This window comes from Pteronotus mesoamericanus, unplaced genomic scaffold (genome assembly GCF_021234165.1).
Source record: "Pteronotus mesoamericanus isolate MK-2021 breed Mesoamerican mustached bat unplaced genomic scaffold, CSHL_Meso_final contig_90, whole genome shotgun sequence".
In the NCBI taxonomy this organism is placed as follows: Eukaryota; Metazoa; Chordata; class Mammalia; order Chiroptera; family Mormoopidae; genus Pteronotus; species Pteronotus mesoamericanus.
The window spans coordinates 20,405,348-20,672,749 of NW_026555277.1; the positions used below are offsets into that span (position 1 = coordinate 20,405,348).

General features: G+C 34.8%; 2 protein-coding genes across 2 annotated transcripts; both read right to left on the reverse strand.

Annotated features, from left to right (window-relative positions):
• Window positions 1-7,345: 7,345 nt before the first annotated feature.
• On the reverse strand, window positions 7,346-71,867 carry LOC129080411 (cytochrome P450 20A1). Its single transcript, XM_054585817.1, has 13 exons — window positions 71,689-71,867; window positions 63,905-63,954; window positions 63,203-63,369; window positions 60,168-60,310; window positions 41,983-42,150; window positions 35,450-35,528; window positions 32,219-32,334; window positions 31,346-31,400; window positions 27,448-27,568; window positions 21,818-21,929; window positions 18,731-18,795; window positions 9,487-9,576; window positions 7,346-9,359 (listed from the first exon to the last, which is right to left on the reverse strand). Exons 1-13 carry the CDS (start codon window positions 71,758-71,760, stop codon window positions 9,209-9,211), a joined length of 1,389 nt encoding a protein of 462 aa, XP_054441792.1. The 5' UTR covers window positions 71,761-71,867; the 3' UTR covers window positions 7,346-9,208.
• Window positions 71,868-83,678: 11,811 nt separating this feature from the next.
• NBEAL1 (neurobeachin like 1) lies at window positions 83,679-234,607 on the reverse strand. Its single transcript, XM_054585818.1, has 56 exons — window positions 234,461-234,607; window positions 233,334-233,610; window positions 210,587-210,678; window positions 206,044-206,205; window positions 196,461-196,542; window positions 195,798-195,925; window positions 190,381-190,463; window positions 189,955-190,040; window positions 185,044-185,350; window positions 183,257-183,363; window positions 173,621-173,707; window positions 171,493-171,576; window positions 168,623-168,721; window positions 167,943-168,523; window positions 167,006-167,138; window positions 166,050-166,169; window positions 164,772-165,075; window positions 162,143-162,228; window positions 158,136-158,225; window positions 156,033-156,201; window positions 155,462-155,595; window positions 154,881-155,040; window positions 154,672-154,774; window positions 153,928-154,084; window positions 152,295-152,453; window positions 150,222-150,381; window positions 147,642-147,730; window positions 145,799-146,374; window positions 145,275-145,450; window positions 144,317-144,470; window positions 143,901-144,029; window positions 139,267-139,572; window positions 139,030-139,179; window positions 136,657-136,814; window positions 130,794-130,918; window positions 129,759-129,885; window positions 126,932-127,080; window positions 126,198-126,331; window positions 124,408-124,509; window positions 122,096-122,191; window positions 121,576-121,700; window positions 119,183-119,323; window positions 115,552-115,682; window positions 112,027-112,136; window positions 110,828-110,945; window positions 109,762-109,859; window positions 107,182-107,298; window positions 103,688-103,777; window positions 102,151-102,260; window positions 100,591-100,763; window positions 99,525-99,619; window positions 96,666-96,782; window positions 95,882-96,043; window positions 95,048-95,196; window positions 91,043-91,178; window positions 83,679-88,097 (listed from the first exon to the last, which is right to left on the reverse strand). Exons 2-56 carry the CDS (start codon window positions 233,382-233,384, stop codon window positions 87,996-87,998), a joined length of 8,169 nt encoding a protein of 2,722 aa, XP_054441793.1. The 5' UTR covers window positions 233,385-233,610; window positions 234,461-234,607; the 3' UTR covers window positions 83,679-87,995.
• Window positions 234,608-267,402: the final 32,795 nt, after the last annotated feature.

Consider the following 267,402-nt stretch of genomic DNA (forward strand, 5'->3'; position numbering starts at 1 on the left):
ACCAATCAGCTCACAAAAATTGGATTTCTAAAGTCAGCTACTTTTGTTTTAAATTATATTAAAGGTTTTATAAAACTTCAAGCCTCAAAACTTATTAACTGGGTTTTTATTACTGAAAGCTATACTTACCTTTATTTAATAACATGAATTGCTCAGAGTTTGAAATGGACCAGTTTTTCTGAGTGTGCATTAATATCATTAGAACATATATGCTAAATAGTAACTTACCTACAACACACATGATTTCCAAAGCTGCCAATTTTTTTAAAAAATTAATCCTCACCGAAGAATATGTTTATTGAATTTTAGAGAGAGGGAAAGGGGAGTGGGGAGAGAGAAAAACATCAAATGGTACCTCCTGGACGTGCCCTGAGTGGGGGGAATCAAACCACAACCTACACTCATGCCCTGACCAGGGATCAAACTTGCAACCTTTTGGTATACAGGAGGATGCTCCAAGCAACTGAACCACCCTTCCAAGGCCTGCCAACTTTATATATATATATACACACACACACATATATATAAAAAACAATCTGTTTCTTGTCAGTTTCAGTAATATTGCAAAAAGGTTATACTTGGGCAAGATTGCTAACTAAACACCATAGTGCATGGTAACAAGTTTCACTTGTGTGGCAAGTACAAGGTTGATAAGAATAAGTGTATCTTTGCTATGTTCATGAAATGGAATGTAGAAGTTAATATAAAGAAGATTCATGATTTTCTTTATCAAAGTAATTTTATGTAGTGTCTAGGAAAGAAAGGAGCAGAACAGAATAATTTTGATTACTTTTAAATGACAGGAACACTGAATTTAACTACACTTAAAAATACATCGAGGATTTCTTCCTTCCTCCTCCACAGGAATTAACAATATATTTCTCACAGATTTCTGTTAGCTACTGCTATTATCTAAATGTCTACCCAGATGAGTAAGTTAGTGACTCATATCACTAAAATATTTCATAAGATTTTATGATGATATTTCAGGGAAAAATACCATTTTACCTTCCAGCAGAAAAATATTTGGCAATTAGGATTAAAATACAGGAAAGTCAGCGTCCCATCAGTGAAAAAGGGTCTAAGATGAGATTTTTATTTTACTAGAGCACTTTTGCAACTTTAATAAATCTGTGTACTGTGAAATAGATTTTCTTTTTTTCTTAGAAAAAGCTTGGCATCTATTTACTATTTTGTAAATCATTTTAAGATATCCTAGAGAGGTTTAAACAACTAAATGATAGATCATAAATAAAACATTTTGGGAGTTGCAATGACAGCTAGCATACAACCAGAAGTATAGCCCTCAAAAGCCACTGAGTCATTGCACCATACCAAGTAAGGGACGATGTAGCCAAAAGCCAGCTTCATGGGTTGCAACCAGTGCAGTCCCACAGAACCCCATTGCCCAGAAGGGCTCTATGCTGGGGGATTAACTCCTTGGCGACAACATAGTAAATTCTTTAAAATTTTACTTTCGAGTATGTTTTGTAGTGAAGTCCAACACGACCATGGAGCATACACTAGGAGCTTGGAGCCTAATTCCTTGCCTTGCACAGTTTCTCAGTGACCAGCTAAGCTCCTTGCTCCCTATGCCCCACCTGGCCTTCCTCCCCACCCCTGCAGGTGACCAAATTGCTACGTTCTTCCCAGGGCAGCAACAGGACTGAGTTAGCAGGGAGTTGGTGATTGTGGCCAACGACCCACATTTTTATTTTGCACTGGGCTCCACAAATTCTGTAGTCAGCTTTGATAGGGCCTCTTCCAAAAAACTCAAAAACCTTTATAAACATCATAGTATGGACTACGGGACATCTTTTTTCAAGTGTTTGTTTTTAGGAGACTACTACCTATTTCTCTCAGTTACCAATAACACAATATACTAATTTAGCCAGTTGTTTAGGTTTGTTTTTTGTTTGTTTGTTTGTTATTTGTTTGTTTTTTAGTTCAGGGGACTTTTGTTTCTTCATTTAGAGAATAAGATGAAACCAAAAGGAAATCACATTCGGAAACAATTAAAAAAAGAAAAGAACTGTATGAACCTGAGCAAATTCCTATATGAAATAAAGTCTTCCAGCATAAATATCATTTACATAAGGGAACTGGAGTATAAAGTATCCATGGGTTCTCTTAAATGTAATATAGTATTCTAAAAGCTATTAAAACTAAAGTCAGTCAAAGCTGGCAAATTAATAGATCATACTTCTGACTTCAACTTAGTTAATTGCCTTCAGGGGTTCTTAAATTATTATAAAACATTAATTTTTAAAAACTGCACCACAGAGGAACTGCAATGTAAAACAAAAAACACAGCTTTTTAACAAGCATCTCAAATTTTAGGCCCCCATGGTCTTCAGTAAAAGTCATAGGTACTGTTACTAAAAGGTACAATAAAGGTACCCCTTATTCCATTGCTAAATTAATTCCTATTTCCAGAATTGAGGACAAGAGTTCCTCCCTTGTACTCTTTGGGTCTCCAAAATCTTGGGCCCTGATATGCAAAACAGAGTTTGGTAGACAAGGGTATCTGAAGTGGGATGAAATTAGAGGTCTGGTAATGGTCTCTCTCTAGTATTGCTGGATTGGAGCTCAGGTCTCTGCACATGCCTGGCCATTGTAGAGAACATTACATTAGTTTTTAAATTAGATTAGAGGGTCTATAGATTAGATTTAGATCATCTGTAGATTAGGTTTAGATGATTCTAGGGAGGCTGGATCGATTTTGGGGCTGATCCAGAGCTGATCCAGAATTTCCCAAATTTCCTATGGCCCTCCTTAGTCCTCTGAGTAAGAAAAAAACAGAAACTCAGAACAAACTCATAGTTCTACTTCCATCTAAAATTTCATCTTAGGTTTGCAATCAGATCAGTCTCTGATCATGGGAAAAACAAAGTGACATTTATCTTGGTGGAATCACTATGCCCTACTGCTTGATTTGCATTCTCCAAAATTAATATAATTCCAACAGGGCAACAGATAGAAATATGAGTATACCACAGTGCCCAGTTCTTGTGATTAAACCCTGTATTGAGAAAGATGAAAACCTCAAAGTGACAGACATAAAATTTATACACACATTAAAAAAGGTTGTCATGGCAACTTTACTTGAAGATATGTATTTTTAAATCTAAGTAAATTTAACATTCATAACACATTTGCATCTCCCTCAAAGGTTCTGTATCAAGAATACATATATTTTTAAATTTCCTGATTCCTTCTGAATCTACATCTTCTTGAAAGCTTAACAAAATTCCATGAATATAATAGCAACATAGACTTAAGCACATTATTTTCAGAAGGCTATGAAAAAAAATCTAAAGCGAAAGCCTAATAACATTACTGCTCCCAGAAGTCCTAGGCTTCTTCCTCTAAATTTTTAGATTGCAAGCAGGCTATACTATATAATCTTTACATGGTCCTTTTTAAGCTTTAAAAATCAGTTATCTGTTAGCTGATGACCTTGCCAACCCAAGCAACAAAACATGAGAGTTGAACCCACCTAGTGCTGCCGTATAATTAAGCAATAATTCATACAAATGACTGTAATAAATATTGCTCTTTAACATAATAAACCAATTCTTAGCTTTATTTCATCTCCGAAAGTTCTCCAATATTCCTATTTGGCATCAATGTTGACAGTTATCATCAATAAGATACCTATTTTAATTCCCTTGCTTATACACTAAAAATAACAAAAATGATGGTTCTTCTGATTTTCCCCCCACTACAGCCTATCACAGAAGCCTTTGGGTACTTTATCATGAACTTAACTACACAACGTGTAGTTCCTTTTTAGCCACTAACCTAAAGGGTCCTTGAGCTGCTTCTAAAACCCAGACTCAGAGCTATTAAGCTTTGGGACATGAGAATTTTCGGTTCTCCCTTCTGGTGAAGCACCAAAGATGTGGATGGTACTTCTTGAGTTTTAGTCCAGCGATTTTTAATCTTATTATATCACGGCACATATAAACTAATTACTAAAATTCTAAGGCACAATAAAACATTTTTTTGCCAATCTGACAAAAAAAAATTGGTATAATTTTGATTCACTCACACTGGACTACTGTTGTTGTGTTGGATGTTGTCATTTTTTTATTTGACAATCTAAGGGAAATCAGGTCAGTGCCCCTAAATGAACTGTTAGTTGTTGCATGGTTTAAAAATTCTTGCAGTACACTGGTTGAAAATCATGGCTCTATAAGCACTACTTCTACGAGACACTGGTTTTATAGGGTAATTGGTATGCCCAGGAAAGGGAATACTGTCATTAACTACACTTAGAATATTGTGTTAAACCAAATTAAAATAGGTTCTTTAGATTAGAACTTCTCAGTACTTCCACTGTATTAATACGTATTACACAGATATGAGAAAGAACTTAGTGTGGAGAATCTAAGTATGAATGAATATGATCCAGGAATCTTTTTCTCAGAGTACCCCACAGGGTAGTGTTCTATGAGATACAGTTTAGGAAATAATGCTCCCGCTAACCTAATAAAAAACTTAGATCCTTAAATTTTTCCTGGTTTAATAATGATCTGAGGGTATAGAAGGAACAAAGGAGTACTAATTACCAACTAATTTGGTTGAAATTTTATGTAAGTACTGGCTATTACAAATCTATGTTCACATGTAATACAGGCATCACTGAAAGGTGTCCACACATCTTAAATACTTCCAGTAATGAGGTACTTAGCACATCACAAAATACTATTAGCATTAGAGGTAGTTTGGCTACCTAGAAATCTTTCAGCTATTTAGTAACTTTAATAATTTCCTTTACATGCACAGAAAACCTCAATGAAAATCTCATTCATTTACATTATTTATTAAAAAATATTGTCTTTTTGGAGACAGGCACTTTACAATTTTATCTATGATATAGTTAAAATGGTGAGGTAGAACAGTTTCATTCAGTTATGTGCTAAAAATTAAAACAAGAATTTGCAAGTATTTTAAATGTAAATAAATGTGTGTCTTCTAAATTACTCAACAGGATATATTTTTGCCTTATTTGCTCATGGCATTTTATTATGTGCTCTAACAAAATGCATTCCCAATCTCTAGAAAGACCGCCACCAAACAGTAAACCTATTAATTGGAGAGTGCAGCTACAAGGAATATCATTGCCTGCCTTTTGTTTATTGCCTGGATGTTTTACAAAATGGTCCCAACTCAAATTTTACAATTACCCGTTCATTCAGTGTCATAAAATTCTAGAAGTCAAACATTAAATTGATTTCTATTTTAAAAGTCTATTCACCCCCCCAAAAAAAATATGTTCCCTGAAGCCTTCACAAAAAAATAACAAAAGAAAATGTTTAAAATTCATTAAGTAAAAAGTAAACCATACTGTTGTAATTGCAATAGGTAAAAATATGTATGTGTAAACAGGAAAAAATATAAACAGTTGTATAGTTGGTTGAGTTGGCAGCATTAGTTTACTTTTTAATGATTTCTTTTAACACTGCTATTACAATGCTATTAATCATTTTCTTTAGCTATTATGAACAGTATATCACTTGAAACTACTGTTCTCTTTTAAATAAGAACAAACATATCAATAAACCCCACTGAAGATATTAAGATAACTTGAAGTTTAGATCTTTTACTTACTGTTTCTTAGTATTTAGCTATCTTCAATTATTGTATTTGTTCAAGCAGGAATGAAAAACTGTTTTAGTTTATCATTGAACCTACTGTTATGCTCTAAGGACTAAATGAGATAGGTATAAAAAGTACATATTCGGTTTGTAACACATGCCCGTTCCAGTCCCTTGTTCTACTTTCAGCTTAACTATTTCTGCAAGTTTCAGTCTCACTCCTTTTTATCACTGCAGGTCACTCACAACAGTTCAAAACATCATTGTATTATTAAGCCGTTTTGGCTGTGCTGATTTCCTCTGACTTTTGTAGTAACAGTAACTGCTTTGTTGTCATATCCTCCCCCCTAACTCCTCCCCTTCTACCTTAATCATTGGTTTTAGTAACTTAGGAAACAAGGCAGAAGACTGGCTAAGAAGAAAAATAAGGTCACTGGTATCAATTTGTTGACATTATATAAAACCTGTCCTTGAAAACAGTATCCATTTCTCACAGCTATCTTCTCACAGCTGCTAACCTGCTCTTTGATGCTACTGGTCATGTCCTCAGTACAGATTTAGTGGTTTTCAATCTGTCAACATAATCACATGGGGAAAAATTTTATAGGTTAACAGTGCTTTTAATAGATGTGGAGAAAAAAATAAAGATGTCTTCAGTGAAGAATCTTAATCTGTTTGCCCCAGAGTCCAGAAACGATAACAAAGATTTTTAAGATTTCCTCTTAAAAACTGAAATGCCATCTCAATTTGAACTTAATTATGCTGAAGATTTTCCTAAGGATAGTAATTTCTCTTTTTTAACTGTTCATTTTCCATTGTTCTATGATTTTAGCAACTTAGATGTACAAATATACGACTGTTTTGTTGGAACGGATGGAGAAGGAAGGATATTTTTAAAGTTGAAAAGAATAAAAAGAATAGCTGTGAAGGGAAAAAGAGAAAAGAATGCCAAAAATCTGTGCTTACTTCTGCATGAGAAGAATACTAATGTTCCAGTTGTAGAAAATGCTATTGTTCATAATATACTAAATGAAGAGAACAGTATATATAGTATGTCTATAGAAATATGTGGATACAAAAGAGAGTAGAAGGATCTGTCTCACAAGCTTAACACTCACTAACTTCAAGTAGTGGGACTATCATTGACTATATTTGCTATTTTTATATTTTTATATGTCCTAGGTTTTTCTACAATGAACCTATATAATTTTCATAATAAAAAACAAAACATTTTATTTTTAAAATATAAACTATTTTAAGATAAAGAAAACAAATTTTGACAGAAGGCCTATGAATAAAATATAATCTATTTATATAAAAAAATGAAATTGTACATTTGTGGGCCAAATAAACACCATATGAGGTTTTCATTTTTCCCAAACACATGTATAGGATTAATTCTGCCTTGCATTTTATGAGCACGTTTGGAAAAGCCCTATCATTCCATAAAAATGTGTTGTACTGATGTTTTTAACAATAAACTGCTGAACTATCAAAAAGAATGCACATCACAATCAGTGAACAAATAGTTTTAAAAAACCCAAAAAGCTACAAAACTCAAGTGAGAGTTCTGGTAGAGTTATGCTATGAACCATCAGTGACATTGAGGCTACTAAAATTTCAGTCATTTGATAAATGCAAAGGGCCAAGTAAGAACAACAGTGAATGAACAACTTATTTTATACATGATTAACAGTATTTTATTTTTTAAATCCTTTTGAAGATGATCTTTTAATGTTTTGAGTTAGTCATGTAACTATGAATAAAATGTACTTATTTAGATGATTCTTCTAGCCTCTATTTTCCTTGATTCCAATTATTATTAGTAATTATACATGGGCACATTTGCTGGCAATATGTCAACTCTGGCTCTGCTGCCCTGTTGTATTTCTTTTGCCTTTATCACTGCTGATAAGGTCTCACCTACTTTGAAATCCCATCTATCTCATCTGATTTTTCTAACACTTGGTTTACCAAACTAATGAAGGTACCTGGACAACAAAGAAAGATGCGTGCACAAAACCATAGAAAATGGTCTATGGCCATACCACCCTGAATGCTCCCAATCTTGTCTGATCTCAGAAGCTAGGCAGGGTTGGGCCTGCTTAGTACTTGAACGGGAGAAAATGATACCTGGGTGGGAGTAAATTTAACAATTTATTTAGAAACATATGTTTTAGAAACGACGACATTAGGAACTTTTGAATACATTTAACAGTTTTAGAATGTAAATTCTTCCATAAATTAAATATTTTTGTGAGAAATAAAGCCTGCATCTAATTAAATTCTAACCACTCATAACTATTTCTAAAATGTTAGCTCTTTAACCACAAACACAGCATAAAATAATAATTAAGAACCAGGGTACATTCTTTAAACTAAATTTACAAATTAAATTTAGCAGTTTTAAAAATAAGCTCACTTGCAACATTTTTCATTTTTCTCCCTTTCCTCTCTATCTGCACTTGGCATATTTCCTTCAATTGTAGTCTTTAAAAAATGTATTTTAGAAAAGAGGTCTTGAAGAAGAGCATAACCAAAAAAAGTGGACTAAAATATAGTGCTACGAATAAAAAACTATTAAATATAAAACTTATCAGTACTAAAGTATGAATGTTAAAAGATATTTAAAATACTTTGAAATAGCTCCAATATTTTGCTTACTAGTGAGACTGATCATTTTTCTAAAAGTTTACTAGTTTCTCCTGTAAAAGCTACTATTCATGTCTTTGATTCATTTATCAATTGTATGTTTTCTTACCAATTTGTATGAGCTCTTTATATATAATATGGTTATTAAACATTTCTGTCAAATATTTTGCAATTATTTTCACCCATCTTTGGGGGTTTGTTTTTGGTTAATGCTCTCTCTTTTCTTAGTCATAAATTCATTATGTTGACTATATGACATAATAAATAAATTTAGGAATTGTTTTTTCCACAATGAGAATTAGTGGAATAATTTAGTGCTAATAAGATTTACAGCAAAACAGAAGGACCAACAAGCCTCAATTTTATTTTGTCACTTTGGCATTAAAAAACAACTATATTATTTTCTAAATGATCGGAACATTTCAAAATGATGAGACTTGTGTAAATCATGAAATGAACACCATTGTCTGGGGAGGCATAAAAATAGCGAATACAAGATAGGCTACCCAATGAATTATGAAACCTAATAACAATGATTAAACATAAATTAATTTATACTCAGACAATAAAAATATTAATCCAAGAAATAAAATTATGAAATGTCCTTTTTACTCCCTTTAAGGTGATTTATTGGAAGTATGAAAGTGAATAGGCTTTTGTCTCTTTTATGAATATTCAGAAAAACATATTCTCCAAATTCTGCAAAATAATTTCTCTTTTCCAGAATATTAATTTTAGAGATAAGCTAAGAAAAGTATATACAAAGAATGGCATAGAAAGAGATAAGGCAAATGTGTATTATGCATTACGAAAATCTAATATAAAAAAGTCGAAATTTACTTAATAAAGTACTATATGTGTTTACATTACACAGTGTTACTTGGTTTGTAAAAGGATTCAATAAAGATTTTCTAAATGGCCATTTTCCTCAACAAAGTTAAACAGGTAACATTTTAATATCTTTTTGAGACAGTGATCCAAGCTTCTTCCTTGGAGGATGTTACCAGTTCATACTTAGTTTCAATAACTTGTCCCTCCACAGAAAGTAGGTGCAGTCTCCTCACCAATACACTCAGCAGTACTGTGGTCACCATATATGCAAACCTAGTCAAGAAGAAAGTTGACTAGTTATTCAAGATTAACAATTACACCTTAATTACATAAATTCCTAATTCTCATCAATTGTATTAGTATGAAGTCTGACATCTTTCCTTTCACTTTATTATCTCACCTCAACTCTGGGCATTCCTGTGTGCCTGAGAATCCAAGCAATGAGAAAGTTTTCATTATTGATTCATCATCAAATCGGTCTGGATCAAACCTAAAAAGAAGACTGATACTTAATTTTTTAAAAATGTTACCTCAGTGTATTTAATTAAAAATAAACAAAACAAGTTTGGGGCTAATCACAAAAGCGCTCCATTGGCAATTTACATATTTATATTGTTAGAACACAGGTATGTAATAAAGTTTAAAACCTACTGCAAATAGAAACTGCTGTGACATTACATTTAAATTTCAACTATTATTATGATTCCAAATTATTTAACATATATAGTCTCTTTCTGCTTATTTTATTATTCTAAACAATAGATGTAAAATACATTGGTCTGGCTTTAGCAATGAATAAAATTTTAACACAGTTTTTACATCATCATATCAGATATAAGGATAAATCATACAAAATCACAAAATAAATATTTAAGAGTGTTCAAAATATCTGTCAAATGAGCTCATCCAATCTATATGCAAGGTATTCTACACTGCCTTGTCAATTAAATTGATTTCTTAAAATTGTAGACACCAGATTTAAAGTTATATTACTCAATTACATTTCATCCAGATGTGCTAATAAGTGACAGAAATGAAGAAAGGCTTTTTATTGTACGGAATTTCACTCTGTAAAAAATTGCAGGAAAAATGGATATATTAAAACAAATAAACCACCCACTATGGAGCATAAAATTTCATCTCCAAAACAAATGTTTTTTTTAAAGGGTGAACATTTAACCAGACTCATCAAGAAAAGGAGAAAGAGAACCCTAATAAATGAAACCAGAAATAAAAGACAAGGGGATCTAAGATGGCTGCAGAGTAGCTGGAAGTACCATCCACTTGCTAGCTAAATCACATAGCAATCAACTTGAAAAGCCAGTAGAGTGCGAGTGAGAGCGTGTGTGAGTGCATACATGGACGAGAGTCTGGGAAGTGTGCATGTGTGGGCAAGAGCCTGCCCACCTGCAGGGTACTTGTGTGCAGGAGGCCCTGCATCTTCTAGTGGAGCAACTGCCACCACCACTGCGCACCCCGGCACTTCTAGCTGTGCAGATTCAGGGCAACTGCGGATCAGTTCAGCAGTTGTGAGCTCGGGGGCACAGAGAGACAGCCGGGGAAGTGGTGGCTGCAAAAATAGCATAGTGGGAGCTGGCCTGCCTGAGACTGAGCATTACTGAAGGGAGCGAGCAGAGCACCCTGCCACTGTCCTGTGTTACAGTATTGCTGCAGGACTCTTCCCAGCGCCATCCAGGAGAGATCTAGAGAGAAACTTTATCTAAAACTGTTGAAGGCTATGGCAAGCTGTGACCAGCCCTGACTGAGAGCAACTTTGTGATTTGGGGGGAGGGGGAGCACAGGTTCTCCAGGGCTCTGTGATTTTGGGGGAGGCTGGAGAACAGGTTCCACAGGGCTCAGAGCTGCAGCAAGGGAGGCCACACAGAAACTCTTTTCAAAGAAAAGCTGAGACAAGACTTGAAACTGGGCAGGGACCCGGTGATCAAGTGCATGTGCATGCGTGTGCAGCAGCTCTGACAACAAAGAACTCAGAGGGACAGAATCACCCTGAAGGGACTATGGAATCCAACCCAGCACAACAGGTGTGCAAGGGACTGTAGAGAAGGGAAAGTCTGGGCCCGAGTCTTCTGGGAGAGAGTGACAGGCTGGGGACTGGACACCTGAGATACCCTGCAGCCAGGCAGATCCCCTCACACACAGGCAAACCCAACAGCCTCTTGTGGGATTACAGGCTCTACAGATCAGAGAGATCAAGCTCAGGAGCCCCATGCTGGGTGCATTTCTGCAGGGGAAAGAAGAAATAGGCTCTGAAAGGGTCCTTTTTACCAGACACTACATGCTATACTGTTCTTCAGGCCCTGATCCACTGAAACCACAGAGCAGAGAGATTAGAGACAGGTGCAACAAGGGGTGTTCAGGGCCCCACCCAAACTCAGGGCCTAGACAGAGTTTCCATCAGCCCCAAGCAGGAAAGAGTGGCCCCTTTTATACAGATTGGTACCCCACAGGAAATGGACAGCTAATTCACCATTAGTCATAGATTATTGGGACAGACCAATATATGCGGCAAGAGGGTGGAACAACACTCCCACCATCTTCCCTGAAGACTGAACAGTGTGCCCTGGGAATGACTCAGGGTTCCCACCCTCCTGATCACACCAGAGACCCCCTCTGGAGGCAGGTAGAGAAGGTACTGGCAGTTCTCTCGGGTCATTAAATGAACCACTCCTGGCCCCTGGGCTGAAGGAATGCTGGCAAGGCAGAACAGTGGGAACTAGCCAAATCTGAAGGACAAAGTCACAGACTGTGGATCACTCATAGTTGAACAGGATGCCTAGGGCCAAACTAGGACACCATCTGACATTGTCAGAGGGGGATCCATAAAGAGAAGACAATGGTAAACACTGGATTCTACTGAGATGAATACCACCACAGTCTTGATTATTTGCATTATTTTCTCTCCTACATAGCTTTTTAACATTTATTCCTTTTCCTTCAAGCTTGTGCCTATTATTTCACTAGATTTTATATTTTACTTTAATTAAAATCTCATATATTGCTCCTTCTTTCTCTTACTCTATTTTACCTTATTTTTTAAAAGATTTTATTTATTTATTTTTAGAGAAGGGAAGGGAAGGAGAAAGAAAGGGAGCAAAACATCAATGTGTGGTTGTCTCTAATGCACCCCCACACTGGGGATCCAGCCCCTAACCCAGGCATGTGCCCTGCCTGGGAATCGAACCAGAGACCCTTTGGTTTGCAGGCTGGCACTCAATACACTGAGCCACACTAGTCAGGGCATTCTTCTTCTTATTTTTTATTTAAATTTTATTTTTTCTCTTGCTACAACTTGCATCTATTCCATACTCATCATTTCTCCCTGCCTCCAGCCTTAATTTTTCTTGTCATTAGTCATCTCACATTCTCTATCCTGGTCTTTGAATACTCTTATTCTCTCTTCACCTTTATCAATCTTTGCTCCCTGATTGTGGACATGGTGGTGGTTGTTGCATTTCTTTAATTTTATTTATAGGTCTTTACTATTTTCATATTTCGATCTCAAATTTTACCATTCCCCTCTCCTACTCCATTTTGGCTTCCTCCGGCCCTTTCTTCCTTTTTTGTTTTAAATTTTAACTTTTTCTGTCTTAGCCTGGTTTTCATTCCTCATTCTTAATATTTTTTCACACTTTATCTTCTCAAAATCATTTTTCTTTCCTCTAGACCTCTAAGCTTTTCTTTCTTCTTTTTTTGCTCCTAATTTCCATTCCACCTATATTAATCTTTGCTCATTTGTCACTGATATTGCTGTGGTGGCTCCAATTTGGTTCCTTTTTTGCACTACATATTTTTTAAAATTTTTGCTTAAACCTCATGCTCTATTCTTTTTTTACTTTTTATTTTCTTTCCTTCTTTGCCTTGTTTCTATTCCCTGCTCTTATTATATCTCCTCCATCTACCCTCTCAAAGTCATTTTTCTTTCCGTTAGTTATCTCATATTCATTTTTCCTTTCTTCTAATAGTCTTAATCTCTTTAAACCTTTATTAGTATTTTCTCATTTGCTGTTAACAGGTGTGGTTGTGGGTGGAGGTTATTTTTGCAGGTGTGGGTTTATTTCCTGGGTTGTTTGGTTTTGTTCTAGCAGCATCTGTTCAACAACATTCAAGACGTGGTGGACAGTGTGACTCTCAGGAAACCAACCAAAGGGAGGGACCCACCAAAGAATAACCCAACAACAACCAAAACCTAGTTACAACCAGGGAGCCCACAAAAACAGCATAAAGAACATTCCAAGAGTATCCAGCTAAGGAGATCAAGGAGACTGCACCACTGAGTCCCATAGGTCTCCTACCACAGAAGGTCACACCATGAAGGCAGGCAGTCAAAGCAGATCAATTCAATACACAGACACAAATAAGAAGAGTCACCTAAAGTGGGGAGCTGAAGACACCACCCCCAATCGAAAGGAAAAGAGGAATCCCCAGAAAGAGTGCTAAATGAAATTGAGGCAAGAAAACTATCAGACATTGAGTTCAAAAAAATGGTTATAAGGATGCTCAAAGAGCTCAGTGAGAACTACAAGGAACTCTATGGAAGCTACAAGGAACTTACTGCAAACTATACCAGCATGAAAAAGGACACAGAAACTGTAAGAGCCAGGAGGAAATGAAGAATACAGTATCTGAAATGAAGGATACATCAGAAGGAATTAAAAGCAGGCCATATGGAGCAGAGGATCAAATTGGCAAGCTAGGGGACAAGGTAGTAAAAAACTACCAGACAGAGCAACAAAGTGAAAAAAGACTCAGAAAGAATGAAGAGGGTTTAAGGTTGCTGCAGGACAACATGAAAGGTAATAATATCCTTATCATAAAGATACCACAAGGAGAAGAGGAGCAAGGGGTAGAAAATCTGTTTGAAAAAGTAATGACAGTAAAATTTCCTAACTTGATGAGAGAAAAAAATTACCCAAGTCCAGGAAGCACAGAGGTCCCAATTAAGATGAACCTAAAGAGGCCCACTCCAAGACACATTATAATTAAAATGGCAAAATTTAAAGACAAAGAGAGAATCTCAAAGGCAGCAAGGGACAAAGGGCTAGTACTAACAAGGGAGCTCTGATAAGGCTATCAGCTGATTTCTCATCAGAAACACTACAAGCCCAAAGGGAATGGCAAGAAGTATTCAAGTATCGAAAAGCAAAGACCTGCAACCAAAACTACTCTACCCAGCAAGGCCCTCATTTAAAAGGTGAAATAAGGAGTTTCCCAGACCAAAAAAAAAAAAAAAAAGGCTAAAAGGATACATCTCAGCCAAAGCAGCACTGCAAGAGTTGCGAAAGGGACTGGTTTAAGAAGAAGAAAAAGAAAGCGAGAGGAATATGGGTACCAAGGGAAAAAATGGAAATGAATAAGTACCTATCAATAACCTTAGGTGTACATGGGTTAAATGCCCCATTCAAAAGTATAGCATACTTGAATGAATAATAAAAATGACCTGCATATATGGGTCTGTCTTCAAGAGACCCATCTCAGAACAAAAGATCTGCACAGACCAAAAGTGAAGGGATGAAAAAAATATTCCAAGCAGAAAGACATGAAAAAAAGCTGGGGTAACAACACTTATTTCAAGACAAAATAGATTTCAAAACAAAGGCCATAAAAAGAGACAAAGAAGGACATTACATAACACTTTTTTAAATAAATACTTATAAAGAACTCATACAACATAACACAAAAAATAAACAATCCAATTTAAGAAATGGTCAGTGGACCTGAATAGACATTTCTCCAAAGAAGACATACAGATGGCCAATAGACATATCAAAAGATGCTCAACACCACTAATCATCAGAGAAATGCAAACAGTTTGGTATTTTTTAATATTTTCTATCTCATTGTTGAAATTCTCACTTTGTTCACAGTTTTTCTCCTGACCTCTGTGAGCATCATTTTGATTATTATATTGAATTCTCTACTGTGTATATTACTTATATCCATTTCCTTAAGATCAGTATCTGAGTATTTATCTTGCTCGTTTGTTTGGAACACATTCCCTTGTTTCTTCATTTTCCATGGCTTTCTGCGTTGGTTTCTTCACATTAGATAAAAGAGACACCTCTTCCAGTCTTGACAGAAGTCTTGCGTAGGAGATAACTCTAATTAATTAGCCCAGCCTGAGTTCTTGATTTCCTTTCAAACTTTTGTGATTATTGAAGTTGCTGTCTTCAATTGTAGTGGCTTCCAGTAGTTGAGGGTATGCCAAGACCCGTCTGTGTCTAAAAGGAGAGGGTCACTGTCAGCCCCTAGATGCTGACTGATTCTGGACTGTCAGGCAGCAGCTGAAAAAGTATGTAGTCAAATTTCTTCCAAGGAGAAACTGAGAGACTGGAATTTGTGTATGTTTTCTGCGTGGAACCCAGGGGTATAGCCATGGGGACGCTCCTGTACCCATTTAAAAATGGTTTCTTTGTTTGCTATAGTCTTCTGGGACTTGTGAATGCCAAGTCCCATGGGCTAACATAGCTAGTAATGGAGGCCTCTCCTTAAAAGCTGGACTGCTAGGTGTGTGGACAAGCTCCTTCCTGGGAGATACTGGCAGGTTGGCTTTATTGTTGGAGCTAGAAGGCAGCAGAAGTGCCCACCAGCTCTTTCAAGCATGGGGGAAGATCATAGTTACCACCTCGATGTATGGTAATTAAAGGACAGACCCTCAGCCAGCAGCTTGTAAGGTATGCAGTCTAATCCCTTCCAGAGAAAGAGGGGAGATGGCCATTTTCACCTGTTCCCTCTGCATGAACCTTGGGGGCAAGACACAGCAAGTACCTGCATGCCTGTTAACACTGCTTCTTTGTTTACTACAGTCCTGTAGGATTCATGAACACAAGTCCCAACGGCTATCAGAGCGAGGTGATTTGAAGCATGACCCTCAGATAGCAGCTGTAGAAGTTTGGGAACAAGATGTGCACACAAAGGAGATGCTGGCAACTCAGTTTTACTGTTGGAATGGGCCAGAGGAAGAAGCTGCCCACTGGCTCCTTCAAGCTCAGGGGAGGATCAGAGCCAGTAATTAGATGTGTGCTGGTTAGAAGCTGGACTCACAGTAAGCAGTTTGTAAAGTATGCAGTCAGCCTTCTTCCATGGAAAGAAAGACTGGGAGATGGATGTTTCGCCTTTTCCCTCTGCTCTGAACCATGGGGGACAGCAGAGTAAGTGCTTGGGCTCCCATTGTGGTTTCATTAAGAACTGCTGCTCCATTTGCTACAGTCCTGTGGGACTCAAACACAAACCCCCATGGCTTTCAGAGCCAGGTTTTGGGAGCACATCTCTCACAGGTGAGGGTCTTCAAAGCTGGGGCACTAAATGTACAGTCCAAATCCTTCTACTCAGGGAAAAGCTAGGAATTGGGGGTTTCCTCCTAATCGTATGGCACTGTGCTAGGGTGGGGTGGGATTTATGGCAAGAACATGCCTTAGCCTTTCCTATTTGTTTCAATGCAGGTATTTTATCATTTGCCAACTGTGTAGAAGTCACTCAGCTACTTTCTGGATTTCTCTAGGAAGAACTGCTTGTGCATAGCCATACATTCAGTGTCTGTGGGAAGACAGATATTCAGGAAGCTGCTATGTCACCACCTCGTCCTAGTCTATATTGAGGTTTTTGATGTTTGCCTTCATTCTTTTCAGTTGAGAATTTTATTTTAGTTTGGCTTTTTAAAGTTGATAATATTTCATCATTTGGTATAGAGTAATATTTACATTATTGTCCATTTAAATCATAGAATTTGACCCAAGGTTTCTTGCTCTGAAATAATGTCAATATTGTAACAGTAAAAACACACTTCTGCGCATTTTTGTAAATAAATCATATCTAGACATATTTATATAGGGAAAGTAAGTTAATGTCAGTTATTCACTCAAAATAAAACTTATAAAAACCACAATAATATATCACCACATACATATAGGAAATAAAACTTTTAAAAATAGTGATAATAGTTAATACTACTGAGGCTGCAGAGTAATTGAATCTCTCAAACATAACTGGTGAGAATGTCTGAAAAATAGCCTAGCAGTCTCCAGCAAAACAAAACATGCACTAACCACATAACCCAGCAATCGTACTCTTGGGCATTTTCCCCAAAGAAATGAAACCCTGTGTTCACACAAAATCTGCATACGAACATTATAAAAATTTCATTCATAATAGCAAAATCCTAGAAACAACCCACGTATCCTTCAGTGGGTAAAAGATTGAACAAACTCTGATATATCAATACAAGACAATACTACTCAACCATAAAAAGATACGCAACATACACATTGACCTCAAGAGCATTATTTAGTAAAAAAGTCAATCTCTTCATTATCCTCTGTGTGACAAATATATTTTAAACTGTAATTAGTTGTCTCCACAAGATCTATCTCAGTCCTATGAACGTTTTTCTGTGTGAATTGCCCCTTAGTATCATCTCAAAGTGCTGATAAGAATGAATCTCTAGCCCTTCCTGTTGTGGCTCAGTATATTGAGCACCAGCCTGTGAACCAAAGGGTCACTAGTTCAATTCCCAGTCAGGGCACATGCGTGGGTTGTGGGCCAGGGCCCCAGTAGGGGGCACTCAAGAGGCAACCACACATTAATGTTTCTCTCCATCTCTTCCTCCTTTCCCCTCTCTAAAAATAAATAAGTAAAATCTTTAAAAAAAAGAATGAATCTCTAGACCTTCTCAAAGGGATGGGTAAGGAGATGCCTAACTTCGGTAAGCTTTTCCTTATCATACAACATGATTACTAACACTCTCTAAATCTGATTACATTTGATTCCTAAAAATGATTTCCACATGTTAACATATATTCTTTTTGGATTTTTTAATTTGCAACCTAGATTTTCTGATCCACAAATGCATATCTTTAATTTTGCTATAAAAGCCACTTAGAATATAAATTTAGTCAATTTTTACTTAATAGCATATTTTGAAAAGCTATTTCATTTATTAACAGACTTCCTTTAATATCATTATAATATTAATAACTAAAATGACAGGCACACATAATATGTCTCATCCTTATCCTCCAAAAGTAGGTTTCTAGTAATTCAACCATGCCACCAACCCTGCCCCCCCCGCCCCCCCCCAACCCCCGCTTTTCACAGAGCCGCTTTATCCTTAATCAACTCAATACATAACCTTCTTCCAGGGCAGTGCATCTTAATCCGTTTCCCTAAGATTTTACCTGATGCTTACCTAGGAAGCAAACAAAAGCAGCTGTTTTCTTCAATTTTTCCCTCCTTGCTATTCTCACACAACAGTTATATACACAAAACCTATTTTCTGAACTTGATTAAAGTACTTACTAATTGAAACCAATAGTAGGAAAACAAAGAAACTGCATAAGCAATACCCACTTAAAAAAATGAAAAGAATTCCAGAATTCCATTGAAATTAAAAAGTAGTTGTAGAGATCAGGTAATTAAATAGATCTTAGGACAGAAGCAGTAATAGGAGAAGGTAAGAGTAGCAGAGAGCAGATTTATGAAAGAAAAGTAGTGAGGAGGAGATATAAAGGGAAGATACAAATGTGTTATTGTCACATATTAAATTTTCTCCTCAAAACTTAGAAAAGGAATGCAAAACATAAAACACATAAAAATCAATAATCACAATGACAGTGACAGATATTTCATACTTATATGGTGATGGCCAAGTACTGGGATCCTGAAGTACCACACCAAGAGCATAAAGAACAAGGGTCTGCAAAAAGAAAAAAAATACTCTAGTTAGTGAAGGCCTAAGAGAAACAAAATGACTCCCAAAAAGCCAACTCATCCTAAAAGTTCTTTTAATATAGATAATAAATACAAACTAAAAATATAAAATAATAAAAGAAAACAGAAACCATTATTTTGGTAAACTTATAGGGGGAAGGCATCCATAAGCATGTCACAAGAGCCATAAATAATAGCAGACTAAACTATATAAAAATTTAAAAAACTGCATCCAGTCAAAAAAAAACAAAACATTCCATAAACACCAGTAAGAGTAAATAATACCACAAAAAAATATTTGCCATATAACTGACAGTATGTGTAATATATAAAAAGACATAGAAGTTCACTAGAAAGAATAGTGAGTAACAAGCAGATAATTCACCAAAGAAGGAATACAAAGTATTTATATATTTAAATATATATATATTTGTATATAGATGCTCAATCTCTCCAACGATTAGGGAATAACAAATTAAAATCTTAAGACAATTTTATATAAAATTCACAAAATATGTAAGATTCATAAAGCCAGAGGTGGTGAGGATATGGAGAGAAAAGGCTTTCTCGTACATTGTTGATAAAAATTTAAAAAATGCCTTTTAGATGACAATTTAAATTTAACATACTATGCACTTTGACCTAAAAACTCCATTTCTAAGGCTCTAATACTAGTATAAGTATATAATTTGTAATAAAAATACCAATCTAATTTCCATTTATGAGGACTGCCTAAATAAATTATGGTTCACATGTGATAAGCAGTTAAACATCAGCAGAGCAAGAAGGATGGCCCAGGTACACAAGGGTAGAAAGCCCTAGGTGCCCTTAAACTGACCTTTCCTCCCCTATCATACCTCTTGTTATGAGGCTTGGACCCTCCCCTGACCTCTTCTCCCCTGACATGTTGCTAGTTACGCAGGTTAGACTCCTTTAGAGGGAGAACAAGAGCGCTGGAGAAGCCTCAGAACAAGGGGGTTCTGACCCGCAGCAAATACATCTAGGTCTCAGGTGTGTTACAGCTCCAGGACCCAAAAAAGCAGCAAAACCAGACAAGTGACTCCGCAACTGACCTCAGGACCAGCTGCATTGACTAGATGACCCCCTGCCCTGCTAACAACCAATCAGTGGAAACCACAACCCTGAAAGGACATATCTGGAAAGCTGGTACCTCCCCTAAAATCCCCACCCTTAAAAGCCCTTCAGAGGAGGATCCAACCCGCTCTTCCTCCCAGGAGAACCCACAAGCCTTTCCCCACCCCCCCCTTACACCCCCAGGTACATTACCTTTACCTTCCCCTCTCCTAAGCTCCAAGGACCCTTCTTTTGCCTCTGGAACTTTCTATGAATCACTTTTACCTATGTAACTTTCTAAATAAATTCTTATAGCTTGAGCCTTGGCTCTAAATTCTTTCCTAGCCAGAACTCAAGTACTGAGGTTGCTCAACCAAGGTCTGGTCTGACCCCACCAGTCTAACACCAGGTACCATTCTCACCACTGCCACCAATGGAATACTATGCATCCATTAAAAATAATGAGCTGAATCTGTATCAAGTTCCAGTTGTACTAGTAGCCATGATACAATCAATAAAAGAAGAAAATTAAAGAACAATATATAAAGAGTAAACTTTCACCTAAAAATTCAGTTTTTAAAATACATATACATACACACAAAAAGTAATATACATACAAAGAAAAAGATCTATAAAAATACACACCAAACTATCTTTTAAGGTTTTATTTATTTATTTTAGAGAGATGGGAAGGGAGGGAGAGAGAAAGGGAAACATTGATGTGTGAGAGATTGGTTGCCTCTCCCTCGTCCCCAACTGGGGATTTGGCTGGCAACCCAGGCACGTGTCCTGACCAGGAATCGAACCTGTGACATTTTGATTCACAGGCTGGCATTCAATCCACTGAGCCACAGCAGCCAGAGCCACATAAACTATTAACAGCAGTACCCATAAGGAAGGGAGCTTTTTCTTACGTTGAACATTAAAACAAGCATAAGAGGTATGTCCAGAAAAAAATCCATCCATTGTTAATATATCATATTTTGCCATGTATAATACACTTTTTTGCCCAAATTTCTGAGGCAAAAATAAGGATGCACATTACACATAGGTAGTACTAATTCTGTATCTATATAAATGTTTTTAATTCTTTTATTTATGCTTATGCATAAAGAGTAATAATGATATCCATATGCAAAATAATACCCTGGAATATGATAGTTGGTTTTGTTTCTAAATATAAATAAATACATAATTGAATTAAAAAATTAAAAGATTTTTTCCCTGAAAGTTTGGGCCAAAAACATGGATGCACATTATACATGGCAAAATACAATAACAGGAACGATTTGCATGCCAGCGAAGTGACCTGGCAGCAAAGGAAAGTAGACTGAAATGCACATGTGTGAACAATCATGACTGCACTGTACTAGGAAGTGGAGGCAGCAGATGCCGTTGAGTGAACTGTACTGTGCGGCCATCGCATTCAAAACAACTGAGTGAACAGAGCAAAGAATCTGCATCAAATTTGCATTAAGCTTGAAGATTCCTCTGGAGAAACTATTCAGATGATTCAGAAGGCCACAACTGTGCGCAACTGGTGATTAGGAGCTTCATCATGAAAAGAAGCCCGCTCATGTACCATGTCTCATGCAGAGTTTTTTAGCAAAACATCAAATCACCCAGGTGACTCATTCCCACTAAAGCCAAGATCTGGCACCCTGTGACGCCTGGCTTTTCCCAAAACTAGAATCACCTTTGAAAGGGAAGAAATTTCAGAGCATCGATGAGATTCAGGAAAATACAAAAGGCCAGCTGATGGTGACTGGGAGAACTGTGTGAGGTCCCAAGGTGCCTTTACTTTGAAGGGGACTGAGGCATCATTGTCCTATGTATAGTGTTTCTTGTATCTTGTATCTCATTCAATAAATGTCTCTATTTTTCATATTACATGGCTAGATACCTTCTGGACAGACATATTAAATGTTTCCTACCTCTCTAGGAATAATGAATTTGTCGATCTTTCCTTCAATATCTTGAAGCTGGGCAGAAACTGGGGTCAGTTTGGCAGTTCGAACAGTTTCACAAAGCACCCGCCGACAGTATCTGTTTAAAAGAAATGTTCTTTGAGATCTTTACTTTGGGAGAAGCAGTTTGAAAGGTACATACTTTACAAAATATCATTCAACAACTTTCATAACCTTCTTAATTTGAAATAGTCACATGATAATTCTTTCTTGTTTGAAGATATGTTATATATTAGAAGTATATAAAATCCAGGTGGGTAAATATTTAAACAAATAAAAACATCTTTAAAAGTACCAGAAGAAAACTCAAAACATTTTTATAATTTTTAAATAGAAAATTCCTTTATTTTTAATATGGAATGTAATAAAAATTTAATAAAGGACTCTTCTAATCAAAAATTATATAAATATTGACACAATGATAGAAAACAAAGAAAAATACAAATAACCTGATTATGGATTTTTAAAAATATATTTGCAATCATATATAAAATTTTAAAAACTAGGAAAAATATTTATAGTAAATATATCTTTAATGTAGCAAAGCTCTTTGAAAATCCACAATTAAAATAATCCAACACCCCCATAGATATATGGACAGAGAATATAAAAAAGCAATTAAGAAAATAAATAAATGTGGCCTGCAAACATATGAAATGGATATTCAGCCTCACTAACAATTGAAAGATTGCCAGTCAAAGCAGTTTTTACTTCCAGGTTAACAAACATGAAAAAGAATGACAAGAGACATTATTAATAAAAATTTGGGAAAAAGACATTCATAGTTGATTGATAGAAATATAAATTCGTATAACCTTTCTGGAGGGTAATTTGGCAATTTACAGTATAAGAATATTAAGTGTGTATCACCTAGAGAAGAATAAAACTAAAATGTATTGAAATCTTGCCATGAGCCAGTTCTCTTAGTTTCTATGCAGTATCTTTTTTAATCCTTAAAAGAACCTCATAGATCTTATTTTAATTTTACAGCTTTAAAAAATGAAGCACTATACTATTGCATATATCCTTAAATAACAATCTCATTATTTATTAATAGAACATTACCATATTTTGCTGTGTATAATGCACACCCATGAATAATATGCACCCATGTTTTATGCACATTATACACAGGATTATTATACCCACAGTATGTAATAACATCCATGTATAATGTGCATCCTTATTTTTCCCTCAGAAATTTGGGCAAAAAAGTATGCATTATACACAGCAAAATACGGCAGAAATATTAGCAAAGATGTAAGCATAAGAATGCTGATTGTTTATATCTAAAAACAACAGGAACCAAAGAGGAAACATCCTTCCTTTCCCCACTGAACAAATATTTATTGGGTATGTACTACATTAGAAGCACTGCATTACATACTCAGCTACAGCAATGAACAAAACAGATACCCTCAAAGAAGTCAAAGCCTAGATGACAGAGGAAGGGAGAAAAGCAGGGACATCAAGAATGAACAATTACCAAAACACAGTATACTCTTATGATAAAGTTCAGGGAACTAGTAGAGAGCACATGGAAGGACCACCCAACTAAATAAAGAACTATGCAGAAAAATAAACATTGAGACTATGACCTGCAGAAAAAAAACCGAGAGGAAAAGAGAATCTAGACAAAGAAATAGTCTGCAAAAGCTAGAAGATATAAAAGAGCATTGTACCTTTGAAGAAACAAAAAAATTTCAGTATAGCTGAATTCAAGTGTATGAACAGGCAAGAGTAATAAGAGATAAAGTAGGAGAGGAATGCAAAGCTTAGCTATTGAAATGCCCCATAAGCTATGTTAGTGAGTTTAACTTTTATCTTAATGGCAACCAGAAGTCACTGAAGGATTTTAAATTGGGAAGTCATCTGATCAGATGTGACTCCCAGATACATAAAGATTACTCCAGCACAGCGACTCTCATCTTTAGCTACACATTAGAGTCATTCAAGAAGCCTTTGAAAACCTTTGATGCTAGAAATTGTTGGTTTGAGATTGCTCCCAGGTTATCTGTATTTTTAAAGCACCTGAAGTGACTACAGTGTGCAGTCACAGGCTCCAGTAGCAGTTTGGAGAATGGATTGGAGGGGAACAAGATCCAAGGCTGTTGAAATATCCCAGGCAAGTTGATTGTGGTCTGGATAAAATGGGCACAATGGAAAGAACTAAAACTAAACTTTCAACTAAAAGTTGTTTAGAAAGTAGAATAAACAGAACTAGATCACTGACTGGTTGTGGTGGAGTTACTACATATAAGCATACTGTCCAAAAAATATTTCGAGAAAAAATGGAATTTACAGGAATTAATGTTACATAATTATTTTTTAATGTTTTTAAATTTTTTTTGTTTTAAATATATATGTATACATGCACAGAAAAATCTGGAAAAGTAGTAAAATAGTTAACAATTTTTATCCCTAAGGGAACACGTACAAATAATGTACCTTCTGCCCTGGCTGGGTGGCTCACTTGGTTGGAACATTGTCATGTACACCAAAGGTTGTGGGATCAATCCCTGGTCAGGGCATTTACAGGAGGCTACTGATTGATGTCTCTTTCTCACACTGATGTTTCTCTCTTTCCCTTCCTCTCTCTCTAAAATCAATAAACACATTCTTGGGTGTGGATTAAAAAAAATGTTTTTAAAAAGAACAAATAATGTAACTTCTATACCTTCTACTTCATATACTTCCGTATTATAAAAATTTCAAAAGACAACTATGTATTACTTTTAAAATTAAAGGTAGTTATATCAATGTAATAAAACTTCCAACATTTGAAGAATCTGCAACAGAAGCCTCCCTGTTGCTTGAACCCATGGCTTCAAGTTTTTCCAATGGGTATATCCCTATCTTCATTTCCATAGTTGAAAGATGCTCCAAATTAGGGTTGCTTGTTACACTGTCTCAGACTCCAATCTGCTAAGTAGTCACAGCTGCTATTTCTTAATAGTCTTTTAGATTATTACATATATAAATTTACATATAAAAATTAATCTATATTTCAAATTTTTTTTTATTTTTCTATTAGTTGATATATATTAGTTTCTCATTTCACATATGTGAATCTAAAAAATATCATTTATTTTAGCTGTATATTTTGATAAATTTTAGTAATTGCATACAATTGTATAACCACTACAAGCAAGACACAGAATAAGAACAGCACCCTCATCCCAAACCTTTACTCTTGCCCCTTTGCAGTTGATCTCCTCCGCATTCCTTGTCCCAGACAAGCACTGCTTTCTATCACGTCAGTTTTGCCTTTTCTATAATTTCACCTCAATGAAATTATATTGTAGGCAGTCTTTGTGTCTGACTTCTCTTAGCATGAGATTTTCCATGTTGTTATGTGTATTGATAATACTTTATTTTTTATTTTAAAATATTACTTTTCTTACATCAGTTAAGAAAAGAAATGGTATGTTGTACTCAACTACATTTTAAGTAGATTTAACTGAGAAACATTATTTTATGGTCTTTTGTCTATAAATACAAAAATAAAGACAACAATGTAAGTCACACATATCTTCAAGGCAAGTCCTCCATCTACATTTTCAGCAGTTAGAGAACCAGGGAGGACAAGTTTCTCTGTGCTTTCCCTAATGTTTCTTGAGCTCTAGCAGAGATATTTTCTGTAACTGGTTTTCCACATTTGCCAAGTTTGTTTTCTCCTTAACATTCAACAAGTTTAGCAGAAGTCTTATAATACTTCCAAAAATAATAAAACCAGTCCAAAGCATAAAAATGACAGAATAACAACACACCAGGGTTTTTTTGTTGTGGCTTTGGTTTTGTTAAGTTCTTTTAAACAATTTTTTTTACTTTTACTTTTTAATTTTTTTTAATTTATTGATTTTAGAGAGAGAGGGGAAGAGGTGGTAAAGAGAGAAACATTGATTGTTGTTTCACTTATTTATACATTCATCGGTTGCTGCTTGTTTGTGCCCTGACTGGGGATCAAACCAGCAACGTTGGTGTATCTGGATGACGTTCTAACCAACTGAGCTACACAGCCAGGGTTCTTCTAATAAATTTTTTTTTTATAGCATAACATTTTATTTTATTTTATTTTTCCTTTTATTTTTTTATTTATAAATCATGTTTATTCTATTACAGTTGTCTCAGTTTTTCCCCCCTTTACCCCCCTCCACCCATCCCACCCCCACCCCCTTCTCCCACAGTCAATTCCCACTCTGTTGTCCATGTCCATGGGTCATTCATACACATTCTTTGTCTAGTCCCTACACTTTCTTTCCACCATTGTCCTCTTTTCCCCCATCCCCTCTGGCCACTTATAATTTTTAATGTCAAAACATAGAAATAAGTTTTTCTTCATAGTAATAAAACCCACTAAAGAAATGCAGTCAATGACTTGTGCAGAGGGTGAGAATTATCTGCAGGGGCCAGCCCAAGACAGTGACCATCTCGATGTCCAAGACTTCCCATCAGTGATAAGTGGGAGGTTTGGTTAACTTCAAAGTTGTATCCTCGGAAGGACAAAGCTTATTCAAGGTATATGCTTCTGATATAGTATCTGTAAGGCTGCTCTTAATCTGATGAAATCCACTTCTCACACAAATGCGAACATGAAAAGGCAACACTAGCTTATATTTTATCCAGTCCTCCCATCAGTCTAAAACAGTCAAGTATCCCAACAATCAATTTCTCTGCTTTAATAATTAGATGTTTCACAAGTGAAAACGTTTAGACTTCCCTTTTTTAATTATTATTTTAGGGAGATAGAGAAAAAACCACTGATTTATTGTTCCACTTACTTATGCATTCATTGGTTGATTCTTGTATGTGCCCTGACCAGGAACTGAACCCTCAACCTTTGGCATATCGGGACAATGCTCTAACCCAGCAGACCTCAACCTTTTTGGCACCAGGGACTAGTCTCATGAAGACAGGGGTAGGGGGTTGGGGGAGACAGGAGGCCCCACTCAGGTGAGCTTCGCTGGCTCACCCAGGCAAGCTTCGCTCACGGCCCAGGAGTTGGAGACCCCTCCTCAAATTAACTGAGCTTCCTGGCCAGGTCCTAGACTTCCTTTTCAATGACCGTTACTTTTTATTACTTGGTAATATTCCATGGTACTGATACAACACAATTTGTTTATTCACCAGTTGATAAACACCTGGACTGCTTCTAGTTTTTTGCTACTACAAATAATATTGCTATGAACATGTGCATACAGGTTTGTGTGGACATTTATTTTTATTTCTCTTGGGTGAATGTCTAGGTATAGAATTGCTGGGTCATATATGGTAAGTGTATATTTAACTTTATAAGTTCCTGCCACACTGTTTTCCTATAGGACTGTACTTACTATTTTCCATACCCACCAACAAGGTATGAATGTTCCACTTTCATGACAACACTGACACTGTTTTATACAGGTTAATATAAAGCTTCTGTAAAACTACCATACAGTTTTTAAAAGTAAATTACCTATTAAAATTTTATGTAAATATTTTAAGTCCTATATAGATGCATAGTTTTCTCAGAAATTAACATTATCTTTAAGTTAGATAGTCAAACCAGTTCACATTTACCTTTTAATGATTTCCTCTTCCTTTTCTTGTATTCTTACCTGAGCTGCTCAATTTTCTCTGGGGTAACAGGACCCTTCCCAAAAACTTGGTCTATCTCTTCATATAGTTTTTTCTGCACTTCTTCAGAGGTGGTTAAAAAACAGATTGCCCAGGTGCACACTAAGTGAAAATTTATATTAATAACAATGAAAATAGCTAACTGATAGTTTGGGCACAGAGTAAGAAAAAAACATTTTTTGTTATCTTCCCTTTTTTTCTGATACAAAAGATAAACGCTACCAAAAACAAATAAATAAAACAAAGTTGTTCACAGGATTTATATTTCATTGAAGAGGACAAAAATATTTACAGAATAGCCCCCAAAAGAGAGAGTGCAATCTGAAAGATTCCTTCTTTCCTTTGTTTCTCTATCCCTCCCTCCTTTCCTCTCTCTCTTTCTTAATCCTCACATGAGGATATGTTTATATTTTTTAGAGGGAAAGGGAGAGAGAAACATTGATGGGAGAGAGACGCATTGATCAGTTGCCTTCCATACATGTCCTGACCAGGGATTGACCCACAACCTAAGTATGTGCCCTGACCGGGGATCGAACCTGCAACCTTTTGGTATACAGGATAACAATCCAACCAACAGAGCCACCTGACCAGGGCTGGAAGGTTTCTTTCCTAAACTGGCAAGTAACTGAAGCCACTTAATGCATTATACCTGGGTAAAATAGTAATGATAATAAATAAATTTCACATCTCGGGGAACGTTAAACGTTGATAACTTTGATGGATTGTCTGGTTCACTCAACCTTGTAAAATCAAAAACTGATTTATCAGTTCACTCAGGAGCCCTAATGAAATGATTCATACAAATCAAAGCAGCAGGAGATTTATCTGCAAATCAATATTTTAAGTTTTTACTTATAATGGTAGATACACTGGCTTAATGACCGGAACTCATTATTGCTTAGGAGTGGTTCTCAAAAATCACCTGAAAGTTGGTTGATGGAACAACCTCACATCCAGAGATTCTAATTTATTAGGTTTAGAGTAGGACCCAAGCATCTGTACTTATAATAAATACCACAATAATTCTGGTGAATACCAAAATTGGAAAGTCACCAGCTTATGGTTTACTTTCAGTTAAAACTGCTTATGGATTATATTCACTGTAGAAATGAAAAGGGAGGAAAATTACATGATGAGCATAAAACAGAGAAAATAGAGTAGTTATATTTCTTTTAGTAATCCACTGGGATTACAACTATTCAAAGAATTAAATCATCTACATATATACCATATTTTGCCATGTATAATGCACACTTTTTTGCCCAAATTTTTTAGGGAAATAAGGATGCACATTATACATGGGTAGTACTAATTCCATATCAATATAAATGTTTTTAATTCTTTTATTTATGCTTATGCATTAAAAGTGTAACTCTAGAAAGCAATAACAATATCTGTATGCAAAATAATACCCTGGAAGATGATCATTGATTTAGAATTAAAAAGTTAAAATGAGCTCTAGCTGGTGTGGCTCAGTGGATTGAGTCCTAGCCTGCAGACCAAAGAATCTCAGGTTCGATTCCCAGTCAGGGCACATGCCTGGGTTGCAAGCCAGGTCCCCAGTAGGGGGCATGCGAAAGTCAACCACACACTGATGTTTGTCTCCCTCCCTTCCCCTCTCTCTAAAAATAAATTTTAAAAAATCTTTTTAAAAAACATTAAAATGTTAAGATATTTTCCTGAAAGTCTGGGCCAAAAACATGTGTGCGCAATACACATGGGAGCACAGTACCTCTTTCCCTAGATTATGCTTAAGATGACTATCTGCAGCTCTACTTTTTCTATGACAACTACTTTTAAAAATACATTTACTAATTTCTACCTCAACTTATTATCTCTTTCCTGAGCTAATAAGGTTGACATAAATCTGTCTCAAAATTAAATTTTTTAAATATTTGCCTAACTCACATATTATCATATTCATAAAGATATAATTCACTTTCTGCACTAAATATTATTATTAAATCAATAGCTTCTTGGTTCTCAATTATTTTGATAACTTACTGACATCTAGAGTTCAAAAACAGTGCATGAGGACTAACTGCCTGTCCTTAGCTTTTTCCTACATGTTTCTTTATGATGGCTTTTGAGTGAACTGAAGAATTTTTCTTAAATACACAAATAGAAACAGACTCACAGATTGAGAACATTTTGATGATTGCTGGAAGGAAGAGGGGTTGGAGGATGGATAAAACAGTAGAAGGGATTAAGAAGCACAAATTGGTTGTTACAGAATAGTCATAGGGATGTAAAGTACCACATAGGAAATATAGTCAATAATATTCTAATAACTATGTATGGTATCAGATGGATGTGAGATTTATTTAAACAATCACTTATTAAGTTGCATAATGTCTAATCACTGGGATGTACACCTGAAACTGATACAATAAGGTATTTCAACTTTAATTGAAAAAGAAAAATGGTTTAAAAAAGAAAAAAACAAGTGACATGAAAACTAATACAGAATGTATGTAATGTATAGAATACTACAGTGAAAGAAGGAGCACAAAGATTTCAGTACAGTAGGCACTTGTATACCCTGCTTGACCAAATGATCACTGAAAATTAATATAACTATAAGCGTAATAATCTCAAACATTGGTTCTTTTGTAGAACTCTATTAAAAATAAAGTATGACTGGGGATAGCTTTAAAATGTTATTTTAAGCCACTGAACATTCTTTAATTACACTACTAAACCAAGACACAATTTTATAGTTGGAAGATACCATGGAGGTCATCTACAGCTAATCCTTATTTTAGAAAACGAGAAAGTGCAGAGGTAAGTACCTTGTCCAAGGCTAACAGGCAGTGGAGGAGGAACTTTAATTAAGGTTTCCTGCCTATTCTGCCTCTCAAAAACTTCAGAGATGACAAAAAATAACCAACCCACATGCAAAGAAATAATAATACTCTAATAATTCCCCCTAAAAACAGCAAATAAGATTAAAATATTAACTCAACTTTGAAAACAGTTACCTTTTGTGTTATTTAGAACAAAACTGGTTCAGGTTTTTTTAAGGTCTTCAGCAAGAATACATTTTAATGTAATAAAATTTTAAAACAAGTTAAGCATTTTTAAATAAAAGCTCTATACATTATATTTGACACACGCTTACTGAAATTCCATTTAATTTATAATATCTGGACATCTGTGTCAAATATTCTATGAGAAAAATTTATGGAAATTTTACATTTGTAGTCATCATTTTTAAGAAAACTTCAACAGAAAGAATTGTAAATAAAATCCTTCAAGTGAACGTAATTTTTTTTAAGTTTTAAACTTATGTTTTAATACTTCCTTTAGCATTTTATGTTAGCATATTTTTATAGATATACATAAATTTTTGTAAATACTATGTGAATGAATGGTAACTCTGCTCAACTAAAAACCAGTGAGGAAACTAAGAAACATAACGCACATTTTAAATTTTTAAATAAAAATCACTTTCAATACCAACAAAAGAGTTCTTTTAAATCATGGTCTCTGTGGCCTATCTCTTCTGTTGGTAGACCTTAATAATAGCAGACCAAATTGGAGTCAAAGTGAAATGCCTCAGCAAGAAATTGAAAAGCTCACTGCATGGTTAGAAATGTCAACAGCAGTTCATTTTAAAAAGCACTAACTAGAATTCACAATCCATAAACTGTGTCAAAAATTTTATGGCAATGTTCAGAAGTGGCATAGAACACCTGGGGTTTGTTTTGTTTTTTTTAAAAAAAAGTACTTGTGTGAATCAAGCCTTTCAAACAAGAATAAAAAAGAGAGGGAACAGAAATTATAGAGTTCTTACAAACTGTGTTTTCTTTATTTCAGAATAGCTTTACCTTAGTATAGTTTATACTCTATCTCAAGAAGGAATCAAGTTATACTTACATTTTGCAGTTATTACACAACTGGCCAGAGAAAATATCATACTGTCTTCTAGGATCTAGAAAACAAAACTAAGTTTAGAAAGTATGAAATGCAAGGTGGCCTGTATCAGGCCCTACTAAAACAGTCTAGAGTATAGAATTAAGAGTCAAGAAAATGGAAAAAGTATATTATTTCTTTGTTTCACTTAAAAAAATCTATATAATGTAAAAACCAACCTAAGTATTAGATTGCCTTTTTTCCTTTGGTAAACATTTATCTATAATATTACTGTCTCATGATACATTTTTGCAAACAAACTGGCTCAGTGCTCTCTTTCTGACTTGGCCTGGTGCAGCAATGAAGTCTCGGGAACAGTGGAGAAGAGCCCGCCATTCACTTTCCTTGGAGCCTGATTCAATTTCTGCACTCACACACACGCGGAAACCACTTCTGTCTACGAATGGGGCTAAGGAATGGGGCTAAGGAATCCTAGTATAAAAAGGTATGGCAAAAATGGTTTTACTCCTGTCCTTTGCCTGACAACACCATACAATGGTGTGCTGGAGGTAACACACACACACTGGAACAAACCAAGCTACCACACCTGCTCACACAGGCAGAGCAGCTTAGTCAATAAAGACTTAAAGAAGTCCTCTTACTTTATGATCAGAGAATTCTGGCTCAATATTTGCTTACCCAAATATTAAATAATTTACAGCTGCTTCAAGGAGCTAAATAGCATAAGACTAAATACTTACATTGTTTATGGATAATGTACATTAAAGAAAAGAAAGCCACTGAATTTTGGAGGAATTTTGGGTTAAATTAATTTAAAAAACACTCTATACCTGTGTGATTATCTTTTATTTGATAAATATTCAACAATTATTTTACCTGTTGGTCATTAAGGTTCCCCTGTACTAAGGAGTCAATGAAAATATATTGACTGAAGTTCCTTCCTTTTCGTTCTTTTATGATTTTCTTCAAAATAGATTCAAGTTGCATAAGGGCTTAGAGTAGAAAAACAAAAAAGATTTTAGAATATAAGCACATATAAAGATTAAACTTTTAAAATATTTCTGTACAATGCTACCACTGCAGAATAAAATTTTCAAAGGTAAAAGAGCAGTAACCAACAATTTTTTTAAAAGCTAATTAATAATTTGTTTAAACTCATCTACTTTTCCTTTTTCTTACTAGCTTTTGCATATGTACAAAAAAGTACATAAGACATATTTGCACAGTCTAAGAAGCCATTGTAAAGCAAACACATATAATATCCCCATCCAGGTCAAGAAGTAGACCAATGCCAGCACCTTAGAGGCCTCAAAAAACGTATTCCTCTCCTCTAATATTATCCACCTTCCTTCTAAATTCTGTCCTCTTAACTTCATTCTTCTCTCAAATCAGTCATCACTCATTTAGGGACAGAAACAGATGTGAAATAACCAGAAAAGTAAATTTCTGAAGCCTAAAAGATATAGAATAAATAACATATCCAACAATCAATAAAATTACCCAAAAATCTTTTCTCGGTCCCCATCTTACTTGGCCTATCACAGCATTTGATGATGTTGATCACTAACTCTCCAGGAAACACCTTTTCATTTAGCTTCCAGGATTCCACACTCTCCTGATTCCATGCTTTCCTCCCACATTACTACCTGTTCATTTGCAGTATCCTGTTTTGATTCCTTCCCTTCTCTAGAACTTTTTCATGATAGAGTTTCCAAGAGAAGGGTTGGTGTTTGGACCCTTTCTCTTTTTCTATTTATGTTCATTAGATTGGTGATTACCAGTCTCAAGGCTTTGAATACAATCTATGTGGTTAACAATCCCCAATTTATTATTTTCAGCCAGGACCTCTTTCCCCTGAACTCCAGACTCATATATCTTATAACCATCTCAGCATCTCCACTTGGAAGTCTGAAGCATATTAAACATAACATATCCAATATTAAACTCCTAATCTTTCTCCCCAAAGCTAGATCTTCCTGGTCTGCCCCATCTTATTTCCCAAAAACTTTATTTTCCAATTACTCAGGTCTAGAACCTTGGTGTCTCATTCTCTCTTATACCACACATCTAATCTGTCAGCCAATGTTGGTGGTTCTATCCTCAAAATACAGAGTTATTTTAGCCTATTTTTTCTATATTTTCTGCTGCCTATCACCTAGTCCATATCACATTATTTCTCTTGCTTGGTTCATTGTAATGGCTCCATAAGTAATCCTCCTACTTCTGCTCTGGACACCTACGATCTATCACAGCAGCCAGAGTGATCCTTTGAAAACCTAACTCAGATCATTGCTCTGTTCAAAACCTTCCAGTGACTTCCTATCTCATAGTAACAACTTAGTCATACAGTGATCTATAAACCAGAAAAAAATCTGTCCCTCTCCACAGTCTTTCTGGTCCCATCTCCTATTCCTCTCTGACTCACTTTATTCCAGCCATACCCTGTTATACCTCAAATACACCAGGGAGAATCCCACCTCAAGGACTTTGCAATTACTTTTCCTCTACATGGAATATTCATCCATTGGACATAAGGATATCCACATGCTCTGCATGGAATGGTGGCCTTATCTCTTGGAAGTATTTGCAAAAAGTCACCTAATCTTGGTGAGGCCTTATTTAAAACTGTATCCCACTCCTGATTTAATTTTCTCCACAGCACTTTTCATATTTTAACATACTATTCAGTTTATTTATTTAGATCATCATCTGCCTCTTCCCACTAGAATGTGATGCCACAAAGACAGTTTGTGTTTGATTTGTTTTATAATCTACTTTATTTAAAATCAAAGATTATAAATTACCAATTTTCATTTATATTAACTGAACCAATTTTTGTGAAATACATTTGTTATTAAGGGAATTACTCTAAATGAATCTCAAGATAATCAAAATGGGCCCTAGCTGGTGTGGCTCAGGGGATTGAGCACCGGCCTGCAAACCAAAAGGTTGCCGGTGCAATTCCCAGTCAGGGCACATGCCTGGGTTGCGGGCCAGGTCCCTGGTTGGGAGCATACAAGAGACAACTGATCAATCTTTCTCTCTCACATCAATGTTTTCCTCCCTTTCTTTCTCCCTCATTTCCCCTCTCTCTAAAAATAAATAAATAAAAGCTTAAAAATAAAAAAGATAATCAGAATGATTATCAGAATGATTATCAGAATGATTATCAGAATGTAACAAAAACCAGATAGCATGAAATGTGTCAATTAAATTGGCTTTTCTAGACTTATGTTGGACATCAAGGGAATCACTAGAATGGTAAGCTCCATGAGGACAGGGATTGTTGTCTTCCATACAAAGAAGAGTGCCTCACACATATGGGCCTCAATAACTATTTGTTGAAATAATTAAGAAAGAGAATCCTGGGAAGCAATACTATTATATATGGGAAATAATTCATTATTCCAATGTACTTCATGTATTTTAATTTACCCAAGCCTACTCCAAAGAAAGGAAATGCAGTAGCTCAGAATAAAGGTATTAAAGCATTACACTCATTAAATTACTGACAAATAGAAAAATAAATAAAAAGAGGGAGAATAATTGGGAAGCCACCCTAAATTAAAATTGCTATTTTTCTGTGTAGAGTTTATAAAGTTGTAACCAATGCCAAACAACTTTGAAAATTTTTACTCAGTGGTATGATGGTAAGAATGTTTTATGTTGCTATACTTTTTACAAATATCTACAAAATATTTAATCATGTTGATATTATTTACTTAGCAGTTCCTATATTGTTGGACATTTAGATTGTTTCTGGTTTTCTATTTGCAGAAATAGTAGGAACAGAAATATTCAGGGAATATTTTTCTTCTTGAATTTCATTCATCATTTGTGACTCTTAACATGGGTCATCAAATTGCTTTCCCAGTATTGTACCCTTATACTTTCCATTAATCCTATAGCCTATACCAACTCTGCAGCATTCTCATTCTGCAGTGTTGCTAGAGTTTCATTTACTAATTCACTGCTTTTTTCATCTTTTGTTTAAGAACTTTCATTATAAGAAATGAAAAAAAACATAAAGAGAGAAAAAAATACATGAGTTAAAATAGAGTACATACCTTTCTGTCCTTAGTAAAAATTAAGAGTGGCAAAACTTACCATCTTCATATTGTTTTTTCCGAGTCGTACTTTTATCAAGTGATCCATCTAGAAAGCCTTTTCCAATCTCAGACCAAACCTGAAAATAGGAAAGCATACCTAGTATCTAAGAAGGAGTTTTTCTAAATAATACCAAGCAATCTAAGCTAATAATTGAGAAACTTCTATCTGACTAACCAAACTGATAATTAAGTTCTCCCTTTCAAATGAGCTACAATAATCATCTACTCCACAGTCTCTGAAAATAGAGCAAATATATTTTAACAATTTCAGTCTAGACACTTTCAAACTAATTATAATTGAAACGTCAAAAGTCCCTTTTCTTTAAAAGGTGCAGGAATGGGGAGGAAAAGAACATAGCAGTAGAGTCAATTCTCAATTTTTTATTATAATGGAACCAACCAGTGGATAAATAAAATTCAGAGGGAATTCACTGGGAATTCCAACTTTTACTTCACCGGTAATTTACTTCACTCAGTAATAAAACTGAGTTCTAGAAAAAGGTTAAAAATTAGTCTAAAATTTGGAGACACTAAACAATATAACAGGATTCCAATTATTTCAAAATTAGGTAACTTGCCCCTAAAAAAATTAACTTTTTTATAATTCAAAAGTTTTTAAAGAACTTAAGGGAATATACCACTTATTAATCAATGCTAAATATTTAAAAAAACTACTAGAGTTAAGAGTACTCAACTATAACCTTACAAAGACATACCTTACGGATTATTTAAATGTAAAAAAAATTAAACTATTAAAAGCATTATAAGGATATATAGTAAGTTTTTACATTAGGAATACCCTTAAAGTAAGAAAGGAGTTTTCCAAGCATAATACAGAAAACACAGCAAAAATTTATAATGAATAAGTTAAATTCATCTAGTTACTCCATCCCAACAACAAAAAGCTGAACAGACTGAAAAATAACAACTCTTCTTGGATCCCTAAGACACAGGAAGATCCAGGGCAAAGTGAAGCCCCCAAGATTGGAGATACAAGTGAAAACAGGGAGTCACATCTTACAACACAGACTCAACAAGGAGAAACCACCTCAGAAACCAGTGCAAAGGTAGGAATACCTGAACTGTAATTAATAAATTACTTGAGGTTTAATAAACACAATTCAGAGTTAAAATCTCCAGGGAGACCCAGTCATGGTGACCTCCAAAATATTGTGAGATTTACCTGGAAGCTTGACCAGGTTCCCCAGTAAATGCTGGTGAAACCTCCTTGGGCTCCCAGCAGGGGGAATAAATAAAGAACCAAATCTGAAATAAGCCAGAGCACTCCATTGATCCTCATAAGGCCTATCCTCTTACCAAGCTACTTTGCCTAACCTACTGGGGTATTATCGAGAGCCTAACTGACCTGGGGAAAGGAAATATCCAACTCCAGTCAGATCTAAGCTTCCACGTGGGAGAAAGGGAGTACCAAACTCCAGCCCACTCTGGCCATCCTGTTCCACCTAACGGGGGAGAAAGAACTGAAAAACACTTCTGAAGTTCACAGCAAAGAGGAACAGGCTCACTAAATGACTAAGTAAGAACTAATTACAGAACTATGGAATGCTTCCCTTTTCCCCACACCTCACCAAAGTCCTATTTACACCAGTGTCTTTTACCCAGTACATCATGTCTAGCTACCAAAAAATATTATAAAAAGCAAAAACACAATTTGAACAAATAGAGTCACATATCTGTGATGCCACAATTTGAAGCATCAGAACCATATGGTTCTGGCAGAGATGTTGGAATTATTAGAGCAGGAATTTAAAATAACTACGATTACTATGCTAAGGGCTCCAAAGGTAATATCCTAACGGCTCTAAAAGAGCCTCAGGTAAAGGATGAAGTATACAGCATGCAAGAAAAGGCAATGTAAGCAGAGAGATGGAAATCCTAAGAGAGAACTGAAAAGAAATGCTAGAGTTCAAAAACACTGTAACAGAAGTGAAGAATCCCTTTGCTAGATTTACCAGTATACTGGTCACAGCTTAAAAACAATTTCTGAGCTACAGAATATATCAATAGAATCCTCAAAAACAGTTAGTTATAAAACTAAACATACTCTTCCTATATAATCCAGCAATCCCAACCTTTAGTATTTACCCAAAGGAGCTGGAAACATGTCCACACAAACTGCTACATGCTTGTAGCAGTTTTTCATGAGTGCCAAAACTTGTAAACACCAAAATGTCCTTTAGAAGGTAAATGGATAAACTGTGGTATATCCAGGCAATGGAGCACTATTCAAGGCTAAAAGAAATGAGCTATGAAACCATGACAAACAAGGAGGAAGACTAAATGCTTATTTCTAAGTGAAACAGGTCAATCTGAAAAGGCTACATGCTCTATAATTCCAACTATATGACCTTCTGGAAAAAAGGCAGAACTGTGGACACTCTGGAAAAGGCAAAAATATGGATACAATAAAAAGATTAGTGGTTGCCAGGAGTCAGGAGAGGAGTGGAAAGATGAAGAGGCAGAGCACAGAGGATTTTTAAGTAAATGGAAATACTCCTCATGACATAATAATGGATAAGTGTAATTATTATATATGTCTAAACCCATTCACATACAACACTGAGCATAAATCCTTAGGTAAACTTGAGGTGATTATGATGTGTCAATATAGGTTCATTGTGGCAAAAAATGCAAAATTCTGGTCAGTGGTGTTGGTAATGGGGGAGACTATGCAAGTGGAGAACCAAAGGGTATATGGGAAATCGCTATACCTTCCTCTCAATTTTATTATAAACCTAAAAATGATTTAAAAAATAAAGACTTTTTAAAAAACACTATAAATAAAAGTAAAAGCAAAAGAAAACTAAGAAAAGAACAAATAGTTCTTGCAGATTAGTAAGAAATAGAAACATATCAGTAGGAATATGGGCAAAGTATATGAAAAGTCATCCCACAAAAGAAATACAAGTTTTCAACAAAAATATTAAACAATGTTTAACCTCACAAACAATAATTATAAATTTTAAGCATGAAATATAATTTTTGAATGATCAGGTAGACAAATATTTAAAAGACCAATAATTCTAAATGTCCAAAGTGCAAAGAAAGAGCACACTTATGTTGGTAAGAAAATAACTGGGACAATGTGTTTGGAGAAACACAGTATGCAACCGAATGTGAAGTGTACATTTTTTCACACCTTACCATCTATGAAATTGGTATACATCTTACAACTGATGACATCTCCCACCTGCCGTCAGCTAAGGAGCAGTCATGATGCAGCTGTTATCACCTCTGCACTCACAAATTGGTTGTTATTCCTTGTGACATAAACCCCTTTTAATGTCTCTCAGACATTAAAAGATCATTTGAGGAAGGATTTCAATTCACGTTTATAGTCTCAAAACTTTCCTTTGACAACTTCTAGTAATGTTTAAAAATACCAGTTTCCTTCTAAAAATATATTATTTGAATCTGCTCAAATTCAAACTGAGGAACATTCAACGAAATAATAGGCCTGTATTTTTAAAAAATGTCAAGGTCAAGAACCAAAGAAAAATATGAGGAACTATTTAACATGAAAGAGGTATGACCACTAAAAGTAAAGAAATTTGAATATGGGCAGTGGATAACAGTATTGTACACTATGAACGTTAAATTCCCAAGTTTGAAAACTATGTTTTCTCTATATAAGAGAATATCCTTGTCTTTAGGAAATCCAACCTAAAGTATTTAGGAAAAAAGAAGCAAAATGTCTACTCAACACTAAAATGGTTCTAGTAAGGGGGGGAGAGATAGACAGACAGATAGATCGATCGATAGATAGATAGATAGATAGGCAGGCAGATGGACAGACAGAGACAATCACAAATACGGCAAAATGTAAACGACTGATGAACCTTGATAAACAACACATTGGAGTTCCTTGTACTAGCTGCAACTTCAGTAAATTTGAAATTATTTCTACTTTGAAATTATGCCAGCACAAAAACATGGAGAATGGGTTAGAAGAAAATCCTAGAAATAATAGCGGAGGTCTCTTTTTAAAAGTACTCTCTAGTCATCGTGAAAAAAATCGGACAGCCCTGGCTGGTGTGACTCAGTTGGCTGGGAGTCGCCCTGCAAATTGAAAGGTCACAAGTTTGATTCCTTGTCAAGGCACATGCCTGTGTTGCAGGTACAGTCCCCTGAATGGGTGCATGCAAGAGGCAATTGATTGATGTTTCTCTCTCACATCAATGTTTCTCTCTCTTTCTCCCTCCCTTCCCCTCTCTCTAGAATCAATAAAAGAAACAAATTTTAAGAAAAATAAATAATAGCTCCAATTAAAAAAAATCAGTCAAAAACAACTGAGTTAAAAGTTCATTCTTCATTAAAATATGAAAACATTTTAGGAATTCCTTAACTAATTTATTTTGCCTGGGTACACACAGTTTACTCTATCTAGAAAGTGGAATTTAGAGCAATTTTCCCACTTCTATTCTTATGCTCTGGAAGGTTTCGTGTAAAAAAAAGCGTATTTTTTAATCTTCAAACACAAGTAATAAAACAATTTTAATCAAAAAGTGCAACACTAAATAGTGACAAGGTGTCATTAGCAATAATTGTTTTAAACACATTACCTTAATTACTTCATCAGTTTTAGAGATTTGAAAAAAAATAAGGAATAATCTCTCACATATCCAACATGCTGTAAATGACCTAAGTATAACTTGAACCAAATAAATTAATTTAATATTGAGATTGATAAAAGAGACTATTTCTTCTAGTTCGGTGAAGAATGTCATACAGATGGCCACCAGATATATGAAAAGATGCTCAACATCATTAATCATCAGGAAAATGTAAATCAAAACCACAGCATACCACCTCATTCCCGTCAGAATGGCTATTATCAAAAAGTCAACAAATAACAAAGTGTTGGCAAGGATATGGAGAAAAGGGAACCCTTGCGCACTGTTGGTAAGATTGTAAATTGGTGCAGCCACTATAGAAAACAGGATGGAGAGTCCTCAAAATCAAAAAATAGAGTTGCCATATAACCTGTATTTATCTGAAGAAAAAGAGAACAAGAGAATGAGAAAATGAGAAAATTTGTAAAGATATATGGGCCCTAACCAGGTACCTCAGTTGCTTAGAGCATTGTCCTGACATACCGAGGTTGCAGGTTTGATCCCCAGTCAGGGCACATACAAGAATCAACCATGAATGAATAAATAAGTAGAATAAGTAAGTAGAACAACAAAATCGATGTTTCTCCGTCTCTCTCTCCCTCCCTGTCTCTTTCCCTTTGTCCTTTTTTCTCTTTTTCTAAAATCAATAAATTAAAAAAAAAAAGATACATGGACTTCATGGACTTCTAAGTTCACTGTAGCATTATTTACAATAGCTAAGGTATGGAAGCAACCTGAGTGTCTATCAGTAGATGAATAAATAAAAAAGATGTAGTATAGGTATACAATGGAATACTACTCAGTAATAAAAACAAATTTGCCAAAACATGAATGGACCTCTAGAGGGTATTTTGCTAAGTAAAATAGGTCAGAGAGAGAAAAACAAATACATGATTTCACTTACATGTAGGATCTAAAAAATAAGCAAAACAAACAAATAAGCAAAACAGACCAAAACAGACCCATAGATACAGAAGACAAACTGATGGCTGCCAGAGAAGTGGGTGGGAGGATGGATGAAAAAGGTGAGGGTAAATTAAGAGGTACTAACTTCTATTATAAAATAAATATGCCACAGGGATGTAGTGTACAGCACAGAGAGCATGTCAATAATATCATAATAACTTTGCACAATGACAAGGTTACTAGACTCATTGTGGTGATCACTCTGGCAGGGGTGTCCAACCTTTTGGCATCTCTGGGCCACACTGGAAGAGTTGTCTTGGGCCACACATTAAATACACAAACACTAATGAAAACAAAAAAATCTCGTAACATTTTAAGTAAATTTATGATTTTGTGTTGGGCCACATTCATAGCCATCGCGGGCCTCAGGTTGGACACCCCTGCAAATATATAAACGTTGAATCACTATGTTGTATGAACACTAATATAATATTGTATGTCAGCTACACTTTAATTAAAAAAGTATTTTTAAAAAAAATAGAGAAAAATCAATTCCATATGCGGACCTAGAAAGGGCAAACACTAAATCAATTTTAAAGTGAATTAGCCTTTCTTCAAATCATATTCATCTCATTACACTTTAATGCTCATGGGCCTTAACTTCTTTCTATATAGGACATAGTCTAGTTTTATTAAATACAGTTTTTCCCTTTATTCTAGAATTCAGTATTACTTTATTATACTTGGTAAGTATTAAAAGAAAATTTCTTTAGTTAGCTAATTTTTAAATTTCAAAAACTAATTGCAGGCAAAAATTAATTCTTAAAATTTTTTAAAAACCTAATTATCTTTGTTTGCACTGTTGTTTTTAGCCCAAAATAAGGAAATTCTATACTATAGAATCTTAAACCTTATTCTTGAGATATAAAATCTACATTATTTAACTATCTAATTTGATGAAAGAATAATTTAAATTTGTCCCGAGACTTACTGTGCCATGATTCTTCTGGAAGCGAATGACTTCCTGATCATCTTCAAATGTACTACCCAATACCATCTGTGTAACAGACTTCATAGCAAAACCAAGCATATGGTGGCAAAGGGGTACATGCTGGGACTCCGGGTAGGTGAGCCATTTATCTAATAATTCTTCTGAAAGCTGAAAGAGAACAGAAAACCACAATGATTTATTGTTTCCTCTTGCAAATCGTAGAAAAATTCACCAAGTAGATTCATTTCACAGAGTACATAGCTCAATTCTAATCAAGTAAGCATTCAGGTGATTAGTTACTACATCAGGCTAACACTGGCTCCACCTAAAATTACATGTTCAGTGTTCTAGATTCAGATTCTGTCAAAGAGTTGATTTGCAAAACAAAATAGAACCATCACCACCATCACAACAACAAAATATATAATTTAAAAGTTCAAAGGCTGGTAACACCTTAAAACTAATGAAAATTAAACTAAAATCTTAGTATCTAATTAAAAATAGTAAAGGTTCACCACAGAGTATCTGTGATATAGTAAACAATCAATAAATACATGAATATGTAAAAGTCCTAGACATGCTCCAGTAACAGAAAACTCTCAGAATCTCTTTGCCATTCCTTTATTCAAGCATTTATTAAATCTCTTGTGAAATAAAAACAATATGTAAGAAAAAGATCAAAGCTTTGGAATCAGAAAAATCTTGGTTTTATTTCTGGCTCTCAATTAGAAGTAATGTGACTTTGAGCAATTTGCTTTATTTTTCCAGTGTTCAGATGTCTCAACAGTTCAATAGGAACAACATCTCCTACCTTGCATAGTTACTGTGACTGGGATAATTATATGCATTTCACAAAAGGTGGTGAGGATTTTATGAGGTAATAGATATAAAGCTCCTTTCATGCTTAGGAACTCAAATTTAAGCTCTTTTCCTATATCATCTCCATGAAAATTTTATCACAGTATAAAGGATTAAAATCAATTTTCTGAGAAACAGATAAATATTCAAAATGAAAAGATACGCACGACATCGGTTTACACCTACTTAAAGTGAACTATACAGAATATACCACTGTTCATGGAAGAAGAAAAAGCAAAGCCTTCACGATTCCATAGTATTGAGATTAATGAATTGAGCCAGGTAATATATTTTATATTTTATTTTTTGGTAATATACTTTAAAAGAACTCTTTGAGACTTAGATGAAGTGTAAAGAAAACAGAAAAATAATAATTAAAATAGAACATAACTATATAATTAAAAATAACTTTCATATTACTAACAAAATAATTCCACATCCTTTAAAAAGTTAGAATTCAGTAGTTCTATTACCATTGAGATCACATAGCTTCCTTATACTAAAAAGTAAAAAAAGATTTTAGAAACAAACCATGCTATTTCTAGGTGAATATAGAAGAGCCCATATAAATATGACATATCAGTAAAGACAGAAGTTCCCATTGGAAAGGCAAATGCTGGGGAGAAAGCTTTCTTGTAAAAAAATAATAAAACATTAATAGATGTAAGATAAACTCATATAAGACTTCCTTTTTCAACATCACAGTTCATTTGCTTTACAAAACATTATTTTTCTTAGTAAAAATGGGATTTTTACCTCAAAACAACTCTAGGAAAAGTAGGTAACTTGAAAGCATCTCAGCTTTGTGCAAAGGTGGGAAGCTCAACTGGGGGTCATTGTTCATCCACTTAGACACTCAACTGTCAGAACTTACCTTCTTCATAACTCAATCTACTCCTGAATGTCTAATGCTAAATTATCAGGCCAAACCCATGTGACAAAGCAACAGCTTCATGACTTACAGCCTTTGTGTTGACCCATTTGTTTGGGTTTATGACTAGTACCACATGTCAAAGTTGAGCCTTTACCTTGATCCTTTCACTTAAAGTAGAATTTACTTGGGTGGAAAGTGCACAGTCTATTGATTTGTTTAGTGTTCATTTAGTTTTTACAAATGGTTACATTGTTGTCTCACCATTAAGTTCATGTCATTTTCCCACCAATTTGAAATGCCACTCATCATACACTGAATTCCCATATGAATTTGAGACTGTTTCTGGACACTGTTTATTTTGTTCCAGAAATATGCCATCATCAATTTTGAAAATTTATTGTATCGTTATATATCCCATTACTATTCTCTTTCAGTATGTTCCAAAAGAGAGGATGACTTCCAGAATGGTGGAGTTAGGAGCTTGGTGATCTTATTCTCCCTCTAAAACAATAAAAATACTTGTAAAACGATTAAACAACTAAAATCAACCACTTTAACACTTTGGCAATTAACCAAAACCCAGTACCCACTGAGAAGTGTCTATCGAACAAAAACAACTGAACTTCAATGAGGCAGTGTGGACTGTGATATTTTGATGTTTACCTTTAAGGTTATTTACATCTCCCTTCTCTCTCCAGCTCAGTAGTGTGGTAGCCAAAAGCCAACAGCACTGCAGACAAAAAAGACACCTGATATCTCTGAAGCACTAGTAAGAGCTCCATCACCACTAGTCACCAAAATCATCACTGAAAATAGAGGAGGAAAGAATCTCAAGATTCTATCCCTCGCCAAAAGTAAGAAATGAGCTGGCAAAAAGTGTCAAAATCAATTTTTAAAAACTCTGGAATACAATCAAAAACTTACAACAAGGGGAAGGCATGGTGAAGAAAGAAGCTGCTCTGTGGTAAGGAAGTACTGTGGCATTTTAAACAACTGGTCTACCATTCCTCACACCTCAGATAGGCAGCAGCTCTGAGAACAGTAGCCCATACTCCTGGTACCTGTTAATAGGAAGCGATACAGACCTTATTCTCAAAGAATTATGGTTGTGAGTCTCAATCTGTTTGGCAGCTCCCATCAAGGACTTGTGCAATGGCTTCCCTTTATTTTGTTCAACTCTGAGCATTCCCAGAGCTAGGACGGATTCCTGAGTGGTTTCTGCCAAAAATGTCCGAAGTCATGGGTATTGGCCAAAAGAGTTGGGCAAGAAGCACTTAGGACAAACAATAAACAGACCAAGAAGCACAGAAAGGAAGAGGTTGGGAGAAGAGATAAATGTGAGCATAAGAGCTCTTTAAAGCTCCTCCACATACCAGGGAATTAAGAAAGCCATGTACATGTCCAAGGGCTGGGCACATGCTCCAAAAAAGCCAAGAAGACTAAGTTTCACATCTGGTAGGTATTTCCATAAATGTAGGAAGTAAAACCTAGGGTAGACTAATAAAAGGACTGGGTAAGTCAATATGAAAATACTAGAAGAGTATTTTCTTTTCTTTTTTTTTTCTTCTTTTCTTTTGTTAGTTCCAAGTGTATATGGGAAATCAGTCAAAACACCAGCTGACCATTAAGCTAACAGAACACATGCTTCGGTGGCCATACATGACAAAGAATACAGACTTTAAGAAAAACAGTTTAGAAAAGGCACTCAACAAGCAAACAACAACACAAAACAGGTAGTAAGAACAAACTCTGAGGACGGTGAAGGATCTGATTTCAAGAGCTGCCACCCACAGCTGTGCCCCCTCCAATAGTCTGGATCTCAGTCCTGGAGGCATGGGAGCTTCCTTAGGACTTCCGTCTCACACCTAGAGTTGGCGACTGCTCCTTATACCTGCTATTCCTATATTCCTCAGAGTTCTCTTTACTACAATTTATCTTTATCTCTCATTACTCCAATCCTGTCATAGTTAATAATTCTTTATATTAAAACTTTCCCTACTTAAATAATTGTGTGCTTTCTCTCTCCTAATTGGACCCACACTAATAAAGACCTTTAGACACACTAACCAAGAAAAGAGGGAGTACCCACAGAGCCTAAAGGTATTAAACTGTAACAGAATATTTGGCAATAAAGCAAGAAAAGAAATAAAAGGTATTAAGAGTGGAAAGGAAGAGATAAAATTCATTAAACTCAGGCACTGTGATAAACCATTAGGGTTAATAATGGAATTTGGCAAGTTTTATGACTACAAGGTCAATGTGCAAAAAGTAATTGTAAATAGCAGAAACAAAGAAAAAAATAAAATTTAAAAACATTAGCATTTATGATACCATCAAAAATCCTACTAAATATCTAGGAGTAAATTTAATAAAAGATGAACAAGACCTCTACACCAAAAAATAAAACATATATATAGAGAGAGAGAAAATAACAAGACCAAAATAAGTGAAAGTGCATTCTTCTACATTCACAGAAAAAGTGGAATGCTCATACACTACTGTAGGACTAAAAGGTACAACCACTGCAGAACACTGTTTGGAAGCACCTACTAACATTTATCAATTCATTTAATCCTTAATGCTATGACACAAGCAACTGTTACTTTGTCAGAAGAAAAGTAACATGCTCAAGGATACACAAGAAAAATTACAGAATTCCTATCCACACCTATGAAGTCCGATGAGGAGCCCAAACTCTCAATCACTATGCTTCTCTCTGTGTATGGAAGGTAAAAAAAAATACATCCTTAGAGTAACCAACTACTGTATGTTCCTGTTGGATAATAAGGAAATTAAAACCAGAAGACTGATGAACTTCAAAATGGGTGTTCTGAAATAAGGGTCAGGAAGTGGGCCAAGAGTAGATTTAAGGGAGAAAGACAAACTGGTAAAAAGATTGCTGTCAAAAATTCAGAGTTTGAGATTAGTTCCAATATTTAATAAAAAGGAATGATTTAAATTAGCATCACTATAATATTTAGTTAAAGACCCAGTATTTGATAGCCACTAGACATAAACCTTCTTGAGGGCTGCTTTTTATATTGGTAATCCTAATACCTTGCACAATGTTCAGCAAATCTTAGGTGCTCAATATATATTTAGTAAATTTATCAATCCTCTTTTTCACATTGACTGTTTTACCTCTACTTCAAAGAATAAGTTACGTTTCTGATAGTAAAAACTGTCAGAATTTATCATTAGATACCTCTGTAAACATTCAATTCTGTGTTCTAGTAATGTGTATTATACTGTATAATCACTGAACATTAGATCTTTCACTTTATAAAATCTGACTTTTTAGGAAGAACAGCCTTTGGCTTTAAAAAAAAATTAGATGAAAAATAATGAACAATGTAATTACAACAGCAGGGAACATAATTCTCCCCAGATCAACATCTATATATTTGCAGCTTTCAGGAGAATAAAATACATAGTCCTAAAAGTTCATGAATAAAAAGCTTTGTTCTTAGAAAAAATTCAATAAATCACTGAGTTTTAGTTTTAATTATTAAATGTTATTATTAAGGTTTATTTCTAATGAAAAGTCAATGAATTTTCAGACTATCACTGCTAGTTGAGTAGTTCATTTTTTTGAATTGTACAATACTGGTTAATGTAAAAGAAAATTAAATAATATAAACAAAAGTACAAGAAGTAATTTAAATCACCATAAATTCAACCCAGATAGAGATAGGAACTGATTACATTTTTATGCAGAGCTTTTCGTGTTTTTCTAAACGCATGCATATCCATGTGTATGTGTATATATATCCATGTGCAAACAGCTATATTTTGGAAAATGTAATAATACCATACAAACTGTTTTTGCATGCTGGTTTTTTCACTTACCACCGGATATGTGTTGAATTGTATCCCTCCAAAAGATATGGAAGTCCTAACATGCAGTACCTGTGGATGTGACCTTATTTGGAAACGATCCGGTTAAAATGAGCACTTTGGGGTGGGCCTTAATCATTCATATATATTTTTTTTCTTTTTCTTTTTTTTTTAATTAAAAAAGAAAAACTGCCTTGACTGGTATGGCTCAGGTGGTTGGACACCATCATGCAAAGCGAAAGGTTGCTGGTTTGATTCCTGGTCCAGGCACATGCTTGGATTGCAGGTTTAGTCCCCAGTCAGAACACATATAAGAGGCAGCCGATTCATGTTTCTCTCTCATATCAATGTTTCTCTCCATCTCTTTATCCCACCCTTCTCCTCTCTCTAGAGATAAATAAATAGAATCTTTTAAATTTTCTTAGGAAAATTTAAAAAGGAAAACAACTCAGTCTACCTGGAGGCTGACTTACAGTTCAAAAGAAAAGATTTTGGAGTATATATCAGTTTTCTGAAAAAAATACAAACTATTCTTTTGAAACAGGCCTCTAGGTAATTAATCAGTAATTATTGTGAAAATATTAGAATTTCAGAGAAAGCAAATGATTTTAAATTCCACCTTGCATTAGGATTATTATTGTGACTGCAACACTCAAAAAAGATTTTAAAAAGGAAAAAGAAAACCTACCCAAGCAAAACTGCATTTCAGGGTAGCAGAACCAAGTTATAGAGAAGCAATGCACCAGACTGACTGAGATCCAAACCTTGTCCTACTATTCACTAGCTGTACTAGCTGTTATGACCTTGGACAAGTTACTTAACTACTCTGTGCTTCCATTTTAATAGGACAAAAGCCCCTTTCTCAGGCCCTCTTTGCCAGAGCTAGCTAGACTCCATAAAGCATGACTGACTCTAATTGTTTATGAGCCTTCATCCTCAGGACTAGAACATTAGTGGAAGCACCCTCAAGGTCAGGAGGCTCCCGGAACTTACAAGTTGCTGCCCAACTGAAACATCCTGCTCTTTATCCCATAAAAGCCCAAAGCCCTAACCCCTCAGGGCTGGTGCATATCTCTGAACCTAGTCCTTTCCCTCCCTTGGGAAAGTAAAAGTAAAACCTTTAGTCTCTGCACTTTCTCCTCTCCGTAAACTCCTTCACAGCCCGTACCACAGACCACCCTAACAGGTTTCTTCATCTAAAAAGATGGAAATAACAATACATATTTACAAAGTTCTTGTGAGGATTAAATGAGCTCATTGAATTATTAAACCACTGAGCTCAGTAATTTTGGCTATTAATATTATTACTAAGCTGTTGATTAAAAAAAAGGATAGTCATAATTTTTTTAAAATATTTTCTTTCTTTCTTTTTAGAGAGGGGGAAAGGAGGGATAAAGAGAGGGAAAGAACATCAATGTGTGGTTGCCTCTCAAACACTCCCTACTGGGGACCTGGCCTGCAACCTACGCGTGTTCCCTGACAGGGTATTGAACTGGCAAACCCTTTGGTTCGCAGGCCGGCACTCAATCCACTGAGCCATACCAGCCAGGGCTAAAAAATCAACAATTCTCCTCAAGATTGGCTTCTTTTTATTTTTTCTTTTTTTTTAAGATTTCATTTATTTTTAGAGAGGGGACAGAAAGGAGTTAGAGGGGAAGAGAAACACCAATGTGTGGTTGCCTCTCAAGTGCCCTGTACCGGGGACCTGGTCCACAACCCAGGCATGTGCCCAGACTGGGAATTGAACCAGCAATGCTTTGGTTTGCAGGCCGGCACTCAATTCATTGAGCCACACCAGCCAGGGTGGTAGTCATAAATCCTAAAACCCATAAATACATGTTAAGTCAGAATTTAGTCCAAAAGGCACAGGATAATATTAGCTTGAAGAACACAAAAGAGAGAAATTACACTCACAGAGTTAAAGTGTAGGTTTACATTCAGCCTTGGGGCAGAGACGGTCAGGGCAGGAAGGAGTCAGAACACATGGGATGAGGTCTGAGAGGGTTAGGGAAGAGTCAGAACACAAAACTCAGATCTGGACTAAAAACAAAAAGAACTCAGATCTGTGTCAGTATGAAATATACAACTTAATTTGGAGTGACAACTCTGGTAAAGAGCTATTCTCTTAAAGAATACCACTGGTAGAAAGACAACAGTACTCTTCAATCAGGTGCGCTCTGATTATCGGGCTCAGGCAGACCACTCCCCTGAGCAGCACGAGTACAAGAGGACCAAATTACCCTGCCCCAGGGGGACTCTGCCCTGCCCTATGGTGTCTTTAAGGAGGCCTGTTGAGTGCAGAGTAACTAGATTAACACCCACCTGAAGGAGAGAGCCACAGACAGACCTTAGAATTACTTACTTAGAAGCACAGAAGAAAGAATAATTAAAACTTTTAACAATAAATATTGCTGAAAACAAAAAGGCATTATGAAAGCAAAAAGAAATGGGCAAAATTCCCTGGAGACATATAATTAAATACAAAAAGATACTTACTAACAAACTGTATGTGCTTTAACAAAATAGAAAGGAAGATTCTGACTGGTGGATGCTCAGAGAGAGGCAACCTCAATGCTTCCAGAGAGCACACGACGGGTGGCAGGAACAGCTATGACAACCAAGCAGAAAGCCCGAGAAATCCAGAGAACATGGGTGAGCAGAGCCAATATAAAACCTTGAGATACAAGGCAGGAATGATAACAATGCGATGGTGGGAATTTGGTATACAAGTCTCCTGATGGCCCTCTGAATACCGGCTATCGGTCAGAAATTGGAACTGGAAAGGAGGGAGGAATCAGGAGCTAGCCATGGTTAAAGGCCTTGTCTGGTCTGTTTTCAGAAGTAAAACTATGCAGAGAGGAGCCAATTAATACTTCCGGTTGACTCAGTAAGCAAGTCTGAAGTCTTAAATGGGAAGTGTGAGTTCCAAATAGAACTCTGATAAAGAAAACAGAGCATTAACTATTTACCAAACGTAATTTTAAAAAGTGGCCCTTCCTGGTGTGGCCCAGTGGACTGAGTGCAGGCCTGTGAATCAAAGGGTTGTTGATTCAATTCCCAGTTAGGGTACAGCGGGCCAGGTTCCCAGGAAGGGTCGCACAAGAGGCAACCACACACTGATGCTTCTCTCTCTTTCTCCCTTCCCCTCGCTCTAAAAATAAATAAATAAATAATGGGTACAGTAGGATAATAGTCAATATGACATCCTCTTAAGAGCTATCGCGTGTTCTATAACTCAAAAAAGTTATAAAAATGCTTATAATGTGCAGTCAGAACATTTTTAGGAGGAATGAACAAATTTATAGGAGAAGGAAAAAAAATAAAACTAAGTACCTTATATGCTAAATGCTGTCTGGCACTTTAAAAAGTATGTCCTCATTGGTATGATGTCTGAAATTTGCTTTAAAATAACCAAAAGAAAGGACAGGGGAAGTATTTCAATAAGTAGGGGTATAGATAAAATAAAATTGAGCCTAATTTGGTAAGTGTTAAAAGTTTGGTGATGAAGACATTGATGATCATTATGTTCTTCTATTTTTGTTTCTTTAAAATTTCCATGATTTTAAAATTATTTAGTCTATATCATCAGAAAGTAAGTGGGGGGTGTTCAGTTGTGAGTGAATGTGGGTTTAATCTCTATAGACTAGAAAGGACTTCTATGTAACTCTCCAAATGAGACAGTTATAGGCCTGTCAACTATAAAACCATGCACAAAAGACAGAATGAAGTAGCCAACTTGCAAACATTAATAAGAAGGTACAGTTTCAGAGAAGTCAGAAAAATAAAAGCAAGAAGAAACGTTAAAAAGGAACAGAAGAATGTGGGGGTGGGGGGAACACAGGAAACACATGGCAGGAAAATCTATTTCTCAAGGCAAGGAAAAGGAAAGGTATTTCCTGAGTAGTTATTGTGTTCTAAGACCTGTTGTTAGGTATTTTTACATCATTATCTCATATAATCCTCACAGCAAATTTGTAATGTAGATATTATTATCCTCAATTTAAGATGAAGAAATAAAAGCTCACGAAGGCCACTAATAATACACAAAGGATCATACAGATACTAAATGACAGAAGCAGGATTTAAAGCTTCTTGCCCAAGCTTGATAGTCTTTGCATTACATAATAATCTATCCCCAAGGAGCTACATTAAACATAAAACAAATAAATAGCTTTGTTTAAAATATACAGATTACAGAAAACGGGAAGGAAAATACAATCTATCAAGGAAGAGAGATAAGAAAATCTATTTAATTTTGTTATGTAAGCATATCCAGGTTGTTACAGTAGTTTAGAAAGGGTGCCTGGGGAAAGGTATATTACTAAACTGAGGGCTGGAATAGGCGTTAGCAGGGCAAGATGGGAAAAAATGTTTCCAGGGAGAAAAGAGCAAGAATAGGCCCATCGAGATAAGAGAGACAATGCACTGAGGAACTTTAAGTTGATCGGTATTCATTCACTGATTTAATAAATACTTACTGAAGGCCAATTTTACACCAAGAGCCAAGTATACAGTAGCAATCAAAATAGAAGAGTCCCTACTTCATGGTACATACAGTTTAGGAGACACGCAATCAAAGAATTAGACAAATTATAATTACAAACTGGGAAGTGTTACAAAGGAAAAGTGTAGCATGTTAAGACAGCATCTAAATGGGGACTTACCTAGGAATAGTGAGATGACCAGAGATGGCTTCCCTGAGGAAGGGACATTTAAACTAAGAGCTAAGAATAAACATGCATTCACTAAATGAGTGGATGGCTAGGGAAGACAATTAAGGTAATGGAAATAGAATATAGAGGCTTTGAGATTGGACAGAACAGGGTATAGTACAGAACTAAAGAAACCAGTATACTTAGAGTGTAAGCCCAGATGAGAATGTGGAAAACAAGGCTAAAAAAGTAGGCAGGCTAAATAAATCACACATGGTCTTTAAGACTACTCACACATTTGGAGTTTGTCCCAGGAGCAAAGAGAAGCCAGTGAGGGTTTTTGATCAAGGAAGTGATAAAATAAGAATTACATTTTGAAACTATTCTCAGGAGTTCTTAACTTGAAGTCCACAGACAACAAAGGGTCTGTGCATAAAGTCTAGGAGTCCATGAACTTGGATGATGGGGGTAAAAAAAAATCTTTATTTCACTAAACTCTAAATAAAATTTAACATTTCCTTCAATTATGAATATAGGCCCTTTAACATTATATTACACTCATTACAAAAATCTCAAAAAAAATCATTTTGTCCCTCATAACATCATTACTATAAAATCATGGAAGTTTTGGAAGCATTACTAGATCTTGCTATTCAATGGGTTAATAATGACATACTTATATTACATTATTAAAAAATTTTTAAAAATATTTTGAAACTTTTAAAGATGGCAGAGGAAGTCATACTGACCTCTTCCCAGGACCAACCTGGAATTAGAACTAAATTGTGGAGAAATCACCTGGAACGAACTGAACAACAGTGAGACAGGAGCCTTTTAACCTCAAACGAACAGAAGAATCAGCTTCAGCACAACCTGACTGGTAAGGAGTGTGGTAGAGACTCAAGAAGGCAGGCAGGGCGCCCGTGGGCGGCAGCACCAGAACGATATTGAAAAGGCCAGTTGGATCCCCCTGAGAAGAGCAGGGTCTAAACCATAAGCGGCAATCTCCAGCCTACAGGGCCTATAGTACACTATCTGTGTACAGCAAAAAGTACACAGATAACAGCCAGCTGCAAAAAGTGGCAGGGTAGCTCTCTGCCAGAGTCAGGCAGCTGGAGACACAAAGAGCCGTTTACAGGGCCAATGCATAAATTTTTGCTTGCAGCCTCTTACCCTTGTCTCTGGCAAAGGCGAGGACAGTGTGGGCTAGAGACGCCTGTGGAGAGACTGGGGAAGGAGGCTTTGGGGACAGAACTGAGAGACTGGTCGGCGAGATCCCGGTGCTGACTCATCCCTCATGCGGCAGCAGCCATCTTGCTCAGGCAGAGACCACTCCCCTGAGAGGCAATAGTGTGAGAGAACCTAATAGCCCCGCCCCTAGGAGGCTCTGGCTAGGCCTGCAGTGCTAAAACCTGACACCTGAGTACAGAGTGGCAGCCACAGATGATAGTAGAGCCCTGGCAAAAGAGGCCGCACAGTGGTCTAGAGACACTTGAGTAGAGACTGGAAACGAAGGCATTGGGGAGAGAACTGAGAGAGTAGCCGGCGGGACCCTAGTGCTGATTCCTCTCCTACACGGCAGCAGCCATCGGGCTCAGGCAGACCACTCCCCTGAGGAGCAGGAGTATGAGAAGACCAAATTACCCTGCCCCAGGGGGACTCTGCCCTGCCATATGGTGTCTTTAAGGAGGCCTGTTGAGTGCAGCGTAACTAGATTAACACTCACCTGAAGGAGACAGCCACAGAGAGCAGATTCCTAGAAGTCTCGAACAGATTGACTAAGGTCAGACAGGGTCAACATCATCTGAGGCAGATCCAAAAAGAAAACAGCGGTCTCCTACCATGTAAGTTCATACCACAAAGTCAGGAACTCAAGAAAGATTAGTTTAAGAAGCAGAAACGAAAAAAAAGAGTCTCCCGAATAATGGGAAGACAAAGAAACATGCCCCAGTCGAAAGGAAAGGAGGAATCCCCACAAAGAGAACTAAATGAAATAGAGGCAAGTAAACTATCAGATGCTGAGTTCCAAACAACGGTTCTAAGGAAGCTCAATGAGCTCAGTGAGCTCAGAGAATTACAAAAAACTACAGGGAAACTACGAGGAACTTACTGCAAACTGTATCAGCATGGAAAAGGACACAGAAACTATCAACAGGAGACTAGAAGAAATGAAGAATACAATTTCTGAATTGAAGAACACAGTAGAAGGAATCCAAAGCAGGCTAGATGAAGCTGAGGATCAAATCAGCGAGCTGGAAGACAAGGTAGAAGAAAGCTCCCAGAAAGAGCAAGAAATGGAAAAAAGACTCAGAAAGAACGAAGAGACATTTAGGAAAATGCAGGACAATCTGAAACGCAATAATATCTGCATAATAGGGATACCAGAAGAAGAAGAGGAGCAAGGGATAGAGAACCTCTTTGAAAAAGTAATGATGGACAACTTCCCCAATTTGAGGAGAGAAAAGGTCTCACGGGTCCAGGAAGCACAGAGGGCCCCATCCAAAAGGAACCCAATGAGGCCCACTCCAAGACACATCATCATTAAAATGGCAAATATCAAAGACAAAGAAAGAATCCTAAAGGCAGCAAGGGAGAAACAGTGAGTAACATACAAGGGAGCCCCGGTACAGCTAGGAGCTGACTTCTCAACAGAACCACTACAAGCCAGAAAGGAATGGCAAGAAATATCCCAAGTAATGAAAAGCCAAGGCCTGCAACCAAGACTGCTCTAGCAAGGAGTTGTAGGAAATAAGGAGTTTCCCAGGCAAAAGAGGGCTAAAAGAATACGTCTCCACCAAACCAGCACTACGAGATATGCTAAAGGGGCTGGTTTAAGAAGATGAAGGGAAAAAGTGAGAAAGAGAAAAACACAGGTACAAAGATAAAAAAATGAATAAGTTTCTATCAGTAATAACTCTCAATGTAAATGGACTAAATGCCCCAATCAAAAGACACAGGATAGCTGACTGGATAAGAAAACATGACCCACACATATGCTACCTACAAGAGACACACCCTAGAGCAAGAGACCTACACAGATTGAAAGGGATGGAAAAAAAATATTCCAGGCAAATGGACAAGAGAAGAAAGCAGGGGTAGCAATACTTATATCAGACAAAATAGATTTCAAAACAAAGGCCATAAAAAGAGACCCAGAGGGACACTTAATAATACTTAAAAGAAGAATCCATCAAGACGACATAAACATTGTAAACTTATATGCACCCAACATAGAAGCATCCATATATATAAGGAAAATATTGGATGACTTCAAAAAAGATATAGACAGCAACGCACTGATAGTGGGGAATTCTAACACCCCACTGTCAAAAATGGACAGAGCTTCCAAACAAAACATCAACAAGGATATTGTGGAGCTGAATGATGCACTGAATCAGAGACTTAACTAACATATATAGAACCCTACATCCCAAAGAAGCAAACTACACTTTCTTTTCAAAGCACATGGAACTTTTTCAAAAAGACAACATGACAGGACACAAAGTAAGCCTCAACAAATTCTGGAAAATTGAAATAATACCAAACTTTTTCTCGGACCACAAGGGCTTGAAACTGGAAATCAACCTCAAAGAGAAACTTCAAAAACTTGCAAACTCATGGAGACTGAACAGTACTCTATTAAACAATGAATGGGTCAATAATGAGATAAGAGAAGAAATAAAAAAATCTCTGGAAACAAATGAAAATGAACAGACAACAGTCCAAAACCTATGGGACACAGCAAAGGCAGTCCTGAGAGGGAAGTTCATAGCAATACAGGCCTACCTAAAAAAGATAGAAACATTTCAAATAAAAGACCTAACACTACAACTTCAAGAATTGGAGAAACAACAACAAATAAATCCCAGAGCAAGTAGAAGGAAGGAAATAGTCAAGATTAGAGCAGAACTGAATGACATAGAGATGAAAAGGACAATTCAAAGGATCAACCAACCCAGGAGCTGGTTCTTTGAAAAGATAAATAAAATCGACAAGCCTTGAAGCAGACTCATCAAGAAAAAAAGGGAGAGGACCAAAATTAATAATATCAGAAATGAAAGAGGAGAAATAACAACTGATACCACAGAAATACAAAGGATTGTAAGAAACTACTATGAAAAATTTTATGCCAAGAAATTTGAAAACCTCGATGAAATGGACATATTTCTAGAAAAGTATAATCTTCCAACACTGAAGGAGGAAGAAACAGAAAACTTGAACAGACCAGTAACAGCTGGGGAAATTAAAGCAGTAATCAAGAAACTCCCGGCACACAAAAGTCCTGGGCTGGACGGTTTCACAGAAAAATTTTACAAAACATTTAAGAAAGAGCTAACCCTTGTCCTTCTCAGACTATTCCAAAAATCCAAGAGGAGGGAAGACTCCCAGACTCTTTTTATGAGGCTAGCATCACCCTCATCCCAAAACCAGATAAAGAACCTACAAAGAAAGAAAACCACAGGCCATTTTCACAGATGAATATAGACGCTAAAATCGTCAACAAAATATTGGCAAACCGCATCCAGCAATACATTAAAAAGATTATCCACCATGATCAAGTGGGATTCATCCCAGGGATGCAGGGATGGTTCAATATACGCAAGTCAATAAATGTAATATATCACATAAACAAAAGGAAAAACAAAAACCACATGATCATCTCGATAGACGCAGAAAAAGCATTTGATATGGTACAGCACCCATATGATCAAAACACTCAGCAAAATGGGAATAAATGGGGCATTCCTCAACGTAATAAAGGCCATATATGAAAAACCTACAGCCAACATCATGCTCAACGGGCAAAAACTGAAAGCTTTCCCACTAAGATCGGGAACATGACAAGGATGTCCGCTTTCACCGCTTCTTTTCAACATCGTATTGGAAGTCCTAGCCACAGCGGTCAGACAAGAAAAAGAAATAAAAGGCATCCAAATAGGAAAGGAGGAAGTAAAACTATCATTGTTTGCAGATGACATGATAGAAAACCCTATAGACTGCACCAAAAAACTACTCAACCTAATAAGTGAATGTGGCAAAACAGCAGGATACAAAGTCAATATTCAGAAATCAAAGGCATTTTTGTACACCAGCAATGGAATAGAAGAAGAATAAATCAGGAAAAAAATACCATTCAATATAGCGAGAAGAAAAATAAAGTACCTAGGAATAAATTTAACCAAGGAGGTAAAAGACCTGTACACAGAAAACTAGACAATATTGAAGAAAGAAATTAAGGAAGACACAAATAAATGGAAGCATATACCGTGCTCATGGATTGGAAGAATTAATCATCAAAATGTCCATACCACCCAAAGCAATTTATAGATTCAACACAATCCCTATCAAGATACCAATGACGTATTTCTCAGAAATAGAACAGACATTTCAAAAATTTATATGGAACCATAAACGACCCCGAATAGCCGCAGCAATTTTGAGAAAGAAACACAAAGTAGGAGGGATCACAATACCGGACATCAAACTCTACTACAAAGCCACTATACTCAAAACTATCTGGTACTGGCACAAGAACAGACCCATAGACCAGTGGAACAGAATAGAAAACCCAGAAATAAGCCCAGGTCTATATGGGCAACTAATATTTGACAAAGCGGGCAGAAGCATAAAGTGGAGTAATAATAGCCTCTTCAACAAATGGTGTTGGGAGACCTGGACGGCTACATGCAAAAAATTGAAATTGGATCATCCGCTGACACCATACACAAAAATAAACTCAAGATGGATAAAAGACTTAAATGTAAGTCACAACACCATAAAAGTCCTAGAAGAGAACATTGGCAGGAAACTCAGATATCCTACGCAGAAATTTTTTCACCGATATGTCTCCTAAAGCAAGGGACGTAAAGGAAAGAATAAACAAGTGGGACCTCATCAAAATAAGAAGCTTCTGCATGGCGGAAGAAAACATCAGCAAAATGAAAAGAGAGACAACCGTATGGGAAAAGATATTTGCTAATGATTCATTAGATAGAGGTTTGCTCTCCAAGATATATAAAGAACTCACACGACTCCACTCCAAGAAGACAAATGATCCAATCAAAAAATGGACAAAGGACCTGGACAGATGCTTTTCCAAGGAAGAGATACAGAGGGCCCAGAGACATTTGAAATGATGCTCAGTGTCACTAGGCATCAGAGAAATGCAGATCAAAACCACCATGAGGTACCACCTCATACCGGTCAGAATGGCCATCAAAAACAGATCAACAAACAACAGCTGCTGGCGAGGCTGTGGAGAAAAGGGAACCCTAGTCCACTGTTGGTGGGAATGAAGACTGGTGCAGCCACTGTGGAAAGCAGTGTGGAATTTCCTCAAAAAGCTGAAAATGGAACTGCCTTTTGATCCAGTGATTCCCCTACTGGAACTATACCCTAAGAATCCCAAAACGCCAATTCAAAAGAACCTATGCACCCCAATGTTCATAGCAGCACAATTGACAATAGCCCAGTGTTGGAGGCAACCTAAATGCCCATCAGTAGATGATTGGATCAAAAAATTATGGTACATTTACACAATGGAATACTACACAGCAGAAAGAAAAAAAGAACTACTCCACTTTGTGAAAGCATGGATGGAACTAGAGAGCATTATGCTAAGCGAAATAAGCCAGGGGGCGAAATACAAATACCATATGATCTCGCCTATAAGCAGAACCTAACCAACAATACAAAGATGCAAGGAAAATAAGACCAGCAACACTGGAAAAAAAAAAACCCCAACAAAGACAAGAGGGAAGGAGGGAGGGTTGGGCGGGGGAAAAGGAAGGGAAGGGGCAAGTAGAGGAACATATAGCAAGGACTCATGGACAATCCCAAAGTGGGGAAGGACTGAGGGAGGGAGGGGGAGGGGGGCTGGGGAAAGTTGTGGGGGGTAAGCGGAAACTAATGTATTTGAAAAAATAAATATTTTAAAAAATTTAAACAATGTTATTTTTCCTTAGGACTTTTCTAAATTTGTCTGTATTTTTTAAAATGACTATTTCAAAAAAAAGCCTAATTTTAGTTATTTTTGGAAAAATTTTAATGACAAAGTGTTCATAATATGTATTAATGTGAAAAAGTATATAAAACTGTACATACAGTATGACCTCAGCCATATGTATATCTTTAGGGAAATAACAGGTGCTTTCTTTATACTGTTAGATTTTCCATGTTTACTAAAGCAAGCATATATTACCACTATAAATGATAATATATTTAAAGGGCACAAATAGATGGATTATCTTTGGACAGAGGGAAGGCTCTTTAAGATTTAAAATGAAACGAACAAGAACTGAGAGGGACAGAGTTTGTTGGTAGCGGAATAGGACAATGAGAGAGTTCACATGTAAGGGACTATAATCTCAGAAAAGCAGAAGGCAAGCACATGTATAGCAAGCAAAAATGGTGGGTAGGACCAGTAATACTACATTAAGAGTGAAAGTTTGGAACAAACCTATGGGACCACAGAGAACTGTCAAAAAGCACAGGGCTCAACTAAGGTTCTTTAAGGAAAAAAGGGAATGGTATTATTTAGTATTATTTTCAAATTTGTAAATCGTTCATAAAGCTTCTTAAAAATGTCAGATCCCCCTCCCAATCACCCAGTTCATCCAAGTAGCGTCTAAGTAATCCACATTTTCAACAGGAGAGTGTTCAAGGTGAGCTCAGACCATGTTCTAGGAAACAGTGGTTCGGAGTCTGGCCTGAAAACAAAAGGCAAATTTACTGATTTAGAAAATTTTTTCAGGTTCTCTCCACTTTCATAATTTTAATATATACAGAGAACCTATGTGTTTTTTGTTTTCTTTTTGTTTGTTTTGTTTTAGAATTTCAGGAGAATAAAGATCAGCTTAGGAAGACAAGTAAGAAAGGAGTAGCAAAGGCAAGACATACAATAGTCAAAAAATATACTATTATCTGTACTGCAGAACTCCAGGCCAAACTACTTAGGACCTTACCTTTAACAGGAGAGGAAAATTACTCTTCAGAGAATTAGTCACACCATTTTCATACAATTTTTTTCTTGTGAAGTTTTCATTCACATTCCCACCACCAGACTGATACCTTAATAATGACTTTAGCATGGTTTCAAAAGGGTCCGCTGAAACATACAAATTAAACATTTTTAAGTCAAAGTAATGACTCAAAAAAACTCTCCAGCAAAAGGATATAGAGATCAGGGAAGTATGGAAATGTATCGGAAAGCAACTTCTTTTTCCCACAACTCCTTTAAATGTCTCTCCTAAATAAGAAAAGTTCAAGAGGCAATAAAAATTGGCAAGAGTACAATATCCTGACTGAGAACTTCACTATAAACCATTAATATTTGCATAAATATTCTTCCTACATGACAATATCTTTGACTTTACACAAACAGCTCATCCACTGATTTTAAAAAATTGACAATGCTGTATAATTGTCAAGTATAGAGTTAAAATCACTTAGCTGTGTTCAAAAATTTCTTTTCTCCTTTATTCATTATTCAAAGTGTTTCTTTGATGACTTCATTGTGTTCACACACATACAAAAATGCATTCTCATGGTAAACAATTAAAACATAGTAAAACACAATGACAAAAGTAAAATACATCTAAATCTCACCATAGAGATACTCAGTGTTAAATATTTTAGATTTTTTTAGAGCAGTTAGCATTTCTTCACAGAGATAGACAGAAAAATATGTCAGATTTCACAAAAAACTACAGTCCCTTCTTTCAGAGCACTTGTCTCAGTTCATTAGTGTGATCATTTCAACGCTGTTTACATGCTTACCCTACTCTCCAACACTAAATTATAAACTCCATAGGATCAGAGACCACATCTGGTTTTTCTCAGCATTGTAATTTCCTGACAGAGCCATCTTTCTGTGTTGTGGAAATTGAGCACCAATTCAGGTCAGACCACCTAGCTTCAAGTCTCAGCTCCATCACTAATAGTGGTATGACCTTGGGCAAATGTCTTAACCTCTCTTAACCTCAATTTTGTCTTCTATTAAATGGGAATAACCAACAATACCTACTTCATAAGATTTTTCTGAGGACTTAATATTTATAAGGGTTTATAATAATGATGCTGACACATAGTAATTGCTATACAAGTATTTGATAAACAATGAAATAAATATGCATCATTATATTAAGGCCTGAAAGTAGTATTACAAGCATTCTCTTATGCAGCCATTGATAAGTATTTATTCACTTATTTATATTATAAATAATACTAATAAGTCTCATTTAAGTGATTATCAATTCATGATAAACTCCTGAAGATTATTACTGCTAAGTCAAATATCACCGCTAACCTTCTCTTCAGAAAGTCTGTAAAACATTTATATTCCATGATTCTCCATTCCCTCATCAACAATGAGTTTTGTCAATATTTTTCATCTCTTTAGTCTGACAGAGAAAACCTCATTTTTATTTGCATACCACTGATTATTAGTGAGGTTGAAATCTTTTCATTTGCTTATCGGCCATTTATGTTTCTTCCGTATTAATTATCTTGTTGTTACCCACTTTTCTACAGTTGCATTTTATTTTTTATTAGTTTTTATTTATTTTATAAATACATAGATGGGAAACAGTTTTCCTATTTCTTTTAAACTTTTTCATGATAACTTTTTATTTTACAAAAACATAGTCATCAATTAATACACATGTATAGTAATGAGTAGCCATATAATAGTAATGAGTAGGTGTTTCTATTGTACTAAAATTTTTCATTTTTATTTAGACAGATTTGTTCATCTTGTGCTTGATGGCCCCTAGATCTCATGCCATGGTAAGAAAGGGTTTGTCAACACTCCTCTCAAAAACTTAATATTTAACTATGTTTTCTACTCTTGCTTTTATGATACCATATTTTAATCATTTGGAATTTATTTTGATACGAAGAATACGGCAGGGATTCTGATTTTTTCCCCAGATAACTTGTTTTCCCAATCCCATTTACTAGCCTTCCCCTTTATCATAAAATGCTCTCTTTATCATATATACTTGGTTTATCTACTAGACTACTTACTCTATTACATTAGTTTATCTAGTCCTATCACAGTACAAGATTCTTTAAATTAATAGTTTTATAATACACAGTTCTATTTGATGGTAGACGTATTCCTCTCATTAATGTTCTTTTCTAGATGTTTCCTGGCTGCTCATGTATATCTACTCTTCCAGATGTACCCTGGAATTATTTTTTCAGGTTCCCCTAAAAATTCACTTTGGGATTTATATATATGCGCACATACACATATACATAGTAGGGGGACCCCAAAAAACCCAGAATTATCCTCTGGAGGGTGGGCTCTTTGTAGTACAGGATTCCCCTGCTAGGTGACTGTTCTAGAAACCCACCCATAGCAGCATGCCAGCTGGCGTTGTGAGAAGCTGCATTCGGCTTCAGCAAAATTTTTTTTGAAGACTCTTTCAACATTTTGCCCATTTCACAACGGATGATTTACAAGTGTACCTGCTCACACCGCGTAGAATGTTCAGCAGTTTTTGAGCAAAAAACAACATGACCCCCATGCCCCACCCTCCCTTTTCACCTAACCTTGCCCAGAGTGACCTTTTTTGGTATCCCCAGAAGAAAAAAGTTCTCAAAGGGAAACATTCTGCTGATGTGGAACAGATGAAACAAAATGGGCAGAAGCACTAACAGGCATCAAAATTGATGAGTTCAAAAACTGTTTGAGCAATGGAAAAAATGTCTCGCTAGGTTATTGCATCAAATAGAGAGTACTTGGAGGTGACTGAAGTTTAAAGATGTAAGAATGCACAATTTTTAAAAAATAAATTCTGGTTTTGTGGAAGTACCCCCTCATATATGAAAAAAATAATCATTTTACAATACTGTGTCTTAAATGAGGTACATAGTATAAAGCATTCAATGTAAGATAGCTATTCCTATCCAAGAACAATGTATAGTTCTTTATTTATAGGCATTTCTTCTTTAAAGAAAAGGATCAGCTAATTAGAAAGAAAATTAAACTTACATGTCTGATTGGGGTTGATATGCTGCTTCAGTACATCAACAGTGCCCAAACTAACCACAAGGCGTCTGCCAAACCAGAAAGAGACTACAGGCCCATATCTCTCATGCAAATTAACCAGGAACTCATGCAAACTTCCACTGTTCACAATATCTGGAAGATTACCATCTCTGAGAAAAGAACAAGATGTGACAAAATAACAATTTAACTTGAAATATCAGAAAAGCTACAATTAATTATGAGTTAACTGTGTCAAGAAATGAGACCAAAGGTCTGTGATTTTCAATTACTGCAAAACCCAAAACTCAATTATATTTGACATCTTGCTTTCTACAGATATATTTAGATATGGCTTTTCTTTGATATTTTGAGAGCTCATAATACTCAAACCAAATAAGAAAGGTACATCACGTCATCATGTAACAAAAAACATCACATCATCTATGGCAACTTTTTTCTTTCTTCCTTCTATCTTAATACTGTCTATTTTCAACTTACTTTGGCCAGAGGAAATGAATGTAATTAAAGGTTTTGATTTATACAGCCTTCCTTTCTGTTCTTACTGAAGTTTAGGTTGTATTCTGAGAGGTAAGTTAAGAGTAAATAAAATAATTAAATAAACTGATTAATCTAAAAATTTGGTTTAGCTTCGATACCAAAAATTAAGAGTTGACTCTATTTGATTCCAAAAAAATAATTACTCACTTTTCCTCAGTTGGAGTAGTCCCCGGAATTCCTGCAGCTTGTCTGGAAGCCTTAAGGAAAAATATTTTTACAGTTTATTTAGTATCAAGAATTATCAACATCGTGTAAGTCAGATGTGTTTTGCTATGACATCCACAGAACCTTAAATGGTGGCTTTCCAAATCAGATATTATTTCTGTGTTAAATACAAGAACTGGGTTCTTTGTACTTAAAAGAATTATCTTAATGTTCCTCTTCTGTGTCAATTAAACTAAAGTGTTTGATTAATTTTCTACATAAATTAACACACAATCAAGCACACTTTTCTTTGTTCAATGTCTATATATGCTCCCATCTGGCTTGGCTTAAAAAACTAATGTGATGTTATAAGAGTTTCATTCCTAAAATAGTTCTCCTCTTTCTAGTCAAAGTTGTTACCAAAATACAATATGATATTCATCTTTTGCTTTAATAGTTATTTTTGTCAGGGTCATAAAGTCATGGAGGTGTCTGGTACAGGAATAATTAACAAACTAATTCAAAGCAAATTGTTCAAATGACAGACATTAAGAAATGAACTGGGGAGAAGTTTGGGGAATTTCTGTAAGTTGGTAGCAGGTTTTCAGTTGCTGTGTTTGGGGTCAGTATTATTTTTAATTTTATAATAAGCAGATAACTTTTTTTGGTATTTTCTTTTTTTAATTATATTTTATTGATTATGCTATTAGAGTTGTTTAAATTTTTCCCTTTGGTCCCCTCCACCCAGCACCCTCCCTCCCTCAGGCAATTCCATCACCATTGTTCATGTCCAAGCGTCTTGTGTTTAAGTTCGTTGGCTACTCCATTTCCTATACCATTCTCTACATCCCCATGGCTATTCTGTAACTACCTATTTGAACTTCTTAATCCCCTCACCTCTTCACCCGTTCCCCCACACCCCCTCCCAGCTGGCAACCATGAGAATACTCGCTATATCCATGATTCTCTGTTCTTCTTGTTTACTTAGTTTGTTTTTTAGAGTCAATTGTTGATAGATATGTGTTTATCGCCATTTTACTGTTCATAGTTTTGATCTCCTTTTTCTTAAATAAGTCCCTTTAACGTTTCATACAATAATGGTTTGGTGATGATGAACTCCTTTAGTTTTTTTCTTATCTGGGAAGCTCTTAATCTGCTTTTCATTTCTAAGTGACAGTTTTGCTAGGTAGAGCAATCTTGGCCATAGGTCCCTGTTTTTCATGGCTTTGAACATTTCTTGCCAATCCCTTCTAGCCTGCAAAGTTTCTTTTCAGAAATCATCTCACAGTCTTATGGGAACTCCCCTGTACATAACTAACTACTTTTCTATGGTTGCTTTTAAGATTCTCTCTTTATCTTTAACCTTTGGCATTTTAATTTAATGTATCTTGGAGTGGGCCTCTTTGTATCCATCTTGTTTGGGACTCTCTTGCTTCCTGGGTTTGCATGCCTATTTCCTTCACCAAATTAGGGAAGTTTTCTTTCATGACTTTTTCAAATAGATTTCTAATTTCTTGTTCTTTCTCTTTTCCTTCTGGCATCCCTATGGTGCAAATATTGGACCTTTTGAAGTTGTCCCAGAGGCTCCTTACACTATCCTCACTTTTTTTGGATTCTTTTTTCTTCTTGTTGTTCTGATTGGTTGCTTTTTGCTTCCCTATGTTCCAGATCATTGATTTGATTCTCAGCTCCATCCGCTCTACTGTTGTTCCTTGTAAATTGCTCTGTATTTCAAATAGTGTATCCTTCATTAAGTTCACTGAGCATCCTTATAAACAGTGCTTTTTGAATTCTGAATCTGATAGACTGCTTATCTGATAGATTGCTTATCTCCATTTTGTTTAGCTCTTTTCCTGGAGTTTTGATCTCTTCTTTCATTTGAACCATATTTCTTTGTCTCATTTTGGCAGCCTCCCTGTGTTTGTTTATAGACTTCCTGTCTTGGTAGCATGGCCTAAGGTAGTAGGTGCCCTTTAGGGTCCAGTGGCACAGCCTCCCCATCACCTAAGCTGGTTACTCAAGGTGTTCCCTTCTTCCCTTCCTGTGGGCTAAGTACACCCTCCTCCTGTAGCTGGGCCTTGATGCTGTTGGCAGGTCAATGGGAAGGATTTACTTAGGCCAGTCAGCTGTAAGAACTGGCTATGACCATTAATCACCAACCTCCACCTTCTGTGGAGGCTCGGCTGTGCAGGGGCAGAGCGGTGGAGCCCCAATGTGATTTGCAGCTATCCTCTGGGTGCACAGGCTCTGGGGTTTCCCAGGTGGTGCAGGTCAAGGTCAGCCCCCAACTGTGTTCTGCCTGGGGCCACGCTGCATGAGGTATAAAGCAATCTGAGATGGCTGCTATTTGTACAGGGCTTGGAGATCCCAAGTGAAACCAAGCTGCGAATCTAGGCTGGCTGCTGCTAGTGCTGGGCCTGGGACCACTTAGAAAGAAACCAACCCCTAGGCTGGTAGCATAATGAGGCCAGCTCTTGCTTTTGAGAGGATTTAGGAAGTTTTGAAGTAGGAGCCAAGACCAGCCATCATATGGAAAAGTCACAGTTAACAGTTTGGGTGGGCCTGTAAGTTGGGTGGGATGGAGTCTCAGGGGATCTCCAGGGTAAGGCATACAGTGTTAGCCAGGTTGATGGGGTCTCAGATACGGCACCTACCAGTCTGGATGGATGTGGTTTCTTTAATCCTGTAGTTGTCAGACTTCCATTCGACTTGATTTTTGCCAATTCTGAGTATAGGTTGTTCTACATTTTAGTTGTAATGATGACGTCGTTGTGCAAGGAGGTGAGCTGTGTTTACCTATGCTGCCATCTTATTGAGGTGCATTTAACTTTTATATAAGACTTTTATAAAATAATTCTTACCCCTGACCGGTGTACTCAACTGATTGGGCATCATTCTGGGAAACTTAAGGTAGCTGGTTTGATTCTCAGTCAGGGGACATGCCTGGGCTATGGGTTTGGTCCGCAGTGGTTACTGAACGCAAACAATCTGATTGTATTCAGTAACCAGAAAGGCAGGATAAGACACAAGACTTTAACAATTAGTAAAAAGTCAGACCCTGCTCTGGGTTGCTCAGTTCATTGAAGCGTCATCCCGTACACCAAAAGGTTGTGGGCTCAATCCCAGGTCAGGGCACATACCTAGGTTGCAGGTTTGATCCTTACTTTCAGTGAGTACGGGAGGCAACCAACTGATCGATCTCTCTCTCTCAAATCAATAAACATGTCCTTGCGTAAGGACTAAAAAAAAAGTCAAAGTCAATATATAGAACCCTTACACACATACGTAGGTATCCTTCTCCATTCCTGTGATTACTATCCTTCTTGAAGGAGACCTCAATTTCAGATTCAAGAACAACAAGCTGGGGAGGGGCAGGCCCCTATAATTCTAAGGGAAGGTTATTTCCAACCTAGAACTTATACCTAGCCTAACTATTATTCAAGTATAAAGCCAGAACAAAAGATTTTCAAATAAGCAAGGTCTCAAAAAATGTATTTTCCGTGCACACTTTTTTAGAAAGCTATTGGAAAATGATCCTCCAGAGCAAATAAAGGAAGTAAAAAAAGAGAGAGAGCGAGCATGAGAGAGAATCACGTGGCATCTAGGAAACAGGGTATCCAATACAGGTGAAGAGAACACCCACAATAATAATAAAAGAACAAGAGCTATGCAGCCCAATGAAATGGTAAGTAACCAGTACTGACCGGCGAAAGATGACGAAGGGGTCCAGAAAGGGTATCCTCATAGGAGAGAACATAACAGCAGATGTCTTTGAATACTGGGACAATTTCACACAATAGTTTTATGTTGCAATGTTGAAAAAAACTACTGATAGGCAAAAGTGAGGACGTTCTAATGATGTGCAAAGGTAAGTACAATCACTCCCCACCACTCTCATCCTGGCTTCCACCATTCCATCAACAGGCATAAAGAGGGAGCCTCCAAAGGCTGTGTACGCTGGATGAGATGGCTTCTGCACCAACCTTCACACTTCATTGGCAGAAATGAAGTATGAGCTCCAGAACTCTAAGTAGAATGCTCTCCTGCACTTAACTATGTCCCTATCTCCTAAACAGCTACAATGATGAGACAGATCCCAAATCTGGCATGCACCGGGCAGGGTCCAGCAAAACTTCAACCTCCCCAGTAATTGTAGCCTTATCATTACCATCTTCCTTGAGACCATCCAGAAGAATAAAAGGACTTCTTTTCCTTACTTACATTAGATACCACATGAGGCTTAGGATTACTATTCCCAGGTCTTCCCTCATCCCCCAGATTCCTATTCCTACAAGTTTATCCTCTTTCCTGACCCAGCTCTCTTCCACTCAAACCTCCATCCTACTTTGTCACTAATTCCCATGGCCATGCACTAGATCTTACGACCACCAATAACTTCAACATCTCTAGAATTTTAACATTAAACATCTAAATCTCCCAGCATCTTGTATCTTTTCTTCTTACTACTTTAAAACATTTTTTATTTATTGACTTTAGAGAGAGAGAAAGACTGATTTGTTGTTCCACTTATTTATGCATTTACTGGTTGATTCTTATATGTGCCCGGACTGGGAATCAAACCTGCACCAGGACCACACTTGCCAACTGAGCTACCTGCAAGGGCTCTTCTCACTATTTTTAATATCTTGATCCCAGAAACTACTTTTACCCCAAAGGACTTTTAACTCACTCACTCATATACTCATTTCCCAGTCTAACCATAGTAGGTCATTATAACCACTCCTTTGCATATACCCTTAACTCCTTTATCCTGTATCCTTTTGTCATAATCACCTAACAAAACACCTAATTTTTATTAAATCCAATGTTCTGTTAACTGCCTCTGAACCCACACAGCTGACAAAAAACAGCTGGAAAGAAACACGGCCACACTGACTAGTCTCATTTTAATTTCATGAACTTCAAGTGAACTACCTAGAAATTACACATTTCCCTAGTCCATTGCTTTTCTAATCTAGATGACTATTTTGCTACTTCTCTCTCTTCAAATCCCCTGACCTAATCAATAACTGATAATCTTGCTTCTATTTTATTGAAAAAATAAAAGCAATCAAGAGATTATTTCCACACATAGCTACCTATCTGCCTACAGTTGTCCCCATACCTTTCATCTTCCCTCCTATGACTATGGATGAACTATCTATTCTCCAAATGGAGTGTACCCCCATCCCTCCTATATCCACACTAGATCCCATCCCCTACTAAAGAAAATTGTTCCAACCTTCCTCTTCTGTTCTTACATCATCAATTTTCCCTAATGATTTGACAATCTTCACCAGCATAATAACATAATGTAATTCCTCCCACCTCAAAAATTTCCATTTACCTCACTTCCCTCATCACCTACCACCCCCCTTTCCAGAAAAACTCTGAAGAATTGTCTATACTTGATATCCCTAAACTCACTACATGCAGGTTTATCATCCCTACCATTCCACTGAAATTGCTCTTCTTTAAATGATCAATGCAAAGAAATTGTCAGGTGTTACCTTACTAGACATACTTGCAACATAACTTAGCTGATTACTGGCTTCTGTTTAAAATACTTGGCTTCCTTCTATTTATCTGGCTGTTCCTTGTCAGTCTCCTTTGTTGGCTCTTTTTCCTCTCCTCAACCTCCAAATATTGGAGAGTCCAGGGCTTGTCCTTAGACCTCTTCTCTCCTGTATTTATCTTTACTCCCTGGGAAATCACAACTAGTCTAGCTTTAACTACCATTTATTGATATGCTCACAGCTCCCAAAATGACATCATCAGCTTGGACTTTTTCTTCCACTCAAGACTTATGTGCCCCAGTGTCCATTCAGCATCTCCACCTTGGTGTCTAACAGGCATCTTATGTCTAGCCTATGCAAAACCAAACTCCTGATCTCTATGAATCCCCACTACCTCCCACCAAATAAAACTAAACAAAAACAAACAACAAAATCCTAATTTCCCTGGAGTTAATTCATTCTTCCAGATACTCAGGCTAAAAAATTTGTTTTCCTTGATGCCTCTTTCTCACATTTCACATCCAAACCAATGGCAAATCCCACCGGTTTTGTCTTCACAATACACTGCGTCTCACCAACTCTGCTCCCTGGTCCATGCCAAAACCATCTCTCACCAAACTTATTATAACAGCCTCCTAACTACTCTGCCAGCTTCTATTCTTGCCTCAGGTCCAGAAGTATATTTTTAACATAACAGACAAAATGAATTTTTTAAAATATAACTAACAAAATTAAATTTGAACTCTCTAAAATGTAAAATGTCACTCTTCTGTTGAAACCCTCCAGTGGCTTCTCACCTCAGAGTAAAAGCCACACCTATAAAATGGCCTACAACTAAAATCTGCCCTTCATCCCCATAATTGGGGCATTATCTTTCTTAACTAGTCTCCACTCCGGCCACAGCCATCCCCTTGTTTTTCTGGAACACACTAGGCATGTTTCCCACTGAAGGTTTACACTTGCTCCTCTCTTTGCCTGTAAGGCTTTCCCCGATACTTAAAGGGCTTGCTCCTTCATCCCCTTCAGGTCTTCTCTCAAATGTCTCCTTACTTCTTGACCATCTACTTAAAACTAACAATTCTACCTACCCCCAACTTTATTTTTCTCCATAACATTTAACATTAACATACTATATATGTTTTTTGTTTATGTTGTCTATTTCCCCTCACTAAAATATAAATTCCCTAAGTCTGTGTAGATGCTCACTGCTGCATCCCCAGCACATAAAGCGCTGTCTGGCACACATTTGGTTAAAAGAACAAATAGTATTGCTCCTAATAACTAATTAAAGTATAGTCTCGTATAAAGATTATCAAAAATCCAAGACCTGGAACTACTAAATGTAGATTCTTAGAAAGATAAACCAGAAATTCCAGATTGTGCAGTTGCAATATTCCAGTCTAATCTATTTACCGGATCTGAAAGTGGTTAAAGTATTCCATCATTCTCAGGGATGTAGTTGCTGCTGTTCAGCTACTTCACAACGTTTTCTATCAAATCACCACCTTGCTTTGGAGAACACGTTTTCAGAACCACACTCCGTGGTTGACAGAGGCAAGGGGAGAAAGAAGACTAGCGTGAGATTCAGAGATAAAGCACAGCGGCCAAGAGAAGCTCAAACAGAAGCCACCACAGCGCTCATTCCACGGCCCGATCTGCCTCTGCGACCCTACGAGCGAGCAGCGAGACCCAGCCTGGGCCTTCAGGACTTGGGATTCGGGTAACGACAGGTCAAAAGACAGGTGTTAAGGCAGCCTTCACACACACACTGCTGGGAGAATCCTCGGGGAAGGATTAAGGAGTGGCGCACCCCGGAGCTTCCTCCCAGATACACCAGAAAATGAAATTTGCGTTTGTCACTTACTGCCAAACAGCCACCCAAAGTACTTGAGACCCGCCCAAAACAGGGCGCAGGAAGCCGGACCTCGAGGACCAGCCCTCAGCGCTCCCTGGGCCAGGAGTGCTTTTCTCGGGCTTCCTGGCGCCCCTACTCGCGCCCGCGCAGCTGAGCTGCCCGCCCACCCTCCCGCCCGCGCCCTGGGAAGTCTCCGGGCCACTGGCGCAGCTCTCCCCGTAGTACGGGTTGCGCACGCCGGGTGTGGCGTCCGACACGTCTTCCGAGCGCTGCCCCAGCGCCGGGCAGGAGCTGGCGCGGGAACCGTCTCCTGAGGCCCGCCCCCTGAGGCCCGCAGAAAGCAGAAAGACGTGGATAAGGGCCAGACGGGCCCTGGGGCAGCGGCCAGACCCCCAGAGGGCTGAGCCGGCGATTACCGGGTAGAGGTAGAGCACTGCTGCCACCAACGCCAGCAAGAAGGTAACAGCGAAGATCGCGAAGTCCAACATGGCCTTCTGCCCGGCAGCCACGTCTTGGATCCCCTGCTCGAGCAGCTGCGCCGCGTCCGGGCCGGACCTCAGGAACAAGCGGCTGGGCTAGGCGCCCTGCTGGACCTGCGAGCGAATGGGTGCGGGGGGGGGCGTGGCTAAGGCCGGACCCAGGGCTGGCGGGAAGAGCAGTGGGTACGGAGGAGTGGCGGGGGAGGGGGCTTCAGGACACGCCCACGTCTTGGGCACTGAGTTGCTGGGGAAAGCAGAGCCCAGGCTTCTAAAAAACGGTAGGAGTTGTCGTCGTTGTACCCCGACCAACGCTTTTTCCATTGGATTTAAGATTGAAGCCTCCAAAACAATAATTCTCACTGTTAGCTTCCTGGACTAGCGGCAGCAGCATTGCCGGGGAGCTCTCTAGAAGTGTAGATTCTCCCTCGCACCCCAGACCTGCAGAATCAGACTCTCGGGGAGGGAAGGGGGCCCAGCAATCCGTGTTTTAACAAAGCTGTTAAAACGCGGTGAGAGCCTCTGATCTAAAGTAACCTGAACGGGGACATGTCAGAGTCAAGCACCTTTAGAGGTTTCCTGTTTCGCAAAAGAATTTGTGTTTGAAGCGGTAGGAAACGTGAATCCGTGACAATATTTGGCACCGCCCGTGAGAAAAAGTGGTATGCATTTCAGCATTTAGCATTAGATGTTCTAAACTAGGATTCCTCTTCTTCTATTTCACGTGAGTTTTGACATGGATAATGTACGGCAAAGCCTGCTATTTACTGCTCCTCCATTTAGTGAAAGCGCCCTAAAAGTGTTTATATATTTTATAGCTTTAGTAACATAAAGTGACCAAAGGGGAGCGGGGCGGGGAGCAGTAATTCAGCAAAACAAATCATTCCAGATTACATTTTAGAGCTTCTATAATAATTCACTTATTTTATGACTATACGTGAAACAAGTCATTGAAAATGACAAAAAAAAATGTTGGCATTTATAGCAAATGGAACAAAATGTTGCTGAGATTTAATTCTGCAGAAATTCTTTGAACTTCAGTTGTCTGAGTACAGATATGTTTCAAAAGTTCACTTTTCAATCTCTTCTTTGCAATTTGAAGACATTTCCTATCGAAAACATGTTCCAAATAGGTTTTCAAAACAGTAGATATCAGATTTTTAAATGCATAATGTTGAAACATAATAGTAACCCTAGCTCTAGGCACCAATCCTCCAGGATACCTGGACTCATTTCCCTTTAGTCCTAAATTGACCATTTTAGTCCTAAATTAACCTGAGACTCGAACTTTGAGAGTCTGTGAAAAAGACAGAAATTACAGAAGTTGAGCAAGACACAGTGTTTTAAACTATACAACTTCCTCTTGTATTCTTCAAACTTTTGCCTAAATGCTTCCTAAAAGGATTTTTGAAAAACCATATCTATGTATATACTTTCACACATTTTTGTGTTGACATCTAAAATTTTTATCTTCACTTTAAAGGATTAAATTTCTTATAATAAAATATGTCTTATAAATATTCACATTTTGAAATCCCTTTTAAATGTATAAAAAGGAATTTAAATGCAATAGTAATGTCATGACTATAGCATTTTTTTTTTTAATATATAAACTCTGTGAAGAGCTGGAACTCTTGCTGTGCCATCTGTGCCAGTTTGGGGAGTAGGACCTGTAATCATGAAGAGTCCAGAGTTTGTGGAAATGGGAAGTACAAAGTCTCCCAGTGAATCATTAGGAGGGAAAGTCAGAGAGGTGCTGCTTCTGCCTCTGCTCCCAGAGCCATGCATTATTCTAACTGGAGCCATGAAACCATGTAAAAGGCTTTGATTTAATGAGAATAGTAAATCCTTAAGGATAGGAACCTCATCCTTATGGAGTAATTGCCTCTAACCTGATGCTTCATCAACCTATTTCACTGCTCTATCAGGATGGCACCTTGTGAATGATACATGTCATATGATCAGTGGATCCGATTGTCATGGGCTTCCTCCAACACCTATTTATTATAAAGTGGATCTATGATCTGATGTGATGTTATGCAGGAAAACTTGTCTGTGAATCAAATACCCCAGAACCCTTAAGACAGTGGTGCTGGCTGAGGTCTGTAGGCAGAAAAGGCAAACCTGCAGAAAATACATGTCTATTCTCATGAGAATGACCCTCTAGCCCTTCCAGAATGAAAGGGGCCCAAAATAGCCAACTTTCCAGAAAGTTGCCCATTGATCTCGTTGAGGAATTATGCTACATCAGCACCAAGCATTGCTTTTTGCTGCTGATAAGTTGGATATTTAGTGTTGACAGGAGCTAGAAGTAGCCTTGGTAGGTGGAGAATTAATGCTGTTAAGTCCATGTAGGCCATTGTTCCAACCCTGGAGTGGCCAATGCAAGGACTACCTGACATAAACTAGATTGACTTGTCCACTTGACTGTTTAGTGCCTCTTTCATGGTGGGTATTCTCTTTTGGCTGTTAATATGTACCTAAAAGAATATCACACTTCAGCCCTGGCTGGTGTGGCTCAGTGGATTGAGCACCTGCCTGTGAAATGAAAGATTATCACACTTCCTACTCTCATATTTATGTTTATCTATATACCTTTGTCCCAGACCTTTCTGTCCCAATCTTACTTTTTTTCCTACTCATGCCTCTGACCAGTTGACCAGGCCTTTCACCACTAATCCACCGTAATTCCATATATATCCTCACCTTGGACCTCTTCTCTTCTCACCCTAGGTGAATGACATGGTGCACCACTAGAGATCTACCTACTGAACCGATTTTTCCTTGCCACCGTCTTTCAGGACTGCCCATAAATAAGGCTTCAGTTCAGCTCCTAACAATTCTTAGCTTTACATTCATAGAAAGATATCCCATTTGTAAATCAAGTTTGGGCTTTTCTCTCTTCCTCCATCTGATCATATAGGATCACCCATAAAACCAAACATGTTAGCTAAGGAAGAGCACAGGTGTTAACAGTGACTGATACTATGGGAATCTGGGCTACTTCCTCACACTTACCTCTGCCCTTCGCTCCTTAAGACTTGGTCTGAGAAGACCTAGCTGATGATAGGCAGCGGTGGGCAACTGAGTCTCTTACAAGTAAGATATTAATTGCCATTTTTTCCCCCTGAATATCCTTTAAAAGGAGTTTGTACAGCAAACCTTGGAAGAAAAAGAACATCTCCTTCTAGAATAGAAGGAAAGTTTACTTACTTATCCATATAAAAACAGCTCCTTCCAGGGCAAAGGTCAGGCGGGTTTGCTTGCAGCCCATTATACAAGATTCCTAAACTCCTAAACTCAGATTCTTTGGCTGTGACATGTTTGTGAAATGTATTCTTATGACTTCTTCTAGAAGCTTGCGGGTTTTACAGTTGTAGATTTTTATAGCTGTAGGTTTTACATTTAGGTCTGTAAGTCACTTCAAGTTAGTTTATAAGGTGAAGGCAAAAGGTTTTTTTCCATGTGGAAAACAAGTTCTAGCACCATTTGTTGAGAAGACTACTGTTCTTTCCCCCATTTAATTATTATGGCACATTTATAGACAATCAGTTCATTATGTATGGATGGATAGATCTAAAGAGTTTCTATTTCCTTCCATCAAGCTACATATGTCTCCTTATACCTGGATTACTATAGCTCCACTTACTATAGTAAGTCTTTAAATCACAGAATTTGAACCTTCCAACTGTTTTTCTTTTCAAATTGTTTTGGCTAGTCTAGATCCTTTACATTTCCATATAAAGTTTAGAATTAGCTTTTCAGTGTCTTCAAATCTGGCTTTCTCCAAATTTGATTAACAATACTTTGTAGTTTTCAGTGTGCATGTCCTGCAAATATTTTATTACATTTACTACTGTTCTGACTCATGTTTTTATTACTAGATATAGAACTATAGCTTTTAAAAATTTGTATGGACTTTTAGAGAGGAGGGCCAGGAAGGAACAACACTTTGTTGTTCCACTCACTGGTTGATTCTTGTGTGTGTCTTAGCTGGGGATCAAGCCCACAATCTTGGTTTATTCGGATGATATTCTAACCAACTGAGCTACCCGGACCCAGTAGCATTGTAACTTCTTTTTGTATACTGACCTTGAATCCTGCGACTATGCTAGGCTCATTTTTTTAGTTCCAGTAGTGTGTATGTGTGTAGGTGTCTTAGGACTTTCTACATACGCATCATGTCAACTGCAATAAAGGACACTTTCTTTTCCAACATGTATGTTTTTTTGTTTTTGCCTTACTGCACTAGCTAGGGCCTTCAATCGGAATGGTGAGAATAGGTATTCTTGCCATATTCCTTATCTTAGGATGAAATAGTTCAGTGTTGTACCATCAAATATTATGTTAGCTACATGTTTTTCATAAATACTTTATTAAGGAAGTTCCCTTTTATATTTAGTTTGCTGAGAACTGTGTATCTTGAACAGATGACTTCGTCAATTGACTGACTGCATATATTTACACGACTATACAGTTTTTCTGTTAATATGGTGAATGACATGCATTGATTTTTAAATATTAACCCAATCTTAAATTCTTAAAAAAATCTTATAGAATGAACCACACTTGGTCATCGTGCATTATCCTTTCTACACATTGTGAGAATTGATTTGTTAATATTCTCTTAAGGATTTCTGTGTCTTTGCTCATGTTAAGATAATGGACTGTAGTATTTTTGTATCTTGTTTTGCAGGGGTGAGGGGTAGGATTATATGCCTTTCAATATTCCTATTGCCTGCAGAATCTTAAATTCTAAATTTGCCTCATTTTTTTCCTCCCTCACCACCCAGTCTCCAATAGCGACTCCATTTTACCCTCTTCTCAAGCAGCAATGCCTTCTGAGATGCCACATCGAATGCTGTATCTAAGTCCATTTCACCATACACAGTTCTCTGATCCACCCAAACTCTATTTCAGTACTTTCCCACATAGGATGGGCTTTCTCTTTCTGGAAGTCTTTTTTCTTTTTGGTTCAATCTTAAGTTCTCTATTCACATACTCTCAATTTTCCTGGACTTTCCTTGCTCTCCACAAAGGCTTACCATAAAAACTTGAGATAGCTCTGCTGGAATTTGTTTTTTATATTCCTAAGCAATTTGAAGTTTGTAGTGTTATCTGTCTTCTAGATACCTTAAAGTTATGGGTTGGTTTTTTTTTTTCAGGTTGTATTCTTGTTTTTATGTAGTTTTTCGGAGGACATGAAGAGAAATTCAAATATAGGTAACCATTGTTACCTTAGGCACCCTGTAAATCCAGATTAATCTATTTTGGAGTGTTTTACCATTCACCCATTAATCTTCCACCTTCCAAAATGCTTATCTTTTCTATTTTCCTTATCCTTGTAGGTTTGTCTTCATTGTTGTTCTGAAAGAATTTTAATATGGAGCAAAACTAAATATAGTACTTTTATATTCAATCTGTTAACCTCCCTACAGAGAAGTCTTTTTCAAAGATCTGGGCAAACAATCAACTGTGGTAAATGTCAAGTGGTAATAACTCCTTCTAGTTGATCACTCTTTTACTTAGGTTGAATTTAAGATTCCAAAGATGTAGAAGTAAAATATTTAGTGTCTTTTAAAATACCTTAAGTTCTTTTCGGATATTGACAGACTTATTTTCCTTTAACACACATCTTTTCATGCTGGTTACCTAGTTAAAAGCAGAATGTTTCATAAAACATATATTCCCATTTCAAAGCTCCACATAATTTTACTGCATTACAATCTGTGGACCTTAATTGTAATGTGATACTAGCTAGTTATACCATTTGGTATGAGAATAATTTGGCTCAGATAAAAAATAATGCATAATTGGTATATATTATTGGTTTTTCACATTCACTACTATGTTAGGCTGAGTAAGGCACCCAAATATGTACATATCCTAACCCCTGGAATTTGTGAATGTTACATTACATGGTAATTAAACTTTACAGAGTAGTAATTAAGCAAAGGATCTTGAAATGGGAAGATAAACCTGGATCATCCATGTGGACCCAATATAATCACATAGGCTTAATAAGAGGGACACAGAAGGTAATGGGATGGTGGAAGCAGAGATCAAAGTGATATGCTCCAAGGATGGTAGCCATAAACCAAGGACCACCACTACTAGAAGCTGAAAAAGATAAGGAAATGGACTATCCTTACAGAGCATCCAGAAGAAATCATTCCTAATGACACTTTGACTTTAGCCCAGTGAGACTGATTTCAAATTTCTGACCTCCAGAATTTTAAATTTATGTCCTTTTTAGCCACTAAATCCATGATAATGTACAGCAGCAAGAGGTGTATAATCACTTTTAAATGCAATGATGTACCCTAAAGGAAGAGGAGGCAAAGTAGCTACTGCTATGATCAATACTATCAGTGAAATACTTTACAATAGAGATAATTAGATTTGGGGTATAAGCATTCGCTTCAAAGAAATTTATTTTGCCTCATTAAAATATTACCCTTTGCCAGGGAAGTACAGATTTCATCTTTGTGAAAGATAATCTAAGCACTCAGTTCCTTGAATAAGATCTGTCCCTTTATTTTAAAATCTGTGTGGCTTACCATATTATGCATTATATATTCCCTTGCTTAATTAATTTATAACTTATTAGTTATCTTTCAGTGCATTTTTATGATGGAACTCCATACTTGTTACCTAATATTTAAACATACATAGCAAACCAATAATATCCCAATAGTCCGACTTTTGTTAAAGTGAAAATTGTTTATTACGATGCTATATGTCTCACCTCTGACATTTTACTATTTCATTTGATCCTAAGCCATAAAAAACATTGATATGTTACAGATGAAGCTGAACTAGATAGCTTAAGGGTATTATTCAAAGTCATTGTGCAAGTAATAATACAAACGTAACTTGAAGCCAGATCTTTTGTTCCAGGTGCATGTCCTTTCCACTCATCACATTCTACTAGAGATATATGACAATATCTCAAAAATCTTGCCCAATAATGTAGACCATAGATAAAAATTTATATTACGTTTTCTGCTTTTCTATTTAAAATGTAGTAGTGACCTTAGTACACTGGGATCTGTTGTAATTAGTATATAATATTAGTATATTAGTATATTTCTCACAGTTGTGAGAAATGTCTTCCGTATTATAAATTAGTACATTTACGTTGTGTGCGCATGTGTGCATATATATATCATTCTCTTGTGAACTTGTGCTAATGTGCATTCTCAAGCTTCTCTTTAGGATACTGACAGGGCTAGATCCTGAACCATGACAAGTTCATGAGGAATTAACATCCTGAGAAAGCCTGTACCTGCATAAATCTCTCTGCATCACTAGGGCTCTATTTAATACTACTATTAATATAACCATTACTCATCTAATCAATTGTGAGAAAATGAGTATCTGCATACAAACCAACTGTTCTTTTAAAACAATTTTGTTTTAGTATAAACTTAAGATTGTGTTCTCAAACAGAAGTTCCTTAAAGTGTTATACCCCAAACAAAAGTTCTGGATGAGCAGCATATTCCCTTTCAGATGTAAAACTTGATGAGCATTGCTTGTAGGAAGGATGTCAATGTTTTCCAACCTCTTTGATACTGTTCTCAAGTTCATAAGCAAGTTATCATGTATTTTCCCATCTGTAAATGCCTCTGTGATGTTTCTTGGAAAAAAGAAATACTTAAAAAGGGTTCTGAAAGTACTGTTGTTCTGGTCTGAATTAAACCCATCTTCACCTTCTCTTTAATCATTGTATCATATGCAAATTGTTCAACAATTTGGCATGCTATTTTTCTTCTGAAAATCAATGATATGTTAAAGGACCTGGGCTATAAAAGTTAAATAATATAAAAAGGCAACTACTTTCAAAAAGAATTTTATATCACTAGAGCATGTGTTACCGGGGAAACCTGAGTAAGGGGGTTCTTCCTCTTTGGTTTTTGCCTTGCTCCTAAGAGAACAACTCAGGCGAGAGACAAACACGTATAGTGGAAATGAGATAGCAAGTTTATTTATGAAACATACTTGAGCACAAAACTACAGGCCAGCACCCAACTAGTCTGAGTGCCCCACATATAGAAGAAAAAGAGCTGTTCATAAGTTTGTTCTACATACTTGAACCCAAAGCTGCAAGTGGGCACCTAGCCAATCTGAGTGCACCTACTATTGGTATTCAGAGGTTATATACTTTAGCCAGTTTCTAGTTTCCCCTTCCTCCTCTCCCTTCTAGACCTTGGGACAATTACAAAGGCTTTCTTTCCCAGCTAGTGGAGATGATACACACAGAATTTCAAGGGCTCCCCTCCTCCTGAGCTATCATAGTTTTGCTATCATAGTTTGGAACACCTGGTGATCTTATTGGACCGGGCTCAGGACTGCTGACTCAATGGTGAGACATGTCTCTCTTTTGTTTCTAGCCTCCTGTTTTAAGTTCTTTATTAGACTGCACTGGGTGGGGGCCTTGCTTTATTTTCTCTCTGGCCGCTCATTCCTAGCTGCTACCTAACACACCAGATAACGGAAATTCACTATTTCTCAGTAGCCTTTCCCTAACTCTTCCAATCTCTGCAAAGTTACAATTGAATTACCTTTGAATGGATACAACTTTAGAAAATGCACCAAACACTATGTCAGCAAAGAGTTTTTTGGAATTGAATAGACTCAAAATCATAACAGTTCAGTAGTGGGAAAAAAATTTTAATTTCATAAAAAGTTTTAAAAAATCATTTAATCATTAACTGAACAATGTAGTATGATGAAAATATATAAGCTCCAGGTATTGTGTAAAACAAAAACATTTATTTGATGCTTGGTATGGTGTTATGGCTGTATTTCATTTCACAAAAGCAAGACTGTCTTAATTAAGTGTAACTGATCTGGCTTGGATTGTCCTGTGACTGAGCAATTTTACCAGCTGAATTAATGCTGGAAGTTTCCAATTCTAACAAAGTGTCTTCAATTAAAGTGTAGAATTAAAGTGCATAGATGGTGCTAGGTTAGAAATAAGTTAATGTTCCTTTCTACTGTCTGTTACTATGGCTCTAGAGACAAAAGTACTAGCAAGAACCTGAAACAGAACTTGGGTTCTGTCTTACTATAGATTAGGTTCTATTAACCTTAATAAAAACAGAAGGATTAGGTCAACATTTAAACTGTCAAAAGTTGATGAATAAAAGATTTTAATTATGAAAGAAAATAAAATTAAAATAAAATACCAACCTATTTGTAGTGTTAACTACAAACAGAGATTCTGGCTGATGAACATTTCCTGGGGAGAATAAACCATGATTCTGAGGTGGCCTAAAAACAAAATGCTTAAGAGCTGTCATTTCATATGACAAAAACTGGTCAATTAACCTAACATTTATTTTATACACACAGGACTACAGAAGAAATTCTACTCATAAGAGAAAGAAGCAGTGATCAACTTGCTGCTTAACAAATACTGTATTCAATTCCTTAACTTAGCCACGGTCAAGATATAATCAGACTCTATGAATTCAGAATTTACAAATCAACTGAAGAAAGTAACATCATTTTTAATTTGACTGAAACCCATGTTCATGTTCAAGGCTAATTTATTATGTACAAAATAAATGTACATTCTTAAAAACTTTAAAATACAAATTTCAAAAGGACTAAAAAAGTGCAAAATTTTCAATTATCTTCAGTCATGCTATACAGAAACAAATAAAACATTTAGTTCATATACACACATTGAAAGATTTTAAAACAGCACTTGGTGTAACAAAACAAAACATACATCGTATATTTTTAATTGCAAAAGGATGAAGAAGGGAAGAATGTATTGCACCAAATTAACAGTAACTTCATTATAATAAGAATATTAATCAAAATTATTTACAGACATTTATAGTTTAAACCCTTCTCAACTTTAAAACCATTTTTTGGCATACAAATACTCACTGAGTCACAGTTTGCACAGTCAATAATTAGATATAAATAAGGCTTAATATTCTTTTCCATGGTCCATTCCAGTAGAAAAAAATGAGAAAGAATGTTTATAATAACTATATAACTTTTTTAATTAAATATTTAAGTAGCAGCACAATTTGCAAGTTTAACATATAATTCCAAATTTTCAGCTATCCTCCTCTGAAATGAGTGTGTGTGTGTGTGTGTGTTCAAGTCACTGTCACATCCCAAAAAACTGACATAAAAGACAAATCATTTGTATAATATTCTCCTGTCTTAATGGATGCACATCTACAATAATGTATCTGTTAGAAAATGATTGTCTGGTTAGGTCTCTGATTACTTTTAGCTAAATTTTTCCTCCAAGTCTTTATAAGCAAATAGTTGGGGGAAGAAAAGCCATACCTGTTAGGAGTTTCTAAAGAGAACAGAACAGCCATATGGCTTTCTAACAATTTTTGTTAGGTAAAGCTAACTATAAAACTAACACTAGCCACAGAAAAACTTGGTTATGGTATTTATGAATCACAGGAAGCAGTAAAAAACAAAATAAGGAAAAACAGTCTAAAATATAAAAGATTTTTAACAGTAAGGTCTACTGTAACATACCATAATTTTGAGAGAAGTACAGACATTATTATAATTAAATAATTTAAAAGTTACCCAAGAAAAGGAATCAAAATCCCAAAGGAAGAAATAAAGTCACTCTTTAATCTCTATATAAGAAACTAAGAGGCTGAGATTCTTTTCAGTTAAGTCTGATAACTGATATCTCCTTACCAGAACAAGTTTCGAAGTGTTTATTATATAATTTTAGTGTTCTAAAGAACAAAATAATGTGTAACACAGGTAGTTTTTTTCCTTCAAAGTGCAAAAGAAGTATCTTTTGAATTTGTAGGTTGAGCCCAGTAAATTCTAAAACATGTGGCTTATAGAATATGGGAAAATGCTTCCAAGAGAACGAACATTTTGCTAAAACATATGCTAAAAACATAGCATTTTGACATTAGTTAATGCACTGGCTACAAGAGAACCTCTAGTTTTAATATATACTAAATTGAACCATGTTATTTCCAAATAAAAGTTTAATAGGTCCAATTAGATTAAGATTTCTTTTTAAAAAGTTACATTTTAATCAATAAATTATCATTTTATTCCAATCTCACCTAAATCCTAACTTGTTTTCCTATTCTCAAATTATAACATGACATTGAAACAGTATTACAAATAGCTAGTCACTTTGTACACTCAAATATATTTATAAATTACAATAATGAGACAGCTATATTATAAGTGAACACACACACAAAACTCCATTAACAGTCAACTGTGAAAAGTGAATGGGCAATTCTTTCAGTGACCAAACCATCTTGTTGTTATTGTTATTATGATAATATTTGTAACATCTTCAATTAGTGACTTTCTACTTGTTCTTTTCCTTGAATTTTCAGTTCCTAATATTACAGGTACTAAGACAAAGAAAACGCAGTTATGTCTTTTTTCACTAAAACCGTTAGCTTCATAATTCAAAATCCTGCAATGTATTTAGAAATCACCCACATATGACAAAATATCAGTGAGATAATGCCAGAAGATGTCTCTGAAGAATTACTGCAATGTACCAGAAAAGTATTTGATAATACAGCCACTTTTACACAAGGTTCTTAGGATGGCGTTATATTATTATTGTAAAAAAAATGGAATCATTTCCAATATAGGGCTAAGTACCTTAAATGTTAATGCTTTGTTTTTTGTAATACTGCGATTTTGCAAATGAAAAATTGAAGATTTTTTCCAGACAGGAGCTTTACTTACCAAAGTCATCATAAGCAGAAGGGCTTTATCCAATGCTTCTTAATTAGGAAAATACTATTGATTAGAGCTTCAAGATCACAAGAGCTCTAATTTTATTTTTTAAATCTAGCATTTTGTCACTTGTGCTTTTTATTAATACTTTTAAATGTTACCTAATTCAAATATGCAATTATTCACTAATAGTCATTAGGATTAAAAAGCAAACATACATTTGAGGGCAACTATTAGTTACAAGTTTCAAATATGAAAGGTCTGAAGAGGGTTTATGAGGATAATGCAACTGAAAAGGAAATTTAGTTGTTTCTATAGCATGCAACACAGAGAACCATTCCAAGAAAATTTTAGATAAAATATCTCCAAAGATAATGATTAAGACTATTTTCAAATAAGCCTGTGAATATTAAATCTGATCTATAAAAATGAATTTCTATAAAGTAAAACAGTTTAAGATTTAATATAATAATTCTGAGACATCATTTATTTTACATCAAGAACATTTAGTGAAGTCATTCAGAAAGTCTAGAGTAGTGCCTCGACCTCTGTATGTTCATAAAACTTCAGGAAGTCTGATCTGCAATCTCAATTAAGAAAAACTGGCCTAGAAAATGCTATATTCAAATTAAAGAAGTAAGGTTGTAGCCAACATTTTAATCATATGGAAATGACGACTTGTAACAATATACTGCCACTGCCTAATGTCATCAGAGAGACTATCATCAGGACTCTGATGAAGGAAAACTCTCCAGAACAGTGTTATACATGCAGTCAAGTTTAAAACAAATCAAATGTTGAGTATATATGATAAATGAATTGGGCAAAAAATATACTAAGAATTGATATTTGTTCAGAGAGCGATAGAAATGTTTAAGATTGGCCATTTACTGGGAAAAAACAGTGTCAGTTGATGACAAACAGTAATTAGAGCAAGCTATGTGTCTGGCTGATAAAGGAAAACAGATTAGATTTAGAAAAGGGAAATAATGTATTTCATTCCTTTTATTACTCAGAAACTATATCCTAAAGACAGATTTAAGAACTTATTTATGGAAGTTTAATGATGTATTTGAAGAGACCAACCTTCACCCCCCATGCTATTACATATTATATTTTTTAACATTTATATACCATAGTCCATGAACTTGCATCTTTTCCTTGGAAAGGTAATAAAGACAATGTTACTCATTTTTAAAATATATAAAAGGAGCTAACCTCTTTAAATTCAATTAAAATATTTCCATTAGTGATTTCTTTAGTAATAATATAAAATATACTTAAAGGCAAAGATCATGAGTCTATAATTAAATAAAAATCTGCTATTCAAGTTAAAAATTTTCTTTGCCTATTCTTATTCAAAATATAAAAAATCTTAGGTTAAGATTCAACTTTCAAGTTTAAATTCTATGAAGGCACACTTATTCCTTCAGAAGCATAAAGCTAATTTTCAACAACAGTTCATAAGAATAATTTTATATTACATACACAGAAAAAAAGCCTTACTGATATTTCTTGCTAATGACAAGTGAATGCTTGGCATTTTCTCTCCTAGAAAAGCACATATCCTAAAAAAAGCACTCTGACCTAAAGAAAATAAATAGATAGAAACATTCATAGCTGACATGAGCTTCACAAGCTTAAAATATTTTAAACCATCTAGCCAAATTTCATTTTCATATACTTTCCTAATTTTCATGCCAGGATCTATTTTATCTTCTCTCCTCCAATTTCAGCTAAGAAAATGAGAGAATACTGATTGGGGAAAGATTAAATAAAAAAGGCTTACAAAGCTTCTTTATTCTCTAAGTGAGGACAGCTATTATAGGTTTTCATATTTGACCTCGCTTAAGTAAAATCTTCATCTTATTTATAAATCTCTCCTTGTGAACAGGAAGCTGAGATTTTTATTTCCATCATCAGCAGTGTCAAGAAACAAAAAACAAATGAAGAGTTCTGCAAAGACTATATAACAGCCAAGTTGAGATATTATATTCATTATGTAATGAATATATACCTGTTATTCTATTCTAATGATATTATTAATATCTATATACAATATAGAAATAATTTCTAGGGATAGCATCTCAATACACCTGAATCTCACAAAGGATATCTTTCCAGTGATTTTATCTAGTGATTTTTAATTCAGTTGGCTAAACTGTTTAAAGAAAAATATATTATTCAGCTAACAGTTCCACTATATTTGCTTATTTAGTAGATAAACTTTAAGTTCTGTTCCTCTAGACTGTTGCTAATATTCTCACAGATTTTCCTCAAAATTCTACATTTTGGGTTTTTACTTTCTGGAGAAAGTAATATAAGATATAATTCCACTGCTCTGCACATCTGTTAGTGTAGGCTCTCTCTTAATGTGAACAAAGCTGCCTACTTGTGCTATAAAATGAATATTGCCTGTTCAGTTCCTCCATCTAAAAAGCAGCAAAGTAAAACACCATAAATGTAGGAATTTTCCTTTGGTAATCTAAGTTAAAACTTTTTGTAACTTGTAAGCATCCAAAATAATTTTCAAAACAAGTATTAAGTGACCTTAAAAATAAAGACAGCATCCTTGTACCAAAATATCTGGATAAAAAGTAATTTTGCAAAGTTTTGATTTAGAAAGATTTTTTTCACAAATCTACATTTAAAATACCAAAATTCAATATTGTTCTGCTGACTTGAAAGCTCCTAAAAAATGATAAAGAATTAAAATATAATGAAATAAACTAATAGAAGCAATAAATCTCAATGAATCACAATTATCTCTATTGACTTGTTTTGAGACATTTTCACTACAAATTCCTGAAGTTCTCAAAAAGGAAACCTTCAAATTTATGTATGTTCTATTTTACAGTTTTCAGCACCAATTTATTTCAATGTTATTTACCTAAAACATAACTGTTTTTAACTGAATAAAAGAGAGGATTTAAAGTAGTCTGGAAGAAAATTCTTCTAGTATACAACTTTTTATTAGTCCAGACTCAAATCAAACCTATTGAAAAAAACTTCCCTACACAGAAACCTTTACTTACAAAGTTTTACTCACTCACAAGGTTATAAAGAAAAGGGTAGTAGATTACGTGGGCAACAGGAGAGAAGATTTGCAAAGGGAAAATTTTTCAAAGGTTCAATTGAGATGCCAATTGGACATAAGGTATCTTAGGATTTGTGGAATGAAAAAGAATATTATTTTAAAAGCTATTAATGTGGAAAATATTCTTTTTTCCTGATCAAAGACCCCATTAAGAAAGCCATGCAACCATTCGTTCCTTTAAAAAAATACAATTAACACAAAAATTCACACAATTTCAGGGGATTCATACATGCTACAAATACCATGGAATCTCAAATTAAGAACACCTGTAAAAGCTCTCGGACCTAACTCAAAAGATGACCTTATAAAATCACTAGGTTTAACACTCTTTCTGAATTCTAAATAAACCTGACTTTTACTATAAAATCTTCAATAATAAAGCATAATATAACATTTAGCTATGTACAATAAAATTGTAATCCTCAAAGTTATACATAACATGAAACAGAAATGTGGTTTTAAAAATTAATATATCTAAATGACTCGTTTAAGTTACACGTGTCTTTTCTATTCATTCGTCTTTCACATGGAAGTCCTACTGAAAATTGTAATATATTTGGGTATCATTGCTAAGTCTACCCATTATCAAGGGAAAACAGAGTATTTGCTTAGTAAAGAAAAAGTCAAGAAATTTTGAACTTTAGAGATATAAATTATGCTGCCAATACTACGGAAAGGACCCAACTGTCAAAATCACAATCAGCATTTTGTATCTCTAGTTTCTCTTATTCCTAACTCAACATTTATTATTTAAGAATAATAACATTTCAATACATTTTCACTAGTAATGTGTTAAGTAGTGGAATGAGTCAATGTACAATTTTAATAGTCTTATTTTCAACTTATCGTGAAAACCTGGAATTTATACTGAGTTTTGAAAATCCAAGTATGTAACAGATACATTTAAAATATTATCTCTCTCATCAGGAGTTTCACAAGTAAATTGATTTTTTTAAACATATGGTGGTCAGTAAACAGGAAAATAATTAACTAAAGAACATATTAACAGCCATGTCTGTCAACTGTCTTATTATCTGTTCTCTTTTATTATATACCTTAAATATTGTTGTTTAGAATAATAAGCATATTAAATCTAACTTCTTCACTTTCAGAAGTTTGTTTTTAAAAATGGATCTACTGATCATTAGAAATGGATGACTAAATCTAATTAAATGTATTTTCTCAAATCTTAGTGCAAATCAAAAATTAGTTAAAAAGATTGAATTTAATAATGTTAATGAGAAATTTTTAAAGTGAATAATACAATCTACACTTTTACACACATATCATAGCAAATTCTGGTAATCCGTAAGTGCTTTGCAGGGATAAAAGCCCTGAAAGATTTCAGACAGCTGAGAGATGTGGTTAAAAGTGACAAAACAGTAAATCAAGTTTCAATCAGTTACCCATGACAGAAGATAAAAATACAATCACTTGGAATCTTGAGTATTATATTCAGTTTCTCCAGATGAAATCTGGCTGAGCCGCTTGCTAGATCCCCAAAATTTTCGAGAAAGTTGACCTGAACGCATCTGTTTAAAATAGATCAGAGAAATCTTATGAAGGAAGAAAAAAAAAGTAAGTGAAATTGCTAAGATGACATTAATTTAGTGGAATGCAGAAAATGTAAGTTTTGTTAGCAGAATCATTTTAATGATTCTTCATTAATGATAATGAAAGAAAGCCTCCTCTACATTGAATGTTCAGTTGAGAATGGTCTAAGCCAATGTGTAAATTTTTAAATTGTGTCCCAAAATTACCAGATTCCCTCACTTTATATATTTAAAAAAAATTTCACTTCATTAAAATTACCTTTTCAAATTATATTTAATCTAGCTAAGAAGATATATAGGTTTGAGGATTTTCTTTTCTTGTATGAAGTACTATTAATGCCAATCACAAGGATAAGAAATAACATGTTTTGATGAAAATAAATTTTAATATATGATACAAAATTTCAAAAAAATATTTAACAATAGAATGATAAAAAGTAATTTAGAAAACAAGAATAGCATAAATTCTTTAATGGTAAGAACATTTTGTCCACCATTAGATTTATACCACCTAGCCCACTTCTCAGCATATAAATATTATTAACTGAATCAATGAATATCTGCCCCCTAAAAATGCTTACAGTTCTAGGTAGGAGGGAAAAATACCCACGTGGAAAATACTTCTCAAACTAACTATATGATTTGTCAGAATTACTTTCCCAGTGTAACCTACTTTTAAATGGTCCTTTGTCTGCGATCCTTTTTAAATGGTTACTTTTCCTAGGTTTGTTTATTGGAGTGATAAAAGACAAGCCTAATGCAAAGACACTGTGGCAAGCTTATTTTGCATTTTTGTTTCCAGACGTATTTCCAGAAATGTATTTCCTTTATCTATTACCACTTTATCATCTAATTTATAAATATGCATTTCATACTGACAGTATAATATATAAAATTGATGCATGTTTTAAAAATACACATTAATCAAGATTTTGACCTTTTACATGAAAATAAATCTTAAAATAGAATTTTTTCATAATGATCTATTTAATTTCAACACTGTCATATAGCAAGATTCAAAGTATTAAATTTGATTATTTACTAAAGTAGGTCCATAATTCCACTGATACATACAAAAATATAAAAAGATAAAAAGTACTTTTATTCAAAATCTATAAAATTGATGCATGTTTTAAAAATACACATTAATCAAGATTTTGACCTTTTACATGAAAATAAATCTTAAAATAGAATTTTTTCATAATGATCTATTTAATTTCAACACTGTCATATAGCAAGATTCAAAGTATTAAATTTGATTATTTACTAAAGTAGGTCCATAATTCCACTGATACATACAAAAATATAAAAAGATAAAAAGTACTTTTATTCAAAATCTACACACAATTCAAATTATTCTTTGTGTTGTAGACTACATAAATCTTTCAATGTGGACAAAAACTTATTTGGTAAATATTATGTAACACTGATTTAGGCTTATAAAATGAAGTTTCTTAGGCACCTTTTCCCCAATTTTTTTAAAAAAAAATGTGGGTACATATGGTCATTTCTTTTTTAAAACTTCGGTAAGGTAAAAAACTGACAAATTACTGAAGGTGAAGGGAGGGCAGGCAAATTTAAAAAGCACTTGAATAAACCATAGAAAGTGAAGCATACTCAAAGAGTCAAGTCTGAGCAGACTTCTTAAGTAATCTCATTACCAGAGGACAGAAGGGAACTATTCATCTGGGAAATTAATTAATCAAGAAACTATTACTCTTGAGTGGAAAATGCTTAAAATGCTTTAAATAGAAGTGAAATAACAAAATAAAGACTTATTGATACTGGGGACTGTTATACCTGAAAATAAATATTGTTGCAGTCACTTTAATAAGACCTCTCTACTGTCAAAATAATATCCTTAACAAGAGTATGACTAATGAAATTATATATATATATATATATGAAACAAAGTTTCCTATGATTTCTGATAGGTTTATTATAACTACTGACAGTGTATTAAACAGTAATGTCTTCTTTTGAAATAACCCCTACAGATACCACATTTTAGATTTCTCAGAAAAGATCAATTATATTAATAAAAATTCATAGTGCTTGATTCGATATGATTTAACAATACATTTTCTAGAATAATCACTAAATTATTTGGAGTGGCTGCTACTAAGTTTTCTTAAGAACAGTGTTAGATTTATGATATCAGAATTTTCAGTAATTGATAAACTGTTGGCAAATAAATTCACTGACTACAGGAAATTCACTGAGAATTAGCACATTATATGGGATATTTGTAGTTCCAAGTACAGAATGATGCTTTTATAAAAGGACAAGTGGTATACAGTCATGCTGGGTATTTGTTAAATTACAGTTTTATACAGATTTATTCTGCATGTTCTTGAACTTCGTATTCATAAATGGAATCGAAACATTCAGTATGTGCTCTTTTATGTCTTCTTTTTTTTCAATAATCATACTAATTTTTAAATTTATGTTGTTACATGTTTAGGTAGCTTTTTCCATTTATTGCTGGGAAGTATTCCATTGTACAATTATCCTAAATTTATTTATTTTCTGGTTAACAGACATCTGAATTATATCCAATTTGAGATGATTATAAATAAAGCTAATATAAAATATAAAGTAGCTTTACTGTTTGAGTCTATATTTCATTTTTATAAAGGCTTTTATATACTAAAAATCCAAGAAGTGGTCTTGAATCTAGATTTAGAAAGACAGAGAATAAAAGAACATTCTGATTCATATAGAGCGACAGATGGAAACTGTCAAATGTGTGCTTTCAATTATAATATCAGCATCACTCTTGAATATTAACTTCACTGCCCTTTGAAAAATCAAATTTTTAAAATTTGTTTAACCGTAACAGATATTCTTGATTCAGTAGGAACAAAGGAGAACCAAAGGAATACCACACAGTACAGGAAGTTAAATTCTTGACCAGGTTTTACCTCTGCTGGCTTGCCAACACCCACTATAATCAATTTTCCATCTTCTAATCCTACAAGAATATGGCTGTATTCTTTGGTTACACAGACGCAATGGATAGGCAATCGCATAGCTAATGGGGTGATGCTGAGATTTAAACTAGAAGAGAAAAAACACATACATAATTAATGGACATATAATGGATTCTTAGAATCTTATACCTGGAAGTTAACTTAATGAAAATCTAGTTCTGCATTCTAATTTTACAGATGTGGGGTTTAGGTCCAGAAAGTCTGCATGCCTCACACATGGGTCCACATTTACAGCATTACTTAAATACTTTAGAGTTTTTCTTGATTCTCAACATCTGTTTTTCTTCTGACTATATATATATATATATGAGCTCTCACGAAATAATTTTTATCTTGGTGATTACAAATTAAAGTTGGGTTAAAAGTTCAACAAGTATGTGTGTATTTACTGTGTCTTAAAACATGTAACACATCAAAATTACAACTGAACTACAGAACAACCATCATTCCAAACCATCAGATATCAAGCTGAATGGAAGTCCTACAAATAAGTAATTAAAGAGAAACCACATCAAGACTGTAGGAGGGTTAGGGGCACAAAATGGGATGGTCCCGCACCCATGTGTGGCAGATAAAAATTAGGAGGGATATCTCAGGAGCAAAGGGTCCCACACTGGGGCCGCCAGCCCAGGGTTCCAGTGCCATGAAGAGAAGTCACCATAACTCTGGCTGTAAAAACCAGTGGGGATTGAGGTTGTGGAGGACAGAAACTTCTAGAGTCCCAGGCAGTTCCTCTTTAAAGGGCCCATGAACAGACTTACTCAGACTCAATCCCTCTGAGCTCCAGCATGGAGGCAGCAGATTGAAAGGCACCAGAGACATATGGGGAAGAACTGAATTGTCCAGCATCAAGGCGAGAGCTGGGAGGCAACTTTCTCCCAGACAGAAGGACTGACAGAGGCCACAGTTCCTTCTCTGAGCCCTCTCCCACAAAGCCACAGAGATGGCAGGCAGGTGCCGTATCTGAGACTCCGTCAACCTGGCTCACAGTGTTTGTCCCACCCTGGCGATTTTCTGAGGCCATGTCCCACCCAACTCTTGGGTCCACCCAAGCTGTTTCCACTGGCTTTCCATATGAATGGCTTGTCTTGGCCCATGCTTCAGATTTTCCTAAATTCTCTCAAACAAGCAGCATCTGGCTTCAGCAAGCCCATACCTCTCACTAAGTTAACCCAGGCCAGGCACAAGTAGCAGCCAGCCTGGGTTTATAGCTCGGCCTCACCAGGGTTACATCAAAGCCCAGCACAAGTAACAGCCATCTACAGATTGCTTCGCAGCTTATTCTGTGTGTGACCCATGCACAGAACACAGATGGTAGCGGACCTTGAATATGCCAACAGCAATCAAGGCTCAACTACAACAGGAAAGTGTACACAACCCACATAGTGGGCAGAGTGGGCTCGAGTACCCAGCTTGACTAAAAGGGGTGGCTGTGCCACTGGACCCAACAGGACACCTACTATGTTGGGCCACTCCATTAAGCCTGGGAGACATAGGAGCTCTACCTAATACACAGAAACAACACAGGGAGACTGCCAAAATGAGAAGATGAAGAAACATGCCCAAATGAAGAAAAAAAACAAAGAACAAAAAAAAAAAAAAAAAAAAACAGAATGAAACTCCAGAAAAAGAACTAAACAAAATGGAGACAGGAAATCTACCAGATGCCCAGTTCAAAATTATAAGAATGGTCAAGGAACTTAGTGAGAATCTCTACAGCATAAAAAAGTTCCTGTCAGGAACAAAGGAAACAGTAGTTAAAGTAAAAAAATATTTACAGGAATTAACAGTAGAGTGGGTGAAGCCAAGATTCAAATCAGCAATCTGGACTATGAGGAAGCAAAAAACACCCAATTAGAACAGCAAGAAGAAAAAAGAATCTAAAAAAATGAGGAGAGTGAAAGGAACCTCTGAGAGAACTTCAAGCATATCAACATTTGCATCATAGAGATTCTGGAAGAAAAGAGAGCGCAAGAAATTTAAAACCTATTCGAAAAACTAATAACAGAAAAATTCCCTAACTTGGTGAAGGAAATAAACATACAAGTCTAGGAAGCACAGTGAGTACCAAACAAGATGAATCCAGAGAGCATCTCATCAAGACACATCATCATTAAAATGCCAAATGTTAAAGACAAAGAGAATCTTAAAAGCAGCAAGAGAAAAGCAGTTACTTTCTTACAAGGAACTCCCATAAGGCTGTCAGGTGATTTCTCAAAAGAAACTTTGCTGGCTAGAAGGGATTGGTAAGAGATATTCAAAGTAATGAAAAGCAAGGACCTACAACCAAGATTACTCTACTCAACAAAGCTATCATTTAGAATCAAAGGACAGATAAAGAGCTTCCCAGACAAGAAAAAGCTAAAGGAGTTCACCATCACTGAACCAGTAGTCTATGAAATAAATAAAGGGTCTTCTTTAAGAAGATCAAAATTATGAGCAATAAAATGGCAATAAATACATATCTATCAACAACTGAATCTAAAAGAAATAAACAAGCAGAACAGAAATATAATCATAAATACAGATAATGATCTGATGGTTGCCAGGTAGGAAAGAATGGTGAAAAAGGTGAAGGGATTAAGAATTATAAACTGGTAATTACAGAATAGTCATGGGGATGTAAAGTACAGTATAGGGAACAGAGTAGCCAAAGAACATATATGCATGACCCATGAACATGGACAATGGTGTGGGGATCACCTGAGGGAGATGAGGGGGTCTGAGGAGAGGGGCAATGGTGGAAAAAATTGGGACAAGCGTAATAGCATAATCAATAAAATATAAATAGAATTTAAAATAAGGTACAGTGTCCGGTAGAAGTAACACCTGCTTGAGTGTGGTTGGTAGGGTAATAATATGGGTGTGATAACTTACAGTTTTATTTTGAACTTTTCACCTAAAATGTCATATGGTGTGCTTGAGTATGGTATTTCTATGTTATAAAATTACATGGTTATGATTGTGTAATAAAAGATTTTGTAATAAAAAGATCCTGTATATTTAAAATATGATATGAAATATAATACATCATTAGGAAAAATGCTCTCAGCTTCTTTAATTAGGGAATAAAAAAATCCTATGATGCAATTAGTATGTTCTACACTGACCTGCTAAAATATCCCACTTATTTTTCTTGGGATTTTCTTAACAATACTCTGAAATTAGGGTTGTAAAACAAAATGTCGGATCAATATGATTGGAATCGTGTCTCGATGCTCTACTACAGAAGATAAAAAAGAGAAGAAAAATACAAAAATAGAAAGGAGGCGTTGGTATAGAAGTGATTCTTATTGAATGCAGTAAGAAAGAACATCTTGGATCAGGAAATATTTTATAAAAAAGGCTTTTGGAAAGGCCAAGATAATTTGAGGAATATAAATAAGCCACAGTAAGTTTTTTATAGAGAGAACAAAGAATATATGTGGGCACATAGGAAACATGAAACTTACCTACTTTTCAAACATTCTTCTCCCTCCCTGCATTAAACAACAAGATTCTCCACCAATGTTAGGCACACACACACTCAATCATGAACAGATCAATTAACTTTAAAAAGTTTAGTTTGTTTTACCACAATTAAAAAAAATATTTTTAAAACCCTAACTTTAGTTTGTAAAAATTCAAACTGTAATTAGAATAATTTTGAAATCTATAATCTAGGGTTGGCACTTCCAGGCTATTTAAAAACTTTTTTTTTAAACTGTGTTAAAATATACATAGCATAAACTTTTCTATGTTTAAAAATTTACATCTATATTTCATTTACTAATCCAGGAATACATTAGTTTCCACTTTTTCACAGTTGCCAAAAAAGACATGTTCATAATAAATGATAAACCGAAAGATTAGAAACCTTAGATTGCTGATTTTTACTCTAGGTTGAAAGTACTACCACCTTTTTAAAGTGTTACTTCAATAATTCTTACTATTTACCTGTGGAGATCTCTTATGGAAAGGAACCCTTGTAAACTGCCCATGACAATGTATTCTCCAATTATGCATATATCTGATACTTGTTCCTTTAGGACTTGAGACCCTAGATACTTTCCATTTACAGAAAACAGATGCAAGGCATTCTTATCCTGCAAAGATTAGATGAAGGAAATTTAATGATCTCAATTATGAACTCAGTTTCAATACCATTAATTAAAACTATGACTGTAACAATGATTATTGGGTTTAAACTGTTGGAATAAACACTTGGTTATATTTAAAGAGAAAGTGTGTAAGCAACATCATTGAAGTGATTTCGAATCAGACTGCCAAGTAAATAAATATTAAATAAGAACTCTTAGCCCTCCAAAAGAATTAAAATCTCATCCAATCCAAAAACAAAACAAAAAACCTCTACATTCTTTAAACAAAACGAATAGATTCGTAGGTTCTCTAAACTTTTCAAAGTTATCACTGAAAGAAAAATAAACATAAAAAAGTCATAGCTTCTTTATGTATACCCTGCCATGTGCAAAAAGAATTTAATATGGTTATAATTTTCACTTAAGCATATTAAGTCCCACAGAATCAGAAATTATTTCTGAAATCATATACAAGTCAACAGAAATCCTTAAAACAAAATACAAACATGAGGCCATGATTGTGGTAGGGTAAAGGTAATGGTAAAAAATGAACAAATTGAGAGATGAAAAAAAAATATGCTTTTTAAAACATGGTTTCCTTTTCTTCCACAAAATGCTTCATATGTAATGTGGGAAGGAAAAGACAAGCTTATAGCATAGTCTAACTCTATAGTATGATACTGTTAGATACCTTGAGGGTGGTCTTTTCTTCAATGCTGGAGCAGACAACAATATGTCCTTCCCAAGATACAGCCAAATTGGGAATGGTCAGGAGTAGAGAACTCTCACAAGGTGGTCGTAAAGTCCTCATGTACTGACCTTTCTGAATTGTATGTATAATCACAGTGCCATCCTACACATAGAAAATATTAGAAAATGAAAAAGACAAAAAGCACCAAAATAAAAAAAAAGAAAGTGGGCTGGATAAAGAAATGTGGGAAAGTAACTGCAAAAATGATTATTCCACCATGAACACATGTACCTTGAAAAAAACTTGAATCTTGAAATTTCAAATAGTATTTTATTTCATAAAGTGCCATGTTACTCTTAACTAATAAGACTAGTAAATTCGCAAAATAGAAGTGTCTTTTTAAGTTTGTACTTTCTGCAGTTTTCTACTTTTGCAAAGTCCTACACACAGTATAAAATTTCTATACTTTCACCAATTTCCCTACAAAAAAAAACATAAATACAAACATTACTTCTAAATTTATAGAAAAAAATCCCATTTTTTAAATCCTCACCCAAGAACATGCTTATTTACTTTAGAGAGTGGGGGAGGTAGAGAAGGAGGAGAGAAACATTGATTGGTTGCCTCCTGTATGTGCCCCAATGGGGACCCGTACCCACAGTGTATGTAATGTGCCCTGACAGGGAACTGAACCCATGATGTCTTAGTTTACAGAAGGATGCTTCAGCCCGCTGAGCCACACCAGAAAGGGCAAAATTAGCAGTTTTTAAAGATGAAATCTTACCCTTGATCCTGACACTGCCATGTCCAGCTCAGTGCTGATGCCAACACTCAGTACCTCATCAGTGTGTCCATACAGAATCTGAAAGGGTTTAGATGCTAAGCCCACAGGAACACCTCCCTAGTATTAAAACAGAAAAGCAAAGGTTATTTTCTTGTAGGCTATTTCTATTAAAAGGTTTACGCTGTATATAAACTGTCTAATTACAAACTAATACTGCAACTAGTTCTTACCACTGATTCTGTTCAAAATACTCATTCTTGTTTCTCCTTGGGTTTTAAAATTATTCTCAATCTTTGGTAGCTAAAAAAAAATCTGAATAATTTCAAAGTTGATTATTTTGTGTTAATTTTGTTCGCCCTTTTCATAGAGACATTTATTCTGCCTTCACTTTGAAAAATCATTTTGCATTGTATTTATGAATATTTTTTATTTATTGTAGTATATGAATTTCAGGGACATCAATTATCTTTATGCTGACTTGTCTGATTTCTACAGCAATCACTCTTTTCCTAATCGCTTTAATAATTTTGTTTTTACATTTGTATTCACTTTGATTACTACATTAATTCTATCTTCTATGTTAATAATTTTATTTTAATTTAGCCACATCAAATCTGTGGCCTTACTGTTTCTGTTTTGGATTTATTATACTGTCATGGCATTGCTCTGAATCTCAGTTTGATTCTTCTGTAATCTCCTTTTTCATCCTAAAATGCATTTTATAATTTCATTTTTGAGGTCCTATTTTATTGAATCAATATGTGTATTATGTTCTTCTAATGCCATGATATTACTGCAGGAATCTCCCTGTACTTGAGTTGTTTTCTTCCAGATGATTTCCTCATCTGCTTTTGGCATGCTTTGTTTGTACATGAGTAATACTTCCTGTGATGTAGAATGCTTGAGTAGTTACCATGGTATTTGTGTTATGATTATCCTAGATAACTGTCCATACGTTCTACCAGCACTACGTTATGTGAATGAAGTCCCCTTTACAAATTACCTGGGATACATTTGTCTTCCTGTCAGTGTGTCTGAGTGCTTGGTGTACTCTACCTAATTTTTTAAAATCAGGGCATTCCTATATTATTTAGGTAATTGAAGTTACAGAGAAAGATGGACCCTTCTCATTCATTTTTATAAAGACTGCATATTCCCAATATTAAACATGGTAAAGACAGAACAAAAATAGATTTTATTCACAAGTAGAGAAATAAAGCACTAGCAAATAAAATCCTACAGTGAAATATAATAATACATCACAAATTAAATGGGTTTATTGTAAAAACTCAAGGATAGTTCAACCTAAGACACTTCTCAACATAATATATTACATTAAGAAGAAATAAAGAGGAAAACTATAAATAAAAAAAGGAAGAGAAACCAACATAAAATAGCTGCAAAGGACACTATTGGGACTTACTTACAAAATTAGAACATGGACTATGGATTAGATAATGGTATTGTATAAATGCTAAGTGTTTTCATTTTGATAACTATATTCTGGTTATGTGTTAAGAATATCCTAGTTCTTGGAAACTGCACACTAAAGTATTTAGGGGTAAAGGAACAGGATGTCTCCAACTTAAAAACTGTTCAGAAAAAAATAAGAGGAGAGGGGAAGGAAAAGAGAGAGAGGATGGATTAGGATAAAATACTAAAACAAACAAATGGATAGCAAAAATGTACTATTTTTTAAACTTTTCTGTAAATTGAAATTTTATTAAAACTAAAAAGTTACCAAAGAAAAAAAGAAGGTAACTACTTAAATATTAAAAATCACAAAATCGATTAGCAAACAGAAAACTAAATGGCACATAGTGAAGGCAAATCATCAAAATCAGACATTAGACAGGAAAGCTAGCTATAATTTTCTTACCTTATTATGTTAGACAATAATATAATAGGATAAAAAAATGAAATAATAAGTACATTGGAAAATATTTTTTAAAAATCCTTTATTTTCACATGATCTTATTTTTTAAAAAGTTAAGAAATATCAATAACTATGAGAGCTAAATAAGGGGATTTGGTAAAAGAATTAGATATAAAATAACTATATAAATTAAAAGCTTTTTTCAATAGTAGTGATAGAAATAAAATGATTTTAAAAATCACAAAAAAACAGTAATAAAAATTTTGTAATTAGAAGTAAATATAACAAAGTACAGAACCTAAATTGAAAAAAAAATTATCAAAAAAAATTTATGCTGGTATAAATGATCTTCCACCCAGAAGTAAAGAAAATCATGTATATTGTTATAAAATTCAGAATATGTACTTTGTCTATAGAATACAGATTCCAGAATATAAAATATATGTATATATTATATTACATAACATATAAAAACTAATTACCAATGAGCTAAAGATTGAAATGTAAAACATAAAACAAGAAAAGTATTACAAGAGAATTTTTAGTTAATATTTTCATAAATTTGGAATGGGAGAAAGCCTATTAAACAAGGTAGAAAATCCAGAAGCTATAAATAAAAAAGATTCTTCCTTGAACCAACATTATTATAAGAGTACAATAATGTTGATGAAAATCACAAATCTGTAATTTCTACTAGTTCCACTGAAAGGAAAATAGGAACATTATGTTAACAGAATAAGAAAGTAATTGTTTTCCTGGAAGAGATTAAAGAGTTGTTTCTGGAAAGTGACAGGGTTAAAGGTAAAGAATCAGACAATAAACCTAGGGCAAATGTGGTGATTTAGGACAGGACTGAATCGAGAGTATAAGAATGCAAAGGAGCTCAAATAATCATTCATCGCCAGACAACAATACACTCACATCCCAACAGTATTCCCAGGGTAGATCTCTGACGGAAACTGAGTATTTAAATGCATAACTACCTGCTGTGTTATTTGCCATATCATACATGTGGTATCTCTGGAACCAGAAATCAAATGTATTCCACAGGAGTCGGTCGCTAAACAAGTCACAATATCTGTAAGGAAAAATAAATAAATAAAAAATAAAATAAAATGGCTTGGTTTTGCTAGAACAAAGAGCAATTTTAGTTTATGCTCAAACTATTACTAAATCAGCTGTTTTAATGGAGAAATATAGGACTGGCATTGGAAGAGCACTGAGAAAGCATGACTCAGAGAAGAGGCGGTATCAATATCACATAAAAGAGCTCTCTATGAGGCCACCCTTCTTTGAGGGTGAAGTACAGACACTGGGCTGGGAAATCCCAGTCAGAATCTTGACAGTAGGTCTAATAGTTTGGAACAAAGGCCCAGTAAATTGTGATACACTTCTCTACTCTCTCATCTCCAATTCACCCTACTCCCACTGGGAACTGCAATCCAATGCAGTATATGACCTTAACCAACATAGTACAAAATTACACCATAAATTCACAGTATAAAATACATTTTCCCTAAATCGTAAACACCTGAGCTAAGTGGCATCTTAGAAGTCACTGGTACAAAAGTAGTGGCAGACTCCATTTGCTTTCCTATTAGATTTATTAAGGAAAAATCTACTCGTTTTATTCTCATATTGAAGACAGACACTAAGAAATACCAGGTTAAAAAAACATTCAACAATTTCATGTTTCACTATTAACATGTAATAGGGTAGTTTATGTATTCATCAATTAAAACACATTTTTAAAAACATTTTGTCTTAAATTCTTATTTCTATCAACCAACTTTTTAAAAAAGGCTTAGTCTAACATCTTCAAAATATTACAAAGCTGTATTTAATTTATATGGTACTTAATATACCCAAAATATATTAGACACTCTTAATTAAGTAAAGCATATAAAATTCATAACACTGCCCTATCAAAAGTTCATTCGGCTTCAAAGGTAAGATGTAGTATTTTTTCCTAAGGAGTATGTACTACTTTTATAGTTAGAAAAATAGAGAAATTTTTGTGTTTTGGGAGGAAGAAAAGTTAATGCTTACCCATATGTCTGATATTGTGTGAAATAATTTTGCCTTTTGTAAGTGACATCACTTGAATGCTATTATCCCAATGTCCAGCACTGAAAAGCAACTTTGCATCATGTGATACTATAAATAGCTTAGAAGTGATCTCCAGCCCTGGAGCAAAAGGACCATTCAGACTACGCTGAGTTCTGTAAACACAATTAAATATTAGACTTTTCCTCGAAAGATCACTGAGACTTAACTATTTTTAATGTCTCTAAAAAAGAAATAAAAAACAAGTGTTCAACCTTCAATTTGAAATGTCTACTAATAAATGATACTTCCAGAAAATACACATTTATTTCTATTTTTCATGAAATAAAATTTTATATAACAAAGCCTCGAGAGTTAAGCATTAAGAAACTAAAATTAACCGAGATTGATGAAGGTGTGAAAAAAATTTAAATCTTGCTTTTCAAAGCCAATTAGTAAGAATGTCAATTCTGTAAATAGCAGCCTCAAAGTGCAGGGTGGGTAGAAGTAAGCTTACAGTTGTAATATATAAATAAATAATGCAAGAATAAACTGTGTTTTGTGTACTCACAACTGTAAACCTACTCTTGTCCACCTCTGTATAAAGACAAGATAGCATCTACCAAGACCAGGAAAGTTGGAAATAAACTGAAACTAGGGATCTACTACACAGGCAGATAAATGTGTATCTAACAATACCCATGAAGATCATTTTCCATTCCAACCAAAGAAAGCATATGGGTTTTATCCAATTCCCACTGAAATGCCTGTGCACTTAGCCAATCTAAATTCTGCAGAAAGACACAAAAAAGTGGTTATACCTCAGTGTGTTACAGAAAATGAAGACCAATTCTGACACTTAACTCTAGACTTTTCACTATTCAATATTAACTTGCTGAAGGTATGCTTTGAACAAAGCACAATGTACTAAGTTCTATGTGGGATAAGAAGGAAAAGATATTGACCTTAATATAGCTAAAACAACTCAAGAGTAAGGGAAACATCACCTGAACTTAGAATGTAACCTTTGGATATTTTAAAAGATAACTAAGGTAAATAATAAAGTCTTATTAGATAAAACACACAGAGTCTTATTTGTAGATAATATTGTATAATAAGCCCTGGCCAGTGTGGCTCAGTTGGTTGGAACATGATCCCATACACCAAAACTTTGGGGGATTTGATTCTTGGTCATGGTGTGCATGGGAAGCAACCAATCAATGTTTCTCTCTCTTTCTCTAAAATCAATAAACATATTTTTAAAATATTGTATAATAAAAACACAATTAAGTGTAAAAACTACTGCTAATAATTTTTGTTTCCATAATGGTATGACAGAAATTGTTTTCTCTTTAAACCAGTATCAAGTCAGGAAAATGGAAGGAGGAAACAAATGAAAGAAGAGGAGGAAAGGCAGAAAGAAAAGATGAAAGGCGGAACGGAGAGAGGAAAGAAAATCTGGATATCTACAATATTACTTTCAAAACGAAAACAATCATTCTTGCTGTTTTTCTTGGCAATAAGGTACTGCACCTCATTTGCTTTAAATGTTCATTTACTTACTTTGGATTTGTCACAGTTTGATCCCTGATGAATGTAAAGTAATTAGAAATGTTTCTATCATAAGGCAACCACCCATGGGTTCCAATAACATAATTCATGCTTACTGTTACCTAGAAAAAAATGTGAAGACGAAAATTAAATGAATAATTAAACAAAGCAACACAGGATAATCAAATGCTCACATGACATTAGCAGTTATCATTTAGGGAAAATGAAGGACTGTGTGCTTAAAACATAAAAACACATTAAGAAAGTCTAACATAATTTAAATGAAAAAGCTTTGTTTCATTTCAAGAAAAGTTGTCCCATGCATCTTCCTTTAGTGAGATTATTTTCCTCATAATTTCTCAGTTTATTAGCATCCATTAGTTGGCAGTCAGAAGTAATTAAGGGCCAAGCCTTATCATAAAATTTGACCTGTATCATTTAGAACATGAATGAGAAGTAGAACTTATGAAGTGTTAAGCTCTCCCTTCTTAGTGACAGAGTGAACATTTTCCTTTAAAAATGAGATTTCTATCCTATGATTATAAAAGTAGATTACCAAAAAGAAAAATTAAGATACCTTTTACAGGTATTAATAATACATATTATTAAATATACAATAAATATTTAATATTTATTTATTTAAATATATAATACAGGTATTAAATCTGAAAAAAAAAATCACAAGAATTCTACCACTCAAGAAGTACTATTATTATTTTTGTATCTTTCTCAATCTTTTTTCCTGAGTAAATGCACAATATGCATAATTAGAAAAAAAGGTCTAATTCTGGAATCTCTACTGATCACTCTGCTATATTCCATTTCTATGATTTCTAAGTGAGAAAACTGGAATAAGACAGACCTAGTTTTGGTTCATGTGCCAGGGTCCCAGATCCCTTTTGCTAGTTTTGTGACTATGAGCAAGTTACTTTTGAGTTTTAAAATTTCTCATCTGTAGAGGAGAAATAATACTATTGCATATCCCATAGGATATTTAGATGGATTACGTTACAAAATTCATGTAAAGCACTCACATGCATATCCTGCATGTAAACTGTAATCAATTCTGTATTATTTCTCATTTTCATATTACTGCTGTATGACATTTTAATGTCTAATATGATGATTTTAAAAAATATTTTATTTTTCATTTTAAAGAGGGGGTAAAGGAGGGAGAAAGAAAGGACAAGAAACATCAATGGGAGAAGAGAAACATCAATGGGCTGCCATCCACACGTGCCTCAGGGAACCAAACTTGCATCCCAGGCCTAAGCCATAGCAGCTGGGGCCTAGTAAGATGTTACATCCTATTTTCCCTGTACAAAATTTCCTTGTATCTTCACATATTTATTATTCCAGATAAACTTTAAAATTACAGTAACTACTTAAAATAAAAGCTGTGTAAATGGAAAATAGATTTTTATTCTTGGCCAAATTCTATAAAAGTTTTCTCTTTTTAAAAAGCTCTAAATATTTTTTATTTTCTCAATCTTTTTGTAAGTTGCATAGGTATATATAAGACAATGTGAAAAAGGGATAGTCAACTTACCAGTAACTCAGGACTGCCTTGAGACATAAAAGAACGAGACTGATTTTTGGGGACAATGGCCTTTATTAGTGGAATACCATCACTAATTCCCTATAAAACAAGACAGAGGTTTAGTGGCTGATTCTGCTCATCTTTATTACACACAAACTTTAAAATTTCTATTTCTTTAAACAAGAATGAACCCTGTGATACAGCATTTTATTCTATCAAAACATATCATCATTTAATTTAAAATGTACGAAAAAATTATATACTATGTTTGAATGGCATACTTGAAACTTCTGAAACCCATCACCTTCTTGTGTTCCACTACTCTGCTATTAATCAGAGATGTAAATTTCAAGGAGCATCGATTATTTAGGATCTTTCCTTTTCACTAGTTATACTGACATGAACATAAAGAAAAATATATACCATATAAGAGTACACCTCTCAAATAAGTCAAATGGGAAAACTGGTTATATTTTAAAGAGATTTCCTTTGGGTTTGCCTTTTCTTTTTTCCCCATATAATTGTCACCTTTGTATTTTTAAAACAGCTTTATTGTGGCATAATACACAAAAAATTGCACATACCATATTTTGCTGCATATAATGCGCTCCCATGTATAATGCGTGCCCACATTTTTGGCCCACACTTTCAGGGGGAAAAAAAAATCTTTCATTTTAATTGTTTAATTTAATCATTTATATATTTATATTTATATACTTGTTTGTATCATAAAGGAATTTTAGCATTTATTTTTGAACATACAGAGAAATTTTAGGTAACAAATAATTACAAAAGAACAGATACAAGATATTTCAGGCACTACCCAGGAATAATGCACATCCTTGTTTTTCCCTCATAAATTTGGACAAAAGCATGCACATTATACACAGCAAAATATGGTGTTTAATGTATATAATTTGATGAGTTAGGATTCAATTTCATATTCAGGTTTTTCCACCCTCTGCTTCAAATGTTGACTGTTTACCTTTTTTTAATGAATATTTTTTGAATATTTCATTTTTTAATTGTTTTTTCCACTACCATTTAGACCTCCTATAGCCTCTTCCATACCCCTACCCAACAATTACCACACTATTGTCCATGTCCATCAGACCTTCTTCTTTTTTGCTAAGTCCCTCCACCCTCGCCCCAGCTGTCAGCCTGCTCTCTATAAATGAGTCTGTCTCTATTTTGCTAGTTAGTTTGCTGTATTTCTCAAATAAGTCAAATGAGAAAACTGGTATATTTTAAGGAAATTTCCTTTTGGGTTTAACTTTCAAACAATAGGTGTGTTCCATTTACTAAGGCAGTTCCTGAAAGTTTCAATAGGATCAGAAAGTAAAGATAGTCCTCAAAAAACATCTACACACCTGACATCATCTTATTACAATGTGAAGGAGAACAATGGTTGGAACTAAGTTTCCTGATGTGACAATAGTTCATTATTGGGTACATATGTGCCAGGTGTTATTCTAAGAGCTTTATATGAACTAAATAGTGAATTATAATCCATATGAAGTCATAAGATGATTAAACATTATGAAAATAATTTTATCAGTATTACATAATAAATGTAGTATTACATGTCCATCAGATTATAAGTTAAATAGGGCGCTATATGTTGCCCTATGTTCAGTAAAGAATTCATATAGCAGGACTGAGGCAGCTCTCCTTGGAAAGGCCAGCCTGCAAGATTGGCCCTTTCCTGGCATCTGGTAACTTGGCAGGCAAAGAGTTCCTTGCAATGATTTAAAACTTGTCCTCAATGATAAGGGTGGCTCACTATGCCTAGGCTATCTGTACAAAGAATACTGTTAATGCAGAACTCCGGTTTTTCTTCTGAGAGTCTGAAATTTTGTAATGGTATGCAGAGAGTATCTATGTGACCAACCTCAAATAAAAACCTTGGGTGCTGAGTCTCTCTAATGAGATCCCCTGGTAGACAAAAACATGGTTTCCCATTTCATTACTGGAAGAATTAAGTATGTCCTATGTGACGTCACTGGGAGAAGGCTCTTTAAACTGCTTTCCCTAGACTTTGCCCCATATGCCTTTTTTTTGCCTTTTGCTGATGTTGCTATCTTCTCACTGAAATAAACCTTAGTTGTGAATACAAACACATGCTGAATCTGTGAGTTCTTCAGAAAACCACCAAACCTGGTGGTGGTCTTGGAAACCCAGAACACATCTTGGAAATGAGTCATTATTTCCAAGCATTTTTTTCTATTTGTTCCAGGCAAATGCCTAAGACGCTTTTGGAAAACAACCAATTTTGTAGAACTTTGTATGATTAAACATTAAATAACTATCTCAAGGAACATCCATCTAGGAAAAGTGACAAAAAATAATTTTGGACTGTTTACACAAATATGTGGAAACATATTTAAAGCTATAATTCATATACTTCATGAAAATTATATAGTAGATTATGAAAAAATTCCATAAAGATTTCCCATGATACTGAACCTAAGAAACACATTACAATCATGCTCTCCCTAAATGCAGAATTTGACAAACTAGGCCTGGGGGGCAAATCCAGCCTACCACCTGTTTTGTAGGTTGTGAGTAAGCTAAGAATGGTTTTACATTTTTAAGTATTTTACTATATAAATATGCACATATATACACACACATACATATACACATACAAACACCTAATAGTATCCTTGATTTTGTTTTTGACCACAAAATCCCAAACGTTTACTATGTGACCCTTTAAGAAAAATTTATCAACCTCTGTTGTATTGCATGAAAGTTGTTTTTTCTATGTATATCTCCAAACTATTCTTAATAACTTTTTTTTGCCGAGAGTGACTATTATCTGTCTTAGCCAAATTCACAGGTATAAATGCATTTCATATGTACATTTTGAATTATTCAAAGAAACTGAAGGTACTCTCTTTTTAAAAAATCTTTTTTTTTTTTATTTTAGAGAGAGAGGGAGAGAGACACATTGATTTGTTGTTCTACTTTATTAAGCATTCATTGGACAATTCTTATATGTGCCCTGACCAGAGACGGAACCTGCAACCTTGGTGTACAGGGACAACACTCTAGCCAACTGACCTACTCAGCATGGGCAGAAGGTACTCTTTCAATTACAGCATTAACTATCTTTGATCTTTGTTTAACCTGATCACTCCTGATACTAGCAATTAACAATCTGACTTACTGGGCCACATTTTATACATGAGCAGACATTATAATTGAGTTATTTTAGACTGCCTCTACACATCATCTCAACTGTCACAAAAAGCAATTTAAAATTATTTATGAAGTGTGCAACAGAAGAAAGCAAGCCAAGAGAAAGCCACTCAGTAGCAAACAAAAGCTTTCAATACGATTGTTTAAAAACTCAAGAACAGATAATTATTTACTATTTTGGATTACGTATTATAATCCACCCACTATATTGAAGAATAAAAGAAACACTGAGGTGTATAGAATTGAGAGAGAGAGAGAGAGAGAGAGAGACACTCTGATATTACCAAGTTGGATATTACCTCTATAAAAAATGACTTGAGTTCAGGGAGGTGCTGAAATAGGTTTAGGGTTGAAGTCTCGGTTCTGGTCTGCTTCTGCATTGCTTCTTCTGCTGATAATCTACGAGGGTGTGGTTCCTTAAAAATAATTTTAAGAAAAAATAATTTCATAACTATATTAAAACATCTCTCACTGTATTCCTTCATATGTACTGGGCTCTAGCTATGATGGATTACATATCATGCACTATTGCTCCAACTATTCCCCAGCCAAGTTCCTACCATCTTCATTTCTAGAGAAACCCTATTTATATCTTAAAAGATTTTCTTACTGGTATCTTCCTAAATATCTAAGCGAGTAACAATTATTCTCATATTATTGTCTTGAGCACACTGCTTTATTTAGTATTTTATTTACCACTTACTTCTATGTTGAATTACATATAGCACGTGTTTATGGTCTCCATTTTCCTATTAGGAAATAGGTATCTTAAAGTAAGGAAACAAGTCTCATTCATTTATGGATTTTCAACAGCTAGAACAGTATCATAAATCTCTTAAAGTATCTTAGTAGATGTTTAATAAATGCTTGGTAAAATTAAATATATTACTCAAAAGTCAAAAGTTATAATATGGGTGAATCTTTAATTCTGGAAACAAGATAAAAATGCCAATACTAACAGGTTCGAATTAAAGATATGGCTGAATTTTTCTTTCTTTAATGCCAGTGACATAGTACAGTCTTATCTTTATAAATAAAAAGAAAATAACCAACCAAGTTAACATTGCAAAGGTATAGTTAAAATATAGAAGAGAATTTTATCTAAAAGGGATTCTTCTATCTGGACTTGGGTTCAAAATGGCAGCATGGTAAATCAGCTCGCCTCCTCACACAGACACATCAAAATTACAACTAAACTACGGAACAACTATTATTCATAACCACCAAAAATAGAGCTGAATGGAAGTCCTACAAATACAGACTTAAAGAACAAACCACATCAAGACTGGTAGAAGGGGTGGAGATGCAGAACGGGCTGGTCCCACACCAATATGTGGCAGATTAAAATCAGGTAGGATACCTTGGTAGCAAGGGGTCCCAGCCCCAAACCAGGAACCCCTAGTCCCACACTAGGCACACTAGGCACTAGTTCCAGTACCAGGAAAATAAGTCCCCTTAACTGCTGGCTGCAAAAAACAGTGGATATTGAGACTCTGGAACACAGAAACTTCTGGAGTCCCAGGCAATTCTCTTAAAGGACCTATGCAGACTTCCTTGGACTCACTCCCTCTGAGCACCAGCATGGGAGCAGCAGATTGAAAGGCACAAGAGGCATACGGAAAGAAAATGAACTGTCTAGCATCAGGGCAAGAGTTGGGGGAGCTTTCTCCCAGAGAGAACTGCTAGAAGAAGCCATTTTTCCTTTTCTGAGCACACCTCCCACTCAGCTGACAGATTACTGCAATAGGTGAGACCCCCACCAATCTGGCGCACACTGTTTGCCCCACCCTGGTAATTCCCTAAGGCTCCATTCGCCCTAGCTTTTTCCCGTGGCTTTTCCATATGAATAACTTGAATTGGCTCATGCTTCAGATTTTTCTAAATTCTCTCATACAAGCAGCACCTGGCCTCAGTGTGCTCCATGCCTATTGCTAAGTGGCCTCAGGCCTGGCACTAGCAGCAGCTAGCCTTGGTTCACAGCTTGGATTCTAAATTTAGGCACCTCCAAATCTAGGACAGGTAGCAGTCAACTGCATGTCACTTTGTAACTTATGCTACCAGGTGGCCCCAGTCCGAACACAGGCAGTGGCATTAAAAATGGATTGGCCATATGACCCAGTGATTCCTCTTCTGGGAACTTATTTGAAGCTACCCGAAACACTAATTCCAAAGAACATTAAGCATCCTTATGCTCACTGCAGCATTATTTACAATCACCAAGATATGGAAGCAGCCCAATTGTCCATCAGATGAGTGGATAAAACTACTATGGGACATTTACACAGTGGAATACTACTCAGCTATAAAAAAGAAAAATCCACCCTTTGCGACAGCGTGGATGGATCTGAAGAACATCATGCTAAGTGAAATAAGCCAATCACAGAAAGACAAATACCATATGATTCCACTCACATGTGGAACCAATTAAAAAAACTGAACTAACACACAAAATAGAGACAGACTAATAAATGGAGAGCAGGTTGACAGCTCTGGGTAGGGGATAGGGAGTGGACGGATCAAGCAAAAAAGAAAAAGGGCTCATGGACATGGACAATGGTGTGGTGATTGTGGGGGAGGGGAGAAGTGGCTGGAGGTGGAAACAGGTGTAAGGAGGATAATGGTAATGGAAAAAATACAATAAAAAAATAAGCTATTGAAAGAGGAGTTGTATATGTGCATTTCTGACTACAGTATTTTGTTATTTCAAAACAGAAACAATCATTTAAATAATTTTTAATGTGACAGAATATTTTTCCCAAATTCTAAATAATTCTGAAATAAGGTTTTAAATCATTAAAATCCTTGAAAATACTGGTAGTACCATGCCTTAGCAATTATATTCTAGGCTTATCATGTAATCAATAACTTTTATGATTTACCTTTAACAGTTGACAAGGTGTTTGCCCAAAATTATTAATCATCCCTTCTAAGGCTTTTCTTTCCTTTTCATCTGTTAAGGCATCCAGATCCACAGCTCCTAAAATCAGAAGTAGTCAACTCACTATAGAGTGAAAAAAAAAGTCAGCAAGCCAAACAACTGACTGATGTATCAGAGACTGATTAGTATATTTTCATTAAAATAGTATTACATTCTTTATTCATAAGAACATTTTAAAGAGGTAATATTTTTCTAAAAACAGTGAAACATCAAAATTAAATATGTAAAAAATAAATTTCATCTGCTATGTATAAATAAAATATTTTAAACAAATTTAAGTTAGTCTATAAAAATTTCTCCTAGAAAAATACAAACTCTACTCAAAGGATTCCTAATTGTTTTCCTCATGAGAGTCAAGCTAAAATAAGTGTTAAGAACCACACAAAAATACAGCCATAAATTACTGTTTATCTAATAAATGCTATGGAAGGTACTATTTCCCTACAAACTTTCACAGAAGGGAAACATACTTGTCTATTTACAAAAAGTCACATTGGCTCTGCTCAAATTCATATAACTTCATATTATTCACAATCTTTACAACTATTAGCTCCACTGAAGGATCAGAAAAAATAAGAACTGCCTCTTAGGACTTTCAAAGCCTTCAAAAAACGGTCTTGATCTTGAGCTAATAAACATTAGAATGTCATTTTTATCATTTAAAGAATTTTTATTTGTAATTCTAAAGGTCTTCTTTCAAAGTCTACTAAAACTTCAATACTAAATATTTAACGTAGGGCCTAAATGAATAGGACATATATGGCTAGCGATCAGAAATTTTTATGCCACCAATAATTGACATTAATAATTAGATTTGCATATATATTCTCGTAACTTTTTTTTTACAAAAATAGGTCTCTCATCTCTCAAACAGAACAGATCATTAAAACTGTAAGTGTACGTTTTGCATGTTAAATAGTTATGTCCAAAATGCCATGTTATAAGCTCATATTAAATAATACTTTCTATTAATATAATGGAAGAAAAAAAGTACATGGGGCTTATACCTTCATAACTACAGTAATAGAAAACATTGAGTGCCTCCACTGCAGCTGGCCCCCTCTGTTTATAGCCAAAAATCAGATCTATCCATTCATGAAGGTGAGCAGAAACATATTCAGACTCCTAGGAAAAAAAAAGTAATAATTAATATAAAAATACCTCCCAAGTACAATGTAGAGATGGGTTCTTTAAAAAAGTAAGAACAAATTAAGCATTTCCACACAAAATCTTACCACTGTAAATAAAATTACCTCAAATCATGTTAATTATTCATCATGCACTACATATACTGACTATGTAATATCTTGTACAACGTAGGCAGAGTATTTATTAATATTTACTATATATGCATCTACTAACAATGGGTAAAAAAAAACACATCTTCTAATAGCACAAATATTAATGACAAAAAATTAATAACAGCTCTGGAATGCATCTTTGTTGTAAAATTTCCATTGAAATAACTGTTCAGAAATTTAATTCAAGGAGATACAATGGCGTAGATGAAAGATCTGCAAACCATTCCCTCCACCCCATCCCACCAAGGGGTAGACTGAAGGGCAGGGAGAAGCTTGAAGGACTTCCTAGAGCCTCCAAGGTGGCTTAAAAGACAGTAAGGAAATTGTTATTAGAGACAGGAAAAAGAAGACTGAAGGTTTTAGTTACATGAAAAAACAGAAAAGGTAAATAATGAACTCATGGATCTAGAGATGGAGATTTCCAGGCAGAATGTTTTTAAGTGCTAAGTGGCTTCTTTATAGTTGCTGTGATAGAGAGTGGGATAAGTAAGATGAGTTAGGGGAAAAAAACAAACTGTTCGGGTTTTAAGCATAATTTAAAAATATATATATATATATAAGTATATATATATATAGAAGCCAGGTCTTGCTGGTTTCAAAATAAAATTATTTATGTCCAGGATCACTACAGAATATAGACTTCCAAACTCACAATTGGCCTAAGTTGATCAATTATCAAATCAGTGTCACTAGTAAAATATGGCCTCAGGCAAAAGTTTAGTTCAGGATTGTGGCTGTCAAACAATCTGTTGAGACCCTTTTCCCTCACTGGCACACTCAAGACGATAGAATATATCTTGAGAATGTTAAAGAAAAAAAGACAATCCAAAATAGAGTCTCTTGTGCAAACCAAGACTTACATTTTTTATCTTAATCTTTCTAATAACTAAACACAAAAATCTTACCAGAGCTTTCCTATGTTTATAGATGAAATCTTCAGCTGATTTAGCCCATTTGGGGAGAATGACATCATTTACCAGTTCTTTAGAAACTTGTAGACGACCCAAGTTAAATTCTACAACAGGTAAAAGATAAATGTATCAAGTCATTTGAGATTTAAATAAATCAAGTAGAACAAATATGAGGGCAAGTTCTTAGCAAAACTGAAGGCTTTTTTCTTAAGAGTGAAATGTGAGAATCAAGGATTCCTTTTCTTAAAAAATCCTCACCCAAGGGTATGTATTATTGATTTTGAACAGAGAGAAAGGAAAAAAAAAGTCAATGTGAGAGAGAAACATCAATTGGTTGCCTCGCGATACTCAGTCCAATCTGAACCTACAACCTAGGCATGTGTCCTGATTGGGGATCAAGACCACCACCTTCTTGTGTACAGAACAATGCTCTAATCAACTTAGCCACCCGGCCAGAGTTCAAGTTCCTTTCTAGATCTTAATTTACAGAACAACCCTGGCCTGGCCAAGTGTTTCAGTTGGTTGGAACTGTCAGTTGGAGCATAATCCTTAGACCAAAAGGCAGTGGGTTAGATCACTGGGTTGGCGTATGCAGGGAGGCAGCCTACTGATGTTTCCCTCTCACATCAATGTTTCTTTCTCTCCCTTCTTCTCTCCCTAAAATCAATTAAAAAAAATCCTGTATCCTCAGGTGAGAATTAAATTTACTGAACAGGTAAAAATAATTCTTATATATTGGAATGTGTTTATCAGTTGATTAAAAAGGTAAATCAAAATATACTGGGTTGGCCAAAAAGTCCATATGGTTTTTTCCATAAAATAAAAGATATATTTTTCATTTTCACTAGTAACCTCACTGATTTGGATATTTTGAGTATGTCAGCTATCTCCCACACGATATAATGTTGATTGTTCTCAATATCTCGATTTGATCACTATCAACTTTACCTGGTCTACCCGACCATGGAGCATCTCCCAGTGAGATATCTCCAGCACAAAACTTTGCAAACCACTTTTAACACATTAGATCAGTTACAGAACCTTCTCCATACACAGCACAAATCTTTTTTTGCATTTCAGTTGCATTTTTACCTTTCTTGAAATAATAAAGCATAATATGCCAAAAATGTTGCATATCTTCTTCCATCTTCAATATTAAAATGGCTACACAAAAATTCACCAATTTAGATAAGCTTTTTAAAATGCACGCTGATATGACAGTGGTCAAAATACAATCTAACAAAATTGTTTCAAATTAAGGTAAAGACAACTAAACACTATGAAAGCTACCTTAAGGGAAAAAACAAACTTTCTGGCCAATCCAGTAGTTTTAAATTAGCTATTAAAAGGTAAATCAAATTAGTAATTGATTTTTTTGTTGAGAAAAGTGAGGGAAACTATAGCTATGACCAAAACCTTAATCTGAACAAAAACGCACAGTTAAGTATTCTTTTTAAATTAAAAAATAATTAACATACATAATCCCTCTAATGGTTAATTTACAAAATATACCTCCTTAGAGCTTTATAGTTTAATTCATACCTTAAACTCACTTTAAGATTCATGCTTGCCTTATGGAAGAACAATATTTTTATTGATATATGCCACTACGCTAAGTAGATACTGATGTCATAAAGATTTGCTCATATAGTTAGAACCCAAAGATGAGGTTTTCTTGTTCATAAAGAGAGGTGCTTTGAAATTATCAGTGGGACTCAAAGTAGGAGAGAGGTTTAATGTCACATATGAGTAACATGACAGAGTCTGTAGCTTTGTTAACTCAATCACTGTGTAGCAGATACTGCTTGTCGGCCACCTGATAGCCATTCCATGTTTTGTAGCAGAACCTTGATTTTTTCAAGTTGTCCATCCCTGCCCTATAATTCATGCCTGTTGCAGGTGACTGGGGATAGAGGCTGGTCTATGACCCAGCACTGGAGATTGAGGGGAAGTTTTGAGAAAGGGTTTCTCACTCTTAAGTAGTAACATAAAAATCAACATTCTCACTTCTATCTAGGACACTATTACATCTGCCTTTGATACCTAGCCATTTGTAACCATAAGAGGAACTATCCAAAGACAAAGTCAAACACTTAGAATAGCAGAGTGAAAATACAGCAAGAACTTGGCTCGGATGATATTATTAAGCCACCTAAAACTACCATACCTCAAGTTTTTAATGAGGGAAAATACTAAAATTTTCTTGCTCACACAACTTTGAGGTTTTTTTAAATCATTATCTGTTTTACTAATTAATATAATATTAATTAATATCTGTTGGCATTCTAACATACTTTGCTTTCTGTCACCTACTTCATTTCAAACAAAGAAGCAACGTACGTTTAGAAATGGAGGCCACTAGACCAGTAGTAGTGCAAGATGGCAACTGGCTCTGGAGAATGTCAGAAATTGTCAAGCTGAGAGTACCTTAAATTTCTGCATCCAAATTTAATCTGCTCAATCCACCTATTTCAGAAATCCTGCTTCAGGAGACTCCAGTCCTATGACTGGCTGGGAGTCTAGGATCAGACTCAGCCAACAGACAGATTCACTTGATTTTCTGAATGGGACCAATCCTAACTGCTTTACTCTGAGAATCAGATGCCCTGCCTGCTACCGCCTGTCCCATGGTGCATGAACAAAGGACATGAAGCCCCGAATACATTCTCTCCAGCCTGACAAGTTAATTCTACTGAGCAAGCAATAGGTCCAATATTAACGTTACATGCTAGGGGAGAAAAAGAAGTTGGTAATGGTCCTTTGACACTGTGAAATTTCCCTAAAGAACACCAGTAGTAATAATCTTGTCAGTTTCCTTATCTGTACTTAAAATAAATCTAAAACTACCTCATACAAAGTGTATTTGGATATTTTTAAAGAATATATTTAGCTTCATGATTCTCTCCTTCAAAAACATGATCTTCCAAATACAACGATAACTTATGCCACCATTAAGTTCAATTTGCCTCCTGTCTTCTGCTTTAAATCAGCAGTCAGCAAATTTTTTAAATAAAGGGTCAAATGATGAATATTTTTGGCTTTGTGATTGCTGTGGTCTCTGTTACAACTACTCAAATCTGCTGTTATACTGTGAAAGCAGCCTATCTGTATGTAAATGAACTGGCTAGCTGTGTTCCAACAAAGTTTTATTTATAAACACATAAGTTTGCCTATATATACTGTAGTTTGCTGATCCCTGGTCTAAATCCTCATCTTATCTAACTGAAACACTTTCAACTTAAATGGCTATATGGCTGAAATAGCATATGGTCATTTTTGCTTCTTTAGTAAACACTGTACTTTGACAAATTCTGTTACCAATTCACATTTTATTCATTTATCTTACTTCACTGTAGCACTTCCTTGGAAGGTGAGATGAGCACCTGGGTGTAAATAAGCCCTATCACTCAATACACAGACAGAATGAATCTTAAATAATCTACAGGACATCAAAAAAATGTACTGAAAGATATTTTTCAAGGGACCTGTTGAGTCTAATTTTTAATCTTTGTATCTTACGGTTTTGATTTTCCAAAAACTCTGGGAAATAAAAGAATTCAGGAATAAGTTCCTTCACATCATTTGGACTGTCCATGAGAGTCTGCCAGGTAGCAGGGATGGAATGGAACTGCCGATCTGCACAATCAAACCTGCACAAGGAGGTTGAAAGAAAAAACTGAATGCTGAATGAAAGCGACAATATACACGAAACAAATCTTTAAACTCAAGTTTCCTAATGATTAGTTTCTTTTTCCTTCATATTTCTCTTTAATATCTAAAAACACAATTTGCTCTCCTTCTTATGACTAACTTTCATATTCTGTTGTCAGGAACTAAATACCATTCTTTTAACCACTAGTATCATTTTAATTAAAATAGCTGAAAATCAAATCACACTCGAGAAAAATTTTAAGTAATTAAATATAAACCTAAGACACCTTAAAAATAGCATATTTTTCAATTACAGTTTACATTCAATACTACTTTGTACCAGTTTCAGGTATACAAGCTTAGCAGTCAGTCGTACACCCTACAAACTGCTCCCCCTGTTTGTGTATAAGCGCCCACCTGGCACCATGCATACTCACCACACCATCACTGACTATATTCCCCAGGCTGAACTTCATATCCCCGTGTCTATTTTGTAACTACCCTCTGTACTTCTTAATCCCTTTGAAAAATGGCACAATTCTCTCTCAGTAAAATTTATTACACAAAGTGAAAAAATGTTATTTGAGTATTTTCAAATCACAGAGTTTAAATATCAAAATACTGTATTAATATATGTGGTTAATAGACCTATAAAAATGCTGCTGACTTAACCCTTGATAAATAAATATCTTTACAAACTCTTCTACTAAAAACCAGAGATTGATTTAGGGAAATAGTTCTGTGGCTAAACCCCTTACATTTTACTTGCCCTTACGTTTTACAAAATAATATACTATTATCTTATTTTAACTTTATTTTTAAGTCCCATCATGGCTATATGGTAGTTGAAAAAAGCCCAAGTGGTCATGATGCAATTTTACTATGCTTTCTCTAATTACAGAAAACATAAACTCCTTCCGTTTCATCTCCTTTGATATTGTTTTCCTGGATTTATTAAGTAATGACTTACTAAGTAATACTGATGACTAATTTGACTCTATGCCTACGAATCTTGGTTTGAGGCTAAGCTAAACTCAGCAGAACTCTGAATTTAATTATCAATGATTGGGTCATCAATAAAGTCTAATAATGGTGTATCCAATTCAAGGAGAAGTACAGCTTTAATGGTAGAAATCTTTTTGTTTGAGTGGGAGAGAACAGCTTTACTGAGATATAACATAACATATAATTCACTCTTTTTAGGTAGAAAATTCAATGGTTTAAGGTTTTTAGTAGAGTTTAGAGCTGTGCACCCACCACCACAATCAATTTTATAACATTTTCTTCACTCCAAAAAGAAATGCTGTATCTATTAGCAGTCACTGTTCAGTGACCCTACTTCTACCCTCGATCTGCTTTCTATCTCTGTGAATCTGCCTATTCTGGACGTCTCATATAAATCATATAAGATGTGTCTTTTGTGCCTGGCTTATTTCATTTAGTATACTGTCTTCATGGTTCATCCATGTCATAACATGTATCCAGCTTTCATTCCTTTTATTCACTCATGGCTAATATTCCATTGTATGGATATATATTTTATTTATTCCTCATCAGTTGAGAGACATTTCGGTGTTTCCATTTTTTGGCTGTTACATATAATGCTGTTATACACATTTGTGTACATGTTTCTGTATGAACAGGTTTTCAATTATCTTGGGCATATATTTAGGATTTGAATTACTGGGCCATATGGTAATTCCATGTTTAACACTTTGAAGAACTGTCAGACTGTTTTCCATGGATTCAGCCTTTGCAAAACAATACATAAAGGTTCCAGTTTCTCAGCATGCTCATTGACAGTAGGTATTATCTCTCTTGACTGTAGCCATCCTTGTGGATGTGAAGAGGTATCTCAATTTGGTTTCAATTTAAACTTCCCTGATGACTAATGATGTTGCGCAGCTTTTCATGTTTATTGGACATTTATATATCCTTTTTGGAAAAATGTCTATTCAGATCCTTTGTGTCCAGTAGTTAACTGGGTCATTTGTCTTTTTATTATTGCATTGTAAGGGTTCTTTATATACTCTAGTTATAAGCCCCTTATCAGATATACAATTTGCAAATATTTTCTCCCACTGAATGGGCTGTCTTTTCACTTCCTTAATGGTGTCCTTTGAAGCACAAACAGAAACTATTTTTGAAGCTTTGTAAAAAATAATTTATTCACAAAATCATTAAAAGTTGAAATAAAACCAGTTATACTTCACTGGAGGGGAAATTACTTGCTATCATGGTAAATGTAACATTTGGAGATGTACAGTGATCTTGAGGAGTCTCCTCTCGAATGACAAGACTTAATGTACTAAAATCAGGAATAAGGGACCTGTACTAATTTTGAGAGACAAAAGCTACATGCAGCCCTGGCCAGTTTGGCTCAGCTGGTTGGAGCACTGTCCCGTAAACTAAAAGGTCACAGGTCTGGTTACCAGTCAGGGCACATGCCTGGGTTGTGGGTTCGGTCCCAGTTGGAGCACGTACGAAAGGCAACCCATTGATGTTTCTCTCCTCTCTTTCCCCATCCCTTGCCTTCTCTCTAAAATCAGTAAGCATGTCCTCAAGTGAGAATAAAAAAATAAATAAAATAAAAAGCCACATATAAAGACAGTAGAATAGTCAAGGTTTACATAGCTCTTAATTGTGTAGGAAAGGCAAATGGTAACATTAAAGAATAAGCCAACATGGAGACTAAATGTGAATTAGTAGAGAACTGCCTGAAGGATACACTGAGAAATGGAGGATTCTTAAAGAAGTTTGTTTTCTTAGGATCATTAGAAGAATCTGTAACATAGGTAAGTTTTAATACTGACAGATAATTTGGTACAATGACATCACAGGCCTGTTGGAGCTGCTACTCATAAGAGCCCCTCACTCCTCCTCTTTTTTATTCCTTTTGATTAATACATGTTTTTAGGAAGACTACATAGGCATTGGTTAGGTATAAATCTCTGGTAGATGTCTTAGATCTAGGTCTAAATAAGTTCTAACTTTAAATCGATGGTGAGTTGCTTAAACCAGTAAGGATTACAAAGTTACAATGGGTAACAGTAAAAAAAGGAATTCTTCCGAAAAGTCATTTGTGGCCCTGACTGGTGTGGCGCAGTTGGTAAGGCATCATCCCACAAAGCAAAAGATCACCAGTTCGATTCCTGGTCCAGGTACGTGCCTGGGTTGTGCGTTCAGTCCCCAGCTGGGGCATCTATGAGAAGCAACCAATCCATGTTCCTCTCTCTCATCAATGCTTCTCCCCTCCTCTTTCCTCCCTCCCCTCTCTCTAAAAATAATAAAAAATCTTTTAAAAAATTCATTTGTATACATCACTTTGACCCATTCTCAAATTAGTTTGGTTGTTTTTCCAGAGGTTACACAAATCAAAACCTAATAAAGGAGAATAAAAAAGATAATGGCTCTGTTATGCAGTACATGACATGAAGGCAAAGAGCTTTTAACACTAACATACAGTCTTAAGAAAATAGTATATTTGCCCAAAACATACCTTCCACTTTGAAGCTGGATGTGGAGGGTAGTGAATGGTTCCATGCGAATAAGATAGTGCATAACCCCGGCAGAATTTGAATAATGAGTACCATAATGAAATTTATCAATAGTTCCCATAGGATCCTCAAAATTTTCATATCTAAAAAAAGAAACTAAAGTTGTGTAACCACTATAGGAAAATTAAATTAGGAAGACATAAGCTTGTATTGCATTGCTGAAAACAGTTTTTAAGAAGTCCTTATCAACATGTTTCATGATCTATGTATTCGTATCATCACACCATGTTAATCAATGAAAAAAATTTTTATTCAGTAATACGTTTTTCTGAAAAACAAAGTATCAGTAATACTGGATTCTAGAACAGGTTTGTATTATGTAATAATAACATATATGTTCACTGTAGATTAATTAGAAAACACAGAGAACCAAAAGAAAAATTTAAATCAGCTATTACATTAACATTTTGGTGAATATCAGTCAATCCTTAATATATAAATGAATACATCTATATTTTAACATAAAAGTACTATACATAATATATTGTTTACAACTTATCATTTACTGTTTTCTATTAATGTATTTCCAAATGACTAGTCTATTTTTAATAGTATTTATAACAAGTACATGTACAGAAGTATTACAATGTGTAACTACTTCTTACTCTTAGATATTTAGGTTGTTTCTATTTTTTTTGCTATTGTAAGCAATGTAATAATTAGAAATTCTATTGTGGCCAAGGTAATAGAAAAAATATATAGAGAATCAGTCAAGAATTGTGAAAATAAACTCCTGATAATTTAAAGGTAAAAGATAAAGGAAGGAAACAGTGGACAGAAGGAAGGCCTCAATCATATCATTACAGAAGGACATATAGTGATTCTGCAAGTACTATCACTGATACTTACAGTTGCAACTGTTTTAAATGGTGGTTTGAATAGTGACATCTGAATTAGGGGGGATAAAATCTGAACACGAATGAACATTTTTTTAAAGGACTACACACTGAAATTTTTAAACCAAAATGCTAATCAGTTCCTCAAGCTGAAGCCAATTTCTTGTATATAGAAATCATTACTATTTAGGGAAATAAAGAACGTTTTCAGGTCAAAGTCATCTGTACCAATGCAAAAAAATATATTACTAATATATTACTGAAATGTAAAACCACCTGTATCTTTGATTATCAACAAGTTGTTAGAGAAAAAGGAGGTTGAAGGGCTGGATGAAAGAAGGTGAAGGATTAAGCAAAAAAGAAAATAAAATCACACATATATATAACACATACACAAAGACAAAAGTGTGGTGATAGCCAGAGGAAAAAGGGGTGTAGGTATACTGAAAGTGGGCAAAGGGGGGACAAAATGGTGACAGAGATTTTTGCTTGGGGCAATGGGCATAAGATACAGTATGCAGATGACATTTTCCTGAGTTGTCTCATACACTTGAAACCTGTATGATTTTGTGAAGCAATGTCACCCCAATAAAATCAATTAAAAATTAACCTTTTATTATTGTCAGAAAAAAAGTTTGACTAATGTCAGTGAGGTTATATATACACGGCAAAATCCCACTAGTAAATCAAATCAAATCAAATATTAAACACTACAAAAAGTCCCAGGGAAGATTTGCAAAAAGAAAAAGAAAAAGAGAAGAAATAAAAAGACAAAAGAAAAAAGAAAAGGTAAGGAAAAAAAGAAAAGAAACAGAAAGAAAAGAAAAACAAAAAATAATGTACCATCAACTCCCAAATAAATCTACAGGTAAATTTGTTGGCAAAACAGTTCCTTGTCCTTATTATTAGAAGTCATAAATGACAAGTCATCTACAAGTTAATCTGGATAAAAAGGGAAACGAAAATTATCCTTTTACTTGTCAGCACTTGGCTTTGAAAAAGAAATTACGAGATGTTTACAGGGTAGATCATAAGTATAGAGAACTATAAAACCTTTCCTTATTAAAATGACACTTAAAACTTCCACACATTCCACTGTCCTTCATTCACATTACTTATGAATAACAGGTCAGTATTATTAACTTTATATATACTAAAATATTATCTTAGATAGATATTTTTACATGTTAGTTTGTTAAGTCTACAATCCCTGGCAAGAAAAATTTCAAGAACTTACTATCCTTTAGCACATACTTATTACAAGGTAAAAAGAAATTCTAAGCAATATTAATTTAAATTTGGCAAAGAGGGGAAATAGACTACATTTAGGACATGTAAAGCACAACTTTTACATTTTCAAAAAAATTTAGTGAAGGAATTATCAGACTGATTATCAAACACAGTTGTGCATTTGAAGAGAACGACACTTGGCTCACTACAGAAATCAACACACATTCAAACAAGCAATAGGTATCTTCCAAATGATAAATGGCACTTACTTTTCTCGCACAGCTTTGGCATTTTTATCATTAACTACTCCAATTGGTTTGGAAAGATCTCGAAAAACAGATGGGTTATTCAAGTCCAACTCTTCTGAAATATAATCTTGTAAAATCCAGGGAAACTAAAAGACACAATTTACAATTTAGATATCCCTTCCCAGAGAAGCTACTCTCTCCCTATTTAATATCAAGTGCTTATCTAAAGACAAAAAAAATAGTTTTTAAAAATATTTTCCCTCCTGCAAATGTTCATTCATCTTTATTTCAATAACCAGGAGCATTAATTCCTATAATTCCATTGGAATATTTTCTTTGAAGCAAAAGAAAAAAGGCTTTTATTTTTTAATTCTTCTTTGTTTGTATTCTTCTTGAAAACAGCAGGGTAGAAAAACATACAGAGAGGCAAAGACACATTTTATACCCTTTTAAAAATAAAAAGTAACTATTGTGTGCATATATTTTTATGCATTATAAAACTGAAAGGCAATTGCATATTTATGAGATTATACAAACTTACCACAGGATACTGTGCAAGGTCATTATAGGTTCGCCCTGCCATTGTATTTATTTGAATGAGGTAGTCAAAATTTGATATCTCTCTATTGACCCATTTCTAGACAGCACAAAAAAAGAAAATCAAAATTACTCTCTCTCTCTTAGAAACCAGTAACTATTACTGATTACTAACACAATCTTTATCATCTTTCTGATAAAAGAAATGGGGGCTTTAAAAAGGCTTAACAGGGGCATAAAATCAATGTACTTTTCCTAAACTCACTTCCTTTTAAAAATGGTCTCTAGAAAATTTTATGTGGGAAGAGAAACTCCCACATAAAATTTATACTACATTCTAAGAGATATTTAGTATAAAATTTTACTTTATACTTCAATTAAAGTATTAATAAGACTACTTTACTTCAATTAAATATTTTATTGGATGTCCTAAAATTTTTAAATCCAGAAGGACTGTTCAACTTTGATAATTTGTTATAAAATTGTCATAAGCATATTTAAAAAACAGTATCTTAGTATACTAGGCTCATTTACAAATTTTATATAAACACTACATTATCTTTTATAGAGTTATGGTAGAAGGATTTTGCTAAATTGCATACAAAAGTTTCTAAAGAAAGACAATCATTGTTTTTCTTAATCACCTTATTGCTCACAGCCTGCTAATTACACAGCGTGGGTATGCTAGAGAATTTTGCTGAGTTTAACATTCAAATTTAAGTTTACTGTATACCTTAAGCAAGGGATATACTTAATGGGAAATGGTGAGAAATAATCTATGTATAAAGATTTTATTAAAAGCCCAATTATAATTGTTCCTACATGTCAAACTGAAGAATCAGTACTTTAATTAATAAAACTTATTCCACAGAAAACAAGGAATGCATTTTATTAAATAAAGCTTATTCCATAAGCAGTAGGAAAGAACTGCTGATGGCTTTTTGAACAACTTTTTTTTAAATCATGTTTTTTCTATTACAGTTGTCTCCATTTTTCCCCCTTTGCCCTCCTCACACTTCCCACCCCTCCCCCTTGCTCCCACAGTCAATTCTCATGTCCATGGGTCATTCAAACATGTTCTTTAATTAGTCCCTTCCCCTTCTTTCCACCATTGTTCTCCTTCCCCATCCCCTCTGGTCACTCTCAGTCTGCTCCATGTTTCCATGCCTGTGGTTTATTTTGTTCATTAGTTTATTCAGTAGAATAGATTCCACTTATAGGTGAGATCATAGGGTATTTGTCTTTCACAGACTGGCTTATTTCACATAGCATAATATTCTCCAGTTCTATCCATGTTGTCGCAAAAGGTAGGAGTTCCTTCTTTCTTTTTTTTCTTTTAAATGCAGATTTTATTTATTTATTTAAATGTCAAAACCCATTATGAAATATTAAAAAAATTAAATCCATTATAACGTCTCAGCAATTAAACCAACATGACACCAGCACAGAAATAATCAAGTAGATCAATGAAATAAAATGAGCATTCTAGAAACAAACATATACATCTAACAATGCAATATATAATTGATATTTCAAATCAATGGGGAAAATAAGGCCTATTCATCTCTTACGATTATGATTAAAGTACAGCATAGAGAATACAGTCAATAATACTGGAATAATTATGTACGTGCCAGGTTGGTACTAGAATTAAAGGGGGGATCATTTTGTAAATTATGTAATTGTTTAACCACCTTGCTGTACATTCGAAACTTACACAGAAATACTGAATGTCAACTGTAATTGAAAAATAATATTTAAAAACTAGATTAATACACATGTAGGAGGAAGGAGAAAGCCAGGGTCAGAGAACCTAACTAGGAACTACTAACAGTTCTGGAAAGGAAAGAATAATGGTCTTTCTGTGGATTTTTGGCAGTACAAATGGAGAAGATGTTGGGATACAGGTGAAGGTAAAACACACAAGAGCATTAGTTAGCTTTGGCTGTCAGAAGAAATGGCACTTATTTTTATTTTTACCTTTTTTCCATGATGTCTTTTGTATTTTCCCATTTTTGACCTTGTGCTCGGGTTATTGTCTATTATTGAGAAAAAACCCACAATATTTTTTAAAAAGAGAAAATTAGTGAAAAAGAGGAATTCCTAAGACATGCCCATAAACTGAATGATGTGGGAGCTGGAAGACAGAGCACTCTATGTGTGAGGGAAACAAAGATTCAAAGATAAATCCAAGTACGAACCTGAATGAAGAACAGCAGTTGTAATAACAAAATAATCAGAAGAAGAAAGTTTTACCTTTAAGTAAAACTCTCATACAAAATGAACACCAAAACAGTGACTATTAAAATTTCCTACCTGTGTCAATCCTGATGCTTTGAATAACTCCTGTGGTGATCTGGTTCCGTAACTGTTTGGAGAATGAAATGACAATAGTCTGCTATATACTTTGTTTCTAACCTATAAAAAAACACCATTTTATAGTTTAGAAATTGATCAAGACAAACTAGGATTATGGCCTTTATAATAGCTTTATTAATTCCCATAGCATAAAATTCACCATTTAAGTATACAAAATTCAGTGGGCTTTTCTGTATATTCTGATTTGTGCAACCAGCAACATAATCTAACTTTGAAACATTTTCATCATCCCCAAGGGCAACTTTCCTCACTATCGTTCTCCAATTCTCATTCTCTCCAATTCCATGACAACCAATAATCTACTTTCTCTCTCTATGGATTTGCCTCCACTGGACATCTCAAATAAACAGAAGATTATTATTTTAACCTCTCTATTATACTAGGCTCGGTGAAGTCAATAGATGTATTTTTTGAGTAAGTTATAGTGTATAATGGAATGATCATCAGACATTGAATGAGAAGACTAATTCAAGTCTACTGCAAATTTAGTTGTCATTTACTCATCATCTTGGCAAATCAATCAATTTACGGACTCTCACTTGTACATTAAACATAATGTACTGTTAATAGATTTGTAAATTATTCAGGGTTATACAAATGTAAAGTAATAAGACTCATCTTTGAACTTTAGTTTCTTCATCTATAAAAAAGGAATAATGAAATTTTCTGTAATATGAAGGCTGTTATGAAGATTAGATACTATATACAAATGTCCTTTAAAACTATAAAATTATACAACTGTACAGTATTCAACAGGAACACAGTTGGTGTAATTACATGATATAGCTTTCTAATAAGCACATGCTTTGTATTTTCCTGTAAGGGAAAATTGATTTTTAATAGAAAAAAAGTATTCTTTTATAAAAACAGAAAAATGCTCTTTTAAATGCCCAAATCAAATTATCTCTAAGTAATCCTCAATTCAACAAATGAACTAGAATGTAGTTTTTGTGCTAATCTAGGTCCTCTGAAAAGCAGATGCCAAGACAGACATGAACATTAAAGATTAGAAGATATGCCTATTAGAAGAGAAGCCTCTGAAAAGGAGAAAGAGCTAAGCAAGGTAGGGACAGATGTCAGAATGTGATGGACGTAAGTGTGACCCCAAGTGAATGGCAGAGGGAAGGAAGGATGGGGTGCAAATAATGTGTCAAAGGTTACACAGCTAATAGTGAGGCTAGTACTTGAACCCAGGAAATCTTGCTTCAGTGGTAATCTATTAACCATTTATACTGTTCAAGAATTTACTCTACTCCAGGTGAAATACATGCTCCATTGTTGTTGAAGTGAACCCAACCTAATCTCATAAATATAATCATTATATATATATTGCATATTATTTCACAGTTGGATACTATGAGGTACCTACTGGCTAACATTCAATATTCTACTACCTACTCATATATAAAAGCTGAAAACAAGCACTCTCTAAACATTCAAACATAAATTCCAACAAAAATTCATATACTGCTTAGTCTTCAAATAGAGTGTGGGGCAAAAGAAGGTTTATAACTGTGAGTACAAGAAACAAAGTTTATTCTTGTATTATTATTTATTATTTTCCATAGGAACTGAAAACCTACTTTGCCCAACCCTGTATATACTTCTTCCTCTAATATTCTGACTTAATGAAAGAACAGAATCCAAAATTTCATTCTAGCTCACTAACTGGAAAATAATTTCAAGCTAATACTTTGGAGCTTCCAGAAAAGTAATGTGTTACATACCTCTTTTTTGAAATTGAGAAAGTAGTTGGATTGGTCAACATGGAAAATCTCAAGGGCTGATCTCCTTAAATTGTAACGCCGCAAGTGAATCTCTCGAATTTGGGAATGAGGCCATTTGAAATCAAAGCCTACTCCTTAAAACAGAAGAAATCTTGTGACTATGGTACCCTATAAAGTTACCCAAGCTATGCAGAAAATACCTCCTAGTTCCTGACAAAAACAGCACTCAGGGAAAAGAAATTCAATTTCTGTTTCAAAAAACCATTTGTTAAATTTATTCGATGTTTAAATTGTTTCTCTTAAAACTATTGAAAAATTCTATAGCTATTCTACTTCCTTGCCATTAGAGATAATTCTCAATATTATATCTTAGAAACATTTATCTCTCTTTATGTTGACACTTTAGATTTAAGTATCTTTTTATTTTCAGATAAAGGATTAAGTGAGAAGCCTACAGGAATAAGTGGACATAAAAATAAAATTAAGATTGTATTTTATAACTTAAATTTAAGCAATCCTCTCAACCAAATCTTTAGAAAACATTGATAATAAAAAAGCATGTTCTTCAGTACATTGTTGAATGTAAATTTAATCCCAACTGACTCTTCATTTCTCCTTCTACATGACAGATTGTAATTCCACAGTCTTATCTTTTTGTTTTTTTCCCCTACATTAATGACTGATAAACTGGATACTTAACTACCGAACAGAAATTATTCCCCCAGACTCCTCACCATCTTCTTTTTCAATGCTGCCATCACAGAAGTAAACATGTTGAGTAGTGATTTCTAATCTGCCAGGAATTATGTCAATTATTGTAATGAGTTCACAGTCTACTGACAACACCAATTTTTCTTTTTGATCCTGTTCTTTTTTCTCATCACTATAAAAACAAAAACCAATCAAAAACTTAACAATGTATTTTCTGTAAATAGAAAAGAATATCATATTCAAATATAAACCTCATGTATATAAAATATCCAATAGATTTTTTTATAAAACATATTCCATGCACATTAAATTACTTAAATACCATCCAAATATTCTTACTACCCAAAAACTCAAGTTTCAAAAAACAAAACATAGTGAATCTTTAACAATACTGGCAGAGGTCATTCCAAACATGCAGCAATACTGGTCAGGTCTTTTCAGTTATATTTGGGAGACATGAATTGATTCAGGGAATATACAAATTTGTAAATAAAGGACTGCATCATTAATGGTTTCATAAATTATTAGAAGTACTAATTATGATTGACTCTTAAACTGCAAAATGACTTTTCAAGAGGAAATCAAACTAAAGCATCATATCCCCGAGCAAGAAAGGAGACATACTGTGCACTGTTCATCTCATACCTTACTTAGAGTGAGGCCATCTTGATTTGGATGACTGATATAATTTATGTCTATTGAAGGGTATAACTGGGAAGTGACTTTTAATTGCCAAGTACAGAAATGGGGACTCCTCCCATTCGCAGAATAATATTCAAGTATGTCCTTGAAACTACCTGCTCTCTGGTCCTAGATATTTCATATCTGTCTCATTTCCAGGAGAGCAATGACTAAATCTAATTTTGTTTCCAATGGATTTTCATGAGGAATCTTCCTCTATCTGAAATATTGCAACCTTTAACTTAAAGATAAGTTTTTAAAAATTTAAAAATTAAGAATCTTTTCTTAAACAGTGAAATTCCAGTATTTACTATGATGAAATGGAGTAACAAGGGACCTAAGAGTGTTAATAGTCTAAATGCTATTACCGTTTAAAAGCTAAAACAGTAAATTTTGTTATCTGGCTCTCAATTTTCAAATTTTTTAAAAGCAGTCAAAAATGAGGGCAAAATAAAGACCTTCACAGATAACATAGACTGAGAGAATTCGTGGCTGTCAAAACTTCCTTACAAGAAATACTAAATGAAGTCCTTCAGGCTGAAAGGAAATGACCAGATGATAATTTGAATGTACATAAAGAAATAAAGTGTATGAGTATGGTAATTATGTAAGCAAATGTAAAAAAATAGTTATTTAGTTTTTTCTTCTCTTAACTGACTTAAAGACAATTACATATAACTAACTATAAAACTGTATTGCTGGGCTTAAAATATATAAAGATCTAATATTTAGGATAATAGCATTAAGGAGAAATGAGGAAATCAAAATATGTTTGCTTAAGGAAGTCTGTAAACTAAAAATTCAAAATTTATAGACATACAAGGTCTGGAAAAAGTCCAACCATTGTTAATATAAAAAAGAACGGTTTGCGAGACATCAATGTATCCTGGCAGCCAAGGAGAGTAGACTAGGATGTGCATACATGAACAATGACAACCTCGCTTCACTAATCAGTGGTGGCAGTGGATGCCATTGAGTGAGCATGTGTACTGTGTGGCCATCTCATTTAAAATGACTGAGCAAGTGCAGCAACAAATTTGCATCAAATTTTGTGTTAAGCTCAAACATTCCTCCATGGAAACAATTCAGATGACTCAGAAGGCTGCAAGTATGGGCAACTGGTAATTGGCAGCTTCATCACAACAACACACGCACCCATGCATCACGTCTTGTGTGGAGTTTTTCCATCTAAATAGGAAATCACCCAGGTGACTCAGTCCCCCTACAGCCCAGATTCGGTACCCTGAGACTTCTGGTTTTTCCCAAAACTAAAATCACCTTTGAAAGGGAAGAGATTTTAAGACTATGGATGAAATTCAAGAAAATATGACAGGGCAGCAGATGGTAACTGGGAGAACTGTGTGAGGTCCCAAGATGTCCACTTTGAAGGGGCTGAGGTATCATTGTCCCACATACAATGTTTCTTGTACCTGTATCTTCTTCAATAAATGTCTCTATTTTCCATAAATTACATTGCTGGATACTTTCTGGACGGGCCTCATATATCTAAGGCTATTCAAATTCTATATTTCTTCCTGAGGGAGGTTTGGTAGTTTGTATCTTTTAAGAATTTATCCACTTCATGTAAATTCTCCAATTTATTGGTATAAAATTATCATTAGTATTTCTTTCTAGTCATTTTAATATTTGTAGCATTATCTTCTCTTTCATTCCCACTACTAATAATTTGTTGTTTTTCTTTCTTTCCTAACCAGTCTAGCTCGAGATTTATTGTTTTGTTATCTGTTGTTTTTTTTTTTATAACTAGCTTTAGATTTCTTTTACCTTTTTGTTTTTTGGTTTTCTTTTTCATGAATTCCTGCTTTTGTCTTTATAACTTCTACCTTTTGGTTAAGAGTTATATCTTATGCTGTACTTTCCATCTAAACACAGCCTTAACTATATACCATAAATGTGATGTTATGTTTTTATTATCATTCAAATCAAATGCTTTTTAAATTCAACATCCAGCTTCAAGTTACACAAGCTCAAGAAGCTCCTCAATAATCTCAGTTAACACTGATACACTCCTAACAGCTGACACAGCATTAACTGTTAGACCCTGAAAATGTATAGTATTAAAATTTCAAGCAAGTATCTTTCTCAAATTTACAATCCCATTATCTCTGAACAAAATAATTTTAAATACTTTCAAGTACATATACGTACATATTTACTCTGGCTGTTATTTCCTCTTCAGAAAGGTCTAACTTATCTTCTTCCACATCACTAACTTTTACTTGTTTCACCACTTCCAAAAGCAATGAGTCATTGGAAGGCTGTGTATGTTGGACACCTGCTTAAAAACAAAATATTTATTAAACACAAAGTAAAAAAAATGTATTATAGCACTTCTGTTAATTTCTTACTGTTAATTACATGATAATGATGTGCATTACAAGTAAAGAATGTACTTAGCTCTCTTGATTAACTTTATGGCATCAATTCTACTGACTAATACATTAATGCAATTTTTAAAAAATTTTAAAAACTAGTACTAATTGTAACTTAGTCACTGAACACAACAGAACACAATGTCCATTGGAACACAGGTGGCTATGGTAAAGAACTGAAACTACAATTTAGTATACACATAACTGGCCAATGACTTTGGGGTTTTTACAGACCTCTCTTCAAACACAAGGCAGAAACACCAAGTCAGATGGTTAGAAAAGAATGATTTCATAAAGAATTATAGGAATTCTTTCAAATCTGCTTCAAATTACTGCTAGGCTATGTATTTTAAAGCACTTTTTTCCTAGAAAAAGATATTGACCCTTATAAGATGCTAAGTATCTCAAGTTCTGTAAGAACATGTAAAAAAAAAAAAAGGCCTTGAGTTACTAAGAATTCTAGATATATTTAACATCAGCTTCAGTCTTGGTAAGCAGAATTTAGGGGAAAAAACCATTGCTTCATTGTACCATAATGAATAACAGAGACAACATATTGCACATTAATGACAGTATAATTTCATGGTTTTAAATTATGTTTTTGTTTGAAAAATTACAATCAATTGAAATAGAAAGTCATATTAGCTTCAGGCCAAAGATAACAGCATTTAATATATACAACTGTTTAAAGATCAATTCTAAAACATTACTCATCTTTCATAAGTAAATAATTTTGAAACAATAAAAAGAACAACCAACCCCATCAACATCCTTAATTATCTTCAACAAATGAATAGCCAATGGAACTCACCTAGATTATCTCTCAAAGCACTAGCTTCCTCATGGGTTTTGAAGTTATAATTTGGTACCAACTTAAGTCTCATACGGGAATAATTTTCTACATTAGCTAGTTTCCAGCGAATTGGATTTTGTTTCCTATGAATATTCATAAGTAAAAACATACAATTACTTAAAGTTACAAAGACTGAAATCAAATAAGAAAGTATCAGGTACTTTACATGTGTGTAACACCATTTTATAAAAATTCACATTCATTAACTCATTTGACTCAAAAACAATTCTGAGAGAAAACCAATGTCAGTATATACAGCCAGAGTTTATACTTGAGGTATCCAATTTTTTTTTTTTTGCCTAAAATGTCATGTGGTTTATAGGTAGCAGAAATAAGATCTGAACATAAATCTTCAGATACATAACTTGATATCTTTTAACTCGTTCACTGTTCTATGGAAGTTTTTAACTAGCTATACAAGTTTATTCCAATAACAATTTTCAAAATAATTTTATTATAAAGATAATTGCAAAGATCTAAATATAAGAGTTAAAAGTCTTAGAAAAAAAGATGGGGTAAATCTTTATGACCTTAGAGTTGGGACTGGTTTCTTAGACATGACAAAAACCACACAAGCAACAAGGAGATAAATTGGACTTTGAAATTCAAAACTTCCATGCACTAAAGCTGCTATCAAGAAAGTGAAAAGACAACCTACGTATTTACAAATAATGTATCTAGTAAGGGTCTCTTATTGAGAATATAAAGAGAACTCTTATAATTCAAGCACAGTAAGTCAAACAATCTGACATAAGAATAGGCAAACGACTTGAATAGAGATTTACTCAAAGAAGACATATACAACTGGTCAACAAGTACATGAAAAGATGCTCAGTGTCATTAGTCATTAGGTAAATGTAACAACATTGTAAAGTATCACTTCACACTCACTAGGATGGTCATAATTTAAAAATCAGAAAATTACAAGTACTGGTAAGGTGGTAGAGAACTGGAATCTTCTAGTATTGTTAATAGAAATGTAAAATGGTACAGCTGCTATAGGAAAACATCTGGCAATTCCTCAGTAAATCATAGAATTATCATATGACCCAACAAATCTGCTCATAGGTAGGTATATACCCAAGAAAATTAAAAATAGGTACTGAAACAAACATTTGTTCACAAATGTTCATAGCAATACTACTCACAATTAGCCACAAGGAAAACAACCCAAATGTCCATTAACTGATGAACAAAATGTGGTATAACCATACAATGGTATAATATTTGGCCATTAAAAAGACAGAAGTATTGATACATACTATAATAAAAACATTATGCTAAGTGAAAGAATCCAGACACAAAAGGCCACATATTACATTATTCAATTTATATAAAATATTCAGAATAGGCAAATCCATAGAGTCAGGAAACAGACTGATGGTTGCCTGGGGCTGGGGGAAGGGATAATAGGCAGTGACCACTTAAAGGGTCCAGGTTTTCTTTTTGATGCGATGAAAATATTCTAAAGCTGGAGAGTAGTGATAAATACACAACATGATCAATATACTCAATGCCCCAAAGGGTACATTTTTAATAATTAAAATTTTATATGTATTTTACCACAATAAAAAAAGGACTAAAAAATATACACATATACCACATAATACTGTGATATTACTTTAAATCAAGGAAAAAACTGTAAAATATTCAAGCACAAAACAACACTAATTCTATCTCAAAGAGGTAGTGTGAGGAAGACAGGAGCAAACTGATTCAAAACAAACTCTCTATCACAGGATAAAAGCAAAGGAAATAAATCCATGGTCAAAAATATATACACATAAAGCTCAAAAAATATCAGAGCTATAATTTACAAGACAATCAAATAAAATTAATTTTCATAATTTTTGTTTTTTTGAGGAGTGATAAAGACTTAAGTACAACAATCTTTGCGCTTAAGGAGCAGAGTTGGAAGACAGACATATAACCTACCCATAATTCAGAAACTAAAGAACTCAAATGGTAAAGATAAAAACGAATTCAGGTATCTTAATTATTTTTATCAATATCCCCAATTTTGTGTGAGAGAACTGAGGCTGAAAATGGCTACTTCCTTAAAGTCATGTAATTTATAAACTTCAGAGCTGGGACCTGAACCCAGGGGCTCTGACTTCAGCAGCTCATTCACTCTAACACTGGCGTCCTACTTTTCTCAACCTTCTATCTCAGGGACAAAAACTGTCATCGGCAGATTCTATGCTTGGATTTCTGCTTCCAGACTGATGCTAACTATGGACTGCTTGCTTACTGCCAGAATATTTTGCCCCGGGCTTCACCTTACTCCATGCTGCTGGCACCTGTCAATGAGTTGGCATGGTTCTTTATTCTCCTGAAACCACACAGCCAGTTGATAGGCTTCCCATGGTACCTCGAGATCCCAGTGGCTACTGCCACAAGGATCTTCTCTTTCTTATGCTAGAGCTCCGATGCAAACCGCATACTGTTTTCTTCTTCAGCACCAGGGCCAGAGGACAGCTCCAATAAATTCTGCACTGGGAAATTCCACTCAATGTTTCACCTAAAATAGCTCTCTCAGGTACTGTAGTATAATGGTCAATTTTATATTTTTAGTTGTAAGGAAACAAAACTCAAACTGCTTATAAGCACATAAGACATATACAAGCTCTCCTAACTTGCAAGTCTAGGAGTGCATTTACCCTGGATGGATCCAGATGCTTCAATACCACCACCAGGGATAAGATAGCCAGCCACAGCCCAAGACTCACATCCTGTTAGCTTAGTGATCCCAAAGGACAATTTTCCCTGACAGCACCAGCAGTAAAGTCACAGGGAAGAGTAACTAGCTGACTTGAGCCTATGGCATCTTTTGATAAAGTATGGGAGGGGCCATATCAAAGTGGGTTCCTCACAAAAAGGAGGGGCTTCATTCGGTACCAGGAGAAGAAACGGTGGTAGAGAGACAAAAACAAGAGGGTCCCCTGTTGCTGGCATCCTTAGGGGAACTCCCAAAACCCACATGTAATCTGAAGCCTGTTGTGAGTTAGAATCATCACTCCCCTTGGTAGCCCTGAACTCAGCTTTTCCAGAAGACTCAGCAAAAGCTTTAAATAATAACTCACATACTTCCGCACTGTCCCTTCCCCAACAAACAGGGCCAGGCACATATATCTAAACTAGGTATAAGGATAGCCTGTGGTGCCAGAAAATACCTCAGGATTGATATGCAAACCTAACACCGAATCCAGGTTACATTTATAAATGTTATCTCTACCATGGTCATAGTGCCACCTATTCTATAAGGCTTCACAGGATGTGTAGTAAATGAGTATTTTTAAAGAAAAACCTGAATGTGTAAAAAGAGCACTTCCCTTATTCTGCAAACAAATAAGATTTGTCATTCACTTAATCCATCTGTGAGGAATTCCTTTGTGTTTCACCATGCAAGACATTTTCTTTCCTTTCAGATTTTATTTGTTTTTAATTTTTTTTGTCCTTCCATTATTTTTATTCTCATTCCCCTGAGCACCTCCCCTCTGGCAACCATCAGCTTCTTCTCTATGTCTATGTATCTCTTTCTATTTTGTTTTGTTTATTAATTTGTTCTGTTCTTCTCAGATTCCCATAAGTGAAATAATACAGTATTTGTCATTCTTCATATGACTTATTTCGTTTAGCATAATACCCTCTAGGTTCATCCACACTGTCACAAACAGCAAGATTTCATTCTTTTATTGCTGAATAATATTGCATTATATATATACCACATCTTCTTTATCCATTTATCTATTGATGGACATCTAGATTGCTTCCTTATTTTTGATATACAATACCAGTAATGCTGCAATGAACATAAGGGTGCATGAAATCTTTTCAAATTAATGTTTTTGGGGTTTTTTGGATAAATACCTAGAAGTGAAATTGCTGGACTGTATAGCAGCTCTACTTTTAGTTTTTGAGGAATCTCCTACTGTTTTCCATTGTGGCTGCATTAATTTATAATTCACCAACAGTGTACAATAGTTCCCTTTTCTCCACATCCTCACCAGCACTATCTGTTTATTTACCAATGGTAGCCATTCTAACAAGTGCAAGATGCTATTTCATTGTGGTTTCAATTTGCATTTCTCCAGACAACTAGTGATATTGAGCATCTTCTCATATGTCTGTTAGCCATCTATATGTCCTCTTTGGAGAAATGTCTACTCAGGTCCTCTGTCCATTTTATAATTGGAGTGTTTGGGTTTTTTGGTGTTAAGCTGTATGAGTTCCTTACATATTTTAAATATTATGTATTTAAAACAATATACAAATGCAATGCAATCCCTTTTAAATACCAGCCCTGGCTGGTGTGGCTCAATGGACTGAGGGCCAGCCTGTGAACCAAAGGGTTGCTGGTTCGATTCCCCGTCAGGGCACATACCTGGGTTGCGGGCCAGGCACCCAGTTGGGGGCATATGAGAGGCAACCATACATTGATGTTTCTCTCCCTCTCTTTCTCTCTCCTTTCCCCTCTCTCTAATTTTTTTTTTTAAACAGCATTCTTCTCAGAATTAGAACAAATCCTAAAATTTATATGAAACAACAAAATCCCAAATAGCGAAAGAGGTTTTGAGAAAGAACAAAGTAGAAGGTATCACTCTCCCTGATTTCAAAATATGTTATAAAGCTACAACAATCAAAACTGTATAGTACCGATGTAAAAAGAGATATATAGACCAAATGGAATAGACCAAACAGCAGAAGTAAATTCTCACTTATACAGTCAATCTAGGACAAAGGAGGCAAGAATATACAATGGAGAGAGTTTGTTCAATAGGTAATGTTGGGAAAACTGGGCAGATACATGCAAAAAAAAATGAAATTGGACACCTTACATCATATGCAAAATAAATTAAAAATGGATTAAAAACTTAAATGTAAGAGCTGAAACCACAAAACTCCTAGGAAAAAAATATAGGCAGTAAATTCTTTGACATCACTCTTAGCATATCTTTTTGGCTACGTCTCCTCAGGCAAGAGAAACAAAAGCAAAAATAAATAAATGAGATTACATCAGGCTGAAGTTCTGCACAGTTAAGAAACCAACAAAACAAAAAGACAACGTACTTAATGGAGAGAAGATATTCACAAATGATACATCTGATAAGTGATTAATATCCAAAATACATAAGAAACTCAGTCTCAATTTTAACTTAGATTTTGAAATTCATACACCTTTCAAAACTCATTTTGCGGCCAATGAGTATGTGGCTTGTGACTACAATCCCTGTCAGCAATTTCTTTGCTACACTGTTTGTTTGTTTGTTTTCCAAAGGTCACCAATGACAACAGTTAAGTGTGTTTGTTTTTGGTCTTAATCTCTGTATTTTACCTATCTTGATGATATTCCATAGATTTTGAATCTTTTAAAAATTTAATGATTGCATTAACATTTTCCAGGTCTTTAAAAACGTAAAGCCTAATTCTAATGCATGCATAATATACCAGAGAAAGCATGTATAATTTTGTAATTCATTTAAAAAAAATAAATGTATATTCCCTTCTCCCATCTCCCACATTCTTGTTTTTTTTTAATATTATTTATTGATTTGAGAGAGAGATACATCTACTTGTTGTCCCACTTATTTATACATCCATTGGCTGTTTCTTATATGTGCTGCACGTGCTATGACTGGGAATCAAACCGAAAACCTTAGTATATCAGAGCGACATTCTAGCCAACTGAACTACCTGGCCAGAGCTCCATCGTTTTTACAAATTGAACATTTTTCAATTTGGTTTGGAGAAGCCACTGGCTTAAAAGGTTCTAGACTAGAACTAAAGAAAAAAGCTTATTTAATAAATGATATACTTGTACCTTTCAGCCCAAGGTCCCCTTTCACATGTAAGATAGACCTGTGTTGCCTTCCAGCGTCTCAGAGTGACTAACTGTTGACTGCTAAGTTGTTTAAGCATATTATTATACCTCAGGTTCTCTTGGCGTGCTTTTCGATTAAATGGTTCCACAAAAAATTCCTAAAAAAAAAAAAAAAAAAAGGAAAGCAATAAATAATACCACTGAATCATATTTGTACAAGTAAATTTCAATGCCATAACTTAAAAATTTTGACCCAGTAAAATCATACTGTAAAAGAAAACAAGTAATCAACAGGATTTTCTTACTCTACTAGAATCATTTTCTTTAATGAAGCACAAGTGATTCTAGCCATAGTCCATTTATATTTTTTAAAACTAAAAATAACTAACCAACAAAGAGCCCATGTTATGAAATAAACATGTATTTTTATTTGGTCTTCTTTGTTTCATCTGTATTTTGTAGTTTTTAACATACCAATCATGCACGTATTTTGTTAAATTGGTACCTAAGTATTTCATTTTTTTAAGAGATAACTCTAACAGTATTTTTTAGATACTATTCTGCCAAAGTGGGGAAGGATTCAGGGTAGGAGGGTGGGGCCGGGGAAAGTGGGGGCACGAAAATGTAGACAACAGAACTTGAACAGCAATAATTTAAAAAAAAGAGGGGGGGGCATGTATAAAGGGCACACGGACAAAGCCAAAAGGGGGTAAGATAGAGGGTAGAAGGTGGGGATGGCTGGGGAGAGGGGGTGGAGGGAGAATGGAGAAAACTGTACTGAACAACAATAAATTTAAAAAAATTCCATCCAAAAAAAAAAAAAAGAAGAATAAAATGATTAGGTAACTGGAAAAAAATAAAATTTCAGTTTCCAATTTTTATTGCTTAACATGCAGGACTATGACTAAATTTTGTGTATTGATCTTGTGTCCTGCAATCTTGTTAAACTCATTAATAGAAAGTTTTTGGTAGATTCCTTAGAATTTTCTACATAGATTATGTTATCTGCAAATAATTTTTTTCTTCCTTCCTAATGTAAACATCTTTTATTTCTTTTTCTGTTCTTACTGCATTTGCCAGGACTTACAAAGAACAACAGTGACTAGGAGTGGTAAGGTTAGACATTCCTGCCTAGTTCTCTACCTTCTCTATTCTATTTTGGATAGCACTCTTTTTCACCTTTAAATACCAAGTTTCCGGTAGGATTTTTGTAGGGATTCCCTTCTATTTCTGATTTGCTGAGAGCTTTGATCATAAGTGGATGTTGAATTTTGTCAAATATTTTTCTGCATCTATTAATATGATCATGTTTTTTTCTTGATTAGTTCACTCATGTGGCCCATTATATCAAGTGATTATCAAATGCTGAATCTGCCTTGCAGTCCCAAGATAAACTCTACCTGGTTGTGATATATTTTCATATAATGTTGGATTTGGTTTGCACCTGTGATCCTGAGGGATCTTGGTCTGTGGTTTTCTTGTACTATTCACATGATTCAAACATGAGGGCAGTACTGCCCTCATATGGTAAGTTTGAAAATGATCTCACTTTTCTATTTTGTGAAGAGATTGTGAGGAGTTGGTGTAATTTCTCCATTAAATGTTTGGTAAAAATTGCCAGTGAAACAACCTGTGTCTGAAGTTTGCTCTTTTGGAAGGTTTTTTACCAATAAATTCTATTCCTTCAACAGACAGAAGACTATGCAGGTTATCTACTTATTGAATTAGTTTTAAAAATTTGTTTTTGTCAAATTGATTCATTTCATTGGCCATTTATGTTCATAGATTGGTTAGTAAGTAGTCTTTTATTATTATGTGGATGTTTGTGAAGTCATGGTGATACTTCCCCCTTCATTTCAGGTATTACTAATATTTCACTTTTCTTTTTTTGCTTTGTCCATCTGTCTAGAAATTTATCAGTTTTATTGATATTCTGAATAACTACACTTTGGTTTCATTGATTTTTCTCTATTGCTTTTCTGCTTCCAATTTCATTGATTTAGAAACTTAGTTTACTTTCCTTTTTCTAGTTTATTAAGGTGAACCTTAAATTATTAATTTGAGGACTTTTTTCTTTTATAATATAAATATTTCGTGCTATAAACTTTCCTCTAAGCACTGATTTATACCCAGACTCCTTAGAGAAATCTACTCAGCTTAACAGACTTTTTACATAATCACAACATATAGAAAGAACATTTTGATATTTAATTTTTAATTTTTACTAATCAATGCTTTTCTTTCAATTCTGAATAATTTCAGTCAGAAATACTATTTGTTTTCAAAGTTCAGACTTATTACTCTCAGTTGAATATTAAATGCTTGAAAATCAACATGAAAAACTAGATACCAAAAGCACTTAACAATTTTTACCTGAAACTTGAGTTTGCTTTCTCCTCCTTCCCGATCTCTTTTATGCATATTCACCATTAAGGCTTCATAACAATCCTTCCAATAAAGTGCCATGCTCTCATGACCATCATAAAATGTATGGGTTTCATACTGCTTCATATAAGGTATAATCTTATAAAAATATATAACCAAAATTTAATATATACTTCTATAAAATAATAACTTAGAAAAATCTCACTCAAAAAATATAAAACTTACATATTTTTCAATGTAAACTTGCCATTCATTTGAACTGCAATATTCTTGAAAATCTTCAAAAAATGAGGAACTACCATTGGTAAAAGGTAAAGAAGGCAGGTGCAAGTTCATGAAGAGAAGTTCATAAATTTTGGAAACCAGGGTACGGACAAGGGGAATCAGAAATGAGTAGATTTCTGTCTGTTCCTTAATTGACTGACTTAGAACATGTTCTAGCTTCCCTAAAATATAACATGCTTCTTCCTGATTTTCAATCACTTTGGTCTGCAGAAGGGTGTTTAGCTTAGCTGATGCCATTGCACAAACCTGGAGAAAAATAGGTGAGAAAGAGCAGAATAAAGTAGACACTTAGTGATAGCAAAAGTTCTTTCATGCTCCTTGACATTTAAGAAATTATAAATGTATCACATGTTTAATTTGGAATATAGAGTAGAGTTGTGGTACATAATTAATCACTCAACATCCATCCTACTCCTCTTAAAGTCTGCAAGGATAAGGGGATGATTCCATCTCTAGTTCTAACAACAGGTCCTAAAGGTCCAAAGCCAAACAGACTATCCAACCCCTTGCCACAGTGACAAGTTCATTCAATTCACATAATTGTCTTTGTCACAGGGATTCATTCAGGGATAGCCTTATCAGTGCAAATTCAGAACTTTTATATAATAACTGTTAAGGAATGTGAAGGGTCTCAGAATTTATCTCATCTCCAAGCTAAAATGTTAGCCTACCACAGTTTCACAGATACTGACAGAAGATATTAAGACTCCTTGGTTGTAAACAAAGATCTACTGTATAAGCAAAAGCCAGAATGTCAGTGTTTACTGTGGTTCCCCAAACTGCAATTCCCATGATGAGAGATGAACAGGACTAGATGATGCCTGCACATACAGTGGCTGCACTACAGGAGAGGAACCCTGGGCATAGGGAATCCAAATCTTTTATAAAAGGCAGTAAGTGCACCTAAACTTTGCCTGGGAGGAAGACAGTATCTTTATTATGCTGGACAGTAAACAAATCCGCCTTCTGCTCTGGAGGGAAGGTATGACCTGTGTCTTCCAAAGTTGTTCAATATACATGCATCCTCACAAAGACCATTACAAAGGCACCCAGTGTCTCTAGTCATAAGATATGCAGAAACACAAGAGATCCATGAAGAACTGTCTACCAATGGTGACTATGGGAAAAAGCACTCTCCTTCTTGGATATGAGTAAGGAAGCATGTAGCCCATGTAGCCCCTATAGGTGTTGGCAGTCATCTTGTGACAATAAAAACAGACAAATTTAGGACAATCTGACACAGGCTGGAGAGCAGTGCTGCAAGAATAGCAAATAAATGGAACTGGAGCCTTGACTGCATCATGCCTTAAACTCATATTAACTATGGAATTTTCAATTACATGAGCCAATGAATCTTAGGATGTTAGTTGAACTTCATGCTTCTGTTATCTGGAATTGAAGCATTCTGATACATAAAGGACACGTATGCAGAAGAACAAGTCCTTGATCAGAAATCTAATTATCCTTTAAGTTGCCAAGAAAAATACATATTCTGGGCACAAATCCATGGAAAGGAATAATCTGTATTATTATTAAACTTTAACTTTAAACCTCAACATAAAAAGGTAAATGAGGTCACAAAGGGGACTCCTTTTGTCTACAATAAGATCTAATACTTGAAACCGTATCAGGACAAATGATATAAAATGTCTCCTTCTCCCTTAACCACGGACAAAGCCAAAGTGGGGAAGGATTGAAGATGGGAGGTGGAGGTGGGTGGGGCGGGGGAAAGTGGTAGCAGGAAAATGGCGACAAATGTATTTGAACAATTAAAAAACAATTTTAAAAATAAAAACTACATCCCAATTTTGAATCTTTATTACTTTCAAAATTTTAAAAAGCAAGAGAAAAACCAGGAAGTATTAGAACCTGATATCACTTTCAAGAATGCAGCTGTGTCAAAAGGTGGTCTGACCTGTATACACAGGTCTTTAAAGGCCAAGTCAACGAGAGACCTCGGACACTCTGTCCATGCGGCCGAAAATAAGCAAACAACATTGAAGGAAACAATCTCTAAGAAGGCTCAAAACTTTTACTTTTCTACTTTTAACTTTAACTTCTACTAATGAAGTTTCTCTAGCCTCCTCAGATTTTCTCTAAACCCCTTCATTTTAGTCTTTGAATATGACTTATGCAGATTAATTCTAATAGAGGCCAACAAATATAAGGGGGAAAGTCATACATTTTTTTTCCATCAACCAGAAAATGCCACTGCTAATATTCTAGGATTTTATGTGTTTTTAAAATACATCTTACATAAAAAGTAGAATAGTCAGTGCTTTGCTTTTAACATAATATTCTGGTATAACATAAATATAAGTTCACATATTTATTTTAAAATATGAGACTTTTAGTAAGTACAAAATAATTTAGTTGACCACTGCCTTAATTTTGAATATAAACACACACTATACACACATAGATATAATCTCCCCATCATAAAGAGTGCTACATTAGGGTCACCTGAGAAAGTACAAAAAAATACTGATGCCCTAGTTCCCTATTATTTCTGATTTAATTACGATGGGGAAATGCCCCACAAAGATTTAGACAAAGTTCCTCCACCAGTGGCTGAGCTAGGACAACTGGGAGAGTAGGGGGCCCAGACAAATAATGGACGATATACTGCATCTCAATAAATGTAGCATTTCTAAACAACCACTCAGTCTCATTTTAGAGACCAGCTGGAAATCTTGATGTTTATGTACAATTTCCTAATACTTAAATACTGATAATTAGCTAATATGTATGTGCCAAGCAAAACAAGCCTGCTAGCCATATTCATTTTGCAGACAGTTCTATTAAAACTCCTTTAAGGGAAGAGTTTCCTTTCGTAGCCTTTAACATGCACAACCTCTGAGATAGTTTTCTTCATTTCTGAAAGAATGAAATTAAACAAGTGGCTAGTGAGAAATGATTTAAATCTCTGACTTCTAGTAGATAGGATCAGTTTTATCTGTGCTATACTCATTTATTTAACATGTATTTATAGAGTCCTACTCTAGGATAGGCACACAATAACTAATGTTGAACAATTTAAACAGACATTTAGTGAAATTTCATCAAGGAGAAAAACAGAGAGGGACTATGAGTGGAACAAAATTGAATCCTAATATTTATAGTAAATAACCACCCAGCATGCTGGCTGCAACTGCTTTAACAGTCATCAGGTTAATATCAATGAAAAAGCCAAAAAAGCTATTCTCATTCTACTTCTAGGTAAAGGAAAAAAGAATACTACAATGACTATCTATGTGTACAAATACTGTTGGTATTTCAGATTACTTTCTTAGGGTACAGTTTCAGAACAGAATTACTAAACAGAGTGCAATCAATTTTTATAGTTCCTAGTTCATATATTTTCAAACAGGATTTAAAAGGCTATACAATTCAAACTTCTACTATCCATATATCACAATGCCCATTTTCTTGTTTAGTTTTTCTGCAATTTCCATGTTTTTTTACAATGAAAATGTGCTACTCTTACAACTGAAAAAAGAACTACCTTTAAAAAGTTAGTAACATGGGGAAATGAGTTTGATATAATTATGAGAAAGAAAAAAATATAAATTTATCAAAATACTGATGATTTCAATCATCTGAAGAAAATACATGCATAGAAAAAAAATACTAAAAGTTATTTTCTTTCAGGCCAAGAGATGATAGATAAATAAGTTATTTTATGCTTTTGTGTATTTTCCACAAGAGCCTGTGTTACTTTTACAATTTGAAAAATATACCTATTGAAAAGTCTGGCATTTTTAAAATAGAGCACCCTTATGAATTTTTAATCTCCTCATGTTCTTATCAATACTATATCAAGTTTACATATATCAGAAACCATTTTCATCTAGACCTCCTTAAGTCTAAGTACTTAAAATTCTAGTACCAAAAGAAAATAAAAAGGGTCAGGTAAATAGTTACGGGATACATGTCATGGCTAATCCAACATAAGTAATCACAAGCATCTAATGTAAATATAAACATGACGGACTAACATTCATACAGACCTTTACCAACCTTTAAAAATTTTAATTTAAAATACAAATAATAAATATTCCTTGTGTCCATATTTTATTTCTTTATTTTGGAAACACAGCTAATACTTGGTGAATATTTAGTAGGTATTTGATGAATGAAAAAATATTAAATAGAATGTAAAACTGGATTAGTGGAGTAGTAAAGTAATAGGGTATCATTTTGAAGTGAACCAACTCTTTTTTTCCTAAAGCATAAGCCTTAAACTGTACATGTATAAATAGTCTTTGCAAGCAGGATAGCTCCTAGCTGCACTAAATATAAATATGTGTAATGCCTTCTACTATAAGGTATGTATAAACACTTTAAAGGAGACCTTAAAATTATGCTGTCATAAACATCAAGAAGAAATAATTAGTTGACTATCAAGCTTCTTTCTAATGTCACAAAACTGAAACTAGAATGAAATCATAAATATTACTGGAACTAATAAAAAAATTAAAATACTGAAACCATACCATCATTTATTTATCACACAAATAATTCCTATACTGCTTGCAAGCATAGAAAATAATGTAAAAAAAAAATTGACCAACCTGTAAATTACCCTTTCCAATAAATCCTAAAAGCAACTGGATTTGAATTTGAGAGAGTTTTACCCATGCTGGACTTTCACAATACCAAACTGACAGACAGTCATAGAGCAGCATCATATCCTCTAAAAGCTATTGCAAAGGAAAAATTAAAAAAGAAAAACATTCAGTTCTTTAATCTACTGGTGACTTTTCCCCAACACTAATACAAGCTATAAACATTTCAAACCTAGTTCAATGTACAGTTAGTAAAAGCCAAAAGACTTATCTTAATAACAAATTAACAAAATCTGTGACTACCACATCTTAACCATGGTATTACATCTGATGAAATATTAATATTCTGAAAAGAGGGGATACAGAATTTGTTTAAAGCCCTTCATTTTCAAAGACATAATTTCAAAGAGATATTACTGCACCTTCTCAGTCCATGTGTTTGAATTAACCAGTCCCTCTGACTGCAGAAAGTCCTGTATGATCAGCATGAGTCGGAAGGCATTTTCAGCAGTTACTGTATTAGTCTTAGCTTCTCTATTTTCTGCGACTGCCCATTCTAACATCTTCTGCAGCAAACTAGATGTAAAATAAAGTTCACTTAAAATAATTTTAAACTTAGAAAAGTAGTAGGATATTTTTTTTAAAAACCCAGTTATTATTTAGTAAGACTGTTATCTCCGAAGATACACCATCACTGGCAGGCAACATGAAATACCGGGAAAGAATTTAATAACAATGAAGCAACTTGTTAATCTTTGGAGTATCTATTTTTAATACACACTAAACCACAAAGTGAACGGTATCTATTGACTAGACTATTAAAAAACCATGAAAATAATTCACATTCAAAGTCTCCATGAAATACTTAAAAAGTTTCTTTGAAGCTGAAATTGGAAAAAGTTAGAAAAGAAAGCTTTATTATGCCTTACTGCAGGTCAAGTTCTGTGGACAACATAGAAGTAATTCTCCCCTAGTGTGCTACTGTTAGTGCTCTATCATAAGCAGGGAACTCAATGCTTTAGAGAAGTAATTTTCATGAAAACACTACTGCCTTCCCTTAACATGGAAACACCCAAATTTGCACAAGACCATAGAACACAAGCATCGAATGCTCAGATACTGCAGATAACAATTTAAACAACAAGGAATATATAATTACTTAAAAGCCAAATTAATTTAAAATTTAAATCTCTTCACATTGGAGCCAATTTCTGGATTTCTGTCTAGATCCCAAGAGGATGGCAACAAGCAGAAAAGGAGCTGAAAACTAAGTTTCTCCTTTTCTCAACAGCCACTGGATACTGGATAAATGTTCAATAAAATAGTTTAAGCTCCTGCCCACTCCAAGAAGAGAGGAGAAGTCACCAACCAAATGCTTACATTAGTTTTATTTCATCTGAAGGTCGAAGTAGCTCACTGGCTATTCCTGATTTAGTTAGTGCCGCGAACACTTGTCCCCGTTCAATCCAAGTATCATCATCAGACTTTTCTAGTCCTTTACACATTACATAGTACAAAATATTTGTCAGTAATTGAAGAAGCTCCTCCTCACATCTCTATAAAAAATGCAAAGTAGTAGTAAATTATTGGCAGGAAATGATGTTAAAAGCATGTAAGAGCCATCACATATACTGACTGTAACCCTTTAACATATTATTAAAGTGTCTAGCTGAACCTGGAACTTCACTAGTAGGTCCTAGAAAGCTACAAGGATGAGTCATTTACTAACTTTGTTGTCAAGACACACATAATTTAATGACTTATAGGCTTCTAATATCTTAGATCATAAGACTTAGAAACGAATATAAAATGAAATTGTTAACAATTACACATTTATAAGGACTAGAAGTATATAACAGACACATAAAAATAAAAGGAGCATTTGGACAAATAAGGTGTTTTACCTCTTGGCTTTCAAGTAAAGAGAAGTCATCACTAAAGTCCATGTCATTTGTGATACTACTTTCTTTGTCAGATTGCACAGGAAATGATTTAGTAGACTCTACTGGGGATGGCGTGCTAGGCAAGCTATCTGGCATTTGACTTCCGCTATCGCTCAGTTCACAGGAATCAATTCCACTGAGATCTAAACTTAAATGTGAAGGGTTATTGTGCCAGAATTCTTCCTGATTCTCTGATTTGAAAGATAATTCTCCCACAGAGCTATCTTCTTGGAACAATGGTGTGTTTGAATCTAGAGAGTGTCTATCCTCTAAACTCCAGTGATCTGAAGGCACATCAGCTGAGGCGAAAGAGTTGATTTTTTCATCATCTGTCTTTTCATCAAAGTTCTTCCTAATATCTTCAGCTGATATATTTTTATCATTGTCTTTCATTAAAACACCCCTACTGTGCTTATGAAGAATATTTCCATTTTCAAAATTTGCTTTAAAAAAAAGCCTAACTAAAGTGTCTTGCCAACCAACTTGTTGAGATATTTGATGTGCAGCATCTGATTGGGACTGTAAAATCTGTAAAATCTGCAAAGAGATTAAGAACACAAAGTTTGTCAAGAAGTACACAGTACTCTACATCAAAAACAATGTCTTTTCAGTTATTTTCATGACAAAGTAACTTAATGAGAAACTTTCAGAAAGTATACTTACAAAAGATGTTTATAACTGGATTAGAAACTATTTGGAGGGCAGACTTTATGTTTGTAACTAATACAATTATTTCATTACAGAATGAGGATGTACTCAAAAATTTTCTGAAATATAAAAGATTAACAATCCTCCACATGTCAACACCCTTGTGTTTTTAAGTTAATTTGGTCAGAGAGAAAACATAAATAGAATGATGGTATATTTAAAACATAATAAAGTTATGTCATCTGAACTAAATACTTTCCATGAGCCCATTACATTTGTTTAGCAAATACTGAACATCTACTACATAGCAGGCACAGTGCTGGTACTTGGGTTAGGGGAGTGAAAAGGACAAGATACTTTGATAGAACTTAAGTGCAAAGTGCCCCAAGAATAATGTTTTCCCATCTCATTTTTCTCCTGGCAAATTTAATGGTTGTTTTTGCAAAAACATTTTTTTCACTCACTATATATTGTATAAACAAAACAAAAATGAAACTCTGCAGCCATTAAAACTATGATGAAAACATAGTTTTCAACTCAGATGAGAAACTACACAGCCATTAAAAAGAAAGATATATATCCACATTTACTGATGGAAAAATAGTGACATAATCAGGAAGTAAAATTTTTAGAAAAAAGCAAAGCAGCAAATTAAATACTAGACAGGTTAGTGGTTATCAGGGGAGTAAAGAGAACGTTAAAGAATGAATCACAGGGGATAACTAATTGTTAACTTCTTTCAAGGTTAAATGAGTGCACTGAAGGCAAATCATAGCTGGAATCAGCATAAACAAATTATAGAAAATTCTTCCAACAAAGTTCAAAAGAGTCAGAAACTCGAAAATACAGTAAATGAATTTGAAATGGTCATAATCACCAAACATTCTTAATAAAGAAACTATTCTTTCATAGTAGAATTTTGACTCTAGAAAGGACGTACGTATTTCCAGGAGCCCATCTAGGTAGGGGTAATAGAAACAAATTTAAATGCTGATTGTGAGTACATGAAAATTAATCTCAAAAAAGGAAACTGTAAAATTGTCATTTATAAAAATAACAAATATGAAAACATATCTGGTGCAAATACTCAATCTAAAAGTTATTCACAGTATAATGACACTGCGATTTTTAAAGTATATCTTAAAAGTTTACTAACCTTTCTGCAGATGACCACCCTGACATTTAAGTATGTTCTGTGAGATATATATACCACAGATAACAGATCTTTGAAATTAACTGCAGTATCTGTAGTGGAAAAAAACAAAAAATTAAAATTAAATTCCAGAGATAACCAAAGAAAGAACTGTAGGTAATATATAAATGCTGAAACAATTGCTTCATTTTTTTTTACTTTATTTTTATTTTTGCTGTCAATAGATGCCCCTTTCTTCCAGCTTTATTAAAATATAATTGACATAAAACATTGTATAAGTTGAAGGTATATAAAGTAATGATTTGAATATATTGTGAAATGATTATCACGATAAGGTTAGTTAGTACGTCCATCAACTCACATAGTTAACATTTCTTTTTGTGGTGAAAACATTTAAGATCTGCTCTCTCAGTAACTCTCAATCACACAATACAATATTGTTAATTACAGTAACCATGCTATATATTAAGATACCCAGAACTTACTCATCTATAACTAAGTTTTTCCACCCTCTGACCACTTTCACCCATTTTCTCCATTCCCTCAGCCCTAATAACCACCAGTATACTGTTTCTATGAATTATTTTTTTTGGATTTCACACATAAGTGAGATCATACAGTATTTGTCTTTTGACTTGTTTCATTAGCAGAATGCTTTCCAGATTTTCCCATGTTGTCACAAATGGCAAAATTTCCTTCCTTTATATGGCTAATATTCCACTGTATATATTTATATAAACCATGTCTTCTTTACCCATTCATCTGTCAATGGACAATTAGGCTGTTTCCATGTCTTAGCTATTGTGAATAAGGGTGCAATGAACATGGGGGTACAGATTTCTTAAAGACAGTAATTTCATTTCCTTCAGATATATACCCAGAAGTGGGATTGCTGAATCATATGGTAGTTCTATTTTTAATTTTTTTGGAGACCCTCCATACCATTTACCACAGAGGATACAGAGAGAGGATACACCAACTTATGTTAGCACTGACAGTGCACAAGAGTTCCTTTTTCTCCATATCTTTACCAGGAACTACCTCTTGCCTTTTTGATAATTGTCATCTTAAAAGGTGTGAAGTGTTATCTTGTGGTTATGGCTTGCATTTCACTAATAATTAAGGATGTTGAGCACCTCTTACATGTACCTGTTGGTCATCTGTATGTCTTCTTTGGAAAAATATCTATTCAGGTCCTTTGTTCATTTTTTAATTGGATTTTTTTTTTTTTTTTTTTTTGCTATTGAGTTGTATGATTTCCTTATATATTTTGAATATTAACCCTTTATCAGATTTTCACTTGCAAATATTTTCCCTCAACCTCTAGGATGCCTTTTCATTCTGTTGATGGTTTCTTTTGCTGTGCAGAAGCTCTTCTGTGCTGCAGTCCCACTTGTTTTGATCTTTTTTTGCTGGTGCTTTTGGTATCATGTCCAAAATACCACTATGTCAAGACCTATGTCAAGACCTATGTCAAGGAAATTTTCCCTATGTTTTCTTGTAGTAGTTTTACAGCTCAGGTCTTACATTTAAATCTTTAATCCACTTGGAATAATTTTTGTGAGTCAAATAAGGCAGGGATCCATTTTCACTCTTGTCTATGTGGATATTCAGTTTTCCTGGCACCATTAATTGACAAGATTAACTTTCCCTCACTGAGTATTATTAGATCCCTGGTCAAATATTAGTTGATTGTATATGCATAGGCTTATTTCTTGGTTCTTGATTCTGTTCCATTGGTCGACGTCTCTGTGTTTATACCTACAGCACACTGTTTTGATTTTTATAGCTTTGTATTATAGTTTAAAGTCAGTAAGTTTGATGCCTTCAGCTTTCTTCTTTCTCAAGTCCTTTCTCAAGGAAAGGGCTGTTGGTAATAGTTATATAAATGCTGAAACAATTGTTTGTTTTTTTAAATAGGAATTAGAGACACATTTAAATTTTAAAAGACAAGTGGTTTAGAATGATTAACATCTTCTGAGTAAATTGTAAATAATTATCTTTTCTTTTGATTGTGTGAACATACTGTCCATACTACTTGGTTCTTATAGTGTTATTTATCTTTTTAAGTACATGCTTTGTCTTATCAACAGGATGGTAAACCACTCAAAACAAAGACTTTATCTCACCTTTTGAGCCCCCAGCATCTGATATAAATTTTATAGTTTTTAATATGTACTAAAAAAAGACTTACTAAAAAATCTGAAATTAGTTTTTACTTTGCCTTTAAGAATTAAAGCTCCATAAAGAAAAAAGGATAAAGTATTTTATACATATTTTCTTTAGTGTCCTTCTCTCCTTATAGAGACTCAATTATTTATTTACTAATCACTCAGTCAATAAGCATTAACCAAAGGCCTACCAAGTAAAGGACTGTGTTATGTCCTAGGAAGGAAAAAAAAAGGTAGATAAGAAATAGCACCCAAGAACCTCATTGATCAAATAACAGATAATTTAAAAAGCAACCTGAGGAAGGAGGGAAAAAGAACCTCAGGAAAAAAATAATTGAGAACCACCAAATAGAATATGTTACCAGGAACAACATTTCTTAAAAGTCATCAATATCATCAGCCTTGGTCATACCTGTATTTATGATCTGATTGGTGAGGTTTTTAATGAGAGAAGTATTAACAGGTGTTTCATTTAGAAGGAGTCCCAATCCTGAGTAGCCAACTTCTCTGAGTCGAATACGTTGTTTACTTCGTTCATAAACATTTGTGCATTTCAACATTTGTTCCAAAACCTAGTCACAACAATAATATAGTCTTCTCAATTTAGAGAACTAAGAATAGTTTGTCACTTAGGTTAATATTGAATAAAATATTGGTCTAATTGGATTTTTTGGAGCATAATTTTATTCCTTAAGTATTAAAAAAAAGAACCAGCACTAATAGGGAGGAGTGTTCCATATTATACCATCATTCAAAAATGAATTTAAAAATAAATTGGACTAAAACATATCTGTATTAGAATAATTACTATGCAAAAAATTTAGTTTACACCCTGACTGGTGTGGCTCAGTTGGTTGGGCATCGTCCTGCAAAGGGATAAATCATGAGTTAATTCCTGGTCAGGGCACACGTGTGGGTTGTGGGTTGTGGGTTGTGGGTTTGGACTTGTACAGGAGGCAACTGATCGATGTTTCTCCCTCACATTTAGTTTCTGTCCCTCTCTTTCTCCCTTCTTCCCCTCTCTCTAAAGATAAATAGGTAAAATCTAAAAAAAAAAAAATTCTAGTTTACATGCATTTCTTGGCAGATGAATTTAAATTTTCTTTTAATGGCTAAGGCGTAAATGGAAATAAACCCTGCAGCTTGTAAGAGGAACAAAGGTGTGTTCTATAAAGGAACAAAGATACTATTAGATCCATCTAGTAATTCATTTATGTAGCAGTTATTGAAATAACTTTTAATAACAAAGGAGCATTCTATGAAGCAACCCACCCATATGCTAAAATGAGCAATTAGTCCCATATTTCTTGAAGAGGGGGCAACATTTTTCAAAGTGAGATACTGAAATCACATATGGAAAGGGTAATCTTGAAAATAATAACATGAACAATGCCTCCAAGGCAATTTTTGGAAAATAACATTGAATCTCCATAAAGGAACACTTGTATGGGCAGATGCTTTAGAGAGTGGCCTCAAGGTCACCATAACCAATACACAAGCAACTATGTCAGACCATTTTTAGTGTACCATGGTTTTCTAAAGTCTAGGGATTTCAAACACAGGCAATTCAAATATGACCCCGTAAACAGATCTTATAATGTAACACTAATGATGTAAGAGGAAACAACTGTTGTAAGGCAATTAAGCATAATGAACAGGAAAATAAACCATAAGGAAAAAAAAGAAAATGTATTCAGCAGTAAAAATATGACTGACTCCACTGCTTTTAAAAGGTTAACAAAAAAGGTGGAGTGGGTGACTACTGCTTTTAAAAGGTTAACAAAAAAGGTGGAGTGGGTGGCTTCAGCCAAAGTTTGGAGTTTGGCATATTCTGGATAGTTTAAAATATGTTCTAGACTTGGCTGGGTAGCTCAGTTGGTTGGAGCATCATCCCAACAACACACCAAGGTTGCAGATTTCATCCCCTATCAGGGCACATACAAGAATGAACCAATGTATGCATAAATAAGTGAAACAATAAATCAATGCTCCTATTTTTCTCTCTTTCCCTCTGTCTCTATCTCCCAAAAAAACAATTTAAAAAAAATTTTAAAAATATATAAAGTGTGTTTTGTATCTTTTGACAAGTTACAAACTTTTCAGCCTCAGTTTCTTCATCTGTAAAATGGGATGGAAATAATATTCACTTCATAAAGTTATTCCAAGTGCCTGACAAATAGTGAATGCTACATAAGGTCAATTTTGATCTCCCTTGTAGACCTCTCGTAAGTTAAAATAAAGATGACAGATTTTATAGTATGACAAAGTACATTTTCCACTGAAATAACTGGTAAGATTACAATATAGTTTATTTAAGATGCTCACAAAAACATGAAAAATATGTATCAAAAAAAATTGGACAAATTAAAATTAGATAGAAGTAGATATTAAAAGAATTTACGTTTTAGAATGAACATATATATTCCAAGTAAATTCATCTACCATAACTGCTCCAAAATAGAAAGGCATTTAAAAATGTTTTTACCTTAAAAATGATTTCTCTTAGTCTGTCGGAGTACTTCTGATTTAAGAGCAAGGCATAAAGTATGTCAGCATTTCCTGGTTCAAATAGCAGTAAAAAAAGCTGACCTCTACTTGGGCTGGTACGCAGGAGACTAAAGAGTATATCCAAAATTCCAAAGAGCTTTTAAAATTAAATAACACAAAATAAATAACTACACTCATATATAGAAATCAAATAAAATCATAAACCGCAAACAGTTATTTAACTAAATCCTACATACCCTAATGTTCTAGCTTAACTGAACTATCCGATGTCTTCTGAACCTTGACTTTCACTCCATTATGCTTTTGGTTTATTCCATTTCCTTTTGTATATCTTCTCACTACCATATTTACCTGCTGAACCACACCTATCCTGCTTTGTCCATATGAAAAGCCATCTCTTCATCTCTTTCTTGGTCCCCTCAACATGTGATATTGTTCTATGAAAACCTCATAGGACTTTTGTGTCTCACTTATAGATGGTATCATACTCTTTTGTTACATAATTATTTATAAACCTCTCTTATTCACCCCTGTCTCCATTAAGCTAAAAGTAAAAATGATCACTGATTCATCATTATAAATCTACAATGGCTAGTATTATTCTATACATCTATGTATATAATTAGGTTTTCAATAATTCTTTAAAGTGACCAAGAAAATATCACTGGCAATCAATCATAGCAGGTGACAACAGAGCTATCATAAAACAAAATGCCTACTCATTATTCTAAATAATGAAAAGCTTTTGAAGTAGTCCAACCTAACATGGAAATTGACAAAGTTAACATCTATATAATACAAATTATAAAGTCATGTAATCATTGAATAAACAATATATATTTCATGATACAGGGAAATGTATTCAAGTTAGTACAAATTAAAGCTGCTCAAACTTGGTGGTGTGAGTGATAAACAGAAAGAGCACAGAAACAGCAGTAAATACACTCAGTTTTTCTAATCCCAGTTTCATCAGCTGTGTGACTTTTTAAGTCACCTAATATTTCTGAACATGTATTTCCAAATGTACAAGTGGGAAGGATAAAATTGTCTATTTTATACCAGTGCGTCTCAAATTCTACCATGCACCACAATCATCCGGAGGGTTGATTCAGCAGTGTATTTTCATTTCTAAAGAGTTCTAAGTAAAGCTGGTCAGAAACTATACATTGAGAACCACTGTGTTAAAGAGTAGTTCTGAGCTATAAATAATGTATATAAAAGTACTTAAAAATACAAATACATTTACAATTTACTTTATGCAAAACTTTTATAAATCCCTGTTATGTCCAAATTCATGTTAGAAATCTGTCCAGTAACTCTGTTGACAGGTCAATAATACTTTATGAGACCTATGAAAATAGGCTCAGAAGTGCCAGATAAAGCAACTATTTCCACATGCTACTTTCTACTTCATTAAAATATTTTATTATACTGCCATCTAGTTTATTAAACTTTCCATTAGGAGATAAAATTTACTTCTTTAATGGAATAATCTTGTATGTGACACTATAAACATTTTATTCTTAAAATGTTTATTATACATGTGTCAGTATAAAAAAAAGATATAGCAACTTAAATGTTAAAAAATTAGATTATCTTGGGCCTAATACCTGTTCTTCTTCATTAATAGCAGCTACATAACCCATAATACTTTGTATCTCTTCATGAGTTCCACCTTTGCACAGAAAATATTTAATTAGGCCATACAAAGAAGTCCTTATTGTTCGGATATCATCTAGAGACAGCTCACTATATTTACAGTCACTTCTGAAAGAGAAAGTAAAAGTGCAAGAATTGATATTTAAAATCTTTATATTTGTGTACTTTTTACATAAAAAATTCACAATTTAAAAAAGCTATTTCCATGTAATTATATAGAAGTCATAACATAATGTTATTAACCAATGTTACCCCAAATAAATTTAATTAAAAAAAAAAAAGAATTTACGATATCTTTTGCTTCTTTTTCTAAATAGGAAACCTTCTGAAGTTTGGAGTCAATGGCAAAGATATAAATTTATATCTTATATCTCTGTAACACTCACTATGTGGCAGACACTGTTCAAAGTGTTTTATATACATTACTACCTCATTGAATTGAAGGCTCTACACAACCACAGGGTGTCTCAGTTTTATCCCCTTCTTCCAGAACATAAAACGTAAGCACATACAAAGTTGAATGAGTTGTCTAGGATTAGTTAATTAATGAAACATAGGATCAAACCAAAAATATACGATCCATTGTTCATTATTTTGACCTCCACACTATCTTGCTGGAAAAATAAACAATCTAGACATTCCAATCAAGTAGCAGGCAGAAAATAGCAAACTGAGAAGGAGTAAGGACATCATACCCATAATAAATCCTAAGTGAATCTAGGAGAAACTGTACACCATACTTCTTTCGGAAAACTCTCCTGCTGTCTTTGATGATGGTGGAAAGATACTGTATATGACCTAAAACAGAAAGTTTACTCTTAAGTGATATACCTAAAATAAAGTCATCTATGTAGTTATTAATTTATAAACAATTCTAAGATTTTATCTAATAGCCTGCTCTCACCGATCCGAAAAGGAAAATCTCCACGGTTCCAAATACGGAAGTCAAAGAGTAAATACTGATACATTTGTTGCAGAAGCTGCGTATTTTTCTCTAATGAGACCTGTTCTATTAGTAATTGAATTGCCATCAATACATTAACATCCATCAAGGTGTTTGGCACCTAGAATCCAAACAGAAAAGGGTTCCATAAAATTCAGTTTAAATAATTGTTATTAAGCTATAATTTCAAATAACTTACTTAGAACTGCTCTTATATATAAAAAAATCTTGATTAGAAAAATGTAAAAACTTAAATCATTAATTTTTCTCAAGTTAATGGAAGAGTATACTTTCCTAATGTTATAAATTGATCAAATATCCCAAATAACAAAGCTAACAAACAAGGTCCTGTTACATAAGTAATTCTTGCATAAGGTGATTCAATAGTTCCTAAAATCTTCTTATGAAGTATATCATATCAACTAATACAACAAGCTATAATAGTGTGATTTTTTAAAAATATATTTACTTATTAGGAAGAAAACCCCAACAGTAACTGCTAAGTACAATCATCAGCCACATCGTATGTTAAACTAGCTCACCTTCTGAAGTAGGGCACCAAGAGTGGCAACTCCATGGGAGTGCGTAAGATTGTCCTGGTTCATAGGATGTCTCTGAATAAAGTGTTTCACAATCAAGATAAACGTTGCAACTAAATTTCTCTCTAGTCTTGACTCTGTGGAATGTGAACATGTCATTAATTATCATAATTAATCACTTTTATATCACATTTTCTGTATCATAATGAATATTGTAACATACAAAGAATCTGGTTAAGAAATTTGCCTCCAAAGGTCACTTGTAGAACACAAGTATCAGAGAAAGCTCCAACTGTATATTGTATACTTATATGCACATGTAAACATTTTCTCTACCATAAATTTAATAATGTCATATTTTCACTAAGAGTACAAACTAAAAAGAGTAAAACCAATATCTTAAGTTTCTGACCAAAGTATTATAAACTTCCTGTACTACATTAGTAAAATTAGGGATGGTCTACTTCAACTACAAATGGTTAAGTTTCTTCCTAACGGTATCAAGACATGTTAACCATTTTCCATTAATTCCCAAATTTTTCAAAGACTATTTTGTTTAATTTCATCTTAATACCTGATGTCTTTGTGGGGGTCGATACCACCCAATCTCCTTCTACAGGTGTTATCAATTCAGAAACTGTTCTTTCATTCACTCCTTCAGGAATCTGTCCTTCAGTGATGTGGCTAATTTGTTCCAAAAGAGGAAAGAGTACATTTAATCCACCTATGCAGTTTATGATGTCCTGAAAAAAAAAATGACAATTTTTTCATCTTTAAAACAAGGGCAATGTTGTCCTTTAGTATCTACTCAGTATATATGAAGTTATAATTGACTAAATCTGTAGGCAACATATGGTATAGTCTAAGCTGACAGAACTCTTGTATGGGCATATGCTGTAACAAGGAGTCTCTGCAGTCACCATAATCAATCCTCAGCAGACAATAAGCCAGACCATTCTTTACTGCACGTTTGTTTTCCAAAGTTCAAGAATTCCAAACATAGGCAAAATAAACATGACCCCGTAAGTTGACTTTATAATGTGACACTAATGATGTAAGAGGAAATGACACAAGGCAATTAGGCAATTAGGAGAATAAATCATGCAAAAAACCAAATAAACCCAGAATGTATTTGGCAGGAGAGATATGACTGACTTCTCTAATTTCAATTAACAAAAAAGGTGGAGTGGGTGGCTTCAATCAAAGATCAAAGTGACTATTCTGGATAGCTTAACAATGCTATCCAAATTTGTTTGCTAAACAAATATATTTGTTGAATATATTAACAAAATATATTCAATATCCTTTGACATGTTACTAATTCCTCTGCCTCAGTTTCCTCACCTCTAAAGGAAATTATCTCCAAGGATATTAATTCCTACTTTTTAAAGTTATTACAAGAATTAAGTAAGCTAATACACTGAAAGTGTTTGGTGCCTGACATACAGTGAGTCTATATAATGTTAGCTAGCTATTATTAACTGCTAAGATGTTCTAAACTGCCAGGTAGACCCAGCTTAAGTTTGTCAAAAACCTCTTCATATTTACAAGCCTGTAAAACCAATCTTAAAAGTGACAGCAAAAGTTAACTTATCAGTTGGTAAACACATCATAAATCTCACTACCCTAACAGATAAAAAGTATTTTCTTCAAGTCAAAGCTAGATTTATACCAAATAACATGAGATTAATATTAATTGATGGATTCATTTTTACACAAGAAGAATTATTCTAATGATTTGTTCCATTGAAAGAGTACGTACATTCAACTGGCATTAAGTGACTAGAAGAGGCTGAAATCTGCCACATAGTTTTAGGGATTAAAATACCTTAACAGGAAGTGCAATTAATTAAGACAGTATACAAGGGGGGACCACCAAGAAAATGGTATTTACAAAAATTTGTGTATTTATTCTTACATGTTTAAACTTCAGTCACCTTCAAACTACTCTCCACTTGATATAATATACCTATCAAAACTTTTTTTCCACTGCTCAAAATAGTTTTTGAACTCACTGATTTTGATGCCTTTCAGTGCTTTTGCCATTTTTGATTTTACCTCTCCCACATTGGCAAAATGTTTCCCTCTGAGGATTCTCATTGGAGAAACAAAAAACAGTCACTCGGGGGCAAGGTCAGGTGACTAGGGAGGATGGCTCAGAGGGGTCATGCTATTTTTGGTCAAAAAGTGTTGAATACTCAGCACAGGATGGGCAGGTGCACTTGTAAATCACACATCATGAAATGTGCAAACATTGTTGAGAGTCTTCAAAAAAAAATTCACTGAAGCCGAATGCAGTCTCTCACAACAATGCCAGCTTACGGTGCACTGATACAGATGGGTTCTTAGAACACTCACATAGTGGAGGAAGCCTGAACCACAGGGGGCCTGCCCTCCAGAACATTTCAATTTGTTTGGGTTTTCTTTGGTCTCCCCTTGTATTTTTCTCATAAAAATTGTTAAGTTGACAGCATGTTTAAATAAAAACTAAATTTCTAGCAAATTTCAGTCATTCATTACTTATTTGTTCATCCTTCAAACTGTTTCTCTTGCCTGCAAACATTTCAACAGTGACTTATTATTCAGATCAATCTAGTGGTGGTGCTTAAAAGAGAAATCATTCTAAAGGATCAGTAAACTTACATAATATGTTGACTGCCATTTATCAGTACCTTACCTTAATGTCCCAGTTCACTACTTTGTTTCCTGTTAACCTTCCGTGCAAACAATTAGTAGATAAATCAAGACAGATTGAATTTTTGCAGGCCTAAGAATAAAAAACAAAAAACAAAAAAACATGGTAAAGAGCTAAACACAATAAAGACAAAACATAACTTTAACTCTAGATGGAACATTTCACCATAATTTTTAAAAGTATATAGTATTATTAATGATAAGACACCTACAATATTAAGTTTAGTATTACTACTCTCTGAGTGTTTCTTAAAAGAATCAAGGACTAGATTCTAAAAAACTCATTCATCAGATGAAGGTCACTGCTGCTTGTTACCTGATAGGTGAGCTACTGCTAGAATCATTCACCAACCACATAGTTTTAAATTTTTCCTCTTTTAAACCAGTATATGCAAGAAGATTTTCTTGACTTTTAAAAAAATTCAATGTTTTATTCCCATTAGTTCTTCCCTAGGCACAATTTCATGATCCACATAAAACGTGTGATTAAAGCCCTGGATGGGTAGCTCAGTTGGCTGGAGTATCATCCTGTACACCAAAAGGTTGCATGTTCAATTCCTGGTAAGGACACTTAAAGGAGGTAACCGATTGATGTTTCTCTCCCATATCGATGTTTCTCTTGGGTGAGGATTTTATTTTTTAAGTGTGACTAAAGTATGATATAGAAATCACAAAACAATGTATTATGATATGAAAATCCAACCACATGTGTAAGACACTATTTTCCCTCATGTTACTGACTGATTCTAGTTATATTCAGATTAAGAGTTGAGTCTGAAACTCTAGAAATTGTTGTAATTTGTCAACTTCCATGAAGGCTTCGAAAGCAAGTAACTTCACATTCAACCTGTGAATTTGCAGGTAATAAAGCATCCTTGAGCCTAATCCCTACTCACAAAAGAAACCCACAAATGTCAACACAGATGGTGCAGCATTTGCTTTCCTCTTAAGGCAACTGAGAAAAATTGCTTTAATAAGGCAAATGTAAACTGAGTTTACATTAACTCAATGTAAACTATATTAGTGTCAGAGACGAAAATATCTTTCTCCCATTACTACCTTACTTTCAGCACCTGTGTATCTATGGCATAATTTCATAATGGTGTGACTGCCTCCAGTCTCCTATACCTCCAACTGGGCTTCCCCACTGCAACTTGAGACCTTTCTCTAAAATGCAAACTTTGTTATTACTCTTTTGCTTAAAAATCCTTCCCAATGCTTACTAGTTAGCCTAGTAAAGGAGGTTTGCTATTATCTGGCCTCCACTTGGCCTCTAATCTCATTTTCTGTCATTGTCTCTTCGTGCTTCATACACTCTACCCAAATACCCACAGAACACTGTTTTACATTCTGTGCCTTTGTAGGTACTGCTTGCCGTGCCTTCCACATCCCTCCTCAACTTTGTTTTTTAAAACACAAATTAAACCATATTTTCTACAATATCTAACCTCCTGGAAAAACACACACCACTCTTCCTTTGTACCCACACTGTATTTTGTACATAATTCCAGCACAGACCTATTAAATAATGATTAAGGACATGAATTAAACAGACTGGCCCAAAAAATAAAACTTTTGTTAAATTTTTTAAAATAATTTTTCACTAGAATTATGAGGCTAGGCAAGTTACTTATCTTCATTCAGTCTCAGAAAACGAGAGCTTGGAAAAGATACAGATGATACCATGCTCCCTCAGAACTTTTGTGAAGATTAAATGAAATGATACACATAAAGCATTTAGCATAGAACTTAATGTTACAAACACCTAACAAGAGGTAGCTAAACAGAAAAATGTTCATCAAATTATACCACACTTAATTTTTTTACACATTAATATAACTTTACATCTTAAGATTCTTAAAGCCACGGGCTTTAATGTATTCATTTTTGTAACCTAAAAGTTCAGACAATTCTTGACACAGAGAAGACACTCCAATTTTAAACATTTAGATGGTTAAACACCTCCTAAAAATGAGTACAAAATTAAAAAACTATTGACTGTCAAAAAAAATCCTTCATAGCAGCTTTTACCAAACTAACATTTGCCACTGAGATATAAAATACAAAATGTGCTCGATGTTCAAATAACTGGTGAAAAAAAAAAGGATAAAAGTAAATTACTTTTTTTCATAGCAGGATTTTTTAAGCATATCATCAATCTCCAAGAGGAATATACAGAATCCAACATCCCTCCAAACTTATGTAACCAAAGAACCCATGGGCCATGTCATCTCACTATATTCAAGAAATATTCCTCCAATAAACTGTTTTATTGTATATATTTGACGTTTGGTTTCTTGAGAAGAAACAGTAATGGCTGTATTTTTAGTATTACAGAAATTTTACTTCCAATAGTAAAAATTCAACTTTTAACTTTTCAAAATTACTTTGAAAAAAAATATGGCAACTATAACATCAAAAGGACCTGGTTAACTAGCACATGTCTAGATATATAATATACCAAATGCATTAGATGAGATTAAGTCTAATTATTCCCTATCTACCTATACTAGAGAGTTGTAATGAAAATAAGTATAAGATATATCCTCTGACAAGAAGTAATTTAGATCTAGTTTGGTAAACAAACATGTATATTTGGAAAAGAGTTAAAAAGGAAACAAACAAACAAAAATAAAAGACTCAAGGGACATTATAAACAATGCAACACATGGACCTTCAATAGATCCAGGCTTAAATTTTTTAAAATAATTTTTTAAAATCCTCACCCAAGGACTTGTTTATTAATTTGAGAGAGAGAGGGAGGGGAAGGGACGGGGGTGAGGAAACAGAGATGGAGACAGAGACACAGAGAGAGAAAAACATAGATGTGAGAAACATAGATCAGATGCCTCCTGTACGTGCCCCCGACCAAGGACAGAACCTGAAACCTAGGCATGTGCCCTGATCGGAGTCAAACCTGTAACCTTTAATTGCTGTATGGAACAATGCTCCAGCAACTGAGCCAACCAACTAGGGCCTCTAGGATTAAATTTTTAAAAGGCTAAGCAAGTATTTTAAGGAAAAGTGGGAAAATTTGAATATGGGTTATATAGTATCTGAATTGATAATTTTTTTAGATAAGTTAATGATTATGTGGGAAAAAAATTTAAGATTAAAGTGTCTTGACAGCTGTGTCAATCTGCTTTCACAAATGATTTGAGATACAGATAAAGAAAACTGTGGCAAAATGTTAATAATTGGGAAGTTTAGGTGAATGGTATGCAGGAGTTCACCTTACCATTCTTTCAACTTCTCTCTACATTTGAAATTAATCAAAATTAAAAGTCTGGGAAAAATACCAATGATAACTAAATTTTATTAGACTAGATACAACAAATGAGTATTTGGTGTAATAAATTATGGACATGTACTAGCAGTCTAAACTAGAAAAAAACTCTGTAATGTATAACCTCACATGTTCTGTCTCCATGTTAAATTGAATATAATGAAGGCAATTGATAGTTTGTTTATGCCTCCTCTCCCTTTCCTTCCTCCCAGTTCTACCTTTGATCTTCTTTCCTTCAGTCGTTGCTGACCTTTTTGTCCAAGGAAAAAGACTAAGCATGGTATACTTAGAGGTGGTTTCATTTTCTCCTTCTAAGTAAATTGTCATTTTTTTTTTCAGACTAACATCATATTTAAAAAATTACAAAGCAAATGCTGAGAAATTCTGTTCTTTCTCTCCTTCCAAAGGAGAAAAATGTTTAAACAGTTTCATTAACTGAAGTTGATTCATCAGCACAAATTCCCACTACAGCTGTTCTCATTCATACTACTGGGGCAACTAATGATCACATCTGAACCATAGTTGAGAGGACACCTTTATTTTTAATGCTTGTCATCCTCCTTTGAAAACTAGTACTTTTTATAGCAATTCAAACCCTTCCTTCTCAATTACCCACTGAAATGACAAAACAAATTTTAAACGCAATTCTACTTTATAGACAGCGCAGTTACAACTAAATGAACAATCCATGCATTTACTCTGACCTTTGCAGTGTAGTGGAGAAGAACATTACCAGGCAGGTCGGCCATGTCAGACTCTTGAAATTTCCAAGGGCTTAAACAGTTTGGACCTGAAAATTATTTACACACACATACATATCATTGAATAGATAAGGCCTCTTTGGTGCTGTGTAATCAGAACAAAATTTAAAATTGAGCTTTTTGAAGCTATTCGTTGTAACACAGTTAAAACACACTAGCCAAAATGGACTTTATTTTTATAACACTTCCAATTCATCCAAAACCTAGAAAAGTTGGGGGGATGGATCAATCTCCACTACAGAAAGGAAATTCCTAAAAGTAATATTAAATATAACAAAGTATATCTATTAATTTATCTAATGTAAACCAATTCAAATTTCTAAGACAAAATAGCAATATAATCAATGCTGTGAATATACATCAGAGAAATGAAATAAAAATGAGTAGGAAAAATTTTTGACTTTACAAAAGAAATCAAAGAAATACAATTAAAACTGGTTCCATTTTTCATCAAAAAAGGGAGGAAACAGTATTGCCCATTCCACTTTAACAAGGCTGTGATGAATCTGGGATAGTTATGTATTACTAGTAGGGACTGTCAACTGGTATATCCCTTTTGGAAACTGACTGGGTAACATGCATTGAAAGCCATAAAAATATTCATCACTTTAAATATTCATCCTGGAAATTTATTAAACATATCTATCAAAATAAAAAAATAAGTATGACAGTTCATCATACTTAATATCTGATGTTTTTATCAGTATTAACTATTATAAACAATCTATGTAAATTATAAATTATCAGTCTAATTATTATGCAGCCATTAAAAACAATCATTATGAGCACTACATAACAAATAATTATTATTTACACAAGTTGAATTATAAATAGGAAAATTTGTAAGAACAAAGCCCAAACTATAGAGCTGTGATGATTACACTAAATGACTTATTATTAATTTGGACATTTTTGGATTATAAAGTTTAACTTCAAATACTTTTGGTGAGTTTTAAAGTAATGAAAAGGTTCTAAACTCTGAAAGTTTAGACATTCTCATTCATCTCAAAATTCCCATGTAATCTAAAAAAGATATTTTGGCAAACAATAAGCTATTCTTCAGAGTTAATATATATGACTTCTTCAAGGCTTAACTCCTGAATAATCTACTAAAATACAGATATAATTTTGAAAATATTATCCAATAATAATCTGTGTGTATTTTAAACACAGACAAAAGAAAAAGGCAAAATAAAAACAGCTCATGATTTTATCTAAGGACTCCTAATTCTACTGCCTTCATGAATTCTTCAAGTATATTAACACGAATTACAAAAATGACAAGTTTTGAAATAAAACTCATGATTTTAGAACCAGTCATATAATTTCTTATGAAGACAAGTTTATATTTTGTTTCCTCATTTTATTAAAATCTGTCCAAAGTATTATGGACTGAATTATGTGCTGTCAAAATTCATATGTTGAAAATATAATCCTCAATGTGACTGTATTTGGAGATAAGGCCTTTAAAGAGGTAATTAAAGTTATCTGCAGTCCTGAGGGTCGGGCTCTAATCCAATACTGCCCCTTATAAGAAGGAAAAGACACCAGAGCTACCTCTCTCTGTACACATACAGAGAGGAGACTCCATATGAGGACACAGTGTAGAAGGCAGGCATCCTCCAGCCAGGAATAGAGGCCTCACTTGAAATCAAGCCTGATGGAAAACTGATCTTGAAATTCTAACTTCCAGAATTGTAATAAAATAGTGTTTCAGCCATGTAATGTGTGGTATTTTGTTACGGCAGTCCTAAAGAACTAATAGTAGGCAGTTTTATAGATTATATTTTAAATGTTTCCCAAAGTTTTGCTCTATTTGGCCTACCAAAAAGAGTATGGTGTACTATAATTAATACTGCATAACATACTTAAAAGTTGTTAAGAAAGTAGATCTTAGGGAGGTGGAAGAGGGTATGCAGGGATACATGGTGATGGAAAGAGACTTGACTTGGAGTGGTAAGCACACAATACAGTGTACAGATGATGTGTTGTGGAACTGTGCACCTGAAACCTGTATTAATTTTGTTAACCAGTATGATCACTATAAAGTAAATAAAAAGGAAAAATAGAGAGCAGATCTTAAATATTAACATATATAAAAATGGTAATTATGTGAAGGGATGGAGGTGTTAACTATTATGGCAATCATTTTGCAATATAAACATGTATCGAATCATCCCTTTGTATACCTTAAACATACATAAATGTCAATAATATCTCAATAATGTCAAGGGGGAAAAAGGTATGGTGTGTGGTGAAGTTTTTCTGCTAAGTTTCAATTAAAATAAATACAATTCTCAGCTCTGGCCAGTACGGCTCAATTACTTGGAGTGTCCCATAAACCAGAAGGTCACAGGTTCAATTCCCAGTCAGGGCACATGCCCAGGTTGCGGGTTCAGTCCCTGGTTGGGGCAGGTACACAAGGCAACCAATCGATGTTTCTCTCTCTTCCTTCCCCTCTCTAAAACTCAGTAAGCATGTCCTTTGGTGAGAATTTAAAAAAAAATACTTTTCAGGTTTAAGTAAAAGAAAAAACTGTTTAATTAAACAATATGAATGTAAATATACTCACCTGCTAAATATAATGCCTTCACCTGGGGAGGTTGTAGTGCTTCATAGAAGATGATAACGGACCCCAGTTGACCCTCCAGAGATGTGGGACATCCCCATTCACTGTCCTGGGTTCCTGCTGATATTAACTTGGTAATCAATTTTGATTTTTCAATTGTTCCTCCCCAGGAGGCTGATGAAAGAATTCCACCAAACGATGTCCGATGAGGGGTAATAGGAGAAGAAAAAGGTGGATCTGGAATTTGGGATGGTGGAGGAGTGGTGGTTCTCTGCCCAGCTGAACCAATGCAGCATGAAATAAAAGGCTAAGAATTAAGAAACAAACAAAACAAACCACACAATTTTAATTAAATTCGTATCATCACATTTAAAATGAAACAGTTCATAAAATTAAGCAAATAAATACATTTGCTAGATCATGGTATGCATATGCATGTGTACACATAAGCAAACATTACAGACATTACCTTTGGCCTACTTGATTTGGGTAAGTTACTTTTATTAATTATATATCCTTTGGCAAATTTTAAATTTTTAATGAGTGTATATTAACAAAAAAATTTTTAACAACTTTACTATATTCTAAATCAGAGAAAACGCCTTTTCCCCATTCAAATTTCTGAACAGAGAATTATACATCAGTATAGTAATGCTAATTACAGGTTATCCTGAAGTGGTCACTGAGAAAAATAGCAACAAGAAATTACTAGACTCCTAGGATTAGGGCAGTAATCTAATCCATCCCATTACCTTCATAAAGGTCCCTTCAAAATTATCCAAATACTCTCAAAGAACTTTTACACTAATGTTCTTTAAGAGTCATCCTAGAAAATAAATTCTCTCTTATATCTAACTACCCTCCAATGTAAAGGTCTGAAATTTCTTCACTATTGTTTCTAATTCAATGAAGAAGGAAACAAGTCCATCATAACAGTTTGTAACTGTTTTCATATACTTGTAGAGTTTTATTAAAGGATCCTTTGCTTTGCTCTATTCAATTTCTTTGGCTTCCCTTTGGCTGTTTTAAGTCTTTTCTTCTATGCCTTTAGTTACATTTGTTTCTTCCTTGAATTGTTTTGCTTTATTACATGTTGTCTGACTTCAACTAATGATGACAGGCTAACCAAATTAAATGTTAACTTACTATATCTTAGTATATAGAAAACATTAAACTTTATGGGCACATACTCAGAATAAAGAGAATCTTCTATACTAAACTGAAATTTTTCAAGAGTTCTCAACGAACTGGTCCTATGCAGAGTAAGTTAGCTGTGCTCACTTCGTTCATGGCAGGAAACCGGAGCGGGGCGGAGGCCTTCTGCTGCCCATTGTCATATATGTAGACAAGGCTCTGCCCAAAGGGCCTCTTTCCAGGCATGAGAACAATGGTTATGTTGTGCTGGTAAAGTAAAACATGTTTAAAAGGTGAAAATTCACATTAAGTTTTTGGAATGACAATGTGTTCAGAGCATTACTCTGTAACTAGTTTGTGTGAACAGCAGAAAAGCATAACTAAATGTTGATTAAAACGATGACCTTTAAGTGAGTAACATTTTTTTCTGTAGTACTTTGAAAACATGTTTGTTCTGGAAAATCTACACACGACTGTAACATAGTATATCTTCCCCATTTTCCAAGTCTATGAGTAGTCTTTAGAATCAACTTTTTTCTAATGAGAACCATTTCATATTTTAAGAAAAGCAACAGAAATGCAGTTAACAATTTGTTTTCACTTTAAATTCAAATTCAAAATCAAATTTAATTCTAGAACACCTGAAATTGTAACATTTCAATTTTTAGCAGAAAAATGATTACCACTAAATTTATAGTAATAGTGATAAATGGTATTAATCTCCTTATAGATGAACCTCAATATAAATAGAAAGTGAAAATTAATCAACTCAAAAAAGCAAATGGTAACACCTGATGTACATGCAACAAATGTGTGCTTTTATTTTTTTAAGATTTATTTTTAGAGAGAAGAGAAGGGAGGGAGGAAGAGATGGAGAGAAGCATAAATGTGAAAAAGCAACATGAACTGGTTGCCTCTTGTAGTACATACCCCAACCTCAAGCCAAACCCGCAACCCAGGCATGTGCCCTGACCAGGAATCGAATCAGCAACCATTCCATTTGTGGGACGATGCCCAACAAACTGAGCTACACCAGTCAGGGCAAATGAGTGATTTTTAAAGGAAAGAATCAAGAAGTTAAATGTGATGCCCTAAAGCCTTACCCAGAGAGAATCACAGAAACTGTGGTCAGGAAGCGTAACTGTTGCATATTCTCTTTTCGTGCACACTGCCACAACCAACATACCTGAATGGGTAACAAAAGCTTCAAAACCCATACCACTTCCTGTAAAAAAGCTAACAAAAGATATGTATTATCAAAACTGCTGAAGTCAGTTATTCAGTTTTATCATGACTGAAGTACACAAAACCGTAAGGTCATCACCAATATCTTTACCTAAGACATTGCTGCTTACATTCTATTGCCACATGTAAGTCCAACCTTACTTCAAAGATAATTTTTCAATTTTTTTCTGGACATAAGAGTTTATTAAATTATAAAAGGTAGTCTTATAAGTGGAATTCCATTATTAAAGTATAGTAAAGCTATAGCCTTTCAAATCTTAAAAATGTGCCCAAGTAAGATTCAGAAAGCATCAATAGAGGTCTTAAAAATCAAAGGCATATTAAAAATTATTACTGAAGTGACTAATTTTGGATATACATACATATTGGTTTTCTGGTCCTTCATATAATTATATAGCACCTTCGATGGGGCAGAGGGACTACCACTCAATTTCATTATTCCTTTGTCCTCCATTTTTACAATATTTTTAAGATGGAACTTGTTTCCAAGTAACATCAGAATTAGCAAAATATTTAAGATATACAATTATTATTATGAAAGCAACAAAGCACCTATAATTAAACTGTGCATATAACTTGCACATTTGAAAACTAGATGCTTTAGCTGCATTTCTGCTATTGAGCTCAACCATGCATATACCACTGGGGGAAAGGACTGCTGCTGCTTTCATTAAAGTAACATGAGAAATAAAAATTAAAATAAATAAATGCTTAGAAAAGCTGTGTCCTTTTTTAAGAATCACAGCATATATCCCAGGACAGTATTCACTTATATTATATAACCTGTACGAGTACCTGTACAACTGTTTTCTTTTTCCTCCTTTGTTAGCATTGCCAAGTGTCAACTGGTCCTGATCTAAGCAAAACCAGGCACTGAAAGAAAAGGCAGACCCTGGCCATTTCTGTATAGAAGGTACAGAAATTCCTGCCATACTATGTGACAAATTGAAATACTGCAGTGCACTCTCTAGACTTTGTTTTCGGGCCATTGTCAGGATTGCGCGAGTCACAGGAGCAGTATAAGGGTGAATATACTCAGATTCATCCACTCTCAGCAATCTTAGTAGTCGACGGATTTCTTCTGAGCTCACTGACTGACTCCCCAAGGACCCATGGAGTGCAATCAGGTTCTCAGCACAAGTTCGATGGAGGGCAGAATGGGAATCAAGGGTTTCAATGATTCTAATTCCCATGTTTGCATTGACACAAGTAGTTCGACTCTGCCTATTAATACAACAAATTCTTTTCAGCCAATCAGAGATGAAGATCTGTAAGTCCTGGGATTCCAGCTCAGGAAGCCACTGGATAAGAAGCAACAGAGGCTGGACATTACTAATGCCCAAAATCCCAACTGAAGTGTGGTCACCCTCTACAGCCTGTAAAGCAACATAAGAGATAAAAGGTTAGTTACCATCTTTGTTAGGGAAATAACAGAACTTCTAATAAAGCTAAAAACAAAAACAAAAAAACCTCACCATATTCATAAGTTCTTTAAGTAGTTCCAGTGATGGCTGACCCAGGGATTTTAACACTTCAAACATATGTGTATAGCCAATTCTTTCTTTAAACACTTCCTAGGGGAGAGAAAATCAACATATCAAAGCACATTTTCAAAGACCAAATTTGCTGGAATATTTTTTAAATGTTGTATAGTATCCATTTAAGCTAATTAACTTAGTATTAAAAGGATTATGAGTTCGATATTTCAGTTTCCTCAAGTCACATATCTTCATCTAAAATAAACTGCATATACCTTCTGAAATACAATGCTCTAATAATATTCCAAACTGTACAATAATGAAATTAGCAATAGCTGTATATTAAAAAATTATTATACTTTACAGGTTAGGTCACCTGACACTTCCTTTACTTCATTTATAATTACAGTAGTATTACATTAAGTCAAAACAAAAATGGAGAAAAAATAAGGAGAATCTGGGAATAACAGGAGTCAGATAGCAGCTTCTAAGGACTAAGGAGTACTGGCAATTTTGAGTGGTGGCCAAAAAAACAAAACAAAACAAACCCCAACCAACAAAAAAACCCCAACAACAAACCTGGGCCATTTTATTTCGACTCTTTGTACCTAAATAATCTGAATTAGCTAGAGGACTAAGTTCCTTTTTGTAATGTCTAAATCACATATATTTTTGAACTAGTGAGACATAAAACCATAAGGTAAAATATGAAGACAAAAAAAAACAAAACCTAGCAACATTACACAACTGGTCCAGTAAAGGAGGCAGAACTATATACACTCATTATAAAATCAAAAGATTTAAACAAAATGAGTAAGACTGGTTGTCTCTGAGAAAGAGAACTTGTTGACAAGGGTAGAAAGAAAATGCTTTCAAAAGGTATATTTTAACTTACCATGTAAGACATTATACACTATAAAAAAACTGATAGTGTAAAAAGCTTTGAACACTATTTTAAGTTTGAATTTCATAATACAGTATAAGCAATCCTTTATACTCATAAGCCAAATTACCAAGAACTTAAAATGATCTTTATCCTTATAGAAGCTGTTATGAATGGAGATTAGATTCCCAAGCCAGCCTTTAGCAGTTGTAAAAGCCTATTTAGCAGGAATCTAACCAAGAGTTATGTACAGCAACAACATAGGGCAAAAGTTCATATCCTAACAAAAATCAACAAACAGTGGATACAATTAATGGCATGGTTTAGGAAGCAAGGAGTAATTCATCCATCTCTGGTACTAGAAACGTAATTAAGGCATGAAATATATTAGAGGTGATGGATAAAAAGGTGAATGTTAACAATAACCGTAATATTTTAAGCACTTACCATGTACCTGGCACTATGCTTACCACTTTATACAAATGTTTTCACTAATCCCTGAAACTACTCAGTGAGGAAACTATTAGCACTAAATCAGCGTAAGTGGACAGCAGGACAGAGTCGGTGGTAGTGAAAAAAATGAGAAGGGAAAAGAAAATCCTGAGGGACAGTGACTATAACCAAAGAAGCAGAATTTCCATAGCCATATGGAAAAACAAGTCCCGAACTGGTAGGACTGTTGACATATGAAAAATGTTCATGTTCTTGGCAGTCATAAACTGACTGAATAGTGAAAGGGTGATTACTTTATTAATGAAGAATACCTAGGATATAAAATTTAATTCTTTAAACACACTATCACAGAATCACTTAAAATAATCACTTCATTTCAACACCAGTACTCTCTTCCCATGCATTGACTGTGAGGGGTGTCCAACCAGTGGCCTAACACAAAATTATAAATTTACTTAAAATATTGACTTAGTTTTATTACTTAGATATGTATATTTTCTGTATTAGTGATCATACATTTGGGACCTGCTCAATGATTTTAAAAGATTATCAAAAGGGCTGCTGCATAATTAGAGTTATTATGTGAGGACTTTTTGCTTAACTGTGGTGGCGGATATCGTGAAAATTACATACAGACCGTTTTTTGCTCATCCGTTTTCATGAGTGTTAGATTACTTTACGGCCCAAGGCAACTCTTCCTCCAGTGTGGCCCAGAAACGCCAAAAGTTCGCACACCCATGCTGTAAATCCTTACTAGCCTGCAGTGTAGTCATTAATGTCTTAATCCCAAAGCAGTGCACACAGGCATCAGTATTTAAAATGATCAGAAAAATGGTTCCTGTACTAAAATAAGATATTTTGTGAACAATCATATTTTGCTGCATACAATGTGCACATTTTTGGCCTAATTCAGGAAAAAAAATCTTTCATTTTAATATCTTAATTCAATTATGTATTTATTTATATTTAGATACTTGTTTTTGTACTAGAAAGGAATTTTAGCATTTCTTTTTGAATATATGATGGTACAAGAAGTTTTATGTAACAAATAATTATAAAACAGAAGAATAGATACAAGGTATTTCAAGTACTACCCACATACAATGTGCATCCTTATTTTTCCCCTCAAAAACTTGGGAAAAAAGTGCACGTTACACATGGCAAAATACAGTGTTTCATATCAGGCGTGAAACCATATGTATTATACACTTTCGTACATGACTTTAGGAATTACATAATAAAAACTTGTACAGCAGTACCTTGGTACTTGTTAATTCGTTCTGGAACTTGTGATGAGTGCCAAAACTGATGAATACCTAACAATGAAGCATTTTCTCTGTGGGGCAGCTTCTTGACTCATGCAAGTTTCAGCAAGTGCAATGAGTCCTGAGCAAGCCCCAAGTGCTGAAACATTTTTTTTCTAATCAAAATGCAACAAGTACAGGGTTTGATGAGTTCTGAAGCCAGTGAGTACCAAGATACCACTATATATTTAAAATAACAATTTGGAGGTTGGGGATGTATGTTTCACCTTAGCAGCTGGAGACTTGTTCATTACTGCTGTCAAAGCCTGAATGGTTGATACAGCCAAGCAATCCAACTGTCCCTGAAATGCCTACCAGAAACAGGGGGGGTGGGGGGGGGGGGAAAGACAAGAAATTAACAAATGTAGTCAAGATTTATTAGTTAGGAAACCTTTGTTTCTGAAAACCTGAAAAAATAATTACTTAACATGCAATACATTCCTCTTCCAATGAAATGGATTCCTGAAACCCTATAACCTGCAAGAAAAGTTAACTTACTTGATAGAAAATAAGCCACATGTCAAGAAGGATACGGTTACATTCACTCATTACATTAAAATTTTTTGGGGGGAACCCACAAAACACCAAGCTTAATACATGCTTTTTTTTTTTTTTAAATGGACAATCTCAAGAGGAAGGGAGGGAGGTCTATCACTAAAAATTCTATTATGTTTTAATTTTTCTTAAAAATACACATGAACTTCTTAGGTTTAAATTCTATAAACATGTATAATAAAATGTTGAAAATAGCCTTGTCTAATTAGTTTCCAAACCCTAAAATGGTATACACATACACTAATCAATTAATCACACTTGCAAACAATAAAGTATATCTATTTTTACATAAAATGCAGAATTTGAGGCAGAAAATGAAATATGTATCTACAAGCAATCATATTTTTGAGAAGGTAACCTTTAATGCTAAAGGTTGTAAAAAAAATAAAAACAGCTTTGTTTTGTCTATTTCTATTTAACCTTTATCATAAAAAAGAGGTATTAAACTTCAGGTCAGTGCAATTATAGCAAAAATAAAAACAAATATAACCTCAACAATACTAAAAAAACTGAACATGACTGTTATACCATTAAGCTTAGTCAACCATAAAACCGTAACATAAGGACTAGAAAGTTGTAAAACTAGTTGCCCCAAAAATTTGCTTTTGGGAATATATTACTATGACTTGAGGGCAGTCGCTCCACAAATAGGATCTTCTTCTCCCTCCCACTAAAAAGATTTGAGTAAAAGGGGACTGATTTGATCTTTGTTGTTTTAAACCAAGCTCTACCACTTTCAGGCAAGTTATTTAAACTGATATCTTGGTTTTTGTTCATGTTCTTTGTTTACTAAACATTACATAAAATAAGCATCACAAAAGTAACAAACTATGCATTAAACATTCTGCATATAGAACTTCATACAAATAAGATCTTTCCTAGACTTTAAGAGGACTAGGAATCACAGAACCTAAAATTAGAAATACTAACATACCTCTAAGAAGACTATTATAACTATTTTATTGATCTATAAGAAGGCCTTAAAAGGGACTAATACCGAGATATCTAAAACTGTACTCTGTAAACTGTTATTGCACATTCAGAGTAGAAAATAAATTATCATGAGTCTTTCTATACCACAGCTCTATTTATAAACCTGAACATTAAGATAATGTTAATAATGACATCATGTAAGCTCTTGCACATTTTGGAAAGAAAAAATAAAAAGCAATTTTATAGATAGTCTATCCAAACTAAATTACCTATTTATTACAAAAAGGAACATAAATATATGTATTTCTACCTATTCTGGTACAGAGTTGAATATTTAGGAAAAAAAAGTTAAGTTTTATTCTAAATTAAGACTCAAAAGAGTTAAGCATCTTCTTCCCTTCCTCCAAGATTCAGGTTGTCCACTGAATTATAATCATTATTTGAAAACAAGAAGCAAAGAATCAAGATATGAAAACTGACCATACATATTCATCACAAAGCCCTAAAGTCCCAATACACCACAATGCTTAGGAAAAGAAGCCCCAAAACTATGAAATCACCACCAGGTGGACAGCACTGATACTGGGATCCCATTCCTGTACTTTGTATCTCCTCATACCAAAAAGAGCACACACATACACATATGGAATACTGTTGATCATTTATATCAACCACCAAAATTTTAATATATGGATCTTTTAGATAAAAAAATTAAAATTGCTTTTTACAATTTTCAAAAATAATTTATGAAGATTAGAATTAAATAATGTTTGTGTATGTTAAGACAAAAGAAAAAAAGTACAGGAATAGTTGCTCCCATTGACTGATTTTGGACTTCAGCTGAAACAAGATGCAGGCTGTAGATACCTGGTCCTCATTTATTTCTGTCAGTAATTTGTTGGCAAGGTCTTTCTCGTTCTTGTCTGCCACCTTATTGTTAGCATTTAAAAACAGCTGTTAAAAACAGAGACAAGAATAATGGAGAAAAAAACATTAAACTGTCAGCCTGTAAGCAGAAATGAAGCTTAAATGGACTTCCATGTTTCTTGAACATAAAGCCAAGAATCCACTTACAAAGTATACCACTTTTAAATTGACAATGAACTATTCACTGTTTTGATAACTTTAGTTCATATACTATAATTATTATTTATTCTCTCTTGGAACTCAAAGTACTAAAGTAAGAAACAGCATTAATTAAATTAGTTAATATGCCTAAATTCTTAAAGAATCGGCAGAGAATGTCTCACAGAAAAGAAGAAAATGTGCCAGTAAGATAAACTCTAGTAATAATGCAGTCAGGGTTATGTAGTCAAGTATGTTTGTGAAATGCTATTTGACTAACTTCAAAAAAGGTTCCTAAGTTCTTTCCAGAAATACTTTTTAAAGTCTCAAATATGCTAATATGTAGTCTGATAAGGGAGGTCAATGTGCAGCATTTTCCAAATTACCTGACCATGCATTTTGTGAAAAGTTTTCTCCAAATACAAATTAATAGTATCAAGAGCTAGCTGAATGTCAGTTACGTTTGTGTACTAAAAAGGAATCAAATATTTTAGTTTAAATATATAAACTCAGCATCCCAAAACATCTCAGTTACAGTTTGGGTAAAAGAAAGATAGTTCAAATGAGAGTGAAAAGAGAGACAATGTTAGATTTATAAAGGGATTTATCAAGAGCACACTAAGAGTAAGTTCTTCTTAGGAAGTTCTAGCACTTCAGAAATAAGAAAAGTCCAGTAATGTGCTGAAGTAATGCAATATGAAATAAAGTAGATAAAGGTATGTAGTATGCTGTGGTATATGCAAGAGCAAAAATAAAGCTTAACTTAAAAATAAATTAATGTTCACAATATAGGCTTTGGAATTAGACCTGGATGTGAATCTTGGTTCCATTATTTATTACCTGTCTAATTTAAAAAAAACAAAAAATAAAAAACTTCTCCAATGTTATTTACTCAGAAAGGAGAATAGTGCCTCATGAAACAGGAATGAAAATTAAATGAGAAAATCCATGCAAGATTATTAGCATAGTATGTAACACAAAATAAGAGTTTAATAAATGAAAGCTGGTATTATTATTATCAGCAAATGTTTTAAAAAATAGCAATATTCCATACTATCTAGCCTAAGGGATACAGAATGCTCAAAATTCATGAAAGCAAAAATGAGTAAAGTCCGGAAAACAATCTCTATCAAGAATCTTTTTAAAAGTTTTTGTTCTTTAAATTAGTAAATTTCTAAAAAATCTACCTTAAGAAATAGACACACCAAAATTTTAAAATAGAGATGCTTATTTCAGCCTTTTTACTGTAAAAGAGTAAAAAGTTAAGAAACCACACAAATATCCAAAAGTAGAATAGTTCAATAAATTATGTTCCATCATAGGTTGAAAGAGAAATCTTCAAACTTTCTGGTCTCAAGACCCCTTAAACACTTAAATATACTGCAAGAACCCCAAAGAACTTTTATGTGGATTGCATCTATCAATATTTACCACATTAGAAATTAAAATCAAATCATTTAAAATATTTGTTTATCCATTCAAAAATAACACTAGATCTACTACATGTTGACATAAACAATAGTTTTATGAAAAATAACTGTTATTTTCCAAAATATACCTTCATGAGGATGGCACTGCTTCTATATTTTTGCAACTCTTTAAATCTCTGACTTAATAGAAAACTATGAACTCTCATACCTGTAACTTCACTCAGACCATTATGATAATGCTGTTTGGTTAACATTTATGAAGAAAATCTAGCCTCAAAGAAAAGTGTTAAGATTTGAATTTGCAGACTCCCTAAAATGATCTTGGAAACCCCACACTTTGAGAACTATGGATTGAAATATTTGCAGTCATTAAAAACAATGTATTGAAAAATATATGATGGCATATATTTTAAAGAAAAGAAGACTCATTTTGATTAGGGCATAGTCTTGATATAACACCATTTAAAATCAGGATACAAAAATATTCAGTAGAAACAAAATATATTCAAATTAAAATATACAAGCACAAATATTGTCATGTATATTTTTCCAGAATTTTAAATTTTAAGTATTATAAATATACTTTGTAAAAAGATTAAGAAAAACCTCTCATACTTTTTTCCTCCATTATATTTATTTTGATTGTGTATTCCTCTAAAATTTAAACAAAGACCTATTTAAAGAAAAAAAAAACAAAAAACTTCCTCAAAGTCAGGTCACTAAGGCTCAAGGTCACATCCAGGCAGGTATGACTCCCAAAGTAAGTATACCATTCTATCATATCATCCCAACAGTCTTTTCCACAGAACATCCTTTCATAAATTCTCACTCCTTCTAAGACTGTCTTAATGTTAAATTTTTGTTGTACTTGATTTTAAGGGATAGATGTGGAGAAAAAAGGGAAGAAAGTAAAGAGATCAAAGATGAAGACCACAATATCAAGAACTTTCCATAATCTTATGACATAGTCTTCATGGAACTTTATATACTTACAAAATTCTGTAATACCTATAAAATGATTTCAACTTCAAGTAGAGTACTAAAGTCAATGTAATGGTTTTGAGTCTTTGTCTTTGCTATTAGAAATTTGTTATTTTCTTCTCATTAATTAAAATATCATATCATTGGACAGCTTTTTAAAAAAATTTACATTAATTCAAAGCATATCCCCCTTTCAAAATGCAATACAGTAAACCAAAATAACTTTTACATGTTTAAAATGAATTATACCTATCATAAAATTTAAACAAATGATTCTGTGGAATGGCACTGTAGGTACTTTACAGTATGATGACACTCATTTTGACAAGCCCTCTTTACACAAATACTTAAGGACATTAATGCATATTTAAACTGGCTGGTGAATCCCACATACATGAAAAGCACAGAAACTGCAGCAGTCAGCCTACAATTTTCCAGGTAATTCATAAATTAATTATGACACTTAAAGCTCCAGTTAACAATGTTTCCAATAGGTCTGAATATTTAAATAATAACAATTGTCTTTATTCTCTGTTATTACAAAAAAAATAGAATAAATGATTCCTTACTAAGAAAAAAGTTTAAACAGAAATCAATCATAGACATCTGTAGCAGCATCTTGTAATACATTTAGAAACTTGAAGTTTTCCCAAGATTCCAAACTTTATATATTCTGGAATCATATCACCTATCTCCATCAAATATATGTATTTATCAACAAAGCCTGTAATTTTCCTATATTTAAATCACAAAAATCATTTTTTCCTATGACTAAACAGTTATCACTAATACACTTACAAAACTACATACATCAAAAAACTTAGGGTCAAAGACATACCTGGATAAGAAACCCTACCTCTATCGTGTTAGTGTTAATCTTGAGCTAATCATTAAATAACTCTCTCAAGGACATATTTCCTCATTTGTATAATAAAAGAGTTGGGCAATTTATTTAAAAGATTCCCCCTTTTTTTTTTAAGACTTAATGATTAATATTTTGTGATGAATCTACAGTGATTCTGACTGGAATATTCTGGAAATAAAGAAGACAACTGCCAGGAGGAAAGGCCAGGTCCGAAAGCCTGGCTTTCCCCTCTGAAATGGATTTGTTTCAAAACAAAATATGGTAAGTGGTATCAAATAATTAAATTTTAAAGTGCTATAACTGTCAGCAAACTTCCAGATCTAAGTTGTAAGAAACTATGGACTATCCCACAGTAGAAAGAACAAATATTAGCTCCTCATTATGACAGCTATTTCAAATAAATCTGTAATTTTTAAAAAGATATTGTTGACTATGACATGATAGATTTTTAAAATTATTTCATATATTGAAGAAAATCACATACTAATAAAATGTATGTGATTTACCCTTCTATAATTGTGTAACTGGCAGGTTCTCTACACACATGTGAGGTTCTGTCTTTATCAATGAAGTCGCCTTTACTGCTGATAAAGCAAAACAACTTTTTGAAAACAAACAAAAGGTTTTATCAACATTTCTCTTATGCTACTTTCACTATCCGAAATTTCTTTCCACAAAATAAGTGCCTTCTAAAAGGTGGGGAAGGCATATTAAATGTCCAGAGGTAATTTAGTGCTTATATTGACTTCAGAGATATTGACTACTATTTACTTAATATGTTCTTTACTATTTTATTGTTAGTTAAGCACCATGGTTACATAAATGCGTTCAGAGATATTTCTCCTAACAGTATGGAAAAATTCAAGAAGCTGATATAAAAATCTTTACTCTGAAATATTCTCGCAGAATCAGAATAAACCCCTGGTATTTTTCAGCAGGGACTCCATGAAAGGAATACTTCAAATAGAAAGGTAAAAGCTCTTTTAAGTAGTTTCATTTTCAAAGGCTTCTCCAAAAGCTCTCTAAAATATTTCTGATACAATCTTGAAATTTGTGGAAATATATAATGATCAGATATTAACTATTCACACACAACTCTGCTAGAAGTATAAATTAGTGGAACATCGTAAATTGGCAGTATATATCAAGAACGTCAATAATATTTCTATTTTTCTACATTTCCAATTATTTAAGTTGTTTTAATATTAATCAATGTTCCCTAAACTCAAAAAAAGTTTGTTCTTTGACATACTAATTCTACTAATAAAATTCTATTTGATGAAACTTGAAAGTTATGTAACAGCAAAAAAAGAGAGACAAATTAATTATCAATAGGGAATAGTTAAGTAAATTATGGTATATCCACTTACTGTAATATCATGCAGATATTAAAAACATAACAGAAAGATAGTAATGAAACAATCTTAAATGAAACAAAAGCACAAAATCATATGCATCAAATGCTCTCACCAAATTTTAACAACACAGAAGAAAAACATACCTTAAACTCAAAAACAAAACAAATGAACAATCCAATTTAAAAATGCACAAAAGGAAAATTAAGATGGCGGAGGAGTGAGTGGAAGTCACACTGACCTCCTACCAGGACCAACCTGGAATTACAACTAAATTGTGGAGAAATGACCTGGAACAAACAACTGAACAAGAGCGAGAGAGGAGCCTTGTAACTTCAGAGACAGAAGAATCAGCTTTAGCGTAATCTAACTGGTAAGGAGTGCAGTCGAGAACTGCAAAGACAGGCAGGGCGCCCATTGGCAGCAGCACCAGAAGGATATTGAAACGGCCAGCTGGATCCCCCTGAGTAGAGCAGGGTCAAAACCAAAAGTGGGGATCTGTAGCCCATAGCGCCAGAGCCAAAAAAGTACACAGAAAACACCCAGCTGCGAAAAGCGGCAGGGTTACTAACTGCCAGAGACAGGTGGCTGGAGACGCAAAGAACTGTTTAAAGGGCCAACGCATAAATTTTTATTTGCAGCCACTTACCTTGGTCTCCGGCAAAGTCACGGGCAGAGTGGGTTAGAGATGCCTGAAGAGAGACTGGGGAAGGAAGCTTTGGGGAGAGAACAGAGAGAGTAGCCAGTGGGATCTCGGTGCTGACTCATCCCCCATGCGGCAGCAACCACCTTGCTCAGGCAGAGACCACACCCCCGGAGCAGCACCAGCATGAAAGGACCCAACAGCTCCTCCTGGAGATGGGATTTCACCCCGCCCTGTGCTGTCTAAGCTGCCTGCTGAGTACAGACTGGCAGCCACAGACCGTACATCCCTGGCTAAAGGGGGCGCAGAAAGGTCTGGCAACACTTAAGGAGAGACTGGGCATGGCGGCTTTGGGCAGAGAACAGAAAGAGTAGCTGGCGGGATCCCAGTGCGGACTCATCCCCAATATGTGCCAGCACGAGAGGACCCAATAACCCCGCCCCTAGGAGGGACTCGGCCCCACCCTGAACTGTCTAAGGCAGCCTACTGAGTGCAGAGTGAACAGATTAACAGCTGAAGGAGATAGCCAGAGACAGAAGATTACCAGAAGTCTTGAACAGACTGCCTAAGGTCAGAGAGGGTCAATATCTGACATCATCAGAGGCAGATCCAGAAAGTAAAAACAGTGATCTCCTACCATAGAAGTATGCACCACAAAGTCAGGAAATCAAGACAGACCAACTTAAGAAGCAGAAACAGAACAGTCTCACAAATAACGGGAAGACAAAGAAATATACCCCACTCGAAGGGAAAGGAGGAATCCCCACAAAGAGAACTAAATGAAATAGAGGCAAGTAAACTATCAGATGCTGAGTTCCAAACAACAGTTCTAAGGAAGCTCAATGAGCTCAGTGAGCTCAGAGAATTACAAAAAACTACAGGGAAACTACGAGGAACTTACTGCAAACTGTATCAGCATGGAAAAGGACATAGAAACTATCAACAGGAGACTAGAAGAAATGAAGAATACAATTTCTGAATTGAAGAACACAGTAGAAGGAATCCAAAGCAGGCTAGATGAAGCTGAGGATCAAATCAGCAAGCTGGAAGACAAGGTAGAAGGAAGCTCCCAGAAACAGCAAGAAAATGAAAAAAGACTCAAAAAGAATGAAGAGGCATTTAGGGAAATGCAGGACAACCTGAAATGTAATAATATCCATATAGTAGGGATATCAGAAGGAGAAGAGGAGGAGCAAGGGATAGAGAACCTGTTGGAAAAAGTAATGATGGAAAACTTCCCTAAATTGAGGAGAGAAAAAGCCACGCAAGTCCAGGAAGCTCAGAGGGTCCCATTCAAGAGGAACCCAATGAGGCCCACTCCAACACACATCATCATTAAAATGGCAAATACCAAAGACAGAGAGAGAATCCTAAAGGCAGAAAGGGAGAAAGAGGTAGTAACATAAAAGGGAGCCCCAATATGGCTAGCAGCTGACTTCTCAACAGAAACACAGCAAGCCAGAAAGGAATGGCAAGAAATATTCCACGTACTGAAAAGCAAAGGCCTGCAACCAAGACTGCTCTACCCACCAAGGCTCTCAATGAAAATGAAAGGCGAAATAAGGAGTTTCCCAGACAAAAGAAGGCTGAAAGAATACACCTCCACCAAACCAGCATTGCAAAATATGCTAAAGGGATTGCTCTAAGATGAAGAAAATGTTTCTATGAATACCTATGGATACCAAGAGTTGCCAATACTTGATATTACCAATATTTTTAATACTCATTAGTCTGATTGTGACAATGATGTTATTTTAATTATTCCTTTATTATTTGTTGAAACTAAACCTGTTTTAGTATATTTCTTGCCTATTTCTATTACTTAAAAAAAAAACTTTAAATGACTTTTTTTAGTCTCTATCCATTTATTGATTAAAGGTTTGTAGAATGTTTTTCCCAAAAAAAAAAGAAAAATCTATTAACCATGTTTTAGATGTGTTGCAAATACTTTTCTATTCTACTCCTTGTCCTTAACTTTTTTATATGTATATTACTATATAGTTAAATGTTTAATATAGTCATATTGTTAATATTTATTTTATAGCTTCTGAGTTTGAATATTTTACTTCAGGTGATGAAAAATATTAGTTCTATTTTCTTCTAAATCTCCTTAGATTCTACATATTGATTTTTAACTCACCTGAATATTTCTTGTATAATGTGTGAAATGGGGCTCTATATTTGTTTTATTTCAAGTAATAGTGGTCCATGCACCTTATTTGTTGAATAAGCCTTATTTTACCCATTGATGTGAAACATCAACTTAATCATATAATGTTAAACAGATATATACGTTTGTCTCTAGAATGTTCAGTATATTTCATTGATCTACTTGATTATTTCTGTGCTGGTGTCACGTTGGTTTAATTGCTGAGACGTTATAATGGTTTAAAATTTTTTAAGTATTTTATAATTAACTTTGACACTTAAAAAAATAAAATCAATCTGTATTTAAGAAAGAAAGAGAAATGGAACTCCTACCTTTTAAAACAATATGGATGGAACTGGAGAATATTAAGCTAAGTGAAATAAGCCAGCTGATGAAAGACAAATACCATATGATCTCACCCAAAAGTGGACTCTATTCAATAAAATAAACTAATGAACAAAATAAACCACAGGTACAAAAACATGGAGTAGACTGAAAGTGACCAGAGGGGATGGGGAAAGAGGACAATGGTGGAAAGGAGAAGGGACTAGACAAAGAACATGTATGAATGACCCATGGACATGGATAATTGACTGTGGAAATGGGGGGTGGGGGTGGAATGGGTGGAGGTGGAATGGGTGGAGCGGGGTATAGGGGTAAAAACAAAGACAACTGTAATAGAATCAACATGATTTATAAATTTTAAAAAAGGAAAAAAATGGGAAAAAAGGAAAAAAATAAAAGATGGAAGAACCCTTGACTTCGGGTGGTGAACACGCAATATAATACACAGATGATATATTCTAGAAATGTACACCTGAAACCTATATAATTTTATTAACCAATGTCACCCCAATAAATTTGATTAAATAAATAAGCCTAAAAAATAAATAAATAAAATGCACAAAAGTCTTAAACAGACATTTCTCCAAAGATATAAACAAAGGATGAAAATATACATGAAAAAGTGCTATTACTTAATCATCAGAAGGAAAATCAAAACATAACACTTCACATCCATTACAACTATTATCAATTATTTTTTAATTTTAAAAAGAAGAAAATAACAGCTCTAGATGAGGATGTGGAGAAACTGGAACACTTGTACCCTTGTGCAATATTGGCAGGAATAAAAAATGGCATAGCCTCTATGGAAAACACTATGGTGGTTCCTCAAAAAATTAAAAATTAAATTACTATATCATCCTGCAATCCCACTTCTGGATACATACTCAAAAGAATTAAAAGCAAGGTCTTGAAGAGGTATTTGTATACGCAAAGTTATACATGATAGTCAAAAGGTAAAATCAACCAAGGGTCCATCAGCAGATGAATGAATAAATTAAATGTGGTATACACGCACACAAATAAAATATTATTTTTCCTTAAAAAGGAAGAAAATTCCATCCTGGCTGGTGTGGCTTAGTGGATTGAGTGCCTTTGGATTGAACCAAAGGGTCACCAGTTCAATTCCCAAGTCAGGGCACATGCCTGAGTTGTGTGCCAGGTCCCCATTAGGGAGTGCACTAGAGGCAACCACACACTGATGTTTCTCTCCCTTTTTTCCTCCCTTCCCCTCTCTCTGAAAATAAATAAAATCTTAAAAAAAAAAAAATTAAAAAAAAAAGGAAGAAAATTCTGCAATGATACAACATGGATGACTCTTGAGGACATTATGCTAAATAGCAAGTCACACACACACACACACACACGCACAACCACTGTATTAATTCCACTTATATGAGGTACTTGCAATAGTCAAAATCATAGACAGAAAGTAGAATGGTGGTTGCTGAGGGGGAAGAGAAAATACGGGGAATGTATAGTAGCAATGGTTGCACAACTATGTGAATGTGAATTGTATTTAATAATGTAAACTGCACACTTATAAATGGTTAAGACATTTTATATGTGTATTTTACCACAATAAAAAATGGTAATAATAATACGCTCAAACTTGAATCAAAATATAGCAACTTGTTAAAAATCAAGGAATGGTAATAATAGAGAAATACCTTGCAATTCTGTAGCAGTCGTATGAGATGTTCAAAGCAATTACTGTTAAGAAAAATGGCCTGAAGAACAGGCCTATCTGTGCAGTCTAACATGGCTGTGATGGTATCTAGGAAAATAAAAATAAAATCACCCATTTATAAAGCAGAAAATTTGGGATCATAGAAACATTTACTCTAGCCGTATTTTAAATTTAGGCTTTTCAGTTGGAAAATAGATGTAAATTAATTAGGAAATAGGGGTTGGTGGTAGAAAAAAATTTGTACTTCTGACTTGATAAGAAAAGTGAACATTTCTATACTTTATTGTTAAAAATATTTAACTTTTTATATGAGTGATATATATTTCCCAGAGTTTACTTAATTGTTCTTCCATTATAATACTCAAATATAACCAATTGAGGTTCCAACTTGCTATTAAGCAATATGTGGTTACTACATTTGACAACATAGTCTCATTTTACATATACTAACATATGGCCATTGTGAAAATGAGACTCAGTTAATTAATCCATTTGTGATGATGCTTTGTTCTTTTTTCCTGCTGAAGATATTCCTACTGAAGGTATCCCTGATTCAGAAGCAAAAGAATATTTAGTATAGGCAATATAATAGTTTCCAACAAAAAAGAAGTTCATTCAATATAGCCTCAAGCTTCCTTATAAACTTTAAGTTTATAATAATTATAAAACAGAGCATGTTACAGTATATAAAAGAAAAGACACAACCCTGGCCAGGTAGTTCGGTTGGTTAAAGCACTGTCCCCATACACCAAGGCTGTGGTCCCAATCCCCCATCAGGGCACATACGAGAACCAACCAACGAATACATAAATAAGTGGAACAACAAACTGATTATTTTTCCTCTCTCTCTCAAATCAATAAATTTTAAAAAGTAAAAGAATAAAACACATATAATATGGATCTTACTTCCCTACAGAAACACTATTGTCATGGCTCATTAAGTTTCACCGAGATTTTGATATCCAATATTTTTAAACTGGACACCACACACCCACCCACATTAGCATTTTTTTTTAAGTCTGTAGAGCTACACAACAAAACATTAGTAGTGGTTATGTCTGGATGATAGGATATAAAAACTTCTATTGTCTTTTTACTTATCTGTATTTCCTAGTTTAGTTGTAGTAAAAATATTTTAATTCTATAACAAGGAAATCTCAATTAGTACTATTTTTATCTATCAATCTAACACAGAAGTACTATAAGAAATCACATACTGGTGAAGAGGTTTACAGAGAGACAAAGATAAATAAGCACAGAATGACATATAATAACCAACAGAAAGAGAAGAAAAGAGAAACCAGACACACACACGCAGAGGTTCTGAGGAAAACAAAATAAAAAACAGAGGTCGTCTAGAGGAAGGAGAGATGTTGAAGTAGTCTATAGAGATGTTATAAAAGTGCATACAAAATTGATTGCATGTGATTCTTGCCATAGGTTAGAAACTACAAATAGTACTTTCTGAAAATTTACTTTTCCTAGAATTTCAAAATCATAGCTTTCTTTTTAACATTGATGCTCTTAGTAAATAACACTTACAAAAAAGAATATTAAGGCTCCATTTTGTCACTGTTAAACAAAGATGTATACACAAATTAATTCCATATTAATAATCTTGAAATCAAAATTTAAGTAGTGACACAGTATCTGAATTAATCAATACTTTCTATGCAATGGCTTTGTATTTCAAATGAAGTGGGAAATATAAAAGTAAAAAAAGGGCTCAGAGAAAACTTAGTATAATAAGCTTTATGTGATACTTACTCAGCATTTTTATCTGTAGAGCTATGAACCACCTTTCCCACTCTCTGGACCTCCTTTGTTTTGGTAAAGCTGAGTGATCTGAATTTAGTAATTTAAAATAGTTCTCCAGAATAGTGCTGGTTTCCACTTGACGCTGATCAGAGCTGCTAGTGAGAAGAATATGTACCACTTCTGTAAGGCACTTCAAAGTCAGTTCTACCTTCCTACCCACTTCTTCACGATTTCTGTCCTCCCAGGAATCACAATCTGCCAAAACTCTCATAAGAACTTCCATGGTGGCTGGAGAAATTGCTTGCAAAGCATTCTTCTGAAACATGACAAACAACAAAAATAAAGCCTAAAAAACTGAAGTTTTGTACGTTTGTTTAAAAAAAAGAAAAAAGGCCCTGGTCAGGTGGTTTACTTAGTTGGACAATCATCCCATAAAGGTTGCAGGCTGAATCCCAGGTCCAGGCGTGTGCAAGAGGCATCAGATCAATGTTTCTCTCTCTCCCCACCTGCCCTCCTCCCTCCTCCCCTCCCTCTTCTTCTCTCTCTAACATCGATAAACATCCTCAGGTGTGGATTTTTTTAAAAATAGCTTTAAAAAAAGGAATTTAACAAATCTTCAGACTTTATTTTAGTAAATCAACATATAAGCAATTGTTATTCTAATACTTTGACACTGCTAGTGTTTTACCTGTCTTCATTTCCTCACTAACAGAATTCTAGTTTTATTCAGATAGCAATCTCCCCACTAAGGAAACTCACCACTCTCCCTTGCCTCTAGGAATAGCCATGTGACATAGTTTTGGTCAAGGACACATGCCAGTAGACTATGAAGAAGATATCACTTTAAAAATAAAAAGAAGGAACCCTTTGCTCTTGGCCTTTTCACCTGTTCCCTGCCTGAAATGCAGGCATGATGCCTCGAGGCACCTTTATATCATAAGGAAATAAACTTAGGAATTAAAGGAAGCTAGCCAGGGCCAGTGTGGCTCAGTTAGTTGGAGCGTTGTCCCATAACCAAACGGTTGTGAGTTCGATTCCTGGTCAGGTCACATACCTAGGTTGCAGGTTCAACCCCCTGGTCCAGCCTCCAGGAGGCAACCAATCAATGTTTCTCTCTCACATTGATGTTTCCCTCTCTCCCTTCCTCTCTATCTAAAAGCAATGAAAAAATGTCCTCAGGTGAGGATTAAAAATAAGTAAATAAGTAAAAATAAAATAAGCAGGCTGCAGAGAAAAGAATAGAAATATTGAAGGACCACAGTCCTTGGTGGTATTATTGAGCTGCTGTATCAGTCCAGAACTATCTACATATGGACTTCTTATGTTAAGAATAAAAAAAAAAAGAAAACTCAATTTGATTAAGCCTCTCTCAGGTTTTATTTGTTGATAGCAAATCCATCTCAAATATATGGACATATAAGTGGACTGGAGACCGAAGTGGCTCTGAGTCAACAAGCATTTCTGAAATTCTAAGTAACTGGAAACTTAATTGGAAATGATTCATTAAACTTAGAAATTAACAATATATATCACCTTAAATTATTACATTGACATATAATAAATACGAACACAGATATATAAAATCATCTGAAATTAACAACAATGAAGCTATTAGGACTTGTTATTATCAACATAATAATACTAATATCAATAACAACAAGTACCATTATGGAAGATATTGCTGATGGCCCACACAACTTCCATTTTCCTCTGCTTTCATATGAATTGAATCCCTGATATTTTGCTGCATACATAGCTATCAGGAATAAAGATTACATTTCCTAAACTCCCTTCCTGCTAAGGAGTCTGAGGAAGCAAGTTCTATCAATTTTTTTATCTGGCTATATTTGCTCTCTTTGCAGTTATCTGATGGAGTTTAGCAGATGAGATAAAAAGACATCGAATATCAGCTTTTCAGTAACTCATTTAAAGATAGTTGGCACATGCCGTTAGTCTTCATCTCCCTCTCCATTTTTGTGCCTAAAATGCAGACAAGAGCTCTAGAAGCCATCTTGAAGCACAAGAATGTTAGGAAATGCCCTGTCTGGCTGGTTTCAGGAACTGTAGCCCCGCCAACAGGAGAGAGGGCCCCAAGGCTGGGGCTAATCAAGGAGCCCTTGGGAGAACAGGCCACTGAGGAGACAGAACCTGTCCCCTGGCAGCCACTGCCTCCCTCACCTCACCCTGCTTGGCCCTGGAGGATGGCTGGTTAGTCAATGATGGGTAAGACCCCTCAATGGAAGGGGCAACCTAAGACAGGCACAGTTGCAATGGACATCAGGGAAGAACTTGGGCAACACAGAAAAAGGGCAAAAAGACCCTCACCCCTTGGCTTTGATATGGCCAGGGTTCTCATTCTATCTGAAAGAAGTCTCCTTATCTCTTGGCTGCTCTGATCCCCTGCCTGGCTCAGTTTTGAAACAATACTGGAGACAGCTCTAAACTGGATTGGGAGGTTCCCAGGGGAAATCAGGCCTAGAAGTAAATTCTTTGAAGCACGCTTTGTTTTCCCCTCAAAAGCTATGATAACCAGCTCCTGCTGGGAAGGAAATGTACATTACTCACAGACTCTGACCTTAAACTCTTTGGCGCTCTTATGTTTATACTCTCATGTTTACTCGTCTCCTCTCAGACCCCTGTAAACCGGTGTGTTCCTGCCATTTGTTTTCTTCAAAACATCATCTATTCTCTGTAAATATTAACATACTGCTGTAATGAGATCACCTGTACATTCCTACTACCTAGGCCCACTGATAACCCTTTCAATAAAAGCCTTTGGACACTGGGACTCAAGGCTTCTCCACTAGAGGGAAGAGCTATTCCCCTCTCCTGGCAGACAGAGAAGTATCTGGAACGACTTATTTTATTTCCCCCATCAATAACAACCCTGGGATGGGCTCTGTGGGATCAGAGTCCACGCTCTCTCCCTCAAAAGAAATAGTAAGTAAAAGTAACAAACTGAGATTCAGAAGGAACCTGAATATCTGAGGATCCTAGAGCCACCAGATTAAGTCTGGAGTGTTTACTGTTGTTCTCCTTTTTTAATGAGAGAAAAAAGAGAACATCTAATTTAAGCTGTTACAATTTTAGTATTTACTGGTACCTACAGGAAATCACATAAATCAAACTAATATACCTGTGATTTGCTTAGTGCTTTTAAGCACATGTACTTTGTTAAATGTTTTACATATATTATGTATCATTTGGTCCTCATGACTACCCAATATGTGTTACTATTTCCATATTATAAATAAAGAAACTAAAACACATGTAAATAGTTTATCCAAGGTCATACAACTACTTATAGATGGACATGGGATTTAAACTTATGTCAATCTGGCTCTAAAACATTTGTTCTTAACACAAAACAGAACAAATATGCCAATGGTAAGCCCAGGCACGATGCTTTGGGAAGGGAGAACAGTCATCAGACTTCAATTTTTCTGCTCTTTATGACAAAGCCATTCTTATGTCTGTAGATACTCAATTAACCTAACTACCCTTTCACTGATATTATAGTCAACAAACAACCTTCCAACTTCAATATAGCAATTACTTTAGCTATAACTTGATTATAAGGATTTTGAGTATTTTAAGTACATAAAATAATAAGTTGGCCTTTTAGTATCTGCTTGATTTCTGTTGGTTTTAATTACTGGAGGTCTCTCAGGGCTTTATTAGCCCGGGCACTAATAAAAACTCTTTGTATATTCAGAAAGGGAGTGGGATCAAACCAGCTTCTCCATTAGTTGAAAGCAATGTCATTTCCAATTTTATTCACATACACTTATTTTTAGTACAGCAGTGGAAAAATGATGGACATTGGAAGATATTGAAACAAATAAAAGATACCAGCTAATAAAGGTAGGTGAAAAAGCAAACAAATTGAAAAATACAATATTGGTCACCATTCCTCCCACTACAAAGAGATGCCCACTCTTCTACTAGAGTGAAGAGGTAAAGGCAAGCAGCCCACAAAGAAACCCAAGTAATATTTATATAAGCAATACCTGTGATTTTGTCACCAATACAATCATACACATTTTCTTATGTTATAGCTGTTGTAGTGTCTTAAAACATCATTATCCTTACCTCTTTTAAATTTTTGTTAGTTACTACACTTGAGGGTATACCTTTTTATTTAATGTGTTATAAAGCACATATTATTTTGTTACAAATTTGTTTTATTAATATTTTAGTAACTATTTCAGTAAAATTAGTTTCCTTTGTAATCATATGTATTTTATTGCAGGTATATGAAAACATTCGGGTAAGGGGCTTTATCAGACTGCCAAAGGGGTATGTGATACAAAAAGTATTAGAAACCTCTAATCTAAACTGTGCATAGAGAAAATAGGCAGAATGTTTTTTCTCAACCATAATCTTGTTTCAACTAGTAATTATACTCAAAAGCTTACCACAGTCAGCTTTTAAGATGTGCAACTTAAAAGAAATAAACATTACAAAGTAAAAAATACTTTTCTTAAGCATTTGTTAAAAACCTTGTTTATATGCATTTAGTAGTTATAAGTCAACAGAAGAGTGACTAAATTTATATATCTTAGGAAATCAAACTGCCAGAGCTTGATTTCATCAAGTGGACTAATAGGGCTGACTATCCTGTGTACTCTGTAAGAACTAGTAGCTGAAAAGTCAACTCAAGTAAGAACTTGTGATATGAAAAATTGTTACACCTGGTTATGCATTAATTTAATTTTTAGTGCTAAGATTATTATTTAGGTTTCTAGGAAGTTAACAAAATAAAGAAGTAAGCAGATTAGTTTTAAACAAGATATAAACTTAGAAAAAATATTTGTACATTTCATTAAATTATGAAAAGATATACATTAAATAATCCATGGAAAGCATTTTGCACTGTTAACTACTGTTTTGTATATTAACATTCAGTACTTTCCTCACCTGCCCACCGGCTATAATGGCTCCAAAGAGATGCAATAAGCAACACTTAAGGCTTTCCTTGAGATGTTCACTTTCCTGAAAACACTCTGTGAATATAATACACAAAGAAACAAAATAAATAAGATTTCTCTTTCACTGTATTATTTATGTCTAAGGAATGTCTGACACTGAAACATTAAGAATTATTTATGAACAGACTAAAATCTGTTAAAAGGCAAGGTTGATACGTTATTTTTTCACAGGAAAGGAAAAGAGAAATCATCTATTGTGTAGTATTTTAGATACTTTATGCCATCTCATTTAATTCTCATAATGTTCCATATGAGGATGATATTTTGTCCCCACTTATGAGTGAACAAATGGAAGGTCAAAGGGCTTCTAAGTGATATCAAAATCAAAATAAGAGAAATTAGAGCTGTTACTTACGATAAAAGAAAGGGACAAATTCCACAGTGAGACAAGCTGGTTTATATTTCTGTCTGCTCTTTTCCACCGTACTAAGGATTCGCCTATGGTTAAAAAGAAGTTAATACCAAATTATATCATGGACAAGTAGAGATGGCACAATTATAAAATTATAAAATAAATGTAATATTTTACTTCTGATTTGTGTACTGAATAATACATCTCCAGGACTGACATAATCTTAAAGAGGAAGTCTAGCCAATAACTTAAATGTTAACCAATGAAAGGATTTCTTCTTTGGAAGTAAGCAAAATATTTTTAAATCCTTAATGGTGAAACATAGCAGCCAGGTTAAGTCTTCAAACTGGGAAGATAAAGGAAGTAGCTACTTAAAATTTCCAATCTGTAAAAGAACTTGTTCAGCAGCACTGCAAATTTGATACCTACGGTAACGGTTTATTACTACAGTGCCACTGACATTCATCAGAAATCAGGCTACTCTGCTCCACTTTATGAAATTTTATCTGAACACAAAGAGTCCATACTACTGGCCTCCTCCCTCTTAAAGATATAGCTCCAATATGGGCCAAGACAATTTTGTTTTTAATGACAATTCCAGTAGTTTTGATGGCTGAAATATTTCTACAAACTTTCATAAGGCCAACACAGATTACCAACTATATTTCAATACAACACCAAGTGAGTCTCAGATACGACAGTGCGGGGAATTGGAGAATAAAGGTTATGTTATGATGATACATCCACCAGGTAAACTGCTGGAATCTTTTTAAAAATTAGACATTTTTCATGCTCTGAAAAGCTCTTATATTGTTAAAGAAAACCAAAAAAGATGAAAAATACTTGAAGAGGTACCACATAGAAATACCATACATCTAAACATGATCTACTGATAAAGTACTGAATTAAGATGTCTTTTAAATAACTATAATTGAGATATTAAAATTAATTTCCTTATAACTATTCAAAGCTAGAAAGAAAAGCCAATTGGCCATAGAACAAGCCAAATAGGACAGGCACAGCTGGAGTCAGTAATGACAGAATAAAGAATTCTATGATCCAGATCTAATATCCAGATTCACTAGAAATTGTATCAGACACCATTTGCTACTGATTGCTTTCCAAACCTATGACCATTTCTACTGTATAGAAAGTATAAGAATTATCATATTGTCTGTACTTACTATAATTTCAAACATAACATTCTAGAATACTATTGGATCTTCCTATTTAATTAAGACCATTATCAAAGATTTTGTCTTTACAATACAACAATACTGGAGTTTCAAATAAAAAATAGTCATGCCTTTAAAACATTCAGTCATAGGGTATAAAAATTAATTTTAAAAGAATGAAATTTATTTATATTTTAGTTACCTTTTACATGAGATTGTTTACATTTTGCACTTACTATCAATTATGATGTTACTAGATTGGATATATCCTATCCAAACATCCTGTGCTACAAACAAAAATAAACATTCTCACTTAACATAATGAAAATGTACTCCTGCAATTTGTTATTAATGACTCATTCTAAAGGCCCTGTATTAATAGAACAGACTAAGAGCTGTCAGAGGGGAGGGGATGGAAGAGGAAAGGATTAGCCAAAAAACATATATACATAACACACAGACACAGACAACAGTGTGGTAACAGCAAGAGGGAAAGGGGGGCAGGAGTTAGGTGGAAGTGGACAAAGATTGGGGGAAATGGGGACAACAAGAGACTTTGCCAGGGGCAATGAGCATAATACAGTGTGCAGATGACATTTTACTGAGTTGTTTGCTTAAAGCTTGTATGGTTTTGCATGTCAATGTTGCCCCAATAAATTCAATTAAAAAAATAATAAATCCCTGTACTAGATATAACATATAAACATAATTTCCATTATTAATGTGGGAACATTTAATATGCTAACATAAATAAAAAGATGAAAATTATTATACAGAACACAAACTATAAAGCATAAGTAGCCCTGGCCAGTGTTTGGAGCACCAGCCCGTAAATGGAAAGATCACAGGTTCAATTCCTAGTCAGGGAACATACCTAGGCTATGGGTTTGGTCCCCCAGTTGGGGAGCATACGAGAGTCAACCAACTGATGTTTCTCTCTCGTATCATTGTATGTATCTCTCCCCCTCTCTCTCCTTCCCTCCCACTCTCTCTAAAATCAATAAGTATGTCCTCAGCTGAGGATAAAAATAAAATAAAAATAAAATAAAGCATAAGCAGTTTGCATTGTATGCTTTCAATAGGTTAAGACAGAGCAGCTAAAAATGAATTTAGTCTTGTACCACTTTTGGAACATAGCATACTTGGTTGCTCCATTATCATATATACTATTAGGGCCAAGAATCTAGCATTTAGCAGATGCTAATACATAGCAACAGGTTTCTGAGAGCACTGCGAAACATTTGTCTGCATCTCAGTTTTCTAAGTTCATGTCCCCTGGTCAATTTTTCTGTCTTCTTTGTAGTGTTTACATCATGGCTAGATATAACTATTAATTTTTAAAATTTTTAGGTGGATATAAGCTCAAACTCTTGCAAAAATTTCAAAAATAAAAACAGTACAAATAACTTTAAATATAGTTTACCCAGGTTCACTGTTAAAATGTTATCCCAAATGCTTTACCATTTGTTCACTCTCTCCCCACACAGTGCACATATATTTATAAATATACATATTCAGACATATAATTTTTTCAGAACATTTGAGGGGAAATTATGGATATTCTGGCCTTTAGTAAATACCTCTTAAGAACAGGGATATTTTCTTAAGTAAAAGCACAGTGTAGTTATAAATGTCAGTACATTTAACATTAATACATTTATTTGATCTGCCACTCATAATCCATTTTTGTCAACTGACCAAGTAGTGTCCTCTATAGCATTCTCTTACCCCCCACCCTAGTACAGGTTCCTGTCCAGGGTCAGGTATTGAATTAAGCTGTCATGTCTCTTTAGCTTCCTTTAATCTGAAACATTTCCACCACCTTTCTTTATGACACTTTAAAAGAACACTGTCCCCACCCTTTTTATTCATTAAAATATTCTTCATTTTGGGTTTGCTTGATGTTCCCATATAATTAGATTCAATTTACGCATAACTGGCTGGAATACTGTATGAGCAATGATGTGTCCTTTGACTTGTCACAGCTGGAGGCATGGAATGTCCATCTGCTTCTTATTGACGTTAATTCTGATCATCCCATCAACATACTATCAGCACTATACAAAATAATTACTAATTTTTCCTTTGCAACAAATTTGTAATCTGTGGGGAAACATTTTAAAACCATTTGAAAATGGTCCTTATCCAAACCTGTGTCCATCTTAGAGGGTGTTTGGATGAGATTAACTTTTAAACTGGAGAACTCTGGATAAAGAAGATTTTCTTCAGAAAGTGCCTCCTCCAATCAGTTAAAAGTCTGAGTAAAGAAAAAGACTGGCCTCTCCAAGCAAGGAGGAATTAATTTTCCAGTAGATTGCCTTTTGACTTCACCTGCATGCAGCAGTTCTGGGTGGCCAGCCTGACTGCCTTTGGACTGGGACTGGAACATCAGCTCTCTACCCACCAGCCTTCAGACTGTAAACTGCACCACTGATTTTCCTGTGGTGCAAGCCTGCCAATCCACATGACAGATTCAGACTGCCAGCCTCTATAATCACATGAGGCAGTGGCTTATAATAAACTCTTTCTAAACACACACATACACACACCACTAATAATTTTATTGCTATGGAGAGCCCTAAATAATAAAGACAATTTCTCTCAAGGCAAAAAGAAAAACAAATATATAAATAAGAAGATATGACTATTATTTTTAATAGCTGGAGCATGTGTTCATAGTATTCTACTTCTCACTTCTTGCTTTAACTAAAGGATGAGTTATCTAAGTAAAATAACACTAAATAGATCATAAAAATTATTATCATATAACCTACATAAATGTTGTCTGTTATAAATTCTTCACCATCATCTAATGTTGGCTATTCAAAGTGAGGGTATATTATCCTAAAAACCCTGAGAGTCTGTAAAAGTGAAACATTTCAGTAATGAAATGTTATAGGAAGTGGGAATTATTTATAGGTAGGTCAGGTTAAATTGAATATGGAAATGAAAAAATCTTGAGATTGAAAGTACACCCGATTTGGGAGACCTAAAAAAGAGGTCTCATTGTGGGTGATGATACAAATCTTCCTAATCTGTGCCCACAGGTTAAGAAACATACGTGAGTTTAAGACTCTTCTCTCTGAGCTCTGTACTGGTAATTATGCTGTCACTAACTTCCAAATCCATCTTTGGAAGTTTTGTGATTCTGGGACAGGCATTCTGCAAACTCTGTTTCTCTTTCCCTTTGTGATTCTGGGACAGGCATTCTGCAAACTCTGTTTCTCTTTCCCTAGCCACTGCACTGTTGGGTTCACCAAAAGTGAGTATTAAATGGGGCCCAGAAGGCTGAAAGAGCAAAAAATGAATTGATTCCTTATTCCTTACTTTTTACCAGCCAATAGTTCTGAACTGTGGCATTCAGAGTTGGTTCCCATCTCAGCTTATTTTTGGCAATCTTAGAACTAAATTCTTTATGACTACACAGTAATACCCACACTGGCTAAGCAATACTCCTTCCTCAGAGGTCCAAGCCCCGGCACTGCAAACACCCAGTTTCTGATAACCCCCCTCTCTTCCCTTTGTTCCCACAGCCCCAGGTGAAGCAGCTGCTTTCCGGAGTCACTGTGTTTGTATTACATCAGTGTCCCCTATGCTTTTTAAGCTCTTTAATACCTATTTAAAAATTTCCTTGTATTATACAGGGTTGAGCAAAAGTAGGTTTACAGTTGTGCATGACTAAATAGTTATAAAAAATAAATACTAAATTAAAAGAAAATAATACAATAAATTATAATTAATAAAAATAAACTTTCACATTATTCACAACTGTAAGACTACTTTTGCCCCACCCTGTATCCTCTTTTTAAATACTTTTATAGTACGGCTTCTGTTTTCCTGACTAGACCCTAACCGGCACAACACGCTCCATAAATAAAAATAAGTGGACAAAATATTGTTTTTTCAATATTTTGAAAAATTGGGTGAATCATTTTCAAATTATAAAGTATACTTTAAAAACAGAGAACTTTCTTTGAAAAATATGTACTGTGCTTTGATATTTTCCTATCTGATTATTAGCATTTAATTGCATTACAAATAAAAGTTTAGGGTAAACTGATTATCTGGAAGGGGCATTTAACATGAATTTATTACCTCCATTTATAGCTCTCTACCTCAGAAAGAGAGATAGGGATCATCTTATATACATCTTACCAACTGCTCTCAGAGAAAATAAGACTTGCTTTGAAGAATTATACATATGACACTCAGGTTAAAATGAAAATTATGATTTATAAGACATACCCTGAAATTCTGTGTCTCCAATTCCGATATGGATCATATAAACTTTCACAAAATGCCAGTGCATGGATCACAAATTCTTCAATAGATGTCTGATCTGCCAATTCCTTCTCTTTTTTTTTGCTTTTTAACTGAGAATAAAATTAATCATAAAATTATATCTAGTTAAAAATATTAAATAGTACAACATCCTTACCTATATCATAAAAGGACTACATGTTTCATCATCATCTAATAATAAATCATTTTATTCAAATAAAAGCCTAAGTTTCATTTGAATCTAAAGATAATCAATCAGATGCACTAAATACAACCTCTCAAATTTTATTAACTTCCTAGGAAGGGTTTCCAATGAATAACCAAAGATCTTTCCAAAGTAAGTGTTCAACAAGACATTTTATGAATACATAAAATGACAAATTATGTCATTTAAAAAAGTCATTTATAAAACATTTTAATTTTTTAATTAAAATACATTAATTTCTTCTTTTAGCTAATAAGTATGAGATGCCCTAAATATATTGTGCCAAAGATAATTTTAATTCTCTTCTCTATTATTAGGTTCCTCTGAAAATATTTAACTTTACTAACTACACCTTTGAAAAAAGTAAAACCTAGTTACTCTCAGTAAAAGCAGCAAAAAAGAATATATTAATTCACACCTACTTGCTGGATATAAAGTGTTGTCATAGTGATGACATGATTAATGTAAGAGCAAGTACCAATTTCTTCCACATTAGATAGATTTCTGTGAGAAAAAAATACATGTATATTTGTTACATGTGAATAGTGAGATGTATGCTCAGGTATTGAGGTTGGATTTTGAAAATATGTTGGCATATGAAATAAAATACATTTATTAAAGCTTAAAATCAATACAGTTACATAACTGCTTTCTCATTGAGAATGTGATACACACCTCAAGCACCATTTAACTACTATAAACAGAGAATGTTTAGGAAGTATAAGCTGATTAACATTTATTATAGACAAACTGGAAAAAAATTACAAAGTAGAAATGAAAGGAAAAATATCACAAATATTCTTACAAACCAAACATTAACAACTATTTACATTCTGGATTATTTCTTGTCAGGGTTGTTTTTCCCTATTGCAGATTCTTAGTTTGGATTTTGTACCTGTTACAGTCATTACAACACACATGCAGTTTTATAGTTCTCTTTGCTTACTGAAATTATAATTACATTTTTAGACTTGAGGGCACAGTGCATTTCTTGTTTAAAGCAGTGGGTCAAGACTTCCAATGAAGTTGGAGGCATAGGTACACATGCCTCACCTCTTCGCACAACTAGAGCAAAAATTACAACTAGACTACAAAATAAATATCACCCGGAAACATCAGAAAATCAAGCTGTATGGAGGTCCAACAACCAAGGAGTTAAAGAAACCACATGCATCCAGACAGGTAGGAGGGGCAGGGACACACAGAGAAGTGGAAAAGGGTGGAGATGCACGACAGGTGGTCCCACATCCACCTGTGGTAGATAAAAACTGGGAGGGACACCTTGGGAGTGAGGGATCCCAGCCCCAGAACAGACCACCAAGCCCAGGGTTCCTGAACCAGGAAGATAAGTTCCCATAACTTCTGGCTGTAAAAACTAGTGCGGATCGGGGCAGCAGAAGAAATGGCAGGATTCTCAGGAGACTCCTCATTAAGGGCCTGCAACAGACTTAGGACTTACACAGACTCACCCCCTCTGGGATTCAGCACCAGGGTAATAGCCGCAAGGGCCCCAGTGGAATACGGGGAGAAATTACAGTGACTGGAAACAGGGTGAGTGTTGGGAGACAGCTTCCTCCAGGGCAAAACTCCAGAGGTCCAGCATTGTCCCCTCTCTGAGCTTTCTCCCACAGAGCTACAGAGCTGTGACACAGGTCACCCCACCTTGGCAATACCTAAGTCTCCAACCCATACAACTTACAAGCATGCTTTTCCATCACCAGGCCACATTACTAAGAGAGTCAAAGTGGCTCTACCTAATACACAGAAACAAACAGGGAGGCTGCCAAAATGAGGTAACAAAGAAATATGGCCCAAATGAAGTAACAGAACAAAACTCCAGAAAAAGACCAAAACGAAATGGAGATAAGTAACCTATCAAACACAGTGTTTGTAAAACACTGGTTATCAGGATTCTCAAGGAACTCATTGGATACTTCCACAGCATAAAAAAGACCCAGGCAAAAATGAAGGTTACAGTAAGTGAAATAAAAAAAAATCTACAGGTAAGCAACAATGGAGGGAATGAAGCCAAGAATCAAACCAACAATTTGGGACATATGGAAGGAAAAAACATTCATCAGAACAGCAAGAAACAAAAAGAATTAAAAAACATGAGGATAGGGTAAGGAGCCTATGGGACATCTTCAAACATACCAACATTCAAATCATAGGGGTGCCAGAAGGAGAAGAAGAGCAAGAAATTGAAAACTTATTTGAAAAAATAATGAAAGAAAACTTCCCTAATTTGGTGAAGGAAATAGACAAACAAGTTCAGGAAGCACAGAGAGTACCAAATAAGATGGACCCAAAGAGGACCACACCAAGACACATCATAATTAAAATGCTAAAGGTTAAAGATAGAGAATCTTAAAAGCAGCAAGACAAAAGGAGACAGTTACCTACAACGGACTTTCCATAAAACTATCAGCAGATTTCTCAAAAGAAACTTTGCAGGCTAGAAGGGACTGGCAAAAAGTATTCAAAGTGACGATAAGCAAGGACCTACAACCTAGATTACTCCATCTAGCAAAGCTATCATTCAGAATGGAAGGGCAGATAAAGTGCTTCCCAGGCTAGGTATAACTAAAGGAGTTTATCACCAAGCCATTATGACAGGAAATATCAAAGGGACTTATTTAAGACAAAAGATGATCAAAACTGTGAACACGAAAATGGCAATAAATTCACAGAGATCAACAACAGAATCTAAAAAAACAAACTAAGCAGACAAGCAGAATAGGAACAGAATCATGGGAGGGTTACCAGCTACAGGGGAAGGGAGAAAACAGGGGAAAAGGTGCAGGGATTAAGAAGTACAAATTTGGTAGGTACAAAATAGGTAGGGGCATATTAAGAGCAGTATAGGAAATGGATAAGCCAAAGAACTTATATTGATAAGCCATAGACATGAACTTAGGGGGGGATGGCTGGAGGGAGTGAAGGTACCAGTGGACGGGGACAAAAGGGGAAATACCGGGACAACAGTAACAGCATAATCAATAAACTAGAGTTTAAAAAATAAAATAAGGTAGTAGGTCAATAATGCTTGGTAATTAATTAATATATGGCCCTCATTTTTCTTTTATTTTCAAAGACTGCGTCTGAGAGGTAAGACACAGAAAATGCCAGCATTTCCTGTATCTAACATCACCACTATTTTTCTTGGCAGAGCAAAACAAACTCTTAATTTTCTGTTCTGAGACACTGTGACATTGAAAAATACCTTGTACCTTAAAATCCAGTATGTGCTTAACAAACAGAAAAAACTAACTGAATTAATAGGTTTGTTAAGAAATCAGATTGGCATGACATGTTCAAGAAAACAGAGTAAAGCAGAGGTAAAATTCAAAGACTGTATGGAGGACTCCAGGAAGATGGTGGAGCAGAAAGTACCAGGAATCTGTCTCCACACCTAGAAAACAGTAGCACTTGTAAAACTGGCCTGATATAACTATTTGGAACTCCAGAGTCTACTGAAGGCTCACAACATTCAGAGGAAGACTTGGACAGTAAGTTGTAGTTAATGTTGGTTAATTTTGGTCAACTTTAGCTAATAACACGCATAGAAATTACCCAGCCCCCAACCCAGCCATGTGATTGGCAGCTATGCAAACAGTCCTGGAACAACTTGCTAACAGCTTAAAAGAACCAGAATGGGCAAAAAAGACCTTATCCTCCAAATATAAAGGGTTTGTGCTCTTTTATTGATTGCTGGTTTTTATCACAAAGGTTCAGACAAAGAGGCAGGCAGTGTTGTTTTTGCACTTATCCCTATTGTCTCAAGTCCCTCTCCCCCTGCTGAAGTACATTCCAGGGAATTTAAAAGGCCACCATGGAAACAATCTCAACATAATAAAAGCCATTTATGAAAAATTCACAACAAACATCATACACAATGGTGAGGACTGAAAGCTTCTCCTCTAAGAACAGAACAAGGCAAGGATGGCCACTTTTACCACTTCTATTCAACATAGTACTAGGAAGTTCTAGCCAAAATAATTAGGGGGAAAAAAAAAATTAAAAGCATCCAAATTGGAAAGGAAGAAGTAAAACTATCTATTTGCAAATTATATAATCTTATAGGTAGAAAACTCTAAAGATTACACACATACACACAATTAGAACTAGTAGATGTAATCAGGACAACTGTAATAGCATAATAATAAAATACAATTTAAAAAAAAAGAACTAGTCAATGAATTCAGCAAAGTAGCAGGATATAAGGTCAACACATAAAAGCCAATTACATTCAAGTAACACAAGGAATAACCTGAAAAGGAAATCATGAAAAGGATTCCATTTACATTACCATCAAAAGGAATAAAATAGGAATTAACCAAAGGAGAAGACTTCTACACTGAAAACCAAAAACTGCTGAAAGAAATTAAAGAAAACATAAGTAAATGGAAACATATCATGTTCATGGTTTGGAAGACTTTTTTTTTAAAGATTTTATTTATTTATTTTTAGAGAGAGGATAAAGGAGGGAGAGAAGCATGACATATGAGAGAAACAGCAATTGGTTGCTTCTCTTCCGCCCCCTACTGGGGATGGCCTGCAAACCAGGCATGTGCACTGACTACGAATAGAACTGGCAACTTCTCGTCCACAGGCCGCTGCTCAACCCACTGAGCCACACAAGGCAGAGCTGGAAGACTTACTATTATTAAAATGCCAATATTAACCAAAGCAATCTACATATTCAATACAATCCCAATCAAAATCCCAGTGATGTTCTTTCAGAAATAGAGAAAAACCCACGCTAAAATTTATAAGGAATCTCAAGGGACCCCAAATAGCCAAAAAAAATCCTTAAAAAAATAAAAATATAAAAGAACAAAATGGAGGATTCATACTTCCTGATTTTATCTTAGTAAAAAGCAACAATCATCAAAATACTACAGTACTAGCATATAAGACAAACATGTAGACCAATGATATAGAGAGCCCAGAAGTAAATCCTCATTGATGGTCAAAGATTTTTGACAAAGGTGACAAGATCATTCAATGGGGAAAGACAGTCTTTACAAAAATGGTGCTGGAAAAATTGGAAATTCAAATGCAAAGAATGAAGTTGTACCCTTACTTGACAACATATATAAAAATTAACTCCAAATGGATCAAGGATCTAAGTTTAAGACCCAAAACAATAAAAGTCTTAGAAGAAAATAGGATGAAAGCTTCATGACATTAGATTTGGTGATGATATCTTAGATACAACACCAGAGGTATAGGAAACAACAACAACAAAAAGACCAAACTGGACTTTATGAACATTTTAAATTTTTGTGCATCAAAAGACACTATCAAAAAGGCAACCCATACAATGGGAAAAAATATCTGCAAATCATATATTTGCTATCCAGAATATATAGATAACTCCTAAAACTCAACATCAAAAAATAACCCAATTCAAAACCAAGCAGAAGACTTGAATAGATATTTCTCCAAAGAAAATATATGAACATAAAAAGATGCTCAACATCATTAATCATTAGGGAAGTGCAAATCAAAGCTACAATGAGATCACCTCATATTCATTAGAATAGCTATTATCAAAACAACAGAAAACAATACAAATATGGAGAAATTGTAGCTCTTGTGCATTGCTGATGAGAGTGTAAAATGATGCAGCCACCACTACAGAGCACAGTATGGTAGTTACTAAAAAAATTGAAACTAGAATTATCATAGGATCCAGCAATTCCACTGCTGAGTATATATCCAAAAGAATGAAAAGCAGGGTTAAAGACCTGTTCATAGCAGCATTATTCATAATACCTAAAACATGCAAGCAACCCAAATGCCATCCAAGAATAAATAAGCAAAATGTGGTCTTTACATACAGTGGAATGTTAGTCAACCTTAAAAATAAAGGTTATTCTATAATATGGTACAACATGTATGAACCTTGAGAACGTTATGCTAAGTTAAATAAGCCAGCATCCAAAAGACAGATACAGTATGTTTTCACCTATCAGTCAAAATCAGAGAGACAGAAAATGGAATGGTGGTTGCCAGGGACTGGGGGGAGGGGAGAATGGGGAATTACTGTTTAATGCATATAGAGTTTTAGTTCTTCAAGATGAAAAGAATTATGAGGATATTTGGCAGTCATAGTTGCACAATGACTTGTGTGTATTAAAAAACACTGAACTGTACACTTAAAAATGGTTAGGATGGTAAGTTTTATGGTATGTGTATTTTACTACAATAAAAAAAGTGAAAAAATATGCAAGCAGAAAAAATAAATCATAAAGAAAAATATGCCACAAGCATCTGGTGGGGGGAAAAAAAACTTCTGCAAAACTTCAATAATGTGAAAGTAGGACCCATCTTCCCCCTAAAAACAAGATGGACAAAAAGCAGATTTAAAGATATCAAAAAACTGACAAGGCAGTGAAAAACTAAAATGCCAAGATGCTGAAAAAGTAAAACCATAAAGTTAAGAGAACTGTACTTAAGTCTATTTTTGCCCTCAGGATGTCTGCCTTTTTAGACAGAAGTAGATGAAACAGTGAAAAGCTGATGAGTGATTTTGACAGTCCCACAGTGCTAAAAGGGGATAAAAACTGGAATCCAGAACCCAAAAAGTACTAAGGCTTTGCTTTGAGATCCCAAAAAACAACACTCAAGAAGGGTGAAAATGGATCAGTATTCATATAGACTGAAGTCCAAATCTCAATCACTGACTGTATTAGGGAGTGTTCTGAAAGCTAATATAAGTCATCTCTGAAGAGAAGTAGTATCATCTTAGGCCTGAAATTATCTACGATTTTTCTAAAGCAATGCAAAGCACTCAGTCAAAAAGAGCTATTCAGTTCAGAACACAAGTGTGAAAACCAAAATCAAAAATACAGAAAAAAGGTAACCAAAAACCGAAAAAGTAAAAGGAAAATAAAAAAGAGGAAAGAGCCAGGCATAAAAGAATAAAAATTATTTGATCAATTTGATTTATACCATATGATATAACTTATAAAAGGACTCTAATGAACAAAATAACAAGCAGAACAGGAACACAATCATAGATATAGAGATCACATGGAAGGTTATCAGCTGGAAGGTGAAGGGAGAGAATGGGGGGAAAGGTGGAGGGATTAAGAAGCATCTTTGGTAGGTACAAAATAGACAGGAAGACGTTAACAACAGCATAGGAAATGGAGACATCAAAGAACTTACATGCACGACCCATGAACATGAACTAAGGTGGGTATTGCTGGAGGGAATGGGGGTACTGGGTGGGAGACAAAGGGGGAGTAATTGGAACAACTGTAATTGCATAACCTATAAAATACACTAAAAATAAAGAAAAATAAAGAAAATCAAGGAAATGTCAAAAAAAAAAAACAAACAGTTAACTCTGGAGAGTGGTGAGGGGTAGCTATTAAGAGAGGGCATAGAACGGGTTTCTAGGGTACCAATAACGTACTATTTCTTGACCTTGAGTGGTGACAAGTGTATTCAATTTGTAATTTATTTAGCAGTACCTTTGTCATCTGACCACTGTCTGCATGTTATATTTTAATAAAAAAATAGTTCCATAGCAAGAGTAAGACACTAAAAGCAGTTTACCCTGAATTCAGGCAATAAGAGGATACAGTTTCTGTAGTGAATTTAAAGACAATAACAAAACTGATGAAAAACCAGTCTACTTTTTTTAGTATCACCAAGTGTAAGTGATTGGCAGCTGTTGAACATTAAATTTATCATGAGAGATTATCTCCTACCAAAAAAAAAAAATCAACCAAAACCTGGGTTGAAAATTCCACTGCTTTCCTCTATTACCAATAGCTAAACACATTAGATTTAAAACAATTACTTATCTACAGGATTTTTTATTTCAATAAAATTGTACTAGGTACTTAACAGGAGAAAATATAGCAAATCAACTATCACAGCAGCCAACACATGAGTACATTCTTTTCCCTCAATCCTTATAATATTTATATTATTCTTCTAAATTTTAAAGACAAAAAAGGGCACAAAATCAGAAATGTGCCTAAGGTTCTCGGAGAGACTAAATTAGGAGAGAAACATTATACAACTCAACACCAGAAAGAGAAACAATCCAATTAAAAAATGTGCAAAGGACTTGAATAGACACTTCTCCCAAGAGGACATACAAAGGGCACAGAGACATACGAAAGGATGCTCAGCATCACTAGCCATCAGAAAAATGCAAATTAAAACCACAATGAGATACCACCTCACACCAGTCAGAATGGCCATCATAAACAAATCAACAAACAAGTGCTGGCAAGGTTGTGGAGAAAAGGGAACCCTAGTGCACTGTTGGTAGGACCCTAGTGCACTGTTGGTAGGAATGCAGACTGGTGCAGCCACTGTGGAAAACAATATGGAATTTCCTCAAAAAACTGAAAATGGAACTGCCTTTTGACCCCATTATTCTACTCCTGGGAATATACCCAAAGAATCCCAAAACACCAGTTTCAAAAGAATTATGCACTCCCATGTTCATAGCAGTGCTATTTACAACAGCCAAGATTGGAAACGGCCTAAGTGCCTATCAGTAGATCAATGGATTAAAAAAACCTGTGGTACACCTACACAATGAAATACTAAACAGTGGAAAGTAAGAGGGAACTCCTACCATTTGCGACAGCGTGCATGGAGCTGGAAACTATTATGTTAAGTGAAATAAGTCAGTCGGCGAAGACAAATACCATATGATATAACTTATAAGAGGACTCTAATGAACAAAATAAACTAACAAGCAAAATAGAATAACAGACATGGAAACATGCAACACAGTGACAGCTACCAGAGGGGCAGGGAAAGGGAGATAATGGTAGAAAGAAGGGGAAGGGCTCAAAGAACATGTATGAATGACCATGGACATGGACAGGGGGTGGGGACTGACTGTGGGACCAGGAGTGGGCTGGGTGGAGGGGGACAAAGAGGGAAAAATTGGGACAACTGTAATAGAACAATAAAAAAAAATTGTGGTAATATCTACACAATAAAATACTACACAGCAGAAAGAAGGAATTCCTACCTTTTGCGACAACATGGATGGAACTGGAGAGTATTATGCTAAGTGAAATAAGCCAGTCAATGAAAGATAAATACCATATGATCTCACTTATAAGAGGAATCTAACAAACAAAATAAACTAATGAGCAAAACAGACCCAGAGGCATGTAGTCATGGAACAGACTAACAGCTCTAACAGGGGAAGGGGGGAGGCAGGGACTGATTGGAAAGGTGAAGGGAGTAGTCACAGAACATGGATGTAGGACCCATGGACACAGACAACGGTATGGTGATTGACTATGGACGTGGGGGCAGGCTGGGTAGAGGGGGGCAAAGGGGGAAAATTGGGACAACTGTAATAGCATAAACAATAAAGTATTTAAAAAATAAAAATAAAAACATAGACTTTTAAGAGATATGGGATGGCCCAGCTGAACAGTTCTTAAATTTTGATATGCAGATTAACTCAGAATTTGTGCAAAGTCAAAATGCCTGAGCTCTTTTGTATCAGAAATTCTGTAAGTAAGGATCAAGCTCTATATTTCTATTAAGTTTTCCAGCTGATACTTAGGCATACCAAAATTTAAGTACCAGAGACCTAATTATTTATAAATCTGCAAAATAAAAGCTGTAAAAAATTATACTTCCTTGGTACAGTTATAAAACATTAGAAAAATGCATTTCAAAAGTGATAATGCACAGTACTACAAATGAATATATCTGTATAGGTGAGGACCAGACAGAAAACAGCAGTACAATAAAGTTGGTTAGGAAAACTCCTGTCACTATCTTTATCTGAAAGCAATTTAAAAAAAAATCTAGGCTGAATTTCTCTAAAACTTGGTATAGCAACTAGAAGGCTTTCCAATATAATAACAAAACACAAGCCTATTGCAAAAGGTGCACTCATTCTTTAATGCTCTGTATGGAAAAAATACTAGTAACAATAAATCATTACCATTTTGGTAATACTTACTTAAAACAAATAACTAGTTTATTTGTACCAGATACCTGCACAGAATAATGAAGAATTTAACAAGCAAAATTGATAAGGCTTGCTGTTGCTCCTCTAACCCATCTGCCATTTTCTGAACACATTGTAGTAGCTGGATACTCAGAACCTGCAGAATATTGTCAGGAAGCAGAGATATTCCTGGAGGCACATCATCTACCCTACAACAGAAGGGGCACAAAATACGAAGGATGTTTAAATAGAGGAATAAAAAATGTTTCACACGTTAGAAAAATTGCACTTTCAGCTCAAATCCTTAAGAAGCTCTTTTATTCCAGATACTCTGTGCCTTCTCTGCAAGACACCCCCAGATGACAAGTGATGCTTTAGAAGATTTTTAGAGAGGAGTGGTTAGTCTTACTTCAGAGGAGGCTTACTGAAAAAAAAGAGACAAAGAGGGAGGCTTTTTATATTTTTCAATTTTGCTATTTTTAAAGAAAATGTTTAGAATATAAATTAAGTTCACTTTCTATTTAGAAACACAATGTATGTATGTATGTGTGTATACTGTTTCTTAAAAAAAAAAAAACAACTAGCAAAGAGAAATGAAGTACCCATACTAAACAATATTTGCCTACATAGATGTTACCCAAGCTATGTGATCAGAAGAGGGAGAGAAGGTAACCAAAGAAAGGAAAGCAAAAAGATAAAGAGGTGAATGTAGAACCCCAAGTATGAGCATTCAATGGATTTTTTTCAAGTACTATTTCAATATTTTTGACAACTGGTTTCTGTGTAGAAAGATAATACTGATCACCCTGACCAGGTAGCTCGGCTGATTAGAGCACTGTCCTGATACACAAAGGCTGTGGGTTCCAGCCCTGGTCGGGGACCAACCGATGAATGCATGAATTGATTGAGCAACAAATCAAGGTTTCTCTCTCCCTTCCTCTCTCTAAAATCAATAAATTTTCAAAAAAAAAATTTTTAGGAAAGACTATATTGTTCATTCAGGGCAAAAGCCAACACCAGATGTGACTGGCTCATTTATGTGTCCCTTAAAATAAAAACTCCCTAGATTCTAAGTCATAAGACCTGCATACTAAGTTCCACCTCTGTAACACGAAGCACTTCATTTAGTCTCTAAAGTTCCCTAGTCTATAAAACTATAGTATCACCTGCCTTATTTCACAGGGCTCTGAAACCAGAAAGTCAAATATGCATTTTCAGCTTTAAAATATGCAGAAAACTCGAAAAATGTAATATATTTTCAATATATTATACCATCACTAAAGCCTAAGAACCTCTTCATGAGTCACTTATACTAATTTCCCCACCTCTATTAAGAAAAAAACCCAAATCGCAAAAGCAGCACCTTAAAAAAACTGCTGTTAAATAACAATCATACAATATAACTGTCTATCTGCCAATAATGCTTAGTATCAAAGTATTACTCTTTTTACACTGAGTAAAAGGTTACTCCATTCACTGTGGACAGAAAAATTTAAAGCACATTACTAGTAGTCACATAAAAATATAAGATACATATTATTAGCCTCTTTCTGAACCATACTACAATGTAAAGTGTTTTATAAAATATACACCTGGCTTTAAATTACACAGAAAAAAAATCACAGAACACATTACCAAGACTGCCAAATTCGGTAACAATTTTACAAAATACATATTTCATTTTAGTCTGGGTATCACTTCATTGTAGCTGTGGAATCTTTCATTCGCTCTTATTCACAGATGGTACCAGAAAACTCTCATTTTTATACAAACCTTTTTCTTGCTGCAAAGCTAAGAAAGGTGATTAGAAAAACCAGAGCAGCTTCAAAATAATAAACAAAAATTTAAATGGAACCAATTTTCAAGATTAAGCTCAACTATTCCTCCTTACTTTTCCAAAAACATTAAGTCAACAAGAAACACAACATCCCATTTCTTAATATTCAATCCTAGTTACTTACAGGATTAGTCCCTTTTATCTTTAGGTGTACCATTCTCTAATTGCACACACTTTTTATTCTACTACACAGAAAAAAAAAATAGCTTCTAAAAGAGAAACCTATTTTTTTTTTCCTAAGCTCATTATAAAGCTGGGGCTTGGTTAGAACAAACTTCTGCATGATGTATAGTCAAAGTTAAAACTTTTAGCCACGTTCCTAAGCTGAGGATTTAAGAATACAGAAGCATTTTCCCACTTCTAGGACATTATTGCCCAAAATTCTATGTTCCTTTTTGCTGAAATTTCCCAAATCTGTTCTAGAAATCTGTTTCACTCCTCTGTTTGGCTACTGAATGTCTATACTAAAGCACTGATAATTATTGTCTACATCTATCACATGGAAAATGTCCAGCTTAAATTTCAAGGCTTTAAATTCCAGTAAAAGTAATTTTTGTCCTGTGTTATGAATTCTCTAACTTGTAAATTTTATAAAGTCAGTTTACTTTTTAAAGTAAAAAGTACTTTACTTATCTTTGATTATCTGTGAGTTTCTTATCTTTAAGGTTGACTAAACTAATTTAATACATCTTGGACATAGCATTCACTTAAAAAATTTAAAGTTTACTTACTAAAATCTAAATTTATCTTTCAGTGTTCTGAAAAAGGTATGAAACACAATTTTAAATAAGCCAACAAAATCACAAATAAAGCAATGCTCCTGGCATTCTTTCACTGACTTTTAAAATAGTAGTGGCAATATATGTTTACACAATGTTTTTAGAAATGACATCCCCAAAAAAGAGACATTAATAATGTAAGGATGATAACAAATGCCCCTTAGAAAATCCCAAGGATTCAAAGGCCCAAATCTTAACTCCATAATATCTCTTCGGCTCATGATTTGAAGTGAATTGTCAATTATTTAAAAAGCACTTCTTAGCACTAACTACAATAGTTTTTCGAGTAGAAATCAGTAATATATAATCTTATTTTGAGTTAAAGATTTAATATTGTATAAACCTGTTACAAAGACTCATAATCCAGTGAAGAACTCAGAAACTGTATTTATAAATAATGAAGCACTCTTGCTTTTGAAGCCTAACCACATCCTTTCCTAAGTTCAATGCATTGGTTCAAAGGTCTACTGAGTTTTTTTCTCTGACTTACTACAATCACCTCTTTACTGGGCTTCTTGCCTTCAGCCTTAACCCTTTCCAAATGCCATCAAAGCAACAACAACAACTTGATTATAACGCTCTTAGACAGAAAATTCTTTAGTAGAGACTTTCATAACAAAAAAATCCAAGTCCATTAACAATGCACCCCTGGCACTTCATGCTCTGGCCTCCCATTTGATTCTTAAGATTCAACTCATCTGTGCCTACCCTCTTATTGCCTACTTCCATCCCCAAACTGCAAATGCTTTCTTACTTGAAGATTTCTAATTCTCCAAATACTCTTTCTCATCATCGAACACCACCCATTTCTCCCCTCCCCTCTCAACACCTGTCTCTAAATGGGGTTTCTTTTGTAGTTAAAGTGTCTCCTCATTTCTCCAGCTTTTTAACACAGCAGACCTAACCTCTGTTATCTGACTTACAAGTAGTAGATCTTTGAGATGGCTTGAGATACCACTTTATCTGAGAAGCGGGCCTGGGAACTGTGAGAGTTGGGAAATGGTGGTAGGAAGAAGAATGGGAGAAAAGATTTGTACTTGTACTTTGCCATCAGATTTGAATTTTCCCCCCATTTATTGATTTTCAAGTCCAGCTTTTAAAAATATAAATACTTTACCACCTCTAAGATGTTCTTCAAAGGCCCTACTCTAAGGCTTCGAATAGAAGTAAGTTTCAACTCGAATGCCTGTGGTATAATAAAGAAATATTATGCAAATGAAGTGACTCATGGTGGGCCTTTAGACAGTTTTGAGAGGAGATGGCTACATCTCAAAGACCCTCTTCCCCCCTACTTTCTGTGAGGAGAGAGAACCTGGTAACTGAGTTAAACCATATGGTCAATGAGGTAATGAGACCCAAAAAAACTCTGGACACCCAAAGTTCAAAGAGTTTCCTCATTTGAACACACTGATGTTCAGGGAGGGCAACATGTCCTGACTACATAGGGATAGAGTATGGAAACCCTACATCAAAACCTGTCCAGACCCTGCCCTACATGTATCCTTGATGATAAAACCATTACCGCAAGTATAATGCTTTCAGTGAGTTCAATCACTCTAGCAAATTACTGAACCTGAGGGAGTCCTGAGAACCTGCAAATTTATAGCTAGTTGGTAAAAAGTGCACATGGCTCCCAAGACATGTAAACAGTGTTTGAAGTACAGGCTGTTTTATGGAGGACTTTGCCTTTAAGCTGCAGGTTCTGGCATTAACTCCAGAGTGTGAGAATTGAAGTGAACTGCAGGACATTCAGTTGCCAGGGGCTGGCCAAAGTGGAGATGGGCCTTCTAGAAGTAGAAGCCAAGTCTAGTATCAGCAAAAAAGACTGCTGTGATCAATTAGCAATGTCTGCCATGAGTACAGGATTATATAAGGGTATCATGTGTGTCATATAATTGCTATCCTTGTATATGTCATCAATGAAAAAATTAACAAACTCACCCAAGGGTAAGATTATTAAGTGTTTCTACATACCTGGTAGGCAGCTTTTCAAAGTCAACATCTAAGAATTGTTCATAGCTTGAAACAAAATTGTCCAACCATAGCTTCAGGTAATCTGGATCTTTCTGAAATTAAGAAAACCATTTGAGTATTAAGTATATCTGTCAGGAAAAAAAAAAAAAGTTTTTACTCCTATTAAGCAAATATAAGTGGATAAATCGAAAGAAGAAATAAAATGAAATCTCTAAGTAATACTCAGAAAGACACATGTTCTAAGTACAGTCAAAACTCGAATCTTGAACAATTTGGTTCTTGACCAAGTTGTTCACCAAAAAAAGCCTCAGTTGCCCTGACTGCTGTGGCTCAGTTGGTTGGGAATCACCCCGCCAAGGCAAAAGGTTGCTGGTTGTATTCTGGGTTCAGGCACATGCCTGGGTTGCTGGTTGAGTCCCGGCTGGGGTGTGTACAAGAGGCAACTGATGGGTGTTTCTCTCCCTCTGTTTCTCCTTCCCTTCCCTCTCTCTAAAATAAATAAATAAAAAATTTTAAACAAATGTCTCAGTTGTCTAACAAAACTTCGGGTCTCAATTCTCTACCTCACAACCATGCTGAACCTGTATGACCAGTCATGCATCTTTCAGGTGGCAAACAAAAGAGATTCTGTTTTCGAAAAAATCAGTTCTCCAATAGTTTTCTGAAACAAATTAAGTTCAAGAACCAAGGCTCCACTGAATAGCGAACCCTCAAATGGCTTTTCATGTCACTTACACAAAGAGTTACAGTCTTAATATCCCTTAAGACTCTAAAAAATTTGCTCTCCTCTCTCTCTGTAAACTTATCCAGTACTACCCTATACTACACCGGCTTGCTGGCTGTTAAAGGGACATGCCAGACTTGTAATGGCTGTTATCTCTATCCAAAACACTATTCCCTCAGACAGCTGAATGGCTAAATCCCTCATCTTCTTCAAGTCACTCTTCAAATGACATATTCTCAATGAAATCTAATTTTACCACCCTTTCTTAAAATTGCAAACCTTACTCACCTTTACCTTACCCTGTCCTGTTGCCCCACTTCATGTTTCTTTCTCACTTTCTAACATACTCTATAATTTACTTATTTATTAATTTGTCTGTCATTTCCCCTAAAATGTAGGTTTCACAAGTGTAGGGCCTATCTAAAGGCTCACCATGAACAACCTCTTTTTGTTTACTAATGGATACCAAGTGCCTAAAATAGTGCCTAGCATTGACCAGTTGCCCAATAAATATTTGTTAAATGAATTAATGAGAAATATAAAATGCATAAATAAAATTAATTTGAAAATGTATCATTAACCTAAACGTAAAAATGAAAACTAAAATCACCTGAAAGAAAATATAAGACTATCTTTGCAACCTTGTGGTAGACAAAAATTTCTTAGCTAGGACACAAAATCACAAACCAAAAAAAAGAAAGAAAATTATAATTATTTTAATCAAAATCAAAAAACTTCTACCCATTGAAAGACATCATTAAGAAATAAAAAGGCCATATATCAGCTGAAAATATTCTCAGTACATATATCTGACAAAGAACTTATACCAAGAATTTACAAACCTATACCTCGATTTAAAAATGAGCAAAAGACTCAAAACACTTTACAAAAGGGGATATACAAATGGATAAATAGTTCACAAAAGCATGCTCAACATCATCAGTTATTCAGAGAAATGAAAATTAAAATCAAATAAAACATCATTTATTAACCACTAGAATGACTAAAATTAGAGAGACTAAACATACTAAGATGGAGAGCTACTGGGACTCACAATTTTTTTTTAAAGATTTTATTTATTTATTTTTAGAGAAGAGAAGGGAGGGAGGAAGAGAAGGAGAGAAACATCAATGTGTGGTTGCCAAGCACGCACCCTCTACTGGGGGACCCAGCCTGCAACCCAGGGATGTGCCCTGGACTGGGAATTGAACCTGTGGCCCTTCGGTTTGTAGGCTGGCACTCAATCCACTGGGCCACAAGAGTCAGGGCTGGAACTAACATTTCTTGTGAGAGTATAAAATAGTATAATCACTTGGAAAATAATTTGGCATTTCTTCTAAAGTATATTTACCACATGGCCTATCCATTTCTCTTGAAAGTGAAAACATATCCACAAAAAACTTGTACAAAAATGTTCATGGAATGTCAAGACTCGAAACCGTAAAAATCCTAAAAAAAACATAAGCAATAAAATCTTGGACATTTCTCATTACAATATTATTTCTGCTATATTGCCTCAGGCAAGGGAAACAAAAGAAAAATACATAAATGGGACTACATCAAACTAGGAAGTTTTTGCACAGCAAAGAAGACCATCAACAAAATAAAAAGACAACCTACTGAATGGCTAAACTTGTTCACTGATACAGCTGAGAAGGGGGTAATATCCAAAATTTATAAAGAACATATAACTCAACCCCAAAAAAAGGATCCAGTTAAAAAATGGGCAAAGGATCCAAATAGACACTTCTCTAAAGAGTACATAGAGACGGCCAACAGACATATGAAAAGATGTTCTTAATCATTAGAGAAATGCAAATTAAAACCACAATGAGATATCACCTCACACCTGTCAGAATGGCTATCATCAATAAATCAACAAACAAGTGCTGGTGAGGATATGGAGAAAAGGGAACCCTCATGCACTGCTGGTAGAAAAAGAAATTGGTGCAGTCACTATAGAAAGCAGTTTAGAGTTACCTCAAAAAATTAAAAATCGAACTGTTAAGACCCAACGATCCCACGTCTAGGAATACATCCAAAGAAACATGAAACTGTGATTCAAAAGAATATATGCACCCCTATATTCACAGTAGTATTTATAGCAGCCAAGATTTAGAAGCAGCCCAATTGTCCATCAGTAGATGAGAGGATAAAAAAAGCTGTGTGTTGGGAAACAGCTTGCCTGGTTTCAGGAACTGTAACCCCACCAAGAGGCAGGAGGGCCCCGAGGCTGGAAATAATCAGGGAGGCCTTGGAGAAACAAGCCCCTGAGGAGACATAACTCGTCCCCCCTGGCAGGGGCATAGCTCCTGCCTTTCTTCCTGGCCCTGTGATGGTCGCTTGTTGATGACGGGTATGTTTTCTCATGTGGAGATAACAACCTAAGCCAGATAACGACCGATATGGGAAGCAGACAAGAAATTGGGGGACACAGAGAAAGGGCAAAAAGGCCCGCACCCCTCGGCTCAGCTTGGTCGTGGCTGGAGTCCTCATTCTATCTGAAAGAAGTCTCCTGTCTCTTAGCGGCTCCCTCCACCTGTCCGGCTCAGGCTTGAAATAGTACCGGAGACAGTCCTAAACTGGATCTGGCAGTTCCCAGGGAATTCAGGCCTAAAAGTAAATTCTTTAAAGTAAGCTTTGCTTTTCCCTCAGAAGCCAACTCATGCTGAGAAGGAAATTTACATTATTCACAGACCCTAACCCTACATCCTTAGGCACTACTGTGTTTACTACACTCTCATGTTTAGTTGTCTCTCTTGTTTACTAGTCTCCTCTTGGACCTATGTAAATTGGTGTGTTCCTGCCATTTGTTTTCTTCAAAGCATCACCCATTCTCTATGTACATTAACATACGGATGTAATGAGATAACCTGTGCATTCCTGTTACCTGTCCCCACTGATAACCTTTTCAATAAAAGCCTTTGAACAAAGGGACTCTGGGCCTTTCCCACTAGGGGGATGTGCCATGTCCCCTCTCCTGGCAAACAGAGAAGTGTTTGCAACGACTCTGTTTATTCCCTCATCCGTGACACCCCCTGGACAGGCTCTTCAGGATTCAGAGTCCCCGGTCCCACCTCAGCTGGCTCCAGACAGTAACCCTCAGATCCAGGAGTCCCACGCTCCACCACGGCGCTCCCTGCAATGCGTCATATGCCATGCACCACAGCTGTGATATATTTACACAATGGAATACTATTCAACTATAAAAAAGAAGGAAATCTTACCCTTTGCGACAGCATGAATGGACCTGGAAAGCATTATGCTAAGTGAAATAAGCCAGTCAGAGAAAGACAAGCACCATATGATTTCACTGATATGTGGAATCTGATGAACAAAATAAAATAAACAAAAGTAAACAAACAAAAACAGACTCATAGATAAAGACTGACCGCTGTCAGAGGGGAGGAAGGTTATGGGCTGGATGAAAAAGGTGAAGGGATTCAGAAAAAAAAAAACAAAACTGTCAGACACAGAGAGCAGTATGATTACTACCAGAGGGAAACGGGGTAATTGGAGGTAGAAGATGTTGGGGGAATAAATGGTGATCGAAGGACACTTAGAAGGTTGACCACCAAATACACTATACAGATGATGTATCATAGAACTATATACCTGAAACCTATGTAATTTTATTAACCAACATTACCCCCAATAAATTCAGTAAGAAAAAATATTCATAGTGTTCTAAAAAAATTCATAGAATTATTTTTAATAGCCCAAAGCTGTAAACAAACCACAAATCCATCAACACATTAAGTGATAAAAAACTGCTATATCCACAATGGAATGCTCTTCCCTAATAATGAATGTACTGTTGATATAACAAAGAGAAATTTCAAAAACATGTTCAGTAAAAGATGACAGGCATTCAAGTATATGCACTGTATAATTTCATTCATACAAAATTCTACAGCAGGGTAACAAATTAGATCACTGGCTGTCTTTCAGAACACTACAAAGGGGCACAAAGGGTTATTTCCTCAGTGATAGAAATTTTCTAGTTTTTTTATTAGAGTAGTGGTTACATACATTAATATGTGCTTCTATCAAAACTCATCAAATTTGACACTTAAAACCCATGTATTTGTGGTAAATTCTATCTCAAAGCTGACTTGAAAAAAATAATTTATCAGAAAAATGTCTATTTAAATATAACTGCATCATTAAAAACGTTTCAATTTGTTTCCTTCACCTCCTTAAATTTCTTTAATCAATTTCAAAATGAGAGTCAGGAGCCTTACTTAGTCATTAGTTATTTCCCTAAAATAAAAGCATTACCCTACAAATCTGAATTCCTAAAAGAATGTTCTCAGACTATGCAGACTGCTGACCTTTTGTGTATTTGTTTTTCTATTAATATGCTGTTCCAAAATCAGATCATAAATTGCCACTATCTACATCATCACTGTGAAATAAGATGGAAATGTTTCAGAAAAAGAACTATCTCATGAGAAATTTTCTTAAGGATTTCATTACTTGTTTTTCATTTCCAACTAGCATATCATTCCTTCCTTTGTTCATTCATTCATTTATCCTCAGGATAGGGCTCCAGAAATACAAGTAGCTGCAGATTTCCTTATCACTGTTCCTTTTTAATAAAGCAGAGGAGTCTCTCTTTGTAAAAGTTAGAAACAAAATAGTCTCATAAAGCCATAAAGAATTAATGCATTTCTCCCTCATAGTTAATTCAGGGACTCTACAGTATCTGGTTCAAAACCTAAAGGTCAGAGTTACCAAGTATTTGGCAAGTACAGACTTCTAGGAAGTTGAGCAACTATAAGGAAAGAAATGGTACTTAAATTTGTAAATGTTTCATTTAGTGAGTAGTTTTTTTAGTTTTTTGAGCATCTGCCATACGCTAAATACTAGAGCTAACATTTAAGTGTGTGCGTGTATTCCAATTTATTTCTTACAACTATCCAGAGGTTTCATTTCCCCCATTTTAAAAGCCAGAAAAGGGAGGGAAGTTTTCAGAATATGCAACTTGTTCACAGTCACACAGTTAATAATCAATAGTGCTGGGTTTAAAATGAAAGGGTGTGTGAATCCAACTGTACTCTTCCCACTGCACTACTCTGTCTTTGACCATGAGCAGGAACAAAATAGAGTTTAGTGGGCAAAAAGAGCAGAATTAAACTCAAGGCCATAAACAATTTAACACAAAAATCATCCACATTCCCCACTACCTGAATAAAGCCTTTTGAGGATCTATACTTTCCTGCCAAAGGCATAAAAAAGAAAGATCTCCACTCAGAAACAACATTAAGTGAATCTCAAGCTTAGTCACTTTCATGGTTAAGAAGAGTTTGGTACACTGAAAACACCACAAGATGATCTATTTCCATGTTTCTACAGTATTAGTTAACACAGCACATAAATTTAGTAAGTACTGCAGGAGCATTGGGGCCAAGTTATGTGGACTCCAAATCCCTGCTCTGTCACTTTCTTGAGCAAGTCACCCTATGATTGCTCATCAGTTTCTTCCTCTGTAAGAATGAGGACAATGATAGTATCTTTCTTTACAGGGCTATTGTAAAAATTAAGTAACTTGAAATGTGTCAAAGGCTTAAAACATAATGCTTATTTAACACATACTATATGCTCAGTAAGTATTAATTAGTATTATTATAACCTACCATGTGCCAAAATTAGAAAGCTCCCGCAAAACAGAAATGTTCCATGCTAAACATAAACACATTTAAATATTTCATTGCCACATGACTTTAACTGTACTCTTTTCCCTTCAGAACTTTGTGTATTTAGCATCTCTGCCACTCTGTTTTTCATCTGTAAAATGAAGATAGTATTTCCTACCTCATAGGGTTGAGAGTACTACATGATATACGTAATAAATTTAAGTCCTGACATTTAGCAAATGCTCAAAACATGTTGGCTACCATTATTAAGATACAGACTCTGCTAATAAATTGTTCATCGTCCAATATAATAAAATAAGCAACTATGAAATTACAAAAATCAACTTTACCGATTTTGCAGTCAAGTATTCATCCAATCATCTGCCATTGTTTAAGATAAATATACTCTTTCATTTGAACTGCTGTGTAGCTTCCTACAGGTCTCTGTAGCTTCAATTTCTCCCACCTACACAACCTACTAATGAGATTTGTTAAATTAAAATGTAATTATCTCTTCTCTCTTGTTCAAATACCTACTATGACTTCCCATTACCATAAAATGAAATCTAACACTTAAGAGATGTGCTGTCCAATACAGTGACCACTGGCCAACTGTGATTATTTAAACTACATTAAGGCCCAAGAGGCTTTTATCTTCTCATAACATCCATTCCCCTGTGGGGAGGCTTTTGAGGGTAATGGAATTAAGGAATCCATACAATTTCACCAAGTTCTTAACAGTAGTAACAGGTAAGAATAGGGTAAACATCTTACCACCTCTTCACAGTAATATTTGGGTTGCAGTATTCCTTAAAGTTTTAAAACTATGAACTTTTACATACATATACATATTTCAACCATAAGTTGGGCAGCTCCCAACTTACATGAGTTGGATTTTAAAAGCTCATTTAAGTGAGTTATACAGAGAGGGGCAAAACAGGTTTACAGTTGTTCATATGGAATATAATAATGAATAAATAATAATACAAAAATAAAGTTTCACCTACTTACAACTGTAAATCAACTTTCACCCAACCCTGTATTCATAATGTATTTTCTAACAGCCTACCAAAAGAAGATAAATTCCCCACACAGAACTATTATTAATGGTGATTAGTCTTTATGACCAGCCCTCAAGTTTTTTGACAGAACCTAGTTACATTTAATAAGCATATGCCACGGACAGGGCCAGACTCTCTGGATATGAAGACAAATAAAACAATCTTATGTCAATTATACCTTAATTAAAAAAAACCAAAAACCCACACATAATCTTGTCTTCCAAGTGCTTTTTTTTCCAAAGAAAAGATAAGCATAAGATTGTAAATTGGTGTAGCCACTGCAGAAAACAGTATGGAGGTTCCTCAATATTTAAAAATAGAACTACCACATGACTGAGTGATTCCATTTCTCAGCAGTTATCCGGAGAAATCCAAAACACTAATTCAAAAAGATATACACAGCCCTATGTTCACTCCATGTTCGCTGCAGCATTTCTTACAAGGCCAGTTATTAAAACCCTCACAGGTGTATCAAGTATAGCATCGGCAATAGAGTCAGTAACATTGTAATTACTATGAATGGTGTCATATGGGTATTAGGCTTACCAAGGTGATGATTTATATAAATTTTAGTCACTACACTGTACACCTAAGTGTAGTTTTTATAAAACAGGCATAAATAAAAGCAATTAAGTTTTTATAAAAGAGGCATAAATAAATGCAAAGCAGCATGAGAAGTAAAAGTGTGACTAATCTTAATACAAAGAATGAAGTTATTGACTCTGCCAAGGTAGGAGGTAATAGAGTAGCAAAAGCACTCAAAAGATTATAAGCAGATATTCTCAAGGAGGGAGGAGAGAAGAGGGGAATTCCAAACAGAGAGACAATAGAAAGATATGTTCAAAGATGTACAATATTTAGTATCATTCCTCTGTGGAAATGACAGAAGGCAGTGGGACAGATACACTGAATTCTAAGATTAGAGAAAGCCAGCATTTCCTAAGCAAGTACTCAGGTACACGGTTCACTTTAGAATACATGATGTGAAAGTTTTAAAAAAGAAAAGATGGCTCTGATTAATCAAGTTTGAGAGCCCTTATTAAAGTTAAATGAGATTTTTAATAATATATTATCTTTGATATGCAATATGCCTTGTGGATGGCACTAGAATGGGGGGATATATATGAGCTTTCCGAAATAACCACAAATCTTATCTTCCTAACTCAATTTCTTAAGTTTTATCAAAGAAGCAACTTTTCATTTGGTTGATCCTTTCCATATGTTCATTATCTCATTGATCTCATTATCTCATTACTTTCTAAAGTCATTTTATTAAACAAAATTTAAAATACACATAAAAGAGAGAATGGTGTAATGAACGACCCAGCTCCAACAATGATCAAATCATGCATAATCAATCTTCTTTCAAATATATCCCCATCCTCAATGGGGATATCACCTCATTTCATCCATAGATATTTCAACATATATCCCTAAAAATTATCTTTTTAAAATATTATCACATCTAAAAAAAGTCAGCAGTTCCATATTATCAGTGTTCACTTTTCTGATTGATTTATTCATAAATGCCTTTGATAAGATCAGGTCCCAAATAAAATACATAAATTACAATTAGTTGATGTATCTTTTAAGTCTTTTTAGACCTACTACATTTCTGTTTTTGCCCTAAACTATTTGCTAAAGACACTACGTCATTTGTCGTGTTGTATTTCTCACATCTGGGATTTTGCTGACTGCATATCCTTATGTCATTTAACATGTTCTTCAGTCTTCTGCATTTCCTATGAATTAGTAGATCTAGGAACTGTAAGATTTAGGTTCTTTTGGCAAAAAATAGTACAAAGGTATCGCTGTATCATTATATAGGTCCTTCGAAAGGTACATATCTGGTTATCTCTTTTGTGATATTAGAAGCTACTGATCAGTATTTCCTAAATTTACTATTTTGATTAATTTCTCCAATAAACCTTGTAATTTCTTTATGATACCACTATGACTACTAGAAAGATTTGCAGAGAAAAGGGATATTAATTTACTCTCTATCTTACTTTCAGATTCTTAAGATTATATCTATACACAAATTGTATTTATGCCATTCCCCTCAAAATGTTATGTAATGGATGATTTATCAATTTAAACATATACCTCATTACAAGTCAACTTTCTTACATATTTCATGCAAGAACTGAAAAATAAACATCATTAAATTTAAGAATTTTCACATTAGAGGGAAAAAACCCATACATTTCCTTTACTTTCTTCGGGTTTATTTGTTCTTGTCTTCCCGAAATGGACATATTAATAATCTATTTATTCTTGTATAACAAATTAAAGAGCTTAAACAATTATCATCTTACAGTTTTTCAGGGTCAGGAATTCAAAAATACCCTGGATGGGTGGTCCTGGCCCACAATTTCTCAGGAGCCAATAATGAAGATGTCAATTAAGACTGCAGTCATATGGCAAAGCCTGACTGGCCTGAAGGAACTACTTTCAACTTCTTTCACATGGTAGTTGGCAAGGTTTGTTTTTCACAACATGGGCTCCATAGCACTGCTCACAACATAGCCGCTGGCTTCCCTCAGAGCAAATGATCCAAGGTTAAAAATGGAGTAACTGAGATGAAAACAACAGTGTCTCTTATTTTGGATATGACATACCATCACTTTTGACAAATTGTATTGGTCAAGGACAAGCCCTGGTACAATGTGAATACCAGGAGGTGGGGATCTTGAAGGCTAGCTACTATAACTAACTCATTAATTTTTAGTCTTTTCTCCTTTTCTTCACTCAAAGCCATTTCTCAACCAATGCTATAGCTGCACCCTTCCGCCCCAAAATTCTAAAATGTAGTATGTTTTTTGAAGATTTTATTTATTTTTTAGAGGGGGAGGGAAAAAAGAGGGCGAGAAAACATCAATGTGTGGTTGCCTCTCATGCACCCCTCACTGGGGACCTAGCCTGCAACCCAATCATGTGCTCTAACTGGGAACTGAACTGCTGACCCTTCAGTTCACAGGCTGACACTCAATCTACTGAGCCACACCAGCCAGGGATAAAATGTAGTATTTTTATCATTCAGTTCCAAAAAATTTATTACTTGTTATTTAATAAAAGGTCTACTTAAAAGTATATTTCATGGCTTCCATACATTTTAAAATATCTTTTTATTGTTAATTTCTTCCCTAACTACATACTCATCAGGAAATATACTCTATTTTATTTCAATCATTTGAAATTTGTTAAAACTTGCTTTTAAAGTCTCTTACATCGTTTTCGTAACTGTTTTACGTGTACTTAAATGTATGTTGGGTATGGTGGTCTACATAAATCCCGTATATTAAATGTCAACCCTGTTTTTTAAATATTCTATATATTCATGGAGTTTGTCTGTTCACTCTATCAATTCCTGAGAAAAGTCCATTTCTTAAATACTAAAACGTGTTACATTCTTTATAAACCAACTAACATGTTCATTTCTCTGTCGTTTTGTCAATGCTTGCTTTATTTATTTTCCAATTATTACAGGGTGCATACAAATTTAAAAGTGTTATATCTTCCTGGTTAATTGAACTATTTTTGTTTTGCAGAAAATAGCTTAATTTCATTTTCCTCTTTGGAAAAAATTTCACTTGGTTGGAAATTACAGATTGGTAAATCTCTTCTTTAAAGATGTCAATCCATTATCTTTTCCCTTTCATCATTATTACTGAAAGCTGGGATATTAATCTCTCATCCCTTGGAAGATACTTTTTTCTCCACTGGCAGCTTTTAAAGAGTTTCTCTCTCTTTGGTTTTCTGCAACAAAACAAAACAAAAACCTATTGTTTTACTATGATGTGTCTTGATATGGAATTTACTGTTCTCCAGATTCACTGGACTTTTATCATCCTGGGAAGCTCTCTCCATACTCTCTTCAAACATTAACACTGTTTCATTTTTTTCCTCTCCTCTCCAGTCCAATAAAACATGTGTCAAATCTTTTTACACCATTCTCCCTATGACAACCTTCCTTCAATATTTTCCATCTCTTTGACTTCCTGGGATATATTTTAAGAATTCTTGTGATCCCTCTTCTAATTCTCATTCTCTTCAGCTGTCTGATATGATTTTCAATTATCTCTATTGGATTATTTTCTATTCTAGATATTTTATTTCTTTTTAAAAACTCCCTGGTCACCTGTATGTAATATTTCTGATTCTAAGATATGTTTTTACATTTAGGCATTTTAGAAATTAAAATGCAGCTTTCAACTGTTCTCAAAGAGCCTGCTGTTATGACATATTTGTCATTGCCTGAGCAAATTTGGTAATAGGCATTACTGCTGTTCTTTTGCTACATTTACATGCAGAGTTGGTACCACAACATGTTGACTTTCATTGCTCTTCAAAATGTCTTAAATTATACTATGATTAGGCAATAAAATGAAGTTACTGTGTACACAGAAAGGTATGAAAACAGAGCAGCAGTGTATAGTGACATTAATGATGCAAATATTTGTTATTGTAGAAATGATCGCAACTTCTTGCAAAGCAACAGCTTAAGCACTTTTACAAACTTGATAATGAGGTACCCTCAAATATATCAAACTCAAATGCATGCAGAATTATCTACCATACACCAATCAATGCAAATGAAGACAAGAGAGTCTGCCAAATTCCTTGCAAAGGTAAAAGAAATTTCAAAGCAATGCAAGTATGGTATGGTTGATTCATACATCATGAGTTAAGGTACGAAATTGCAATCTGAAAAAATATTTGAGTAAGAGAGGACTTCTGGTCAAGATGGAGGCATAGGTACACGTAGCTCACCTCCTCATACAACCACAGCAAAATTACAGCTAAAATACAGAACAAGTATCACTCAGGACCATCAGAAAATCAAGCTCCAAGAAAGTCCGACAACTAAGGGATTAAAGAAACCACATTCAGCCCTTGCTGGTGTGGCTCAATGGATTGAGTGCAAGCCTGTGAACCAAGGAGTTGTCGGTTCCATTCCCTGCAACATGCCTGGGCTGCAGGCCAGGTCCCAAGTCGGGGGCATGTCGGAGGCAACCACACATTGATGTTTCCCTCTTTCTCCCTCCCTTCCCCTCTAAAAATAAAATCTTTAAAAAAAAAAAAAAAAAAGACTGTTAGCTGATTTCTCAAAAGAAACTTTGCAGGCTAGAAGGGACTGGCAAGAAGTAGTCAAAGTCATGAAAAGCAAACGCCTACAACCTAAATTACTCTATCCAGCAAAGCTATCATTTAAAATTGAAAGACAGATAAAGTGTTTCCCAAAGCAGGTATAACTTAAAGGAGTTCATCATCACCAAGCCATCAGTATATGAAATGCTAAAGGGAGTTATATAAGAAAATAATGATCAAAACTATGGACATGAAAATAGCAATAAATTCATATCAACAACTGAATCTAAAAAGCATACTAAGCAAACAAGCAGAACAGGAACAGAATCATAGATATGGAGATCATTTGGAAGGTTATGAGTTGTGAAGCAGAGGGTGAGAATGGGGGAAAAGGGGGATTATGAAGTAAAAAATGATAGATACAAAATAGGTTGATGTAAGGAAGAGTATAGGAAATGGGGAGGCCACAGAACTTATATGCATGACCCATGGACGTGAACTAAGGGGGTGAACGTTCCTATGGGAGGAACTGCTGGAGGGAAGGGAGTACCAGGTGGAAAGGGGCAAAAGGGGAAAAATTGGGACAACTGGAATAGCACAATCAATAAAATATTTTTTTAAAAAGTTAAAAGACAAAAAAGGTAGTATCTTTCCTACTATTCAAGTGTTAAATGTCAAGGAAGACTATATAGTAAATTAAATGCATCAAATAAAACTACATTTTTTAGAGGCAACCTGTTTTGAAATGCCTGAATGACTTTTATGTGAGATGCATGGATCAGTTAATGCTTTGATTCACCTGAGTGTGGATGACTCTACCAGTCTAAACCTAAGTCACAGATAGAAATTAAAAGAAAATGTTTATATTCCTCAGACATAGATAAGAATGTTATTTTCACTATTTTAAAAGATAGCTCTGGTTTATATAAAATATACTTCAGAACAGAACCCCCCATTTCCCTTAGCCGCACATTATAAGATGAATTCCACTCATTTTAATAAAAGTTCAGAAAGAGATGAGGAAACCAATGCTGCTAACTGTTGTCTAATTTCTGACATCTTTGGTGAAGTTAATTTAGAGTTAAGGCAGATTTTAGTCATTTCACAGTTCATTACATCTTAACAGATTTTGAATGACCAAAATAAAATTGTCACAAAAGATGAATTTAAAAAAAAAAATTTTTTTAATCCTCACCCCTCACCACTTTTTAGAGGGATAGGGATAAAGACAGAAATAGCGATGCAAGAAATAAACATCAACTGGCTGCCTCCCTTACATGCCAAGACCACGGATCAAACCCCCAATCAACTCAGGCATGTGCCCTGACTGGAAATCGAACCCAAACCCTTCAGAGATGGGACAACACTCCAACGAAATGAGCCACAATAGCCAGGGCAAAATATGAATTCTATTTGCACAAAACAAAATTTTTTGTCAAGTCCTCTAAGTATACAAAGAGAAAACGCAACCTAGACAGCCCAAATGCTTATATTCAGACACTAGAAAATGCTGAACTTTAAGCATTTTACTTCACATTTTTTAAAATGAAGGACTATTCATGATAAAGTGCAGTACCTAACTTTGAAATGGACCTGTTTAAAATCCATAGTGATTCTTCTAATAGATTTAAAATGGAAACTACTAAATGCCAATAATTAAAGTAATGATTATTTTCAATTATGCTGTCTTAATATTTTTCTGAAACTGAATAGTCTAATTATACAGATCTTAACATACACATACACAAAACTGTTCTTAGTAGTTGTCAATACATTCTAAGTAGCAAACATGAAATATTAGCAATGTCATCTGTATACTTAAGAAAAAGTGAATAAGGAAGTAAAATACCTACCATTTATCTAACATGTATTGATATATGAGTTAAAAGGGTTTTTTATGTGTGTATATAGATGTATATATGCCTTAGCCCCCAAGTCTTGAAGATAACCTAACAGGAAACTCCAGTTTTTTTTCCTCCTAAAGTGAGGAGCAAGACAAGTATGTTTCTGATTTCAAATACTAAAGAATGTCATGTTGGCATTTTTAGACTATAGTTAGACAAGAGAAAATAACTGGTGGCAGAAGAGGAGTCTCCACTTTCTGTAGGGAACCTTCTATATGCAGGAAGACAGATGAGGGAGTTGTTGAGTCACAAGAACATATACAGTCTCCATCCAATGGGTATTGGATGTTAAAACACATTGGATGTTAAACTACAGAGGTAGTTTAAAAAAAAAAAATTAAGACTCTCCAAGGACATGGAGCCAACAGTGGCCTGTGCAGCTGCTCCCAAGAAACAAAGCCAGCTTCAAGTAAATAATGGAATATTCCTTCTCTGAGGGTAGGGGGGACCAGGCCACACTCGCCCAGTTTTCCGAATTGCTATGGACCAATGCCTCCTAAGCACCGCCCATTCTTCTCTTTTTCAAGAGTCTTTATTATGGCATTTGTATCTCAGTTTCACTACTACATGCTGGGTTTGTAGGGTCGAGATTGGCAAGTGTCTTCTGAGGTCACAGGCCTCAGTGTAACTAGAAATCACAACTGGACCAGATGTAATCATCAGATCTTGGGATCAAGATAGATATGATCATTGGATGAGACTTTGGAGTTCTTAAGATAGACATGAAGTAGACATTGCATATGGGAGGAATATGAATAATTGTAACCAAGAAATATGACTGTAATAGATTGGATTCTTGGTCCCAATTTTTCACTCCTTTGTAATATATTTGCCGTGTAATTTTGTGATGGGAAAAATAAGCTGCAGAAAGGCAAAGTTGCAGCAGTCAGGTATTAATTCAGTCTTCTGTTTCTGAAACTGGGATGCAACAACACTGGGGTAATTAGAAATATTTTCCAAGTGTATAAATTCCATAAAAGAATTTTAAAAGTTTGAATTAATATTTGCATTAATTTTTAAGTTAATTTAATCATATTAGAGCTGACTACCTTGTAATTAGCGCTATTGTTCAATTTCAATGATCATATACGCTTTGGTCCCAAGCGATCATCAATGACTTCAATTTGTGAAGCAGTATTTTTCCAATTACAGATGGATTCCTGGCAACCTGAAAACTTTCAAATGTTGTCAAGTAGTGACATGCAAAGTGTGATACACGAACCAATAAAGGTACTTGGTCAGATAAGTACAAAAATCAAGAGTGAACACTTAAAAAGCTTAACAGCAATCTGGCAATAAAGTCTGTAGAATTTAATTTAAAAATTAATAAAATGAGAACTTGCATTTTTAACATCTTTTCTCCCCACTCTTTTTAGTACTTTGCTAAAGCCTCCAGTACTGACAAACTTAACACATATTCCATGATGTTTTTCTTCACTGCTTTGCTTAATTTTACACTACAGACTATTCCCTCCTTATATCATCCCTATAATTTCTGAAGCAACCACTCACTCCTGGTTCTTCTTTCTTTCAAACTCCTTACCAACTCACCTTCTTCTAATCCTCTTCTGAAATGATAATGTTCTCCAGGACTCCCTTAACCTTACTCTGACCCTCTTTCTTACTCTGATATAATTAGTCAATAACCGCCAATATGATTAAGTCTCAAATCTTTATTTCCAACATAGACCACGCTTCTGGACTCCAGACTATATCTCTACCTAGATGTCCTACAGGCATTGTGAACTCAAATGTTTACCTGAAAACCTAGCACACCTGTGCTAACTACTTGGGTGAATGGGATGACCAAACACTAGTTTCAAAAAAATAAAAATAAAAAATAAATAAAAAACCTGAAGGTTATTTTAGACTATTCCTTTTCTCTCATGTTCCTTCCACATCTACACATTTAAGTACTATAAATTCTGCCTTCTACCAGGAAAATTTTAAATTGATATTCAAAAGGAAAGAATAAGAAATTTTCATTAATCTTAACTTTTCATAGTGCCTAAGCTCAAGTCAAACCACAAATGTAATATTCCTTTCTTTTTTCTAAAAAAAAAATATTATTTATTTTATTTTTAGACAGAGGGGAAAGGAGCAACAGAGGGATAGAAACATCAATGTGTGGTTGCTTCTCATGCGCCCCCTAGTGGGGACCTAGTCTGCAACCCAGGCATGTGTTCTAACTGGAAATGATCCCAGAATCTTTTGATTCAGGATGGTGCTGAATCCACTGAGCACACCAGCCAGTGCTGTAATACTGCCTTCTTAAAAGCTATTTCCATGACTGTAGGTATGAAATACTTACTTCTTGCTTTCACATCTAACTTCCTAAAGTGAAGATGTAATTGGTAACTGCTACTGAGCTAATTTTATTTTGTTTTACTTCAAGTCAAATATTACTTTCCTTACATACAAAGTCATGATTAAGCCATAGAAAATTAAGAGCTATTTCTACATTCTGCATATACAAAGACTTACTGAATGTGGGTTAAATTAGAAGGTTTGTTATATATTGGTATATCTTATGAAAAGTTACATTTAGGATTATAACCAAAATTGAATAAATTATAATTTTCTCAAGAGTATTCATCTATTCCATTTTTTCCAAGTCTATGTATATAAAGAGGTACTTGCCTTTTTAATTGAATGAAACACCTCTATAATCTATATTCTTTATGAAACAAAACTTTTATTCTGAAATGGAAATTCACTCTGAGCTCACTGCAAAACTATCTATTTCAGTCATATTCCAGATTTAGCAGAACAAAGGGCAACAGCAGGAAATGGAGCATCATCAAGGTCCAAAACAAACTTGTTTCAGAAAAAAAAGACACGCTCAAATCATTAGGATAATTAAGCATTATGCTTGAAAGCAATACAGATTAAAAATTAAGGCTTTCATGAGCACAGCTTCATCACTACTGATAAAAAGACAATAAAATATTGCCTTCTATTACTATACACTATAAAGGCAAAATGGAAGGAATCCTGATATACTTTCATGTCCATATATGTATTTTTTAAGACAGTAATAAAGATTACACCTAAAAAAGTTAACATTTTTATATTCTTACTCTTATGGTGTATTTAAATACAATCAATTCATTTATTTCTCAACTTTCAGAAATATGCAAAATAGTTATTTTTTTTCCATTTGACAGATGAGAAAACTCAAAATATAAATTAGGAAACCTGCTTTTAGGTCCTTATGATCAGAAGTTGATGTGGTCTAATCTTGGCTCTAATTCTGTAGCTTCACAAATGTTTTTGCGTAAATTGTGTTATCAAAAAATAAACCAGTAATGACAAAAATTAACCATGAATTTCAACCCACATTGCCACATTTCAAAATGTCATGTTTTTTAGTCACTTTGTGTCTTTTTACTGAGTTAAAGCATTTGATACTTTCCACTAGACAGAACAAAAATAACTTAATCTTATCAAAGAATTTGATAAGCCTCTCAAGGCTCAGTTTCTCTTCTGCTATTATGGTGACCAACTGCAGCACTACCAAAATGCTAATGTTGAACAGAAATATATTCTTATTCCTATCCAAGGCAAGCAGTTGGGATAGCGACTATATGTCTTGTTCTATACAACAGACGAATTCTAAAAAGTTGTATGAGACCAAAATTGTTCTCAGCACTCTCTTGCCACAAACACATTAAATGAATCAATGTCAAAAGATACAAGGAATAACAAGGTGCCTAATACAGATAATATAAACTTAAATCTCTAGATATTAAAAAGTAAATCAATTTGCCTTCTACACTTAAATATACTCACACAAAAAGTAGTTAACTACTTAACTAAAATCCAGATACATTAAATGTGTTCAAATGTTTAACTTACACGAACTATATGAAATACACTGTTAATAAAATCCTTGACCCTGAGTGGAGATGACCGTTTCAGATGTAAGAAAAGTTCAGACTACGTAATTTGAATTACTCTCATACACTGGTGGAAGAATCTGTAGAAAGCAGGAATGTTGGGTGATCAGAAATTACCCTGCCGATATTACATAATAATAATTACATGCATTTAACAAATAGCTTACCAAAAGGTGAATGTTTCTAACAATACAATTAAATCTTACACCTAGCAGGAGAAAATGAAAGTTAGAACTGAATAGTTTGGTTAAAATAAACTGCAGCCCTGGCCAGGTGGGTCAGTGAGATAGAGTTTTGTCCCAAATGCCAAAAGGTTGTGGGTTCGATCCCAGGTCGGGGCGCCTACAGATGACAACCAATCAATGGATCTCTTCTTTTCCCTTCTCTTCTCTTTCCTTCCTCTTTTTCTCCTTCTCTTTTTCCCTCTCTGTCTCTCCTCTCTCTCTCTCTCTCTCTGCCTTCCTCTCTCTCTAAAATCCGTTTTAAAAAAAATTATCCTCAGGATTAAAAAAAGTTTAGAAATGTCTTCAACCTAAATGCACCAACAAGAAAATAACATAGATACCAGCCAACAATACCTCAAAGCCACTTCCATTATGAAATTGGTCTTTGCTTTAAAAAAACCAAAAAACAAAACTGCAATGTTTCTGTACCCAAATTCTTTTTGAATATTGAGTTTAACATGTGGGTGCCCATCTGCTAAAAACTGAACCCAGTTATTTCAGTTCTATTTAAAGAACTTTCATCATAATATTTAGGTTTGCAAATGAACCCAAGTAGATAGAAGACATACTTATTTATTCTCTTTGTATTCCTTTGACTGAACGATATTACCCAAGGGCTATTTCTAACATAGTCCCACTTAATACCTACTAAACTTTTTGCTTTTTTTAAGATTTTACTTATTTATTTTTAGTGAAAGGGGAAGGGACGAAGAGAGGGAGAGAAACATCAGTGTTCAAGAGATACATGGACAGGTTGCCTCTTGCACAGCCCCAACTCGGGACCTGGCAGGCAACTCAGGCATGTGCCCTGACCAGGAATCAAACCGACGACCTTTCAGTTCGCAGACTGGCACTCAATCCACTGAGCCACACCAGCCAGTGTCCTACTAAACTTTTATAAAGCTTGAATAGCAACTTTTAAAACACTGCATTACATACAAACAGTGTGATGGTACCTTGATATTGATCCATTGCTAATACACTATAGAATACTTGTACTAAGGTTACCACTGTGACAAATAACGAGGGTGTCTAACCTTAATGCCCTATAGCAGACCTTCAAAAATCTCCTAAGTCATCCTCTTTAATCAGCTGTGTATACAATGTTTGGTATGAACAGCATACCAACTAGGGCAGCAAAACAGTAGACAATGTTTAAATTTTAATCATTAAAGATGAACTTGATACGCAAAAAATGGTCACCTTGGAAGGATGCTAATAAATCAAGTCAAGAACAAAGAGAGAAAAATCAAACATTTATTCGGCCTGCCTTCCCTTTAAGAACTGTCATGAAATAACTGATGAGGAAACATTTCTCGATATATGTTCTGCTAATACATAAAGATGATACAATTCGATATCAAGTTTGCAAACTCCTAAGGAAGTATTTAATGCACACAGGCAAAACCCACTGACAGCCAAGAAACTCACAAGTTATTCTAGCCTCCCCACACCAAACAGAACATGAATCAATCAAGCCTCTAGATATCTAAGTTTGCAGACACCAGTAGAAAGAAACAAATAATTCATATAAAGGGAATTCAACCAGCAAAACCCAGACCAAGAAAAAGTCTAACATTAATACCTGGTTTCTTCAACATATTGAAGGAATAAAAAGTGTGGTGAAGGACAACACACAGATTAAAAACTTAACGGATATTTTCAACAAAATAGGTGCTTTGTTTAAATAGAGTCAAACAGCAAAAAAAGAAAATCATTTATGATACTACCAGGAAAGTCTGAACACTGACCAGATATTTTATTATTTAAAGAATTACCATATTGCAATTATGTTTTTAAGATGAGTTCTTATTTTATAGGTATATTTTTAAATCTTTATGGATGAGATCATATGTTGTCTGGAAATTGCTTCAAAATAATTCAGGGGTAGAGATGATGTAATGTAGGGTTATAGATGAAACATTACTGAAAATAAATTGATAATTATTGAAGTAGGGTGACAGATACAAGAGTTTACTATAGTATCTTCTCTATTTGTGCCTGCTTGAAATTTTCCATAATAAAAGTTTAAAAAAGAAAGATGAACTAAAAGTTCTATATGACCATCCATAAAATAAGGACAAAAGAACTATATGTCCCTCAGAGGTCAAAACAAATGAACTAAAATCTTAATAGTGAGTTAAACAAACACTCTCCCTGTACATACACATTATTACTGCTTGACAAATGAGAAAACTGAGACCCAAAGAGGTTAAGCCTTGTTCAAGGTCACAAAACAAAACAACAGAGCCAAAACTAGACTCCACTCATGCAATCCCAAGTTGGAGCTAAGTTAAAAGAATATCTAAGCAGTCCTGAAGTCTGAAAGCCCATCAAAGGTGTAAAAAAGGTCTTAAAAGTTAGTCAGGTAGGAAAAAAAAAAAGTCAGGTAGCTTGAAGGGCTATATGCTAGAGTAAGAGCAATAAAGCTAGAGAAAAAGCTTAGAGAACTGAGTATCTGGTAGTAATCATCCTCACTAGGGAGATGTGTTAAAACTATGATGTATATTTGAAAGGTACTTGAAGAATTCAAGGTGTTTTGGGGGAAGCTGTTGTGTAGCTTATAAGTAGCTTGTTCATGAACTGGTGAAACATAAAATCATTATATTAAATAACAATTTTTTTAAGCAGTTGAAAATATTTTAAATCTTAAATGCACAAGTGATTTAAATCTTACACACAAAATGGGACTAATCTCCTGTCCAAGAATAGGCTTCAAAATCTGACTATGAGAGGCCTTCACTACTTACTTAGATTTTAATGAACAGAAGGATTCACCTTCACATTAAATGTCATTAAGAATAAAATCCTATGTATATCAATGAACCATAGTATCTTTCAATAAACAGTGTCACTTAAATAAAACATGAATTCAGCCTAGAAACAACATAACTAATTAATAAGACAATGTAACCCCATTTACCTTCTGCCACTCAGAAAACAGTAAAACCTAGTGGGTTTGATGTATTTTTAAATAAATAATTTTCAAACTACTAGGTATACATATTAAAATGCACTTTAATTTTTGACTAACATGTGTTAGTGACTATTTTCAAAAGTGCCTGGTGATTTGGATTCTTTTTTTATTGGAAGAGTGATCTATTTTTAAAAAGACATTTCTGGCATTAAATTACAGAAGACTAAAAGCTATTTTAAAAATCCATTATTAAACATTTCAAAGTATACATCCTCCCTTAACTGTAAGAAATATCAAGCCAGAAAATCAAAGAAAGTTCCAGTATGACCTCTAAAATTTAATATAAGTAACAGATTATTTGTTAAAGAATAATTTGCTCTTTAGAAGAGGTGAAATTATAAAAATGGAGCCAGAAGGGATAATGCAGAAGTAGATGCTGAAACTTGGAAACTTCACCATACACACCAAAAGTAACTTGAGTAAGCTAAAGATGTTTCTCTGACCCGTGCTAGCATCTTTAAAGTAGTAACGTAGCTCCTTGTTTGAAAAAGATGTTTTTAGTAGTATCCTTCTCCTCTAAAAACCTAAAATCAAAGCTAACACGTAAAAACTCACATAAAGGTAAAAATAAAGAAAGAAAATTATTTTTGAATGACAAAATCAAAAATGTTAAGTAATAATGGATAAGACCATGGACTTGAATCAGTCTCCAGCTCAGTTCTGCTACTCACTAGCCCTCTTCTCCTCTGCCTTAGTAAAACGGGATAATTCTAATACCCATCTCACAGAATTGTTTTGAGGATCAAATGAGACAATACTCACAAAGTGCTAACACCATGGCAAGCTTATAGTAACTACCTCAATAACCTTTTTATATAATCACTAATCTTTTTTATACATTTTAAAAGGTTAACCATAAAAAAATATTTAATGCCCTTCTCCAGAAAATATCTCTATACTCCCACTTATGGGAGAAAAAGAAAAGCACAAGGAAAAATTAAAATATTTTTCTCTTAAGATCATAATTTTACTTACATAATTTTGGGATCAATGAAGATAAATATCAAATAAAAAACCAAACCCTACAGTTTTTAATAGTATGCCAATGTTGTACATGTGTTCAAACCTGAAAAAAAAAATGGAAACAGCAAATTCTGTGTTTTTAAATTTTGGGTCATTACTATCAATAAATACACTAGTACTCATTAAATAAAGTGCTTATAAGGCCAGTCACAAAATTTTATAACAAAGTATTTTAAAACTTAGAAATAAAAAAGAAAGCAGTTACCTTTGTACAATAAAGCATCCAAAGTTCAAAGAGCCTCTCTCTGGATGCCATTCTGGCTTTCACTCCAACTTTAATTTTTCCTCAAAAAAAAAATTATGTTCAAGACCACAGTATATTCATTTTATTTTCCAAGTTTTTCAGCTGTTACAGTAAAGCTCAAAGCAGTAGGGAAAACAAAAAGAAGCGAAACAAATGGACTTCTTCTGGTCAATAAAATTCCATTTCAGCAGTTACTCCAACTTATCTTCATCAATGGTAGTTGGGCAATTAAATAAACCTGTGAAAGAGTAAAATATGCAAATATTTGCCAGAAAAAGAATAAAATTTTTAATATCAGAACTAGAGATTTACCTACTTCACTTCCCACAAACAACAGGCTAAGCTTTTACTCACACTTGTTAGATTAAGATATCACAGAAACTTGCAGTTCAGGAAAACATTATAGCTAACAATGCTTCACATGAAGTACAAAGTCAGAATCCTCTAGGGTAGATTCACAAAAATGCGTGCTCATAACCCAAACTGCGTCCACTGATAATAAACAGCAACACGACATTAAAAAACAAAAAGTACACTCATTTTTCACATACATAATCCCTTAGAATTTTCTAGTCTGCTTCTTAAACTTGTTAGTAATGTTTGCCCTTCTGTTGCAGGGCAGGGCGGGTCGGGGGGGGGGTGGAGGGTGAGGAATTCCTGGTTTGTTTGTTTAACACTCCTCGGAGAGTGAAAATCAACCTGCCCACCTGGCCTCTCTCTCTGCCTCTTCCCCTCTCCCCATCCAGGAAGAATAGAGCGTGCACGCACCGGCAAGAAAAATACCCCGGGAAAGCCTCCAAGTGTTTTTCGGAGATCTTTAAATTTCCCCACTCGCATCCCAGACAACCAAAACTGAGACAAACTTAAGGCGTGGCAAACTGGCAAGAACAGCTTTGGAAATGAGGCAAAGATTGCTCTACGTCTCCCACCCGCTCTCCACGCCTGTCCGACCGCACCGGGACACACCCGAGTAAACCTCGCCCCCTCACTACCGCCCCTCATTCTACACCGCGCTCACCACCAACCACCCGGGGCCCTCCCATTTCTGCCACGCAAACCCCTCTTCCCTACGACCCGCTTCCTCTCACCGCGCTCACGTTAGGGAAATGCGCCGCAGCCGCACGAAGTCTAACTTGCTTCCCTTGCCCCCTAAGCAACCTGAAGCCCCGCGTAGCCCCGTGTCACCCCGCAGCCAGGAGGCGGGAGGGAAAGGGAGGCGGGGCCCGATAGCCCAAAGGAGCCAGGGGCGGGACTGTCCCCTTCGCTAATCATTTCGGCCTCTGAAAATTTATCCGGCTCCAGGGCGCTCACTGTTCATTGGTCGCGCATGCTGGTAAGGGGCGGGGTGACCTGAAGCCCCGCCCCAGCATACTTGCGCAGTCGCAGTTTCTCCTGCTGCTTATAACCCAGCGGCTGGCGCCAGCCAGGACGCTCTGGTCTTCCCCCAGGTCAGGGATATGTATGGCCGCGCGGGGGGCGGCGGGCGGGAGGAGAGGAGGGGCAGCGTGTGGACTTCCAAACCCCGGCACTGCTGGGGTCAGTCTGGCGTAGCGTTCGGCTGATGGCGTCATTTCCGGGAATCATCGAAGGGCGGGGAAAAATACACTGAGTGGAACCGTGTATTTTGTTATGAGTTCTTGTTTTAAAGGAGGCTTGGTCGTGATAGTATAGAGTAATGTGAAAGACAACTGCCCCACATTCCGCCCCCCCCCAAAAAAAATCCTTTTCCTTAAACATGTTTATGCCTCGTTGAGAGTTAAGTCCAAAAAGCTAATATTACCGCTATTAAAAGTTTCAGAAACGGTTTTGCTCTTTCAGGAAAAGAAAAAAAAGGGAAAGGACTGCATTTGCGAGATACAGACAGCTTCCAGGGGGGGCTTTTTAAAGAGGGAGAGGAAGACTCACAAGGTTAATCGCCTTTGGTACAAGTAACCATTTTTAGAACGTTTTGTTGTGAAAAGTATCAAGCATACAAAAGAAAACTAGTATAATGAAACCCCATATATGTACCATCGCCAGTCTTTCAAAATTATCTCCTAATCCCGTCTTGCTTCATATACACCAGCAGTCAGCAAACTGTAAAAAGCCAGAGAGTAAATATTTTAGGTTTTGCAGACAACAAAAATAAAAATAAGAATAATTCATGATACGTGAAAATTGGGTGAAATTCAAGTTTCAATGTTGTAAAGATTGTTGGTACCCAGCCACGCCCATTCCTATACTATTAATAGCTACTTCACTCCAAGATAACACAGTTGAGAATATTTAGAGCACTTGTTTGCAAATCATGCCTTTTCAACATCTCTCGATTGTCTAGCAGGCATGTGAAAACTTCAGGAGGAGGGTGAGGAATCCCCGTTTATGATAATTAGCAGTAAGTAGTATTCTTCCAGCCGGTCAGTCCAAGAACCTAGGGAGTAAGTATCTTTGCCATCTGTTGCATATGCCTCACATTCAATCCAATTCTTTCAGTTATAACTTCTAAATCTTTTCTGGTTTATTGTAAAGCTTTCCAGTTTCTCTTTCTGCTCCTATGCACTCTCCCCAACCTGTGGATGGTTTTCAACATTGCAACAAAAATGATCTTTTAACATAGAAACCTCTCCAATGGCTTCCCATCCTACATAGCCAGCGAGGACCTGCTTTAGTCCCACACTTCCCTTTATAACGTCTCTATTATCCTGACCTTCCCTTATTTCACTCCAGACACATGGCTTCCTTGCTGCACCTCAAATTCACAAAGCACACTCCAGTGTCAGGGATTTTAAATAAACTGTCCCTCAACCTGAAGTGACCTTTCTCCTGATATCCACATACGATCTTCAAGTCTCTGCTCAAGAATCACCTTGTCCATTGCTGCAGTAAGATTCTGTACTCCAAATTTTGTATGTTGATATCCTAACCCCTGAGATGATGGTATTAGGGCATGGGGACCTTTGCAAGATATTAGGTCTGAAGGGAGGAGCTCTCATGGATGGGGTACTGCATTTATGAAGTAAGTCTCACAGAAAGCACCCTAGCCCTCTCTGCCTGTGAGTACACAAGGAGAAGTCAGAACTGAAAGAGAGCATTCATCTAACCCTGCTAGCACTCTAATCATGGACTTCCAGTCTCCAGAACTGTGAAAATTAATTTCTGTTTAGAAACAATCCAGGGTGGTATATTTTTTATAGCAACTTAAATAGACTAAGACATCTGTAAAGCATTCATTCCCTGACCCTTCATTAGAAAATAGCATACCCCTTTCTCCCTTATTTTTCTCTGTAGCACTTAGCACTTGACATTGGTTCTTTGCTTATTATGAGTTCCCCCCTAATAAAATGTAAAAAACCTGAAAACAGAGACTTTATTTGCTGCTATATCTTCCGGTCCTTGAATAATGTCTTAAACACAGTAGGAGCTCAATAAGTGTTTGAAGACTGTATAACGAAAGAAATAAATTACCTCTTTCACTATACATCTGTACTATTCAACCTCCAATTTTGCTCCCACTACAAACTGTTTATATCATGTTGGACTCATCATGGGAACAGCACTATAAAATACAAATGTAATCAATTTGTAAATTATAGCAAAAAGTGTTGTCTATAAACAAAGATGATAATATTGTTGTATACATTGTTTCTCAATGTTTCCCTCAGAAACTTTCAAGTGATGTAAATCACCCAGGAATCTTGGTAAAATTCTGATTTTGATTCAATAGTTCCGGGATTCATGGGTGAGAGTCCTATCCAGCTCCCAGCTAATAACAATGGTGCTGAACCACAGTCCACACTTTGAGTATTAACATTCCCACTGTTAATACAAGATGAATTTGTCTCTGGAGTGGTACGGATAGATTTGAATCCAGCTATTCTCATTTTCTTCACCTTCCCCTCATGACTAGTGACAAAGATATTAAAAAGATGTAGTTTGTGAAACAAAACCAAATCAATTGCTACATGTAGGCATTGAATCTTCAAACATGCCATCATTGCAGTTACATCTAGAAAGACATAAATGCATCATCTGGTGTGACATGTGGATTGTTCCTGGTGCGACACAAAGAATGGCAGTATTTGTTTTAATGTCCACATCATAGGATCAGTCCTCAGCTTTGTCACCAGTAAGAAAACTCCAGCACTCTGACTTATCCTAGTTAACTCACAAAAGACTAATACATGTAACCTGTGTGGCAGGTCCATCCTTTCTGTCCCACGGGAGGTCTCTAGCTATGCACTAAAGAAGAGAAAGTCAGAGAACTTATCTATATTTTCTCTGAGGAACCTGCTAGGTGATTCTCTTCCCCATCTAATGATTCTAATAATGGGGTAGACTGGTAACCATTGAACTTCTGTGAACAAGGATTATCCCATTCTAATATCTCCTTTCCATTTTTACTCAGATGAAATACATACTGGATTACAGCAAAGGATTTATTTAGTGAATTCCTTTTTTTTCACCACATGAAAAGAAGCACAATATTTCACTGCGTAGGTTTAAATAAGATGTGTCTACTGGATAATCACCAATTCCCTTAGCTCTCAAATTCTCATCAGTTTTCCATGTGACCCTCTTCAAAGTACTATCTTTAAGCTGTTCTTTTCTAATGTCTCCATTATCCTCACAGAATAATAAAGTGTGGGCCTCAGCCCCTTCCTGAGCCTGTCAAATTCTGCTGATGGCGTCTAGGTTTCAGGTAGATGCCAACAGACTTCCTCTGCTGAGGCTTCTGACAGCTCGCAGGAGTGGGGATAAGCTTTGGTTTTATGAGTGGGTTTTTCAGTATAGTAACCACTAGCCATATGTAGTTATCGAACACTTTAAATGTGACTTCTACAACTGAGAAATGAATTTTAGTTTTCTTTAACTTAAATAGTCACATGAGGTTACTATACTAGACAGTACAGCTCTAGAGCTAATTTGAATTGTGGGAAACAGAGGACAGAAGAACAAGTTAAATGATAATATATTAAAAATTAAATTGCGATCTAGAGGAGTTGACTTGCCCTGTAGTGCATTGCGTGTTGTCGACAGAACTGGAACTATAACCCAAGACTCCTTAAGCCTAGGCTTTTTAAAAGACTATATTGTGCTGCCTTTTTAAGTCTACAGAATGAATTTGGAGCAGCATTTCTCAATCTCAGCATTATTAACATTTTGGATTGAATAATTTTTTGCTTGGTGGAGTTGTCCTGTGTGTTATAGAATGTTTAGCAGCATCCCTAGCATCTACCCAGTAAATGTCAATAGTATCTTCCAGTAGTGACAACCAAAAATGTCTTCAGGCAAGGCAAAACATCCTGGTGGCAAAACTGGGAACAAAACTGTCCCCACTTGAGAACCTCTGGTTCCCAGGATTTTCTAATCACATAAAATATCCTTCAGGACTCCCGTGACAGGCAAAGTAGATCCAACTTACTGACTGTAATGAAAACTTCAAGAATGTGATCTTGTTTTAAAAGTGCAGATTAACTCAAGACAGGGCTGCCCATTGGTGGCTGTCACTAGAAACTGAAAATCCAGCATACACAATATCATTTACTGAGCACCTATCATGTACGTAGTACTACGTGCTTTACATCTTTTACCTCTAAGTCTCAAACTAACATTGCAAGGCAGATTGAATTCTTCTCATTTTACAGATTAGAAAATATGGTTCAGAAAGTTTAAGTAACTGGCACAAGGTCACAAGGCTGGCTAGCAAAAGGAGAGGCAATGTTCATACAAATTAGCCATATTGGAATTTGACACCCATGTACTTTCTGCATGGACACCCATCTCTCTAAAAACCTCCATAGCACTCAGGATTGAAAAGGCAGATCTGAAGTATAAGATTAGAAAAAGAAATAGAAACAGAATATACAGAATTTGTAAAAAGCTAAAGCTACATTCAGAGGGGAGAGTTGTAGGAGACAACCACCAAATAATTACTATGGTTAAGGCAGGCTTCCAGTTCAGAATGGTACCTGAGCAAGATCTTGAAGAGATGTTAAAATGTGAGTGTCCAGAAAGAAGAAGCAAATAGGTAACAGCTTAACTCCTCAGGAAATTCTCCTCCAAATTTTGAGGAGAATATAAGCAGTCTAGCTGGGGTGAAAGAAGGAAGGAGATGAGGTTGGAAAGATATAGGTTGCAAGTAGTCCTGATTGCTGACTCAATGATTTAGATTTCATTCCGTTTAAAATTAGAGATTTTAAGTAGGGACATGACAAGATTAAAACTATATTTGTTGTTCTAGATCTCTGATATCATTCCCAAGGCAACATATAATCATACACTCCACTTGCCCTACAAAATATAGTAATTAAAATTCAGTTGAAACATGAAAGAAAACCACTTTGCTTTCATATATAATAAACTTTCTACAGAGGCTGCAAAGTTAATTGAAAGTTAAGACTTCCACGGTCTACAATAGAGAAAGTTTCTTTAATCAAAAAAAGGAAATTACAGAAAATTTTTATTTAAAATTAGCATTTTTCTCTTTTTAAATTCTTATTTCCTGTGATAAAAGGAAAATTTTGAGACTGGGAGAGATTTCTTATTCTAATAGAGCAGTTTTTCTTGAAATTCAATTGCTCTAATTCAAATTCATGTTAATCAATATCTGAGATTTCTTTACTTGTTATGTGACAGGAACATTTCTCTCTCAGAGGAATACAATATTATAAGAATTAAAAAGAAAAAATAAACTCTTATGTAATCTCTACCCCTGTGTCTGTTGAACCACCACACATCTCTTCTCCACATTTTACACATTTGGGGACCCCAAAAAACAGAATTTATAAAAAATTGGTGTATTTATTATTACATGTTTAAACTTCAGTCCCCTTCAAAGTACTCTCCATTTGATGCAATATGCCTATTGAGAAGCTTTTTCCACTGCTCAAAACAGTTCTCGGTGCTTCTGCAATTTTTTGTTTCTCCTCTTCCACATCAGCAAAACATTTCCCTCTGAGGACATTTTTCATTATAGGAGACAAAAAAATGTCTCTGGAGGGTGATACCGTTGGAAGAAGGAGGGTGGGACACAGGGATCATACTGTTTTTGGTCAAAAACTATTGAACACTCAGCGGTGTAGGAAGATGCGCTTGTAAATCACCTAAGAAATGGGTAAACACGTGGAAAGAGTCTTCAAAAAAAAGTCACTGAAGCCCAGTGCAGCCTCTCATAACAATGCCAGCTGGTACAGTGATACAGCAGATGAATTCCTAGACCACTCACCCAGTGGGAAAACCTGTACTAAAGGGACCTGCCCTCCAGAAGTTAATCCTGGGTTTTTTGAGGTCACCCCCTGGTATTTCTGACATTAATCTATTAGCATTCCTATTAACTATCTAGCACTGTTTTCAGTTTTTTGAATAATTGTTTTAACTTGTATATTCATTTGATTTATTGATTTCTTTTAGTTTTTATGTTTGAGTGATAAACTGGGTTAATAATTATCATCTTATTTGGAATTAAGATTATGAGATCTAGAGCTTCAGTGGTAAATCACTGTAACTGTAACTCACAGGGCCTTACTTTTTCAAATAACACCAAAATTGCAATAGTAATCAAATAGGAAACACTTAGAAAAATAGATGTCAAGTCAGAGAGTTCCTAGTTGTTTGGACAGTATGATACATAATGAATGCAGTCAAAAATGATTAAAACAAAAAGTGCTTCACAGTTTTTCAAAGACATTTCCTAAAAAAATCATTTTACTTTTACTTTATTATAATGGATTTAATAAAAGACGGTAGATCTTTGTTTACTGAGTATTCCATTCACATATTTATTTCCTGCCAAAAAGATCATTAGCTTTTGTTTATCACATGATTCATCATGATGAAACCCATTAGTAGATCAAGAAGATTATGGTTTCCAGCTGTGGAAAACAGTGCCCTAAAGAAGTAACTATGAATGAAACAAAAGCTTGTTTCAGTACAAATTAAGAGGGAGAATAGATGATTAAAAACAATTTCTTTCAGTCTAGTTTTTTTGTTTGTTTTGTTTTTTGGTTTTTAAGTTTCCAAATGAGAAATCAGGCACTTCTCATGTAAGGGATATACCTTTAGCTGATAATTTTACAAATAGAAATAACATCATAAAAGCCATATTTTCTAATTTTCCTAATTATATTTTCTTATTGTTTTGCAGTTACTCAGTCCCATTAAAAGCTTTAAGCAGTTATTTTACTTGACTACATTATGGTAAAAAGGCAAGAAATTCTAAAAGCCAAATTAGACATTTTGTGTAATATTTTATGCATTATAAATTTTATTTCTCATCAGTCAGTTGTAATAGTTATTAAAATAATAGAGGTTGCAGAAGCAATTATAAATTGTAGATACCTGAGTGACCAGTAACTGATCAGCTGAGTCAGCATACAGATAACAAAAACAGCAACTTCCTTTTCTTTTTACGTTCCTTTTCCTTCCCTTTTTATAGCTTTTGCTTTGAAGTGATGTCTTGGTCATCGCCAACCTTGCCCACTTCCTAGATTGTGCCCCTAGGAATCCTGTTATCTTTATAACTTTCCATTCCTGTTCTTAACTACCTGCATAAATTAAGGAGCGAATTAAGCTAATGTAACAGAGATACTATAAAATCCAGTGGATTAAATAAAATAGGATTTTAAATCTTTCTCCTATAACAACCTAAATGTAGGTAAGCTATCCAGGTGGCAGGGCAACTCAGTTCCACAATGAGAATTAAGGATCCCCATTCTCTCTCCTCATTGTTCTTCTAACTCCTTGGACTGCAACCTGTGCGACCAGCTTGCAGGAAGGGATAAAGAGGGGAAACGAAGCACTATTGCCTTTTAAGTAAGTGATTTAGAAGTTTCACACCATTTCTCATATTCCATGGGCTAGTTTTTAGTCAATAGCTAAATCCAGCTGAAAGGATGCTGAAAATACTATTTCTCATATGGAAAAATTCATATGCCAGATTAGGACTACAGAAAAATAAATTTGGGAGGAAGAAGGGGAAAATTTGCAGTCTGCCACACTACCCTACCCCCACTATCATCAGGATGATTGAACTTGGTTTTTTTATTCTCTTATGATACCAATTATTTCCAGAGACTAAAAACTATCAAGTTGCATGTACATAACATTCTTCTAAAAGGTTCCTGTAAGTCTTATTCCAAGATTCTTATATAACATACCACCTCAAAATTTAGTGGTATAAAACAAACATTTTATTGTGCTCAAACATTCTATGCACCAGGAATTTGGGCAGAGCAAAGAAGGGATGGCTTATCTCTACCTCACAATGTCTGGAGTCTCAGCTGGGAGACTCAAAAGCTATAGGTGGACCTATGGCTGAGGACTAAAGTAATCTGGAGACATCTTCATTTGCTGTCTGATAGCTGGTGCTGGCTTTTGGCTTGGGACTTCAGCTGAAATGTCAACATAACACCAACCTGTAGCCTTTATATTTAGTCTTATCTGCGTGGGCTAGTGTAGGCTTTCTCACAGTGATTTCTTAAACAAGGAACAAAAAGCACTAGTCACAAGGGAAAAAAACTGGTAACTTGAACTTTATTAAGCTTAAGAAAGCTTCTTCCTTAAATGTACCATAGAAAGAGAGTGAAAATAATATTTTCCTTGGAATGGGAAAACATATTTTTAACACATATTTTGACAAAGGACTCTTATTTGGAATATATGAAGAATTCCAACAAATAAGTAATGTAAACTATCTAAATTTTTTTAAATGGACAAAATATTTGAAATGGCCATTCACAGGGAGGGAAATACAAATGATGAACAAATATTAAAAAGGTACTCAAACTCAGTTGTAATTAAGGAAATGCAAATTAAAACCCACTATATACTTACCAGCTTTGCAAAAATTAGGAAGTCTGACAATAAAAAGTATTGTGAAAGATATGAAACAACTGGAATTATCACACATTGTTAGTGAAGGTCCACACTGGTATAATCAGCTTGGAAATCAGTTTGGCACTATCTGGTAAAGCTAAAGATGTGAATATCCAATGACCCCGCCAGTCACTACTTCGTATGTAGGCTGGAAAAACTGTGCATATGTGTACCAGAATATACATACCACATGTACATATCTGTACATATTTGGACATCAATATATGTATTTCACCAATTTAACAGATTGAAGGAGAAAGACCACATAATCATTTCAGTAGATGCAGTATGTGACAGAATTCAACATCCATTCAAAATATAAAATCTTGGCAAAAAGATCTGAAATATAAAGAGCTCTAAGTGTGTATGAACTACAGATGTAATGCTTGCTTTTTAATTTAAACTTCCTCTGAACTATTTGGTATACAAAGTTTAAGATAGTAGCTCAGGGCTAATGTTCCTAAAGATTTTGCTTCTATTTATAACATTAAATATTAATGTTTATATTATATTATTATATTATATATTATTATAATGTTATAATATTATATAAAATTATATATTTTATATAATTTTATAACATTAAATATTTTTACAAGGGGTTTCGAAGGTCAGGGGGTCGAAAATAAAATTAAAGTGTTACTACTACTTTAGAAAAAATATGGTTACCACATTAATATATTAATATATATCTTAAAGTACCTTATCTGAAGGATCACCTTTTAATTTATACATGAGAATTCTCTAGGTTGGCAGGAAGCATACTTTCCTTATACTGAATTTTGATAATTCATGAATTGTTTAATTTAGAGTCAAATCTGGTTATAACAGAAGCCGTGGCCAGGTAGCTCAGTTGGTTAGAGCATCATCCAGATACTCCAAAGTTGTGGGTTCAATTCCTGGTCAGGGCACATACAAGAATCAACCAGTGAATGTATAAATAAGTGGAAAAACAGATCAATGGTTTCTCTCTCTCATCAGTAAATAAAAAATTTAAAAATCTATTACAACACAGACTTTGGAGTAAAAAAAAATCTTGGTTTTAGATCTTTGACTCTTGGTTTCCTAGCAATATGATCATGAGTAAGGTATATAATCTCCCTGAGTTTGTTTTTCTTCCATAAAATTGAGATAATAATACCCAGGCCAGTTGTGAGGATTAACTGATAAATAAAAAGCATCTGGCACTCAATAAATGTTATGCATTATTATATTTTGGAGCTAAGTAAATATATGTTAAATGAATAACACCTTTACTTTCTACCATTACTGGTAGTCCAAATAATACATAGCTTGGGTAGGCAGGCAAGTAAAAAGTGCATGTTGCTAGGTAGCAAGTCATTATGTAATTCTTCCTTTTAAATAAATTTTTAAAAAAATCCTCACCCAAGGATATGTTTTGTTGATTTTAGAGATAAAGGAACGGAGAGAAAAACATCAGTATGAAGGAAAAACATTGATCTGTTCCCTCCTGCACACACACTGACCAGGGATCAAAGCACAACCTAGGCATGTGCCCTGACCAGGGATCAAACCTACAGCCTTTTGGTGTGCAGAGTGATGCTTCAACCAACTTAGTCACCCAGCCAGGACTGAAATGACTTTTTGAAACACTAAGTCTTGAATTGTACATTCCACATACATTATTCAAAAAACAAGTGATTAAACATGTCATTCATTGTGTGATTAACTTTGTATCTATGTGCAAAGTCCATACAGTTCTTCACGAGCGAATATTCCTCTTTTATGACAAGTGATTTGGTTGCTCTGCTACTTTTCTCTTTAAAATAAGTGCTTTTGGTCTTGCATGATGAGCAGAACTGCTGCAAAGCTAGGGAAAGTAAAGAAATTTAAGAATTCTACAGTTTAATGGTTGTGACTTATCCAACATCACATTTGAAGATCACTCAGCTAAGTATCAGAAGACTACTCCAAATAATTGTTTATATAATTTCAGTTGCAAATTATTTCACCTGTAATAAATATGCTATTTATTCCCTGCAATGTAGCATTCTCAGCTATAAAATAGGAAATAATACTGATATTTTCTATCATAGAAATTTTATGAAGAAAAGTTAAACCACATGTAAAGTACTTAGAAATAAAGAGAATAATAAATCCTACCTTTCTCATGAGGGAAATATGAAGGCGAAATAAGATATTGTACATATAATGCGGTTTTTCCTACAAACTATACAACACTTTGCAAGGTATTTTTATGGTTGTTATTATTACTATAAGGCATTAATCAAATACAATAGTATCTAAGGGGAAGATTAATGTAGAAAATCACAGTCTAAATTTTTATAGTGCATGTAGTAATACATTTAGTAACTGTATTATTATGTGAATATAGTAAAGCTGATATATTTCACAAAATGCTCTTATTCATTTGTTTTATATCTATGAAATTTTAACTACTTGATTCATATTCAGTAATCTAAAAAATTTTGTTTCTTCTTTTCAGTTTAATACTCTAGTTTTTCGAGTATAAATGTTTCTCAAAGTGCTCTAACATTGAAAGTTGAGAGAAGAAGAAGAAGAGGGAGGAGGAGGAGAGAAAGGAGAGGAAGAAAAAGAAGAAAGAGGAAGAGAAGGAAGAGGTGGGTCGGGAGAGGGAGGGAGGAGGAGGGAATACTTCTACACTAAACATTTTTTTAACAAGTAGCTGGCTTCTGAGCTTCCTCTTAAAATTCATGACCCATGATTACTAGCATTAAACAAAAACAATTCCATGCAGCTCACCCGTATGATGCCACTCGATCACAAATTACCCTCTTTGTGACCTTCAATTTTTCTTTGACTTCAGTTTTGGACTCCTATATTATTTTACACATACATACACTTACATATATATAATATAGACATTTTTAATATCCCATAAAACTGCTAACCTGAGTGACTATTTTATTTTTATCTTTATTATACTTTTCCATTACTATTTTGTCCCCTTATACCCCCTCCCCCCAGCAATCACCACACTGTTGTCCATGTCCATTAGTCCTTTTTCCTTTTTGCTCAATCCCTCCACCCCCTAACCTCTACCCCCATAGCTGTCATCTGCTCTTCATCTATGAGTCTCTGTTTTGCTTGTTGCTTCATTTTTTTCATTAGATTCCACATATGAGTGAAATCATAAGGTATTTGTCTTTCTCTGACTGGCTTATTTCACTTAGCAAAATGTTCTCCACATCCATCCAGACTGTTGCAAAGGATAAAGTTTTTTCCTTTATTAAATCCAAGTAGTATTCCACTGTGTAAATGTCCCATAGTTGTTTTATCTACTCATCAATTGATGGACACTTGGTTTGCTTCCGTATCTTGGCTATTGTAAATAATGCTACAATGAATATAGGGGTGCTGATGTTCTTTTGAATTATTGTTTTGGGTTCCTTCAAATATATTCCCAGAAATGGGATTTCTGGGACATAATGCAGTTTCATTTTTAATTTTTTGAGGTATCTCCATACTGTTTCCACAGTGGCTAGAGCAATCTGCATTCCCACCAATAGCACAAAAGGGTTATCCTTTCTTTACATCCTTGCTAGCACTTGTTGTTTGTTGATTTATTGATGATAGCCAGTCTGACAGGTGTGAAATGGTATCTCATTGTGGTTTTAATTCGCATTTCTCTGATGATTAGCAACATTGAGCATCTTTTCATATGTCTATTGGCCATCTGTATGTCCTCTTTGGAGAAGTGTCTTTTCAGGTCCTTTGCCCATTTTTTAATCGGGTTGTTGGTTTTTTTTTTTGGCATTGAGTTTTGTAAGTACTTTATAAGTTTTGGATATTAATTCCTTATCAGATGTATCAGTGAATATGTCCTCCCACTCTGTGGGTTGTCTTTTAATTTTGTTGGACTCCCATTTTAAACCACTTCCTTCATGGAACTTGAGAATATCATGCTAAATGAAATAAGTCAGACAGGAAAAGTCAAGAACCATATATGATTTCACTTATATGTGGTATATAAAACTGAATCCAACAAATGAAGAAACAAGACAAACCAGCAAACAAAAACTTATAGATACCCATAACATTATGGTAGTTACCAGAGGGAAAGGGGGTTGGGGTGGTCAGAAGAGGATAAAGGAGTCAAATATATGTTTTTTTAATGATTGATTTTAAAGTACCTTATCTGAAGGATCACCTTTTAATTTATACATGAGAATTCTCTAGGTTGGCAGGAAACATACTTTCCTTATAGAAGATTTGACTTTGGGTGGTGAATGTACAATGCAAACTCTAGATGATGTATTATAGAAGTATACATTTGAAAACTATGTAAATTTACCCCAATAAATTTAATGAAAGTATCACCTCAGTCCTCTGTCAATGCACATGTGTTTCTGAATAGTCTTCTATTATAAAGGGGCCTACAAATTTGACCTGCTCAAGAAGCCCCTTTTTCTTATACTAAAATTAAAAATTACATGGGACATAGAAGAAAATCTAGTCATGACATTAAGCATAAATCTATAATACGCCCCTTTGGACTTAGTAACTTACTAATGTGAATTTTCTGTGTACCACAAAACAATTTGGATCATCATAAACATAACCCCTAAATTTGGTTAACATTTTTAGCTTTTTTTTTTTGTGATTGGTAACAAATAGAGTATTAATTTAAAATGATCAACATAAGGTAAATTTCCTGTATTTGGGGATCCAAATTTATGCTTAATGTCATGACTAGATTTTCTTCTATGTCCCATGTAATTTTTAATTTTAGTATAAGAAAAAATATTACATAACTAGTATATAATCTTAGGTATGCAATAAGTCATTTGGTACTTACATGTGATACCAATATTGGCAGTTTATCAAATGCCCTTTTTTTAGGCTTTGGAGTCAGATAGACAATTCTGCCCTTTCCAGGTAACCTGTAAAAAATTATTTAACATCTTTGAACCTCAGTGTCATTATCTAAAAAATGAGGATAACGATGCCTTCCTCATAACATAACAAACCCCCTATTCCTGACAACCCACACTTCTTTTGCAGGTGTGAATCTAAAAAATGAAAAGTTCATTTCCTTGTGTTGAGAGAATTGGTTACTTGAAAAAAAAATACTCTATTTAAACTTGACTTATCCTTGGCACCAAAACAATTTCCATATATGAAAACAAAGACTTCAGAAAGTTATAAGAAATTTTAGATAAATATGTATCTGCTGTCTAGTTGAAGGATTGTGTAAGCATAGACATTATCGAGTTAAAAGGCAAATTAGTAACAGGGAAAAAGAATTATTTATATACTAAGCTAATATATTTAATAGATTAAACCATAGTGTGTTTCACACAATAGCTTTTAGAAAAAAGTCAGACAGACCTAGTATATCGACACTGTAAAACATCTGAGACCAAAATAGGAATCCACAATTTTAAAAAAAAACAAAACCCCTCTATGACACAACTGTACCATAAAGACCTTTATCTCTAATTTTTGGAAGTGAATCTAAATTCCTAGACTCTCCCAAGTAAAAGGAGTATCTTTGTTATTCATGAGCCCTTTGGATCACTGCTGAATTTATGCAAATGTGACTTTTGGTGGGCACTTAGACATCAGGATCAGGACTGGTCACACCAGGAAGACAACCATGTGATTAGAAGGTTGAGACTTTGAGCCATACTATATCATCCCAACCTCCTGATCTCCAGGAAAGAGATAGGGGCTAGAGAAAGAGTTCAATCGCAGGCCAATGATTTAATCGTATGGATGTAACGAAACCCCATTGAAAGCTCTGGACAGGAAGCTCAGAGGTGCTTCCAGGTTGGTGAAGACATCGATGTGATGGGAGGGTGAAGTGCCCTTTTTCCAAAGGAAGAAGGCAGAGAACTCTGCATGCAGGACCCTCCCAGACCTCATTTTATGTGTCTCTTATTTGGCTTTCCATAATTTGTATTCTTTCTAATGAAACTATAATTGTAGGTATAGTGTCTTCTTGAGTTCTGAGTCGTTCCAAGCAAATTAGCAAACCTAAAGCGTTCATAGAATCATCCCAGATTTGCAGGTAGCTGGGACCCCACTTTTGACGGGTGTCTGATATGGAGGCAGTCTTGTTGCGGACCATGCTCTTTAATTTGTGTGGTCTGTGCTAACTCTGCATGGTTAGTGCCAGAACTGAAATATCGGATAGCAGTTGGTGTCAGAATAAACATCAATTATATAAAATATATTAAATGATGAATGTAAGGATGATTGCCAAAACATTACTGGTGGTTATCTCCAGACTGATTTCAGTTGACTTTTATTGTTTTTAAAAACATCTTTCATGTCTTGACCAAATGTTTTGTAATGATCATGGGTCTTGTATAAGGGGGGGTTGCTTTTTACTTTGTTGGGGAGAAAAAGTAAGCTCTCGACAACATGCTATTAAATGAAGAAGCTAAGACATTGAACAGTAGGCATTATATGGTCCATTTATATCTATGTATATTTATACATGTTTGAAGAATGTGGAGATATCTTCATATTGATAAGGATAGGAATAATGCACTCTAACATGCTGTTGACAGTGGTTCTATAAGGAAGGGGGCTTGAGAGGGAGTCATTTGCTACGTGTATTTCTATTTTGTTTGAATCTTTTACAACTGGAATACTGATGTTACTCAAGTAATAAAAAAAAAGAAAGACAAAAACAATCCCCTAAAAATGTTAAAAAACACAAGACCTATACAAATTTATTTTTACGTAGATTAAAACATAAAAATGGGCTAATGAAAAAAACTGATGTTTCACATAAGAGAAAACATTTATGAAAAACACCTCACTAATAAAAATGTTAACTTTAACAGAGATATTTCAAATTAGAAGTTTGTAACTTATCATTTCATTCTCATGAGGACCTGATCAGAGAGATGCACAATCAAAAATTATTGTGAGATAGAGTAAAACAGTAATTCCTTTTTTAGAAATCTAAATCAAAAGACATAGTAGTCAGAGATGCAAAAATAAGTGAATGGATAAACAGATGTAAAAAGGCTACATTGTGCAATATTTTGCATCATTAAAAATAACCTTTAAGGCAGTGGAAAAATATACAATGTAGTGTTCAGTTTTTAAAAAGCAGAATTTATCTCTGCATATGATCCAAAGCAAATTATGTTTAAAGAAGATAAAACACAAGGTTTCTCAATATGAGCTTATTTCAATAATTTCTATTATTTTTTACATTAAATTTACTCAGCATTTTAAAATGTTTCATACAATCAGTTGTTTGTTTAATCTTTGGTTTCCTGATAGAAGCCTAACTCAATATAATAAAAATATTTTAATTTAGTGGATAAAGCACTGAACCTTTTAATGTACACCTTGGTTATAGCTCTAAATTTGACACTAACAATATGACTCTGGGAAAAATCTTTTATCCCTTTTGAGCCAAACTCACTGATCTGTTTCTTTTTTTTTAAGTGCAGGAGCTAATTTCCAAGGTGTGTTTTTGGTCTTAAAATGTTACGATCTAGACACAGAGAACAAACTGGTGGTTAGCAGAGGAGAGAGGGTAAGGGAGACCTAGTGAAAGAAATGAAGAGATTAAGAAGTATACGTTGGTCGTTACAAAATAGTCATGGGTATGTAAGTAAAGCATAGGGAATATAGTCAGTAATAATTTAATAAATATGTATGGTGCCAGTTGGGGTACAGGAAATATCAAGAGGAACACTATATAAAGTACCTGATTGTCTAACCACTAAGCTTTACACCAGAAACAAATACAAAATAAAATTGTAAGTAAAAAAAAAATTTATGATCCACTATTATTTCTTGATACCACTGACAAAGTATAAATCTCTTCCATCTAATCTAGTTTGATGGTTTATGCAAATATGATGGATTAATTCCAGAACATTAGTAAACTCAAGGAGGGCTGGATTAGAATTTCAGGGTTAGAATAAACTCTACAAACCATCAACCTGAAGCAATTGTACAATTATACAACCTGAGGCCAGGGACAGTAGCTAACTCATCATCACAAAGCAGAAAAACTGAAAACCAAGCAGCTAACGTGAAAAATCTCCCAGGGCTGCCCTGGCTGGTATGGCTCAGTGGACTGAGCACCCGGCCTGCGAACCAAAGGGTCAATGATTTAATTTCCAATCAGGCAAATGCCTGGATTGTAGGCCAGGTCCTAAGTGTGGGGGCACAAGAGGCAACCACACATTGATGTTTCTCGCCCTCGCTCTCCATCCCTTCCCCCTCTCTAAAAATCAGTAAATAAAATCTAAAAAAAAAAGAAAAGAAAAGGAAAGAAAAAGAAAAATCTCTCAGGGCTAATTATTAAAATCAATGGTTTCAAAAACTGTTCCTTCTACATATCAAAACATTTCTTTGATTTACATACTCTCTGAATAAAATAAAGCAAATGCCATGAAATTAGTAATACTTTAAAATTATTATATATTTTTATTGATGCAGTTGAACAAATAATTTTATGTGTGTGTATATATATGTTCAAGTCATGTTATTTAGTTGATTAAAGACAATTCTAGATTCTCAGATCCCTCTGACTAATCTACAACCCCTCAGGGGTCTCAGCCAACTGGTAGGGAACTGATAAAGACACTAGCAAATATAAAAGGAAAGAAGCTAAATCTCAATTCACACTAAAAGTTCAGAGTGATATTTCAAATTGTACCTTCAAAATTCTGGCACTTTGACAGAATTTTGTCCTTTGAGTCTCAACTTCCGTTTTATAAAATAAGAATAGTAATTGCAGCTTATAGGACTGCCATAAAGATTGAGAAATAATTATGTAAAAACATAATGTATAATATATAGTAGATATTCAAATAATATCAATTCCTTTTCCTATGTCCTATGCATTCTGAAAATTACCATGATCAAATAGGAACAGAACCCACAAAGCTTATATGTCAGGAAATTTAATGATACAGAATGAAAAAAGAATTAAAAGATTTCCTTGCATCAGACCCATTTAGTGAACAAATTGTTCCATTTAATAGTTTTTTACTACTTATCTGCATCCAGTCCCTATTGACAGATTTCCCACGTCATCAGCACTGGGGCTCGAGTAGATAGTTTCCACACGTCATGGCTTCACAGAGGCAAGATATTTCAAAGAACCACTGTATTCTATCATTCACCCTGCTCTCTCAGGTTGCAGATGAAGAAGCTGAGGGCCAGAGAAGTGAAGTGACTCACCCAGTATCACTCAGCTAAGTTAAGTGACAGAACTAATTCTTGGCCCCTCAGAAATAGTTTCTGCTAGAACTATTTCACAGCAATTTCACATACCTCACAGACTTCTTATCCGACCAGCATCCATTGCTGAGTTTTCTATTACAGTTTACTTCCTGTAAAAATACTTTTAACCAAAATGTATAGACAAAAATAGAATAAGTAATTGGAGATAAAATTGCAGAGTAGGTTTAGGTGAAATTAGAAATGACCGATTACAGCTACATGAAATTCTTGATCATTTTAAACTGCCTTTCCCCCTTTTTTTTTTTTTTCAAACTGGAAATGGATAAAGCTCTAGCTTCTGTGCTTACTACTACAGAGTTAAAATCTATGGAACTGTAAACTCTAGTGTAATTAAAAATTAAAATGACTTCAGTGTTTCCATGGAAATAAAGACCTCATGAATAAACAATTACTATTATGCAATTGATATAGAAGTCTGTAACTTTGAAAGCCACACATTGTTTTAGTTGCTACAAGCTAGTGTTTTTGTTATGTTTTGGTCTTGCCTATATCCCTTGGTTAAATTTTCTTGAAGGCCTAAATATACCCATAGTTTTTATTAAAACTAATATCAAAACATTACAATCTATTTGTAATGGGGAAAAAAAAACTGATTCCCCAAAGCTGATGGGGAAATCTCGGGTCAAAGTTACCCATCAAAGAGTCCTTCTCACAGAAATGGGCCTCTCTTAGTACTTTTGCCACGCTAAGCCATCGGCTGGAAGCAGCCTGTGAGAAGCAGTTTCTGCACAGGCACCATGGGAGATCCAGAGCACAAAGGCTGAGCCATTAGTCACTTATTCTGCCCGTAGCAAGAGCTCTGAGTAGTTCATTTTCACAGCTTCCATGGCCCACCCATTGCACTAATCAGATTTATTTCTTCCCACAGGTTCAGGATGCAGATCTCCCATGGTTGTTGTCAGTCTGTCTTCCTGAGGGGAAACTCAGAAAGGATCTCCAATGCTGCAGTTGATCTTTGTGGAACCACAACTGGTCCTCATGTCCTACCTCTTCCCGTAGCTATTCTAATTTCCCTCACCCTCAGTTATCATCTCATCAGGTCCTGGTGGCTTACTGGAGGTATGACTGAAATCTCAACTCCTAAAGGGTCTGAGTCATCATATTGTTCTTATGCTGGCCTCGCTGCATGTGTCCATTCACAGTCACAGTGGGGCTTGGGACTATCAAAAAGGGGCACAAAAGGATCATCTGGGTTCCACATGTAGTCCTACTTCCTCCTGCTGATAGGGTCAATCATCCCTGCAAGAATACTGATGCCACTTATTACCTGCTGTGTCTGGATAGAAAGACTTCAAAGTGCACTGACAGCAGCCATATCTTGTAGTTCAAAATCAGACAGCCCTGGCTAGTGTTGCTCAGTGGATTGAGTGTCCTCCTGCAAATTGAAAAGTTGCCTATTTGATTCCCTATCAGGGCACATGCCTGGGTGGCGGCCAGTCCCGGATTGGGGGGTATGCGAGAGGCAACCTATCGATGTTTATCTACTACATCGATGTTTCTCTCCCTCTCTTTCTCCCTCACTTTCTCTCTAAAAATAAATAAATAAAATCTTTTTTAAAAGACCAAAAACCAAAAAACTTTATGTTTCTCCTGACAGGAGTATGCTGCCACTGGGAACCAGGACTTCCATCCCTGCAGTATCCAGAATTAAAGAGATGGGAAGGAAGCACAGCATCTCCCAGCGTGTCGCCGGGAAAGACGGTGAACGGGGCACTCCTGCTTCTGCACCTTGGTCACGGGGCCCATGCCGTCTTCCTGCTGAGAACACAGCTCCATTACACAGAGGCCTCTAATTTAATGAAAATACTACATCTTCAAGCTTGGCACCCATGCTTTCAGAATGTTGTCTCTGATTTAACGGTGCACATATGCTTTCAGAAGGCCATTTTAGCATTCTATAAATTTATCACTTTAAGGGCAACAATTTCTTTAAGAAACAAACCATATAAATTATTTTTGCACATATAGTCATATCTCTCCATAATCATACTGAATATAATCTTAAATTGCTCCATTTAACCTAACCTAGGTGACCAACTTTTTTCCCCCTGGACAAAACTAGAAGACAGAAAACCAGCAACTGTTAAGCTATTTTTTTTCCTAATGAGCATACTTCTCCTATTATCTTTATAAATTTTAAGGAGACTATGTATATATCAAAACCTAAAGGCATTTTTACATCCTGTAAATCTATATCTATTTTTAAATATATAATAATAATAGTAAAGTAAAACTGTTTAGTGATCAATGTTTTGTTTCTACTTTTTTCTTTAGATTTTGTACAAATATTCAAAGGTTATGTATCCAGTAACTCAGTTTAGTATTTATCTAAGATCTTTGAGTTAAATAAGAATCTAAAAATTATCATTTTAGTTAAATATAAAGTCCTTAAGAATTGTGATATTATAGAAACATTAAGATTATAAACCTTTTAAAGATAACCATCATTACAGTTTTATCTAATTAATCATGATTCTATGGTTTTGTAATTTAAATTATATATAGAAATAATGATAATAATGATGACTTGTTTGTCCTATAAACCAAAGCAAGAAATATAGAAAATTTAAATTATGAGATGATCCATCTTAGTATATAAACTAGAATATTGTGTTGGCTAATTTCACATAGTAAAGCCAGGATGAAGATAATTGTGTTTCAATCCTTTATCCCAATATGACTAACTAATTCTAATTTTCCCAATGTTTCATCATTCAACAGAAATATTTTGTGAACATTTTCTTTATAATATATAAACTTTGTATTAAAAAATGAAATTATAAAAACTCTTTAAATCCTGTTTCAAAGACCTACATTTTGGAACTAAGGCCTTCTTTCCTTACAAGAAATATCTCTTTAAAGCAACTAAAAAAATAAACACAAAACAGGTTAAAGATTTTTCTATTTCAGAAATTCATTAGATATTTATAGATTGAGCACATAATGACAGAATGTTTTCATCAATTAATCTTCAGTGCTTCCCTAGGGAAGGAAAAGGAGAAGAGGAACAGAAGGAAAAAATGAAAAAAAAAAAAACAGCGTTGGTAAAATACAAAATTATCATTGTAAAGAACAAATTATATTTCCTTAATTAAAGAGAGGGGAAAGTTCAGATGCAGGAAAGCACATTTTGACATACATGTACTCAAGAGTGGGAGAGAGAGGGAAAAAGAGGAGAGGAAGAGAGAGGAAGTTATTAGAGGTGATTTAAACATTTAATTCAGTCCCTTCAATAATTTGATTTGTATGATTTAAAAAACCAGTAGTTATTAATACTTGAAGTATGGAAATGAAAGTTATATCTCTTATATTAAACAAGGTGACCTTCCTCCTTTAGACTTACAAGACCATGTCCTTATGAGGAATTCTGGAGGAAAGGAGAAAGGTCAGAAGGAGAGACAGAAGAGAGAAAAATGAAAGTGCATAGGATGAGAAAGTGGAAGAGAAAAATAAAGGACATTATATTCCAATTGTGATTTTAAGGGATCTAATAGAGTTAATTTTTGAATTTTTATAATTTTCTCTTGCCTTTGCCAAAGAATCTTTTAAGGAGGCAATTTCATAATCCCTTGAATATATTTTGGAAGTTTCCTCTTACTTTACAATGTAGACGATTTTATGTTTGGGATGTTATTCCCTTTTTGCTTCAAAGTGCCTCCCGAAGGAACAATTTTGTTCATATCAAAAGTTCCTCAAAGTACTCACTATAATTCAAAACAATGCTTATATCATTTAGTTAAGAAGGCACATTTTGATTCTAATATAAATACACATAAGATGCAACCCAGAATGGATATAGAAGTAGACTAAAGATAAACGTAAGAGTCTAGCAACAGTCAGTCAAATCTTGTGCATCTTGTGTCTGGGGGACCAAGCATCCCCCCGCCAACCAAGGACAACTAGACCTTCATGGACAAAATAAAACAAGAGTAAAGTTTTGATAAGATTTTCATAAATGACCTGAGACAGTTGTTGCTGCTGTTGTTTTTGTTTTTGTTTTTAACAAAGGCTGCCAGTCTGAAGAGAAGTCTTCTGAGCAAACTAGCTTACACCCGTCTTCATCCCTCTGAACTTCCTCTTACAGATGTACAATGAAAAAATGACAAGGACTGACACAGAAGTATTGTCTGTAATCAGATTTCTACCAACAATAAAAGTTTCTCAAACCTAATCAATCTTGATTTTTAAGAAGTTTCTTATTTCTAGATACCAATCTCAAACTTAACGAATTAAACTTCAGCATTTGGAGTGTTCAATTAAAAAAAACAAGAAATCAGAGGTCAAATTCAGTGTGAACTTACCTTACCATCGTCATTAGAGAGACCCTGTGCAGGAAGCTCACAGGGCCTCCAAAAAGCATGCTATTTCCGAGTTCATCAGATTTTGATAGGACTTCCAAGATCATCGAATGCTGGCTCCTTAAAAATACCTCCAAAATAACCCGTTGATAAAGCATAACTGAGTTTTTTGCTTACTGCAATAAGGGAGAATATCTTGATAGTCTTTGCAGTGTCTCCTGGGGGAAGTCAGAGAGAGGTGCAATGTTTCTAAGTGTTTGGGATCTATATAGTTTAAATGAGCTTCAAAGCAGGGGATCCGATTTGGAAGAGTACAGTTTTTACGTAACAGTATTTTATATAAAATAGCATTTACATAATAGTTTTTGGCTGGACACAGGAAGGTAAGAGTTTGGAAGTGATACTTATGCAGTCTTCTGCCTTCTTACAGTAATCTGCTGTTCCCTCCACAACCTGAATTGTTCACCAGCCTGGAACTTATTTAATATAAAATGTTTCTCCTTTATTTGAATTTATGGCACTTATCACACCATTTTTTACAACTGTTAGATTATATATATGTCTGCCAATACACTAGGAGTCCTCGCAGGGTTAGGATTAGGTTTTGTTAATGTTTCTTACAGCCCGCAGGTTAACAGTGTCTGGTTCTCAAAGTATACTCAGTCACTGTTGATTGAAACTGAAGTAAAATACTCAAACATGCTGATTAATCTGAATGTCAATTTCTGAATATAAACTTCAAATTGTAGACCCATTAATAATACAAGGGTGGACAAAAGTAGATTTACAGTTGTAACACAAATAGTTAATACAATTAATAACACAAGGATAAACTCTTTCATGTACTCACAACTATAAACCTACTTTTGCCCACCCTTGTATTATACTTCCCCAGCCTAATTTCTCTCATACTAGCTTTTCTTCTCAACTCCCCAACATATTTCTCTCATACGCCAATCTTCACATTTACCAAAGGGCATTGCTTCTTATTTCACTGAGAAAACTGAAGCAATCAAAAGAAAACTTCCACAGACTCTCCTTTGTTTCCACTTACTAGCACCTTTACCCATGTAATCTGCCTAGTCATCTATTCGTAGATGAGGTATCCATGCTTCTCTCTAAAGTGAAACCATTTACTTGGCCACTAGATTCCAACCTCTTTTTCTTACTCAAAGACATTTCTTCAGAACTTCTCTCTCTTTGACTTTCCCATTCCTCCTCCCTTTTTCCATTCAGGTTGTTATCCATTCATTTTCTATAAGGACATTCTAAAATCTTAAATGTAGATGGTCATTCAAAAAATATTTTCTAAGCATCTAACACTGTGATACATATATTAACAAAAAAAGACAAAGATCCCTGCCCAATGCAGTTTGTAATCTAATAGGTGGAGACATAAGCTATAAAGTTTATTCTTAACACAATGGTCAAAGTGATACTTTTAAAGGGTAAATCATATCATATTGCCATTCCTTTGCTCAAAACTCAGCAATGGATTCCCATCTCCACTCAGAGTGAAAGCCAAAGTCTTTATAATAGACTATAAGACCCTACATGATCTGACTCCCTATTACCTAACTTCAGTTCCCAGTACTTTCTCACTTGCTTGCTCTACTCCAGCCACCTTAGTCTCCTTGCTGACCTTCAGGCATAGCCAGTAATTCCAAATCTTGCAATTTCCCCTTATTGCACTTCTCTGCACATTATCTGCATGACTCACTCTCTTATTCCCTTTGAGAATTTGCTTACATGTATCTTTTCAATGAGTCCTACTCTGATCTTCCTATTTAAAACTGCAACTTTTTTTAAAAAGATTTTATTTATTTATTTTTAGAGAGGGGAATGGAGGGAGAGAGGGAGAGAAACATCAATGAGTGGTTGCTTTTTGCACACCCCCTACTGGGGATCTGGCCCGCAACCCAGGCCTGTGCCCTAGACTAGGAATTGAACTGGTGACCCTTTGGTTTGCAGGTTGGCACTCAATCCACTGAGCTACGCCAGCCAGGGTGCAACTCTCCCCTCCACCTCCACCTTTTCATTTTCTTGTTCACGCAAGCCCTTTTGTTGCAATACTTCAAGCAAGCAAGTATTTGTTGCAATACTGATTTGGTGGTAATGAACTCCTTTAGCTTTTTCTTATCTGGGAAGCTCTTCATTTCTCACTCAGTTTTGAAAGATAGCCTTGCTGGGTAGTTGTAACAGGTTCTTGCTTTTCATCATCTTGAATATTTCATGCCAGTCCCTTCTGGCCTGAAATGTGCCTGTTTAGAAATCAGACGACAATCTAATGGAGTTCCCTTGTAGGTAACTAACTGCTTTTCTCCTGCAGCTTTTAAGATTCTCTCTTTGTCTTTAAGCTTTGACATTTTAATTGTAATGTGTCTTGGTGTGGGCCTTTTTGGGTCCATCTTGTTTTGGACTCTCTGTGCCCCTATACAATTGTAAGGAGCTGAGCCTTAGCTATTTTCCAGGGCAGGGGAACCCACTTCACTGCACTGTGATGCTGTATGTGGGGTAGGAGTCAGAGAGGGAACAATGCAGCTTGCTCAGCTCTTGCCACACTACCTGTCTCCATCTCTCCTACCTGTCTGGATGAATGTTTCTTTTTTAACTCCTTGGTTGTTGGACTTCCATAGAGTTCAATTTTCTGGCAGTTCTGGTTGTTTTTTGTTTTTAAATCGTTGTTATCCTTTTGGTTGTACAAGGAAATAAAGTGTATCTACCTATGTCTCCATCTTGGCCAGAAGTCCTCCAAATTCACTATTTTCTGTCTTGCACAAAGTTATACTCATATATCTCATGTAATAGACACTAAGTTCCTTTGAGGCAAATTTTTAAGTCCTTCATGTTTAAGTCCTGCATGGCACCTAACTCTGTCCATGAAGATACACAAAAGACTAAGTCATTATGATAGGTAAGGCTATGATATTGGGGATTGGAGACTATACAATACCATCAAGGGTGGTCAACACAATCAGGAGGATCTTGGGAATTACTTTGGACCAATCATATACCCCAAGTCCCACAGTGGTATGCACACTTGCCTCACCCAGATTTGTTGTACCCTGTTTCATCTCATAACCTATCCTTGCACTTCTCTTAACCATCCTTCAAATCTACTGCTCCTGAAGAAACCCAAATATGACATTATGTCAAAACTGTCTGGAGAACTTCTACATCTAGTCAAGATGGAGTAAAAGTGACTAGATTGACCTCCTGTCTGAAACAACTATAAAGTGATAAAATATATGAAACAATGATTCTCAAAACTTTGGACATCACACAACAGAGGACAGTGATGCCTGAGGGATAGAAAACAAATCAGATGAAGCTTATGTTACTCCAGATGCTGCCTGAAGAGAGTATTCAGGCTACGGCACATGGAGGGGGAACTTAGGCAAAGCCTCTCTGAGTAGAGGATATGGAACTTAGAATGCAGGAAGGTCAAAGTAGTTAACAGTTTGTAGGATAAAATACTACAGGAGAGAGAGCTACACAGATAGAAAATGCCAAAGATCTACAGAAGGTCATTCTCTTGCCTTCAACAGAAGGCAACAGTAGGTCCTCATATAATGTCGTTTTGTTCAATACTGTTTCACTACAATGTTGATGAGATGCTAAAGGAACGTAATACTTGTTTATATCAATTAGCCTAGGGTAAAATTGGTTTCATTATATGTCATTTCACTTGAAGTCACAGAAACTATTGATGGCATTGAGGACTTACTGTACTTACTGATCAGTGCATGAGAATAAGGAAAAAACAACACCCCTGAAATGATTTAAGGGGATAACCTTAAATCACAAGAGACCAGAGACTCACAAGGGACCAGAAGTCAGAGTGGAAAACCTCAATAATGCAAAAGCACAGTGTGGAGTACTCACAAGGGTTTTGATTTAACAGTGGGACAAAGTTAACAATAGATTAAATACTGCTGTGGTCCTACTTAACAAAGCTTGAAAGCAAGCCTTTATAGGAACAAACTGTTTTCAAGAAACCTAACTGTGTCCTGGAACGAAACTCAAGAGTATTTATAGAAACATAAAAATATCCAGTACCTAACAAAGTAAAAGTTATGTCTAATATACAATCAAAAGATACCAGGAATTCAAAGAAGCAGGGAAATATATAAAAATAATAAGTATAAAAAATCATCAATTGAAATTGCCTCAAAAAAAGATGATGGAATTAGCAGACAAGGACATTAAAATAATTTTATAACTGCAGTCCATATGTTCAAGAAGCTAGAGGAAAGATTCAGGATGTCAAGTAAAGATGTAAATGACAAAAAGTTTCCAGCTGTGGCTGGTGTGACTCAGAGGACTGAGCACCGGCCTTCAAACAAAAAGGTCACTGGTTCAATTCCCAGTTAGGGAACATGCCTGGGCTGTGGGCCAGGTCGCCAGTTGGGGGCATGCAAGATGTTACCAATTGATGTATCTCTTGCACGTTGATGTTTTTCTCCCTCTCTTTCTCCCTCCTTTCCCTTCTAAAAATAAATAAAAACTTTAAAAAATACATTAAAGCATTATAAAAATTCCCAAATTAAACTTCTAAATATGAAAAATGCAATGTCTGTGTTGAAAAATGTACTGGATTATGAATAACATCAAAGTAATATGGGATTAACAACGTACTAGACATTGCAGAAGAAAAGATTAGTAAATCTGAAGACAGGGCCATATAAACTATACAAAATGAACAGAGAAAAAAGAAAAAAGGAACAATAAGATATCTCAAAACAATCATATATGAGATAATTTCAGCCAAGTATATATATAATTGGAATCCCTGATAGAGAGTAAAGGGGGAAACAAAAATATTTTTGAGGGGAAAAAAAGGTTGAAAATTTTTCGAATTTCATAAAACTTAAACCTACAGATCCAAGAAGCTCAAAAACCACAAATACTAGAAACATGAAGAAAACCAAGGCATATCATAATCAAATTGCTAGAAACCAGTAATAAAAAGAAAATGCAGTTATGCACAGCTTAACAAGGGGGACATGTTCTGAGGAATGTATTATTAGGTAATTTCACCATCATTTGAACACTATAGTGTACTTACACAAGCCTAGATAGTATAACCTACTACTATAACTGTATGTACTATACTTTTATATGATTGGCAGCATAATAGGTTTGTGTACATCAGCATGGCCAACCAAGAGTATGACAACATACACAGGGCGCTACGACATTACCATGGCTATGTCACTAGGCCATGGGCATTTTTCAGTTCCATTATAATGTTATGTCACCACTGCCATCTTGCAGCCTGTTGTTGACTGAAATATTATGTGATGCATGACTATAAAAAAATCAGCCAGAAGAAAAAAAGACAAATATTCTAAGGAACTAAGATAATTGTAAGATTTATCACTGGAAGTAATTCAAGGTAAAAGATTTTGAAATAAGAGAAAAAACTGTTAACTTGGAATACTTTATCCAGGGAAAACGTTAAAAAGTGAAGGCAAAATTGCCATGGGAAAAATTGTCAAGGCCTTGGCAACTGATTACACATGAAGAAAGATGATGCCCGCAGTTGTATGCACAGGACCTAAAAGGAAAGGAGGGCGAAAAATAAAAATAAGAATAAATTAAGGCAAAATAAAGACTTTCTCAGACATGACAAAACTGAAAGAATACATAAGCCATACATCTACACTACAAAACAGTTAAAGAAAGTGCCATTAAAAGGAAGTAAAAGAAAAAAATGACACCAGATGGAAATATAGATCTACACAAGGGAAAAAAAACTGAAAATAATAACTATGTGGGTAAAACTTTTTTTAAATGTAAATTTTTAAGTTATTTAAATGTATAACTGTTTAAAGTATAAATAATAACAATATAGTGTGGGATTTACAGGGCATTATATACAGAAATAGAATATTTGACAACAGCGCAAACTTAAGAAAGGGAAAAATGGAAGTATACTATTATAAGAGTCTTATACTGTATGTGAAATAGTGAGATAATACTTGCAGGTAAACTGTGATAGCTAAAGATGTATAGTAAGTATAAACAGTAACACAATCAGCTAATAAGTCAATAAAGGAGGTAAAACAATCATGACAAAAAGCTTCAATGCACCAAAAGAAGGCAGAAGAAGAGAGAACAAGGTACAGATGGAAAAGTATAAAAAACGAATAGGAAGACGGAAGACTTAAATACAGCCATGTCAATAGTAACACATCCAGATTGGAATGATATAAAACATGATTGTGTATAAAGAAAATATAATAGAATCTTTCAAAAAACTATTAGAAATAATAAGTGAAATTAATAAGGTTATAAGATATGAAATCCATGTAAAGAAAATCAAGCATTTTTCTACATACTAATAAAAAATCAGAAGTTGAAATTCAAAAACATGCCACCAATTCTTAGTGACAAAGATGTGTGAGACCTGCACACTGAAAACTATAAAAACAATGCAGAGAAAAATTAAAGAATCAATTCTAAGATTTCATTTACCATATTTTGCCATGTATAATGTGCACCAACGCTTTCGTGTCCATTATACACGGGATTGTTATACCCATTATTATACCCTTGGTATATAATCATTATAGCCATGTATAATGCACATCCTTATTTTTCCCTCAAAAATTTGGGCAAAAAATGTGCATTATACATGGCAAAATACAGTATGTCCCAATTGATCAATACATTCTATAGAATTGCAGTTAATATCCTATCAGGCTTTTTAAAAAATTGACAAGGTGATTATAAGATTCACATGAAAAATCAAAGGATTTGGAATAATCAAAACAAAGTTGAAAAAGAAGAATAAGGCTGAAGGACTTATACTCCCTGACTTTAAGACTAATTATAAAGCTACCATAATCAAGACAGCATGGTATTGGCATAGAGATAGTCCAGAGTTTTTCAATCTCAGCACCATTGATATAATAAGCCAGATAATTCTTTGTTGTGGGGGTTGTCTTATGCATTGTATGATGTTGGGCATCATCTCAACATAGCAGAAACCAGCAGTGTTTCCCCAGTTGTAACAACTAAAACTGTCTCCAGACTTTGCCAAAGGTCCCCTGGAGGCAAAATTGCTCCAGCTGAGAGTCCACTGAGCAAAGAAATTAACAGAAGATAACAGTCTTGTTAGTAGAGATACTGCCCCACATATCAATGGATTTTTCATCAAAGGTATTAATCCAATTCAATGGAGAAAGTATATTCTTTTTAAAAAATGGTGCTGGAACAATTGGTTATCATATGCAAAAAATCAATTTGTACTCCGTACTATGTACATATTCTAGGTATCTACCCAAAACTTTTGAAAACATTTACTTGGAAAGATATATGCACCTCTATATTCATTGCAGCATTACCCATGGTTGCCAAGACATAGAAACCAAAGCTTCCTTGAACAGATGATTGGATAAAGGGGGTATGGTACATACATAGTGTAGACTACTACTCAGTCATAAGAAAAGATGAAATACTTCCATTTGCAACATGCATGGACCTTGAGAATATTATGCTAAGTGAAATAAGTCAGTCAGTAAAAACTAAGAACCATGTGATTTCACTCATAGGTGGGATATAAAACTGAAAATCATAGATACAAACAAGAATATGGTGATTACCAGAGGGAAGGGGGGTGAGAGGATAATAATAGATAAAGGGGGACAAATATATAGTGACGGAAGGTGATTTGACTTTGAGTGGTGGGCACACAATGCAACATACATACCACATATCATAACAATGTACACTTGAAACCTCAAAAATCTTATTAACCAATGTCATCCCAATAAATTTAATAAAAACAAAAACAAAATCCAACAGTAAAAATAAACATTCCAATTAGAATATGGGTAAAAAGATGAAGAGATATCTATAAAAGAAGATATATATTCACTCACACACACACATATAAATATAAATTAGACTTTATTACAATTAGGAACATTCTATCCTTTGAAAGATTCTGTTAAGAGAGTGAAAAGATAAGCTACAGATCAGATGAAAATATTTGTAAATCACATTTCTAATAATGGACATATCTAGAATACGCTTTTAAAACCTCTATAAGAAAAAAAAACAATTCAACTTAAAAACAGGTGAAATTTTCAGACAGTCCATTAAAGAAGATATATAGACAGGAAAAAAAACATGAAAAAAAATGCTCAGTAGTGTTCATTAGATAAATGGAAGTTAAAAACACAATGACATAATACCACACACCTATTACAATGCCTAAAATTTAATAGCCTCTCTAAACCAAGTGTTGGCTAGGATAGAGAGCACCTGGAACTCTCATACACTGCTGAGAGAAATACGAAATGGTATAACCACTTTGAAAAAATCAGTTGAAAATTTCTGGAAAAGTAAAATATATACGTAACATATAAGGTCTGTCCAGAAAAAGTCCAATTATTACTAACTTTAACGAGAATGGTTTGTGCGACATTTGATGTAACCTGGCAGCCAAAGAGAGTGAAATGGAATGTGCATGCATGAACAATGACAACTTCACTGTACGAGTCAGGAGGTGTGGTAGACACTGTGGTGTGAGCATGTGTACTGTGTGGCTGTCGCATTCAAAATGACTGAGGGAGCCTGGCTGGTGTGGCTCAGCAGATTAAGTGCTGGCCTGTGAACTAAGGGGTTGCTGGTTCAATTCCTGGTCAGGGAATATACCTGGGTTGCAGACCAGGTCCCCAGTTGGGGGTGCTCAAGAGGCAACCACACATTGGTGTTTCTCCCCCTTTCTCCTTCCCTTTCCGCCCCTCTAAAAAATAAATAAAATCTTCAGAATGATTGAGCGAGCAGAGCAATGAATCTGCATCAAATTTTGCATTAAGCTTAAACATTTCTCTGCTGAAACCATTCAGATGATTCAGAGGGTCATGGCTATGGGCAACTGGTGATTATCAGATTCTTCACAACAAAGCACCCACTCATACATTCTGTCTGGGGCAGAGGTTTTTGGCAAAACATCAAATCACTTGGGGTGACTCAGCCCCTCTATAGCCCAGATTTGCCACCCACAACTTGGCTTTTCCCAAAACTAAAGTCACCTTTGAAAGGGAAGAAATTTCAGACCATCAGTGAGATTTGGGAAAATAAAACAGGGCAGCTGATGGTGATTAGGAGAAATGTGTGAGGTCCCAAGGTGCCAACTTTGAAGGGGACTGAGGTGTCATTGTCCTATTACAATATTTCTCGTATCTTCTATCTTCTTCAATAAATGTCTCTGTTGTTCATATTAACATGGCTGGATACTTTCTGGACAGACCTTATATGACCAAGCCATTCCACTCCTAGAAAACACCCAATAGAAATGAAAGCACATGTCCATACAAAGACTTTTACACAAATGTTCATAGCAGCTTTATTTGTAATAGTCAAGAATTGTAAACAACCCAGATGTCTAGCAACAGGCGAATGAATAAATTATAGTCATACAATAGGATACTACTAAGAAGTAAAATGGAATGAATTGTTTATCCTGTGACATAAATAAATCTCAAAGTAACTATGCTGAGTGACAAAAGTCAGATTAAAAAGTTCATACTATGTGATTTCATTTTTATCAAATTATAAACAAAGCAAATTGATCTTTAGTGACAAAAAGCAGACCTCTATGTTAGAGGATGGTGGGGTAGGCCTGGGAGGGACAGAGAAGTGGGGATGGATTACAAAGGAACACTAGGACTCTTTTGGGGGTGCTGGATATGTTCATTTTCTTAACTGTGGTGGTGGTTGCATATATGCATACAGATATAAAAACTTACCAAATTGGACAGTTTAAATATGTGCATTTTATTGTATGTCAATTATATTTCAGTAAAGATATTTAAAATAAAAACTGCTGGCGTCTGCCTTCCACTCTTTTCTCTGGTTTTAGAATTTATTTTTTGAGATATAATTAACATATAACATTGTTTAATTTTAAGGTATAAATTATATATATATAAATTTATTGATTTTAGAAAGAGAGAAGAGGGGGGAGAGAGAGATCAATGTGTTATTCCACTTAATTAATGCATTCTTTGGATGTTTCTTGTATGTACCCTTACTGGAGATTGAACCTGCAACCTTGATATATCAGGACAACACTCTAACCAACTGAGCTACCCAGCCAGTGCTAAGGTGTATAATATATTGATTTTATAATTTACATATTACAATATTATTACCATCATAGTATTAGCTAACACCTCTTTCTCATCACATAATTATTTTTTTCATGGTGAGAACAATTAAGATCTAGTCTCTGAACAACTTTTGAAATTTATAATATAGTATTGTTGACTATAATCACTATGCCGTACCTTAGATCATTAGGAATTTGGTTGCAAGTTTTTACCCTTAGACAACATCTCTCCTGCACTCTTATACCCATGTCACATTCTCAAAGGTTTTTCATATTACCCAAAGAATTTATTTTTTTCATTAATCAGTTCAGGACCCATTAATAACATTTTTGAAATTCTGATTTTATTCCTGAAGTTTTAAAAATTAACTCAGCATTATTTCTACTGCTTAACAATAGAATTCATAGCTAGTATGTATGTGGCAAAAGAATACTAAGGCTTTGCCATTGTGACTACATTAATTAAGTAGAATTGCAGATATTTAGATATCAAAACAATATACCATTTAAAATGTCTAAAGCC

Excerpts from the sequence above, each read along its gene's own strand:
- LOC129080411 (XM_054585817.1), bottom strand. The coding sequence starts at position 71,760 with ATGTTGGACTTCGCGATCTTCGCTGTTACCTTCTTGCTGGCGTTGGTG. Across the intron at positions 31,401-32,218 it reads GGAACCTTAATGACCAACAG|ATCCTAGAAGACAGTATGAT; the intron begins GTAAAATAATTG and ends TTTGTTTTCTAG. Across the intron at positions 21,930-27,447 it reads GAGAAAATTGAGCAGCTCAG|ATACTGTCGGCGGGTGCTTT; the intron begins GTAAGAATACAA and ends TCTTTTAAACAG.
- NBEAL1 (XM_054585818.1), bottom strand. The coding sequence starts at position 233,384 with ATGGCATCCAGAGAGAGGCTCTTTGAACTTTGGATGCTTTATTGTACA. Across the intron at positions 139,180-139,266 it reads AAGTTTACATTGAAAAATAT|ATTATACCTTATATGAAGCA; the intron begins GTAAGTTTTATA and ends TATTTTTATAAG. Across the intron at positions 88,098-91,042 it reads GTGTTGGCAAGCCAGCAGAG|ATGCGTTCAGGTCAACTTTC; the intron begins GTAAAACCTGGT and ends TATTTTAAACAG.